Raw genomic sequence first — 288,358 nt, 5'->3', positions numbered from 1 at the left:
ACTCCTGGGAGGTATGACATCATTTTGGCCTAGACCAGAAAACAGGAAGCATCTGAAGAAATGTAAAGACAGAAAAGTTTTACACAAGTAAATTAAATGCTTTGGGCCAGATCCACAAAGATCTGCCTATCTTTAGGCAGGCGTAGCGTATCTAAGATACACTACGCCACCATAACTTAGAGCGTAGTTTCCGTATCCTGAAAGAATTTGCGCCCTAAGTAACGGCGGCGTAGTGTAACTGTGTCGGCGTAAGGGCGCGCTATTCAAATGGATAAGATGTGGGCGTGTTTTATGTTAATTCTACTTGACCCCACGTAAATTAAGTTTTTTTTGAACGGCGCATGCACCGTCCGTGGGGGTATCCCAGTGCGCATGCTCGAAATCACGTCGCAAATAGTCAATGCTTTCGACGTGAATGTAATTTACACAAAGCCGTATTCGCGAACGTTTTACGCAAACGACGTAAACGACGGAAAATTCTACGCTGTCCCAACGTCCATACTTAACATTGCGTACGCCTCATAGACCCAGGGGTAACGTTAAGCCGAAAAAAGCCTTACGTAAACGACGTAAAAAAAAATGCGCCGGGCGGACGTACGTTTGAGGATTGGTGTATCTAGCTAATTTGCATACTCTACGCGGAAATCAACGGAAGCGACACCTAGTGGCCAGCGTAAATATGCACCTTAGATCCGACGGTGTACTAAGACGTACATCAGTCGGATCGAGCCCTCATTCAGTCGTATCTTGTTTTGTGGATACAAAACAAAGATACGACGGGGCATCTTAGAACTTACGCTGCGTATCAATAGATACGCCAGCGTAAGTTCTTTGTGGATCTGGGCCTATATATCTTCCTATCTATTTACTACAGCTAGCAGCAAAAGGATTCAAAATAGTTAATGTTGATTGGGAAAGCTTAGTTACACTTTAAAGGGAGAATATGAAATTCAGGGGATGTATATATTTTTCCCTTACTTATTATAACTGATTACTGGCCGTGAACTGTACTAATATCGTTGTGATGTGAGGGAATGTCCGCTCTGCTTTCAAATACTTAATTACAGATGTTGTGATTGCAGAAGGAGATTTACTAAAACAGTAGTTTCCAGAATCTGGTACAGCTGTGCATGGTAGACAATCAGATTCTAACTTCAGCTTGTTCAATTTAGCTTTGACAATAAAACCTGGAAGCTGATTGGTTTCTATGCAGAGCTGCACCAGATTTTGCACTCTCCAGTTATAGTAAATCTCTCCCAATAAGACAAGTAAAATGTTGAACTAGAGATTATCTGCCTTGTGAAAGCTAATTTCAACAATAAAAAAAGAAGCTATTTGTGAGAAACGATATCTCCATTTTGAGCATATGTAACCAGAGCAATGGCATCGCTAGGGGGGGGCTGCATTGGGGTTACACCCACCAGAGGGGTGACACCTGTGGGAAGCTTTTCTGCTAACACCACACAGTTCACACCCCTACACTAATCTGCCTCTCTCGTATCTCGCTGGCTATATCCCTAACTCGCAGAGTGGACCGAAGCCACCTCCCCTCCTCTCTATTTACATCCACACAAGAGGAGAGAGTCCAAGACATACACGCCGCTGTGTATATTCAGTGGTGTTCTGAGGTCTGTACAGTTTAATGTAGATGGACAGAAGAGGGGGACAGTGACCAAGAAGGGGGGCATGCTAAAAAAAACGATGGAGGAGTGATGGGGGGTTAAGAGGACATGTGCTGGGGGGTGCTATGTGAGGGGAGAACACTAGCACAAGTGAAGAGGGGGGTCTATACTGATGAAGGGGGTCTGCACTGAGGGGAGTCTATACTGATAAAGGGGGGTCTGCACTGACAGGGGGTTAAACTGATGAAGGGGGTCTGCACCAAGGCAGTCTATGCTGATGAAGGGGGGTCTGCACTGAGGGGGCTCTATACTAAGTGGGGGGTCTGTACTGAGGCAGGGGGGTCTGTACTGAGGAAGGTCTATACTGAGGGAGGGGGTGTGTACTGAGGGGAAGGTCTATACTGAGGGAGGGGGGTCTGTACTGAGGGAGGGGGTCTATACTGAGAGGGGATCCATACTTAGTTGGGATGTGTACTGAGGGAGGGGAGTCTGTAATGAGAGGGGAGGTCTATACCGATGGAGGGGGGTCTGTACTGAGGGAGAGGGGTCTATACTGCAGGAGGGGGGTCTTTACTTAGTGGGGGGGTCTAAAGTGAGAAAGGGGGGTCTGCACTTAGTGAGGGGGTCTGCACTGAGGGAGGGGGATCTATACTGTGGGAGGGTGGTCTTTACTTAGTGGGGGTTCTATATTGAGAGAGGCGGGTCTGTACTTAATGGAGTGGCGTCTGTGCTTAGTGGAGGGGTGTCTGTACTTAGTGGAGGGGGGTCTGTACTGAGGGAGGGGGTCCTGTACTGAGGGGGGCCTGTACTAAGGGGGGACTATAGTTGGTGGAGGGGGGGTGACGCCATGTTTTTCCACACTGGGTGACACCAACCCTAGCGATGTCACTGAACCAGAGCCGGATTTCTGCATAACCAACGTAGGCTCTGTCCTAGGTTGTGAGGGCTGTCAGGTGCCTCACACAGCCACCTGTGACGTGTCTTCTTCTATCCCCTCTGAATACCTAATTCACAAGAAGACAAACTGTAGCCAAATTGTTCTGGAAGCAACAGAATCCCGCTTCATCAAGGCTTAAAACAAGTGGCAACAGTGCAAATTGTACTCTATTACGATACTCATAAAAAGGCCAACCTCTGTCAGAAGTAGGAATGAGCCGAACACCTCCGCGTTCAGTTCGCACCAGAACCTTTGAACGGACCGAACGTTCGCGCGAACATTTAGAACCCCATTGACGTCAATAGGACTCGAACGTTCGAATTCAAAAGTGCTCATTTTAAAGCCCCATATGCAAGTTATTGTCGGAAAACGTCTTTGAGAACCCGGGTCTTGCCAAAGCGAACATGTATCAATGGAAAACAGTTTTAAAAACGATTGTTATTTCTGGAGCAGTGATTTTAATGATGCAGCATCATTAAAAACACTGCTCCAGAAAAAACGACCATTTTTAAAAAAAAAATTCCATTGATACATGTTCCCTGGGGCAAGACCCGGGTTCGCAAAGACGTTTTCACAGGCATACTATAGACACCCAGCAGGTACAATATTTAAAGGAATTTTTTTTTTTTTTTAATTTAAGCATCATTAAAATCACTGCTCCTGGAGCAGTGATTTTAATGATGCTTAAATAAAAAAAAAAATGAAAAATTCCTTTACATATTGTACCTGCTGGGTGTCTATAGTATGCCTGTGTAGCTTATGGTGCAAACTGCAGAGGACACAAGCAATACACCACCTGAGAATACTGCAGCTAGCACAATCAACTACCTGCCAGTAAATTAGGAAGAACTGATCAAGCTAAGCTATACACTGTATAAATATATGTACAACACCTGGGATGTATATATATCCTCTATTATTATTATTATTATTATTATTATACAGGATTTATATAGCGCCAACAGTTTGCGCAGCGCTTTACATCAGGGAAGACAGTACAGTCACAATACAATTCAATACAGGAGGGATCAGAGGGCCCTGCTCTACACACTGTACAATTAACTGACTAACCTGCCTGCCTGCCTGCCTGCTCTATCTACCTAGAAAAAATTACACTCTCTCTCTCTCTGACTGATCTATTCTCTAAACAGCGCCGGAACACACTACCCAAGGCCGACCTGCAGGCGGCCTTTTATAGTGCGGGGCGTGTACTAAACCCCCAGAGCCATAATTGGCCAAAGCCACCCTGGCTTTGGCCAATTACGGCTCTCTGTACTGACGGCGCTGTGATTGGCCAAACATGCGGGTCAAAGTGCATGCTTAGCCAATCATCAGCGCGCAATGCCGCAGTGAATTATGGGCCGTGGCGCGTCACTCGAATTTGGCACGATTGACATACGTTCGACTCAAACACGAAGCTCATCCCTAGTCAGAAGTGAAAGTAGAGATTTTTCTTGCAGGAGCTTCATAAATGGAATCCAATTAATACTGCTGCTACTTTTTTTTAGCCCTGATGAAGGGAGCCCCTGAAATGCATTCTTCTTGTGATTTACCTATCATTGACAATAAAAAATGTTTGCCATTCTTTTGTTATGGTTTCACCTGGATGCCACAGCTTAGGTAGCCCCTACCTCTTAGACCCCTCACCTTGTTGTAAAGTTGCCATGGTCATTCTATCGAGTATCACTGCCACATTTTGTTTGACGGGTGAGAGATCGAAGTTCAGCGATTCACATCTACTTTTTCTTGGACTTTGGGTCACACATTGGCATGTTTAAAAAAGATTCTAGATTGTTATTCTGCAAGCTAACAAAATGGATCCTTGCTTTTGTTGTTCCTGACTATACAGTTCATCCACTTCATACAGCTAGAAGGGAATGGCTAGTGGAGAAGTGTGATGGTTATCACTTTAGCACTTCCGCCTATCAGCACTAGAGTTATTGTTTTGAATCCCAATCACAACCAATCACTCACTCTGTTCATTCGTAACTAAAGCATAGTAAACTATGTTTACTATGCTTCAAGTTGTGAATGACTAGGAGCCTCTATACAAAGTGCTTTCTGTTGAGTGCAGCTGAGACTGCAGGGAAAGAGACTAAGGAATGTATGTCCTCGTCGCTTTCTCTGTCTCAAAACGGAGAGATCAGGGGTCTGTTAACCTCCCTGGCGGTATGATTCTGTCTGGAATTACGTACCAAAAGCGGTACAATTATTTTGCAAGGAAATTTGGCGTTTTATACTGTAGGCCTGTAATTTTTAGAAATAACTCACTTAAATCTGACCAAGCAAGAGTCTTGTAGGCATCCCGGGTATGATTTTTTTTTTAAAACAAAATTATAAATTATAATATAATAAATAATTATAAATAATTATAACAAATAATAATATAATTATAATAAAAATTATTAAATAATGTAATCAACTCAAAATCACTGAAATTTGCTCAGTTGCAGAATTGTCGCTGTCATTATTTTTTTTTTTTTTATGACGAATTTCCCCACAAATCTAAAACCATTTTTGACATAAAGGGACACTTTTGGACAATCTACAGTTTTTAGGCAGAAAGAACATTTTTTATTATATAAAAGTACATGCAGGACACTGGGCAGACCACTAGGGACAAGGGGGGTGTGTATTTTTTACATACAGTACTGTAATCTATAAGATTACAGTATACTGTATGTAAAGTGTTTGTTTACTTTTTTGAATTTGGCGCCGTTCTCCGCTCCCGTGCGTCGTAACGGAGATCGGCGGCACACGGGGACACTGTGAATCGAGCGAGGAGGTCCCGCTCGCTCACACAGCGGGGTGGAATCGCTGGATCCAGGGACAAGGTAAGTAACTTGCCTGTGGATCCAGCGAGAAGGTAAGCCGCGCCGCTGCACACTCTGCACGTCCACCCCGAGCGTGACTCGGGGATACCGATCTTAACATGAAAAACCAACCCCGAGTCACGCTCGGGTTTACCGCCAAGGGGGTTAAGACCCCTAATATTTAACCAAAGCCACCCCCAAAAAACAGTGTGAAAAAAAGAATAATGTAAAATTGTTTATAGAAAATTAAGGGCCCATTCACATTGGTTCCCTGGCCCATAGAGTGGGAATGAGCCATTTGTGGGGTTGAAACCATCTGTTCCTATATGATAAACACACACGAGTACTAATTTGACAGGTGTACAAGTGTGGGTGAGTATCTCCAAATGCACACTGTCTTTGTTTGGGGTCGTATACCTGCATCTACACGCCTGTCAAATTAGGACCTTCAGCTGTGTTCATACACCTATTGTGTCCCCATAGCGTAACATTGCCTGCCTACACACAGCTCCAACCACGGCAGTGCGGCAGTGCAGCGGTGAGGGTTTTTAGGCATAAAACAATTAGTGATAAGGAGACATATCTCCTCCCAGCCACCTGTCAGTTTTTTCAAACAGAATAAGGTCTGCATCTGGATTTATAAAGAACCATGAGAGGCTTATCCCCACTATCACAGGGGCATACCTTGTTCTGGATCTTTATGTTCTCTTTAAATGAAAATCTATTTCCATTCACTCTCCCCTAATTTGTTTGCAGCAATAGAAGATTTGCTTAGTGTTTTCGGGTTTTTAAAAGAGGGGTATTACACATTTATAAACGTATATGAAAGTAGATTACAGGGGGACTTAACATCAAAGATTGACAGCAACAATGGCATGCCACGTCGGCACATATAATCAGTAATAAGGGTCCTCTGCAACGGATTATGAACAAAGATAAACGACACACTGTTACAGCTTAGAGAACATAAGTAGATAATATTTATTCCAAAAAAAGAAAATAACAGAAAATTGACATTATTATCTTAAAGCTGAACTGCAGGAAAACAGCTAATACACAAATGAAATACAAATATAGGAATGTTTTTATCTGCTAAAGAATTTGTATTTCTATTCATCCAGTTCTGAGTTATATACAGCTCTGCCACAGAGCACAGCCCTGTTATGCAGGGCAGAAGAGCTGTTTTTTTTTACACTTGTCCCTTTTCCACTCTGTGAGAAAGAAGAAACGGCACACTGGTGAGCTCATCTCTCTGTCACTTTGGGGGTTATCTACTAAAACTGGAGCATGCAATATTTGGTGGAGCTCTGAATAGAAAGCAATCAGCTCCATGTTTTATAGTAAAAGCTTAATTAAACAAGCTAAACTTAAAAACTGATTGGCTACCATGCACAGCTGCACCAGATTCTGAGTGCACCAGTTTTAGTAAATCTACCCATTTGTTCTCTACTTCTATCACTATGCAACTTGTTAGTACATGGGGCGGGCGGCACGCAGCATGTGAGGACTGCAGGCATGAAGCTCCATCTGTAGGTCGTGGATACTGGCTTCATTCTGCAAGCAGAATGCTCAATCATGACCCTTACCTTCTTGGGTATGAGTCTGGGGAAACCACTGGCAGCCCTGAGGATAGTTAAATATGGGCCACCTCTCCCTAAGATGCTGGTACCGTCTGGCCTATTTTGCATGGAAATCCCAAGATGTACCAGTGGCCGCGCGGAGGAGGAGGAATGGCCCCTGCTTGTGAGGAAAGTAGATGCTGCTCTGCCTCCGTCTCCTACGCAGGACCGGGTGAGTCCTAGACCCCAAAGGGCCCGTGAACAACACAGAGTGAGATCCTTGGACAGATGGGATGCCCACACAGTGATAGCAGGTTGGGGGGACAATTAGGAGAAGGAAAAATCTCTTAAACAGATCATGGCAGCCATACAGTCAGACTAAGCTCACTGACCATTTTGAGGAGCTCAAGCTAGAATTTTCTTTCCTGAAGCATGATATGCACAAGGTCAAAGTGAAGGCTAAGGCTGCAAATAAACCCATTGCTTACCTGGAGAATACTGTCAGGCCTATGGACACTGCCGTTCAGGTGGCAAGGAAGACCTTATCTGATCAGACACTATAAATAACTGACATGGAGGACCGCATGCGTCGGAATAACATTCATCTGGTGGGGTTCCCCGATGGAGTTGAGGGTAGACTCCTTGAGGCGTTCCTGGAAGGCTGGTTCAATGAGCACATGGCTCCTGAGACTTTTACTAATATGTTTGCTATTGAATGGGCTCATCGTGTCCTGGATAGGGCCCCACCAATGGAGCGATTCCTCGCCCTATGATAGCAAAGATCTTACATTTCCAGGGCCAGGAATGGTCCGGAGTTGGAGTTTAATGGCTATCAGATCTCAGTTTACCCTGATTTTTTCGGCCACCACTCAGAAACAGAGGGTCAGTTTTCTGTCTCAGAGGTCCATTTCTTCACAACTCCTACTGATGCTTCCAGATGGTTGGATGCCCAGGGTCGCCCTAGGGGTGGATGCTCCCCATGTCCTCCCTCAAAACTATGTCGCTTTGCTGTGTTATTGAAGGGAGTGAGTATGGTTCGGGGGGGCCCTGTTTGGGTGTTTATTCCTTTTTTTGCTCTCCCCTGTTCCGTATTTTTCTCCTCTGGATTACTTACCCAGCTGTCAGGATCACCTGTTCTGTAATCATTTTGCTACTCTATTCTATTCTATCTAGACCTATTTCTAAAAGATAAGGACCTGCAGACTCATGTTATGTATACTGCGTGGACTATGTTTTTTTTTTTCTTTGCTTTTTCTTTGTCTTCATTAAGGACTTGGTTCCTCTCGGATGATGGGACCTGTGAGTCTCTGACTAAGTCTAACATCTTCTTCTCTTTCATAAGTTGACTTTTATGGGATAAAAGCATTTGGCAGGTTTAGGCTAGGTGCAGGGAAGTGGGTAGGTGGGTTTTTTGGGGGTTTTTTGGGCACAATTTTCTACCTGGGCTGGATTTCTTTAGGGACAGTGTGTGTAGGGCAGGGTTTGACAAATTTGCTTGGAATCTAGGAGACAGCTAAAAAAGTTAGGAGCCAGAAAACGCGCCCCATCCCGCCAAGCTCGCGAGCAGAAGCGAACACATACTTGAGTAGCGCCCGCATATGTAAACAGTATTCAAAACACACATGTGAGGTATCGCGATGATTGTTAGAGCGAGCGCAATAATTCTAGACTTAGACCTCCTCTGTAATTCAAAACATGCAACTTGTAGAATTTTTTAAACGTTGCCTATGGAGATTTTAAAGGGTAAAAGTTTGTCGGCATTCCACGAGCGGACGCAATTTTGAAGCGTGACATGTTGGCTATCAACTTACTCGGCGTAACCATATCTTTCACAATATAAAAAAAATTGGGATAACTTTACTGTTGTCTCATTTTTTAATAAAAAAAAGTGTATTTTTCCCCCAAAAAGTGCGCTTGTTAGACCGCTGCGCAAATACGGTGTGACAGAAAGTATTGAAACGATCGCCATTTTATTCTCTAGGGTGTTTAGAATAAATAAATATACATAATGTTTGGGGATTCTAATTAGAGGGAAGAAGATAAAACCTGATGAACCTGAACCCGGCGGACCATGCAGGAGTAAGGACCCAAGACTTCCTGACGGACGAGCCAGCACACGATAAGCCCATTTTACCTTACCTGTTGAAAATGTTTTTAACCATTGTATTAATAAAATCCCCTGTGATACTGCACTTATGTGGCGCTTCCCCCCTTTCTTCTTTCTTGTATCAGAATACAATAGCACAGCGGGAGGGATTTCCCTATCAACACTGAATGTATACATGGGGAAATTGAGTGGATTTCTTTCCTTCAACCTGTAAGCACAGTATCATGTGACAAGATACTGAAGTCCTACACAATTTAAACAAACCCTACTGAATAGACTTTCTGAATAAAAGTCCAACTCCAATATAAAACACACACTTTTTTTTTTTTTTTAAATAAAGTAAAGAAGGGTTGTGCTAACCCTCTCATAGCTTTTTTTCTGTCATTGGTGTCCCAACTTCCTGTACTGGTGACACCCTTCCACCCCCAGCACACAGGATGTCCCCAGGACAGGAGGTGGGGGAAAATCTACAAAATGGAGACTGCTAAACCTGACAAAGTTTCTAATTATTCCCGACTCTACTAAAATAAGTGTTTTTATTGTCTTTGCTGAAGAGCTTTCCAGGCAATTTTCTCCAACAGAAGAGAGATCACAATATTCGTTAAGAGTACATACAGTGGGTACGGAAAGTATGTACATTAGTAAGGAAAAAATGAACTTTAAAGATTTAAGCAAATGGCTGCAATATAACAAAGAGTGAAAAATTCAAGGTAATCTGAATACTTTCCGTACCCACTGTAAATGTTTTTTTTTTTTTTTTTTTCATATAATACAAGCCATTGTGTTTCAGGGGCTTCCAATGTCCCCTTTATCAGGGATTTGGTGATTAACCTGCCTGGCGGTCTTCCCGAGACTGACTCGGGGTTAGATTTTCCTGCTACGATCGGAAACCCCGAGTCAGTCTCGGGCTTGCCTCGCTAGATCCACAGGCACTTTTTACTTACCTTGTCCCTGGATACAGCGATGCCACCGCGCTGTGTGAGCGAGCAGGACCTCGCTCGATTCACATAGTGCCTCCGTGTGACGCCGATCTCCGTTCCCTGCGACGTTACGACGCACGGGGACGGAGAACGGCGCCAAATTCAAAAACGTAAACAAACACCTTACATACAGTATACTGTAATCTTATAGATTACAGTACTGTATGTAAAAAAAACACACCCCCCCTGTCCCTAGTGGTCTGTCCTGTGTCATGCATGTCATTTTATATAATAAAAACGTTTCTTTCTCCCTGCAAACTGTAGATTGTCCATAGCAACCAAAAGTGTCCCTTTATGTCAAAAATAGTTTTAGATCAGCTAAAAAACAGCGATAATAAATTATAATCACTTGCAGAATTGTGCGATAGCGATTTGTGGGGAAATTTGTCATAAAAAAAAAAAAATAATGACAGCAACAATTCTGCAACTGAGCAAATTTCAGTGATTTTAATTTGATTACATTATTGAATAATTTTTATTATAATTATATTATTATTTGTTATAATTATTTATAATTATTTATTATATTATAATTTATAATTTTGTTTTTAAAAAAATGTCATACCCGGGATGCCTATTAGAAGCTTGTTTGGTCAGATTTAAGTGAGTTATTTCTAAAAATTACAGACCTACAATATAAAACGCCAAATTTCCTTGCAAATAATGGTACCGCTTTCAGCATGTTTTTTCGGAAAGAATCATACCGCCAGGGAGGTTAATGAAAGAAACACAGCAAGAGCACTAACGGTTGAAAGCAGCTTTGTAGCCAATGTATTATAGGGTTTGGAAACAGAGGCCCAGATTCTCAAAAGAGATACGACGGCGCATCTCCAGATACGCCGTTGTATCTCTGCCTAGCGCCATCGTATCTATGCGACTGATTCTGAGAATCAGTTACGCATAGATATCCCTTAGATCCGACAGTCAATGTTAGGTATGGCCGTCATTCCCGCGTTGAAAATTTAAAAAGTTATGTCGTTTGCGTAAGTCGTCCGTGAATGGTGCTGGACGCAATTTACGTCCACGTCAAAACCAATGACGTACTTGCGACGTCATTTAGAGCAATGCACACTGGGATTTTTTAGGGACGGCGCATGCGCAGTTCGTTCGGCACGGGGACGCGCTTCATTTAAATGAAAAACTTGCGGCGGCGTAACGTAAATCAGATACGTTACGCCCGCCCAAATTTACGCCCATCTACGACAATCTGGGCCCGATTGTTTACACCGGAATGTAACCATCTCAGGAGCCGGCAAATGTACCTTAATGCCTCATACACACGGCCGGACTTTCCGAGAAAAAAAGTCAGACAGGTTTTTTTTTATCGGAAACTCCGGCTGTGTGTGGCCTCCATCTGACTTTTTTTCTCGGAAGTCCAACGGACCTTAGATTAAGAACCTGTTCTCTTTTTGTCCGTCGGAGAACCTGCTCTAAAGTCCAACCGTGTGTATAAGGCATTACAGTCCTTTTAACAGACCTGCGCCTTTTTTTTTAGCACAATACACCCTTCAGGTGGTTCAAATCTTTGTGTTACGTGTGTTAAAATACAAGTTATTGTGGTGTGTTGGGAAGCCATTTCAATTTAGTGGCACTGCACCATGATCCACCTGTTCCCATGTGTGAAAGCAACACAAAAGACAAAATTTCAAATAGTATAAGCAGGTTGCAATTTTTTTTTGTTGTTGTTGTTGAGTAGTGTTGCTCTGTAATACTTTAGTTAAATGGTCCCGACATCTTTCAGGAACGTAGTCTGGAAAAAGGGGTAAGCTGCGCTGCATGTGAAGTATTATATACAAATATGCATTACCAACCATTCAATGAAGCTAAGGTTAGTCCTTGTAAAGTACCAAAATTGGTGCAATAAACGTGCATAAAAATAGAAAAGAAAGTGCAAAACAAATATATATATAAGTGAATCAATAGTCCATAAGATCATGACATTCACAGCTGAGATTCTTGTAAATATCTCATAGATGTTGCAGGTACACCAATAGAGTGTTGAAAAGCAATCTAGGAAGCAGTGTCAGAAGAAAAGGCACCTCCACCTCTAATAACAAATCTCCTTACCGACTGCCATGGATCTCTATGTTTGAGATCATATGCGCTTGTGGCTCTTAAGCCGAGCCAGGCTGGTTCTCACTGCTCCTCTGTAACCTTTCCTGCCCAAATAATTTCACTTGACTGCAATCTCCAGGTCTCACCACATAGATCGTACCCAGAAGTGAAACAAAATAGCCGACATAGAGCAGTATTGTCGATAAAAGCAGTTTAATAGCATAAAAAAAGTAATGCACTCACATGTCCATTGAAAATAAGTAGCGTTTTTTGTATTGTTAAAGCCGGCCGGCTTAGATAATCCGCCCGTCCTTCCGAATGGTTGTTGGTGAACAGTGGTGACGTCAGCACGCCGTGTGTGGCCTCCATCTGACTTTTTTGTCGGAAGTCCGACGGACTTTAGATCGAGAACCTGTTCTCTTTTTGTCCGTCGGAGAACCTGCTCAAAAGTCCAACCGTGTGTACAAGGCATTACAGTCCTTTTAACAGACCTGCGCCTTTTTTTTAGCACAATACACCCTTCAGGTGGTTCAAATCTTTGTGTTACGTGTGTTAAAATACAAGTTATTGTGGTGTGTTGGGAAGCCATTTCAATTGAGTGGCACTGCACTATGGTCCACCTGTTCCCATGTGTGAAAGCAACACAAAAGACAAAATTTCAAATAGTATAAGCAGGTTGCAGTTTTTTGTTGTTGTTGTTTTTGAGTAGTGTTGCTCTGTAATACTTTAGTTAAATGGTCCCGACATCTTTTAGGAACTTAGTCTGGTCTGCTACATCTGTTCCTTAGCCATTATTGCAGAATATTTGTTTGGCTTGCCTCTACCACCCATCCTGAAATGACCTGGTGAAATATGCTATTGCATACAGTCTTATCACTGTTTAAATACTATATTCCTTTACATTCCTGGAAGTCCAGTAGGGCTTTGTACTGTGGATGGCCTTTGTTTGCTTTGTAGTAAATACAAAATCTCCATGCCAAAGTGTGTACTGGGTGTGCGAGTGTTCCTAGGGTGAGACAGATCATAACCAAATACGAAGGGCCTATAGATTTCTATCTCTACTGCCTAGGTCAAAGGTACCAAACATTTACACTACGTTTCATTCTCAGAAAAGCTCCTTGCGTTCCGTGTTATCACAGGCAAACCTAGTCGGCCAGTAGCAATAATACAAAGTCCTTTGACGGAGTGTTATGTGTCACCAAGACGATTGTGAAATGCAGAAAACCAAACAGATACTTGAGCTATTGCAAACATTATTGATGAATGAAGAAAAAAGAATATAATCACTACGCCATTTAACTGTAAACGCCAAGATGTCTGTGACTCATGCTGTATTTATGTCTGTATGTTTCAAAACCTGCTTCAAAGCAAGTCAGTTAGAGGTGGGAGCGCAGAAATTCGAAACTCTTCCAAAATGTTTGCGAAGTTGAAACACTTATAGGAGAAGTTTGGGGTTTATGAAAAAACAAACACACATACTTACCTCCATGCTGAAGCATCGGTTTGATGTTGCCATTTTTCTCAGCTCTAAGCCTGAGAACTGAGCAATCACATGACCGCTAGTCACTCAGTTCTCAGGTCTGCTCAGAGTGAAGAGCAGTGACCATCAGTCATCACTCTCTGCTTTGCCTCTCCAGTGCTCACTGGAGCACAGGGCTGGGAAGGGGGCAGGCAAAGCTAACTTTTGCTCTCAGCCGTGTGCTAAGAGCTGAAACCAGCTGTCAGTCAGGCAGCTGGGTGAATCCCAACAATGTGGTCGGAATCTGTACAAAGCCTGGAGCGCCTCTGTGATGTCAACTGATAGCGAGCAATAGCAATAGGGTCACAGGAGAGCATAAGTAAATTCACTACAGTGACGCAGAAGAGAAGTATAGCCAAAAAAGCTTTGACCATACGTTTATTTTATTTTTAGCAAGGTTATTTTCCTTTTTTTTTCCCACAGCAGTATTGCAGAGGACATTTATGTCCATCTAAACTTTAGAGTAGAGCTATACCACTGCTTTGGAAAAAAAAAACAATGCGCATTTATAAAGAAAAACAATGGCCCAGATTCACAGCCGAGATACGACAAAGTATCTCAGATACTCCGTCGTATCTCTCAGAGTATCTATGCGACTGATTCATAGAATCAGTTACGCATAGATAGCCCCTAGATCCGACAGGTGTAATTGTTTTACACTGTTAGATCTTAGGATGCAATACCGCGGCCGCCGCTGGGGGGAGTTCGTGTCGTAAACCAGCGTCAGGTATGCAAATTAGTAGTTACGGCGATCCACGACGGTTTTTCGCGTTCGCTACGTCGCTGCTAGTCTAGTTTCCCGTCGCAAATTTAGTCGTCGTTTTTGGTGCCCTAACTTTACACAGCACACGTATGTGCTGTAAAAAGTATGGCCGTCGTTCCCGCGTCGAAATTTGAAAATGTTTCCTTCTTGCGTAAGACGTCCGGGAATACGGAAGTACGCTACGCACGTCGCCGTTGGAAAAAATGACGTCATTTCGCGCAAAGCACGGCGGGAAATTCAAAAGGGAGCATGCGCAGTAGGTCCGGCGCGGGAGTGCGCCTAATTTAAATGGCACACGCCCCTTTGAATTACGCGGGCTTACGCCGGAGGCCGCCGGCGGAAGTTTTCTCGCAAGTGCTTTGTGAATCAGGCACTTGCGATGAAAACTTGCGGCGGTGTAACGTATCTACGATACGCTACGCCGCCGCACTTCTACGTGAATCTGGGCCAATATGCTTTACAAATATGCTTTACAAATATGCACTCCATTGGCTTTAGGGGTCCAAAGCTATCACAACATAATATAAATGAATAGGAAATATGAAAATGAAAGGGGAAAAAAAATAGTTGCATGACCTCCAGTTATGGAGTTTTTACTGCTGATGGAAAACGCAATATTTGACAGGTAAAGCATGCATATGACCTAAATGTGCTTATTATGTTCATGCATATGACCCACTTTCTAGCCAAGGTTTACTGAAACCACAGCATACCATTCAATTGCACCCAAAGTCACGTCCTCAACATTACTTTTGCATTACTTTTGCAGGTCAGGAAAAAAAAGGCCCTTTACTTTCACCAACAGCAAGGCTTAGTTATGGGCATACCTCAATAGGACATGCTGCATACAAAAAAAATGCAGCACAATGCAAAACAGGTCAAACACGGCATCTGAACTGTCGTGTGCATTAATCCATTGAATAAAAAATGAATTTGCTAATTTACATATAACAGTAAAACCTTGATTTAAGAGTAATTTGGTTTGAGAGCGTTTTGCAAGACAAGCAACATTTTTTAAGAAATTTTGACTTGATATACAAGCGAGCGATGTCTTGATATAAGAGTAGCATATCATGTCACAACTGAGTATAAAAGAAAAGAGAGACGCCTCTAAGTGTAGCAATATGGTTACATTTAATTAAGGTACAACATTTAGCAACTCACATGGTTGATGATTAAAACAGGCACTTTTTCATTTTTTTTTAAAAACATGAACTAACCCTTTAGATTGGTATGAATTTTCTCATTTTTTTTACTAAATTATTTTAATTTATACATTTTTATTGTGTACTTCAGCATAGCATAAAACAATATTGTAAAATAAGGCAAGTTTCAAAGCCAGAACGAGTGCAACAGCATGAACAAAAGAGGTAACAGAAACATAAGTAATCTCCCAAACATTAAAATGATTGTAATTTATTTTTTTCTAAATTACAACCAGGTTTATACTTACCATTGAATTAATTCCATTGCACAGAGCTGCCCAAACCTCCTCCTCTCAGTTCCCCCACCGGCGCTTTTGGCCCCTCCTATGGGGGCACTCGTGTAGGCGTGATCTCAAGCCATCTGTTTGCATATATTGACACAGACAGCGGGGCTTGGCCCTGCCTCTGCTCCCTCGCCACTGGCTTTGATTGACAGCAGTGGGAGCCAATGACTCTCGCTGCCTCGCCAAAGCCTGTGTGACCAGGAAGGACGAGGAGAGAAATGCGCAGACATGCAAAGCCCTGGATCGAATGAGGGCAAGGAATGCATTAAGGTAAAACATGTTTAGGCTTTATAACCACTTTAACCTCTATTGAAAAAGCAATCTTAATACATCTAGAAATAACTGAAATGTACTTAGAACGCTCTCAAGTACCTGATGCCTTACTGACGTACATGGATTTCATTTATGTAAAGAAAAACAACAAAAACATTTAGATAGTGTGCTCCAGGGGAAGCAAGAAAACGGATGTAAACTAAATTCCAAGAAAAATAAGAGATTATAGAGAAAAAAAGGGAGGGGTGAGGAGGAAGGGGAGAGTGGAGCTGAGACCTCTGGTTTAAAGAGGAAGTCAACTTCCATGTATTGTTTGTACCTATAGGTAAGACTTATTATAGGCTTACCTATAGGTACAGTAAATATCTCCTAAACATGCGCCGCTTAGGAGATATTTTCTGTATATGCAGCTGATTACATCATCAGTGCATGCGCTCTGAAGGAACGGCCATCCATGCCTTTTTTTCAGAAGTCTGTCCTGTGACCGACACGTCACGTGGCTCCAGCCAGATACACAGCCAGAGTGGAAGAAAGGTGAAGATGGATGCGGCCTCCAGCGGGGACGACAAGGGCTTAATTTGCAGGTAAGTTTAATATAATGTGCTAGTATGTGATTTATACTAGCACATTATGCCTTTACTTTTGCAGGTCAGGAAAAAAAAGGCCCTTTACTTTCTCTTTAAAGCTACTGTAGAATGGCCAAAGTTTCGGTTACCCAATTACTGTTTATGAAGCAGGTACCATTTGAAAAAAATTTGAGGACAACCTTAATGTTTTGTAGTCCTGAGAGTATTGTAAATCTTGCCAATAAAACCATGTTTTGCAGAACCATTCCTCTTCCTGTTTCAAGGCTGCCATTCCCCCTTCCATTTCATTGATCTCATTCAACAGAGCTATCTACTGGCCAACTATCTATCTATATACTTTAACAACATTAGGAAGGTGGATCTGGAGGGATCTCTTGTATCTACTCCTCAAGACTGGAGTTAGATGAAGTAGACACCTCTTTGGCTTGTCCTCTAAGATGACACCAGTTAATTTAAAGATCAGGCTCCAAGAGCATGTTCAAAAAATATGTAACTGGGTGCCATTTTTTTGTTGGCAGTGCCAACACCTGGGAAACCAAGAAGAAAATCTTCTGTAGAAGGAGTGGTACCCTCTACCACATCATCATGACTTTATAGTCCTCTTATTGGAATCTAATTGCGATGGAGGAGTGGTGGGCAAAATAAAAAAACATGGTCTTTCTGTTTACTAGCAAAGGTCTGCTCTAATGCCTCGTACACACGATCAGTTTTTCCTAAAGGAAAACAGCGTTTTTTTCTCAACAGGAAAACGGCTGAAATTTGTCTTGCATACACACGGTCACACTAATCTTGGCTGAAATTCCGAATGTCAAGAACGTGGTGACGTACAACACGTATGACGAGCCGAGATCAATAAAGTTCAATAGGCAGTTTGGCTCTTCTGCTTAATTCTGAGTATGCACGTTTTTTGCGTGTCATAATTGCATTACAGATGACCTTGATTCGTGATAGGATTTTTTCCTGTCTCCTGCTCTCAATCTTTTCTTGGAAGAAAAACTGACAGAAAAAGTGTGATAGAGCACACACAGTCGTTTTTCCTGACATAAACCTCACATCGCACTTTTCCTGTGGGGAAAACTGATTGTGTGTACGAGGCATAAGTCTCGTTCCCACTTCTGTATGAAGGGTGGTACATAGTCCTCTGGTTACTTTAAATAAGTAAAAAAAGAGACAATCACTGTCCAAAGCTTCCTGTCTCGTCCTCCCCAACATCTTTAAAATATGCCCCTTTCTAACCAATGATACCACAAAGCTCCTAATCCACTTCCTTGTTACAGCAACTCACTCTTCATTGGCTCACATTTAAATAGGCAATCTCCAATTCAATCTATCATGAATGCTGCTGCCAGACTCATCCACCTTACAAATCACTCCATGTCTGCTACCCCTCTCTGCCAATTTCTTCATTGGCTGTCACTCACATACAAAATATTAACAATAATTTACCAAGCCATCCACAACTTGCCCCCCAGCTACATCACTAACTAAGTCTCAAAATACCAACCAAATCATTCTCTTCGTTCTTCCCAAGACCTCCGGCTCTCTAGTTCCCTTGTCATCTCCTCCCATGCTCGCATCCAGGACTTCTCCTGAGCCTCTCCCATCCTTGGAAAATCTGTCCCACTATCTCTGACTCTAACCACTTTGATCCCTGAATACTTTTCTCTTCAAGGAAGACTATCCTGCCTCCACCTAACAACTGCACAATTTTTTTTTTCTCCATCATCTCATCCCTCACAGTTATTACCTTTTGTATCACTTGAACCTTCTTTTTTAGATTGTAAGCTCTAACAAGCAGGGCCCTCTGATTCTTTTGATTGAATTGTAACTGTACTGATTGCTCTAACGTTGTAAAGCGCTGCACAAACTGTTGGCGCTATATATAAATCCTGTATAGTAATAATAATTTTTAACCCCTCTTAGTTCAAACTATTAGCTTTGTTGCACTGCGCTACTTATATTCACGTCAAAAGGTCTTTTGCTATACATTATTTAGACCAACGCGATGCAACATTATTCTGTCTGTAATTCATAAAAAAAAAGGTATTTTATATCACTTCAAAGCTGTTTAAAAAGATATATTGCATTTGTGTTTGTTTCATTCAGAGTTATGACAATGAACTATCTGATCATTTGTAGTCCTGCCTTGAATTCAGACGTCTCTATTGCTAATGTATTCTTTACACTTAATTGAAAAAGACAGAACTGTATAATTTCCAAACTTAAATAAAAAGGCAATCAGAAATCAGTTGTAGAAATCCTTGAATGTCTATAGATATAATAAACAAAGAACTTCTGTTGACTGCAGTAAACTATAGAACTTCCTTTACAGTGCACTCTGCTACCATAGACGCTGCACTGAGTGACATGGACTTGATGACATGTACAAACAGGTTCATCAGTCCTCTCTATGTCCCTGTTTCTCTATTACCTCAGTCTCTGCTGATAAACTTTGTTCTGTGATGGTGTCTTTGATTTCTTTCATGCCATCCAGGTCTAGAGACATAAATGCCTAGAGTTAATAGCTCTTCGCAGACAAATGCGTTTACAGGTACCTTTGCCCTGGTGTCATCACATTCCTCATATAGGTAATAGGTTTAAAAAAAATTATATAGCACTTAGTACACAATAAGGGTCATTTCATATCCTACCACCTAGCAATATAAGAATTCCATATAGACATAACAGACAAGGGTGGATAATAAACAAAAGCACAGCTTTTGTTCTCAGAAAATAGGTGCAGAAACTCAACAATGACCCCCTAACCAGTCAAATTTCACCAACAGTGAGAATGTCTTAAAGCAGAGCTCCACCAAAAAGGGGAAGCTACACTTGTTTGCCGCCTCTACTTCTCCGCTGCCACATATGGCACCTTTTGGGGGGGGGGGCATCTGGTTTTGACAGGTACCCACTCCCACTTCCAGCTGATCTTATTGTGGTGAACTCAGCTGGAAGTTCGGCCCCCTTCCTCCTTTCCACGCCGCCGGGCCATTCACAAATCACATGCACAGTAGGGAACCGGCTGTAAAGCCGCAAGGTTGATTTCCCTTAGCCAAGATGGCGACGGCAGCACCCAAGAGTCAATTGAAAAACCGGCTCGGGTGAAGATTCGTGGATAGGTAAGTGTCCTAATATTAAAAGTCAACAACTACAGTATTTGTAGCTGCTGACTTTACATTTTTCTGAAAGAGCCCGAGGCTCCACTTTAAAGGGGCTATATATACAGAGTATGGCATTCAGGAGGGGGGGGGGTGTTACAGTTCCGAGTGCACAGTTCAGCCTTCTTCCACAGCTGATTACCCTGGCATCCCCAATCCATATCTCACTTTCACCCCTCCTCAGCTCTGACCTCTGCATAAAACCCCCCCCCCCTCCACTGACCCCATATTCGCCCATGCCCCCCCCCCTCCTAAAAGCTTCACCATCTTCCACATGTCTTACTTTTGTTGCTGTATTTGGCTAAAGCACCCAGCTGGCTCTATTACCTCGCTGCACACGGTAGATGGCTTTGCCTCTCACACTTGCAGGTAGATCATCACGTGGGGGTGTCGGCATCGCCCTTGTGCACCCTCAGGCACCTCATCTTCATTGGGAGCCATTCAGGAGATCAGATCAGTGGGAGCCAAAGGGAAACAAGCTGTCACTTGTAAACTCTGACTTCTGTGTTTACAAGTTATAGTGATGTGCAGGGAGCAGAGGGCCTGAACCAGAAGTCCAGTTTAAAAAAAGCCCTGAACTAAAGTAATGTTAAAAAGTCACATATTATATAGACGTTTTGAGAGCAGACCTCCCACAAACCTGGGAAATTCAAACTGAGCACATGATGAAGAAATGCACAAGCTGGGGTTACATCCAGTGAAAACAGTAAGCAAATCTGACATTTCTTTCAAATGTGTTTTTCTCTGCCCTGTCCATCTCCTATGTAACTCTATTAGTCAATACAACTTCCAATTAAAGATAAGGTTCAAGTCAAACTTATGAGAAACTGTCACATGACAGCAGGCCGCCTGCCAAATCAGCTGCGGCTATGGAATTCCCTGCCCCGCAGTCACATGTAACAAAGGGGCACGGATGCTGGTGACACGTTTGACTATTATGACCAAATGTCAATATTCGGTCAATGACATTGCTGTGGCCATATAAGGTCAATAGATGTCACCAACAACCCCGCCCCTTTGTTACATGCAGCAGCGGGGCAGCATAATTGCAGTTGACCTTAGCTCATATCTGCTGCCAATCACATTAAATAACTAAGAGGGGGGATAATGAGGATGAAAGGGGTGGAGACACCTTTTAAGTTGTTATTTTCATTTACATGTGTTTTTTACACCTTTTTACCTTTTCTGTTATCCACAATAAACCTATTCATACACCCAGGGAATCCAGGTTTCTGTAGCCATCTGCCACTCTGCTGCTCACCTGGTCCTACACCACCATTTTCTTCTTTGATGGCATTGCCAGTCGGCTGTCCCTTCCAGGTTATTGCAGCTGGACTACTGATAATCCACATGCACCACGATACACAATCAGGGGGTTGGCTGAAAGAGCCAGGGACCAAAATATTATTTCCCTCCTTTCCGGTGAAGCCCTAGCCTGGGCTGCCCCCATGTGGGAGAAGAATAATCCGGTAGTTTCCAGCTTGTCCGACTTCCTGAAGCTCTTCCGTAACATCTTCGAGGAGCCGGCTTGGGCCTCTTCAGTGGCTAGTGCTCTTCTACGTCTCCGCCAAGAATCCCATTCAGTGGGACAATATGCTCTTCAGTTCCGTATTCTCTCAGCTGAATTGAGCTGGAACAATGAGGCCCTGGTCGCTACCTTTTTGCATGGCCTCTCTGACCGAGTGAAGGAACAATTAGCGGGAAAAACCATCTCCGTCAGTCTGGACGATGTCATCTCCCTATCCAACCAGATCGATATTCGTTTTCAGGAGAGGTCCACGCCAACACTCCCTAGGTCTTAGCCAGTCTGAGCTCCCCTCACTTCGTCCCGTGGACCATCCTCTTCCTGCTGAGGAACCTATGCAGCTGAGCCGGACCAGACTAACCCCTGAAGAATGTGCTAGGCACAGAACTCTGGGCTTGTGCCTCTATTGTGGAGGCAAGGGCCACTTTCGTGACTCCTGCTCGCTTCGCCCAGGAAACGCTCGGGTCTAATACATTTAGAAGGTGGAGTATTGGACCCAGATCACCTTCCCGTCTGCTTCTTCCGGTGTCCCTTAATGTAAGCACTTCTCCCCAATCGATCCTTGCATACCTATTAGGATGTCGATAAGGATTCTCCACCAGGAGTGGATATCCTTTCTCATCCTACCCAAAGCCTCTACCCCTATTGTATTGGGCCTTCCTTGGCTACAGCTCCACTCTCCCCATGTGGATTGGGTCTCTGGGCAGATCCTGGCTTGGGGTCCTTCATGTTTCTCGTCATGTCTTTCCAAGGTGACTCCCAAGGAGAGACTTCCGGTTGCTACCACATCGGTATCTTCTGATCTTCCCACTGAATACAGCGATTACCGGGATGTGTTCTGTAAGAAATCGGCTGAGGTGCTTACTCCCCACAGGTCTTTTGACTGTGCCATTGACCTTGTTCCTGGAGAAACTCTGCCCAGGGGTCGTACATACCCTTTGTCCATCCCGGAGACCCAGGCCATGTCAGAGTATGTCGCAGAAAATCTTGAGAGAGGTTTCATCTGGAAATCGTCATCGCCTGCTGGAGCAGGGTTCTTTTTTGTTGCCAAGAAGGATGGTACCTTGAGACCCTGCATTGATTATCGAGGCTTAAACGCTGTTACTATTAAAAATCGTTACCCCTTACCCTTAATATCTGAGTTATTCGATAGGTTGAGGGGTGCCTCCATTTTCACTAAGTTGGATCTCAGAGGGGGGTACAACCTCATTCGAATACGAGAAGGTGATGAATGGAAGACTGCGTTTAACACTTGAGACGGCCATTACAAATACCTGGTCATGCCTTTTGGGTTGTGTAATGCCCCAGCCGTGTTTCAAAACTTTGTCAATGAAATCTTCAGGGACCTGCTGTACCAATTTGTTGTCATCTATTTGGATGACATTCTTATCTTTTCGGAAAATCTGCGTGTCCACAGAAACCATGTCCACATTGTACTCTAGGATGCTTTGTCTCAAGCTTGGGTCTTCGTATGGATCCTGGAAAGGTCTTAGCCATTAGGAACTGGCCTCTTCCTGCTAGCCTCAAGGCCACACAGCGCTTTCTTGGCTTCACAAATTATTATAGGCAGTTCATAAGGAATTACTCTTCCATTGCTGTGCCTATTATCTTCTTGACCAAGAAGGGTGCTAATGCCAAAGACTGGCCCCCCGAAGCTGTCTCTGCGTTTCACGATCTGAAACATGTGTTTGTCTCTGGACCTCTCTTGAGGAGACCAAATCCTGGGGAGGCATTCTTTATTGAAGTGGACGTTTCTTCAGTGGGGGTGGGAGCGGTGCTTCTTCAACTCTTTGAAACGAGATGTCAACCAGGTGCGTTCTTTTCCAAAAAAAAAGGCAGAGAGCAATTATGCCATCGGATGAGGAGCCCACTCTTGAACCTGAACCGATCATTCCAACTTCATGCATTGTTGCCCATTCTACCACCCTGGACTCAAAAATTCCTCCTGGTAAGACCTTTGTCCCCACTGAGCTAAGAGCTAAGATCCTTTGTTGGGGACATGATTCCATGGTGGCGGGCCACGCTGGATTCCTCCGGTCCTTCTTACTCATCAGTCGTCACTATTGGTGGCCTAATCTCTGCTCGGAGGTCAAAGACTATGTCAAGGCTTGTCATGTCTGTGCTCAGTCTAAATCCTCCACACAAGCTCCTGCTGGTATCCTCATGCCCTTGCCCATTCCTAAGGAGCCCTGGGCTCATATTGCCATGAATTTTATCACCGACCTCCCACTGTCTGACGGTAATAAGGTCATATGGGTGGTAGTCGATCAGTTCTCCAAGATGGCTCATTTTGTTCCCCTTCCTGGCCTTCATTCTGATCCTGCATTGGTCCCCATTTTTGTTCGAGAAATTTTCCATCTCCATGGGGTTCCGTCTCATATTGTTTCCGACAGGGGTGTTCAATTTACGTCTCGCTTCTGGAGAGCCTTTTGCAAATCCCTCAATATTGCCTTGGATTTTTCCTCTTCTTACCATCCTCAATCCAATGGGCAGACGGAGAGGGTTAATCAGGAGTTAGAGGTTTTTCTTCGTACCTTAGTCTCCGCTCATCATGACGATTGGTCCTCTCTACTTCCATGGGCAGAATTTTCTCATAACCTGTTCTCTGGATATCCCAGCTTTGGCTTCAGCTCAGGAGTCCTTCAATACCATCTGGAGTGATGTTCATGATTCCCTCCGGGCAGCTGCCGACAAATTCAAAGGCTTTGCTGACCGCCGCAGGCGTAAACCGCCATCTCTTCAGCCAGGGGACAAAGTTTGGCTCTAAACCAGGAACATCAATCTCCGAGTTCCTTCTCTGAAGTTTGCTCCAAGATTCATTGGTCCATACACTATTATGTCTAAACTGAATCCGGTTTGTTTCAAACTTCAGATTCCCAAAAGCCTCAAAATCTCTAACTCCTTCCATGTTTCCCTTCTGAAGCATTTAGTCCTCAATAATTTCTCACGTCCTCTCCCTACCATGGCGCCAGTCTCAGAGGATAATCAGGAATACGAGGTCAGTCAAGTTCTGGATTCCCGACTCTGTAAAGGCGCTCTTCAATACCTTGTTCATTGGAAAGGCTTTGGCCCTGAGGAGAGGTCGTGGGTCCCTGCATCAGAGGTCTTTGCACCTTGTCTGTTGAAGAAGTTTCAACTGAAGTTTCTCTCTAAACCCGGACCCAGGCGGGGAAGGGGGAGGCCTTGTAAGAGGGAGGGTACTGTCATGGACATGCAATAATGTCTGGCAGCTTACCTTCTTCTCATGTCTCCATCAGAGGCCTGACTCTCTTCTGGCTGCCTTTTTATCACCTCTTCTTCCTCTATGGCCCCACCCCAGGCCATCCCAGGAAGTCTATATTAACTGTTGCACTGCAGGTCTGCTTTGCTGTTCAACTGTGTTGTTAGCTTAAGTTCCTGTCTGCAGTGTGCTACGTTTACCTTCCTGTGTACCGTTTTTGGCTCGTCCCTGACTTCTCCTGTTTGCCTGTGACCCTGACCTTTTGCCTGTCCCTTCGGTTACCCTTGTCTGCCTGTTGCCCTGACCTCGGCTTACCCATCACTATCACTTGTCCTGGCTGCTGCTTCCCCTCTCTCCCTGCGGAGCGTGACCTAGGGGTTCCCAGGGGTCGCGACCTGGATCCAGCTGCAGCGAAGGCCATCCTCACCACTAGAGGCTCTGGTGAACACAAAGCTGGGTCTTAGACTCTGCGCCTTGGGGAATCTTGGGTTCACGCTTCCTCTCTGATTGCAGCAGTCGGCTATAGGGTTCACTACCCCGTGGTGCATACCTGATCCCAACGGGGTGCACTTGTCACCTGGCCACAGGTGACCTGACAATAACATTAACTCCCTTGAACAATGTATTTTTTTAGAGGTTTTTTTAATGCTGTTTTTTCCATTCCCCCACCCAAGGGTTGCATCTATTAACTCTCTTTTGATGAATTCTTGGTCCATTCCCCCTATATTGGCGCCTGATCTTTTTAAGTGTGTGGTATACTGCTGATGCGGCAGTTCAATTCAATTTAGTTTGACACTCCTGAACTGCAACAACAATGAAAGCTCAGTATCCTCTGACTTCCAACTTCAAAAAATTTGATAATGGAGCAAATCTAAATCTTAGATAAGTAAACCTGGAAAGTTATATACATTTGAAACTGAATATATGAAATAGCCCAATCATAACCAATTATTTTCACAAATGTTACATAGTATTGCTAAAAAATTAGGAACAGTCCATAAAATTGCTTGTTGATTTTGCCTATAAAGTCTACCAAAATGAAAGGACAGGGCACTAATTGAGTCATTAACCACTTCAATACTGGGCACTTTTAACCCCTTCCTGCCCAGGTAAATTTTTGTGATGTACAAGAGAGATCGCTGCAGATAAACAGGTACAACTTATGTAGCATGGTTGTTGTTCTTTTAATCTCTGTGTATTACCTGAGGCTTTCCGCTTCAGTGGGTATACGTAAGGGGTTAGAACTACTTTAGGAGTTTTTTCCATTGCACAGTGCAGACAGAAGAAAATAGCAGAATGATGAATTGATCCGTGTTATAATTTTCCCTCATTGTCCAGTCGGCAGGTTAGAGGCAGGTGGGTGTCTATGTTGTATTGTTTAAATGCACCGATGAAAAGGGAGGTCACTGAGTAGACTATGCTGCCTCTCAGAAATGCCTGGCTCACAAGCCTGGATAAACAGAATTACAAATTAGTTGGCAAGTAAGACAGTTCACCGACATGTCTTTTACAATGCATAGTCAATGCACAGATGCAGGTTAAAGATTGTCTTTACCACAGAAAATAGGTAAAATCAGAAACTTCAGCAGTAAGATCTCACTCTTATGCCTTGTACACACGACCAGTTTTCACGAGGAGAAAACTGCCATTATTTATATTGGTTGTGAAAACCGGTCTTGTGTATGCTCCCTAGCAGTTTTCTCGACGAAAAAACTGCCCGCAAAAAAATTGAGACCAGCTCTCTTTTTTCTCGTTGTGTTTCCCGTCAGTTTTTTTCTCATCGCGAAAAACGGTCATGTGTACGCTTTTCTGAGGGGAAAAAAAGGGGGCGTGCTCAGAATCAAGTATGCAGCCCAAAATTAGCCCAAAGGGTGGCGCCATTTGAAAGGAACTTCCCTTTTATAGTCCCGTCGCACGTGTTCTACATCACCGCGCTTTGGTCTGACGTTTTTTTGCATGAACGTGTATGTAAGTCAGGCTGGAGAGGAATCACGTCGGGAAAAACAACGTTTTTTTTCCTGCCGGGAAAAATGGTCGTGTGTACGAGGCATTAGAGCCCGAGTGTATATATAAATGCAGTTGGTTATTTTATAATGCTTATTCTTTAAACAGGATAGCAGTGGTAAGTGTATTTTGAGTTACTAATCAAATATATCCCACACATTCTGGAATAAACTTCAATATTAGATGCATAAATTGGCTTTTATGACACGTGGCAAACAACAGCTGCTGTTTTGCTTTTCCAAGTGAAAAAAAAATGGAAGTTTTAGCGCAGTGTGGAAGTTACTTTGAATGCTGATTGGTGCTCAGCAGTAACGATTTGGCTCTTCCCCACTATGGCAGTCTTCCACTGAACAGATTAGAATAGATGCTTTACAGGCTTGCTGAAAATGCCAGAATCATTAAAAGAGAAAACACATAAGTATTTATTTTTACAGAGGGGTATTTTTACAAGAATGCATGTATTAAATTAAAAGACAAAACTGCATGTGTGTGGGTGTGCAAAGAAGCAAGCGATGCTGTAGGTACAACGTACTGTTTTCATTTCTTCAGCTTCTCCATGACCAAGGTTGGCTGTACAGTTGCTTCAAAACACGCTATAGTTTGGATACATGTCTACTAACAACAGTTATGCCGCGTACACACAAGCGGAAATTCCGACAAGCAAAGTCTGATGCAAGCTTTTGGTCTGAAATTCCAACCGTGTGTATGCTCCATCAGAGTTTTGCTGTCGGAATTTCCGCCAACAAAAGATTGAGAGCTGGTTCTCTATTTTTCCGACAGAAAAAGTTCCTATCGGAAAATATGTTCGTCTTTATGCAAATCCGACGTGCAAAATAACACACATGCTCAGAATCAAGCAGAAGAGCCGAACTGCCTATTAAACTTCATTGATCTCGGCTCGTCGTACGTCTTTTACGTCACCGCGTTCTTGACGGTCAAAAATTTCCAACAAGATTTATGTGACGGTGTGTATGCAACACAAGTTGAGCCAACATTCCGTCACAAAAAAATCCACATTTTTTTTGTCGGAATTTCCGATCGTGTGTAGGTGACATTACTCTTTAAAATCAATGTATTTTACTTGCCTGCACTGCCTCCAGTAAATTCAATATTCACTCGCTTACAGAGAAAGAAGCACTGGTAGAATCTTCAGTATCCAACACTTCATGGTGTGTCCGATGCTTGCTTCTTCCCTCTGTCCACTGTGTTACCTTCCTGGATTTAGTGTCTCTTTAAAGGCAAATCCCACCTTTTTATTTATTTTTTATAAATGCACCCTTATTGAAAAAAAAAAACATGTGCCTCTATTATTTTTTTGCATTGGAATCTGCAAAGCTTTGTTGTAGTGATCAATGGATCACAGGTACAATGCACAGGCTCTTGTAGAATATTCCTCCAGCCCCAGGTCTGTACGCAAGTACGGACCTTCAGTTACAGAGCCGGAGGAACAAATCAATGGGCTATGAGTGCTGTGACATTCCCACATTTATGCTCCTTTGAGTGGCAGACAGAGTTTGTAATCTTCTCTTTACAGATCTAGGTGAATGGATCTGTAAATGGATGATGTGGCTGTGTGGGCGGAGCCACACACAGCTGTGCTAAATTAAAATAAAAAATTGAATGCAGGAAAAAGAACTTTGTGATTCAGGCGATTGAGGGGGAGGCAGTTTGAGGGTGGGGAGCTGCAGAATGTGACCATGTTCTATCTTATACTCCATATTCCCATCGCACATGTTCCTGGATAAGCTCTAAAAGATTTGAGTGCTGCAGCAACAACCAGCAAGTCACAATGGAGATATTTGCCAGCACACCATGAATCGACAAGGTAGCATCCAAACGGATTGTATTGCGTGATTACAACATAAAGCACTGCTTTGTGTTGTGATCATGCAATAAAATCGGTTTGGACGCTACCTTGTCGATCCATGGTGTGCTGAAAAAAAAAACCTTTATGTTTCATGTTATACCCTAAATATGGATATAGCATGAAACATGATCAGAAAAGTAGAATTAGCCTTTAAGCCTAAAAGTACATTTTTTATGTGTCCTAGGACCTTCCCTTAAAGCACAACAGAATCATGATAGACCAACCCTATTGGACATCTCATGTGGAAGGTCCACCTGATGGCAGATGAGTTAAACCCCATTAGAAGCTGTAGGAGAATTTGGTCTAATGCCCTGTACACACAATCGGATTTCCCATCAGAATATACTCCGAAGGGTTTTTCAGTCGGAATTCTGCTCAAGCTGTCTTGCATACACACGGACACACCAAATTCCGACCATCAAAAATGCAGTAAAGTACAACACTACGACGAGCCTAGAATAATGAAGTTCAATGCTTCCGAGCATGCGTCAAATTGTTTCCGAGCATGCGTGTTTTTTTTCTCCGTCGGAATTCCATACAGACAAACGGAAATTCCGATAGTTCTCTTTCTAAGTTCGTCGGAATTTCCAACGGAAAAAGTCAGATGGGGCATGCACACGGTCGGAATATCCGGTTAAAAAATTCCATCTGACTTTTTTCCATTGGAAATTCTGACCGTGTGTACGCGGCATTAGAATACTGCTATTATAAATTTCATCAGTTTAACAGGGTTTAACTATGAAAGATATAATAAGGTTTTATGTTGGTCATAAATATGGTTTATGAAAACAAGAAGAAGAACAAAGTAAAGTAAATGAAAAAAAAGTTACACGTCAACATAAACTTAGTAAAGAACTGTTGTTGATGGGCTTTGGGCTGGTGTTGATGCCATCATTTTGAGATGATCATTCAGAATCATTGGCATTTGACTTGCAGTTGACCTTCTAACCCGCTTCTATGCATAGGCTTCTATGGGAATGCAAATCCCGAATGAAGCAAACGACAGCCCATCAACAAAAGCCCTTAAGGAGGTTTAGGGTCTTTTTGAAGGAAGTCCATACTGCAAATATCGAGGCTGCCACTGCTGGTTCCATTCTGAAAATTCAAATTACCTATTTGCCCCTGGCTGCACTCTTTTTTAATTTACTGATCTTGAACAAGCGTGCAAATCAAGAAAATCTGCACAAGGTCAAAACTTTGGTTTGCCTACTTATTATAAATCAGTTCCAAGTATCAAAACCAATGGATCAAAAATTTGCACTCAGATCCACACACCTCTGTGGCCAATATGATAGATTTACCACTCATCTTTTTGGGAATATCATTCATTTTATAAAATGAAGAACAGAACAGGAGGAGAAATATTTGTGTTAGCACTCAAAACTTCTGGGAGCACAGGAAGATTCAGGAACTGTGTCAGGAAGCTGGAAAATTCAAGACACGTACAAAGTCAAGGCCTAATTCAGACCAGCAAGCCCCACCCGTAACTAAAAATCTCCTTTTGAATGAATCGACCCTGCATGGATTTCCTATTTGCGTGAAGGGTAGTAGCTCTGTTTTGGATCCGTTGAGTTTGAGGGAGCTTTCAGTCATCCAATTGTCGATCAGTGTAAGGCACTTTCCTAGTTCATGGAATTGGTCTTGTTTGTTGGTGATTCGAAGGTAAAGCTGCGTGTCGTCCGCATAGGAGTTGTAGCGCAGGTCCTGTTTGCTGATGATTTTGAGGAGCGGGCGGATGTAGATGTTGAAGAGTACAGGTAAGAGGGGTGATCCTTGAGGAACTCCGCATGTGATGGTCCGTGTTTCTGATGTGAAATCTCCAAGTTTCACGGTCTGAGTGCGATTTTCTAGGAAAGATGCGAACCACGGTAGGGCCGCGTCAGAGACTCTGGCTACTTCTTTGAGTCGCGTGAGCAATATGTTGTGGTCTACCGTGTCGAAGGCTGCACTAAGGTCCAGCAGCACTAGGAGACAGGATTCTCCGTCATCTGCTGCTTCGAGAGCGTCGTCCCATATCTTGAGGAGAGCCGTTTCTGTGCCGTGGCCTGGGCGAAAACCTGATTGTAGGGGATCTAGGAGTTTGTGGTCGTCCAGATGGGACTGAAGCTGTTGTACTACTGCTTTCTCCATGATCTTGGAGATGGTGTTCAGGCTTGTTACCGGTCTGCACTGGTTTGGGTCTTTGGGATCGAGGTTGGGTTTCTTTAGGAGGGGTTTTATTATGCCTTGCTTAAGGGTGCTCGGAACATTCCCTTCCCTGAACGATTGGTTTATGATGTGCGTTATGATAGGTGCCAGGATGTCCGTGCATTCTTTCAAGAGTTTTGTAGGGATGATGTCACCATCCTCGGACAAACCATCGCACCAAGCAACAAAGTCAAAAGTCTCGGAGTCATCTTTGACGCAGACATGACGATGGATGCACAAATAGGATCAGTCGTCAGCGGTTCTCATCATCTGCTCCGCATGCTACGTAGACTCCTCCCCTTCATCCCGGAAGAGGACACGGCAGTAGTGGTGGGAACGATCATCAACTCACGACTCGACTACGCAAACTCCCTCTACTTAGGACTACCAAAATACCAGATTTCACGTCTACAGGTCGTCCAGAACACGGCAGCCAGACTGGTAACTGGTAAAAAAGCCGTGGGAACCAATCTTCCCGCCTTGAGGTCCCTCCACTGGCTCCCCATACAGGACCGGGTGACATTCAAGACTCTCTGCCTCACCCACAAATGTATACAGGGTAAAGCTCCTCAATACTTAAGCGAGAAAATAAAACCCTACGTCACCCAGCGCGTGCTCCGATCAACCAACCAAAACCTTCTCCAAATCCCTAAATCCCGATACAAATCGAAGGGAGAACGTAGATTCTCGGTCCAAGGACCACGGCTCTGGAATGCTCTACCCACGACTATCCGCTTCGAAGAAAACCATCGGGTTTTTAGGAAAAAACTGAAGACCCACCTCTTCTGAAAGACCTGTACAACTCTGGATGCCAGCGCCTTGAGGCGATTAAGTTCGCATTTGTTTGCGCTATATAAGTTTCTCACTCACTCACTCACTCATAACTAAAGAGTAAAGACAAAACGTATTTTAGTTTTGGACATGGATTAGACCACCTATTTGTTTTTTGTTTGTTTTTTGTTTTGTTTTTTGCTTTCTGTGTCCCGGTTTACCATAATCATTGAAAATTAAAGTAAGGCCTCGTACACACGGGCAAACATGTCCAATGAAAACGGTCCGCGGACCGTTTTCATCGGACATGTCCGCTGGGATCATTTGGTCTGATGGCTGTACACACCATCAGACCAAATTCTCCGCGGACAGGATACGCGGTGACGTGGTCGCGTCGTGGCCGCGACGATGACGCGGCGACGTGCGCAACCCTGGAAGGTCAATGCTTCCACGCATGCGTCGAATCACTTCGACGCATGTGAGGGCTTTCGGCCGAGCGGACATGTCCGGTGAGTCGTACAGACGACCGAACATGTCCGACGGACAGGCTTCCAGCGGACATGTTTCTTAGCATGCTAAGAAACATTTGTCCGCTGGAAACCTGTCCGCTCGGCCGGGAATCCGGTCCGGTCGGCCTTACAGACGACCGAACATGTCCGCGGAAACTGGTCCACGGACCAGTTTCAGCAAACATGTTCGGTTGTGTGTACAAGGCCTTAAAGAAAATCGTGGGTTGTCCACAGAAAAGTAATAGTGGGGAAATCTTCCATTGGGGAAGTAATAGTGGGTAAATCTTCCATTGGGGAAGTAATAGAGGGGAAATCTTCCAATGGGGAAGTAATAGAGGGGAAATCTTCCAATGGGGAAACAAGGGATTCTTTTATTTTTCAGGGATTTCTTCACTTCCTGTTGAAGGTAAATCTCCCCAATAGGACAAAGATGGCAAATAAAAAAAAAAAAAGATATAAACTACTTTAATCTAATGAAAAATATTAACATTGATAATAATAAAAAAATAATTGTATTAAAAATCTTAGGAGCAGACTTAATTATTGATTGATATTATTAGGAATCAGCCTTTTTCACAACGTAATGCAACTTTTTTTTTTTTTTTCCATGGAGACACCAACAAAGATTTCTTTTGCTCTGCACTGCATGATAGCAAAGGTATTATAATTTGCTTGCCAATAGCTATTGATAGGAACCTGCAATACATTATGTTAAGAGCCTTAGTAAAATGTCACACAGCGGACTGTTGCTTCGTAATGCACTGCAAATAACTGGGATGGATAGAACCTTTCCTGACACACAGTGAATTACCTGGAGCTGCAATAAAAGGCTCCACAGATAGACTGAAAGGGAACAACCTGGATGGTTCTGGGAAAATCTATTGAGTCACAGGGGACAACGTCTTTTAAAGGGATGACAACTGATTAAGGCAAACCAAATCCTTAACCATAAAACCTTTGTGCGCTGACGATCTATGGCTTATGTTTCAAGCAGTGCTAAACCCAATAAAGCTTGAAAACATGTTGAGGCCTAATAAGCCCATAAAGCCAACAAAACATGTACTATGCCAGTCTTATGGTTTGTAGATATCACAATGTTATATTGGAGTCTAATGCAAGATAGACATTATTTTTGTGTACAAGCTTTTTAAGCAGAATTATAGGCCCAGATTCTCAAAGGGCTTACGACGGCGCAATGCCATGTACGCCGTCGTAAGTCCTAATCTGGGCCGTCGTATCTATGCGACTGATTCTTAGAATCAGTTACGCATAGATATCCATTAGATCCGACAGGCGTAAGGCTCTTACGCTGTCGGATCTTAAATGCATTTTTTTTTTTGTCGATAGGTGTCGCCTCCATCGTTTTCCCCGTCGAGTATGCAAATTAGCTAGATACGCGAATTCCTGAACGTATGCGCGGTTGACGCAGTGAAGTTACGACGTTTACGTTAGGTTTGCGCGGCGTAAAGTTGCCCCTGCGTTTTTCGGGTGTGTTCAGGCCTTTGGCGTTTAGTGAGAATACTGTCAGGGTGTCCATGTCCGCGGGCAGGGGAGGGGGGGGGGGGGTGGGTGGGTTGAGTAGTTCGGGTGTAGTGGTTCACCGGGTTGGGTGTGTCCCCAGATGGGGAGCGAGGAAAGAATAGGGGAGAAAATAGAAAAGTGGCCAGCACCAGATGGTGTGGTCTGGGAGAAAACTAATATAGCTTTAAACAGCTAGCACGCTCACCAGTGCTAAACTGGCGTATGAGCGCAGTCCTATGTGGGTCGGTGGATAGACAAAGCCGGTGGCACGAGCTCCCGGCTCCATCCATCCCCCACGGCCTAGTCAATTGTTGGTCTACAGTAACAGTAACAGTAATGCAATCAATGGTAGTACAGTATTGGTTTAGTGAAAATAAGAGGAAAGAAAAAAACGATTCTTTCAGCATAAAGTATGAACAGAAATAATAAGAGCCGTGTAAAACGGAACGTGTTGAGCATTAAATCCCACTTTACCCGCCAGCAATCTCAGAGATGAGCGGGTCCGGGAACAGCCAGTTACCAGACCGCACATCCGGATCACCTCGTGTCCCCTCCTCTCCCTATACCACGTTCTCAAACTGCCAGTATCTCCCTCCACCCCGAGCCATCTATCCAACAGACCGCTCCCTTCCTCCCAACATGTGCGTGGCTCGCAGATCTCATAACGTATTACCCCCCCTCCCAGCTCCGGCCCAAGTCACGAGCCGCCTCAAATCCCCGTCCCTTATACATTCTCTAACATTAGGAACGAATCCTTCTCCCAAGGGTGGGGGATATCCTCGACACTCCCGGGTCAGCATTCCCCCTCTCCCTACTAGTATGGGTAGCTCGGTTGAAATAGTGTGTCCAGGACTGGGTCTATCAAACAGTGTGGACCGGCCTTCAACTGCGCGGTCAGTAGGTGGTGTTGGCAATGATGGGGTGGAGCGTAGTCGGTTTACAGTTCAGGGCGCGCTCTAACAGCGCGGGTGCCCAGTGGGTTGCCAGGTTTTAGCGCCTCTAGTGCCCTTGTAGCGTCTGAGACTCCTCCATCTTGGGAATGGTGGTGTTCTCCCCAAGCTCTAGTGGGCCATCTTCAGTAAGTAAAGAGGGGGGGGGTCTCCACTGTGGGTGGCGGGGAGTGCAACCATTCTGGCAGCCCCAGGGTTCGAGTTCCGTCTGTTCCTGTTCGGGAGACCGGGGGTAAGGGCACGCTCTAACAGCGCGGGAGCCCAGGGGGGGATGCTTGAGGTGGGTGACCAGTTCACTAATCTGCGTCTCAGGGAACATCCCTCCTCCATTCACGTATCGGGTCTCAATGTGTGGGTTTCCCCGGCTACAAACCGTCCACTGGCATCATAAGTCTAATCTCTTGGCAGGGGGGGAGAGAGTGTCTCCGGCATAACGTAGAGGCGTGGGGTACCGGGAGTGGGGTGGTTGTGGCCTACGGCCTACTCACGGTTTGCTTCTCCTGATGGTGCACGTTGCCGTCTCCGACCACGACCTTGCTGGCGGGCACCCCTGCCGGGTCTGTATCTTGAGGGTCCTCCACGTCCCTGGGTCCGCGGTAGAAGTTGGAGCCAATCAGGTACTGGTACCTGGTCTGTACCCAGGTACTCGAAGAGGGCCGGGAGGTCTGCAGGCGTCTGGACGGTGAAGGCCTCTCCATCCTTCCGAAAAGTTACCGCGAGAGGGTAACCCCAGCGGTACGTGTAGCCGCGTTGTTTGGCGATGTCCAACACCGGCTTCAGCATCGCACGGCGGCGCAGGGTTGCTCTCGAGAGGTCCGGCAGGATCTTAATCTCTGCGTCTCCTATGCGGATCTCGCCCCGGTCCCATGCGTTCCTGACGATGCGTTCCTTCTGCGCGAACCGGAGGAGTCTGCACACGACATCTCGGGGCCTGGTTAGATCGTCCGTTCTCGGGCCTAGCGCGCGGTGTGCGCGGTCAATCTCCACCGTCTCCTCTGGGTTCTCCAGCGTGTCTCGGAATATCCGCAGTAGTGTGGCGTCCAGGTCTTCGGCCTCTACCGACTCCGGTATGCCCCTAAGACGTAGGTTGTTGCGGCGGCTCCTATCTTCGGCCTCTTCGAGGTGCAGTTGGAGTGTGATTGCCGCTTCTCTGTGGAGGTCTCTGTCTCGTTCCAGGCCGGATACGCGCTGCTCCAGGGTTGTCAGGGAACCCTCTCCCGCGGATACCCTATCTGTGAGGGTGGACACCTCCGCCCGAACCTCCTGGAAGTCCCGCCGGTGGGCATCCTCTAGCCTGAGCACGAGTGTCTCTATGTCGGAGCGGGTAGGGAGGGCCTGGAGGAGTGCTCGTATCTCCCGCATCTCCCGCTCTGTCGCCGCGCTCCCCGGCTCCGCAGTGGAGGAAGACATAGCCATGTCTCCTCCGGATGTCTCGGGCGTGGTGGGGTCAGCCGGCTGGTCAGCCGGGTGGAAGGTCCAGAGGGCTTGCTCTGAGTCCTCTATCGAGTCGCCATGCGGGGTGCCACGTGGTGCCGCCACTCTTCCTCCCGGTGAATTCGGCGTGTTAGGGTGAAAATAATGATGTAAATCTCCCGTCTTAAGGCTCGAACGGGTCCGCCTGGGTGTGCCTTTGTTTTTTCCTCTTTTGGCAGATTGCATGCCTGTGTTTACGGGTCTGTGGCCGGTATAGAGGAGGACGAGGCCGGGAGCTCCAGAGATGTGCGTCTTCACTCAGCCATGTCCAGGCCACGCCCCGCCACGCACATGAACTTTAATGGCATCCCAGTCTTAGTCCGTAGGGTTCAATATTGAGTTGGCCCACCCTTTGCAATTATAACGGCTTCAACTCTTCTGGGAAGGCTGTCCACAAGGTGTGAGGTTAGGCACTGATGTTGGCCTGGCTCACAGCCTCTGCTCTTATTCATCCCAAAGGTGTACTTTTGGCATGAGGTCAGGACTCTGTGCAGGCCTGTCAAGTTCCTCCATTCCAAACTTGCTCATCCAAGAAAAGTTACAGTGCAGTGGTGCCAGATTTACAGGGTTTAAGCACGGAAAGTTACAGTGCAGAGGTGCCAGCTTTACAGGGTTTAAGCACGGAACGTTACAGTGCAGTGGTGCCAGCTTTACAGGGTTTAAGCACGGAACGTTACAGTGCAGTGGTGCCAGCTTTACAGGGTTTAAGCACGGAATGTTACAGTGCAGTGGTGCCAGCTTTACAGGGTTTAAGCAAGGAACGTTACAGTGCAGAGGTGCCAGATTTACAGGGTTTAAGCACGGAATGTTACAGTCAAGTGGTGCCAGCTTTACAGGGTTTAAGCACGGAAAGTTGCAGTGCAGTGGTGCCAGCTTTACAGGGTTTAAGCACGGAACGTTACAGTGCAGTGGTGCCAGCTTTACAGGGTTTAAGCACGGAACGTTACAGTGCAGTGGTGCCAGCTTTACAGGGTTTAAGCACGGAACGTTACAGTGCAGTGGTGCCAGCTTTACAGGGTTTAAGCATGCAATGAGAAGGTGACAGTTCCCCTTCTAACCACCTATCAAACACCTCCGAAAAGTGATCCATCACAAGCTGCATTTCAGAAGGGCAGCCAGGTCTGCCGCACACTGGGGCGGGAGGTGCGCTGATGGTATAGCGGCACTATTTTTCGGAATCGTCGGAATTGGGGCGGTATTTGGCAGCTAGCAGCATGGTTTTAACTGCTGCTAGTGACCTAAAAAAGGGTTAATAGCGCCGGCAATGCACCTCTGTAGAGGCGCATTGCCGGCAGGATAGCCGCAGTGTCTCATTTTTTTTTAATGGGAAGGAGCGGAGGAGGAGCGGTAAACACACCGCTCCTTCACTGCTCCAAAGATGCGGCTAGCAGGACTTTTGGAGCGCTAAACCACCTGAAAAACTCCTCAGTGTGAAAGGGGCCTAAAGTAGAAAAAGTTTACAAAGTAAAGCGCACAGAACTATACATACCCCATATTAGCGCATGCCCATACTGTGTCTGTTTCAGGGCAATGCCAAAGAGAAGGTTTGCACACCAATGAAAAACAAAGAATCATACCGCTGCTTCCTAATATCAGATCTGAAACCTCCCAGAAGCAGCTACAATCAGAAACATCTCTGCAGAGCTATATAATAACAAAATAAGGATACAAAAACAAACATATTGTATCATAATGTTGTTCGGCCCATACTGCAAACCAGACTTGCAGATGTGAAAGCTGATTCATAAAAAAGTGGGAGACATCCCACTCATAATTAAAACCCAACACTATTCTTGTAATGTAAATAGCCCAAAGAAAAAAAAGGAATAAACTCTTGCATGCACAGCAACAAAAGTGTTATTTTCATAAGATTTATGGTGGACATTCAGATATTTTCTGTTGTGCGGGGAGATATAACACCAAACACATTACACTACTCCATGAACATATAGGCATCTACAGACATATTAGAAGAGGAGTGTTTGCAGGCTGAAAAAAATCGCTAATACATTCAGGAGAGGAGCCTTTCAGCAGAAAGATGCAAAACATGCATAAAAGCTTGATGCATTTAGGTGCACTTGTGTCGTAATGCATTCTAATGGTCACAATACATTAAAGTGATATTAACCACTTGCTTACTGGGCACATAAACCCCCTTCGTGCCCAGACGAAATTTCAGCTTCCGGCACTGCGTCGCTTTAACTGACATTTGCGCGGTCGTGCGACGTGGCTCCCAAACAAAATTGACGTCCTTTTTTCCCCACAAATAGAGCTTTATTTTGGTGGTATTTGATCACCTCTGCTGTTTTTATTTTTTGCGCTATAAACAAAAAAAGAGCGACAATTTAAAAAATATATATATTTTTTTTACTTGTTGCTATAATAAATATTCCATTTTTTTTTTTTTATATATTTTTTCTCAGTTAAGGCCGATACGTATTTTTCTACGTATTTTTGTAAAAAAAAGAAAAAAATCGCAATAATTGACTGGTTTGCGCAAAAATTATAGCGCCTACAAAATAGGGGACAGAATTATGATTTTTTTTTATTAGTAATGGCGGTGATCTTTGATTTTTATTGGAACTGCGATATTGCGGCGGACATATCGGACACTTTTGACACAAATTTGGGACCATTCACATTTATACAGCGATCAGTGCTATAAAAATGCACTAATTACTGTATAAATGTGACTGGCAGGGAAGGGGTTAACACTAGGGGGTGAGGAAGGGGTTAAATGTATGCCCTGGGTGTGTTCTAACTGTGTGGGGGGAGGGGGGTGACTGGGGGAGGTGACCGATGCTGTGTCCCTATGTACAAGGGACACAGATCGGTCTCCTCTGACAGCACATGGAGCTCTTTGTGTAAACCCTGCTGTCACCTGCTGTGTCACCGCCGATCGCGTGTACCCGGGGGACATCGCAGCCGCCAGGTACACGCATCGGCTCTTCAGCGATGCGCCGGGACAGTGTTTACCTGCTGCGCGCCACCCAGTGGCGCGCGCGGGTAATGCTTCTAAAAAGACGTCCAAATACGTCCACTTGGCCCTTGAGAGCCGCGCTGTTGACGTCTTTTGTCAATAGCGCGGGTCTGAAGTGGTTAAAGGAGTTGTAAAGGAAAACATTTTTTTTGCTGAAATGACTGTTTACAGGGTATAGAGACATAGGCCCGGATTCACAAAGCACTTACGCCAACGTATCTCGAGATATGCCGCGTAAGTGTAAATATGCGCCGTCGTATCCATGCGCCGTGCCCACAAACTGAGATACGCCTAAAAATAGGCTTCCTACGACCGACGTAACTTGCCTATGCCGTCGTATCGTGGGCGCATATTTACGCTGTGCGCATTTGCCGCTCCCATTGATTTTCTATGCACATATGCAAATCAGGGAGATACGCCGATTCACAAACGTACTTGCGCCCGGCGCATAATATACATGGTTTGCGTAAGTCGTACGTCCAGCGTAAAGTTATTCCCCATATATGAGGCGCAACCCATGCAAAGGTATGGACCAGGGAACACAGCCGTCGTATTTTATGTCGTTTACGTAGTACGTGAATAGGGCTGGGCGTAGGTTACGTTCACGTCGTAGGCAGTGATCCGTCTTATCTTAGGGAGTAGTTCCGACATGATTCTGAGCATGCGCACTGGGATACGTCCACGGGACGGCGCATGCGCCGTTCGTTTTAAGTACTTGGATGGCACTCGGCCCATCATTTGCATGGAGTCACGCGTCATTAGCATGGCTCACGCCCACTTCCACCTACAACGGCTTACGCCGAGGGAAACCAGCGCAGTTTGGGAGGCAAGTGCTTTGTGAATTCGATGCTTGCCTCTCTGCGCTACATCAGCGTAGCGCATAAATATGCGCCAATGTATGTGAATCCGGGCCATAATAGTTAACTGATTCCTTTTAAAAATGATTAAAAATAGATAAAAATCAATCATATAATGTACCTGCAGTTGCATGTTGTTTCCTGCTTCTGTGATGTACAGAGCCACAGAGCCAATACAGGGCAGTGATGGTTTGGAAAACGAAACTGATTGGTGCTGAGGGGTTTTAGACACACAGTAATCACACCTCCTTTAAGTTAGTGACCACAGAGAGAAAGCTCCCAGTGCTGTGGTTATCAGGAAACAGACAACCAGGAAGTGTGGAGATCAAAGAAGAATTACAGCAACTTGAGAGCAAAAACAAACAATGAAGACATGAAAACAGCACTGCATTAAGGTAAAGGAAGCTATTAAGATAAAGAAAAAATGTCCTTTACAAACCATTTAAGGTCTTGTTTTTTTTGTTATACTTACCTGCCCTGTGTAATGGTGTTGTACAGAACAGCCCAGATCCCCCTCTTCTGGGGTCCCTCACCAGCGCTCCTGGCTCCTCCCACCTGCTGAGTGCCCCCACAGCAAGCAGACAGGCTCAGCCCTGCCCCCTCTATCTCCTCATTGGCTCACTGGATATTATTGACATCAACAGGAGCCAATGGCACCTGCTGCTGTCTCTGCCAATGAGGGAGAGTCCCTGAACAGCCGAGGCATTCCAGTACAACATTCAGATGGGGCGCAGGTAAGTATTAGGGGGTTGAGGGGGGCTGCGGCACACATCAGGTTTTTTATCTCAATACATAGAATGCATTATGTATGATAGAAAAAAAAAACCTTCTGTCTTTAGAACCACTTTAATATTCTGCACAACAGAATGCATTAACCCCCTATAAACACGCATGCAAAATAACTGCTTCAGGTATGTTTTTTTCCTGTCAGGAGTAAAAGGCAGTCAGCGCATAAATTCAAACACTCATGGTGCATGAGCCCTTATAAATATGTTTATTGTTTATGCATACACTATAGCTTCTGCTCCTAATTTAAAAAATAAGGCTTAGGAAATATCTTATTTGTGGTGACAGAAGTCACATGATCTGGGCCGGACTTACCATTGGGTTTGACTGGGCTCAAGCCTATGGGCCCCGCCCCGTTTACGTTTACATTTTTTATGTCAGTCATTTAATTTTTCATTTAAAGTGTGTTGATTTGTCTAGCAAACACTAACAATAACATACAAAGCCATACAAAGCCATTCACAACTCTGCCCCCGAGCTACATCACCAATCTTATCTCTAAATATCACCCAAACCAACCTCTCCGCTCCTCCCAAGACCTTCTGCTCTTTAGCTCTCTTGTCTCCTCCTTCCATGCTCGTCTCCAGGACTTCTCCAGAGCCTCCCCCATCCTCTGGAATGCACTACCTCAATCTGTCCGGGTATCTCCTACTTTGTAAATTTTTGGTGATCCCTGAAAACTCATCTCTTCATGGAGGTCTATCCTGCCTCCAGCTAACAATCAAATCTTCTACTCCCCTCATCAGTTCATCCTTCAGAGTCCCTACCTTTTGTTTCACCAGCCCCTCCCTCTTATAATGTAAGCTTGCAGGAGCAGGGCTCCTCTAACCCTTCTGGTTTTGAATTGTACTATTGGTGTAGTGTCTGCCTACATTATAAATCGCTGTGCAAACTGTTGGCACTATATAAATCCTGTATAATAATAATAACTTTCTGTCTGGTGAAAGACATTCCCTGGACAGCAAGAAAGAGGAAGTTTCTCCAGTGGAGCTCAGACAATAGTAAAACCTGACAGGGGTTCTAAACTCTCCCCACTCCAACTAAACTAAACTAAGCAAAACGTTTTGCCTATATATACTGTTTAATACAGCACCATCAGCCATGAACACCATGTTGCTTCACTCTTGATTATCAGGGATGTTTTTCTTTGTTTAAAAAATCTGCAATAGTTGGAGGATGCAAAATCTCAAGTAACATGATGGGTCATGTGATCACCTGCAGTCTCTTGCAGTTAAATGAAGTCCCATTTTCTTTCTTTCTTTTGTTTTACCTGCAGTTACTGAAATAGTTGATGGGAATTATCACGTCTTATCCATTGTATAGACCAGTAGTTGTCAATTTATGAACTAAAGGGGGCCTCAGCTTCTGAAAACACCAAAGGGCTGAATAGTTGCAATCCTTGAGAGGACTGTCAGAAACTGCAGATTTAATGGTGTAAATAAGGGCATAGCCTCGTACACACGACCGGAAAACCGTTTGTGTGTATGTTTTTTCTTCGAGAAAAGTGCCAGGAATCTCAACGAGAAAAAAAGGAGAACCTGCTCTCTATTTTCTCGTCGGGATTCTCAATTTTCTCATCGGGATTCTCATCGGACTGTTTTCCGACGAGAAAACCGGTCGTGCGTATGCTTTTCTGAGTCTTAAAAAAACGTGCATGCTCAGAATCAAGTATGAGACGGGAGGGATCCTTCTGGTAAAACTAGTGTTCGTAATGGAGATAGCACATTCGTCACGTTGTAATGGACTGAAAAGCACGAATCGTCTCTCACCAAACATTTACTAACACGCAGTAACACGAGATTAGCAAAAGCAGCACAAGGGGTGGCGACATTGGAATTGAACTTCCCCTTTATACTGCCGTCGTACGTGTTGTCTGTCACCGCGCTTTAGACTGACGAGATTTTGACAGTGTGTATGCAAGGAAAGCTAGACAAGAATCCCGTCAAGCTTGACAAGAATCCTGTAGAGAAAACCAATGTTTTTTTTTTCCGACGGGATTCTCGCCCATGTGTACAGGGCTTCAGAGTGTGGATATGCTAGTATTTTGGCTGGCGAGAGTTCCATCCAAAAATGAAACTTGCGCTTTTCGGATTCCCCCACCCTCTCCAATGTCACATTTGCCACCTTTCAGGGGGAGCAGATGCCTGTGTAATCCAGGTACTTGCTCCCACTTCCGGGCAGAGATCACTGCAGTATCCGCGGCGATCTACGCCATGTCTGGCCTCTTTTCTGTCCCCACCGCTGTCTTCTGGGAGACACACAGGTCCCAGAAGATAGCAGGGACCAGTGGGATCACACAGCGCGACTCGCGCCTGCGCAGTAGAGAACCAGGAAGTGAGGCTTTGAGGCTCCACTTCCTGATTCCCTTACCAAAGATGGTGGCGCCTCTATCCGAGAGCCGAGTGACAGAACGGCTTCGGTGGCCGACATCACGGGCGCCCTGGACAGGTAAGTGCCCATATATTAAAAGTCAGCAGTTGCAGTATTTGTAGCTGCTGACTTTTAATTTTTTTTTTTTTCGGTGGAGCTTTTATGTGAAAATGGATGAATCTTGAGTTAAAGCTATGTGAATCTCGGTGAAAACACATATCATGTCTTCTTGACAGATCCCTTGTATCTACACATACTACAGTCCAAGACAAATGTTTTAAGCACAGATGCTTTACCAAAGCTCTCAAACATACTGTAGCTATCTTTACTATAAAATGTTAAATTGTGAAATCATTGTCATTTCACACTTGTTATAGCTGTTTTTCCTTTTCTCGTGGTTTGATGATTATAATTTATAAATATAGGTTGACGTCTGTTACAAAATTCACTGGCTGTGGATTATTTATTGCAAGCTTTCATTAGATAGCCTCCTACCATCTGTGCCATGCACTTACTCAATTCTTCCCTTCTCACAGTATCATCCTTATGTGATATATAATAGCTGAGACAGGTTAGTGCTGGTGTTTGGCAGCATACTGACCTATATTGTGACGTTGTACTTCCTAAAGGGAAAATGTAGTATTTTAGAAGTTGTTGTGTTATGGGTGTGATTATTAGAAAGGGGACCTACAATTACAATGTACAAGGATGCCTGACATTTTAACCTCCCCTTGGTTCTTTCCCGAGTCATATTTGATAGTTGGCTACACACTAGTAGATTTCCAAACAAACAATTTATATGTGTAGCGCCTGGTTACTTTAGGTACCGGTGCTATTTAAATTTAGAGGGAGATCAGAGTGTAGTTAAACTTTGATCCAAATTGTTATGTGCAAAACAGGGTCTCTGTCTCAGCTTGGCTGTGCTGTGGGCTTATTCTGTTGTGCTGGGGTGTTCTTCCCACCCCTGTGCAGTAGGTGGCAGCAGTGGAGTCAAGGTTTGGGTTATTTTCCCCAGCAGCCAATCAGGAGGGTTTGGTATCGCTGTGCATGGGGAGGGTATTTATGGGACAGACGCCATTGACTCTGGGTTCTCCTTCGTCCAGTGTGGCACCCACCTTTAGGGTGGCCACATCACGGCGCCCCGGCCCTATGGCCTACCTGGTTGGGGCGTGCGTGCCACACAGTGTTCCTGGTTCCGGGGCCATGTTGGCCTGGAGCATTTGAGCAGCGACGGGGACCCAGTAAGCGACTGGGTTCCCACCTTTGAGGATCCCAAGCGGTAGTGCTGTTCGGTGGGGAGTCCGTATGAGGAGCGCCATTGAGAGGCTGGCGGTCCAAAAGGGCCTTGACAAACCACCGGGGATCAAGGTAGCCGGACACTGAAGGATTGATCACCTGTCAGTCGGTACCTGAGCGACAAGTTGAAGGAGACCCAGGCGTAATTCACCAAGGAGGATCTCCTCCGTAATTACAATCAGAGAGGGCCTGTGGCAGAGGTGTCTCCCTGACGTTCACCAAGGAGGGTCTGTGGCAGAGATTTTTCCTCAAGTTTACTAAGGAGGGTCTGTGGCAGGGACTTTATCCTACAAATGTTCGAGTGATACTCCGGCTGCCAGATCAGTGAGAGAGGCCTGTCCGGGTACGCTAATCCCACTCTGGCAGATCAGTGAGAGAGGCCTGTCCGGGTACGCTAATCCTCCTCCTCCTCCTCCTCCTCCTCCTTTGCATACTCAATCGGGAAAACGACGGAGGCGATACCTAGCGACGAAAAAACAAATTGCATTTAAGATGCGACAGCGTAAGAGCCTTACGCCTGTCGGATCTAATGGTTATCTATGCGTAACTGATTCTAAAAATCAGTCGCATAGATACGACGGCCCATATTAGGATTTACGATGGCGCACATGGCGTTGCGCCATCGTAAGCCCTTTCAGAATGTGGGCCATTATAGTTAACTGATTCCTTTTAAAAATGATTCGAAATAGATAAAAAAACAATCATATAATGTACCTATAGTTTAGTTTCGTTTTTGCTGTTGTTTCCTGGTTCTCTGATGTACAGAGCCAGAGAGCCAATAGAGGGCAGTGAAGGTTTTGCTAAACTAAACTGGATTGGTGCTGAGGGGTTTTAGACACACCTCCTTGATTAGTCACCACAGTGAGAAATCTCCCAGTACTGTGGTGATCAGGAAACAGACAACCAGGAGGTGGCCACAACAGAACAGATTTACAACATCAAAGCAAAAACGAACAATGAGGACATGAAACCAGGACTGCAGTAAGGTAAAGGAAGCTATTTAGCTAAAAAAAAAAAAAATTCCTTTAGTGACCCTTTAACGACCATGTTACGTATTACACCCATATTTCCAGCAGGGAAAGTGGGAGCCTCGATAATGGGCAAAACAGGGTACAGAAACCTTGCGGATATCTCACCGCTAGAGACCCTGAGAGATATAAGAATCGGTCAGGTGGTTAACTCACCAGCATCTACCAAACACTGAAATATCATTTTTGTAAGAACTTGACCTTTTAAGTGTTTTGTAAATGCTTGCTGGATCTTATGCTCTTATGACAATATACCTGTACATTTCTGTGTCAATATTTTTTTCAACAAGTAAAGGTATGATCAGATTATTGGTTACATATCATGTTTAAAATTTGCTGAAAGGTCAGAATTCCGTCAATGACATTGACCTATTATGGCCATAAACCCATACAAGGTCAATGATGTCAAAAGCTTTCCCAGCCCTTTTTATATACAGCAGTATCTTGGATTGCGAGCATAATCCGTTCCAAAAGCATGTTTGTAATCCATAACAATCGTATATCAAAGCAAATTTCCCCATAGGAATCAATGGAAACTCAGCTAATTTGTTCCAGTGTCACTGCTAGTGTATGCAGTATCGCAGGTGGCCAGAGGTGGGGGGCATTGGAGACACACGGAAACACTCTGAGACCACTCAGAGATGCTCGGAGACAATCGGAGATGCTCAGAGACACTCAGAAACTGAGGGCCAGATTCTCAAAAGAGATACGACGGCGTATCTCCAGATACGCCGTCGTATCTCTGAGTCTGGGCGGTCGTATCTATGCGCCTGATTCTTAGAATCAGTTATGCATAGATTTATATTAGATCGGACCGGCGTAAGTCTGTTACGCCGTCGGATCTTAACTGCATATTTACGCTGGCCGTGAAATATGTAAATCAGCTAGATACGCAAATTCACGAACGTACGCCCGGCCGACGCAGTACAGATACGCCGTTTACGTTAGGCTTTTCCCGGCGTAAAGTTACCCCTGCTATATGGTGGCGCACATGCGGCGTACCAATGTTAAGTATAGACATCGTTCCTGCGTCGAATTTTGAATATTTTACGTTGTTTGCGTAAGTCGTCCGTGAATGGGGCTGGACGTCATTTACGTTCATGTCGAAACCAATACGTCCTTGCGGCGTACTCGGGTCACAAGTTATTTACATAAAACACGCCCCCCCTGTTTCAAATTTGAATTAGGCGGGCTTACGCCGGCCTATTTACGCTACGCCGCCGCAACTTACGGAGCAAGTGCTTTGAGAATACAGCACTTGCCCATATAAGTGTCGGAGGCGTAACGTAAATCGGATACGTTACGCCCGCGCAAAAATACGACGATCTACGAGAATCTGGCCCTGAGTGACCCTGAGCGTCTCCGAGCATCACCTCTGGCCATATATGGTACGGCACTCCCCAGAGGCTTGAATTCTCAGAGGCTTGAATTCTGCTCGTCTTGCGAGACAACGCTCGCAACTAAAATCAGATATATAAAAAAAAGCTTGTATTGCGAAACGCTCATAAACCCGCGTTACTTGCAATTTGAGGTTTTACTGTACAGCAGAAATCTCCCACAGATCATTGACCCAACAATGACAGCATACTTCCAGGTACAAATGAACTTGGGTTCAAACCAAACCTAAGCCCAAAGCCAGGGTGATTGCTATTTAGAAGTTAGCGATCCCATGGAAAATCATTATGCTTACACAGTTTGCAACATGTATGGCTATACACTGCCCATGTGTAGAACTGGCAAGCACATAACTATATGCCATTACTAGTGTTGCATGCCACCCCCTCACTAAAAGCAGCTTGATCAGCACCCTTTTGCACGGCCAGCCTTGCTTGCATAGCTATTTGTATAACGGATGCACATCATTAGAGAGATTTCTGAAAAGGGCAGAACAGATTCGAACGCCCTGCATGTAAGTGAAATCTTTTTGAAGTATGAGAATCTTGGACGATAGGCCTGGCATGCCCAGAAAGTTTTTCATAAAGATTTCTCTGCGTTCAGAGGTAATTAGGTTTCAGCCTCTACTTCCACACTCAGTGGTTTCAGAGCTCACAAATCATCATTACTTCTGACACTCCTGGATTATTACAGTTTGGTACTTCCTGTTATCATCAACCTGTCAAATAATAAGCTTCACCTGCGGAGCATTAACCCGTGCTGTGCTTAAGATTGCAGGAACGCGATGCACTTCAGCATCTTTCTAGGGAGGCTGGAATGAGGCCTCCAAGGAGTTAAGGTAGACCTGCAATATACATCCATTAGAAGAAATGTGCCTCGGTTCGGTTCAATTTGCAATGATTTCAGATCTGACTTCCTCCGGGTGAGATTTCCCAGCTAATGCTGGTTGGCACGTGCTGTAGGCTCTGCATGTGGTGTTTATTTATACACGGGCAGGAGGAAATTTGTGATTGCAGTCAACGGGCAGTGTGAGTCAGAGGCACTGGCATTTCATGTCCACCTGCAGAGAGAAAGCTCTGGGGTACCAATGAGTGGGAGGATTTACCCGAACAAAGCAGGGAAGATCAACCGTCCACAATATGCAAGCCAAGCTTTCTGATGCCCACACTATGGGAAAGCAGAGGGTAAATAATTAAAGCTTACTTAAAAACCTTAGAATAAAATAAATTGACAGCAGACAACTTGTTGGATAATAAAGGCCGCGGATGTTTATTATTGGTTTTAATAATAAATGAATAAATAAATAGATAAATAAATAAATAGCTATAGGGTAAACAATAAATTAAGATATTAAAAGATGTAAGCAAGATGCAAGCCTAGCCACTATGGCTCAAAAATTACCCAACCAGACTTAACAAAGCACTCATCAACAATATAAGCATCATTCCTTTTTTTTTTTAACTTTATTTATAATAAAATATAAACGTATATTGACAGCTAGTCCCCCTTTGCAAGCCGCAAAGGTGACCCAACCACATAACAACATCCGCGACATAATAAAAAAGGGGGGGGGTGGGGGAGAACACCACAGTTCTTCTGTCCTCTGAAGCGACTGAGCTCTTAGTCATGGACCCTGCTTTAAATCTCCCTAACCCCTGCCAGTTTCAGCCAGTTTAAACCTCTTTTGCGCGGTCTTTTTCCAGGGCCAGGGGGATGACCTGCATTTGACCTATAATTTGAGCGGGCTTTCACAGGTCACAGAGGGGTCACTGTACCTTGTTCCCCTCATACCTGTGAGCCGGCCATAAACTTCCCTGCTATAGATAGGCTCCTAAAGAACATTTTAAAACCACTCTCCCGCCACTTTCCCATGAGGAAAGGGGGGGCTAGAGGCTGCCATTCCCCTTTTCCTTTCATTCTGTTTTATTTTTTTTAGCAAAGACCAATAGCAAAACCAAGAGGGGCATCTAGTAACAGAGCCACATTTCTAATGTTGTCAGGGACAGGCCGAGATTTTTAACCTAAGCTTCTGTAAAATTTCTTGCCACTGGAAATATCCTGGTATTTGTTTTAGTTTCTAAAGATAATATACAGTACTGTGCAAAAGTTTTAGGCAGGTGTGAAAAAATGCTCCATATTAGGAATGTGTTAATATTTTATTTTTATTGATGAAAAAAATGGAAAGTAATGGGCCGTACAGACGACCGAACATGTCTGCTGAAACTGGTCCGCGGACCAGTTTCAGCAGACATGTTCGGTCGTGTGTAGGCCCGAGCGTGCAGGATTCCAGCGTACATTTGCCCGCCGGGCCTTTTCCCAGCGGACAAATATTTCCGGACTTGTTTTAAAACAGTCCGCTGGAATCCTGCCCGCTCGGACATGTTCGGTCGTCTGTACAGACCTACCGTACATGTCCGAGCGCCCGCCATCCCTCGCATGTGTCGAATGACTTCGACGCATGCGTGGAAGCATTTAACTGGCAGGCCCGCCCACGTCGCCGCGTCATCGTCGCGGCGACGGCGCGGACACGCCCCGCGTATTGTTTACGCGCGGATTTCTGTGCGGTGGTTAGTACAGCCATCGTACAGAAATCCCCGGGCAGACATGTATGGTGAAAACGGTCCGGCGGACCGGTTTCATCGTACATGTTTGCCCGTGTGTACGCGGCCTTAGTGAACCAAAGAGAAATCCAAATCAAATCAATATTTGGTGTGACCACCCTTTGTCTTCAAAACAGCATCAATCCTTTTAGGTACATTTGCACACAGTTTTTGAAGGAACTCGGCAGGTAGGTTGTTTCAAACATCTTGAAGAACTAACCACAGACCGTCTGTGGATGTAGGCTGCCTCAAATCCTTCTGTCTTTTCATGTAATCTCAGACATACACGATGATGTTGAGATCAGGGCTCTGTTAGGGCCAAGCCATTACTTCCAGGACTCCTTGTTCTTCTTTTTGCTGAGAGTTCTTAATGGCATTGGCTGTATGTTTGGGGGAGGGGTTCTGCTGCAGAATAAATTTGGGGCCAATCACATGCCTCCCTGATGGAATGGAATCAGGGCTCAAGTCCTGCAGGAACGCGTGGGAACGGAGTCCCTGCACTTTTTTTACAGCAGGAACGCAGTTCCCTTTGCAAGACTAGAGCAGCCGAGAGCAGTCGAGCCGCCCGAGCCAATCCTTCACTAAGCGGCGATGCCCAGCTCAAGTCACTGTCAGGGGCAGGCGAACCTTAGTAATCCTTTATGTTACTGGCCGCTTCCTGTATATGGATTCATCGGGTAGTGTGCGGGTATTCCGTCACTTCCTCGATGCCGCAATGTCTCCTGGGAGCTGTTGTCAGTGTTCCCAGGAGACATTGTGGAGGCCTGCCGTGAGTTATCGCGGGATTTAGAAAAAACTTGCTTAAAGTGGATCGAAGAAAAAAAAAACATGCGGTTTAGTAATTATGCATATGAGCGTATCGTTTTTTTTGGTGGGGGAGTGGATCTTGGGTGGGAGTTCCCACACTTCTTTCCCCAGGACTTGACCCCTAAATGGAATGATTCATAAGTATCTGCCTGTATTGCTCCACATTCAGGACATCATTGATCCTGACCAAATCTCCAACTCTATTTGCAGAAATGCAACCCCAAACTTGCAAGGGACCACCACCATGCTTCAGTGTTGCCTGCAAACACTAATTATTGAGATGAAGAAACTGCCTCCTGCTACAGAAAATTATCAAAAATTCTGATTCAGTCCAGAACACCTGCTGCCATTTTTCTGAACCCCAGTTCCTATGTTTTCATGCATAGTTTATCATTTATCGTTTCCATGTCAGAGGTATGGCTTTTTGCTACATTTCTTTCATTAAGATCACTTCTTGCCAGACTTCTCCAGACAGTAGATGGTGTACCTGGGTCCTACTGGTTTCCACCAGTTCTGTTCTGCCAGCTTCCCTCCTCTCCTCTCCCACCATCTTCTGCAAGCACACAGGGGGGGGGGGTGTTTCAGGATGGAGAGTGGGGGAAGGGGCCAGTAAATGTCATATTTACCATCCCCTTCCCGAATGAACACAATGAACGATCGGTACCAATCACTTACTGTGTGCATTCACAACTGAAGCATAGTAAACTGTGTTTACTATGCTTTAGTTTGTGAATGAACAGGAGCTCCTGTACAGAGCACGTTCTGTTCATTCACTTTCCAGTGCACTCGGGGCTGCAGAGAAAGGGACTAAAGAATTGATGTCCTCTGTCCCTTTCTCTGTTTAAAAGTGAGACATCAGGGGCCTGTTTAGTCCCCTTATAGTTCATCAAAGCCCCCTCAACACCAACCCCTCAACACCAACATCATTGTGAAAATAAAGATCTTGGGGATGATTCACATGGGTTCTCTAGCCCATACAGTGTGAATGAGCTGTTTGTATGACTGGAGTCGCCCAATACTCTATGAAGACGCAACGGCTGTATGAACACAGCGGCAGGTCCTAATTTGACAGGTGTGGGTGAGCGGCTCCAAGTGCACACTGTCTGTGTTTAGGGCCATACACTTGCTAGAGATTCATTGATTTCTCTCTAAGTTTGACCTGGTTGCACTTTTCTCTTCTACTGCTCAGTGGCCGGGCACTTGGTGGTACTAGATACGAGAAGAGCAACCCAAGGTCAGGTTATGGGTATATGGGGTGTTTCAGCCAATGGGCAGGGGGTTTCTTGAATCCCTTGGCCTGCTGGGAAAACCTATATATGCAGGTTAGGGTCAGGTGATATATGTTCTGTGCCACCTGGACGGCTGTCATGTGAACGTGTGTCATGTGTCCCGGGCTGATAGCCCAGAGATTGGGGCCTATCCTTGTGGCTTCTGACTTCTGGGCTGTCTGAGGACCTATCCAGAAGCAAGAGAGCAGCGCAGGGTTGGGACTACAGCTAGCAGTCCAACTAGAAGTGACCAACCACCTTATTACCAGGGACCACAGTAAATAACTGAATGAAAAGTACCGGAGCAGTATTCTCACCGAACGGGCAAGGTGGAATATCGGGAAACTTCAGATTGCGATAAAGTCAGGGACCAAGCCAGCGGAGGTGACGTTTGCAGAGCAGCCTTGTGTGTCAAGCCAGGGACCAAGTAGGCCAGTGGGGTAAAGCTTAAGAAGTATCGGGAGTGCCAAGCTAGGGACCAGTGGCGGCCCGTCCATAGGGGCGCCCGGGCGCCGCCCCCCATCCCACAGTCAGTAAAAAAAAAAAAAAAAAAATATTTTTTTTTTAAATCTGTCCCTTTAAGAATTTTTTTTTTCCCAAAAAAGGGCCTTATGGGCTCTATGTCCGCGCGCCGGACGCCGGGAACAGTCCTGTAGGAGTAGCGCCACGTCTGTGCAATCACGGGATTGCAGACGCGGCGCTACATTGGCACAAAAAATATGCCTTTGTGGCGCTCTCCATCGCGCCATTTGCTTCCGACGCGATGGAGTGTATAGTTATGGCCGGGCGGGTGCATACACTGTCTGTGTGCACCCGCCCGTCTCTGTGCTCGTTCCGACGTCACTTGAAAAACAGGAAGTGACGTCGGGGCAGCTCGAGCTCAGTGCGCCCGACCGTGGACGAGGTAAGCTTGCCTGTCTCTACTTCGGCGGCCGCTTCACAGCTGCATCCAACCCCTCCCGCGATTTCCACAAAGTATGTTCGTATTCGGCGGCCGGCCCCCCCCCCCCCCCCCCCCGCTTATTCAAAGGCTTTTTATTGCATTTAATATTCGTCATTTTTTTTATCTAATATTCGGCGGCTGGCATCCACCCTCCACCCCCCCTGCTTAATCCAATTTCTTTTTTATATACAATGCCAGGCAACAACCCCCCCCCCCCCCCAATCAATGTTTTTTTTTATTTAATATTAGTTAAATATATTAAGCTTATTAACAGTTTATTTTTTATATTTGATTCAATTTAGCATTAAGTATAAAAAAAGTTTTTTTTTTAATAACTGGGGGGGAGGGGGGGGTGGTCTGGTGGGGTAGTGTTACCGCCCGCTGTAGTGTTACTTGTGCTGTAATGAATTTTTACATAGAAAATAAATGTTGTTAATAAATGGGTAAATGAATTATAAAAAAAAGATTTTTCCAATAACGGTTATTAAAAAAATCTTTTTTTTATAATTCATTTACCCATTTATTAACAACATTTCTTTTCTATGTAAAAATTCATTACAGCACAAATAGCGGGCGGTAACACTACCCCACCAGACCACCCCACCCCCCTCCCCCCCAGTTATTAAAAAAAAAACTTTTTTTATACTTAATGTGCAGGGAAAATATCGGCCGTCAACACCACCCCACCCCCCGCTTGCAAATTGTCCTGCGACTTGGGACTGGAAAGTTGCAGGATAAGTTGGACCCGATGATTTCCAATGAGAACTGTTCATATCTGTGCAACTTTGAAGTAGTTCCTGCATTACTTTTGTCCCACTTTGATGTGACTTGAGGTCCATAGACCTCCAGAATACATAGGCATTGCTTCAAGTCGCTGCAAAATCGCACCAAAAAATTGTGGCAGAATCTTGCGACTTTCAGGCTAATGCAGTCTGAAAGTTGCACAATTCTACTGCAATTCTGATGTGACTTAAAGCAATGCCTGTGTATTCTGGAGGTCTATGGACCTCAAGTTGCATCAAAGTGGGACCAAAGTAATGCAGGGACTACTTTGAAGTCGCACAGATATGAACGGTTCTCATTGGAAATCATGGGGTACGACTTGTCATGCAACATTTAAGTCCCAAGTCGCAGGACAAGTAATTCCTGCAGTCTCTGGTAATCTTGTGCAGTATGTCCGCAGTCTCTGGTAATCTCCTGCAGTATGTCCGCAGTCTCTGGTAATCTTGTGCAGTATGTCCGCAGTCTCTGGTAATCTTGTGTAGTATGTCCGCAGTCTCTGGTAATCTTGTGTAGTATGTCCGCAGTCTCTGGTAATCTTTTGCAGTATGTTCGCAGTCTCTGGTAATCTCCTGCAGTATGTCCGCAGTCTCTGGTAATCTCCTGCAGTATGTCTGCAGTCTCTGGTAATCTTGTGCAGTATGTCCGCAGTCTCTGGTAATCCTGTGCAGTATGTCCGCAGTCTCTGGTAATCTCCTGCAGTATGTCCGCAGTCTCTGGTAATCTCCTGCAGTATGTCCGCAGTCTCTGGTAATCTCCTGCTGTATGTCCGCAGTCTCTGGTAATCTTTTGCAGTATGTCCGCAGTCTCTGGTAATCTCCTGCAGTATGTCCGCAGTCTCTGGTAATCTCCTGCAGTATGTCCGCAGTATGTCCGCAGTCTCTGGTAATCTTCTGCAGTATGTCCGCAGTCTCTGGTAATCTCCTGCAGTATGTCCGCAGTATGTCCGCAGTCTCTGGTAATCTTCTGCAGTATGTCCGCAGTCTCTGGTACTCTTGTGCAGTATGTCCGCAGTCTCTGGTAATCTTGTGCAGTATGTCCGCAGTCTCTGGTAATCCTGTGCAGTATGTCCGCAGTCTCTGGTAATCCTGTGCAGTATGTCCGCAGTCTCTGGTAATCCTGTGCAGTATGTCCGCAGTCTCTGGTAATCCTGTGCAGTATGTCCGCAGTCTCTGGTAATCCTGTGCAGTATGTCCGCAGTCTCTGGTAATCCTGTGCAGTATGTCCGCAGTCTCTGGTAATCCTGTGCAGTATGTCCGCAGTCTCTGGTAATCTCCTGCCCATTTCGAGTACTTCATTACTAACAGTGTCATATTTTAGTTTGTTTGCACCGATCTGTAAGGCTGCGCTATATACCATGATTTGTGATGCTGGGGCTATATACTCTGTGCTGTGACACTGAGCTGTATACTCCTGACATTGAGTGGAATACAGGGGACGGAGTGGTGGATTCTATAAGGGGTGTGGCTTATGAGAAGTGGGAGGGACCAAATGTGGAAGGGCGGGGTATTGCGCCCCCCCATCATAGCATTAAGTATAAAAAAAGTTTTTTTTTTAATAACTGGGGGGGGGGGGGGGGTGGTCTGGTGGGGTAGTGTTACCGCCCGCTGTAGTGTTACTTGTGCTGTAATGAATTTTTACATAGAAAATAAATGTTGTTAATAAATGGGTAAATGAATTATAAAAAAAAGATTTTTCCAATAACGGTTATTAAAAAAATCTTTTTTTTATAATTCATTTACCCATTTATTAACAACATTTCTTTTCTATGTAAAAATTCATTACAGCACAAATAGCGGGCGGTAACACTACCCCACCAGACCACCCCACCCCCCTCCCCCCCAGTTATTAAAAAAAAAACTTTTTTTATACTTAATGTGCAGGGAAAATATCGGCCGTCAACACCACCCCACCCCCCGCTTGCAAATTGTCCTGCGACTTGGGACTGGAAAGTTGCAGGATAAGTTGGACCCGATGATTTCCAATGAGAACTGTTCATATCTGTGCAACTTTGAAGTAGTTCCTGCATTACTTTTGTCCCACTTTGATGTGACTTGAGGTCCATAGACCTCCAGAATACATAGGCATTGCTTCAAGTCGCTGCAAAATCGCACCAAAAAATTGTGGCAGAATCTTGCGACTTTCAGGCTAATGCAGTCTGAAAGTTGCACAATTCTACTGCAATTCTGATGTGACTTAAAGCAATGCCTGTGTATTCTGGAGGTCTATGGACCTCAAGTTGCATCAAAGTGGGACCAAAGTAATGCAGGGACTACTTTGAAGTCGCACAGATATGAACGGTTCTCATTGGAAATCATGGGGTACGACTTGTCATGCAACATTTAAGTCCCAAGTCGCAGGACAAGTAATTCCTGCAGTCTCTGGTAATCTTGTGCAGTATGTCCGCAGTCTCTGGTAATCTCCTGCAGTATGTCCGCAGTCTCTGGTAATCTTGTGCAGTATGTCCGCAGTCTCTGGTAATCTTGTGTAGTATGTCCGCAGTCTCTGGTAATCTTGTGTAGTATGTCCGCAGTCTCTGGTAATCTTTTGCAGTATGTTCGCAGTCTCTGGTAATCTCCTGCAGTATGTCCGCAGTCTCTGGTAATCTCCTGCAGTATGTCTGCAGTCTCTGGTAATCTTGTGCAGTATGTCCGCAGTCTCTGGTAATCCTGTGCAGTATGTCCGCAGTCTCTGGTAATCTCCTGCAGTATGTCCGCAGTCTCTGGTAATCTCCTGCAGTATGTCCGCAGTCTCTGGTAATCTCCTGCTGTATGTCCGCAGTCTCTGGTAATCTTTTGCAGTATGTCCGCAGTCTCTGGTAATCTCCTGCAGTATGTCCGCAGTCTCTGGTAATCTCCTGCAGTATGTCCGCAGTATGTCCGCAGTCTCTGGTAATCTTCTGCAGTATGTCCGCAGTCTCTGGTAATCTCCTGCAGTATGTCCGCAGTATGTCCGCAGTCTCTGGTAATCTTCTGCAGTATGTCCGCAGTCTCTGGTACTCTTGTGCAGTATGTCCGCAGTCTCTGGTAATCTTGTGCAGTATGTCCGCAGTCTCTGGTAATCCTGTGCAGTATGTCCGCAGTCTCTGGTAATCCTGTGCAGTATGTCCGCAGTCTCTGGTAATCCTGTGCAGTATGTCCGCAGTCTCTGGTAATCCTGTGCAGTATGTCCGCAGTCTCTGGTAATCCTGTGCAGTATGTCCGCAGTCTCTGGTAATCCTGTGCAGTATGTCCGCAGTCTCTGGTAATCCTGTGCAGTATGTCCGCAGTCTCTGGTAATCTCCTGCCCATTTCGAGTACTTCATTACTAACAGTGTCATATTTTAGTTTGTTTGCACCGATCTGTAAGGCTGCGCTATATACCATGATTTGTGATGCTGGGGCTATATACTCTGTGCTGTGACACTGAGCTGTATACTCCTGACATTGAGTGGAATACAGGGGACGGAGTGGTGGATTCTATAAGGGGTGTGGCTTATGAGAAGTGGGAGGGACCAAATGTGGAAGGGCGGGGTATTGCGCCCCCCCATCATAAAACTTCACCAGCCGCCACTGCTAGGGACCCAGTAGAGAGGCAGTGGTGACGCAAGAGGACGATACCACCGTGAAGATTGGAGGAGCTCAAGGGATTCAGTGACAGTGAACCAGAGGGTCTAGTGAGAGACCTGGAGTTCAGTGGGCTGAAGAACTACAAGGAGAAGTTGTAGTGAAAGTGAAAGAACTGTTATGCTTTGTGTTAGGAACTGTTAAAGACTGTTGCCATAGGAGACAGCATTCCTGCATGTGCAGATGTGGCTTCTTGCTGGAGGCGTTTCCCTGCACGGCTGTCCTCCTATTGAAGTTTTGAAGTCTGCTAATTGAACTTGCAACTATTCAAGGGTGTCCTGGCCCTAACCCTCTCTCCCCCCAAAAATGCAAAAAGGACTGTTAACAGAAATAAAACCTCTTTTTCCAAGAAGTGTCTGGCGCCCAATAATTGTATCCACTTTACACCCACTATGCCTCACAACCCACCACATACAGAAGGATGTCAGCTATCTCTGGCTCTGGAGGTTCTCATTAGACCAAAGGAGGCCGGAGACCTTGCTACACGTGTTACATGCATTGCCCAGGGCTTTTTTTATTGGAGGAACTCTGTCTCAGACCCTTGGGGGAGGGGCTGCTCACCACAATCACTTGTAAACACAGAAGTCCGGTTTCTGTGTTAACAAGTGACAGCTCTGTACTCTGTACTGTGTGTAACCCCCCTGAACGCTGCACTCTGTATGTAATGCAATCTTGGCATTTAATGCCCCTTTAAGATCTTCCTACTGTTCGTGAAATTTGACTGACCTCACCCACTATTTGATGTGATTTTGAGGGTGTGTGTGGGTGGAGGGGTTTTGGGGGGTCATGGTTGATTTCCAGCACCTATTGTTTGAGGAAAAAAGCCCTGATGTTGCCTCATAATCAAAGCCATTGGTTCCTGCTTCTGTCAATCAAATCCTGTAAGCAGATGGTGAGGGGGCACACATAGTCTACATGCTCCCTCATAGGAAGCAGCTAAGAGCCAAGAGCACAGAGCAGGTAATTTAGCCTTTAGAATCACTTCAATATTCTGAACTTTAACATACACCACTAACATTTATATATGTTCTGTTGATCTTTTAAAACCTAAGTCTGTTAGTACAAATAATAAAAATATTAATAATATTAAATTATTTAAAGAGTAGATACAGCCTTCTACAACAATTTTTAATAAAAAGGTCCTTAGCGTTGGTAAGCAGCGCTTTAACCACTTATGATATACTTTTACATTTAAATGTATTGGGCCAGATTCACAGACAGCGGCATATGTTTGAGCGGGCGTAGCGCATCTCATATACGCTACGCCGATGTAACATAGAGAGGCAAGACCAGTATTCACAAAGCACTTGCTCCCTAAGTTACGGCGGCGTAGCGTAAATGGGCCGGCGTAAGCCCGCCTAATTCAAAGTAGGCAGGGAGTGGGCGTGTTGTATTAAAATTAGCCGTGACCCCATGTAAATGAATTCCCGAACGAACGGCGCATGCGCGCGCATGCCTTAGAATCACGTTGCATATACTCCCTAAGATACGTCGGCTCAATGCTTTCGACGTGAAAGTAACCTACGCCCAGCCCCATTCACGTACGACTTACGCAAATGACATAAAATCCGACGACTGTTCCGACGTCCATACCCTAATATGACTTACCCCTGCTTTATGAGGGATAACTATACGCCGGACGTACGCCTTATGTAAACAGCGTAGCTTACTGCGACGGGCGCAAGTACGTTCGTGAATCGGCGTATCTAGGTCATTTACATATTCGACGCGTAAATCAATGGAAGCGCCCCTAGCGGCCAGCGTAAATATGCACCCAAGATACGACGGCGTAGGAGACTTACGTCGGTCGGATGGAGCCAGAATTCAGGCGTATCTGGTTTCAAGAATACGGCGCATAGATACGACGGCGCATCCTAGAACTTACGCGGCGTATCAACAGATACGTCGGCGTAAGTTCTCTCTGAATCTGGCCCATTGTTTACTTGCCAAATATTAAGAAATCCTCCTCAGCAAAATAAGGTGGTGGCCATTTCAACTATGGTCACCTGAAGCCACCACCTGTTTCCTTACTGGATTTTGTGTAGCTGGCTACTCAGGAGGCATGTCCAGGTCTTGCATCTACGCAGTAAGCACACTGCACGGCACACACTGTTGTTGACAATAATGGCAAATTTTGTAGACGTTCCTGCCCTGTTGTGGCAATACACAGGACCCTTAGAAAAAAGGGGGAAAAAACACACAGGACCCTTTGTCACCGCTCCGTGCAATTACTTACATGCGGCAGCGATCCTCTCATTCAAAAATGGCTCCTAACTTCTTCTATATTCTTATAATTTACAGCCTGGAAATAACACGATTACACAAGCTGTGGATGCCGGAAGACTCCTGGAATTAAGGACGATATAACAGGACTCTACAGGGCCATGGATGTGGTGTTATTGGCCTTGGCTTTCACAGGCATAAGTGACTCTAAAACGTAAGAAAACAAGGTATTTATAAACTGACACTGGAATTTCCAAATATTAAATAAGGTTGCGTAGGCTTTTTAATATAGCACATGAGACACCCTCTAAATATACCAAAACTTTTTTGCAGAATCGGTTCAATTTACCCAACTAACTAAGTCAAAACCTTGGCCCGACTCTCGACTCCCTTTACTAGAGTTAGACCTACAAGTTTGCAGAACTCGGAGGAGAGGTACCAGGATGAGATTGGTTGCCCAGTCCTATCTACCATCCCCTCATCCTTCCTCCTACCCCCCTCTCCTTTTTTCTCTTTTATCCCCACCCCAACCCCTTTCTCTATCTCTACCCACCCTATCTGATTTTGATATTAAATGACCATACTAATCAATAACTATTGTCAAGACATCTCCGAAAAGACCAGTGAAGATGGTCAATGAACAGTAACTTAGATATATAGCTAGATTCACATAGAGTTAGGTCGGCGTATCAGTAGATACGCCGACCTAACTCGGAATCTACGCCGACCTAAGTTTAATTGTATTCTCAAACAGAGATACACTTAAACCTATCTAAGATACGACGGCTTGCGCCGTCCTATCTTAGGGTGCAATATTTAGGCTGGCCGCTAGGTGGCGCTTCCATTGCGGTCGGCGTAGAATATGTAAATCACTAGATACGCCTATTCACGAACGTACGCCCGGCCGACGCAGTACAGATACACCGTTTCCGTAAGAGATAGGCCGCCTAAAGATAGGCATCCCCCTAGGTGGCGTAGCCAATGTTAAAGTATGGCCGCCGTTCCCGCTTCAAAATTCGAAAATTTTACGTCGTTTGCGTAAGTCGTCCGTGAATTGGGATTTACGTCATTTACGTCCATGTTGAAATCAATAGGACCGTGCGGCGTACTTACCCACAATGCACACTGGGAAATGTAGGCATGCAAACATCAATCACGTCAGGTCAAACGAAATTAGTATAAAACACGCCCCCTCAGCCTATTTTGAATTAGGCGCGTTTGCGCCTGCCGCATTTACGCTACGCCGCCGTAAGTTAGGAGGCAAGTACTTTGAGAATACAGTACTTGCCTCTCTGACTTAAGGCGGCGTAGCGTAAATACGATACGCTATGCCGCCTTAAAGTTGCGCGGGGCTACGTGAATCTAGCTAATATTCTCTGACTTGTGTTTGTCTATATTAACCTCTGTCAGAATATTTGATTGATATCATTATATGTGTGCCCTATCTAAATATAATACTATATTTGATGTAAGACATGTAATGCTTGAACTTCCATGTATACCTGTTTTGTATTGTATAACTTTATAAAACTTTTCAATAAAGTTCTTGGTAAATAAAAAAGGTTGCATGACAATGCCAGTGAGACAATGTGTAAAAAGTGGGTGAAGATCTATTTCAGTTATCAAAAAGTGATTAAGGATCCTGATCCTCTGAAATATAATGTAATATAAACTGCCCTTACCAAGGCAGGCTCCACAGATAAGGACAGAATTTGTACTCTAGGAATAAATATGACCTTAGTTCACCCATCCATGTTATGTTGGACTTTGGTTCATTTTGTCTATTGACTGTACACATGTGTAGGATGATTGCATATTTCTACCTTCAAAGCACTGATAAGCTCAGTCGTTCTGCTATTAGAAAGCTAAAAATCAAAGAACAAGGCTTTGTGATCTTTATGCCCATGAACTTACAAAGCAACCTGTGCTGTCTGATTGCTTACACTGCTTGTGTCTTTATAAGTAAATTGCAGCTATTGTTGAGATATTTACCCAGGTTATAGAGTACCATTAAAGAACAACTGGATCATCAAATAGCAAAACTTCACAGTTTCCTGTATAGAAGTTGTAGTCATGAACCCCATACACACAGGTTAAGCATGTTCAGTTCATGTAAGATGTAAATGCTATAGAAACAGCAATAGCAGAGGTTGGAGCAAGACAATGTTCTCTCCCACAGCCTCTGGAGTGGGTTTTGAAGAGCACCTAGTACAAAAGCTCATATCACTTAAATTTCTTATTTTTTTTTGTAACATTTACTGGTTAAAGCAAAACTTTACTTTACATAACAACTTGATAAAAAATTATTTTCTTTAGCAAGGAACATACATTCCACATTATTAATTATGCTACAAAAAATATGTGTGTGCTGTAAATTGCCTCCAGCATTGCTCCTCTTTCATCTTTTGCTAAAGCCAAAAGCCCCAGCTGTAATTGATAAAGCAGACCTAAACCCACAGTTTCAAAAACCAGTTAAATTCCTGGAATGCCAGGACTGCTAACTGTCACATTTGCTTGTGTCCCCAACCAAACTGTCCCAAACCATCAAATGGTTGGTGTCATAACTGATGTGCATGTGCAGCACCATGGCAGTTGCAGATCAAACAGAAGCACTGGGACTTAAAGAGGAGTTCCACCCAAAAATGGAACTTCCTCTTAACCCACTCCTCTCCCCCTAAGGCCCCGTACACACGACCAAACATGTCTGCTGAAACTGGTCCATGGACCAGTTTCAGCAGACATGTTCGGTCGTGTGTAGGCCCGAGCGTGCAGGATTCCAGCAAACATTTGCCCGCCGGGCCTTTTCCCAGCGGGCAAATATTCCTGGACTTGTTTTAAAACAGTCCGCTGGAATCCTGCCCGCTCGGACATGTTCGGTCGTCTGTACAGACCTACCGTACATGTCCGTGCGCCCGCCATCCCTCGCATGCGTCGAATGACTTCGACGCATGCGTGGAAGCATTTAACTGGCAGGCCCGCCCACGTCGCCGCGTCATCGACGCGGCGACACCGCGGACACGCCCCGCGTATTGTTTACGCGCGGATTTCTGTACGATGGTTAGTACAGCCATCGTACAGAAAGCCCCTGGCAGACATGTACGGTGAAAACGGTCCGGCGGACCGGTTTCATCGTACATGTTTGCCCGTGTGTACACGGCCTTACATGCCACATTTGGCATGTAATTTTTTTGGGGGGGGAGTGGGGGCTTCAGGAGAAGGGGACTTCCTGTCCCACTTCCTCCTTCCGCCGAGGGGCTGCAAAGGCGATACGTCATATCGCCTTTTGGCAGCCCCTCCCTGTAGGCGATCGCCTGGGACACCTGTCCAATCAAACAGCGCCGGGCCGCGAGCGCATGCGCAGTGCCACTCGCGCATGCGCAGTGGGTGCCCGGCCGTGAAGCCGAAAGCTGTCACGGCCGGGTGCCCACAGTGACAATGAAGACGCCGGCCGGGGAGGGGGGGAAAGGAGCGGACCCCCGGCCGGCGCGTCGCTGGAACCCTGGAGCAGGTAAGTGTCAGTTTATTAAAAGCCAGCAGCTACACTTTTTGTAGCTGCTGACTTTTAATAAACTTAAAAAATGGGTGGAAAACCCCTTTAAGTGATATTAGTATATTATTATTATCCAGGATTTATATAGCGCCAACAATTTGCGCAGTGCTTTACAACATAAGGGCAGACGGTACAGTTACAATGCAATTCAATACAGGAGGAATCAGAGGGCCCTGCTTGTTAGAGCTTACAATCTAGGAATTAAAGGCTTAGCAATTGTGTTGAAAAAATAATATGTCATACTTGCCTGCTCTGTGCAGCCGAGCTGCTTGCTCTGGGGGCACCCGAGTAGGCTCGCTCCCAAGCTGCTGATATGTGTGTCCATTTACACACAGAGCTATGGCTCGGCCCCACCCACTCACTCTCCTCGTGAGCTCACTGGCTTTGATTGACAGCAGTGGGAGCCAATTGACGCCCGCTGCTGTCTCAGCCAATGAAGAGTTATGCCCTGTACACACGATTGGTTTGTCTGATGAAAACGAACCGATGGATTTGTTCATCAGATATCTGATGAAGCTGACTTTCATCAGTCTTGCCTACACACCATTGGTTAAAAATCTGATTGTGTCCAACGCTGTGACGTAAAACACAACGACGTGCTGAGAAAAATTAAGTTCAATGCTTCTGGGCATGCGTCGACTTGATTCTGAGCATGCGTGGATTTTTGACCGATGGATTTCCCCACAGACGATCGTGTTTTTCTATCAGTTTTTTAACCATAAGAAAAATTTAAAACAGGTTCTATTTTTTTTCACAGAAAAAAACTGATGGGGCCCACACACAATCGGTTCGTCCGATGAAAAAGGTCCATCGGTCCGTTTTCATCAGACGAACCGATCGTGTGTACAGGGCATAAGAGTCGGGGCTCTTGTGCACATTGCTGGATCGAGATGGGGCTCAGGTAAGTGTTAAGTAAATATAAGGTAAGTATTGGCAGCAGTGGAAAAACTTTAGATTACTAACCTAGTATTGCTGTGTAGTAGGAATCTATGGATCTGGTTGTGCACATTTAGATATACATTGGCAGGTCAGTTTAAAATATATGGGCCAGATTCTTAAAAGGCTTACGACGGCGCAACTCCATTTGCGCCGTCGTAAGTCCTAATCTGGCCCGGCGTATCTATGCGACTGATTCTTAGAATCAGTTACGCATAGATATCCCTTAGATCTGACAGGCGTAAGGCTCTTACGCTGTCAGATCTTAAATGCAATTTTTATTCCCGCCGCTAGGTGTCGCCTCGTCGTTTTCCCCGTCATCTATGCAAATTAACTATTTACGCCGATTCCCGAACGTACGCGCGGACGACGCAGTGAATTTACGACGTTTCCGTAAGAGTAAACTTGCCCCTGCTTTATGAGGGGCAAGTTTACGAAGGTCCGTCGTATGCCATGTTAAGTATGGCGTTGGGTCAGCGTCGGCTTTTTCCATCGTTTACGTTGTTTTCCTAAGTCGTCCGCGAATACGACTTTACGTCAATGACGCTCACGTCGGCGTCATTGACGTTTTCCGTCGTGAGCTGGAGCATGCGCATTGGGCTATTTTTCCGCCCGGGGCATGTGCAGTTCGATCGGCGCGGGGGCGCGCTAAATTTAAATACAAGCCGCCCCCTTTGAATTACGCAGCCTTACGCCGGGCCATTTACACTACGCCACCGCAAATTACGGAGCAAGTGCTTGGAGAATACGGCACTTGCTCCAGTAATTTGCGGCGGCGTAGTGTCAATGGCTTACGCTACGCCGCCGCGGAATCTACAAGAATCTGACCCTATGTATTTAAAAAAATAATTTTTACCTGGACTTTGGATCTAAACAGGGATTAAAAGTTTTTGCTACTACACGCTCTGGCTGCACTTCCTTTGAATTTACAGAGACTGTACCACCCACCGTGAGGAGTAGCCCCACATTATGGAGTGTTAGTATGTTATAAGATTAATAATGGCTGGCAGAGGCAGTTGTGAGGAGGGACAGATGCAGATGTTTACATTTCTTATAGTTGCTCAGTGAACATGTGTCCACTCCAGGTGCATTCAAAGCCATTTCTCCAGAGCACCCAATGGAGATTAAGTGCAGGGAAGGGGCCCTCCAACAATTCACCACTGTAGCTTGGGGCCTTCAAAAGTTTGCCAGTTATAAACAGTCTGCTGTTCTTTACACTTACTTTTGCAAATCACCAGATGCTCACTATTGTCCGGTTCAATTTGCCAAGTGATAAATGAACCCAGAAATTCTGAAAGCAGATTAGCCATCCATCAAAGTGCTTGGGTTATGCTGGGGGCCCTCTCTATTGCACACATTCACACTGTTCCGCTGCCTGGTGACTCCCATTGAAGCCTTACATAACACTGGCGCTGGCATACACCAAAGACTGTACAGTGTCTGCAATACATGAATGGAAGAACTCAGCAGGCTGTCAAATTTATACCCTGGAAGCTCGGAACAATAACATCATTCTAAGCAAACTCTAACAGTAATAGTCTGATATCTACAGAATGGGTCAGTACACAACACAAAATTCACTGTAGATGCCAACAATAAAGATGTAATTGCTTTCTACGCTTTCTAAAGACACAGAGAAAATCTTTTCCTATAGAACGTTTCAAAGGGGAAATTATGACATTTACCTGCAAACCATCGAGTGGCCTTTTTAGTGGCCCTAATTCTGGGTTTTGTATTACTTTAAATAGCTTGTTTTGGGATAACTTGGCCCAAGCAAACTATTTAAAGTAACACAAAATCTAGAGTTAGGCTAGTGTATTTCAACATTTGCAGTCAAATTTGAGAAAACCCCACTGTATGTCTGTTATGGGCTTCCAATCACAAAGCATACTGAAAAATAAAACAAAAATGTACCTTTTACCAAAGCTGAAGAAGAAACCAATGTCTGTGGGCCTCACAGGGCCCCTTCTCAAGACATCTTGAGAAAGGAACCCTGTGAGGTCTCAAAACATCATTTTCTTGTGCATTATGGGATGCTGTAGTAAAAACAAACACATGAAATGCATTTATTTGTAGTATTAGCGATATTGCATCCTTAGTTCCATCCATGGCATTTACTTTTAGCACCTATCATCACAAGGTCTATGACGCTGAGGAGTCCAGCTTCTGTTTTTGGCTTCTTAGGAGAAGGTGCCAAGACAGATTGCAAGCATTTCTGAGTTCAGAGTAAGCCTGTCCCAATAGAAAGGCATTTCCTCTTACTGACATAAAATAAAGAAGCCTAGCCTCTAAATCTTTACTCTTTGTTAGGACAGACCGTGTGCAGCTCTAATTACAACTTATAATAAAGATCTAGCAGCACTGTAAAGACAGGGTTAATTATGGCATTGACTCCCCAGCCACATCATAAACAAAGAGAACTAAGAAGGATTTTTTAGTGCTGGAGTTATCAGAAACTAGCATCTCAAATTGTAAGCATAAATGTTTAAATTTTTTTGCTTTAAAGTATGTAAATGAGAACATGTAACAAATTTGTAGGCAGGTAGTGGTTAACACCAGGCCCAGACTGGCCATAGGGCAAACCGGGCATATGCCCGGTGGGCCGTGGCGGCCCGCCGGCCGGTTGTGGCCCGCGAACGGCCCTCGGCGGGCCGCATGTCACATCTCCCCAGGGGTGTACCAAGGGATTGCAGGCCGAGAGGGGACGTCCAGTTTACCTGATAACAGAGATCCCCCCGCCACCAACACAGCGCCAGATAGAGAGAGATGAGCAGGGCGATTTCTCCCCTCCCCTTGCTGCCCGCAGGACCAGTTAGAGGAGAGGAGCTGCTTCTACTCCTCCCCCTCCTCTTGTCCTCTCCTCATGTGTCTTCCCCGCCCACTCTCCCCGAAAGACACTGTTCTGCTGCCTAAGGGATGTGGGTGTGAATATTCAAGATAAAGCCAAACAGAAAGGAAAGATGGAGTCTGATATCCATCCATCCAGTCAGTCCCTCCTGCCTCTGAGTGAGTACTGTAAACTGATGTAAGGGTGCCCTTCATTCCCTTCTCTCTCTCTCTTCACCTTTCTTTCTCTCTCCCTATTATCTATCTATCTTTATCTATCTACCTTCCTTCCCTTCTTTCTTTCTATCTCTGTCTGTCTGTCTGTCTGTCTATCTATCTATCTATCTATCTATCTATCTATCTATCTATCTATCTATCTATCTTTATCTATCTTTCTTTGTTTCTTTCTCTATCTTCTTTCCTTCCCTTCTTTCTTTCTATATTTTTCTTTCTCTCTCTATCTATCTATCTTCCCTTATTTCTTTCTATCTGTATCTATCTATCTATCTATCTATCTATCTATCTATCTATCTATCTATCTATCTATCTATCTATCTATCTATCTTCCCTTCTTTCTATCTGTATCTATCTATCTTTCTTTATCTATCTTCCTTTCTTTCTATCTATCTATCTATCTATCTATCTATCTATCTATCTACCTTTATCTATCTTCCTTCCTTTCTATCTATATCTATCTATCTATCTATCTATCTATCTATCTATCTATCTATCTTCCTTCCTTGCCTTCTTTCTTTCTTTATCTATCTTCCTTCCTTCCTTCCCTTATTTCTTTCTATCTATCTATCTTTATCTATCTTTCTATCTTCCTTCCTTCCCTTCTTTCTTTCTATCTTTATCTATCTATCTATCTATCTATCTTCCTTCCTTGCCTTCTTTCTTTCTTTATCTATCTTCCTTCCTTCCTTCCCTTATTTCTTTCTATCTATCTATCTTTATCTATCTTTCTATCTTCCTTCCTTCCCTTCTTTCTTTCTATCTTTATCTATCTATCTATCTATCTATCTATCTATCTTTATCTATCTTTCTTTGTTTCTTTCTCTATCTTCTTTCCTTCCCTTCTTTCTTTCTATCTTTTTCTTTCTTTATCTATCTATCTATCTATCTATCTATCTATCTATCTATCTATCTATCTATCTTTGTTTCTTTCTCTATCTTCTTTCCTTCCCTTCTTTCTTTCTATCTTTTTCTCTATCTATCTATCTATCTATCTATCTATCTATCTATCTATCTATCTATCTATCTATCTACCTTCCTTTCTTTCTTTGTATCTATCTATTTTTCTTTCTCTCTCAGTCTGTCTATCTATATTTCTTTATCTCACCCCTCATCCCATCACTAACCCCCGCCACGCCCCCCGACCACCCCTCCTCCCCCCCCCCCCCCGGGCTGCTCAGTCTAAAATGCCCGGGCCTTTTTTTTGTCCCAGTCTGGGTCTGGTTAACACTGCCCTATTTGGGAATGATAGAGCTAATTGTGTTTCCCAGTTCTTTTCTTGGCGGCCTTTCCTGGGTCTGACCCACTGGTCCTATGCATTATAAAAAGGGCAGTGGTCCATTCCTAAGGGGCCTGTGAGCTATTGAAAGTCTAAGGTTGCTGCTGTTACTGTTACCAGGCTCCGTCCTGTTGAAGATGCCAAGTCCGGGATGACTAAAGATGCATGTCTGCACTCAGGGCCCTACTACTGTCTGAAAGAGCCACTTGGACTTGCAGCCTGCCATGAAAATGCCAATCCTGGATACTACCACTATGGCCAAGAATGGGCTTATTTTCTGTGCAGGTATGCTGGGGCAGCCACAAGCCTGAGTTAGGGACTAGGGATGTTGAACTATGGTTTTAACTTATTCCTTAGTAAAGCTTTTGAAACTTTGCCTTTGCCTGGTCTGAAGTTACTAAAGGGGAGTAATGAAAGTAACGGGCACACATAGTTACAGCTCAGGGGGTAGATCCACGTACAACGGCGCATTATTGCACCGGGCGTAGCGTATCTAAGATACACTACGCCGCTGTAACTTACTTTTTTTTGTTTCGAATCCTCAACGAATTCACGCCGTAAGTTACGGCGGCGTAGTGTATCTCTTGCGGCGTAAGGGCGCGGAATTCAAATAGATGTAATGGGGGCGTGTTTTATGTAAATACGTTGTGATCCGGCGTAAACAACATTTTTTTTCAACTGAGCATGCGCCGTCCCTGGGGGTATCCCAGTGCGCATGCTCGAAATTTAACCGGAACAAGCCAATGATTACGACGGTGACGTCATTCTACGCAAATTCCTATTCGCGAACGACTTACACAAACAACGTAAAAAATTCTAAATTGTACGCGGGAACGACGGCCATACTTAACATTGAGTACGCCACCATATAGCACCTTTAACTATACGCCGGAAAAAGCCGAGCGAAAACGATGTAAAAAAATGCGCTGGGCCGACGTACGTTCGTGGATCGTAACTAGCTAATTTGCATACTCAACGTGGATTTCGACGGGAACGCCACCTAGCGGCCGCCGAAAAATTGCAGCTTAGATCCGACGGCGTACTAAGACGTACGCCTGTCGGATCGATCCCAGATGTGGATCCCAGATGTGGATACAAAACAAAGATACGACGTGGGAAATTTAAAATTACGCCGGCGTATCAGAAGATACGCCAGCGTAATCCTTTTTTGGATCTGCCCCCAGGTCACTAAGCACATTGGGGTATGAAGATAATGGTACAAGAGTTCATACAGTGTGAAGTGGTTAACAAGGGTCCCTCTAGCAGCCTGTCATAAGCATTTACATGCAACAGGTGGGTGTCTTCTAGCAGGAGCAGTTGTTGGCACTTCCTCCATGAGCGGGTTCATCTCCCATAGCAACGGGAGCAGATCAGCCCCGCAGAGGTACACAGGTATGGAAGAGGAAGAGTTAAGTGAAGTGCACACATGAAGTTAGTGCTAGTAGCATGGTGGGGTTTCATACCGTTACTGGGAGTGAGGTAGCAGTGATACACTGGACTGGTGGAGAGGGCAAGGGCTCTGCATGCCCCTTCTAATACCACAAGTGACCATGATGATGCACATTAACATCAAGAGAGTTTATTAACCACTTGCCCACTGGGCACTTACCCCCTTCCTAACCAGGCCAATTTTCAGCTTTCAGTGCTCTAATACTTTTAATGACAATTATTCAGTCGTGCAACACTGTACCCATATGACATTTCTGTCCTTTTTTTTCATACAAATAGAGCTTTATTTTGGTGGTATTTGGTGGTATTTTTTTTTTTTTTTTGCGCTATAAATAAAAAAAACTAAAATTGTGTTTAAAAAAATGTTTTCTTTGTTTCTGTTATAGAATGTTGCAAATTAGTAATTTGTCTTCATACATTTTGGACACAAGTTATACTGCTACATTTCTTTGGTAAAACAACCCAAATCTGTGTATATTATTTGGTCTTTGTGAAGGTTATAGAGTCTACAAGCTATGGTGCCAATCATTGAAAATTGATCACACCTGATGTACTGACGGTCTTACTTCTTGAGACGCTAACATGCCAGGACAGTACAAATACCCCCCAAATGACACCTTTTTGGAAAGTAGACAGTACAATGTATTTAGAAAGAGGCATGTTGAGTTTTTTAAGTTGTAATTTTTTCCTACAGTTCTTTGCAAAATTAAGATTTTTTTTTTAGGTGTCTTTCTCTTTGAATATCAGGGGCTCATACAAGTTTTGAACTTTGTTTTGAGCCCCACTTTTTATTGTCCTATTATACTTAGCGGTGTTCTCCTTACACGTAGACACTATTTGTGATGACTGGTTCCTGCTTGTGCACTATATCAGCAAGGTGAAGTGTTTGATTACAGGCTTCCCCTAACTTGAACACATCCAATACTCTAGATGTTTCGATTCAGACATGGATAATGAAGCCCTGAAGAAGAAGACTGTGCTGTGAAACATGTTGGCAGACTCCATGTGACACGTGTGATATCGTGTCTTTAATTTGTTTTCTATGTATACAGAAGGGCCCGGATTCACAAAGTACTTACGCCGACGTAAGTACAAATGTGCGCCGTCGTATCTATGCGCCAACCCACATACTAAGATACGCCTGAAAAAAGGCTTCCTACGACCGACGTAACTTGCCTATGCCGTCGTATCAAGGGCGCATATTTAAGCTGAGCGCATTTGCCGCTCCCATTGATTTTCTATGCACATATGCAAATGAGGGAGATACGCCGATTCACAAAAGTAGTTGCACCCGGCGCATAATATACGCGGTTTGCGTAAGTCGTACATCTGGCGTAAAGTTATTCCCCATATAGGAGGCGCAACTCATGCAAAGGTATGGACCAGGGAACAGAGCCGTCGTATTTTACGTCGTTTACGTAGTACGTGAATATGGCTAGGCGTAGGTTACGTTCACGTCGTAGGCATTGATTCGACGTATCTTCGGCTGATGTTTCGACATGATTCTGAGAATGCGCACTGGGATGCGGCCACGGGATGGCACATGCGCCATTCGTTTTAAGTACTTCTATGGCGCTTGGCCCATCATTTGCATGGGGTCACGCCTCATTAGCATGGCTCACGCCCACTTCCACCTATGCTGGCTTACGCCGAGGAAACCCAGCGTAGATTTGAGAGCGAGTGGGAGCACTGGCTTCCTGAATATGGTGCTTGCCTCTGTGCGCTGCGTCGGCGTAGCGTATATTAGATACGCTACGCCCGCATAAATATGCGCCAATGTATGTGAATCCGGGCCTATGTGTTTTTATATATGTGAGCCTGTAGTTGCCCCTTTTCTACTTTCTTGACATGATATATTGTATGTACAAAATAAAATACCTTTTTATATTTTTTTAAATATTATTGATGCATTTTTGTGAAATTTTTGAATATACCCACGGGAATCACCATTTTTAAAGCCCATTCCTTTTATACATTTTCTTTTATTACTTACTGGGCTGGTGTTCCATATGGCTTGAGTCATTTGGGCTCTTCTTTCTAATGGGCCCTCAATTAATATTTACAAAAAAAAGATCTCTTCAAATTTAAAAGGGACAGTGGTGTGCTTTACAATGTGCACTGTGCTCCATTGGCCTGGGAGTCAAAAGCTAGTATTCCAGCGCAAATAAAATGCACAGGAGTTCTTTCAGCCAGGAAGAGAGCCCAATCACATGACCTGTCACATGGCTGGTTCTCCAATTATGGAATTCTCTCTGCTGTTTTAGGCCCCTTTCATACTGATGGACTGATCAGTTTTTTAAACAGACCCAATCGGACCATCCATTGCTCTCTATGGAGCGACGGATGTCAACGGACATGTGTCTGTTGACACCCATCGACATCCGATCCGATCCTGTCCACTAAGAACAGATGGATGTTCCCCATCCATCTGGCAAATCAGATCAGAGGACAGTGAGATGGAAACGGACAGGCAGTCAGTTTCTTTTTGACAGCCCAAAGAGAACAGTGGGCTATATCCATGACCACTCTGCATCAGCAGGGCAAACATGGAAGTGTCATTCGCCTTCTCAGCAGAGATCAGCAGCGAGATCCCATTCTGAGCAGGTGGATCGGCTGATTGACTACACCAGTGTGAAAGGGGCCTTTAGAAGAGAGAAATCTGTGAAGTACAGCAGGCTCAATACTGCAACCTGCATATTATGAATGGGCTGGAAAATGTAGGCTGCAATATTGGGTCATACTGCAGAGTATAAAAGATATCCATTATAAATCAGCTCCACAGTGTAGACTCCCAATTCTTAACTTCCTTCTATAAATCTATTGTTTTACAGGGAGTAAAGGTCAAATAAGAATATCTAAAAAAAAATAAGCCAAAGAAAAAGTATAATTACACAATGTAAATTTTTTGTATAAACTGTAGAAGAACACTGTACTTTGTCAGTTATACCAAAAGATCATCAGCATCATATCTCAAAGCAGATGAAGTTTATGACTCTGATAAGACCAACGATTCAGTCATCTGACCTTTCTTTAAGGCCAACCATACACTTAGCACTGTTTGGAACACCTTGATCCTCCGACTCCAGATCTCAGTGGTGTAAAACATTTTTGAGGTTCCATTTAAATTTGCTAATCGCAGTAGTTTTAGTGAAAACAAAGCAAAAAATTTACACATTTACCAGCATTCTGCTTGTGCTCCTTATAGTGGGGCTGACGTTTTTTTGTAAATTGATAGAAGGTAGACTTTTATCGTGGTTCTGAATCTTTTTTTTCTGCCTGCCAGCACTTTTATACGGATTGTACAAGGAGATGCAAATGCTCAGTTTAGTGTACAATATTGTCATGCCATGCATTCCAAGACAGAGTAACTTCAATGTGCATGCATCAGAGTTACATCATCCTGGTCTGGCTAATCAAGATGTCTGAAGATGCAGAAGACCCGAAGTAGATGTCATCGGTGGCAATGGACACCATAGTGCTTTGTGAGGAAAGTGTGCCATATTGGGCAAATATGCTGTGCATACCTACAAATTATGTAAAAAAAAAAAGCCATGAGGAACCCTAACATATTCAGTTTTACTCTGAGACCATATTAATGCCTTCCAAATTTAAATTTACTTGGGGGATGGTAGTATGGCTACAATAATGCACAATTAAAGATGCCCGTCCCCATTTCTGACTTGATTTCATGTCCAACTCCAGGCAACTAAAAAAAATTCTAGCATCGGGGCTGTGAAATTTGAATTTAGGGAGTTATCTAATAATAATAATAATAATGATAATAATAATAATAATAATAATAATAATTATAATAATAATAATAATAATAATAAAAAACACACAACAACAATTAAGTACTAAAAAAAAAAAAACTATCTCTAAAATAAAGACAGAATGTTGATAGCACTATTTCAAATGATACATAAAAATCCATGATAACCGCTTGATGTATTGAAAGCCGGTGGACTCTAAGTGAAGTAGGGGAATCAATAATATTATAAGTAAGTCAAATATAAAGAAGCTATAGATAAAAGCCAGCTGGGGCAGCATAGTGGCACAGTGGTTAGCATTGATGGCACTTTGTTGCGCGATCTATGCCTATCTGCAGTCTGTTAGTCTGAGCTAATAACACAGGATAGCTGAGTGCAAAGTTTACATACAATATGCATTCAGGGGCAGGTCAAAGGGGAAGCCCTTGGCAGAAAATACTCCTGCCTACAGCGCAATCTAAATTCAATCTGCATGGATGTAGCAAGTGCTTACTGTGGGGCAGAGGAGTCAAAGGAACAAGGCAACACAACTTTTCCTTTAGAGGGCTTTTATCCCCAACAAGTTGAAGCCAGCAATGTTACAGGAACACTGTATTGTTCCTTAAAGGGTAACTCCACTTTTACAAAAAATACATTTTTTGACGTTTTTTTTTATTTTTGTGTCATAATTATTTGGAAAATAAGAAAAACGAAAAAAATATATATTTTTTTTACATACTGTCACCAATGCAGTACAGTATCATCAAATAGCTGGAGTGGTGGTGACCAGGGACCAGTGACTGGTGGTGACAGTACGATTTTTTTTTTTTAAATTTTAATATATATATTTTTTTTTACAATTTTTTTTTTAGCACACTTTGACCAGAGCAATGTAATGTTACCATAGTAACGTTGTACTACTCTGGGCAAGTAATCAGTATTTTTTTTTTTTACACATTATGTTTGCTTATAACAGTGAATTTCATTGCTGTAAGCAAGCATTTTACTAAATGAAATTGATTAATTCAGTTTGTTTTGTTGTGATTAGCTGTGATTGGCCACAGCTGATCACATTGCACAGATGGGCTGTGATTGGCTTAGACTGTACTATGTGATCACTGTGACCATTCACAGCAAGCAACACAATTGTACACAATGGTACTGGCAGAGGTAAACACAGCCAGTGACAGATCTCACCGCAGCATGGCCCCCGAGGCCACCCTGATCGAGGAAAGTGGTTAATTACTAGGAAACTGGCTTTTCAATTTTCTCATTGGTTAGAATTTTTGGAACCTGCAGCCTAGAGATTTCTTAGAGAACCGGGTGGGCTGAAATCTCCAATCTTGGGTCAAGGTTTTCGGAACCACCAGTAAACTGACCAGGCGGCCAGAGCAGCAAGAAGCTGCTATCTACACTATGTGGACAGTGTTGGCAAAGAAATGGTCTGTAGGAGACAGACAAGAGACTGAAGTGGAAGGCCTAAGCAGCACTACTGTAGCCAGGAGGCTGAATAACTGTTTAGTTGATAATTGATAGTTGATAGTTCATTTTTGTGTTAATGGTTTATGCTTTTTAGAACTTTGTGTGAACTTTCCTTGAAATAAAATTGGGCCAATAAGCCCTTAAATGGAAATATTTGTCATGGACTGTACTCGTGTTAGCGGGCGCTACACTTGAGCTGTACAACCCTAAACTTTAAAACTAATAAAGGTAGTACATTTCTAAAACTGTATATTATAATATACATAATGTATAATGTAATGTACCTAAACTGTACATATATGTATAATGTGATACTGGGGACGTTAACTCATCAGTTTAGAGCTTGTTAGTGAATTCACGCCAACTTAAAAAGGTATTTTCAGAGCTTGATGGCCCACTTAAAAAAAATTCCTTACATCAGGGTTTCCCACGTAGGGGTTTCAGTGTCACACAGCATTTGAAGCAAAAGCAGCCCCCTGGCTATATAGCAGCTCATCTCTGGCTACACAGCTCGCAGCATGGAATGTAGACTCTCAGTCCACAACACAACAGCATTTACATGCTGCTCCTTGCATCCACTGTAACTCTAGTTGTCAGTCTGGTCAGTGGCTGCTGCTCCATGCAGCACTGGTTCACACCCTGGACCCTGGGCAGGAACCTCCTGTCTCCTAGGTGGAGCCCTGATCTATGCCAAGCCTATGATTATAAAGTAGGCAAAAAAAATGGAAAGTGACCTTTTAATACCCTTCCACAACAGAGGTAAGCTTCCATTCCTAGAAATATGCGAAAGCAAGAAAAAAGGAAAAAAAAGAGTATGGGACTTTAATGAATGAATGAAAAACTTATATAGCGCGGCGCATGCGAACTAAATCGCCTCTGGGCGCTAGTTGTTAGACATCAAAAGAGCAGAGTTTTGATCTGTCTTCTGAAGGTTAGGTGGTTTTCGAATGCTGGTTGGTAAAGCATTTCATAGTCTAGGACCTTGTACCGCAAACCTTCTTTCTCCCTATCTGGCACTTTAAATGAAGCCTCTCTGTTTATACAGATAGATATAACTATTTGATTATAACTATGAAGGATTAATTAACCCAAACCCCGGTGGCTAATCCCCATGGCCATAATATAATATAATTTGTTAATTATTTAATACTTAGAAAAAATTTATAAATAAAAATAAAATATAGTGCATCATGTAAAAATACATAATGCACAGGGTTTATAAAGAAAACCATAATTAATGATAACATATAAAATATTTAATCTTGAATAAACATGATTGGTACAAAAGGCAATGATACATATAATACACCAATGGATCAATTGTACATGATTGTTATGAAAAATATACAGGCAATACATAATATAAAGATAAAAATAAAATGCAAATATTAAGAAATTCATGATGGTAAGTAAACAATACATTGGCACCCCTTAAACACCATGAAACGCGTCAAGTCCATACTCAAGCGTGTCAATGTATTGTTTACTTACCATCATGAATTTCCTAATAATTGCATTTTATTTGTATCTGTAATGGAATGGCCCGTGATACCCAGAGACTTTTGAAGGATGCGGGGTACTCCTATGCCAGCTTCACTAATGATTCTTGGGTCTAGGGTCATCCTATGTCCAATAGGGGCATAGGATGACTGAGAAATTATATCCTGAATTACATGAGATGGGACAATAATGATAATTCATGTATTGCAGGATATCTTGAAATATTACAAGTGGTTTATTCTGACCCCGACAGGTCAATAGGACAGTATTCATTCATGTGGGGACACATAGACTGTTGAGGTGCTAAATAAGTCTACCTGGCTGTAATGATAAAAGCTTGCTGTGATTGCATTATATTGTCTATTGTGTCTGCCTCTCAAGAACCTTTCATTGTGTATGCTAATGACACTGTATTGTGTGAAAGTTCTATTGATGATAGATATGTTTTGGCAGTCTGAAAGGTCAGATGTCTGACCTTTCAGGTGTAGTGGATTAGCATGTCAATTATGTTTACTAAAGGAATGTGTTTTATGTAGCAGGTGGGAATAGCTTATCGCTGAGTCAGAACGTCTGTCTAAGATGTGGATTGAGGGGGACTCGTTAGCACCCCTTTGTGTGATGTTGTGGGTGGAGTGAGTCATTGTCCAGATTTGGTTTTTAACTGTATATAACCAGCTGAGTTTACCATTAAAGTGTTCATTCGTTTTGGAACCAGAGACAGAGCGGTGTGTGTCTCGTTTCTGGGGAAAATCCAATGGATCGTGTCTGCTGGATTGTTGGAGTGTCGGATAAGCTGTCGTGGGTTGGTGGAATGGAATGTCGTAAACGGCGTTAACCCCTGACCGTTACAGTATCTTTATATTATGTATTGCCTGTATATTTTTTATAACAATCATGTACAATTAATCCATTGGTGTATTATATCATTGCCTTTTGTACCAATCATGTTTATTAAATATTAAATATTAAATATGTTATTATCGTTAATTATGTTTTTCTTTATACAGTGATGAAAATAAGTATTTGAACACCCTGCTATTTTGCAAGTTCACTTGGAAATCATGGAGGGGTCTGAAATTGTTATCGTAGGTGCATGTCCACTGTGAGAGACATAATCAAAAAAAAAATCCAGAAATCACAATGTATGATTTTTTTAACTATTTATTTGTATGATACAGCTGCAAATAAGTATTTGAACACCTGAGAAAAACAATGTTAATATTTGGTACATTAGCCTTTGTTTGCAATTACAGAGGTCAAACGTTTCTTGTAGTTTTTCACCAGGTTTGCACACACTGGAGGAGGGATTTTGGCCCACTCCTCCACACAGATCTTCTCTAGATCAGTCAGGTTTCTGGGCTGTCACTGAGAAACATGGAGTTTGAGCTCCCTCCAAAGATTCTCTATTGGGTTTAGGTCTGGAGACTGGCTAGGCCACGTCAGAACCTTGATATGCTTCTTACAGAGCCACTCCTTGGTTATCCTGGCTGTGTGCTTCGGGTCATTGTCATGTTGGAAGACCCAGCCTCGACCCATCTTCAAAGCTCTAACTGAGGGAAGGAGGTTGTTGCCCAAAATCTCGCAATACATGGCCCCGGTCATCCTCTCCTTAATACAGTGCAGTCGCCCTGTCCCATGTGCAGAAAAACACCCCCAAAGCATGATGCTACCACCCCCATGCTTCACAGTAGGGATGGTGTTCTTGGGATGGTACTCATCATTCTTCTTCCCCCAAACACGGTTAGTGGAATTATGACCAAAAAGTTCTATTTTGGTCTCATCTGACCACATGACTTTCTCCCATGACTCCTCTGGATCATCCAAATGGTCATTGGCAAACTTAAGACGGGCCTTGACATGTGCTGGTTTAAGCAGGGGAACCTTCCGTGCCATGCATGATTTCAAACCATGACGTCTTAGTGTATTACCAACAGTAACCTTGGAAACGGTGGTCCCAGCTCTTTTCAGGTCATTGACCAGCTCCTCCCTTGTAGTCCTGGGCTGATTTCTCACCTTTCTTAGGATCATTGAGACCCCACGAGGTGAGATTTTGCATGGAGCCCCAGTCCGAGGGAGATTGACAGTCATGTTTAGCTTCTTCCATTTTCTAATGATTGCTCCAACAGTGGACCTTTTTTCACCAAGCTGCTTGGCAATTTCCCCGTAGCCCTTTCCAGCCTTGTGGAGGTGTACAATTTTGTCTCTAGTGTCTTTGGACAGCTCTTTGGTCTTGGCCATGTTAGTAGTTGGATTCTTACAGATTGTATGGGGTGGACAGATGTCTTTATGCAGCTAATGACCTCAAACAGGTGCATCTAATTTAGGATAATAAATGGAGTGGAGGTGGACATTTTAAAGGCAGACTAACAGGTCTTTGAGGGTCAGAATTCTAGCTGATAGACAGGTGTTCAAATACTTATTTGCAGCTGTATCATACAAATAAATAGTTAAAAAATCATAAATTGTGATTTCTGGAATTTTTTTTTGATTATGTCTCTCACAGTGGACATGCACCTACGATGACAATTTCAGACCCCTCCATGATTTCCAAGTGGGAGAACTTGCAAAATAGCAGGGTGTTCAAATACTTATTTTCCTCACTGTAAATGCATTATGTATTTTTACACGATGCACTATATATTTTTCTTATTTATCTAATTTTTCAAAGTATTAAATTATTAATGAATTTCATTATATTATGGCCATGGGGATTATCCACCAGGGTTTAGGTTAATTAATCCTTCATAGTTATCATCAAATAGTTATATCCTTCCGTATCAACAGAGAGGCTTCATTTAAAGTCCCATATTCTTTTTTCCTTTTTTCTTGCTTTCGCTATGATTATAAAGGCTGTGCACACCTGAACACACAGCCTGATGGTCTCCAGTAAGATCTGGGCACTTGGCTGGAGACTACTTTCCTCTGAAAGCTCTTCAGAGTCTCTGAACTAAAAAGCTAAAAAATAACCTTTCTCCACTCAGCACGAACATTCTAGATGCCCTCACTCTGCATTAATGAAAACCCCTTGTGTTGTCTACTTCGATTTACATAGTAGCAGGGCCTAGCACTGTCACAAGTGAGACATTCTGCCTTTATTAGAGCCACTCAGCCACATAATCAGTATCAGTTTTGCAATAAAAAAGCACATTCTGCATCACTTGGTTCAGGAAATGCCAATAATTTGATGTCAAGCTCTGTGAGAACTTTTCCTTGTTGGAAGGACATTTGGATTTCTTCAATAATATTATAATGCAAATAAGTTTGAAAATCAACGATATAGACTACTGTATATGAATTCTTTAGAAAAAGTTTAATTTAAACAGGCTCACAGCTATGCTGAATGCAGATCATTTATAATCATATGTGCTGCCGCATTCTGAAAAGAACCCAGTGAACTCTTCCTGAGCTGTATAGGGGTTGACACTGCCAACAATAATAGCTTGATTTCAACACAGTATTCTTAAGTGTAACTACAGAGCAAATACACAAAAATGACACTTTAAGCACTTAAAATAAACACTTGACCTAATCCTAACACTTAACATTACCCTTCAACCTAACCTTAAAGCTGAACTCCAGCATAAACAAATATTGTCTAAATACAAAAGGCCTATGTATGCTTGAATCTTGGAGCGTTTTGTGAAGTTTTTATAGACCTGTGCAGTAACCCAACGAGGGACATTTTCTTTAGGCAGGAGCTGCTCTCTCTCCTTGTGCAGAGTGACTGGTCTTCTATCCGCCCCTAAATGCAGTTTTCTGCAGGCAGCTTGTAGTGGGTGGTGCCTGCTTGGCCCCTACCACAGCTCTGTTCTCTGCACAGGTTATGTACAGCACAGTGATTATGTCACTGTTACTTTTACAAGGTTATAACTAGGTTTACTAAGGAATTTAGACGCCAATTGTATGACTCTGCCCCGCCCCCCGGTGGCCGCATCATTGGTTTGATTGACAGCAGAGGGAGCCAATGGCTGCGTTGCTATCAATCATCCAATAAAGAGCCAACAAGACCTGGGGGAAAGCAACGCGGGCTCTGGTAAGTAAAACGGGGCCTTGAAGGTTTACACAAAGGTTTTACAACCACTTTAACCATTTCATACCCTATTCAAATACAATTTTTACATACACTTTAAGACCTTTGAAAACTGAAACTGAGGGAGAAGAAATGTTGGAATACTAATCAGTACCAGAGTGGAAAAGTATATTTGCTTTCGAAGAATAAATCATCTTCAATGTTGGCTGTCTTGTGTTTATGGATGTTGCTGTGTTCTGTAAAACTATTAGTTCCGTTTATTACATTTTAGAATGGAATGCCTCAGGGTTTGTGTAGAATTGTAAAGACTGAGAAAACACTGACCTACATGACCCCCCAGGAGGCATGTTATCACATCCACATCATTATGTGAGTGCTGCTTAGTCCTGTAAGAATGCCCGCCCCCTCACTGCCACCGCAAGAAGATGAGTGATGTCACCAGACTAGCCAGGAAGAAGGTATGTTTAGTTTTTTTTTAAATAAAAAATATAGGAAAGGGGCTTTGGGTGGGGTGAAATCCAGACATTCTGCTTTAAATTACAACCTACGTTTGTGACTTGCTACGCTATTGTTAGACTTGCCAGGCTTCACAAGTTTGTTACACAATTGCAGCAAGTCCACATTGCATGACTCCAGAACAATTTTCTTTGCAAAACATTCTGCAAATCTGCTGCAAGTTTTGGTTCAGTTATGTTGCTCAATAGTCATCCCACCACAGGGGTCAATGTGACTGAATTTTCATGCTGTAGACTTGCAAAGCTATTGCTGTAGACTCAACACTTCAACTTTGCTCTTCGGGCCTGTCTGTCATACAGGACTTTCTAAGTGAGAGAACTCAGGATTCATGGTCATTCATAGCACATTTTGACAGGCAATGTCTTTACTTTTAATGATTTTCGCTACCTCCAGGTGCAGGGGGTTGCAATGGGGACTTTGTGTGCCCCATCGTATGCCAACCTATACCTGGGGGGGTGGGAACTTATGCTCTTTTATGACAACAGGTATGCCAAATATTGCGATTCTATCCTAATGTGTGATAGGTATATAGACGATGTTCTGATGCTATGGACTGATTTCACTGCTGATCTGGCTCAATGTATGTATGATTTATATCAGAATGCATTTAATTTAAAATGTACTATGCATCAAAGTAAGAAATCCATCCCCTTCCTGGATATCACAATTATGATTGAAGGTGATGGGAACATCAATAGCACTCTATATCGAAAGGAGACAGCAGGGAACACCCTCTTAGATGCTAGCAGCTTTCATTCGATCCCTCTTATCAACAGTATCCCTTACGGACAATATCTCAGATTGTGCAGAATCTGCTCTAGTGATATTTTATTCAAGCAGGAAGCATACGCATTACGAATGAGATTGTCCGATAGGGGATACACAAAGACACCGCTTAAAAAGGCTTAAAAAAGAGCAAGCATCTAGACAGATCAGACAAGAAGCTCTATGCAAGAGACCCTGACAAAGTGAGGAAGGATGGTTATCTCCTATACCCAAAAGCATATGTATTATTAAAACAATTATCAATAAAACATTAACAGAGCTAAAGCCACTTGAACCGGCTCATGAGTTATAGACTCATAATCTGCAAAATGTAATGAGGAATGAAACCATTGGTGTAAACTAACAATGTAAATCAACCCTATAGGCTATTTCCATCCAATAATTTCAGCCTCTCGGAGTCCTATTCCAAAAGTCAAGTCCAAAATGACTCCTTAAATGATAGTTCACACAATTCTGGTGGAATTCTCAGGGTGCAATCTCTGATCCTGTCAGGAAATACAAATTTCACTCTGTCGTGCTCAGCCTATGGTGTTGTACTCACCAGATTGTAGATATTACCAACATTGTATGAATCCAACCCATACGACCAGTCTCAGCAACTCTCCTCCGGGTGTATGTTGGTGATATTCATTGGGTGTATGCATGCAGCACAGCGGACATGCAGGGAAGCAAAGGAGACTGCATATGGTGTAAAACCCTTTATTAAGAAATACAACCCCTGCTACACACATATGCCTACACAATAAAAAAGAATGAAAGCTTGTCACTTAGGATGCTGCATCTGCTCACTCAGAAATAAGGCTTATATTCACCAAATTGTCTCCTCCATGAGTCCTGGATAGATGCTAGCCTCTGTGCAAGTTTACCGTCGTGTAGCCACGCTCTGACGCGTTTCGTGATTGGCTCACATCTTCAGAGGGTGTCCTCTGAAGACAATCACGAAACGCGTCAGAGCGTGGCTACATGACGTTTTAATATAATAGCTGCTTTTTACTGCTGTTAAATATTCACTAATACACCATTGTGCGCTTGGATCAGAGTAATCCGCCGATCACTTCTGATACTTTTCAATATCTCCTATACCCGCCAACACTTATGTGTACTTGAAACACTGGTATCTCTTCACCAATGATCCCATCCTCTGTAAATACACAGGTCCTAACCCCAATATTACTTACAGGAGGGCAAGATCACTTGGGGACAGATTGACACAAAGCCATTTCTCTGAGATAACTAGGGAGGATACCACCTCGAGAGGAACCTGGCAATGTGGCTCATGCACTTTTTGTCCATGGATATATGAAAACCATGCAATGTATCTGCCAAATGGCAAACTACACTCTATGGTACACCATGTCAACTGCCAGACGGAGGGTGTGGTGTACAATGTGGTAGTTTCTACGTGGGCAAAACTAAACAAGCTTTTTGACGCCGAATCAAGGACCATATATATTATAGTAACAGTAACCAATTGCTGACACCTAGGATGACATGTAAATCCAATGCATGCTGTTGACAGCAGTGTAGTAAAATTTGCAGCATTAGAACACCATTCCAATGAACTCTTGAGGTGGTAATCATGATAAAAAAAATCATACAAAGAGAAATTAGATGGATTATCACTTTGGCTGCTACTACCGTTCCTGGTCTTAATGATGCTATTAGTTATAAACCTTTTCTATAAAAATATTCACTTTTTTCCCTTTGTGGGAAGATATCGGTTCATCTCGCTAGTTGAAACGATATGTCTTTTAAATTGATCTGCTGTAGGGTGTAACAGAATCTTTCTCTGGTCTGGCCATAGTGGTCCTGCTGTGTTTTTTTTCCCCTTCTTATATATGTCCATATTGTTATGAGCTTGCCGTTTACTTGTTGGTGGGAGACTTTTATTTTCCAATTTGTTTTTATGTTAATGTGTTTTTGGTCTGCATCTCTTTGCGAATTGATGATGCACCGCTGTGGGCTGATTGTAAGCACAGTTAGGTAGATTCAGAAAGAGTTAGGCCGGCTTATCAGTAGATAAGCTGACCTAACTCCGAATCTACGCCGCCGTATGTTTAAGCGTATGCTCAAGCAGAGATACACTTAAACATATCTAAGATAGGCCGGCTTGCGCCGTCCTATCTTAGATTGCAGTTTTTCGGATGGCTGCTAGGTGGAGCTTCCATTGCGGCCGGCGTAGATTATGTAAATGAGCTTGTACGCCGATTCACGAACGTACGCCCGGCGGCCGTAGTCGAATTACGTCGTTTCCGTAAGGCCTTAGGCGGCCTAAAGTTATTCCACCTATGAGGTGGAATAACAATGTTAAAGTATGGCCGCCGTTCCCGACGCAAGGTTCAAATTTTTTACGTTGTTTGCGTAAGTCGTCCGCGAATCGGGAGTTACGTCGTTTACGTCCACGTCGAAATCAATAGGCCCGTACGGCGTACTTAGCCTCAATGCGAACTGGAAAATGTAGGCGCCCGGCGCATGCGCAGTAGCATAAAACATCAAAAACATGAGGTCAAGCCTCATTGCCATACAACACGCCCCCCTCCAAGCAATTTTAATTAAGCGCCCTTACGCCCGCCGCTATTACACTACGCCGCCCTAAGTAAGGAGGTAAGTGCTTTGAGAATCATGTACTTGCCTCTCTTACTAAAGGCGGCGTAGTGTAAACACGCTAGGCTACGCCGTCTTAACATTGCACGGCCGTACCTGAATCTACCTAAGTGATGGTGAGATATGTCATTGCATTATTTGTCACATATGACTTATCATGGATGTTTTTTCTGTCAGGCCATTTTTTTGTGGGACGTCTTGATGATGGATGTATTTATGTGGATATGTGCCATTTCACCATTCTGTGCACCACCCCACTTCCTGTAGATATCTAATCATTTGAGAAGTGTTTGTGGTCACATGGCCACGCTCACTTCCTGTTGATATCTGCTCAATCATTTGGAGCTGTTTGTGTTTGTGTGGATGGGTGTCATTGTACCATTCTGTGCACTTCTCTACTTCCTGTTGATATCTACCTAATTATTTGATAAAGGTTTGCGGTCATGTGACTGTGTTTATTTCCTGTTGATATCCGTTCAACAATTTGAGAAGTGTCTTTGCGGTCACGTGACCACGCTCACATGTCCATGACCACACAACGATGTTATACGTCATGTGGCCGGATATATTTTTGGTGCCATTATGCCCCTTTTTGCTCTAGCTATGCCCTATCACAAAAGGGCATGTATATGGTCACATGACTTTGATCATATGACCCACGATTATGTGACGCTGTTATATGTCACGTGACCCGGCTTTTTTGGTGCCATACTTGCGCTGCCACGCCCCCTTCTTTCCTCTCTCTATATATATAAGATGGCATGTACATGGTTTTAGGACACACACAGCGAGGAAAGCCATACACAGGGTTGCAAAACCGAAGGGTAAGCCACATTTTCGTTTAATTACTCTAGTAACCATTATGTGACATCATGTTCGAAAGTGGACATTTATTCCATTTAACTGCTTTTGTTATAGGGGCACATTTTCCCCTGCTTATGCGGTAATACCAACTTGAGCCCTAACAAAAGGTCTCACCCTATGACATAAGCTCAATACATACTCAGGTGGGTCCTCATGCTTTTTTCCTTGTTTTTTTTTGTCTGTTGTGGCTGCATTTAAGCGTTTTTTCATATATGTGCTACATATTTAATGGGTTGCTATGCCCCTTCTCCTAGATATTCCATTGGTCTCTATACTTAAGAGGACTGGATATTTATCCATTTAATCCTTTGGTCTGGTATCCATGAGCCACTTTTTGGTACTTTTGGTAAGTACCATTCATATATATTCCTTGTATATTTTTTCTTGTACTTTTTCTTTAGTATTTATAATATTATATACATATTTGCCAGCCTGAAGCTTCCGTCCAACCACTTTGCATATTATTTTAGCTATACTTTGATTCTGTACGTGCCAAATGTGCTGCAGAAATCTCCCTCCGCTGAGTCTGGCTGCATCCATTTTAACTGTGGGCAGCTGAAGCTGCTGCCTGTTCACTTCCTGGATTTACACAGACACACAGAGGCACACCTCCAGCTCTGCAGCCCTGCAGCTCCCATTGGCCCATTAATGACCCTCCCCCCACCCTTCCTGGCAAACTTTTACAAGAGTCAGAGAGAGAGAGCTGTGCATGATGTCATAAGCCTATGCTTTTTACCAGACAAGAAACAGGAAGTGGGCTGTATAAGGTAAACAATTTTACTATCCAAAGTTAAAACAACAAGAGCAGAAAATTGAATAGATGGAAAGATGAAAAAATTTGTGAAGGTCAGCTTGAACATCACAATATTGTAAGCTCTAACAAGCAGGGCCCTCTGATTCCTACCAAAGTATTAAAGTGCATTGTATTTGTACTGTCTACCCTCAAGTTGTAAAGCACTGCGTAAACCAGAGGTGGGCAAACTACGGCCCGCGGGCCGTATACGGCCCGGCGGACATTTTAATCCGGCCCCCGGGCGGATCGCTAGAAATCTGAATTTGAAGTCTGAATTTGCAGCCGAAAGAATTGCGGGTGTTAGCCGCACCTCTTTCCCGCCCCCCCACTGGTGTAGCGGAAGAAACCCGTGGGTGTTAGCCGCGCCTCCTTTCCCGCCCCCCGCTGATTCAGCCGAAGAAGCCATTGGAGCTGGCCACGCTTCCTTTCCCACCCCCCGCTGACGGCATTCCCAGCCGCCCGTCACCACGTGGAGTGAGTGTCCCCGAATTCAAAAAAGTCCCCCAATTCCCGCCAAGTAATGACCCGGTCCCGACTCCTCACCTCACACTGGTGGCACACTGGCAGCAATTGATGGCACACTGGCAGCAATTGATGGCACACTGGCAGCAATTGATGGCACACTGGTGGCACACTGGCAGCAATTGATGGCACACTGGCAGCAATTGATGGCACAATGGCAGCAATTGATGGCACACTGGCAGCAATTGATGGCACACTGGCAGCAATTGATGGCACACTGGCAGCAATTGATGGCACACTGGTGGCACACTGGCAGCAATTGATGGCACACTGGCAGCAATTGATGGCACACTGGTTTATGTATGTCTTAGTGATTGATTAACATCACAACTTCATTGATTTGAAATTGATACCCTTATTTTTTGTATGATTTTTGCTTTTGCTCATCACTGCCACACACATGCAGCCATGCATTGCACGTGTGTGGCAGTAATGAGCAAAACTAAAAATCATACAAAAAAAAAGCTATCAATGAAGTTGTGATGTGAATCAATCACTAAGACAATAAGACATACATAAACCATAATTTATGACACGGCATACATTGTTGTTTGGCAGGACTTTATGGGGACAATGTCTGCAGTCTCTGATCCTCTCTAGTATCATGTCTGCAGTCTCTGATCCTCTCTGGTATCATGTGCGCAGTCTCTGATCCTCTCTGGTATCATGTCCGCAGTCTCTGATCCTCTCTGGTATCATGTCCGCAGTCTCTGATCCTCTCTGGTATCATGTCCGCAGTCTCTGATTCTCTCTAGTATCATGTCTGCAGTCTCTGATCCTCTCTGGTATCATGTGCGCAGTCTCTGATCGTCTCTGGTATCATGTCCGCAGTCTCTGATCCTCTCTGGAAATTTTCACTAATATGAGTCACAATTAGTGAAAAATGTTCATTGTTTTGGGAAATTTGGTTTAATAAATTAAAAAAATTTTCTTGTAAGGCAACCTCACTTTTTCATTGTTTAACTATAACAAGTACTCGTACCAGTTGTCCAACAATGATATTTACTGCTTTTTATAAAGAAATACAATTGATTTTATGCAGTATTGAGTTTAGCCTTTTGGCCCGGCCCTCCAAAATATTTTTAGTTTCTCATGTGGCCCCATCGAAAAAATAATTGCCCACTCCTGGCGTAAACTGTCAGGACTTTATAAATCCTGTATAATAATAACAATATTACTGAAGATGTTACAGCGGGATATGCCAGTGCACTGTACACAGGGACAGCTGCTTCTAGTCCAACTTAGGAGTGCGCAGGAAAGGGTCACTAAAAACAAAAACATTCAGTAGATGCATCTTACTTGGAAGATTTAATTGAAACTAGTACATATTAACAAAAATTTACTTTTTGACACAGCAAGACCGATTGTTGATGTTCAACAATACATTTGGTTTGAAGTGACCCTGTCTCAAATATGAAATTGCAAAAAACGTGTTACCTGTAAAAGAAGAGAGTAAATACCTTTTCTGCTGCAGCACCACCAAATAGTCACTCTGTTGAAGACTAAGGCCTCCTGAAAAACTGACACTTTTTATGAATATCAAGCTCCTGTGTTCCTTGCTGTGCTTAGTAGTTCCTCCCACTGACGGGACATACATGGGTCCCTATGTGATTACGGGTGTCAGCGGATGAACATCCACTGATACCCGTAATTTGTCCGCCTCCGCAAAGATCCGCATTTGCAGACGAAAGAAATACTATTTTTTTTTCCGTCTGCCGGATCGGATCAGATGAACACGGACATACGGTCCGTGTTTATCCGATCCCCCATAGGGGAGAGCGGAGGAAACACAGGGCGGTCCTTGCACAGTGTGCGGGGACCGCCCTTTCAGCTGCCAGCTCAGCGGGGATTTTACGGAGGATCCCCGCTGAGCTTTGCGGACACACGGAGCGGGTCATTACTGATCCGCTCCGTGTGAAAGGGCCCTAAGGGCCAGATCCACAGATAATTAGATGGGCGCAGCGTATCAGAGATACGCTACGCCGCCGTACCTTGCCTGGCGGATCTTCAAATCCTCAAAGAATTTGCGCCTTAAGTTACGGCGGCGTAGTGTATTTCTGGCGGCGGAATTCAAATCGGTGGGTAGGGGGCGTAATTCATTTAAATTAAGCGCATCCCCGCGCCAAATGAACTGCGCATGCGTCGTTCTGAAATTTCCCGCCGTGCATTGCGCTAAATGACGTCGCTAGGACGCCGACTACAGACGGCGTTAGAAAATGCGACGGCCGCGCGTACGTTCGTGGATTGTCGTAAATCGCTAATTTGCATACCCGACGCAGAAAACGGCGCTGAAGTATTGCATCTAAGATCCGAAGGCATACGAAGCCGTACGCCTGTCGGATCTTACCCAGATGCCGTCATATCTTGGTTTGAGGATTCAAACTAAAGATACGACGCGGGAGATTTGAAAGTACGCCAGCATATCAGTAGATACGCCGGCGTACTTGCTCTGTGGATCTGCCCCTAAGTGTTTGGATTTAGATGTGAGGCAGACGATTTACACCCAAATGATGGAGAGGTTGAAGCTATACAGTAAATTACCAAATGTGGCACTGAGTTACATAGGCACCCCGGTCCTCACAACCAAGGCAGTCCTGATGACCAACAAATGTCACAGAAAGGAATCGAATTATGCAAATACATGAAAACAACAATAAACCGATCCAAATGTATCTGGGTTTTATCTGGCCTCTAACTGCCCCTTTGCTGTCAAATTATTAATCACAATAGGTATAGCCAGTTGCTGCTTGTCAGTTCCGAGTGAACGCTGGGCAGCAGCTGCCTTCCTCTGGCCTGTCAATGCTGATCACTTTGTGGAAATAATACAGACTACGGCTTTGATGCTTGTATCACACTTTTCACTCTGCTCATTGAGGGAGGCAACAGCTTGGTCACCTCCAGACACAGAAATGTTCCCCCTTCTGTAGTTGCGACGTGTGCGGAACTCACAAGTTAGAGGCGCTGGATTTTGTTGAGTTTATGAACTAAATGCACAATGGGGAATTCAGCCACAAAGCTGGGCTTTTCAATCTACGGTTTACCTGCCAGCACTCGCAAAGCATGTGGGACATATAAAGGCCTGTGCTACATGAAATGAATGGAGCCCCAGAGGCCTGTTATCCCTCAATTTTAAAAGAAAGAAAAACAATTTCTTTCTTTGAGGGCTGTTAACAAAAGAAAAATGTCACACTCTGCTAGCCCTTCTGCTCCCCAGAAGCTCAGACAAGTTCAACTCCGACGAGAAAGAAGATGTGGAGTTTCTTAAGTAACAAACAGAAAGGCTTAAGGGAGGAAATACACTTTTCTGCTGTGTCGTGTTAACTATCCATCCATCCATCCATCCATGTGACTATGGGATTAATTTACTAAAGGCAAGAAGCCTGTTCGCTTTGCAAGGGAATTTGCCCAAGAGCTTAGTGAATGAGGTGAAGCTCTGCTGACTTCAATCATGCAATCATGTCCAAACAAAGCTGCTTTTTTTATCCTTGTATGTGATTGGGTATTCTTTGCAAAGTGAAATTTTATCACATTCACAGGGGAAATTTCATATCATGGGATAAATTCTCGTGCAAAGCACAACTTCCCTTGAAAAAGTCTGTTTGCTTTTAGTAAAGCAGCCCCAATGCCCAACATTGGAAGGGAGAAACTGATGACTGCCATAGGCTAAATAAAGGTCTGTAATACAATTCTTCCAATGGACACTTTGATCAAAGAAACCTGTTTGTTTGAACACAGATAAAAACATAGGTATATTACTTATTATTCTTACAATGATTCATAATTAGCAGGATCGGTCTTAGATTGCATGTATGGTTCCTCTGTGTAACCAGTGCCTGGTGTATGTGTGATAGTGCAGGAACGATAGATGCGAAAGTTGGCCCAGATAGATTTACTGTAAAGTGATTTTTCAAAGAGGCAGATCCATGTTTGAAATATAGTATAGGTGAACCCAATACTGGTCCTAGGCTGCTACTTCCTTGATAGTAACAAAGGAAGCGCTTGCCAGGCAGTATATTCTTAGATGTTACTGAGGAGCATCTGGTACAAAAGTTCATGCCAATTGAAGAACCTTTTGGAACATATAATGGTTCAAAGCACCAAATATAGCCAACGTGTCTCGGAGGAAAAGCATCTCCCTTCTTCAGGGCTTGAGCAATCAATGTTAAAGAGGATCTTCAGGCTGTACAAATACTGTAGTTGCTGATTTTTAATAAAAGAATGCTTAACTGTATAAGGCTTCAGCACAGTCTTCTTAGGGGCTGGTTCTTCACTGGTCTTTGGCCTTCCGGTGCTGGCATGTTTACTAAGGGAAGCTAGCTGTGACTCCTTGCCACCTCACAGCAGGCTTCCTCCTGCATATGTGCAAACTGCGCTGTGTTGTGTGATTGTTCTTACAGCCTTCTGGGACCTGTGGTGTGTCACGGAAGGCTGCAGGCAAGGGAGGGATTAACGTCTGTTCGTATTGCCTGGGCGATCCGAGCGGAAGTGGGAGTGGCTACCTGTCAAAATCACCCCACTAAAAGATTTTTAAAGTGATATAGGAGGGGGGAGGAGGCGGAAAAGCAGAACATAAACTTTTGGATGAAGTTGTGCTTTAATAGAATCACAACAAAATGCACTAGGGGACATATGTTAAGACTTGATGAAGACTAGGGTCTTCTATTGGAATTAAGGGCATCTAGCTATGGGTTGGGCTGTAAGCGTGAAAGCAATGCCCTAAAAGAAGAGTTAACCAGGTCAACAGAGCGCTGTATTTCTCTGAGTGTAATAATCATAATGTAAAATTAACAGTTTTACTAGACTGATGTAATGTTCTACAAAACTCACGCAGAAGCCGTTGTATCTTGTTTTGAGGATTCAAAACAACGATACGACGAGGGAAATTTGAAAGTACGCGGCGTATCAGTAGATACGCCGGCGTACTTGCTCTGTGGATCTGCCCCACAATAAGGTTATTTGGAAATTGATGGCAGCAACGCGTCTCTAAAAAGTTGGGACAAATCAACAAAAAGCTGGCAAACTAAGTGGTACTAACAACGAAGAATTAGGTTAATTGGCAACACGTCAGTAACATGATTGGGTATAAAAAGAGCATCTTAGGCCCTTTTCACATATACAGACCGTTCATTTCATCAGTTCAGTCACATTTTTTCGAAAAAATAAAAATTATAAAGTTTAGATCCGTTTTTCATCAGTTTCTCCTTCAGTTTTTTTACATGCAAAAACGGATGTTAAAACATACCGTTTGTCCATGTCCATTTTACATCTGTTTTTCGTCCGTTCCGTTTATTTAATGGAACAAAAATAGGGCTTTGATCTGTTTCAAAAAATAGATGATGACGGATTGGGATGTAAACTGATGTAAATGGATGATCATCTGTTTTTCCATAGAGATGCAGTGACCCGATGGATGAAAAACTGACAAATGGTCCACATGTGTAAAAGGGACCTTAAAAGTCAGAGGGCTAGATTCAGATAGCCCTGCGTAATTTAGTGCGGGCGTAACGTATCTCCGATACGTTACGCCGCCGTAAATTAGGGCGCAAGTTCCGTATTCATAAAGAACTTGCGCCCTAAGTTACGGCGGCGTAACGTATGTGGGCCGGCGTAACCCCGCCTAATTCAAATGGGGATGATGTGGGCGTGTTTTATTTAAATTATTGTTGACCCCGCGTATTTTACGTTTTTTACGCGAAAGAATCCCAGTGCGCATGCTCGAAATTCCGCCGCAAATCGTCATTGCTTTCGACGTGAACGTAAATTACGTCCAGCCCTATTCGCGAACGACTTACGCAAACGACGTAAAAAATTCAAAATTTGACGCGGGAACGACGTCCATACTTAACATTGGTTGCTCCTCATATAGCAGGAGCAACGTTACGCCAGAAAAAGCCTTACGCAAACAACGTAAAAAATTCCGCCGGGCGCACGTACGTTTGTGAATTGGCGTAGGTCATTTGCATATTCTACGCCGAAAACAACGGAAGCGCCACCTAGCGGCCAGCGTAAATATGCACCCTAAGATACGACGGCGTAAGAGACTTACGCCAGTTGGATCTTAGCCTAATTTCGGCGTATCTTGCTTTCTGAATACAGAAAGAAGATACGCCGGCGCAGATTTGAATTTACACGGCGTATCAATAGATACGCCGGCGTAAATTCTCTCTGAATCTAGCCCAGAGTGTCTCAGAGGTAGATGGGCAGAGGTTCACCAATCTGTGAAAAGCTGCGTCTAAAAATTGTCAAACAATTTCAGAATAATTATCCTAATTGTAAAATTGCAGATTTTAAAATATCATCATCTGCAGTACATAATGTCATCAAAAGATTCTGAGAATCTGGAGAAATCTCTGTGCGCAAGGGACAAGTCCGAAACACAATATTAGATGTCTGTGATCTCTGGGCCCACAGATGGCACTACATTAAAAACTGGCATGATTCTGTAATGGACATCACTGCATGGGCTCAGGAATACTTCCAAAAAATCACTGGGGCAGATTCATCAAAGAGATACGACGGCGGATCTCCTGATCCGCCGTCGTACCTCTGAGTCCAGCCGGTCGGATCTATGAGGCTGATTCATAGAATCAGATTCCGCATAGATCTCCCTTAGATCAGACTGGTGTAAGTGATTTACACCAGTCGAATCTTAGACTGCAATCTACCGCCGGCCGCTAGGTGTCGTCGCTTTTTTGTTACGCGTTGGATATGCAAATGAGGAGAACCGCCGATTCAAGTCCGTACGCCCGCCCGTCGCTTTTTTTTTAACGTCGTTTGCGTTCGGCTTTTTCCGGCGGATAGCTACCCCTGCTATATGAGGGGTAGCTAATGTTAAGTATGGCCGTCGTTCCCGCGCCGAGATTCAAATTTTTACGTCGTTTGCGTAAGTCGATCGGGAATACGGAAGGCCGCAATTGACGTAGCTGCCGCAAACAATGATGTCCTAGCGACGTCATTTGGAGCATGCGCACTGGGAAATTTTGCCGGCGGCGCATGCGCAGTTAAATCGTCGCGGGAACGCGCCTGATTTAAATTGTACACTCCCCCTAGCCGCGGAATTTGCATTCCGCCGGGGGAGTTACGATCCGACGGTGCAATTTTCGAGGTAAGTGCTTGATGAATACTGCACTAGCCTCGCTAAATTGCACCGGCGGATCGTAAAACACGTAGATCGAGCGGATCTAAAGATCCGCTGATCTACATGAATCTGGCCCACTGTGTCTGAACATAGTTTGCCATGCCATCCAAAAATGCAAGGTAAAGCTCTATCATGCAAAGAAGAAGACATATCTGAACATGATCCAGAAATAGGGAGCCTAACGCCCCCTCCCCCGGTTCAATTTGCACCAGAACATGTGAAAAGGCAAAAAGTTTGAGCAAATCCTATTAATGTCTATAGGACACAAACATGAACAATTGAAAGTGCTAATTTTAATGGCTTATATGCAAGTTATTGCCATAAAAATTGTATGAGGACCCAGGAGACATGTATCAATGCAAAACATATATATTTAAAAAAATTTTTTTCAGGAGCAGTGATTTTTATAATGCTTAAAGTGAAAAAATAAAAATGAAATATTCCTTTAAATATCGTGCCTGGGTTCCCCCTCAGTCTGCCAGTTCCGCGGCAAAATACAATTTCTAAAGGAAAATTTTTCATTTAAACTCGCGGCTGTTATGTAGTGTCGTCTCCTGGCAATATAGATAAATAATTAAGGAAAAATGTGCCTGGGTTCCCCCCTCCCCCAGTCCATACCAGGCCATTGGCCAAAAAAATAAATATTGGCATGCCTTCCCGCCGAAAATCCATACCAGACCCTTATCCGAGCATGCAGCCTGGAGGACAGGATAGCGAGGGCACCCCTCCTGAACAATACCAGGCCACATGTCCTCAACATGGGGAGGGTGCTTTGGAGTCCCCCCCAAAGCACCTAGTGGCCATGTGACTGTTGTCAGGGTCTGCGGGCGGGGGGCTTATCAGAATCTGGAAGTCCCCTTTAATAAGGGGGCCTCCAGATCCCGCCCGACTATGTGAATGGGTAGGGATACATTGTAACCCTACCCATTCACCAAAAAAAGTGTCAAAGTAAAGTAAGTAAAAACCACAATAGACAGTTTTTGACAATTCCTTTATTAAAATAGAAAAAGTGTCCCACGATGTCCATCCATCTTCAATCACGCTGGCCGATGGACCTGAAAAATAGACAGAAAAAAAAACTCCTCTCGGCGACTGCTGTCTTTGACAGCTTTTATATAGGCAAGGGCGAGGCCGCCCGCTGACGTAACCGGATGACCCCACCCCCCTCTGACATCACATGGTATTACATCATGTCAGAAAGGAGGCGGGGTCACTCGGTTACGTCACCGGGTGGCCCGCCCTTGCCCATATAACAGCTGTCACAGCCAAGAGACAGCAGTCGCTGGGAGGCCTCCCATAGAGACAGAGCTTTTTTTCTATTTTTCTGATCAGGCGGCATGATTGAAGATTGATGGACATTGTGGGACACTTTAAATTTTTTAAGGAATTGTCAAAAAATGTATATTGTAATTTTTACATTTTTACACTTATTTGGGGTAAATAGGTAGGGGTAGGTGTGTACCCCATACCCATTCACATAGGGTGGGGACTGAGATCTGGGGGCTCCCTTGTTAAAGGGGGCTTCCAGATTCCGTTAATCCCCCCATCCGCAGACCCTGACAACAATAACATAGGGACAAGGTGCTTTAGGGAGGACCCCCTCCCCATCTCGAGGAAAATTTTTTTTTACATTTTGGTATGAAGTTCCCCTTAGAATCTATGCCCGACCTAAAAGGCCTGGTATGGGTTTCGGGGGGCCACACTGTTTTATTTTTAGCGTGGAGTTCCCCTTAAAATCTATACCAGACCCAAAGGGCATTGTATGGATATTGGGGGGCCCCTATTTTTTTCTTAATTCTGTCATAGGGTTCCCCTTAACCAATACAGGAAGGAAAAAGGTGTGTGTATATACCCTGATCTGTAATGCTGAGCTATATACTCTGTCCTGTGAGGCTGCGCTATATATTCTGTCCTGTGAGGCTGCGCTATATACTCTGTCCTGTGAGGCTGCGCTATATACTCTTTCCTGTGAGGCTGTGCTATTTATATTCTGTCCTGTGAGTAATAGCTATATACTATGTCCTGTGAGGCATAGCTATATACTCTGTCCTGTGAGGCTGAGCTGTATACTCCTGACACTATGGGTGGAAGCAAGTGGAATACAGGGGACAGAGTGGGTGGATTCTATAAGTGGTGTGGCTTATGAGAAGTGGGGGGGATCAAAAAGGATGGACAGGGTCTGGTGCCCCCCCCATCCTAAAACTTCACCAGCCAGTCCCTGAGCAGGCGACTGACTTAGATAACCCCCTGACAACAGAAGAATTCCTTTCTGTTATTAAGGGGTTGCAATGCGGGAAGTGTCCAGGCCCTGACGGGTTTTCCCCCAGGTTCTTCAAGTTGTTTGCACAAGCTCTGGCCATGCTAATGTCCACGGCATTTAACTCTACCGACGATACTCACCTCCCTTCTAGTAACCTTTTGTCCACTAATATTTCGGTCATACCCAAACCCGGCAAGGACCCCTCTCAATGCGGTAGCTACCGGCCAATTTCGCTTCTTAAAGCGGGAGTTCACCCGAAAAAAATGTTTTAACATTAGATTGAGGCTATTTAAGGGGAGCAAAAACGGGTTTTTTTTTTAAAATCAATGTCGTACTTACCGTTTTCGAGATAGATGTTCTCCCGCCGCTTCCGGGTATGATCTTCGGGACTGGGCGTTCCTATTTGATTGACAGCCTTCCGACGGTCGCATACAGCGCGTCACCAGTTGCCGAAAGAAGCTGAACGTCGGTGCGGCTCTATACGGCGCCTGCGCACCGACGTTCGGCTACTTTCGGAAACTCGTGACGCGCTGTATGCCACCGTCGGAAGGCTGTCAATCAAATAGGAACGCCCAGTCCCGAAGATCATACCCGGAAGCGGCGGGAGAACATCTATCTCGAAAACGGTAAGTACGGCATTGATTTAAAAAAAAAATAATTAAATAGCCTCAATCTAATGTTAAAAATTTATTTTTTGGGTGAACCTCCACTTTAACCTTGATGTCAAACTCTATGCGAAGGTTCTGGCAGGCCGTCTCTCTCCACTATTACCCTTGATTGTTCATAGAGGTCATGTGGGATTTGTCCCTGGTCGGGAGGCCAGGGACAATAAGACCAAAACCATCCATCTTATATCATACATCCAACGTCACAACTTAAAGGCTTATCTCCTGTCGTTTGAGGCCGAGAAGGCCTTTGACCGGGTCAATTGGCAATTTCTGCGCCTCTCCCTGGAACAGGTGGACCTTGGCCCCACCTTTGTTTCCAAGGTTATGGCACTATACTCTCGCCCCTCTGCATCTGTCCTGGTTAACGGCTCCTCCTCCACACCCTTTCAGATCTTTAATGTAACTCGCCAGGGTTGCCCCCTGTCGCCCCTGCTTTTCGTCTTGGTAATTGAACACCTGGCCCAGGCCATTAGACATAATGCATCTATAGTAGGTATTAAGACACCCTCCTCCGATTATAAACTTTCACTTTAGGCGGTCGACCTTATGGTCTATGTTCAACAGCCGCATACATCCCTCCCCTCCCTGATGAATGATTTCCGTAGATTTGGGAACTTTAGTAACTTTAAACTGAATATGTCCAAAACTGAGGCCCTTAACATATCTTTACCGCACGGGACCCTTGCTCAAGTTCAGGCTAATTTCCCCTTCCAATGGAGTTCCAAGGACATCTCATATTTGGGGATAACTATCCCTTCCAATTTATCGGAGCTTTACGCTCTTTATTATCTCCCCTTACTGACCGGACTTCGGAAGGATCTGGATGCCTGGAACTCCTCTCCTATACCCTGGTTTGGGCGTATCAACACGTTAAAAATGGACACCCTCCCTAAACTACTCTATTTGTTTCAAACGGTTCCTATCTCTGTCCCTAAACGTTTCTTCACCTCCCTGAGATCGATGTCCATTCGTTTCATCTGGCATCAAGGTATGTCCCGCATTCGTCATACTCTGCTTACTTATCCCAAATTTCAGGGTGGGGTAGGCCTTCCTGACTTTGAATTGTATCACAGGGCGGCCCTACTTTCTAGGGTTCTGGAATGGTTCTCTCGCCCCTTCCCCAAAGCATCTACTATGGTGGAACAAGACTTGTCTTCCCATGATCTTCGGGCCCTACTCTGGGGTTATGGGTAACACTTACACCTACTCGCCGCCGCTTCCCCGTTGACAATTGCTGCCCTTCATTTATGGTACAAAAAAGGGATGTTCTCATTACTGTCCTCGGACCCCTCGCCCCTCACGTCTTTGTTTGACAACCCCGCTCTACCTCAAGGCATAGGTTCCAATTCAGTGGGCCCCTACTCCCGCCCCGCCTGGCCTGTGGCGGGCTCTTTTGTAGACCCCACTTCAGGCGCTCCTGTAGTGCCAATTTCCCAAGATAATTGGCTCACAGCCCTCCGCATATCTTCCTTTTGTTCTGACCTCTTTTCATCTTCCCACACCATCTTCCCACTCCCACAGGGTACGAACAGCTGTTCGTACCCTGACAGGGTACGAACAGCTGTGCTCTCTCTCGGAAACGCCCAGACATTTACTTTCTACCATATACACGCTACTACACGCATTGATACGTGATCAACCCCCCTCTTACACAAGGAAGTGGTCCTCGGATCTGGAAAAGGAATTCCACTTGGTAGACTGGCAAAGGTCCTACAATTTTACACACAAATCCTCAATCTCCTGTTATTCCCAGGAGAAAAACTTTAAACTTATCTCCCGATGGTACAAGGACCCTCAATCTTTACATAAGATTTTTCCATCCGTGCCTGCCTCGTGCTGGAGGTGCGGTGCGGCAGATGGTAGCTACCTCCACATATGGTGGGATTGTCAGTCCATTCAGCCCCTCTGGTCACAGGTTTTTGCCATATACAGTAGTTTATACGACCGGCCCTTGACGCCTTCCCCAGAGAAAGCTCTATTGTCTATGCTTCCTGGCTCCATAGCCTCCCAGAAATGCACTCTGTTGTGTTTCTTCCTGTCAGCCGCTAGGCAGCTTATCCCTATGTTTTGGAAAACTACCACCCCCCCCCCCCTTGGCCTTGTGGGTCTCCACGGTCAATGATATTATGCGCATGGAAGAGATGATGGCCCTTGATACTGGCACCTTCGACAAATTCAAGACCCTCTGGCTCCTTTGGATTGACTACTCTGCCTCAGACTCTCTAAAAACGTTATTGGCACCTTTGAGTTAATCCAGCTCCTTATCCTGATTCCATCATGTTGGTTTGACATGCCGTGGTCTACTCGGTCCCTCCTTTCTATGTATTCTTTGCCTTCTTTTCTTTCTTCCGCTATCCTCTATTGCTCTCTTTCCCTTTTTTCCCCTTCTTTGCTTTTCTTTCTCTCTGATAAGAATTTCAGGTGAATGAGTCAAGTGTCGTACTATGTAAATTAGCTAAGCCCTCACTGTCCTTTGTATGGAATGGCACTGTACGCTCCCCGTAGGCAATGGAGCCTCTGAGTTTTTGTAGATGTTACATGCTGAGGATAAATGATGGGATTTGTATTGTATTTTCTTGTCTCGCGGACATTTGAACATTGTTGTACTATTGTTTTTCTTTGTCAAACAGAATAAAAAATATATTTGACTCTAAAACTTCACCAGCCGCCACTGCCATAGATAAAGAAGTAAAGGAGGGGATGGAGCAGTCAGATGTGGCGGCAGAATCACCACCAGCTTTTTGGAGGCATGGTGGCGGAACAAGCTCCAACACTGAACCATATCCTGCATGCTTCCCAGCTGCCAGCAGAGTTACCTAGTGTGCCGTGAAGGAAAGGTAACATCCCTGACCATGAGTCGGCAGTAATATGAACCTTTCTGCTGACCGCCCTGTCCAACGAGGCCAAAACATTGCCTTTCACATGACGGTAGAGAGCTGGAATGGCCTTACGTGAAAATAAATGAATTTTTGGAACTTGCCACTGTGGTACAGCACACTCCACAAATTCACAAAAGGGGGCAGAGTCTACCACCTGAAAAGGCAGCAGTTGTAGTGCTAGCAATTTGGCCATGCTAGCATTTAGACGCTGAGCATGTGGATGGCTGGAACAGTATTTTTTTTTTCCTGCTGAAACCAACTGGTGTTGTACTGCTAGCAGATTTGCTGCACATACTTGTGACACCTATTGCTATATATTAATTCTTCTCAGTACAGGTTTTTGAGAGGACTTAAGGTATAGTATAGTAAGGGTTAAGATCCCAGATAAGGAGCGAGGAGAGGTCTGCATTTTTTTATGATGTGGGTATTTCAGGTGCTGTTGCCAACAGACTGCATGGCTGGTTGTCAGATGATTTGTCAAGCATGTGGTGCCCAAGCAGGTACTGTTCTGGCCACGCTTGATCTGCTTCAGACATAGATTGCAAATAGCAACGGTGCAATCTACTGCATGTGTTGAAAAAAGCCCACACCAATGAACTTTTGAAAGTCTGCGGGGAGTCAGCAGTGCCCTGCACCCGTGGAGCTCTGTGGTGTGATGCAATAGTGTGGCTGCCCTTAAGATGGCCCCTGGAGGACATCCTGCCTTGTTGGAGTTGTGTCTCCTCCTCCTTCTCACTTTACTCCTCTCTTCTCTCAGGCACCTAAGTACAGTCAGTGACCTCATCATCCTCTCCCTCCTCATCACTGGAGCAAATTTGGCAGTATGCTGCAGCTGGGGAAACATGACTGCAAGTTTCTTGTCCTTCTGTGACACCCCCTCTCTCTAGGCTCATGGCTACTTTCCTCAACCTTGGAACCAACATCAGAGCCTTCAAATTGCTGCGCATCCTCCAGCAGCATGTAACTGACACTATGGTCAAATAATTCTGGTGACTCCTCCGTGCAAGATGGTGGAGCTACGGCAGGAGTAACTGTAGACAAGGAGCCAGTGAAATAGGCCGCTGTGGTAGCTGCGTTGGAAGGCAAACTAGTATGAGCCTGGGTGACAGAGGATGAGGAGGATGAGGAAGGCTTAGTTATCCACTCCACCAACTCTTCTGCATGTTGTGGCTCAATAACATGTCCAGCAGCATAAAAAAGGACAAGTGTGCCCCGCCTGCAGAGGATGCACCATGTCTGTGACCATCACTTTTCACTGTAGACACAGAGGCTGCTTGCTCTCTTTCAGTGGTCTGAAAGCATCTACCTCTCCTTGGTGGCCTTCCGTACATACTACATTGTATTATATAATGTGTACACCGCCTGCACTGTTTAATATACTGTACACCGCCTGCACTGTATTAGATACTGTACACCAACTGCACTGTATTATATACTGTACACCGCCTGCACTGTATTAGATACTGTACACCGCCTACACTGTATTATATACTGTGTACACCGCATCCACTGTATTAGATTCTGTACACCGACTGCACTGTATTACATACTGTACACTGCCTGAAGTGTATTATATACTGTACACACTGCATTATATACTGTGTACATCGGCTGCACTGTATTAGATACTGTACACCGCCTGAAGTGTATTGTATACTGTACACACTGTATTATATACTGTGTACACCGCTTGCACTGTATTATATACTGTACAACACTGACTGCACTGTATTATATACTGTACACTGCATGCACTTATATACTGTGCACCGACTGCACTGTATTATATACTGTACGCTGACTGCAATGTATTATATACTGTAAACTGCCTGCACTGTATATATATATATATATATATATATATATATATATATATATATATATATATATACACACATACATATATTAGACTTCCTGCACTGTATATATAGTCTACTCTGAATGCACTGTATACTACACTTTACACTGAATGCACTCAGTGTAGACTGTAATTGGTCAAAGCATGCAGGTCAGGTGCATCCTTTGGCCAATCAGCAGCCTTCAATGCACTGCGATCTTGCAGTGCATTATGGGGCGTTCAGCAGCTCTCGAATTTGCCACAAACGTCACATATGTTTGTTTGTTTGGGACCATCCCTATCCAGAAACACCTCAGGCTTCTCTGGGCCAAAGCATATTTAAAATGGTCTGCTGCAAAGTGGAAAACTGTTCTGTGGTCAGATATATCGAAATTTGACATTGTTCTGGGCAACCATGGGTGAAAATGGCCCAGTATTGACTTATTCAGTATTGGCTTAAAATGCAGGCCACCCTTTTCAGATATTTATTTGTAAAAAAAATTGAAAACAATTTATAATTTTTCTTCCACTTCACAATTGTGTGCCACTTTGTGTTGGTCTATCACATAAAATCCCAATATACATTTACGTTTTTTGGTTGTAATGCCGCGTACACACGATCATTTTTCGGGTTGTAAAAAAACTATGTTTTTCAGGCTCTAGAAAAAAACAAAGTTTTTTTCAACTTGATAATTAAAACGGTCTTGCCTACACACGATCGTGAAAAAAAAATGCTCTAGCAAAGCGCGGTGACGTACAACACGTAGGACAGCACTATAAAGGGGAAGTTACATTCGGATGTCGCCACCCTTTGGGCTGCTTTAGCTGAGTGAGTGAGTGAGTGAGTGAGTGAGTGAGTAACTTGTATAGCGCAGCAAATGCAAACTTAATCGCCTCAAGGCGCTTGGAATCCGGCGTCGTAACCGGTCTTTCAGAAGAGGTGGGTCTTTCGTTTTTTCCTAAATGCCCAATGGTTTTCCTCTAAGCGGATGGTGGTGGGTAGAGCATTCCAGAGCCATGGTCCTTGGACCGAAAATCTACGTTCTCCCTTCGATTTGTAGCTGATTTTGTGTTAGTAAAAGACGATTTGCGCTTTTCTGTCTGTTACAGCGTGGTGAATGTGCTTACTCCATTACGAACAGTAGTTTTACCAGAACGAGCTCTCCCATCTCATAACTTGCTTCTGAGCATGCACAAATTTTTCATGTCTTTAAAGCCCACACATGACCATTTTTTACAACCCGAAAAACGACAACGTTAAAAACGTTGTGAAAAAATAGAGCATGTTCGAATTTTTTTTTGCCCGTTTTTCAGAACCTGAAAAATGCTCTGAAGCCCACACACGATCGTTTTTCATGACATTAAAAAAAAACTTAATTTTTTACAACCCGAAAAACGGTCGTGTGTACGCGGCATAAGAAGACAAAATGTGGAAAATGTCAAGGGGTATGAATACTTTTTTAAGGCACTGTATATTGCAGGGGCCAGCTATGGTCCAATGGAATATGGACCAGTTTGGAAAAGAATAGATTGTCTTTAGAAATGTTTTTTTTTATGTACCCTCACTACTGACCTGTGAGACGTATCCCAGCATGCAGAGTGGCATTCTAGTATCTGCTTGCAGGTGATGTCAGCAGGGAAGAACAACAAGTGATGTTATAAGCAGATGTTAGTGAACCAGAATCTCATGACAACATTTAATGCAGGTTATTCATGTGGGAAGAATGAGGTACAGTTTGTAACAGATGTGAAGGCATAAAGTTCTCTGGCTGCTCTTTAGTAAGTTTACTGTACAAGTAAGATGAGGATATTTTTTAAGACAGCGTACCACCTAGATCAGTGGAGTGCTGGTTGCTCTGCTTGCTCATCCACAGCACAGGAGACTTGGCAGCTAACAAGCCTGGATTGCTTGCTATTGTTCCAGCAGTCAGAGGGGATTAACTGCATTTCTGTTGGAGAGAACAGGAGGGAACCGGCTTGACATAGAGCAGTCTTTGGAGAGCTGCCCTGCCATGTGCAAGGCCTCCACGCCTTGACTTGACCGAGTCCCTCCCGTACCTCTCAAGCATTCAGAGCAGGTAGGCTTGCAACAGTTGGCAAGCACTGGCGTTAATCTGACATTGTTTGGACCCCTCCGCAGCTCAGGTGCTGCCGCTCTTAGCCTGAATGTGGGAGGTCATGTGGAGGAGAGTTAGAATGAGACCCCGTAAACCATGCGTGATGGCTCCCTGAAGAGAGCCCGATGCACAGCCATAATACCAAAGAGCCGAAAGAAAAGAGAAGGGAGGATCTATCAATCAAGGCCCATTGAATGGATGGTTAGCAGTGTAACCGGGAGGCCCAAGCTATTGTCCGCCAGTATTAACCACTTCACTGCCTTTATAAAATGTGTGATTTATAAGCCAGGGGGCCCGTTCTGCTGCAGGGGACATAAGTCAATAGAAGTTAGAAAGTTTACTTTCAAATTGCATTAACTCGATGCTAATCAGATCGATCCCGAACAATGACATCTGGAAGGGAGGCAGATGTTGAATAGCGCGCTTCTGGCGGGCACAACATGTTATCTAGGGGGATTACGGGGTATTATTAGTGCCAGTTTGTGTTATAGCTCCATTTGTAAGCATATATTAGTCAATTTACTGGTTCGGACTTTTTAACAGACCTCTAAACTGGAGCTGTACTGAAATCCCTTTGTAACTCTACAAACATCACATCCTATGAGCTTTTTTAACGGCCAGTGCATTCAGCAATGAGCTGACTACTTTTGGCCCCAGAGATAATCAGTGCTATAGAAGGGTCGGGTCAAGAGTTAGGCAAAAGAGGCAGATGCCTATGGCACAGCTGCCTGTGGTGTGCATCACATTCTCTCTTTCTGCCTTTTTTTTACTTTTAAAAGTGCTAGGTCAGAGAACTCCAGAAAGTCTGAACACTAACATCTAATCATTGTATTCTTTGTGGGCCGGATTCACATAGAGATACGACGGTGTATCTCTGACTTAGGCCAGTTGTATCTATGCGCCTGATTCATAGAATCAGTTACGCATAGATATGCCTAAGATCCGACAGGTGTAACTGTGTTACACCGTCGGATCTTAACTGCAATTTAAAAATGGCCGCGGGGGGGCGTTCTTGCTGATTTACACTGAGAAATATGTAAATCAGCGAGATACGCCAATTCACGAACGTATGCGGACCCGACGCAGTGTTGGTATGACGTTTACGTAGCGGTTTTTCCGGCGTATACTTACCCCTGCTTCTATAAGGCGCAGCCAATGTTAAGTATAGCCGTCGTTCCCCCGGGTCGATTTTTTTTTTACGTCGTTTGCGTAAGTCGGTCGCGAATACAGATGGCCGTAACTTACGTTAACGCCGAAAACAATGACGTCCTAGCGACGTCATTTGGAGCATGCGCACTGGGAAATTTCGCCGGCGGCGCATGCGCAGTTAAATTGGCGCGGGGATGCGCCTGATTTAAATTGTACACTCCCCCTAGCCGCGGAATTTGAATTCCGCCGGGGGATTTACGCCGCCGCAAGTTTGGAGGTAAGTGTTTTGTGAATTACCCACTTGCCTCTCAAACTTGCGGCAGCGGATCTTAAATCACATAGATCACGCGGATCTAAAGATCCGCTGATCTATGTGAATCTAGCCCTGAGTCTACACCTAGCAAGGTAAGAGGTCACCATGAGAGATAGTCAACTCATTCTGTCTGCATGGGCGGGGCTGGAGGTTAACGATACAGCCACCTAAGCCACTTTTGCCTTTTTTGTGACTACTAATCTGGATAGTCACCCAATACTTTGTAATAAAAAAGTGCGAACATTTTTGATATATGTTTACAGACCTTTATGGAGATATGCGTTAAGGTAATGAAATGTAAAGCTGGAAAGCTTGGTGACCTTTCCAGAAACATCAGTCAGATTTTTTATTTATTTTTTGTTAGTACTGGAGTGGCTGAGGAGCTAAGAGCAATTAATAAAAATAAGGTATTACGTACATTAATGTGAGTTTATCGGTGCCTACCCAGACATGCGTTATGCAGTTTAGAGTGAAAAAAAAAACATGTTAAAAGCATGTTCATTAACATAGGCACATGAGAAAATACAATAGAATAATGTACGTAAATAGGTGTATGTTACTGTAAGGATTTTATGTACAGTGATTATATTTTTAGATGGATGGACAGCGGATGGATAATTTGCCAGATAGATAGCTATAGAGATGGCTGCATGGAAGGATGGATGAAATTTGCCATAGTATATTTCTGCTTGGATAACTCCCTATGCAACCAGACACAGTGGGGTCTTTGAGATGTGTTGTTCACTATATACCGGATCCCCTATGCTGCTGGGCCCCCTAGCAATCATATGGGCTGCTATAGCTATAGTTACGCCTTTGCATTCCATCACAGCTCTGTGTAATTGAATAGTATGATGGAGTAGTTATTTACCCTTTTAACACAGGAGAGCATGGAGTTGGCAAGTAGTGAATAAATAGTCACCAAATAGGATGAGAAGGGTAGAATGGCACATTTTGAGACCTTGCCGACTAGGCACCCAGGGACGATATTTCTATTGTGTGCCCTCGCATTCCACACTGAGGCTGGACAAAGGAGCCCCTCACCCACATTTTTATAAAGTCTGCTGTGAGCAAAAGCATGCCTGGCATATTTAAATTCAGTGAAAAGTTATTTGTGGTACACTTTCATTCACCAGCTGAACACAATCTGATACAGAAGAGAGTTAAACCAGGGACCAGCATTTCCATCCAGCCTATATTTCACTAGTCTCAAAACTCATGTGTGCAGCCAGCAATATAAGGATTAATGCTTTTTTAATGGCTGGTTTAATACTAATGTAGCACTACCACCGAAGGCGCTGCTGGTTTAGATTTGGGCCTGCCGTTACCTTACTGTTCCTTGCACTCTTCTCAAGGGTTCTCCTTGAAGAGGTGGTTAAAGAAAAAAAAGTCTGCGCCAAACACCCAGTAAAAGCAGGGGTCAGGCAAAGTTAGTGATTTTCCTTGCTTGTCCAGGGTAGTGATAAAATATACATAGTCTTCCTTCCCAGGTCGGCAGATGACTACTTTGTCAGCATAAATGTGTCAACCATAGCTCCAGTGTAGTAGGCATCCTTTAAAACGTTCATCCATAGTGAAGGAATGGCCTATCTTCTGGAATGGTTTAGGTACTTCAAGGTAGTCCCACACAGCTTCCCTGTACCATTCCTCTCTGTTGACCTCAATCTCTTGCATGACTTCCCTAGGAACGTAGGAAAATTCTAATCCATACTCAGTGGCTACCCGTTTGTTTAGCAATCTTTGTGACCGGGCAAGCCTAGGCAAAGATCTGGTACTTCCATATCCGGGTGGTATACAAGAAACTGGGGACTTGTGTACCATAGAATTCACAGACAATTTTCCCGACCCAACTGGTAACTTTGGGCAGGACTTCACTAGTAACAACCGGGGCTTCCACTCTGGGTGTTGTCTCCCCAGAATCCATGGCTGACAATTCCGAAGAACTATGTACTGAGGCAACATCCTCCATGTTGCTCCACAAGCATTCTTGAGACATGGTCTTCAAAATGTCCCCACATACATCTGACAAGGACTTCATCTCCTTTGTCAGCAAACAGTTACGCACAGTCCCAGGTACTTTTTCCCCAGATGTCTTACCGGTTCCTGTTGTGGACTTCCCGGGGATATCACCTTTCTCGGGGTCCGGTTCCGGTGGTCTCTGGGGTAGGCTTCTTCTGCGGCCGCGGGAGGCCTTCACGTATCCCACCTTCTTCTGGACAGGTGCAGCAAAGATAGCTGCAGCGAAGGTGGATACAGTTGAAGTAACAGTAGTAGTGGCATCCGCTGGTGACCCACTCACAGTGGTAACAGTAGCATTCCCTTCAGGATTACCCACAGCAGCAGATGCGGTGGGCATGGGCTGGACAATTCGGTTAAGGGCAGCAGCTTCTTCTGTCATGTTACCCGTGATCCAGTCCACTTTGTAAGCGCAGGGTGGCGTGATGGGTTGCTCCACAGAAAACAGGTACTTCCCGCAGGTAAGGCATCGAACAAAAGGACGGGGATGCATGGCCAGTCCATTGAACCTGTTACACAGCATGCCCAACGCCTCCACATCGTCGATCGTGTAGAGCATGAGCATGCGGCTTCAATCGAATGCCAGTGTCCGTCAGCACGTACCTGGCAGCATGGTGCTTGTAGCGGTACTCACAGGAAACATCCTGGGCCCCAAAGCAGACTGCAACGATAGCACTGAAGACATGGCGGTGCTCTGTTTCTCTGGGTGCTGAACACATGTGGCGTCTCATGCAGCAAACAGGCGGGAACTCCTCCCACTTGCTCTCTTTGGCACGTAGCTTGTGGGCTTTTCTTTTTCCTGACTCCACCCACAACTCACACGGTCAAAAAGTGAAAAGTGATTGCAAAATTCTTCCCCGTTTTAGCACAATCTTTTTCCCTCTGTAGGATAGGTCCCAAATGAACAGTCTGTTTTAGTTGCGAGGGGTAACGGCAAATCTGGTGTGGATTTTAAGGGGAACTCCACCACTATTTTTTTTTTAAATGGCGTGTAGTTCCCCCAAAAATCCACAACCAAGACCCCTTATCCGAGCACGTAACCTGTCCGGCCGCAGAAAAGAGGGGGGGACAGAGTGCGGCCCCCCCTCTCCTGAACCGTACCAGGCCACATGCCCTCAACATGGGGAGGATGTCCCCATGTTGATGGGGACAAGGGCCTCATCCCCACAACCCTGGCCGGTGGTTGTGGGGGTCTGCTTATCAGAATCTGGAAGACCCCTTTAACAAAGGGGACCCCCAGATCCTGGCCCCCCCTATGTGAATTGGTAATGGGGTACATTTTACCCCTACCATTTCACGAAGGAAGTGTAAATAGTTGTAAAAAACACACACACACCGTGGAAAAAAGTCCTTTATTAATAAAAAAAAAATACAGAGGTGGTAATCCACTCCCGGTCCGGCTCCCCGCTCCAACGTTGTCTGTATCCAGCGACGGGTGATCTCCTCTCCGGTCCAGCGATGAGAAGATTGTCCGGGATCCAGAGCGCAGCATCGCCGGCCGCTTCTCTCCACCGGAGATAGCCCGGGGAATGACGCTGCTAAAGCTGTGAAATTTCTTATATTGGTGAGGCGGGGCCACCCGTCACGTGACCCCGCCCCCTCTGACGGAAGGGGGAAGCCTGGGCTTCCCCAGTGACGTAGCAGAGGGTGCATCAGAAGGGGACGGGGTCACATGACAATGTACTCCATTACCAATTCACATAGGGGGGGCAGGATCTGGGGGTCCCCTTTGTTAAAGGGGTCTTCAACATTCTGATAAGCCCCCCGCCCGCAGACCCCCACAACCACCGGCCAGGGTTGTGGGGATGAGGCCCTTGTCCCCATCAACATGGGGACATCCACCCCATGTTGAGTGCATGTGGCCTGGTACGGTTCAGGAGAGGGGGGGGGCCGCCAACTCTGTTCTCCCCTCTTTTCTGGGGCCGTTCAAGTTACGTGCTCGGATAAGGGGTCTGGTGTGGATTTTTGGGGGAACTTCACGCCATTTTTTTTTTAAATTTGTGGTGGAGTTCCCCTTAAAATCCACACCAGGCCTGAAGGGTCTGGAATAGATATTTGGGGGGAACCCCACGTCATTTTTTTTTTAAATTGACGGCGGGGTTTCCCTTAATATCCATACCAGACCTGAAGGGCCTGGTAATTGAATTTGGGGGGACCCCCACGCTTTTGTTTTATTTTTTATGAATGAATTCTCTCTGAATTGCCGGGAGCCAACAATTAATTTTTCGCCCAAGTCAGTTTTAAATGATTTTTTTTCTTTCAGAAATGACACTTTGTGCAGAGACAGTTCTAAGTACGGAAAACATGCGCTATGTCACATGCTAACTTTACACCCCCCTAGGTACGAAATTTAAAGGAATATTTCACTTTTATTGTTTCACTCTAATCATTATTAAATTCACTGCTCCCGAAAAAACCTCAGTTTTTAAAACTTTTTTTGCATTGATACATGTCCCCTGGGGCAGGACCCAGGTCCCCAAACACTTTTTAGGACAATAACTTGCATTTTAGCCTTTAAAATTAGCACTTTAGATTTTAAATGTTCGAGTCCCATAGACTTTAACAGAGTTCTAAAGTTCAAACGAACATTTGGTGTGTTCGCAGGTTCTGGTGCGAACCGAACAGGGGGGTGTTCAGCTCATCCCTACTGGTAAACAGCAAAATAAACTATTTAAAGCGGGGGTTCACCCGAAAAACACATTTTTAACATAAGATTGAGGCTAATTACGGGAAGCACAATCGGGTGTTTTTTTTTAAATCTATGCAGTACTTACCGTTTTAGAGATAGATGTTCTCCGCCGCTTCCGGGTATGGTCTGCGGGACTGGGCGTTCCTATTTGATTGACAGCCTTCCGACCGTCGCATACAGCGCGGCACGAGTTGCCGAAAGTAGCCGAACGTCGGTGCCCAAGCGCCGTATAGAGCCCCACCGACGTTCGGCTTCTTTCGGCAACTCGTGACGCGCTGTATGCGACGGTCGGAAGGCTGTCAATCAAATAGGAACGCCCAGTCCCGAAGACCATACCCGGAAGCAGCAGAGAACATCTATCTCTGAAACGGTAAGTATTGCATTGATTTAAAAAAAAAACACCCGATTGTGCTTCCCGTAATTAGCCTCAATCTAATGTTAAAAAAAAATTTCGGGTGAACCCCCCGCTTTAAACTTTTTTAGCACAGTTTTTGCATACATTGGAAATACTGGTAGATGTGAAGCCACACTGCTTTGTTAAGGCACCACTGCAAGGGTTTTTTTTTTACTCTATAATCCAAATGATATGAGCTCCCCCCACACATGCACATATACAGTATATTGCCAAAAGTATTGGGACACCTGCCTTTACACGCACATGAACTTTAATGGCATCCCAGTCTTAGTCTGTAGGGTTTAATATTGAGTTGTCCCACCCTTTGCAGCTATAACAGCTTCAACTCTTCTCAGAAGGCTGTCCACAAGGTTTAGGAGAGTGGGTCTATGGGAATGTTTGACCATTCTTCTAAAAGCGCATTTGTGATGTGGATGAGAAGGCCTGGCTCACATTCTCCACTCTAATTCATCCCAAAGGTGTTCTATCAAGTTGAGGTCAGGACTGCACGTCAATCAAGTTCCTCCACCCCAAACTCGCTCATCCACACTATATTGCCAAAAGTATTGGACCACTCCTCCAAATCATTTGGTGGAGGGGGGATTATGGTGTGGGGTTGTTTTTCAGGAGTTGGGCTTGGCCCCTTAGTTCCAGTGAAGGGAACTCTTAAGGCGTCAGTATACCAAGAAATTTTGAACAATTTCATGCTCCCAACTTTGTCAGAACAGTTTGGGAATGGTCCCTTCCTGTTCCAACATGACTACGCACCAGTGCACAAAGCAAGGTCCATAAAGACATGGATAACTCACTGTTTGGGGTGGAGGAACATCACTGGCCTTCACAGTGACCTGACCTCAACCCAATGGAAAACTTTTGGAATGAATTAGAATAGAGACTGTGAGACAGGCCTTCTCGTCCAACATCGGTGCCTGACATCACATATGCGCTTCTGGAAGAATTGTCAAACACTCCCATAGACATACTCCTAAACCTTGAGGACAGCCTTCTTAGAAGAGTTGAATCTGTTATAGCTGCAAAGGGTGGGCCAGCTCAATATTGAACCCTACAGACTAAGACTGGGATGCCATTAAAGTGATTGTAAAGGCTTGCTTTTTTTTTAAAAATAACAAACATGTTATACTTACCTCCTCTGTGCAGTTGGTTTTGCACAGAGCAGCCCATATCCTCCTCTTCTCGGGTCCTTCTTTGCTGCTCCTAGTCCCTCCCTCCTTTTAGTGCCCCTCAGCCAACAGCTTGTTACAGGTTGTCACCCAAGCCGAGTCAGAGACCAGACCTGGCGCCGCCCCCTCTCTCCCCTGATTGGCTGTCTGACTTTGATTGATGGGAGCCAATAGCGCCGCTGCTCTGTCTCAGCCAATCAGGAAAAGTGTACTGGATAGCTGAGGGGATCGTGGGCATTGCTGGAGAGAGGAGGTCAGGTAGGTAATTGGGGGGTAGCTATGATTAGGTAGCTATGTTTGGCCAACTGCTTTACATGTATCCCTCCTTAGATTAATCAAATAGAAAGTCTTAAAAAAAAAAAAACATTTTGAAGAAAATTATATCAGATGCCTTGTTATGGCACATTTAGAATAATCTGATTGCCTTCTATAGACCACCAACCCATAAACCTGACCATTCTGTTCATAAGTTTATTTTAGCATTAGTCCTGTTTCTAGGCTAATGTAGTATCTTAGCTTAAAAACAGCTCAGAATACTGAAAACACTGGCACTGTATGCAAGGGCAATTGTCAGATTGTCAGCAAGGTTCAACCAAATCACCACTTACACCACCCCCAACTTATAGATATTATGTGACAGTTGTATAGCTGTACAGAAGTGAAATGCTTTACAGAAATCACAAGCATATGTCACGTACCTTAAAACATGTCAACACTAGTATGGTGCCTGAAAAAATTGGGATTTAAATACAGTTTCACCATATGGTCGTTACGAATAAAGGTCAGCAATGCGAAAATGTAATAATTACATGGGTATTGATTTTAAAAGTACAGTTTTCTGGAGTAAAAATAAAGCTTAATAGAATATGTGAGGTGGTCCATTGCTTAAATCAGAACTCCAGATATAAAGACGAATATTAATACAGCTCTACATCATGAAATACATTTTTAATGCAAGCAATATAAGTGCCTGAGATTTACCTGGTATCGGCCTCTAGTAGTTTGCTGTGCAGCAGAACTCAAACTGGGAGCACATGGAGCCGATCAGGTATGCTGCTGTGCAGGGAGAATGCTGGTAGAAAGAGAGAGTAGAATAATATATAGAGCTCATTAGTGTGCTGCTTCTCTTTTTACTCTCCAGTCAGAGGTTGGGGGCAGTGAGACCTTAAAGTGTTACTAAATTCAAAACAGTAAAATCAGTCTGTGTATGTAGTAAAGAAAGCTTGTTATACTCACTGTGGAACCAAATGGCTTAATACTGCACATTGTGCAAAAAGGGTGAATGAGGTAAATATTAGCAACCATTAAGAGGGCCTCCTTCTTTACCTCTTGAAATAATGCACACAGATGGAGGAAACACTGAATTATCCGAGATTTATTGATAAAAGAAACCAAAAAGATAAATTATTATTCACAAAGGACAAAAGTAACATGCATGACAACAAATCCAACGGTCAACCATGGTGTGGCAACAAATGACCAAACTGTGGTAATGTCAGCAATCTGACATGTTTTAGGGACTCATCCCCTTCCTCAGAGCTCAAGCCAACTGGTATTCAGCTCCTAATAAATGCCAAGACACCCTATAGCAACAACCCCCCCCCCCCCCCAATTAGGCGGGTGTCACAGCATCAGACTGGGTCGAAAGGTCATTGTATTAAAAATAAGGGACTTGTTACAATTTCAAGGCAAAAGAAAGAAAATATAAAAAAATATAAATAAATAAAAAGTCTCTGTATTGTTCACCACAGTGAACTAAAATGTACATTCCTGGGTGGATGCTCGAGTTAGGCCAGCCTATCCTGTATAATATATATATTTTTTTGGATCAAACTGTAGCCCGTATAGCGGCAATGGCCACTGGAGCGCACAGCAGCTGGACGTGCGTTCTGTTTAGCAGGAGTCACTTCACTCCATGTCACTTCCGGTAGTCCTGTTCAATGAAAACGTAATTTGTGTGTTCCTCCAAATGTTTTACATTACATGCTGTTGTTTTTCCAACACCCCTTCTCAACAGCATGAGGTTTGTCAAATTATATTCAGCTTCTTCTGGAAATAAACTATGACGTTCCTTCAACAAAGGCTTGGTAAGTGCATCGACAGTCATCTCCTCTGAGGGGCAGTATTGAATGTCAATAACACCTTGCTCTTGATTGTCCCTCAGTAGGTGATACTTGACATCAGTGGCCCAGATTCAGGTACATTTGCGCTTTATTTGCGGAGGCACAGGGCAACGATTTTGGCGTAAGCGCGCGCAATGTAAATGATCCCGCCGGGGGCGGGAATCATTTAAATTAGGCGCGCCCCCGCGCCGAGCGTAGAGCGCATGCTCCGTCGGGAAACTTTCCCAACGTGCATTGCGGCAAATGACGTCGCAAGGACGTCATTTGCTTCAGAGTGAACGTCCAGCGCCATTCACGAATCACTTACGCAAACAACGTGGATTTTAAATCTCGCGACGCGGGAACGTGGGTATCCTATAGCATTGGCTGCGCCTGCTATTAGGATGTGTAACATTGCACGAAACCCGACGTACGCAAACTACGTAATTTGCGTACGCAGGGCTCGCGCAACGTTGTGAATCGGTGTTAGTATGCAATTTGCATACTATACACAGATCACAATGGGAGCGCCCCCTAGCGGTCATCGCTAGAATGCAGCCTAAAATCTGCGTGGCATAAGAGCCTTATGCCACGCAGATTTTAGGCTGCAGTCGGCGTAGCGATGTTCCTGAATCAGGAGCATTCGCTACGCCGGAGCAAGTAAGCAATTGCGCCGTGTAACCTATGGTTACACAGGCGCAAATGCTTCTTGAATCTGGGCCAGTGTGCTTGGTCCTAGGATTGACCCTTTCTGATTGCATAAGCTTTAGACATCCCTGGTTGTCTTCAAAAATGGGAATTGGTTTTGACATGTCTATCCCAATGTCCACAAAAAGTTGAAGAATCCACATTGCTTATTGAGACGCTTATGCTGCTGCAATGTACTCTGCTTCAGTTGGAGATAGAGTGACAGTTGCTTGCTTTCGACTACCATGGGTGCTCAACCTGTGGCTCTCCAGCTGTTGCAGAACTTCAAGTCCCATCATGCCTCTGCCTTTGGGAGTCATGCTTGTAACAGTCAGTAGCTTGCAATGCCTCATGGGAATTGTAGTTCTGAAACAGCTGGAGAGCCACAGGTTGAGCACCCATGGTAGACCAACATATGGTTCCTTCCCCATACTGGAAGATGAATCCACTTGTGGATTTGTAGTCTGTGCAGCCCCCAGCCCAATCAGTATCCACATATCCGAACAGCTTTAGATTGGATGTTGCTGGTGACCGTAACTTCATCTGAATTGTTCCATTGAGGTACTGTATCATTCTCTTCACTGCGTTCCAGTCACGCTGACAGGTAGGCATGTGCAAAAGGGAAAATTTTGTTTCGTTTCGTTTTAATTCGTTATTTAATTAATTTCGTTAAGTTAGGTTCTTTACATGTGTTAAATTCGTTTTCGGAACTCGTTCGTTTTCGACCGAATTTCGAAAAATCCGGTCGAATTCGAAAATTCTCTCTTCGAATATAATTTCGAAATTCGATCGGAATTCGAAAAAAAAAAATTCAAATTCCAAATCGAAAACCCGAGGACGAAATTTGATCGGAATTCCAAAAAAAAAAAAAAAAAAATTTGTCTTTTTGAATTCCAAATCGAAAACCCGCGGACGAAATTCGATCGGAATTCCAAAAAAAAAAAAAAAAAAAAATTTTTTTTCGAATTCCAAATCGAAAACCCGCGGACGAAATTCGATCGGAATTCCAAAAAAAAAAAAAAAAATTTTTTTTTCGAATTCCAAATCGGAATTCGAAAAAAAAATCGAATTCCGATCGAATTTCGTCCGCGGGTTTTCGATTTGGAATCGAAAACGTTCGTTCGGATTCGGTAAATTCATTAATATTGCAATTCGGGAATTCGTATGCATCCGAATGTCCGAATAATGAAAAATTCGTCCGAATTTCGATTCGGAACGAAACGAAATGCACATGCCTACTGACAGGGAGCTGAGACTTCCCTGCATAGAATGCCCACTGCTGAAGCTATGTCTGGTCTTGTAACAATGGCAACATATAGCAGCTTACTGATTGCTCTGCAATAAGTGTCATTGTTAGGTAGTATTTTTTCTGCCTAATTGCTCTTTCGATAGCCTGGTTCCATAGAAAAAGGTAGAGTGTATTGGGATTATCACGGTGCCACAGAAAGAAACCAGGTTCTTAATAAAATTTTATACAAAAATTTATTTTATTCAATACAAAAATGATTAAAAAGGTCTATTCAATCACATGAACATTATATTGTAAACATGGGAGCAAGGTAGCATGTTGTACAAATGGTCAGGTCCTCCCGACTAGTTTCGCCAAAACCTTGGCTTCATCAGGGGATTATGACGCGACCGGCTCAATGAATAGCTCTAAAGTAGCAAAAACATATGCTATTAGACAGTATTGACATTAGAATAATACATATAATATGGCTAGGATAGGTGGCAAAGCTCATAAGCCAAAGGCTCCAGTGAATCCCAGAAATGTGTACCTCCCAAAGCAATCCCTAGTGATGCATGAATGCCTCACAACCCACATTGAGATCGAATAAACGTCAAATCTACCCAATGCCCACAGAGATCCATCAGGGAAACGTAGACCCCATTGGAAATTAAGTTCGATCCGAACAGCTCAAACGTGGCTGTAATGGGCTGAATAAGGAGGGAAAAAAGAGGAACCAGGTTTAACATATAAATATAAACAGCCTCCAAGGGAAGTAGGGCCCATGGCCTAATTATCAATAATAGCAACATATTTAACAAGAGAAAAAAACCTCAAACATACCTATGGGGCTGGGATAAAAGAAAAAAAGAGAGAGGAGGCGCTATACTGGTCTGGATATATTGTATCTAAAGAAAAAAAGAGGGAGAAAATAACACGCACCAAGAGATTAAATGTTTGAACAAGGGGCAAAAAAGCCCCTATTGCAAAAATCAAAAATGTGTGTTTCAATCATAGATAGTGGATAAGAACTTACAAAATGAATAGCAGTAAAATGTTCAACAAGTTCAAATGTTCTGGTTCCATAGAATTTTTCACTTCCTTTGCATCTTGCATATGGAATTGTTCCAAGATTTTTGAGATTTTATGAGATTGGTTATGAAGATAACTAGGGATGTCCCGATACCGATACTAGTATCGGTATCTGTACCGATACCGAGCATTTCCCTGAGTACTTGTACTCGGGGAAATGCTCCAATGCTTCACCCGATATCTAGGCAGTCAGAGTGATCGATTCGGCAGGGGAGTTACAAGCGCTGATCTTCCCCCTTTTCAGCTGCTTTAGTTAAAGTTATACAGCGGCGATCAGTGCTTGTAACTCCCCCCAAAGCCGCACCGATCACCGATGACTGTCCCTGTATCCTCCTCCACGAACGAGTCACATGACACCGGGGAGGGAAAATAGCTAATTGGGCCCAATTTGGGTGTACTCACGTTTGTTGCCAGCGGTTTAGACATTAATGGCTGTGTGTTGAGATATTTTGAGGGGACAGCAAATTTACACTGTAATACAAGCTGTACACTTACTACTTTACATTGTAGCAAAGTGTAATTTCTTCAGTGTTGCCACATGAAAATATATAATAAAATATTTACAAAAATGTGAGGGGTGTACTCACTTTTGTGAGACACTGTATATAGTTTATAGTCGCATTAGAAAGCTGCTTTACATTAAATGCTGTTGTTTTTCCAACACTTTAATGGCCTACATTGGCAAGGTGATAGGGTCTCTATACCATAAGGGAGATTGTAAAAGGAGGAGTGAACTCTCTTCTTGGCTTTTACGCGCTGCAGCAAGGGTAGGAGTTGCGACTCTTGAAGGAACCTTTTGCAGCTGGTGGTGTCTTCAAGAGATAAAAAGGAGCCAGTTCATGACTTGACCATGTGGTGCCCAGAAAAAAATGTAATATCTATTCTAGTTAGACTTTAAAGGAGAACTCCATTTGATATACAAATTGCTAGTAATTTTAAAACATGCCCCTAAATACCTCATGTTCACTGGCTATGGATTTTACTCCACACATTAACCACTAAAAGAAGTGTTTGGCTAAAAGCCTGTAAACGTGAACACAAGGCTGGCAGGCATTGCTTTATACTGCCAATCCTTCTCCCAGATACAGGTTTTAGAGACAAGTTGATTTTGTAACAAGCTGTGTAATATCTCAGGTATTCGGAACTGACCTCTGGGTGACTTTGCTAAAGATTTGTTGCTGTGGAAATTCGCAGAAACACAGACATGTTTCCAGTGCATGTTCATTGTATGAACCTTGGATCCATCAAGACAGTTGTACAGGCAAACTCAATAACCTGTTATATCTGCTAAGCATATCAATGCTGACATTATAGTTAAGCTGGCCATAGATGATTTGTTTTCTTTCGTTCAGCCAGTGGTCCAAACGAAGAAACAACAGATTCCCCTATCCACAAAAACGGAGTAGATTTTGAATCCCCCCTTAAGGGGCATCAGTTTCTTTTTCTTCTTATAAACGCCCCTGCATGTTAGCCAGGCACACATAGGTGTTTGGAGGCAGAAAAAAAAATCCCACTGCCAGTGCATCCAGGAGAAGCTCGAGTTTGGCAGGAAAAATGCTTTATGTGTGTAGGCGCATTTAAAGTGTTACTAAACCCAGTACCCTGCATTTACTATATCTGTCTCCCACAGTACACATAACATGGAAATGCAAGTATTTTAGTAAATATAAACTGCTAAATGCCTTTTCTGTTTAGCAGTATGCAGCAGTCTTGTGACTTCTATCAGTGTCTGTTAAAGCTTATAGGAAGTTTTCATTCTCCCCTGATTGTCTTATGAGGCTGCAGGACCCCTGACCCTCTGTTTAGTCAGTGTTGATTGGCCCTGTGTTGATTACATTCACTATCTCGGCAAAAAAAAAAAAAACTCTGTAGCCATACACACCAAACTGAAGATGTGCAGGTTGCCCCCATGGCTCTGTTCTATCAGCAGATGGATTGGGGACAGTGGAAGAAGGGGAGGATCATGAAAGACAGGATCAAACAGCCTTTTTACATAATGCAGAGGATTAACCCCTTAGGTTCCACAGTGAGTATAACAAGCATGCTTTAAGTTTACTGCATATACAGACTGATTTTACTGTTGTGGGTTTAGTAACACTTTAACCACTTCCTGCTCGGCCTATAGCAAAATGGTTCAGTTATCCTGACTGGATGTCATATGATGTCCAGCAGGATAACAGCCGCCGCACGCCCACCGACGGAGGCTATTTACTACGTGATCAGCCGTGTCTAATCACGGCTGATCACAGTGTAAACAGGAAGAGCCATTGATCAGCTTTTCCTCACACCCGTCTGACAGACGCGAGTAGAGGAGAGCCGATCAGTGGCTCTCCTGATGGGGGAGTCTGTGCTGATTGTTTATCAGCCCAGCCCCCTTTGGATGTCCACACTGGACTACGAGGGAAGGCGCCAGGACCACCAGGGAAGCATCTAACATGTGGATGGCCAGATAAGTCCCCCATGGCCATCCACATGTGCAAATGTATGCATAACATATGCCAATCAGTGCCCACAAATGGGCACTGACTGGCACCATTATGGCACAAAGAAAATTTGTGATGCCCAGCAATGCCACCCACCAGTGTCATCAGTGCCACCCACCAGTGTCCATCAGTTCCACCTATCAGTGCCCATCTGTGCCCACCTATCAGTGCCCTTCCGTGCCACCTATTAGTGCCACCCCTAAGTACCCATCAGTGCCACACATAAGCACCCATCAGTGCCACCAATGAGTGCTCATCAGTGCCGTCTATGAGTGCCCATCAGTGCCACCTATGAGTGTCCATCAGTGCCGCATACCAGTGCCACCTATCAGCAGTGTTGCTCATCTTACTTTAAAAAAGTAATTAGTTACAGTTACAAATTACTTCTCCGAAAAAGTAATTGTGTTAGTGACTCAGTTACTACATTGAAAAAGTAATTAGTTACTCAGCAAAGTAACTGTGACTTTTTTTTTAAGATTCTACAATGCAATTACGTTCAGTACTACTGAGAGGATCATTTAGGCTCTATGAGATAACAAACGCAGAAAACACAGGTCTAGGTTTTTGCTAGGATCAACATATATTTTTTTCACATTTCAAACGGATATAAAAATGCTTTTAATGGCATAATTATTAGACCAAAAGGTGCAAATAAATGTTAATTCGCACATGTGCAAATCAATGCTGTGCCTTTACCTTAAAGCAGCCTATTTAAATAGACTACCGAAGCGCCACCACAACAAAACTAAAAATGTGATTCCAGCACCGGTTCCCGGACTAGGAGACGCCTGTCGGGCGGAGATTGCTGATCAGTGTGGCCCCCATATGATCAGTACAATACAGGAGCCCCCATATGATCAGTACAGTACAAGGGCCCCCATATGATCAGTACAGTACAGTACAGGGGCCCCCATATGATCAGTATGGCCCCACATATGATCAGTACAAGGGCCCAGCATATGATCAGTGTGGCCCCCATATGATCAGTACAAGGGCCCAGCATATGATCAGTGTGGCCCCCATATGATCAGTACAAGGGACCAGCATATGATCAGTGTGGCCCCCATATGATCAGTGTGGCCCCTGGCCCCTCCCCCCCCCACACACACACACACATGTGACCAGACAATGGTCTCCCCCTCACCCAGCAGAGTCCCGATCCCCCCCTCGTTCCTCCGCTCATAACTGTCCACTATGGAGGCCAGGACCACCGGATGAACCTTCACCACCGGGCTGTTCAGAAGCACCGGAGCCCCGGAACTCATCCCCGGAGCCGCCATCGCTGTGTGCTGAGAGAGGAGAGGAGGGGCGGGGCCGGGACACGTCATACAACACGCCGGAACGGGGATTGGACGGAAGGAGGAGGCTGCGCGCGTCGCTCTGTGTCAGCCCTGAGCTGTGATTGGCTATTCCTCGTGTAATTGCGGTAACGCCGCCCAAGTAATGGGAACGGCGTTACCATGCGGGGAAGAGTAATCAGTTTGATTACTCTTTACCCTCAAAAGTGGCTGCGTTAGGTAACGGCGTTTATTTTAACGATGTTACTTACAACAATGCCTATCAGTGCCCATCAATGCTGCCTATCATTGCCCATCATTAGTGCCCATCAGTGCCACCTCATTGGTGCCACTTCATCTGTGCCCATCAGTGCCGCCTTATCAGTGCCCATCAGTGCAGCCATATCAGTACCCATCATTGAAGAAGAAAAAGTACTTATTTACAAAAAGAAATTACAGAAACAAAGAAAACGTTTTTTTTTTTTTTTCCGTATTTTTTTATTTGTTGCGCAAAAAATAAAAATCACAGAGATGATCAAATACCACCAAAATAAAGCTCAATTTGTGGGAACAAAATGATAAAAAAATTGTTTGGGTACAGTGTAGCATGACCGCGAAATTGTCATTCAGATTGCGACAGTGCTGATAGCGGAAAATTGGCTTGGGCAGGAAGGTGTATAAGTGCCTGGTATTGAAGTGGTTAAACAAGCATTAACGCTTCATTCTGGCTAATGAAATAAATTATTTCACAAGTGCTTGACATGCCTAAGCATGTTACACACAAGCTTCAATCGGTTTTACTGCCAAAACCCTGCTGCCAGGAGGAAAGGTGTCTAGAGCTGGGCAAATGCCCTTTGTGCATGAGAGGCCCTAAAGCTAAAGTTTAATCTGCTTATATTTTGTCTTCCCTGGTTCTTGTTTTTTTAACCTCACCCATGCTAATTAAATGTAATTATTAATACATTTGAAAAAAAACATTTGTGACATCATTACTAGGTCTTTTCTTCACTGTGCAATAGAGTATATGTGGAAGCCGCACTGTCCTGTCAAAGTCCCTCTGTATAGTGCTGTTCTAATTGTAGTCTTTGAGACCGTGCATATTGGAGCATACTGGGCCAGATTCAGGAATAATTACGGCGGCGTAACGTATCCCCTTTAAGTTACGCCGCCGCAAGTTTTTGGCGTAAGTGCCTGATTCACAAAGCACTTGCCTGTAAACTTGCGGCGGCGTAACGTAAATCTGTCCGGCGCAAGCCCACCTAATTCAAATGGGGCGTGTGCCATTTAAATTAGGCGCGCTCCCGCGCCGAACATTCTGCGCATTCTGCGCATGCTCCGTGTGAAAATTTCCCGCCGTGCTTTGCGCGAAATTACGGCGACGTGCGTAACGTACATTCGTATTGCCGGACGTCTTACGCAAAAAAAAAAATTAAAATTCGATGCGGGAACGACGGCCATACTTTAACATGGATGGTGATTTTACACCATCTAAATAGCACTCTTAACTTTACGACGCGAAAAACCGACTAGCGACGACGTAAGAGATTGCTACGAACGCGCGTATCTTTGTGGATCGCCGTAATCAGCTAATTTGCATACCCGACGCTGGAAAACGACGCAAACTCCACCCAGCGGCCGCCGGAAAATTATACCTAAGATCCGAAGGAGTAAGAAGCCGTACGCCTGTCGGATATTAGCCAAAAGCCGTTGTATCTTTGTTTGTGAATGACAAATAAAGATACGACGCAGCAAATTTGAAAGTACGCTGGAGTATCAGCAGATACTCCGGCGTACTTTTTCTGTGAATTTGGCCCACTGTGTATAGTAATGGATACATTTAGGTCAGGTATGCATGGAGACAGCCCATTCTCCCTTAAAGGTGTAGCGCATTACACGTTGGAGCCGCTGGTGAACTGGCATCCCCCACCCTGCACAGGCATGCAGAAGTTTCACAGGCTCCCAAAGTTAGAAAACAGTCCAGTGCTTGTTTGCTTGTTTTTGTATTTTTTTTAAACTTGGATAGGGAATAGGGGTATTAGCTTTAGAGAACTCTTCAGGGACAACTCTTCTATATACAGTCTGTATACACTCAGTACACTTGCTTGCAGAAATCCTAGCTGGTGTACTGATAGTTAATCTGACAAAAAGGCAACAATCAGATTTTGAAACAAAATCCCTTTACAGGCAGGGCCCCTGGGTTGTGTAGCTAAATACAGTATCCAGCTTACATACCTGTGTCTACTGATCCTAGCACCACCTCTTCAGGTACTGCCAGCCCACCTGGCTGCAGCTGCCTGTTTCACTAGCCCACTTTACTACTTCTCCACAGTCCTACCAGACTGCACACTCACCAGCCACCCGGCTGACTACACCTGGAGGTCTCCTAGACGTGCTGTCTCTCTGCTCTCCTCACACCTGCTCCCGTGCATCCAGGACAGGATTACTCTGTGTATTGTTATAGGATACCTCCAGCACCCAAGCCCCAGGCCCAAATTCACCCCCCCCCCCCCAGACTAGTGGGTACACTCAAGGGCCATCGACAACCTCCTCAGCACTTTTTCTCCATCTTCCATCTGACTGCCCCTGCTGGCATGACCCCAGAGTATTTAAGGAGGTACCCACCTCCTGCCAGCCCACTTGCTGAAGATTGACTGGGGCCCTCCTAAATACTCCAAGCAGCTCCTCCTAACCTTTAACCCATTCTTCTGGAAGCTTCGCCAAGGTTCCAGCAAGTAGGGGGAGGTATCAGAGTTGCTGCTTGATGAGTCATCCAGCCTCCCTGAATCACTCAGCCCTGACCTAGATTCAACCCAGCCTGGCTATCAGCCAGGCCAAATTTACCTACACTGCAGCTTACAAAAATGATCTACAACTAGCACACTAAGCTAGAGGGTGCTAGAAAGGCACAGGGACACACCAGAGTCCAGGAAAGCACTATGATAGCTGAAGGATCCAATTTTAGTAAGCTGAAAAAATGACAACCTTTAGTGCAGGATCAGCAGCCTTGCATTGTACAAGGGCCCAACCACAACCCAGGATGCTGGACAGTGCTGAAAAGCACCAACTACCGGGTGATAGAGGGGTAAGGTAAGTATATCACCTAATGCCATCAGCTCCTTGGCTACAGGAGAAATTAACCTTTTCAAGCACAGAGGGATTCGTTGCACAGGTAACATTTGTTTCTTGATAAACAGAAAAGACAACAAACTCCTGCGCATGAGTGGATTGTCCAACAATAAATCAATGTTCCGCATGGAAATTTCCACAAATGTCAAAAATGGTAACAGTGGCCTTGCTGCCCTTCATGGATGGTGAATATCCTAGCAGAGAACAAAAAAGAAGAAAAAGAAAGGCGCACCAGCCTAGTGTGTTACCGTTGACAATTTATTAATTAAAAAAGGTAATAAAAAACTACTCACAAGAGAAATGGTAAAATAGGCTCGTCAACAACGATGTGATGGATACCCCTGAACCACACTCCAGAATAGGGGGATAGAGGTGTGTCACTGCCGGCTGACGCGTTTCGAGGGGACAAGGACCTCTATATCAGAGCCCAGCAGTGCAGACCCTTCCACAGTCACCCCCTATAAATACATGCACATGTGCACACCCACCGCAAGCCACAGGGGACCTCCCAGGGGCCGTCCAGACTCCTCCCAACAGATGATGGGCAGTCCCGGATACTACACACGAATCGAGAAATGAAAATAATAACAGCCAACTGAATGAATGAAAAGAAAAATGGAAAAGAAAAAACTAGGATGATATAAAACCATGATAGGAATACTATATAAAAAGATGCACTGTGGATCCAGTAGTGGGAACAACAGCAATGTCCTCTGTAGTGATCTAGTCTATTTTGCCATTTACACACCTATGTACAAGTTCATATGGAGGAGATCACTACAGGGGACATTGCTGTTGTTCCCACTACTGGATCCACAGTGCATCTTTTTATATAGTATTCCTATCATGGTTTTATATCATCCTAGTTTTTTCTTTTCCATTTTTCTTTTCATTCATTCAGTTGTCTGTTATTATTTTCATTTCTCGATTCGTGTGTAGTATCCGGGACTGCCCATCATCTGTTGGGAGGAGTCTGGACGGCCCCTGGAAGGTCCCCTGTGGCTTGCGGTGGGTGTGGTTTGTGCACATGTGCATGTATTTATAGGGGGTGACTGTGGAAGGGTCTGCACTGCTGGGCTCTGATGAAGAGGTCCTTGTCACCTCGAAACACGTCAGCCGGCAGTGACACACCTCTATCCCCCTATTCTGGAGTGTGGTTCGAGGGGTATCCATCACATCGTTGTTGACAAGCCTATTTTACCATTTCTCTTGTGAGTCGTTTTTTATTTCCTTTTTTAATAATAAATTGTCAACGGTAACACACTAGGCTGGTGCGCCTTTCTTTTTCTTCTTTTTTGTTAACATTTGTTTCTTCCCTGCAGTTCAGCTTTAACTTTGTTCCTAATTCTCTCTGTAAGATGCAAAACACTGTCCCCTGTGCCATAAAAATGAGGAGAGGGGGGGTGTTTTGTATTCCTAACATACTTCGTATTCTTGGTTGACAATGCTGTGTCTCCATTGCTTCTCGGCCTTTTGGCTAAGATCAAGTGTAGTATCTGTTCTTATCAGTTGCCAGAGGAGGCGCTGTAGCTTATTCCAAGTGTGGGGAGGGCGCAGACAAATCCAATGGCGTAATTGCAGCTGGAAGAATGGTCTCGGCAGTGTCAGTGTCTGGACGCCCATAGTCGACGTCAGCGGGCTGAGTCTGAGCCGACCTGAAGGGTGTTCCTGGTGAGGATGGGTGGCTGCACTGGGTCTGGTCTTTTTGCCGAGTCTAATGCCGCGTACACACGATCGGTTAAACCGATGAGAATGGTCTGATTGACCGCTTTCATCGGTCAAAACCGATCGTGTGTGGGCGCCATCGGTTAGTTAACCATCGGTTAAAAAAAAGGCAACTTGTTTTAAAATTAACCGATGGATTCCTAACCGATAGGACAAAACCGATCGTTAGTAGGCACAACCATCGGTTAAAAATCCATGCATGCTCAGAATCAAGTCGACGCATGCTTGGAAGCATTGAACTTCGTTCTTTTCAGCACGTCGTTGTGTTTTACGTCACCGTGTTCTGACACGATCGTTTTTTTAACTGATGGTGTGTAGGGGCGACGGACCATCAGTCAACTTCAGAGGTTAACCGATGAAAACGGTCCATCGGTCCGTTCTCATCAGATGGACTGATCGTGTGTACGCGGCATTAGTCCGGCCTTCTGGCTGGCCGGTGTAAGTGCTGTCCCTGTCAGCGATCTGGTAGGAGGAGCTGGTACTGCCCTGGAAGATGAGACGGGGTAAGACCATGCAAATCCGCCGGGTTGATGGGGGCCTGGAAGGGTTAGTACTGGTGGAGGCTGCTATCTGGAGGGCAGCTCTCCCTACGAAAACCTTGAAGGGCTCTCGATCTGGCAGGGGTGGAGGGCTGCACTGGCCGGTCGGGGGGTTGGATTTGGGACTTTGAAAGCCTATGGTGCATGTGCCCCTGGAGTGGCAGTCCAGGGGTACCGGAATAATCACTGTAAGTGAGGGTCTCTTTGATTTCACGGTACCACAGTCACTGCACCAATACATGCTTTTTTAAGCACCTGCCTCCTGGGCCGGGCTATTTGGCTAGGTCCGGAGGAATTTTTTATTCCTGGCCAGAGGGCCTGGTCATTGAATTGCACAATGGCCACTTCTTCACTCTCCTCTCCACTATCCCTTTCCCCCACTTTATTTAATTTATTGCCTTTGTTTGTCACGTTTTTGTATTTTTATGTTTGGTACACGTTTTTGCACGGTGTGATGAGTAGGGTACTGGTCCCAGGGCCGGTCCTGAAAGTCTTGGGAGGGGGTGGACATTGCCTTCTGGCTTAGTTCGCCCTCTTTCATGGGGTCTCCCTTCGGGGGAGCCTCACCGAGTACTTGGGTGGGTCTGTTTCGGCAGACCCTCCAGAGAAAGGGGTCTGTCTGGCTTTGGCTGAACAGACCATAGTGTAAGTACCTTGTTCCCTGTCAGGAGCCTTACGCCCCGGGGGATTCAGGGCAGGGCCCTCTGATTTTAGAGGGCCAAGTGTACCCGCTGCACGTTTTTATGTTGTGCACATTTTTTAAACACCGGGTGAAGTTTTTTTGAGTGTGTTACACACACCATGGGCTTTCAATAAAAAAAAAAAAAAAATGCTGTGTCTCCATTGATACAGTACAGTAAATAAGCGTTGTAACCCTGTTACAGGACGTGTGTAACTGGCAGGATCACCAGCTGAAAATAAAGGAAAAAAAGACTGGAAAAGAGAAAACTAATACAACCAGCACTTTTAATGACCGGTAAGCTGAATGTTATTAAATTTTTGTTTTTATTTTATGTACACTTTAAGTATAATCAAGAAAATAAAGTATGTACAACTGCACTTTACTGTAGATCGTGAGTAGAGAATTGAAGAAAAGTTTTAATTCGGTACTACTGAGATGTCACTGAAAAAGGGAATGTTCTGCTGCTATAAAAGAAAAGTCTGAGCTTTGATCCAATTCAAACATGAACAAACTTTTCCTATTCATACCCAACTATGAGCTGTCCTCTTTGCACGCTGATTGCAATGCAGAGCAAGGAACCACAGGCAGATGTTCAAACAGCAGTGAGCATTAGCCCCAAACGCGGTAACTTCTGCAGCGCCTCATGTATAAACCAGGCTTATCCTCTCTTTTGTTATATTGTGTGCCTCTGTGAAGAGAACAGACACAGGGGGCACTTTGAATGATGACATGAGCCCCATGGCGATTAACCTCCATCATTTAATAGGTCAAGAATGAATTCACGCGTCCCAGCTGTGTAACTTCGAACAGTACAAGCGATTCCGTAGCCACACTTCTTTATTACCATAAAACCTTGGACTCCGCTGTCCACCCTTCAGCTGTCATTGAACAGCAACTGACGAACAACAACGGGGTGACTAAGCAGAGTGTGGATTAAAGGAGATGTACAACAACATTCAGAACATGGTTTATCAACCTTATTATATTATGGGCTGCTTTATAATGGCCAATGTTTACCAAGTACCACCTGGTGTGTGGCATTTTATTTTGCGTACTCCAGAAGCTGCACACTTAAAGTGAATTTGAACTCAAAAAGTGAATATCTGCTTTGTTATAGTGGGCATATAGAACTTTTATTTGTGCCCAAGGCCCCTTTCACACAGGGCAGTGGAGGTGCGGTGGCGGTATAGTGCCGCTAAAAATAGCGGCTCTATACTGTTGGAATTGCCGCGGGATGCCGCGGTATTAACCCCTGCTAGCAGCCGAAAAGGGTTAATAATGCCCGCAATGCGCCTCTGCAGAGGCGCATTGCGGGCGGTATTACCGCGGTTTCCCATTTTTTTAAATGGAAAGGAGCAGTGATATTTTTAGCGCTATACCGCATCAAAAACTCCTCAGTGTGAAAGGGGCCTAAGCAATACTTTGAAAAATGTAACTGTTTAATTTCTCCTTAAAAAAATAGCATCCGCAGTGTGAGTTTTAAGGCACTCCTGTCTCTGACTGCTAGTATCAGATAATTTAAAGGAGGATATAGCATGTCCCTGCTGGAGGCTCTGACATAAAACACAAAACTCGCCTCCTCCACACAGAGACATGCTTCAGAACAAGGCATGGTAAGTCAGTGTAACCTGGACTGTAGCTGATAACTGCTTTGGAACTTCTTGACCAGTTTCAGCCTGCGCTATAGCAGAAATACAGCTATAGTGGGGGCTTACTTTGCTGGGAGGGCGTACATGGATGTCCTCCTGTGAACGCCCTGCCTGCTCACCCACTGCAGCACACTCTGTGATCACCAATCACAGATTGGGGTAAAGGTCCAATTACAGCGGCCCTTTACCACGTGATCAGCTTTGTCCAATGTCAGCCGATCACAGATGTAAACACAAGCCTGTTACCGCCTTTTCTTTCCTCACAGCCGATAACTGGCTTGTGTTAAAGGGACAACAGCGCTGAAAATCAGGACTCTGATTATCAGTGCAGTCCAACAGTGCCCACCAGTGCTGCCAATAAGTGCTCAACAGTGCTGCCAATCAGTGCTCATCATTTAGTACCGCCTATCAATGCTGCCTATCAGTGCTACCTACCAGTGCCCTTCAGTGCCACCTATCAGAGCCCATCAGTGCAGCCTCATCAGCGCACATCAGTTAAGGACATTATGGTGGACACTTCGGACAATTTTAACACATTTTTGGGGCCATTGTCATTTTCACAGCAAAAAATGCATTAAAAATGCATTGTTTACTGTGAAAATGACAATTGCAGTTTGGGAGTTAACCACAAGGGGGCGCTGAAGGGGTTAAGTGTGACCTCATATGTGTTTCTAACTGTAGGGGGGTGTGGCTGTAGGTTTGACGTCATTGATTGGGTTTCCCTATATCAGGGAACACACGATCAATGACGGCGCCACAGTGAAGAACAGGGAAGCTGTGTTTAAACACGGCTCTCCCCGTTCTTCAACCCCTGGGGACCGATCGCGGGACTCCAGCGGCGATCGGGTCCGATGGTCCTGGAGCTTCAGACCGGGTCGCGTGCATGCACCGGCTGGGCTTAAAGGGCCACGTACAGGTACGTGGATGTGCCCAGCCCTGCCATTCTGCCGACGTATATCGGCATGGAGGGGTCCTTAAGTGGTTAATAATGTTTAAAAGGGGTTGTAAAGGTAAAAAAAATTTGCTTTTAAATGTCCTTATTTCTTCTGAGAAATCCTCACTTCCTGTTCTTCTGCCTGTAACTCCACACAGTAATGCTAGGCTTTCTCCCTGGTGTGGAGTGTCGTGCTCGCCCCCTCCCTTGAGGGGGCGAGCAGGAGAGTCAAGACACTCTCTACGTTTCAGATAGAGAAAGGAGGGGGCGAGCACGACACTCCACACCAGGGAGAAAGCCTTGCATTACTGTGTGGAGTTACAGACAGAAGAACAGGAAGTGAGGTGCCAATCGCGTTGGCTCAACGCGATTGGCACTGCGCTGACAAGCCATTCACCTCTGCAGCTAGGGGTTCGGATCCCGGTCTCAGCTACATGTGAATTGAGTTTGGTGGTCTCAGCCCGGCTCCCGGTGGCTGTGCTATGCGAGGTAAGCCTGCGCTTTGTACGCCCACCCCTCTCCCACAAAAACCACCACACTTACACGCACTCGAAATTGGGTTAACATGCACGCACTTTGACCACGCGGTCTCTAAAAAGAGAGGTGAAGGACTAACGGGGCTGGTTGAGCAGGCTAATCCTCTCACTCCCTTATAGGGAGTCCCTCTGCCCCGTTGGGCTTCAAAGCGGTGCAGAGCAGGAGCAGGTAGGGCGGGCTGTGTGGGAGGACCCCCTCACACACCCACCATTGCCACCCGGGGCATGGAGAAAGGTGGCAGATTGCCTCTGGGGGAGGCCTGCCTACTCCCAACTCCTGCAGTACGGCTCCTCTCTCGAGTACACGCACAAAATACACTTAAAAAAACAAAAACAAAAAAATAATTACTGTGTGTCTAAAACTCCTCAGAACCAATCAGATTCATTTTAAAAACAAAACACTGCCCTGGATTTGTTTGTTTTTGTTCTGTGAGTCTTCCCGACTCACCTCTCACCCGGAACTTCATGTATGTACCTTTAAAACCGAAAGTGAAACTAGAGGCACATTATATGATAGATTCAATTAAATTTGTAATCATTTTTAAAAGGAATCAGTTAACTTTTATGTCTCTATACCCAATAAACAGTAATTTCAGCAAAAAAGTTTTTTTCCTTTAGTGACCCTTTAAGCTCAATTGCTAAATCAGTATTACTCACCTCCAACCATCTTACTTTAGTTTTGTAAGCGAGCAGTACACGAGCCAATAACAGAGATAGGCAGTAACTGTGTTCTTCAATGGACTCCAACAAAAAGATTTTATGGCAAGTACAAAAATGTTATTTTCTTTATTGTCCATTGAGGGACATAGGAATATTCAGACATTCCTAAACAGTTGGCATTTTCAAAAGCAGTCTAACCGAGGAATGGGTAATAGTCAATAGGAGATCTAACTACAAGATGTAGAGATCATACTACAAGAGTATGTGAAGAAATCAACTTCTGAACAAAGGCTACATGAAGAAGGACCAACCAATATGGAAGCCAACCAAGCATCCACATGAATGTGAGAGCCCTCATAGCCTAAATTCAAAATGGAAAGAAGGAAACGGAAACACTTAAGCAAAACAAATTGAGGGGTAGTATCTTGAGAGGGTAAGATAGTCAGCAACATCTATATAAAAGGCTAGGCAGGGATGAGGATAAATCGTAACAAATTTGGTGAAGAAGAACATCAGAACTAGAGTTATGGGTCCTTCCAACTGACGCCCACAAGTCAGTCGAGTAGTGGATCGTGGGTGCAGTGTCAGGCTCCTGCAGACATCTTCCTTGAGCTTTCTGCCTATACCTCCATATGCAGAGGCGTCCCTAGGGGGGGGGGCCAAAGGGGGCCCTGACCCCCCCCCCAACATCATGCTGTGCCCCACCATGTGCCCCCCCAAAAAAAAAAAAAAAATTTTTATTTTTTTTTGCAATTTTTGTATTTTGCTCCCCGAGAGGGAGAGCGTCCCCAGTCAGCTCTGCGGGGGATTCCTCCCCCTCCCTGTGCTTGCCGACACTGCATAATGCGAACGCTCACACAACCAGATATTCTAGCCTGGGCCGTGTTTAAGTGTGTGCACTGCAGACTGCAGTACACTGTAATCACTGAACTATATTATCTCCATCCCTTCTCTCCCCCCCCCATCTGTCTCCCTCCCCCTCTCCTGTTCTTTCAAAACATTCACAATTTACTTTCACTTTCAGTTAGGCAGATAATATATGGTGCAAATTTCTTTCCTGCATCCACAGATTGCAGGAAAGAAACTTGCATGATTCCCCCATCAACACAGACACTGCTGACGGGAATATCCCTCCTGCCCAGCAATTGTATTCTCCCGACAAACAGTGATTATCACTAGTGACTATACAGCAACCACTAGTGATAATTATAAGAGAATATGCTCATTAATGGTTCAAATCTCAGCCAGTTTCTGCTGAACCAGCTGAGATTTAAACTGTCTATGGCTGGTCTTAGCTCTTAGGCAGCCCATACATTGATTAGCACTGTGGAGTGTCGGCTTCCTGGCGTGATCGGGCATGTGGGATTTCAAACACACCCGAGCCCATCTCTATTGGTTGTAGACAGTTGAGCTCCCTGCAGGTTGCTTAGCAGCAGTGGACCCTTCTCTGACATGCTGATCGGGATGCAATCCAGGTGATGCTCTTAGTCAAATCCTAGTCATAAATATCAGAGATTTTATTGATCAAAGCCCACACTTTACAGGCATAGAGCCCACATGGCTGCTGATCATACGGTTGATTATATTTATGTGGTTGTACTCTTGATGCTAATAAATACTGTGTTTATTAGATCTGACTGGGAGCATCACCTGGATCACATGCCGATCAGCATGTCAACAGAGAAGGTTATACAGCATTACTGCTGCTAGGTGACCGACCAGCTGGGGGCTCGGCTCTCTATAACCAATAGTGCCAGCCTTTCCCTGCATGCACCCATAATGTCACCAGCACTAGGTCCTAATAGACTGCCGCCGCTGCCAAGGAGACAGACGCCAGACCAGCGCTGTAAATAGCAGGGACAGGACAGCTGGGGGATCCCCACTGTGGCAGAACACTAGGGCCCGGTGGCAAGACAACCTTTGCAACCCTGATAGTTCTCCCACTGCTTTGGACCCTTATATTTTCTTGGTGTGCTGGTGACATATATCTCTTGTTTTCTGCCACCCTGGGGGGCCCCAGTATAGTAGGAAGGGAGCTCACTGCAGAACATGTGAAAGGGCCCCAGGATATATATATATATATATATATATATATATATATATATATATATATATAATTGCATTTTATAGTTGGTCCCCCTACTTTTGTCCCTGTCCCCCCATGTGCCCCCCCTAAATATGAAAGCTGGAGACGCCACTGTCCATATGGGCTTATAGGTAGAAAGGCTGGAGGAAGTGTTGTAGTCCATTGAGAACAACCAAGGCTACCAGTTTATTATTCCACAGATCCCTGTGAATGAATGGCGTGGCTCTGGAGAGGATACCTGCACAGTTGCACCTATTTTAAATGTGACTGCGGTTTTGGGGAAAAGGAACCCCCACCAGCTCTCACAGGGTGAGGGTTGGGGTGCCTGGAAAAATGTTACACCCAAAATTAAGGTGTATTATGTAACACGTTCCTAAAAGCAAACTTAGCCTTTAAACAGTATAAAAATTTAAACATTAACTATATCAGCAATACTAATAACAAGTAATCTGCCTGGCTTTACTATTAAAACATCAAAACAGAATGACAAAATGTGAGCAAGATTAGGATTATGAAAGACATGGAGGCACCCTGGAACAAAACAGAAAAATAAGATCAGCGTAGTAGTGCACTGCCACAAACAATGGGCATGGCCAGTGGGAGGGTATTGAAGGAGGACTGAGCAGAATCTGTGCCTACTGTATACCGCACACATATACCACAGTCCTTGCACCCACAAAATACTAAGTACAGTGACACAACTGACAGTCTCATAGACACAAATAAACCTCAGGACAAAGGATCATTTTTTTTCTTTTAATAAAACTGCAGCTCCCTGTGTACATTCAAACACAGAGCTTCAGTTTGTCCCCACCCCCTCGCTCTCCCGATTGGCTAACTGACTTTGATTGACAGCAGTGGGTGCCAATGGTGCCGCTGCTGTGTCTCAGCCAATCAAGAGGGAGCATCCCTAATGGCTAAGAAACTTGTGGACTTCGCTGGTTAGAGATAGGCTCAGGTTTTAGAGGGTGCTGGGAGGGGGAGGGCTACTGCACAGAGAAGGCTTATTATCTATCATGGGTGCTCAACCTGTGGCTCTCCAGCTGTTGCAGAACTACAATTCCCATGAGGCATTGGAAGCCGCTGACAGTTACAAGCATGACTCTCGAAGGCAGAGGCATGATGGGACTTGTAGTTCCGCAACAGCTGGAGAGCCACAGGTTGAGCACCCATGTCTTAATGCATAGAATGCAATAAGATTTAAAAAAAAAAAACTTCTGCCTTTACAGCCCCTTTAAATGAAAGCCCCCCGCATTCCTCCATCGGATTGCATAGTCCCCCCTTACAATCATGTCCACAGAGTGCCACCTTACATCATAGCCCTGCAGTTGGGAGCTGGAGACAAGTGGATTTTTTACGTGCAAGAAGAAAAAAGATTTTTTTTTTTTTTTTTTCCTTTTTACAAACTCTTCTCTATTTTACGAATGGTTGGCAAAACTGCCCAGGACTTTCCCTATTCCACTTAGGGAAAACTGTAGCAGGTTAACATTATATCCTACTTGCCAACCCTCCACAAATGGGTAAAGGACCTTCAATGCATAACTCTCACTGTACAGAGGGACCACCAGGGCCGCCATCAGGGGGGTACAGGCAGTACACCTGTAAGGGGTCCGGAGGTTCCCAGGGGCCCGGAGGCCCACAGGGCCCCAGATGGCAACCCCCCTTTTTTTTTTTTTTATATATATATATATATATATATATATAATTATTATTATTAAAGGGCCCAGAGGTCCCCAGGGCCCCGGATGGCAACCCCCCCCCCTTTTTTTTCTAAACATTTTTTATTTTTTATATATATATATATTTTTTTTTATTAAAGGGCTCAGAGGTCCCCAGGGCCCCATGTGGCAAACCCCCCTTTTTTAAAGGGCCCAGAGGTCCCCAGGGCCCTGGATGGCAACCCCCTTTTTTTTTTTTTTTATAAATGTTTTTTTTTTTTTTTATATATATATATATATATATATATATATATATATATATATATATATTTTTTATTAAAGGGCCCAGAGGTTTCTTATTTTTATTTTTTTATTAAAGGGCGCAGAGATCCTGGATGGCAACCCCCCTTTTTTTGTAATTTCTTTTTATAAAAAAAAAAAAATAATTTGTGTATATATATATATTTTTTTTTTATTAAAGGGCCCAGAGGTCCCCAGGGCCCCAGATGGCAACCCCCCTTTTAAAAAAAAATATATATTTTATTTATTTTTTCTTTTTATTAAAGGGCCCAGAGGTCCCCAGGGCCCCGGATGGCTACCCCCCTTGTATTATATATATTTTTCTTTATTTTTTTTGTAAAGGGCCCGCCCGCTTCTCAATTTCAGGCGGCAGCACCCCCCCCCCCCCCGGTTCTCAGCTCCAGGAGGGCCCATGCCTGAAGCTGTGTAAGGGGCCCCATAATTCCTGATGGCGGCCCTGGGGACCACTAAAAGACATAGTGCACAGGAATGGGAGAGCATGCAAAAAGGAAATCCCCTGAAAAAGTGGTGTTGTGTCTAGACAGGGCTCCCAGAAAGGGCACACAGATAGGACTCAGTTTGCAAATCTAGGAAACTGACTTTCTTTAGGAAAGGCCTTCTGAATGTTTCACAATAGGGATGCCAGCAAAATGCTCAAGGGTGGACATTGCTGTGAGCAGCAATTAGTACTGCTGGTAGACATGGAAAAGTCAGGTCCTTATCATAGAAGGGAGAAGTATTGATCCTTGTAGGTCCTTTAGGAGCGGGGCAGGGCCAAGGAGAATCAAGCATAGCAAGGGGTGCAATCATCTATGATGCAAAAGGACTACTTTATAGAGAGTAAATTTAAGTGGGATACTATTTCCAAAGATGGGCTTCTACCAAAAGAGATATCAGATCCTACAGCGTAAGAAAACCAAATCTGTGAAAAAGCAAAGGGTGAGGAAGGGCAGCTTAAAGGGGTTGTAAAGACAAAAATATTTTCCTCTTAAATTAAAGTGTGACAGTAGCTGATAAAGTAAAAAGTAATGTTTTGCATTATAACTAGTTTGATACCTGTTGAAATCGAGCTGTTTTATTCACCTCCAGCACTCCTGAATCGTTATTCTCACTGACTTCCTGGTTTGCGGTGCGCATTCATTCTTGCTACATCACGGTCTAATCGGAACTACAGTTCCCATTAGGCTTAGCCTCCATGCCTGTCAGGGATAAGAGCATCTTCACGCAGGTCTGTAGTCATAGGGAGGGGGTGAGCACATTCTGCTTTCCACCATGCAAAACAGCTAAGATGCTGGTGGAAAGCAAGAAAAGGAGAGACAGGAAATGGCATTTTCACACCTGGATTACTGTATTTTGGAGGTCAAAAGGAAAAAGAGGTAAGTGATATTTAAATGCTCTAGCTTACAGCAATCAATTGATCGAATACAAAACAAACCTTTAGTGTTCCTTTAAGGAAGTGACCGATTTAACCTCACTGGGGGTATGATTATGTCAGATTTTAGAATTTCTATAGCGGTACATTGTTTTGCATAAAAATTTGGCGTTTTACATTGTAGACCTATAATTCTTAGTAGGGATGAGCCGAACACCCCCCAGTTCGGTTGGCGGCAGAATATGCGGACGGACCAAAAGTTTGCGCAAACTTTCGAACACCGTTAAAGTCTATGGGACTCGAATGTCAAAAATCAAAAGTGCCAATTTTAAAGGCCAATATGCAAGTTCTAAAAAGTGTCTGGGGGCCCGGGTCCTGCCCCAGTGGACATGTATCAATGCAAATAAAAGTATTAAAAACTGAATTTTTTCGGGAGCAGTGATTTTAATAATGCTTAAAGTGAAAAAATAAAAGTGAAATATTCCTTTAAATATCGTACCTGGGGGTGTCTATAGTATGCCTGTAAAGTGGTGCGTTTTTCCCATGTTTAGAACAGTCCCTACACAAAATGACATTTCTAAAGGAATAAAAGTCACTTAAAACTGCTGGCGACTGTAATGCAATGTTGGGTCCCGGCAATATGAATAAAAATTATTGAGAAAAACGGCATAGGTACCCTCCCCCCTTCAGCCCATTACCAGGCCCTTTGGGTGTTGTATGGATATTAAGGGGAACCCTGAACCCAAATTAAAAAAAGCAAACGCTGTGGGCTCCCCAGGCCCTATATACTCTGTACAGCAGTATACAGGCGGTCCAAACAAGACAGGGACTGTAGGTTTGTTCTTAAGTTGAATCTGTTTGTAATATGGAACAGGTAAATTTTTTTAAGTGTAGGTCCAGCCCAAAAAAATCAATTTTTAAGCTTTTTGGATAGCATAGGGAAAGGTAATCACCCCGGTAACATTTGTTTTGCTGTCTGTGCCCCTGTTCAGAAGATTTTACCTCACTTTCTGTCCCAATGACAATTGGATTTTGAAAATATGGAGTTATTAGGGAAACAAGGATTGGTGATAAAGCATCAGTGGACACACCTTTTTCCCATATTAACTCTTACAGAAGAGAATTTCCCTTCCTAGGGGTAGATTTCCTCTCACTTCCTGTTGTCTCCCTCTGTTTGTAATTCGGAGTCATTTGTAAGTTGGATGTTTGAAAGTAGGGGACCGCTTGTATATACTATACGGCCTGCCCTATATACTCTGCAGAAAATTGGGCCTTAGGTGTTGGTGGTACCAGAACACTGTAAGCCCTCACAGTTACTCTTGATGGGCGCAGGAACAGGCCCTGCTGAGAACTATTAGATCAAAAATTGTAATTACATGCCCCTGTTAGGGGCAGAAAAATTGGGCCTTAGGTGGTGGTGGTGGCACAACACTGTAAAGCCTCACAAATACTTTTGTTGAACACAGGAACACAGGAACGGGCCCTGCTGAGAAATATTAGATCAAAAATTGTAATTACGCGCCCCTATTAAACAGGGGCAGAAAAATTGGGCCTTAGCCACTGGTGGTGGTGCCCAGAAACAAAAATAAATATGTGCAATATATCAAAATTGAAAGTAAAAAGCGATAATCGCAATTGCATGGTGAGTGAATTATCAACTCTGCAATATCAAAAAAAAGTGCATAAGACAACTTGTGCGATCATTTAAACAACTTGTGCAATCATTTTAAAAGTCCATTCTGGCAGGTAAACAGATCCTGGATTTATTCACAAGTGCTGGGTGATTAAGTGCGTGCTTGGTGCCCAGTGAAAGTAACTCTTTTCTTTCAGTAAATGGTCACGGCAATCCGTGCCCCTGCACTCACCAGATTTTTCACCCCCTCTTGGGGTATGAAACCTTCACAGTGTATCCCACTGTGTAGCACTCTGGTGCTCAAAATGTCCCCTTTCACTGCTGGTATTGTTCCAATATGGCCCATGTACAGGAGAAAAAAAGCCCCAGATTGTGTTTTTTTGTTTAAAACTGAGAAATGGGTACTCACATTTAGGCAAAATTAGTAAGGCATATAATGCTGACAATTATCAACTATGGAAGTGATGTGGCGTTCTGCTACCTCAGCTCTGTTGACGTCATCTGGAGCGTGCAGTACGCCACTTACACTTCCTATTTCTAGCAAAACGTGACATGCTTTCCTTACGACGGCCATGTTGGGTGGGTTTTTGAAGACCGATACCCATAGAGCCCGCAGACTATTAGAAAAATACACGCCGGCCATTTTGGGTAGGGTTTTGAGGACCGAAGCCCATGAGGTCCGCATAGATTGAAATAAACACATCGGCCATTTTTGGTGGGATATTGCAGACCGAAGTCTTTACATATGCCGCCGCCATGTTTGGTTAGATTTTTAAAGGCCGTAGCCTCAAATCGATTGCTCTGTCTGCTACGAATGCAACAACATTTCCCTAGATAAGTAATACACACGCTAGTTGGTAAACAAAGGACATTTCTGCAAGGCCTCCCGAAGGCGTTTAATACTCCCTATGCAAAGGCTGGATAAGTTCTGCAACCTAACTTTTGTAACGTGGATGAAGAAGGGTAGCCAGCCAGGAGTGATCCCTCTCCTTGATACCATGAATCTGAGGGTCCTTTTGCAGGCTTTGCAAGATCAGGCAGGCCATGCAGCGTAGGTTTGCTGAGGCATTCGATCCGGAGTCCTCTGGGTCACTAAGGATGACATGATCCACAGCCACCACCTCCTAGCAATGTACAAGTCCATGGGTTTCTGGGGACTGAAAACAATCCCTTGAAGACTGCCGCTGATGCCGAGTGCTAGGCTCCACCTCCATGCTGACACAATCCTCATCCTTCTCCGTGAGCAGCGGGCCCGCAGGAATACTGTCTGGATAAAGGGGGCCTTGAGAGGTAAGGAAGTCCTCCTCTTCCTCAATTGCCCAGTCCATTATTCCACACAGCGTAGCGAAAAAAAGCCAAGCTAACCTGGCCCTGTCCTGGTGCCATACTCGCACAGGTACTCATTGATGGCCCTCTGCGGTGTGTGCAGCTGCTGCAGCATTGCCAACGTTGAGTTCCACCTGGTGGGCATGTCACAGATGAGGCAGTTCTTGGGCAGGCTGCATTCTTTATAGCCGAGCACTGGCATTATATGACCAGCAAAAATGCCCTACAGACTTTCCTGGCCTGCCTCAGGCGATCCTGTAAGCCTGAGTACCTGCACAAGAAACGCTGCACCACCAAATTAAGGACGTGCATCAAACAGAGAACACGGGTCAAGTGTCTGTCGGAGGGCGGACAGGATGTTGATGCCATTGTCGCAAACCACCATTCCTGGCTGCAGGTGGCGTGCAGGTCTCTGAGAGGACTGAAGGTATAGTGGGGTTGGATATCCTGAGGAGCAAGGAGAGGTCCGCCTTGTCCTTTGGTGTGGGTCTTTTAAGTACTGTTGCCAACGGACTGCATGGCAGGTCGACATATGTCTGGTCAAGCGGCTGGTGTTTTGGCCACGCTTGATACGCTTCAGACATATGTTGCAAACAGCAATGGTGCGATCTGTTGCACAGGTCTCAAAAAAGGCCCACACCAAAGAACTTAAAAAAAACAAAAAAAAACGCGTTGAGTCAGCAGCGCCCTGCACATGCGGAGCTCTGCGGTGTGATGCAGTTGGTTGTCTGCCCTTAAGCTGGCCCCTGGAGGGCATACTGCCTCATTGGAGATGTGCCTCCTCCTCTCTTCTATCAGGCACCCACATAGAGTCAGTGACATCATCCCCTCCCTCCTCGCCACTGGAGCAAACCTGGCAGTATGTTGCAGCTAGGGGAACATGACTGCCAAATTCTTGTCCTTCTTGGGCACCCCCTCTCTGGCTCATGTTACTGCCTTCATCCTCAACCTGGGTACCATCATCGTAGCCTTCAAAATGCTACACATCCTCCTGCAGCATGCACTCAACACTGTGGTCGAACAGTTCGGAAGACTCCTCAGGGCATGATGGTGGGGCTAGGGAAGGAGTGACTGATGACATTGAGCCGATGGAAGAGGCCGCTTTGGCAGCTGCATTGGCAGAAAAAGTACTCTGAGCCTGGGTGAGAGGATGAGGACGGCTTGGTCATCCACTTTACCAACTCTTCTGCATGTTGTGGCTCAACACGGCCAGCTGATGAAAAAAAGTACAAGCGTGCCCCACGGCCATATGCTGCGGATTAGGCCCTTAGGCCTAAAAAAACTCAAGATGATCCTCTGCATACCTAGTTACTGCATTAATCAAGTTACAAACTCCTAGTAAATCTCAGTCATATAAAATGTGCTCACAGACTCTCTAGTAGGAGACTGAGGACTCCGAATCAGGGATGGTAATAGGGGCTTCATGAACACTTTCAGATAGTGGCCCATTAGGGTCAGAATTAAGACTCAGTAGTTGATGGTGGTGGCACTCTTAGAGCCTCAGCGAGTATATTGCAACAGTAATTATGCAAACCGAGTGGAAATAAGGAGCCTTGTGGGACATATGGGGGTTCTCAGTCCCCACCCATTGGAGCTATAGAAAACTCAGATTAGGACATCTCTATATTAGGGGTCCTGGGATTTAAGTCTAGTTATCGGTAGCTTCTTAGGATAGTGTGGAAAGTGGTCCAAGGGACCAGAGGCGGTCAAATGCTGGGTCAACTCCATATTAATGATCATGGTTTTGTGATGCCCAATAAGCTCATACAGGTATGATGGTCAAGTCTCTGCAAATGTTTGACCTTACAGCTTGGCCTAAAATCTAATGTACATGACGTCAGCCTTATTACTTATTTTAAGGTTGATTAAAAAAATGGCCATCTGCAGTAAATTGATAGCCAGAGACCACATAATCTTGGTTACTGCTGACTTGTCAAGTATATTTTTTACCAATATGATCATTTTAAATCAAAGACAAAAGGGGCAAATCTGTTTCTGGACAAACATTTTATTTTAGGTAATGCATCTATACACTGTACATTCAGTCACTGTGGTATATAAGCATAGCTATTTTCATACATAATCTCATAAAGTCCTTTATTTTACAATATTAACTGTGTGAGGGCAAAGGGTCTGGAAAAATGTGAAAAAAAAAATACAAATGAATAAAGAGACTGACAGTACACAGCGAAATAGATAAATATGCTAAGCTTTTTTTCTTGCTTTTTTTTTAAATCAGGCATTCATAAACAATAAAGCATACATTTATTACATAAAAATAGTTCTAGAATAGTTGAGTAAGTTTTTTTTTAATATTGTCATTAGCAGCAGCATAGGATGATTATAAAAATAATAAAATAAAAATAAAAAAACTGTATTGAAATGATATTGGCTATAACAATGCGGGTGTGTTTTCCATAACTGGAAAAAGAAAAAAATGTAATTCTTATGAATTTTATTTTGAATAAAAAAAAAAAAAATTCTAAAATGTGAGAAATGATGAAAAAAACATGATAAAAACACTTTAAAATGAAAATATGGACAAATGTTATGGTTTAAAAAGTAAGACTACATTTATAAACTGTAAAAGGTCTCTTTTTTCTAACAGAGTCTTTGTAGTTAAAAAACACAATTAAATCAGACAATAACCAAGTAATAAAGAGCTTTTCAGAGGAAAAAACAAACAAAAAAACAACACCATATACATTTATAATACAACAGTGTAAAATGAAAATAAAAAAAAATCTATATACAAAAATTGAGTTTCTTTGTACAATTGGCTAGTTTGACTTTTAAAAGTAGATTATGATTACGAATATCTGCTGAATAGATATGAATGTTATTGCTGTTGGTTTGCTTCCCTTTCATTTTTTTTTTAATTCCTCATGATAGAAATGTGTTATTAAACTGAATGTACATTTAAAGTAATGCTTTCTTTTGTAGGAGAGTCAAGTCTGCATGAATGGGCAAAGCAGTCATACATTTGTGTGTATATGTATATATATATATAAAAAAAAAAAAAAATCTATATATTAACTGTGGTGAAGAATATACTATATATATAGGAATTACACACCAATTCCCCCCACCCCATGTTGATTATTCAACACCCTTCAAAACCTTCATTTCCACATAAACGATAGCATGCTGAGGTGTTGTATCAGATCTTAGACTTGAGCCAGTTCTAGAATGCAGAAAGTTTGGGAGGTTGCAAGCAAGTGTAACATAGTCAAGACCAAAGGCCTATGCAAGTAAATACCTGTAAGAAATGCTGATGTGCTGCCCAGAGCAACAGACCAAAACTGTCTCTACTTATGACACTTGAAAATGGATTGGTTGCTTTAAGCTACACCTTCACAAAAAAGTCCTCAGGGTTTTTTTTTTTTTTATCATTTTAAAAAACACACAAGGCTTTTTTTTTTTTTTTTTTAAAGGATGAATTTGACTGGATTAGAGGACCAACAAAATGGGTAGCAGTAAAAACTGCAAGTAATTGAGTATTTCAGTAAAAAAAAAAAGATTGCTCAGTGAAATTGCTTTATTTATTATATGTAGATCAGATACCGAGTAAGATCTAAAAAACCCATAACTTGTCGCCATTGGCCAAATTTTCGTTCAAGAATGTTACAGAAAATAAAAATTTTGGAAATTAAAAAAGTAGGCCTTTAATTATGCAAAAGCAATTGGCAGTAACCAAAAACAACCACAAGTAATTCCTCATTGGTATCTTGGACAGCAAACTGTTGGCATCAGATTGCTGTGGGCTAGTGCACAGCACTGCATTAATATAATTATAAAAAGGCCAGAAAACACTGACGTATGAAACTATATTGCAGAACATTACACTAAAATAGCATAAAGATTACAACACTGGTAAGCAAAAAAAACAAAAAACCTAGCATTCCAAATGCACACCAACTATACGCTAGTCTGCCTGCTGGCTCAGATGCCATAGTTCTATGAAGATAATGGTGAGTGAATGCACCTGGAATAAATCCCAATGTACATTTTGCAGTAATTCAAGCGTCAGCATGCTGCCAAAGATGCAGCACAATTATGGCTTTCATATTCTTAGAGCGTGGCCCCCCCCCTTCCCACAGGTACATATATATAAAAAAAAAATCTGACAATATTACAGCCCTGTAGTGAGAAAGCTTTCAATGCGAGAACCATCTCGATGTCATAAACAGAATGGTTATTTTTCAAACCTCTATAGTTGAGATAAAGGGCCCCAACACCAAAGGGGATCTTACTTCTGAGAACCGATGCTATAGACTGATTTCAAGGCACAAACATCCAACAAGGAAGAAAGGCACGGCTAAGAGCGATCTGTGTATGCAAGTGAATCTTGTGTCAAAATGAAAAAAGTGGCTTTATTGAAGATCACAGGAGAGGAACGGTCTACTTTAACAAACAAAAGATTTACAAAAACAAAAAATATTTAGATCTATTGTTCCTAATGCAGAGAAATGCTAGCACATGCACACTTTTTCTTGTAAACTGGTCTGTTATTTTTGGACCAAGAAGCATGGGGCCTCCCTTTTGTGTAATTTCTATAGGCATTTTTAAAAACTGACTGGGGATGTATAAGCACATATGTTCTGTTTGTGCTTAGCTTCACTTGCTGCCATTGAACACCACTGAGTTTAATGAACCCTTGGAAAAAAAAACAGCAACAGTGGAGGCTAGTGTGCAGAACCAACAATGGACATTTGCATGTTTCTTGGGCAATTCAACATATCCTACATATGGCAAAGTAAACTTCCATGAAATACAGTATCCTCCCTAAAATGGCAATTACCTGCCTGGCAATGCTGACATCCGGACTTCAGTACCAAGTCACTGCCTCAGAAGAACCGATCTAGGTTTGGAAAGTCAAAGGAGTCGCAATTCCTTAACTGCACACTTGCTTCAGTTTAGTGGCTTGAAGCATTGAGGCCAGAGGGCCAGCAGGACAACCAGGCAACTAGCAGTTTTAGACGTAGGCAATGTTGCAGAAACAAAACAATGAAACCCTAATGTTCTGGAGGCACCCTAAAGCCCTGTACACACTGGCCCAATGTCGGGAGACATCAGCAGGTAAACAAACAAAAAACAAACCCTGACCGACATTCGGCCCTTGTGTATGCCATCCTGTCTGATCAATGCTCAATCCAATTGCGGAAAGCATCGATAGGAGTGTTCTGACAGGTTGGCCCTGTCAGAACACTACAGCTCAGCAGGGGAGATCGCTATACTAAGTTTGCATAGTTAGTACAGCGGCTCTGACCGGAGGTGACAGTTATGTTCTACCAGGATTAAAATTGAGAGCGGATCTTCCAAAAAAAAAATGGCTGTCTATATGCAAAACAACTCCCCTCTGGAAACTGAAATCAGTGCAGCATTAGTACAACTGAAGGACCAGAAATGTGGATGTGCAATGAGATGGAAAGAAAAAAAACAAAACTAAACAAATTAATGCCCATTCTATAGGTGTGGCAGAAATTCTCATTTCATGCATCAAGTATAAAAAGAAAACTGCAAGCCAAAAAAAAAAAAAAAAAAAGTAATATATATATATATATATATATATATATATATATATATATATATATATATATATATATATATATATATAAAAAAACATACATACACACATACATATTTTCTGCATTGCACTTTATAAAGGACTTAATACATGCAAATGAGATGCAGGGGTCTCCAGTAACAGCGGCAATCGGAAAGCTGCAGATGACTATACAAAAAACAAAACAAGAACAATAAACCTTGTAAGGACATTATTCACTGGGGAAACGTGACCTGTAGCGCAGTCTTTACGTAAAATACATTCTATATGTAAAAGAGACCCACTAGCAGCAAAAGGGTAGGTCCCAAAAAGACAATGAAAACATACTAGGGTATAATTAAAGGGGAAAAAAAAAAACTAGAGTCATTGCATTGTGTGTGCGGTTATACATCTCCAACCCAAGATTATTAAGCAGATATTTTAAAGGTGCAGTGACATGGGAGGTATGTACTAAAGCCATGTTACTGTACTCTACAAGAGTGTAAAATAACCATGTAGCGTTATATTTGTATACCTCCATAGAGTTTGTGAACACTGAGCATCAAGAAAGAGTGGCATCAGCAAGGAAGGCAAAAGGGAAGCCCATCTTGGTGCCATGTGGGCAAATACTTTAGAACGGCTGACTTGTAAAAACACAGTTTGTTGATCCCTCTTCGAAGATATTTCCTAAGTGCAAAGGATACCAATTTTGGGGATAACTTAAGTAGATTCTCAATGCCCCCTTGTGCAAGATTGTAAGACATCAATACTATCTGGTAGACACAAGACAAAATTGAGGGTTTAGAGAAGGAGGTACTCACATCTCAGTGGCACTGCACCTTTTAAACGAAACCTAAAAAAGTGTCACTTGTCTACCTACAAGGAGCAGACACTTTTAAAATGTTATTTACAAAAAAAAAAACGGGTCAACCATGCAAGACAGACAAAATGTTTTTGGTGAAAATTAAGACCAGACCTTTGCAGTCCCACCAGCAATGCATCATTACCAGCAATTCCTTTCAGTATTTTTTCTAAATATTTTTTTCTGACTTTTCTATATATATAATAGTTTTCATTTTTTAAAAGAACAGTTAGTAAACTTTACAATAGAATATAAATATTTCCTGTACATACTCAGCAGAAAGCCTATTCGAAAAGGTATTTTAGGCCCAACTGTAAAAATCAAGCCTGAGGATTCCTTGGACACATGAATGAATGAACGTGAAAATAGAAAACCAGAGTAGCACACAGAAGAAACGTATCAGCATTGGGATACTGGATCATCGTTTTTCTTACCACAAGGGCAAAGGAGCTGAAGTTGAGGACTTATGGCTTACCAGACTTTGTAAAACAAACTCCCAGCAGCTAGAAAGCCAGAGGCTGTCTATGGAGTTGCGTTATGTGTGTTAGCCTCCAGCAACTGAGGGAATACAAGCCAAGGGCTTGCTAACTCGCCACTGAGGAGCACCAAGTAGCCTTTACTTGACCGTAAAGATCGCCAAGCTGCCAGTTGTATTACGACTCTGAATGAAGATGTAGCTAGGATCTATTATGAATTATGGCCAACCTCTGGATCATCACTTTCTTGCATGGACGACATCTGGAAAAAAGGTTTACCCCCTTCAAAAAGCACAAAGGACACAAATGTCCTTTAATAATAAAAATCACTTGCCAATCAATCCTTTAGACCAATTTTTACACAAGAATGGACACCCTTTTATAACACACGTTAAAAACACCACATTAATGTAAAACAGCTAGCATTTGTTAGCCCAGTCAGTACCTAAACTCTTCAACTGACTTAAACTGCAGGACAACTCTTCAAACACCATAGCTGTAACGAGGATATAAAAACTTTATGCTCCAAGGTGATAAATGCCATAATACAAGATAACAAGTAACAGATGTCTGTATGGGGGGACCATTTGGTGTCCAAGCTATTGTCTATGAAATACCATTCGATGCAAGGGTATCAATATCCCTATTACTGATGCTTTCAGGATACACGCATGCCTATTTTGTGTTTTCCTGAGTAGAGCTGCATCTTTCATTTTCCTTGAAAAGTTACAGGAGAGAAAAAAATCACATCTCAAATATCAAATTCGTTTTTTGGTCTCGGTTTGCCCTATTCATAAAGGGTTCTTCCCATGTTGGATTTTATTTCGTTTCCAATACAGGAAAAGGAAGTCCCCTATAGCAGATGTAACAGACACACCAAGCCGAGATATCTGACCAATGAAGTCTTCAAGTGTGGAAAGTGGAAACCAGTAGAGAACCAGCTGCTACTACAAGTTATGAAAGAACTTCCCTAAACACAAGACTCTACATCTCAGCTAATGGATAAGAACCTTAAAGTGGTTGCAAACCCTCTCATATACCCAGTGAAGTGACTGGCCTCAGGTGGTAAACCGAGATGAAACAAATCCTCCTACATAAGTTTTACCTGATGTCTTCTCTTCCCTACACCCCTCCAAAAGGGCAGACTTGTGTTAAAATCCTTCTCCATCTGTTAGTATCAAAGAGGGGGCTGCAGTCACACTGTGGGTGAGCCATTTGGAGGAAAGGCCCACACACCCCCTCCACACAGCAAAGAGGAGCATAGGAAGGATGCAGAGCTGTGCTTTGAGAAGACAAGCTGCGTGTTGAGCTCCCTCCGCGTCACAAATTTATTGCATGCGTCGGCAAAATATCTCATTAGCGATTCATGCCAATAACAGAACAAAGCACCAGAGAGGAATGACACTTAGAGCTTCGGGGAAAAGGGAGTAGCCGCCCCAGATGAATATCCTCCGTTGCAGACAACTCAGGTGCAGGCAATGCACTTAGCAAAACAGGAACAAAGATGGTCTCTGGACAGCCGCACCATGAACACATTTTAGCCTTTTAAAAGGACAGCACTACAAGTCACAGCAAAATATAATAAAACCTGACTGCTGACGCGTTTCGCACTGAAACTAGTGCTGTCCTTTTAATAAAAGACTACAATTTGTTCAGAGTGCGGCTGTCCAGAGACCATCTTCCTTCCTGTAGAGCTTCGGGGAGAGATAAAAGAACACAGATATATGCGATTTGTTTAGATTTCATGACTGGGGTTTACAACCACTTTAAGGCAGTCATAGATACTAGGTAGTCAAACATGCAGGTATGATCAGACTATCCTCTGGCATTTGGGCTGCCTGCTGAGCTTCTATAGAATTTCCACTTTGGTTTTTGGCGTGTACTGTCTGCAGTGAAACATCAGGGGCAGAAGTCTGCAGACACCTTCTGCACTGCCTTATTATGGTGCTAAAATTGTTTGACCCCCAAAAGAATCCTAAATTGGTCAGTTCATTTACCCAAGACATCAAATGATCACCCAATCCAACGGAAAACAGACATCTACGGTCTATAGACCCCTTGAGCACACAATTGCCAGTTATTAATAGTTATCTGTTGTATAATATTTTTTAGTTAAAAGACTCACAAAATGCTATCCTGAAATTATAGCTATAGATGTAGGCTGTATATCGTGTTTCAGCAGCAAAACTGAATTATAGTATTTGGCATTGTACTTTTAGCGTACACCAATGCATACGCAGGACTGGACATTCAACACTGAGTCACACAAAATAAAAGATCACAAAATTATTTTGTTTAAAACCCTGAAATACCAAACAAGCGATTATACAGACTTTCAAATACAAGCTGTTCTTTCCACAAACATTTAACCTTCTATGTTCTCTATTCTTTGTTCCAATTTGTTCTCTTCCCTACGTGGTGAGCACCTTTAGGCACAATCTATACATATACACCCAAACATCTCAATCCAATGATGTGATTCAAGAGCACTGGTCAGTACAGCTATACATTTTTTTTTCCTTTTATTCGTTTTGATTTGTCTGTCTTATAACCTCTCCTACATGCGTACAGATAAAACTCTCTGAAATTATATATATATATATATATATATATATATATATATATATATATATATATATATATATATATATATATATATATATATATATATATATATATATATATATATATATATATATATATATATATATATAATGTGTGTTAAAACGAAATAAAAACTAAAAAAAAAAAACACCAAGATGGAGTACACCAAATATTTCCAGATGAGATCTGAAGGAAAAGCCACTTGATGCAGTAGAGTCTGTATTTCAATATTAATGGCTTGCTACCAATACATTGCACAGTCGATGTGAATGGTGCCGAGACTAGGGAAGGGTGGGTTTAAGAGTAGGAACACAGGGCCGTTTTTTTCTTTTTTCATTTTTTTAATAAACCCCAAAAAGCCTGTAACGTCAGTTAAAATTGTGCATCAAAGTTTCAGTTTTGTTATACAAAAATCTGTTTTCCCCCCTCCCCATTTTCAACAGTCTATATATTGTCCTTGTCATTTAATATATCTTTATATTAAATAGCTTATAAAGAAAATGTAAATCTCAAAGTGTTCCAGGCAAGCTTAAGAACAATTTTAAAGAACTGATAATGCTTGCTTTTTTTTCATCTTGACTTTGTCGAATGCTGCTGTTCTCTTGTATTTGACATGTACAAAACAAAACAAAAAAAAAAAAGTTCTCACTTGAGAGCCGAAGTGACTCCATTTTATAAACACTCTCTCTGAGGCACAGTAAGATGTTGTGCTGTGTAGGTTCTAAAGAGGCGAAAGTTCAGTGCTTCTGTTGTACAGGGTAACATTTTTCCTCGCTCTCGGACTCTATAAAGTTTGTAATAAGTTGTGTGAGCTCAGGGCACACACTCCATACACTCACACATGCACCTATTCATGCATACATTGGGGAAACGTCCTCCTCTTCCTGTGCATATACGTAGAATTCTGTATATGAATAGATAGGTTTTTTGCTTCATATAGAATTTTTTTTGTATTGTTTGTTTTAGTTCTCAATGTCTTTTCGTGTGTGTTCACTGCTGGAAAGGCAACCGGGCTTTGCCCAGCGTTGTTCCTGTAGATCTTTAACAACATTTTCCAAGTGTTCTCTGGCTTCTCGCTCATGTGCAAGATCTGTCCGTAGCTTCTCTCTGTCGCTGTCTGCTTGCTGGAGTTTTGCTTGTAATTCTTCTATCTGAAATGGGCAAGACGCAAGAGTTAACATAAAGGGAGCATGATACATTGGCAAATAGGTTCTAGCTCAAAGAACAGCCTCATTCTTTCTGTTAAATGGTGTGGGAGGAGAAATGAGAGGGGTTTTTGCCACGGTCACAGGATTATTTCCATACTGGGGTCAATATACATTTGTACACGTGTATGGTAAAAACACAGCTTGTTAAACCTTTTCTACGTCACTTGATTCTGCAGAATATTACAGTAAAAAAAATCTAGGAGTAGAATTTAGATAAGATTCACAATAATGGCACTTTTGTGATGCTTTACAAGGGGATAAAATGTGATATATTTCTTGCTACAGCTTAAAAAAAAAAAAAAGAAGGTTACATTTAATACACAAGGGTAACCTTTGATACAAAGGAAGCCCACTCAAGGACATGATGTGGTAAATAGAGCTAGCTTATCTTTGTCCTCTTTCTATATCTGCTAGAGAAGGATGCTGGTTAAGTGACCCTACCCTGACCTTGACAGAGGATGTCGCCTGCCCCTGACTGATAGGTGCAAAATAACATGTGGATAATCATTTCACAAATCAGTACAACAGAATACCATTTACGTTGGTTCTGTTGTCCCGTCCCTTATTTTGAAATTCTGTTAAATGTGGCTGGATGCGATTTTAAAGCACACTCCAGCTAAGCTCCAAGCACCATGCAAATGCTCTCACTGAGGTTTCCCTGTAGCCATCTCCAATCAGGTCAACGGTTTTGAATTTGTGTGTGCAAGAAGGAAAGCGGCTTGCAGTTCTCACCGAACCCCCATAACCAATAGGGCTTTAGGTTTGGAACAGATCTTAGACTCTGGTTGTTACAATAGACACTTTATACTTGTCTAGTTTCTGACAGCTTTAGTAGTTTCCTGCACTGGAAATATACTCAGCAACAGATGACAGCTAGTAAAGAGTGCAGGGAGAGAGCGTTCCCCTTAGGCAGTGTCACCAGGGAGACCGCAAAGGACTTTATTCCCCAAGGTGACTGCGAGCTGGAAAACACACCGACAAGCCATGTTTTCTAAGCACCCAGCTGCAATTTTGTGTTCAACTCTCAGTGGAAGAGAGTTGCAGGTAACACCCACTGCACAGTTTTCACTCTGGTAATGTTTAGTCTGGAGGCATCTTATCAGCTTGACGCTTGGGAGGAAATCCACATCATTTCCTGGTTTGGCCTGTCTCACATCAGTATAATCAGTCTACTCCCCTTCCCACAATTGACAGAGTATTTAAAAAAAAAAAACTGAAACTGCATTTTTTTCTTACTCAATGTGCTGCACTCAGGCCTATTTCCATAGCTGGAGAATTAGTTAGCAATATGCCATCAGTAGCAATAATTTCACAACAATTATGGCAATATGGTTTAAGGCTTAACGATCAGATTTTCTGTAAGGTGTTTTGGTAAACTAGATGTGGACTGTCAACCTGGATTCCTCAAAAACTAAAGAGGCATGTAAAGTGCAGGGATCTTAGGGTGGCAGTTACAACTGTGCCTGGTTGACATCCTTGGTTCGGTTCATTTGGGTAGTCTGAGTGCACCAAACCATACCAGAAACAGTTAAATGTACTGCGTTTGGGAGAATTTGGAAGAGGTGGTTCCTAGCATGGTTTACTTGTGGTCTGGTAGGATTTGCTTCAGTGTGAGCGCAAATCGTGCATGAGCACAGAACTCTGCACAGAAGCAGGTATCCCTGTGGTCTGGTTGGCACTGGTGATGTTATAAGTGTGCCCAGGAACATTTCAAGGCTGGTGCTATGGAAGTCTGCTAAAACAGTTTTATTTATTGCAGGTGAACAACAGTCAAAAAAGCCAACGTGTTTCGGCCATCAGGCTTTAACCATGGCTCACGATAGCCGGACCGCATTCGATTTTTTGACTGTTGTTCACCTGCAATATTAAAACAATGTTTTAGCCGACTTCCATAGCACTAGCCTTTCTCCCTTTTTTGCATGAATTACACATGGAGGTTTGCAGAGACTTCCCAGGCTGAATGTTGTGTAATGCCTGGTAAGTCTCAAGAACACAGGAGGTAGTAGCTCAGACACACCTTTTCCAACAATTGCTTATAGGTCATTGTGAGAGCAGATCAGTGGGGGACATTTGAACTCTAGCATGGTTCAGTTTAACCATGCCCAGTGTGAGTGCACCCTTAAAGCACACATTTAGACTCTGGTACTGATTTATAGAATTTAAGGTGCGTTACTGAAGGCATGTTAATACAGGTAGGAACAGATAAAAGACCACTTTGGTACACTCCAAGTGCCATCTAGCAAACCTTGAGCTGTATTGCAACTTAGTCATTGTCAATATGCTTCACTGGCCTGGCTTTACGCAAGAAACTTAGTTGCAAAGGTATTTGACACTTTTGCACACTTAGATTGCTTTAATAAAAAAGGTGTCCATATGTACCTGGGCAGAATATTTTACACGAATCCGACCAGCCTCGCAGCCCTTGTCGCACACTCTTATTTGCCTGGCTTGCTCCAACTCTCTCTTCAGACGTAACCGTGACTCATTTGCCTCTTTCATCTTCTTTTCATTTTCCGCCCTGAGCCGTTCAATTTCTTTCCTCAGGTTGCGTTTTGCCTCTGTTGCTTCTCTCAACTTTTCTTTCTTGGCGACACGGAGGAACTCCAGCTCCTAAATGACAAGAGATGTCAAGGAAGAGGGTCAGTTCCTATTCTGGCACAAGAGCACCGTCTACAAGCAAACAACTGTTACCTACAGCACTGTGTCAACAGTAAAAACACAGGCAAGAATGCTGAGTAAAATGGGCAAAGATTTTTTTTTTTTACCAAAACCATTCTAACCAGTGCCATTTGCCCAAAAAAGACACAAGCTTCAGATTATGCTGGACTTTTAGTTCTTGAGAAGCTGGTGGGTGGGTCTGCCAAAGCATCCACTGGCCAATTATAAACTCTCGCTGCTTGCATCTTTTTAAGAAACTACTAAGCCAGCTCACATACTGGGACTTTTAAAAAGTTCCTTTACACCACATTTAAAATTATATGTATCCAAAGCACAGCCTAATAGTCTAAAGGTATGGAACATACAATCCATTTGGCTTGATCCACAAAAGGTCAGTATGTCTTGTATTGGCCGTCAAGGCTTGCTGGGTCTTGTAATTACAGAAGAATCCCATTGCGGTCTTAAAATCCAACTGTCACTTACACTCAAAAGAGGCAGTCATTGTGCACATTCAATGAACTCATAACAAAACTGGGCATGCGGCAAAAGGCATTGTTTCGATTCCTGCATACCTATGCATGTGTGACACTTAACCTACATCTACTGAGCAGAATTTGTCTAGGTAACCAGAGCAGCAGCTTTTAGTTTAGGTTTCCGGTACAGCTAGAAGAGGGCAGGTAAGTCACTAGACGTTTCCTGATAGATCATCAGACTGTGAAAGGATTCACAGGATAAAACATGGAAGAGGAAAAAAAAAAAAAAAAAGAAGACCAGAAGTGAGACTTCCTCTGGCTCTCCGATAGCAGCATGCACAACAACATGTTTCTGTTAAGTAACACCCTGCAGCTAGGTCATGGGAAATCCTTTTCCCTTTACAATAATGTGACATCCCAGCCAAGCCATTGTTAACAACAGTGAACTTCTGACTTTCTCTCCACCAGAATTGGTAACTTGGAAAAAAAGAGGAAGCTGCTGCGATTCACCTTGGAGACAAGCAATGACTTAAGCTGGTCTCAAAAATGATCTCACAGGTAGACAATAAAAGGGCAAAAAAAATAAAATAAAGCTGCAGATTAAATTTGGTACAACTTTAATTTCTGCAGACTGTCTTAAATCACCAGCCCTGGCCTGACAACTGTCTCTATGGTGCTTTCCTTTCTTAATACACTAAAACTGTCTGTCCTTGGAGAGTTCTGCTGACAACACCACCATGGAAATGATCACCAGGGATGGTAGAGCAAGTAATCAACACAGGATAAACCAATTAAAAGGTTGGTGGACCAAATGTTTCTAATAATCTTAAGTTCTCATGAAATGTTAAGTCACTTTTATTGGGACCCCCCCCCTGAAAAGACTAGAGTTCACAATTATGATCTTGGACTTGATAAAAAGGCATTTGGTCAAGTGGTTATTTACATATGGCACTAAACACAAGGATGAAACTGTAAGCAGGTATCTGAAGGTATCCGTTGGCCTGTGTCTAAATACAGTCCGTTATCTCTGGCCCCCGGCCACTTTATGTATCCTAAACCCACACTTCACTACTTCAGACTCCAAGACCAGAGAGGCCAACAGTTGGTTGTGGGGAGATCACAAAAAGCTGGGACTGTCTGGAAGCATCTGTATTGCAAATTATAATCCCCACGATTAATAAGCATGCTTATTTAGAGTCAATCATTCTCCCTTTAGCTTCAGCTCAAAGTTGACCACATTGGTATCTAACTAATACACAGCATTAAAACACTGAACATAGATCTCAATGAAGCTACTCTACCTGCTGAAGGCTCCGTTTGGCCTGCAATGCAGCGTTCAGCTTCTCTTCCTGTTTTACTCTCATCTTAACTACTTCGTGAAGGAATTTTTCTTTGGCTTCCTTGGAGTCCAGACCGCTGTCCAGGGCTTGCCGAAGGTGCTCCAGCTCTGCCTCTAGTCCACTGCTAAGCGAGTCTCCGTGAGGCGCCACTTCAAAGGAATGGTTAACCGCAGCTGGGGCTAGCATGCCTGGGGAACTCAACTCTTTGGCAGAGCTGGAGGATGTGAAGGAAGGAGATGAGAGCGAAGAAAGCGAGGAAGTAACTGCAAGACAGGAGGAAAAAAAAGATGATCTGGTTATGTTCTGATCAGGTGGTAACATGTTAGGTAAAACTGCTGAAGAAAACTCAAATTATACATGGCATGGACAGTATGATCCCTAAAACAAATACAAGCATCAATGAAAAAAATATATATTTTTTTAAAATGCACCCTTTCGACAGTCCCGGTTCATGACCGCCCCATAGTAGATTTATTGCTACACAGAGTGCCCACTCTGGGCAGAATCACAAATATAAACGCGACTCTGCACTTCCAGGTTTTGGACGCGAGTGCGTGCTGCCAACGGCTCACTCCCGCTGTCATTTTACACAGTGGAACCCGCAGACCCAATGTCTGCCAGGACCCGGCAAACATTCGTTACTCTGACAGAATGTCATTTCGGGAGTACAGAAGACATGGATCCTATGTTTCTGTGAAGCACAAAACACTGATCCATGTCTTCTAGTAGTAAAAGCACTCCCTAGGCACACATTTAACCCTTTGATCACCCCTCATAACGCCTTCCCTGCTAGTGTCATTGCATTTTTTTTTAGCACCGATTACTGTATTGGGGTCACTGGTTCTCATAAAATGGCAGTTAGGTGTCCTATTTGTCCGCCGCAATATGGCAGTCCCGCTATAAGTCACAGATATTACTAGAAAAAAAAAACACAAGTAGCATAATACCCATTGGCCTAAATTGATGAAGAAATTTGAATGTTTTTAAATGTTATTGTTTTAGAGCAGAAAAGTAAAATATATATACATACACACACACACACTTATTTATTTAGTCAGTTTTTAGTTTCGAGCACAAATTTTTTTTTTTTTTTTTTAAAAACGCAGTGATGAAATACCACCAAAAGAAAGCTCCATTTGTAGGGGAGAAGAAAAGTACATACCATTTTATTTGGGTACAGTGTTGCATGACCGCACAATTGTCAGTTAAAGCAAGGCAATGCCATATCGCAAAACAAATGGCCTGGTCGGGAAGGGGGTAAATCTTCCAGAGGTCAAGTCGGGTAACTGCAATGGCCTCATAACAGATGTATGGAAACACCATAATGTATAGTATCAGCATGGTGCATCTTAACATTCCACAGCTCCTCTCTCAAGATCACTTAACATCTGAGTTTATTTTGAGGTGTGTGAAAATGTGTTACATGAAATCCTATATAATGTATGAAACCGCTCTTTAAAATATGGGCAATAAAAATGCCTAGGCACTTTTTCCTGTATAATACAGCCGCGTATCATAGGACACTCAAGACACAAACAAGAGTGTGACCTGTGTGTGACCCTTATGATTCATCCACCAGTCAAACGATACCCAGCTTCAGAAGAACAGTGTAGAATTAAGCACTGGAACTTGACTCGTAAACATAATCCGTTCAATCTTTGATCTACAATTTCTGTTTCAACACCCCACCTTCTGAGTTGTGTAAATATTAATTTACAAGCTATGCTGTTTTTTTTTATGATGGTCCCCTATGAAAATGCCCACACAGCAAGGACCCAAGTGTCATTTCAGGTAAATGAGCAACCAGAGCCACCCAAGTAGTAGTAGCACCGAGTGCTATGGCCATGAGGACACTTACTGTTTGGGGTGTTCCTTTTATCGCCACTGAAATCCCAAGCGGTGTCAGTTTCCCTGTCTGGATTCATCTCTGCTTGACTACAGAACTCTGCCTACTCTCCATGTGATGAATATTTTGGGGTACATTTGGGCTTGGCTATACAAATGCTATAAAATCAAACAACTTATTTGACATACAGTACGTTGGAAAAGGAATGTAAAATTCAACTCACACTTACATTCTTCTCTACTTTCCACCTCAATCTCCGTTTCAGACTCCTTCTCCTCTTCCCGAGTTGTAACCGACGGAGTGGGGGCTTCAGGTGCTGGGGGCAATTCTGCTGTGGGCCTTCGCTTTCGAGAATGGGCAGGGCTACCCGATGTTTGATTACTTCTTGGTACCACAGGTGCACAAAGAGGGCTTGTGATGACCTTCTGTGGGGTTGGAGGTGCCAGGGCAACATTGGGGGCAACGAGGTTCTCAAAACTTTTGCAATTATAAAAACTAAAGAAGAAATGAAGAAAAAAAAAAAAATTGAACCAACCACAACAATGAAAGTTCTAAAATGTGATTTGCATCATTAGATTATTTTTTTTTTTACCTATCTCGAATCAGGGTGGGTAGATGAGTTGGAATCTCCTTTTCGTTTGCTGAAATGGCAGGGGACCAGGGCCGGAAAGCAGATAGGCGCTGCCGAGGATGGACATATCCTGTGTTCTGTAAAAATTAAGAAAAAAATTTGAAGAAAAATACAACACGGCACAAGTATGTTCATGGTCATTAACCATAGTCATATAAATTAAGTGTTAAAGGTAGACGGGAGATCCACAGCAACGGAACACCGGTGCGTCTTTTAAGGGTAATGGTAGAACTCACTTTTAAAACACAACTAGCAAATCCTACTCGTCGAGCAACTAATGAGCTGCAAAAATGCAATTACCTATTGCACTTCTGTCCTTAGCAGCTCCTTCATGGCCTCTTGAAAAGCCATGTTTTTACTGATCTCATCATAAATGCATTGTTGTCTATGGAATAATGCATGCAGATGTGTAAATATCAGTAAAACAGCAATGAATACAGAGCCATTATACTAAAATGTAACATTTGAGCGTAGTCATTTTACGCACATAAGCCTGTCTATACGCAGGTTTCCGGGTGTATATTACAACACTGTCAATTAAGAATTTTAGACGCGTATAAATAAACTACTTGATACAAGGTCTTTACAGGAAATTTTACACAGGATCTGTCTGTTGACAAGATACAGAGTTTAAACATCAGTAAATTACGTCCATGTGCAAATGACCTTCGCTATACACCTATACGGTTAAAAGTGGATGGGGACGTAACTGTACAGCAAAGTGACAAAGCAACCCTCGAGCATGACCCTGTTCTGTGTAAACGCCTCTTGTGATCCTGTTCTATTCATAAGCTTAGTGGCTTCAGTTTACAAACAGAATGCAGAGGCGATACTCTTGCAAGCTGTATGTATGATTTGTGTGTGTCGTGTCACAGGCGGCTGGGACACTTGGCTGTGCCGTGGCTGCAACTTGGCAGTCTGGCTCTTTCACCTGTGCTTCACACCTGGTCAGACATATTTAACACAGCCTGTGGTTTTTGGCTAGGGCCTGCGCTCTCATTTTTCATAAGCAGCCACTGCTGTACATTCCTTGCTCCCTCCTTAGGTTGCCATGTTGGCCCTAATTGCTTAGCAACTTCCACTGGAAAGGATGAGCCAGATTACATTTAAGACCCTGAGCAGTTGTTGCCTGCCAATAAATATGAAGCTTGAATAAGATCCTGCTGGGGGTTTGGGGCGAGGAGGGACTGTGGAAGCTCTTGAGTCTGAGGCATCGGAAAGCCACTTACCTCATCTTCCAACATGTGCCAAAAACCTAGCTTTTGGAAAAAAATAAAATGTAGGCCCAAGTCTACTTTCTCACATTAAGGCTGCATTCACGCTACAGCGTTTTAAATCGTGGGAAGATTTGCCATGGATCTGCCCGAGATTTAACAGTGCCGAGGTGTGAATGACAAAAACGAGGAACTCGCATTCAAAATGCCATTAATTTGAATTGCACCTCAAATCGCGGAGCGGGTCTGATGCCATTGTCGCATGATAAATCGTGCTGCAATTGCGGGGCGCGCGTCACCCAAAAGTAGCTCCTGAACGATTTTTTGTCTGGAACTTGCAGCACGATCGCACAGCAGACCCGCATCGCGATTTGAGGCTTCGTTCAAATGAATGCCATCTCGAATGCGAGTCCAGGGCTGTCATTCACACCTTGGTTCTGTCAAATTGCAGGTAGATCCGCAGCAAATCTGTCCGCAATTCAAAACGCTGTAGTGTGAATGCAGCCTTAGGGTTATATTCAGTTAGCTGCATGACCTTTATCAGAGTTTATTTTTTACCTTATCCAAAAACACATCTTGCATACCAAAAACCTGCATGATGAGGTTTTTTTTCTTTTCTTTAATCAATAAACGCTCTCTTCTCAAATGGTATCTAACCCCATTTCTTAAGCAATTTTGTTGCAAAGTTTTTTAGGTTAAAATGAAAGACTGATGTCAAAGTTCAGCTTCTCACAAAAGTAATCAGTTTTGGCAACAGATTATGGCAAAACCATTCAAAACAGTCAAATCATTAAGCATATTGGATGCAGCATTTTCACTGCTCATTTGGTAATTTACTGTCCTTTTACAATCATAATCCGAGTTTTACATCCACTTAAAGAGTTCATTGCAGAGATCAGCTGAACTTTCCAAACAGTTGTTCAACTATTAATATAGGATGATAGATTTTGTATTTAAAAACTCCTTTTAATCAAAACTTTAAAACTTATTGACATTACCCTCACTGCCTATAAAATTTCTTTGGACTAGTGCAGGCATCCTCAAACTATGGCCCTCCAGCTGTTGCGGAACTACACATCCCATTAGGCATTGTAAAACTCTGACATTCACAGACATGACTAGGCATGATGGGAATTGTAGTTCCTGAAAAACTGGAGGGCCGTAGTTTGAAGACCCATGGACTAGTGGGTCCACACAAAAAAATGCAACCTACCACTGTGGGTGAGTGATCGGTACTCTTAATACAAGGGTGAAGTATATAGATAAACATATGTAGAGAAGTAAACCTACTTTGCTAGAGTTTGATAAATTCCGTAACCAACTTGAGGACTTGTCCTTCTCATTCGAGCTAGGGGAGTGGATGATGGCATCGTCTAATTTTGACTTTTTACTTGGGGGTTCTGAAGAAATCTGTAAGAGAGAAGACAGACATTTGAGATTACAGAAAGTCACTTAACACATCTCTACCTTTCCTTTCTATTGTGGAAAATTAATGCAGTTCAGCTGTTAACGGTTCTTAAAAGAGGAGAATTTACATACCGCTTTCATTACATACTCATATCATGGCGGTAATGAAATATGTAATTAAATTCAGCTTTAAAGTAATAGTCATTGGTCTACATCATTAAACTGTATGATTGAGTAATATTTTGTGGATGACATTTGTCTGTATGTTTTCAGATACACATATGCACTAATGCAGCAGAAGGGCTTGCTGGCAAACATTTAAATCAATTTTTTGGTTTATAATAGAGCTGTAAAATAGAGCTGTTAAGGTATGTTAGAGACCCCTTTCATGGTATCAAACTTGATGGTGCCCTCTAGTGGCAAGCTTGAAAAAAATAAAATGCTGATGATTGCCAATACAAGTTGCCATTAAATACTCCCACCACCGAACAAAAAAAAATGGAATATTCCCTTTAAAAGTGTGAAAATTTGTAGTCCCAATAATACCCTAAAAAGAAATCCTCTTGGCAGTTCCCAACGATGGGACAGGCTAAATGTGACTTCAGTGTGCTACTGGTTTTAGCAACGACTGAAATGGAACTGGTCCCTTTGAGTACCCCCTCAGAACCCTCCCTAAATGACAAACGTCTGCCTTTGCCTGCACATAGAAGGAATATTTGATGTAGCGTGCATCAGAACAGCGCAGTCTATGTTTGTTTGTGATGGTTGTTAAGCGGATGACTTCACTCTGCCACAGCTGCACTGGATTCTGGGTAAAATGCCAACTCCTGCTTTAAACTTTTCCACAAGTGGTTTGAATCTTGGACTGTAAATCACCCTAAAGCATAGAAAAGACCTCTTGGCAGGAACATCATTCCCTTCAACACACACGTAAAAAGGACAGGGCGTCTCATGAGCAGGTGCGGCAAATTCTACTTTTAAGACTTATGCTGCTAAGGCCCTACAAGAATTCCACATCGAATGTATCACAATTTTGGAAAAAAGACAAGGAATTGATCTACATAAGCAAGAAATTAAGTTTGTAAAAAAATATGAAATTCTTCAGGCAGGCACAGTAACAAAAGGGTAGCTTTTTTTCGTTTACAATGGAGGTGTTGCTATAATAGAACAACCAATACTAGGCTGGACTGTACAACTATAGTGTTGTCTGAAGTGTCTCATCACAGAAGTAAAATGTTTCCAGAATGAAACCTTTGAACAGTATTACTGATCGCTTATACAGTGATCATCAATGCAATATGCAGACTGTAAAAAAAAAAAAAAAAAAGGTGCAGTTTTACTATGGGGACATTATACCACTGCGGCAGTGATCATGTACAATGGCTGGTTGCTCCGAAATCACTGCATGTCAGTGCTGCCAGCCATCATCTCTCATCACCGCCACAGCAATACCGTGTCACGAGACCAGCCAGTCAGTATACCTATTCACCACTGCACCAGTCATATTGTCCCTGATCATCAACCCCCCACACCAGTCATAGTCCCTGATCACCGCCACACCAATGTTGCCTCTGCTTGCACTAACCCTGGCCTGTTTGACCAGAATACTTCCTGCGGCCCAGACCAATCATTTGCCTGTTTGCTGACCATGTCTCATGTAATTTATGTCCTTTGAATGCCTGTAGGTGCTTCCTTGGACTTTGTGCCCAAGTCTATTTGACTAGCTGTGAAAAGGTCTCGCACGTGATATCGCCATACTCAGGAGTTGTAGACGTATGTGCTTTGAGGTGCAATTCTAAGTATGCATATGATGTATGGTAGAACGGATTTAGTAAAAACTGTGTTATGCCAATGGTAGTCAGGAAACTAAACGCGTAATTTATGCTCCTTGAATGCCCAAAGGTGCACCTGGGATTTTGGGCTTTTTTTTTTTTTTTAAAAAGCATAGAAGAGGAAGCCTAATGTGGTGCAAAGACCAAAAAGACAGCTTCCTGGAAAAAACTGTACCATGGAAATAGTGAACAAGCTAAGGCAAACAGATTTTAGGAAACAAGTTGAAACACGCATTTTACCCTCCTTTCAGGAAAAAAAAAAAAAAAAAAAAACACAGACAAGGAATGGTTTGGTTCAAATAGGTTTACATGCTTTGGTCTCTGGCATGCCTGCCCAAAAGCGCCAAGTATAATTACATCTCGCTGTAGATAATAGCAAGTCAGACACCAGTGAGCAAAACCAGATTTGAACCAATGACCTCAAAGGTGGAAATCTCTATAGTCACACTGGCAGAGGCCCATTTTCCAGGGAGACCTGTTATTAAAGTTCAACGACTTGAAACTTGGTTTAGGAAAAGGGGAAAGAAAACATTATTACATCAGCAGAAACAAACAGTTTCCATAAAATAAACCGTGAAGACCTTGTCATGTGGGTGCTGAGCAATGCAATAACAGCAGCCGAGGAGACGGCTTGCAAAGAGTCTGCCAGTTACCGTTTGTGGATTCTGCATTGGATCAAGAAAACATTCACATTGCTACGTGAAACATTTTTTAAACCCAGCTGGCCTTGTGAGCACAGATTTCAAAGATGGTACCCCTCAAACAAAAAGCAGAAACCACAAATTTAAAATCTAGATGACTTGAAAGCTACAGATGCCAACAATGGTATAGCTGGAACCAATCAGCATGGCATTCCCTGTTACATTTGACAATGGACTTGAGGTAGAAAGGGGTTCCTCTCACCCACAACTCTGAAACAATACAATAGCTATGCACTCACAAAGTACCAAGAAATTCTCATGCCACATTTTGATGAAATCCAAAGAGTCAAGTACAAGCTCCGCAGCTGCATGAGTGGTCAGGACTATCCCGACCCCAACTTAAAGCGGGGGTTCTGCGGCCAAGCAATTTTTTTTTAAGCATTCCTTGTGGTATAACAATATTAATGTACACTCGCTTGTTTGGTAGCTGTATATAAAAGCTGTCAGTTTTATCGCCAAAGAAGGATTTCTAAAATCCGTGTGCGGGTGTTTCCATTTTGCTTGTGGGCATTGTGAAGTCCACAAGCAATCACTTCCCGGAAACGGTGAATGCTGATCTCCCAGCACTCACCGCGGATCATCCGTAAATCCCCACTGAGCTGTCGGCGGACAGGGCGGTCCCCGCACACTGTGCAGAGACCGCCCCGTCTTTCCTCCGCTCTCCCCTATGGGGAAATCGGATGAATACGGACCGTGTGTCCGTATTCATCCGATGCATCATCCGCTAACGTCTGCAATCCCATAGGGATACATTACAAGTTCGTAAACGGACTTGAAAAAACGGACCGTTTGTCCGTACGTGTGAAAGGGCTTTAAGAGCTTGTAAACGAGGCAACTCACGTTTAGCCTTGTTTCGTTTACAGGCGTTTTTAATGGAAATACATTTTTGATCACTCCTAAAATGCAAACGTGGCAAAACAGATATTTTACATGTTTACTGTCAAGTTATATCGTTCAGGGGAGGTTTTAAAATGTCCAGTGTACATGAAGCCTAAGGACAGAGAGAAGTTTAATGGGCTAACCTAGCAACAAATCTTGGTTCCTAAAGCTCACACTGGAACGACACTTTGCTGCTGCACCATTACATTTGATAAAAGCAATGGAGTTGGGTAATTTTCCGATTAGTTTTAGGGTGAGGTCTTTCCTGTTTCGCTACCATCTCATTTACACTGCGAGAAAACAAACTAGTTCCTACCAACAGCAAAAACCACAACAAGGCGCCTGTCTGAGACTTTTTACTTATTTGTTTAAGGCAAACCTCAAAGTTGTAGCATTTCATCGTGTTAAAGTGCTAGACAGAAAGTCACAGTGGGTAGATCAGTATTTTACAGTTATCCTACAGCAACAGAGACGGTGCAAAAATTGCTCATATGTACTGATGTTTTTGCCTGTGGCCACTGATCCTGCAATCCCCACTTTGTTGAAATAAAAGGAAAAATACCCCTCAAAATTACCCATCAAATTTGTATCCCATTAGGTTAAAGCATTCCTGACAAAAATGGCCAAGTGCAGCTCTTGTGGTATTAAAACTGTCAGTAGCAAGGCGAGTGGCTACAAGCTCCAAGAAAATGTACATCTGAATTTTGGAAGAACTACGACATCCATCAGGAAAAAAGAGAAAATCCAAGAGTCTGCCTGTTAGCGGAAAGCACAACATAGCATGGAGCGGATTCCAGGCAAGCAGTGTCTGGATACCATTGTACAAGACAAAACAGACTTCAACACTAAACTTTGAGAGGCAGAATGTGTAATCAGAGACACTCTGTGTCTGAAGTGAGGATGAGACTGAAAACAATTGCCTTCTTTAATTCTCTTTCCTTGTCCGAAGCCACGCCTTTCCTTGGTGCTAGAAACAGAGTCTTGTTACCAGTCCATTGATAAATGGCAACACAGCACACAATGCATGCAATTATGATAGGGGAAAAAAGAAGACTAAGAGTTAATCCTTCCACTTCCTCATTTGAATCAGATTATCTTCCAAATTCTGCTACATTACCAGAGCAGCACCGTCTCTGCCCCCCAAGAGCCATCTACCTGCTGCGGACAATGATGTCAATGCCTGGTATTTATATTACGGAGACTAAAGCCTAGTACACATGGGTGTGCTGGGTGACATCAGCTGGTTTTCAATAGAAACCGCCTGACATTCGGCCCGTGTGTACGGTCGCTGGTCCGACAGAAGCCGGGCGTGGAGCATGACAGAAAAAGGTCTGCAGATTGGCTGAGAGCACTGGCCAGAGCATTCTGACAGAGGGGGGCAGTGCCTGTGTCACAACACAATAACATGGCAGCGGGAATCGCTGTACTAACATTGGATTGTTTGTAAAGCAGGTCTGATCTAAGCTGTTTTTTGTTCAGCCCGTTGGGCTGATCGAAAAAATAAATAAAATATTAGTGTGTACTAGGCTTATGGCAGGTTATACATCATGCAATCTTCAAATTGCTAGATTCCATCAACAGTTCGTGTTGATGGTGGAATCCCCCTCCTGAAGCGCTATTGTGTTCTGTCTGCGGGGAGCGTTCCCCACTTGCAGAATACAATGATCACTGCTGGTGGCTATAGTTACGGGCAGTGATCAGGTGAAAGTAACCCAACAGGCTGGTTGTATTGAAATCGCCTGATGGATGGGCCCAGTTCCCGTTGAATCAGACACATTTCTGTCTGTCTATGGCAGGCTTAAATCCTTAAGATCGAGATTGCCCCTGCTGCAAAAGCATGATGAGTAGTGGGACTGAGATAGAACAGGCAGCACAAATACAAATGTAGGCTTGACTATACAAATAGGGGCATACACTAGAGAACCCTTTTAACTCAGAACATGTCTTAACTAAACAAGCACCTCAAAAGAGTTTGAAGGACAGCAATGGTTTATGAACCAAGTGTCAGAATACAACACCTTCCAAAGATGGTTCCTCTGAATTACTACAGATAAGTCTGACAAGGGGTTTCCATTTTTATTCATTTTGAAAATCCACTTTAATTTCCAGCAATAAAAAAAAGAAAAAACGCAAAAAATAAAAGTATTGCACAAGTCATGAATGCTGATATGAACACTGGAATTGTTTACGCCTTCTAGGAATTTGCCAGGCTGGGAAAGCTTGCAAAAGGCCACATTTGTATTTGCTCATTTGCAAATAGGTTTTTACTAGGGCAGAGGTAAGGACAGAGGCGCTTCAAATTTCTAGACATGTCTATGGTTATAAGCAAACACTGAGAGAAATTGGGCTCTGTTCCCACAACTGCGAGCATCTGCTGTTCCGAAGTAAAAAATATAACCTTATATTAATGCTAAAAGGACGTAGTGCAAAGTGCACATCAACTTCTGCAAATAGTCAATGAGGCTTGGTGTGAAGCGGACCTCCTTTGGTCCCGACAACAAATAATGAAGAAAATGGTTTCATCTTGCAATCCCCTATACAATCAGTCCTATCTGGAGAAGGGGGGGGGGGGTACTAGGTTACAATCAGGGGTGCTACATGCAAATATGTTGACAAGGAAATGCTGACAGGAGGAAAGAGCAGAGTGAGCACAGGGAAGACCTCATCACCCTGCTGCAACTCTTAATTGTAAGTGGTGCCATCTGCTTGGCCGTCTTGAGTGATCAATCTAAACCTCAGGAATAGATCGATAGAAATACCAATCTTATGGCAAGCCAAACAGATCTCATAGCTATTTTAATCTCAAACTGCAGATTTGCATGAAATTAAGCAATTTTTCACAATTCAAAATGACTTGCCACACCTGAGAGTGTATTAATTGCCAAGAATCTGACAGCACTAAGACACAAAGTTAGGGACCTCTTTACTAAAAATTTAAGTGAAACTTATTCCTGTAATTTTCACTTTAGCCAGAATATTTATGGGATTTTTCATCATTTCCACAACCTATGAACCTTGCATAAAAATAAGGAACCAAAAAAAATAAAGAAAAAAATAAAATAATTTAAAATGGTTTACACTGTCTTGTGTTTCTATTACAATACCACAGTTGACATTTGTATAGTCTAATCAAAAAGCCTGTGACCAGTTATGTTTACATACAATGGCCACATAAAAACTAAGCTATGAGTGGGTATGTCTGCATGCTATATGCTAGGCTACTCTTGGCTGTATTCTGTACCGAGACTCCCCCCGCCCCGGCTCCACACTGTGTGCATTCCTCTCTACAATAGATTTTTTTTTTCTGTAAAAGGAAGGAAATAACAGTCTGAGTAAGCTGGGGAAAATGTACAATCTGTTTAAGCTGAATCACCCCTGCTAAATCATAGCTCCGTCAGCGCGACCACCAACACATCTTTAGCTGGCATCCACCAGTTGGGTTTAGTGGTACCCACCCACATAGTGAGTCTGCTGCTGTGGAATCTTTCACAGGTATAGTCATCAACCTATGCAGAGGCTTATTTTATGCCTTGAACTGACCTTAGATTGTGTATATACAGACATGTGCACACATGTAAATGCCAATGTACGGGCATTCACACATTAATACATGGAGTTGGCAGTTACATTTCAGGGTACTGAAGAAAGGTATGCAAATCGGTTAGTGCCCTCATGATCAAAAAAGACTGACGCTCAAAGAGTCAATGACTAATGTCCTCCTGAAATCAAATTATACAAATAACCACCACCATTTAAAAAATAAATAAATAGAAACCTGCGCTAGGATATATGAGGTTGTAGGCTGCTGCCTTCCTAAAAAACTGTCCCCTAAGGGGCAGAAAATGAATATATATATGTAAGTAGGATAGGTGGCGCTGCCTAAGTGTACACCTGATGTGTTAAACCCCGGAGGTGTGATACCTAGCCAGGAATAGGTGTCATAAATGGCCCCAAGAAAGGGGTAACTGGATCTCCAATAGGCCAGCAGACCTAAGGAATAAGATCCAATGTCCTGCACGGACCAATGAGTCTAGGCACAGAGTGGCCGACAGCTACACTTAAGTGCTCTAATGGTAAAACATGAAGTCTGAACCTGGAGAAAGTGTGCTGCTAGACAGTGGTAAGGAAGTGTCAGTATATCCCTATAAATCAGGAGGGATCTCTCTCTAACATGAAATGTTACTATGACACAAAAAATACCAATAAAAAATTAAAAAATTGATTAGTTGAAATAAAAATAAAAATATCCAAGATCATTAACAGATGTTAGGGAAATCTGCGTCTGTACCGCAACTATATCTAGCCACATAGAAAATAGATAAAAAATAGTCCGTGATGCTATGATATCACAAAAATTAGATATAGAAAATCCTGGAAATGGTAACAACTAGAGTCCATCCATATCCACTAGTCCTTAGGCATAGGGGAATACATCTAAATAAGATATGGAGGAAACTTGATGCAGCAGAATGTGGCAGGTGAGGTGCTCCTACAACAGAATTCGGCGTGATCCCGGTGCTCCCCTCAAGGTTCCCCACTCACCAGAACGAAGCCCCCTCTTGGGGTAGCGTGCATAACTCGGGGGATCCTGTGGCTGCTGGTCCAGTCCGCTGCTTCCTCTCCTTCTCAGGTGGGTATATGGATTATAGCCGTTTCCCAGTATGCTGTTGTATTAGTTCCTCGAAAAGAAAAATCAAGGGCTCCAATAGTGTGATATAGTCTGAGGCTGAAGTGGCTTTAGATAAATCTGTATTTATTAAAATAATGTCATACAGTAACCTGCTAAAGAGCAGGCTAATGTGAATGGTACAGACAGTAACAATGTCCCCAGGTTCACTCCTAGCAAGAAGTGCGCAACTGTGGCATAATAAAACTGTATAAAAAATGGAAAGACAGAAGCAAAAAAATATATATAAGGGCCGTAGTCTACTGAGAGCCGTGCTCGTGTAAATAACGCTGCTTGGCTAGACTCAGAGACTGGCGTGTGCTAGCTAGATGGTGGCGTGCGTTCCAGCCGAACCATCTGGCGTGTACCCGGAAGTGACGTAGCACGTGACGTAGCCTGACGTACGTTTCGAAAATGTTGATCGTCTTCTGAGGCGTGTCAGTGTTGCGTCTGCAGGTGTAATTTATGGGAATCGCCAGGCCGCATCAGACCACCCACCCAGGGCTACATCCAATAGGTATCCCTCATACGGAACCTCCGTTTCTGATAGCGAGGGCTAGATCAGTGTATGTGTTAACCCTTGGAGTAAAATATACGCGGCACGGCGTAGCCCATAGATATACCCTTAGTACCACAAACTAAAAATAAAAACGGCTGTGAATTGACTAGATAGGTAACGGGATGCTGCATGATGACCTATACGTATATAGGGATATATATGGGGGGATGGAAGATCTCAACATCCCACTTAGGATACGAGCATTTACATACAGTGAAGTACATAGATGTTTAGTTAGCATAGGAACCAGGGTGACAATTAGCGTATACTAGAAAATCAGCGCGGGGGTATCCTTGCATAGAGCATACAGTATAATTAGATGTTGAAATATAATAATAATTCTAAAGTGTCTGCACTCTATTAGGGCATAGACAAATCGTGAGCATATTGCTATAAATACACTCAGGGACACAGGAACCCTGAGCATACAGAGGAGGCCATTATTAATATAGATGATACATACCTCTGTATAGAGTACTAGAGTATAAGTGATACGATAACATTGTGGAAAATCCCACTGGGATAGTAATAAAGTATACAGCATAACGCTATATATTAATGTGCATGAATACATAAGGTGAAAATAAAATTAAAATAAAAAGAGTAATCAATGTAATATCCCTGCTTCACCCGCATAGGTGAGTGTGCAATATACATGAGGGCTGATATACCCTATACTGCATAAATATGTGCATAGTGACATATACAATATTAAATGTGAAAACCAAATGTTGAACATTCCTATTGAGGATAATTTAGTAAGAGAAAAAGTGTATATATATATATGTAAAGTAAATAAAATGGGGCCTGGTAGGCGTGAGTCCGGGTGCCATACTCCATGTAGGGCCACGCTCGGTAAGTGTAAGATAGAGGACACTAAGGAAAATGGGGGATGTCTTAAAGGTAAGGATAGCTTTGAGTTACACACACCTATGTCACTAGGGATTAGCCAGGAAACAGTTAAGATCTATGTCCACATTAAGGCCATGTGGCACCAGTGTCCCCAACCGGTAAATCCAGCTCGTTTCATTTTGTGACACTGCTGTTTCTTTGTTACCTCCCCTCCAGTTATCTTTGATGCTATCTATGCCATAGAATATGAGACATGAGGGGTCTTTCTGATGGAATTGCTCAAAATGACGGTAGAGGTGATGTTTAGAGGACCCTTTCTTAATGAGGTTTATGTGTTCTCTAATCCTGACACGCAGTTCTCTAGTGGTTCTGCCTATGTACTGCATATGACAGGGGCATTCAATGGCATACGTGACATGGGTGGTGTTACATGTGATAAGGTTTCTGATCTTATACACCTTGTGGTCATGTCTAGATTTGAACTCAGTTTTTCTACGGGGTTGGGCTTTGGTTTCTCTACACCCTATGCACCTTTGGCATTTGTAAAACCCCTTTAGATCTGGGCAAATTTCAACCTGTTTCGGGGGGTTGATGATGTTGTGTACCAGATATTGTCTAAGGGTGGGAGCCTTCCTGTAGATAAATGAGGGTTTATTAGGGAGAACTTTTGATAAGATACAATCCTCTTTCAGAATAGGCCAATATTTCTTGAGGATACTCTCAAATTCCTTGTACTGGGAGTTGAAGCCAGTAATAAAGGAGCAGTGATTCTGGCTCTGGGTTGTGGCGGTCTTATGCTTTAGTAGATCTTGTCTATCCCTCTGTGAGATATCATTTTGCAATTTTTCCAGAGTTGCAGATGTATACCCCTTTTCCTTGAATCTGCCCACAATGGTTTCGGCTTGCCTTCCATAGTCTTCATCTGAGTCACAGTTCCTTCTGAGCCTAAGGAGTTGCCCTTTAGGGATATTGGCCTTCCACTTCGGATGGTGGCAGCTGTTGATAGGGATGTATCCATTCCTATCGCTCTCTTTAAAGAATGTCCTGGTGTGTAATGATGTACCACTCTTGTAAATTTCTAGATCCAGGTACTCAATATTATTGGCACTAAACTTCCCAGTGAATTTGAGATTGAACCTATTGTTGTCTAGGTTATCTAGAAATTTCTGCAGATGTTCTACTGTTCCATCCCAAAGAATGAGGAGGTCGTCAATATATCGACGGTACATCTTAATCTGCGGGTGTCTTCCATTGTAGATGTACTCATCCTCCCATATATTCATCATGAGATTGGCGACACTGGGGGCATACCGTGCCCCCATTGCGACCCCCTTTGTTTGAACATAATACTCATTGGCATACCAAAAATGGTTACACTGCATCGCCAGTTTCAATCCTTCCAGTATGTACTGTATTTGTTCTTGTCTGTATGTGGTTTTATTATACAGGGCTGTTGCCACCCCCATGATCCCATCCTCCTGCTCAATGCTTGTATATAGAGAACTGACATCTATGGTGACTAGCATGAGATTTTCTGCTCTCTCAACCCCTCTCAGTTCCTGTATCAGTTGGAGGCTATCTCTTAGATACGATCTTCCCTGTTTGACCAGGGGTTGGAGGAAGGTGTCCAAATATTCTCCAAGTCGTGAGAAAATGGAGTTGATGCCACTAATAATTGGCCTTCCAGGGGGCTTGGTCATATTTTTGTGGACCTTTGGGGTATAGTACATCACTGGTGTTTTTGTAGAATTAGAAATGAGATATTCTGCCTCCTTTCCATTGAGTATTCCTATATCGTTCCCCTTTTTAACATAATTTTCAAGCTTCTTTTGGTACTTATATTTAGGGTTGCCATTCAGTTTCAGATACGTGTTAGGTACTGAGAGGAGATTCTTCATTTCCTCCTCATAGTCACTCCGGCTAAGGATGACTAGGCTGCCCCCCTTATCCGCTGGGCGGATGACCACTTCGTGTTTGTTCCCAATTTCTTTAATGGTTCTCCATGTGCTTTTACTCTTCTTGTCAATCTTTCTTTCTAGTTTTCTAAGGTCATTTTCCACCATTTTCTTAAACGCGATCACACATTGGTTCCCTGGGTTGGTGGGATTGAATGTGGAATTATTTTTCAGTCCTGTTTGTGTGTATCGAGAGTCGTTAGTGACGTTTTCCTCTGTGTTATTGGCAAAATATTTCTTTAAATTAATTTTCCTTAGAAATTTCTGGAAGTCAATATACACTTCAAATTGGTCCAGGGGCTTATCGGGGGCATATTTGAGACCAAGGTCCAAGATTTTTATTTCCTCTGGTGTGAACGTAACCCCACTGAGGTTAAAGATACCCCTACCTAATGGTGTCTTGGCCTTTTGTTTCTTCCCTCCCCTACATCCTCTGGGCCGCTTTCTCTTAATGCGTGCCTCTGTGGTAGTATTCCTGATTGTCCCACGCTCCTGTTGTCCCATGTAGGATCTCTTTGCTCCATTCGTGGTTGTGTTGTCCGTGGTTCTCGATGATCTTCCTCTCTTCGGGTATTTCCACGGGTAGCCCCTCGGTTGCCATTCCCCCTCCAGCCTGGGTTGTTGTTTCCTGGTCTTGTTTGCCACCGACCCGGGGGTCTGTTTCGGGGTCCTCCCCTGTGAAAATCCCGACTGTTATTTCCTCTCATATGGGAAGAGGATCTCCTAGATCTCTGATGTTGCCCATTATGGTGGTTCCCTGGTTGGGGATATCGTGGTACAGCATCATAGTCATCAGAATATTCGTCAGACGCTGACGAATATCTGTTGTGAGTACTTGGTGTCCTTCTTCTATTACGAGGGCTCCTGTTATCCTGGTATCTGACTTTTTTACTCCGCGATCTTTGTTGATGCCAACCCTGTGTTGTCACCACCTGGTTCCTATTACCCGGTGTGTTCATCTGTGGTACAGGACTAACACCAGGGGTAGGAGAATTCTCCAGATTAGGGAATATAGAGTCTATTCCACTGGCTTCCATCAGGGTTTCATCTAGATCTTCATTAGGGTCTTCCATATATAACTGCCATTTGTATACTCTGAGTTCTTTGTAGTCAATTACATCCCTTTTAAATTTCTTCTGTTTCTTTGCCTGTATGTCAGCATCATATTTCTTAATGATGTCTTGGAGTTCTAGCGTTTTGTCTTTGTAGTCTTGTTGTGTTGCAAAAGGTGTCAGTGATCCCTTAATATCTGCAATGCTAGACTCAATCATTTTAAGTTTAAAACGTCTTCTGCTAATGATCTTATGTAGTAACTCATTCTCACATTTATTGAAGAACGAGTACCATTCATCCATCAGGGCTGCATCTTCAATGTTATCATTTGGGTGTATATCCCACCTTAATCTTCTGGGGGTGATTTTTTCTTTAATATACATCTCCAATGAGGCAATGTCCCACCACACCCGGAGTTGTTTTTCCATAGTGTGCCTGAGGGATTTCATCAGCCCCTGCATATCTTGTCTGTTGGTGATGTCTTCCTGGCTAAAAATTCCCCCTACATCAATCTGTCTATTGCTCATGTAACCAAAGATATCCATAGCTGCACGGAAGAGATCTCACCCTAAGGTAAGTAGAACTGAAAAAATAAATAGAAACCTGCGCTAGGATATATGAGGTTGTAGGCTGCTGCCTTCCTAAAAAACTGTCCCCTAAGGGGCAGAAAATGAATATATATATGTAAGTAGGATAGGTGGCGCTGCCTAAGTGTACACCTGATGTGTTAAACCCCGGAGGTGTGATACCTAGCCAGGAATAGGTGTCATAAATGGCCCCAAGAAAGGGGTAACTGGATCTCCAATAGGCCAGCAGACCTAAGGAATAAGATCCAATGTCCTGCACGGACCAATGAGTCTAGGCACAGAGTGGCCGACAGCTACACTTAAGTGCTCTAATGGTAAAACATGAAGTCTGAACCTAGAGAAAGTGTGCTGCTAGACAGTGGTAAGGAAGTGTCAGTATATCCCTATAAATCAGGAGGGATCTCTCTCTAACATAAAATGTTACTATGACACAAAAAATACCAATAAAAAATTAAAAAATTGATTAGTTGAAATAAAAATAAAAATATCAAAGATCATTAACAGATGTTTCGGAAATCTGCGTCTGTACCGCAACTATATCTAGCCACATAGAAAATAGATAAAAAATAGTCCGTGATGCTATGATATCACAAAAATTAGATATAGAAAATCCTGGAAATGGTAACAACTAGAGTCCATCCATATCCACTAGTCCTTAGGCATAGGGGAATACATCTAAATAAGATATGGAGGAAACTTGATGCAGCAGAATGTGGCAGGTGAGGTGCTCCTACAACAGAATTCGGCGTGATCCCGGTGCTCCCCTCAAGGTTCCCCACTCACCAGAACGAAGCCCCCTCTTGGGGTAGCGTGCATAACTCGGGGGATCCTGTGGCTGCTGGTCCAGTCCGCTGCTTCCTCTCCTTCTCAGGTGGGTATATGGATTATAGCCGTTTCCCAGTATGCTGTTGTATTAGTTCCTCGAAAAGAAAAATCAAGGGCTCCAATAGTGTGATATAGTCTGAGGCTGAAGTGGCTTTAGATAAATCTGTATTTATTAAAATAATGTCATACAGTAACCTGCTAAAGAGCAGGCTAATGTGAATGGTACAGACAGTAACAATGTCCCCAGGTTCACTCCTAGCAAGAAGTGCGCAACTGTGGCATAATAAAACTGTATAAAAATGAAAAGACAGAAGCAAAAAAATATATATAAGGGCCGTGGTCTACTGAGAGCCGTGCTCGTGTAAATAACGCTGTTTGGCTAGACTCAGAGACTGGCGTGTGCTAGCTAGATGGTGGCGTGCGTTCCAGCCGAACCATCTGGCGTGTACCCGGAAGTGACGTAGCACGTGACGTAGCCTGACGTACGTTTCGAAAATGTTGATCGTCTTCTGAGGCGTGTCAGTGTTGCGTCTGCAGGTGTAATTTATGGGAATCGCCAGGCCGCATCAGACCACCCACCCAGGGCTACATCCAATAGGTATCCCTCATACGGAACCTCCGTTTCTGATAGCGAGGGCTAGATCAGTGTATGTGTTAACCCTTGGAGTAAAATATACGCGGCACGGCGTAGCCCATAGATATACCCTTAGTACCACAAACTAAAACTAAAAACGGCTGTGAATTGACTAGATAGGTAACAGGATGCTGCATGATGACCTATACGTATATAGGGATATATATGGGGGGATGGAAGATCTCAACATCCCACTTAGGATACGAGCATTTACATACAGTGAAGTACATAGATGTTTAGTTAGCATAGGAACCAGGGTGACAATTAGCGTATACTAGAAAATCAGCGCGGGGGTATCCTTGCATAGAGCATACAGTATAATTAGATGTTGAAATATAATAATAATTCTAAAGTGTCTACGCTATATTAGGGCATAGACAAATCGTGAGCATATTGCTATAAATACACTCAGGGACACAGGAACCCTGAGCATACAGAGGAGGCCATTATTAATATAGGTGATACATACCTCTGTATAGAGTACTAGAGTATAAGTGATACGATAACATTGTGGAAAATCCCACTGGGATAGTAATAAAGTATACAGCATAACGCTATATATTAATGTGCATGAATACATAAGGTGAAAATAAAATTAAAATAAAAAGAGTAATCAATGTAATATCCCTGCTTCACCCGCATAGGTGAGTGTGCAATATACATGAGGGCTGATATACCCTATACTGCATAAATATGTGCATAGTGACATATACAATATTAAATGTGAAAACCAAATGTTGAACATTCCTATTAAGGATAATTTAGTAAGAGAAAAAGTGTATATATATATATGTAAAGTAAATAAAATGGGGCCTGGTAGGCGTAAGTACGGGTGCCATACTCCATGTAGGGCCACGCCCGGTAAGTGTAAGATAGAGGACACTAAGGAAAATGGGGGATGTCTTAAAGGTAAGGATAGCTTTGAGTTACACACACCTATGTCACTAGGGATTAGCCAGGAAACAGTTAAGATCTATGTCCACATTAAGGCCATGTGGCACCAGTGTCCCCAACCGGTAAATCCAGCTCGTTTCATTTTGTGACACTGCTGTTTCTTTGTTACCTCCCCTCCAGTTATCTTTGATGCTATCTATGCCATAGAATATGAGACATGAGGGGTCTTTCTGATGGAATTGCTCAAAATGACGGTAGAGGTGATGTTTAGAGGACCCTTTCTTAATGAGGTTTATGTGTTCTCTAATCCTGACACGCAGTTCTCTAGTGGTTCTGCCTATGTACTGCATATGACAGGGGCATTCAATGGCATACGTGACATGGGTGGTGTTACATGTGATAAGGTTTCTGATCTTATACACCTTGTGGTCATGTCTAGATTTGAACTCAGTTTTTCTACGGGGTTGGGCTTTGGTTTCTCTACACCCTATGCACCTTTGGCATTTGTAAAACCCCTTTAGATCTGGGCAAATTTCAACCTGTTTCGGGGGGTTGATGATGTTGTGTACCAGATATTGTCTAAGGGTGGGAGCCTTCCTGTAGATAAATGAGGGTTTATTAGGGAGAACTTTTGATAAGATACAATCCTCTTTCAGAATAGGCCAATATTTCTTGAGGATACTCTCAAATTCCTTGTACTGGGAGTTGAAGCCAGTAATAAAGGAGCAGTGATTCTGGCTCTGGGTTGTGGCGGTCTTATGCTTTAGTAGATCTTGTCTATCCCTCTGTGAGATATCATTTTGCAATTTTTCCAGAGTTGCAGATGTATACCCCTTTTCCTTGAATCTGCCCACAATGGTTTCGGCTTGCCTTCCATAGTCTTCATCTGAGTCACAGTTCCTTCTGAGCCTAAGGAGTTGCCCTTTAGGGATATTGGCCTTCCACTTCGGATGGTGGCAGCTGTTGATAGGGATGTATCCATTCCTATCGCTCTCTTTAAAGAATGTCCTGGTGTGTAATGATGTACCACTCTTGTAAATTTCTAGATCCAGGTACTCAATATTATTGGCACTAAACTTCCCAGTGAATTTGAGATTGAACCTATTGTTGTCTAGGTTATCTAGAAATTTCTGCAGATGTTCTACTGTTCCATCCCAAAGAATGAGGAGGTCGTCAATATATCGACGGTACATCTTAATCTGCGGGTGTCTTCCATTGTAGATGTACTCATCCTCCCATATATTCATCATGAGATTGGCGACACTGGGGGCATACCGTGCCCCCATTGCGACCCCCTTTGTTTGAACATAATACTCATTGGCATACCAAAAATGGTTACACTGCATCGCCAGTTTCAATCCTTCCAGTATGTACTGTATTTGTTCTTGTCTGTATGTGGTTTTATTATACAGGGCTGTTGCCACCCCCATGATCCCATCCTCCTGCTCAATGCTTGTATATAGAGAACTGACATCTATGGTGACTAGCATGAGATTTTCTGCTCTCTCAACCCCTCTCAGTTCCTGTATCAGTTGGAGGCTATCTCTTAGATACGATCTTCCCTGTTTGACCAGGGGTTGGAGGAAGGTGTCCAAATATTCTCCAAGTCGTGAGAAAATGGAGTTGATGCCACTAATAATTGGCCTTCCAGGGGGCTTGGTCATATTTTTGTGGACCTTTGGGGTATAGTACATCACTGGTGTTTTTGTAGAATTAGAAATGAGATATTCTGCCTCCTTTCCATTGAGTATTCCTATATCGTTCCCCTTTTTAACATAATTTTCAAGCTTCTTTTGGTACTTATATTTAGGGTTGCCATTCAGTTTCAGATACGTGTTAGGTACTGAGAGGAGATTCTTCATTTCCTCCTCATAGTCACTCCGGCTAAGGATGACTAGGCTGCCCCCCTTATCCGCTGGGCGGATGACCACTTCGTGTTTGTTCCCAATTTCTTTAATGGTTCTCCATGTGCTTTTACTCTTCTTGTCAATCTTTCTTTCTAGTTTTCTAAGGTCATTTTCCACCATTTTCTTAAACGCGATCACACATTGGTTCCCTGGGTTGGTGGGATTGAATGTGGAATTATTTTTCAGTCCTGTTTGTGTGTATCGAGAGTCGTTAGTGACGTTTTCCTCTGTGTTATTGGCAAAATATTTCTTTAAATTAATTTTCCTTAGAAATTTCTGGAAGTCAATATACACTTCAAATTGGTCCAGGGGCTTATCGGGGGCATATTTGAGACCAAGGTCCAAGATTTTTATTTCCTCTGGTGTGAACGTAACCCCACTGAGGTTAAAGATACCCCTACCTAATGGTGTCTTGGCCTTTTGTTTCTTCCCTCCCCTACATCCTCTGGGCCGCTTTCTCTTAATGCGTGCCTCTGTGGTAGTATTCCTGATTGTCCCACGCTCCTGTTGTCCCATGTAGGATCTCTTTGCTCCATTCGTGGTTGTGTTGTCCGTGGTTCTCGATGATCTTCCTCTCTTCGGGTATTTCCACGGGTAGCCCCTCGGTTGCCATTCCCCCTCCAGCCTGGGTTGTTGTTTCCTGGTCTTGTTTGCCACCGACCCGGGGGAAGGCAAGCCGAAACCATTGTGGGCAGATTCAAGGAAAAGGGGTATACATCTGCAACTCTGGAAAAATTGCAAAATGATATCTCACAGAGGGATAGACAAGATCTACTAAAACATAAGACCGCCACAACCCAGAGCCAGAATCACTGCTCCTTTATTACTGGCTTCAACTCCCAGTACAAGGAATTTGAGAGTATCCTCAAGAAATATTGGCCTATTCTGAAAGAGGATTGTATCTTATCAAAAGTTCTCCCTAATAAACCCTCATTTATCTACAGGAAGGCTCCCACCCTTAGACAATATCTGGTACACAACATCATCAACCCCCCGAAACAGGTTGAAATTTGCCCAGATCTAAAGGGGTTTTACAAATGCCAAAGGTGCATAGGGTGTAGAGAAACCAAAGCCCAACCCCGTAGAAAAACTGAGTTCAAATCTAGACATGACCACAAGGTGTATAAGATCAGAAACCTTATCACATGTAACACCACCCATGTCACGTATGCCATTGAATGCCCCTGTCATATGCAGTACATAGGCAGAACCACTAGAGAACTGCGTGTCAGGATTAGAGAACACATAAACCTCATTAAGAAAGGGTCCTCTAAACATCACCTCTACCGTCATTTTGAGCAATTCCATCAGAAAGACCCCTCATGTCTCATATTCTATGGCATAGATAGCATCAAAGATAACTGGAGGGGAGGTAACAAAGAAACAGCAGTGTCACAAAATGAAACGAGCTGGATTTACCGGTTGGGGACACTGGTGCCACATGGCCTTAATGTGGACATAGATCTTAACTGTTTCCTGGCTAATCCCTAGTGACATAGGTGTGTGTAACTCTAAGCTATCCTTACCTTTAAGACATCCCCCATTTTCCTTAGTGTCCTCTATCTTACACTTACCGGGCGTGGCCCTACATGGAGTATGGCACCCGGACTCACGCCTACCAGGCCCCATTTTATTTACTTTACATATATATATATACACTTTTTCTCTTACTAAATTATCCTCAATAGGAATGTTCAACATTTGGTTTTCACATTTAATATTGTATATGTCACTATGCACATATTTATGCAGTATAGGGTATATCAGCCCTCATGTATATTGCACACTCACCTATGCGGGTGAAGCAGGGATATTACATTGATTACTCTTTTTATTTTAATTTTATTTTCACCTTATGTATTCATGCACATTAATATATAGCGTTAGGCTGTATACTTTATTACTATCCCAGAGGGATTTTCCACAATGTTATCGTATCACTTATACTCTAGTACTCTATACAGAGGTATGTATCATCTATATTAATAATGGCCTCCTCTGTATGCTCAGGGTTCCTGTGTCCCTGAGTGTATTTATAGCAATATGCTCACGATTTGTCTATGCCCTAATAGAGTGCAGACACTTTAGAATTATTATTATATTTCAACATCTAATTATACTGTATGCTCTATGCAAGGATACCCCCGCGCTGATTTTCTAGTATACGCTAATTGTCACCCTGGTTCCTATGCTAACTAAACATCTATGTACTTCACTGTATGTAAATGCTCGTATCCTAAGTGGGATGTTGAGATCTTCCATCCCCCCATATATATCCCTATATACGTATAGGTCATCATGCAGCATCCCGTTACCTATCTAGTCAATTCACAGCCGTTTTTATTTTTAGTTTGTGGTACTAAGGGTATATCTATGGGCTACGCCGTGCCGCGTATATTTTACTCCAAGGGTTAACACATACATTGATCTAGCCCTCGCTATCAGAAACGGAGGTTCCGTATGAGGGATACCTATTGGATGTAGCCCTGGGTGGGTGGTCTGATGCGGCCTGGCGATTCCCATAAATTACACCTGCAGACGCAACACTGACACGCCTCAGAAGACGATCAACATTTTCGAAACGTACGTCAGGCTACGTCACGTGCTACGTCACTTCCGGGTACACGCCAGATGGTTCGGCTGGAACGCACGCCACCATCTAGCTAGCACACGCCAGTCTCTGAGTTTAGCCAAGCAGCGTTATTTACACGAGCACGGCTCTCAGTAGACTACGGCCCTTATATATATTTTTTTGCTTCTGTCTTTCCATTTTTTATACAGTTTTATTATGCCACAGTTGCGCACTTCTTGCTAGGAGTGAACCTGGGGACATTGTTACTGTCTGTACCATTCACATTAGCCTGCTCTTTAGCAGGTTACTGTATGACATTATTTTAATAAATACAGATTTATCTAAAGCCACTTCAGCCTCAGACTATATCACACTATTGGAGCCCTTGATTTTTCTTTTCGAGGAACTAATACAACAGCATACTGGGAAACGGCTATAATCCATATACCCACCTGAGAAGGAGAGGAAGCAGCGGACTGGACCAGCAGCCACAGGATCCCCCGAGTTATGCACGCTACCCCAAGAGGGGGCTTCGTTCTGGTGAGTGGGGAACCTTGAGGGGAGCACCGGGATCACGCCGAATTCTGTTGTAGGAGCACCTCACCTGCCACATTCTGCTGCATCAAGTTTCCTCCATATCTTATTTAGATGTATTCCCCTATGCCTAAGGACTAGTGGATATGGATGGACTCTAGTTGTTACCATTTCCAGGATTTTCTATATCTAATTTTTGTGATATCATAGCATCACGGACTATTTTTTTTATCTATTTTCTATGTGGCTAGATATAGTTGCGGTACAGACGCAGATTTCCGTAACATCTGTTAATGATCTTTGATATTTTTATTTTTATTTCAACTAATCAATTTTTTAATTTTTTATTGGTATTTTTTGTGTCATAGTAACATTTTATGTTAGAGAGAGATCCCTCCTGATTTATAGGGATATACTGACACTTCCTTACCACTGTCTAGCAGCACACTTTCTCCAGGTTCAGACTTCATGTTTTACCATTAGAGCACTTAAGTGTAGCTGTCGGCCACTCTGTGCCTAGACTCATTGGTCCGTGCAGGACATTGGATCTTATTCCTTAGGTCTGCTGGCCTATTGGAGATCCAGTTACCCCTTTCTTGGGGCCATTTATGACACCTATTCCTGGCTAGGTATCACACCTCCGGGGTTTAACACATCAGGTGTACACTTAGGCAGCGCCACCTATCCTACTTACATATATATATTCATTTTCTGCCCCTTAGGGGACAGTTTTTTAGGAAGGCAGCAGCCTACAACCTCATATATCCTAGCGCAGGTTTCTATTTATTTTTTCAGTTCTACTTACCTTAGGGTGAGATCTCTTCCGTGCAGCTATGGATATCTTTGGTTACATGAGCAATAGACAGATTGATGTAGGGGGAATTTTTAGCCAGGAAGACATCACCAACAGACAAGATATGCAGGGGCTGATGAAATCCCTCAGGCACACTATGGAAAAACAACTCCGGGTGTGGTGGGACATTGCCTCATTGGAGATGTATATTAAAGAAAAAATCACCCCCAGAAGATTAAGGTGGGATATACACCCAAATGATAACATTGAAGATGCAGCCCTGATGGATGAATGGTACTCGTTCTTCAATAAATGTGAGAATGAGTTACTACATAAGATCATTAGCAGAAGACGTTTTAAACTTAAAATGATTGAGTCTAGCATTGCAGATATTAAGGGATCACTGACACCTTTTGCAACACAACAAGACTACAAAGACAAAACGCTAGAACTCCAAGACATCATTAAGAAATATGATGCTGACATACAGGCAAAGAAACAGAAGAAATTTAAAAGGGATGTAATTGACTACAAAGAACTCAGAGTATACAAATGGCAGTTATATATGGAAGACCCTAATGAAGATCTAGATGAAACCCTGATGGAAGCCAGTGGAATAGACTCTATATTCCCTAATCTGGAGAATCCTCCTACCCCTGGTGTTAGTCCTGTACCACAGATGAACACACCGGGTAATAGGAACCAGGTGGTGACAACACAGGGTTGGCATCAACAAAGATCGCGGAGTAAAAAAGTCAGATACCAGGATAACAGGAGCCCTCGTAATAGAAGAAGGACACCAAGTACTCACAACAGATATTCGTCAGCGTCTGACGAATATTCTGATGACTATGATGCTGTACCACGATATCCCCAACCAGGGAACCACCATAATGGGCAACATCAGAGATCTAGGAGATCCTCTTCCCATATGAGAGGAAATAACAGTCGGGATTTTCACAGGGGAGGACCCCGAAACAGACCCCCGGGTCGGTGGCAAACAAGACCAGGAAACAACAACCCAGGCTGGAGGGGGAATGGCAACCGAGGGGCTACCCGTGGAAATACCCGAAGAGAGGAAGATCATCGAGAACCACGGACAACACAACCACGAATGGAGCAAAGAGATCCTACATGGGACAACAGGAGCGTGGGACAATCAGGAATACTACCACAGAGGCACGCATTAAGAGAAAGCGGCCCAGAGGATGTAGGGGAGGGAAGAAACAAAAGGCCAAGACACCACTAGGTAGGGGTATCTTTAACCTCAGTGGGGTTACGTTCACACCAGAGGAAATAAAAATCTTGGACCTTGGTCTCAAATATGCCCCCGATAAGCCCCTGGACCAATTTGAAGTGTATATTGACTTCCAGAAATTTCTAAGGAAAATTAATTTAAAGAAATATTTTGCCAATAACACAGAGGAAAACGTCACTAACGACTCTCGATACACACAAACAGGACTGAAAAATAATTCCACATTCAATCCCACCAACCCAGGGAACCAATGTGTGATCGCGTTTAAGAAAATGGTGGAAAATGACCTTAGAAAACTAGAAAGAAAGATTGACAAGAAGAGTAAAAGCACATGGAGAACCATTAAAGAAATTGGGAACAAACACGAAGTGGTCATCCGCCCAGCGGATAAGGGGGGCAGCCTAGTCATCCTTAGCCGGAGTGACTATGAGGAGGAAATGAAGAATCTCCTCTCAGTACCTAACACGTATCTGAAACTGAATGGCAACCCTAAATATAAGTACCAAAAGAAGCTTGAAAATTATGTTAAAAAGGGGAACGATATAGGAATACTCAATGGAAAGGAGGCAGAATATCTCATTTCTAATTCTACAAAAACACCAGTGATGTACTATACCCCAAAGGTCCACAAAAATATGACCAAGCCCCCTGGAAGGCCAATTATTAGTGGCATCAACTCCATTTTCTCACGACTTGGAGAATATTTGGACACCTTCCTCCAACCCCTGGTCAAACAGGGAAGATCGTATCTAAGAGATAGCCTCCAACTGATACAGGAACTGAGAGGGGTTGAGAGAGCAGAAAATCTCATGCTAGTCACCATAGATGTCAGTTCTCTATATACAAGCATTGAGCAGGAGGATGGGATCATGGGGGTGGCAACAGCCCTGTATAATAAAACCACATACAGACAAGAACAAATACAGTACATACTGGAAGGATTGAAACTGGCGATGCAGTGTAACCATTTTTGGTATGCCAATGAGTATTATGTTCAAACAAAGGGGGTCGCAATGGGGGCACGGTATGCCCCCAGTGTCGCCAATCTCATGATGAATATATGGGAGGATGAGTACATCTACAATGGAAGACACCCGCAGATTAAGATGTACCGTCGATATATTGACGACCTCCTCATTCTTTGGGATGGAACAGTAGAACATCTGCAGAAATTTCTAGATAACCTAGACAACAATAGGTTCAATCTCAAATTCACTGGGAAGTTTAGTGCCAATAATATTGAGTACCTGGATCTAGAAATTTACAAGAGTGGTACATCATTACACACCAGGACATTCTTTAAAGAGAGCGATAGGAATGGATACATCCCTATCAACAGCTGCCACCATCCGAAGTGGAAGGCCAATATCCCTAAAGGGCAACTCCTTAGGCTCAGAAGGAACTGTGACTCAGATGAAGACTATGGAAGGCAAGCCGAAACCATTGTGGGCAGATTCAAGGAAAAGGGGTATACATCTGCAACTCTGGAAAAATTGCAAAATGATATCTCACAGAGGGATAGACAAGATCTACTAAAACATAAGACCGCCACAACCCAGAGCCAGAATCACTGCTCCTTTATTACTGGCTTCAACTCCCAGTACAAGGAATTTGAGAGTATCCTCAAGAAATATTGGCCTATTCTGAAAGAGGATTGTATCTTATCAAAAGTTCTCCCTAATAAACCCTCATTTATCTACAGGAAGGCTCCCACCCTTAGACAATATCTGGTACACAACATCATCAACCCCCCGAAACAGGTTGAAATTTGCCCAGATCTAAAGAGGTTTTACAAATGCCAAAGGTGCATAGGGTGTAGAGAAACCAAAGCCCAACCCCGTAGAAAAACTGAGTTCAAATCTAGACATGACCACAAGGTGTATAAGATCAGAAACCTTATCACATGTAACACCACCCATGTCACGTATGCCATTGAATGCCCCTGTCATATGCAGTACATAGGCAGAACCACTAGAGAACTGCGTGTCAGGATTAGAGAACACATAAACCTCATTAAGAAAGGGTCCTCTAAACATCACCTCTACCGTCATTTTGAGCAATTCCATCAGAAAGACCCCTCATGTCTCATATTCTATGGCATAGATAGCATCAAAGATAACTGGAGGGGAGGTAACAAAGAAACAGCAGTGTCACAAAATGAAACGAGCTGGATTTACCGGTTGGGGACACTGGTGCCACATGGCCTTAATGTGGACATAGATCTTAACTGTTTCCTGGCTAATCCCTAGTGACATAGGTGTGTGTAACTCTAAGCTATCCTTACCTTTAAGACATCCCCCATTTTCCTTAGTGTCCTCTATCTTACACTTACCGGGCGTGGCCCTACATGGAGTATGGCACCCGGACTCACGCCTACCAGGCCCCATTTTATTTACTTTACATATATATATATACACTTTTTCTCTTACTAAATTATCCTCAATAGGAATGTTCAACATTTGGTTTTCACATTTAATATTGTATATGTCACTATGCACATATTTATGCAGTATAGGGTATATCAGCCCTCATGTATATTGCACACTCACCTATGCGGGTGAAGCAGGGATATTACATTGATTACTCTTTTTATTTTAATTTTATTTTCACCTTATGTATTCATGCACATTAATATATAGCGTTATGCTGTATACTTTATTACTATCCCAGTGGGATTTTCCACAATGTTATCGTATCACTTATACTCTAGTACTCTATACAGAGGTATGTATCACCTATATTAATAATGGCCTCCTCTGTATGCTCAGGGTTCCTGTGTCCCTGAGTGTATTTATAGCAATATGCTCACGATTTGTCTATGCCCTAATATAGCGCAGACACTTTAGAATTATTATTATATTTCAACATCTAATTATACTGTATGCTCTATGCAAGGATACCCCCGCGCTGATTTTCTAGTATACGCTAATTGTCACCCTGGTTCCTATGCTAACTAAACATCTATGTACTTCACTGTATGTAAATGCTCGTATCCTAAGTGGGATGTTGAGATCTTCCATCCCCCCATATATATCCCTATATACGTATAGGTCATCATGCAGCATCCCGTTACCTATCTAGTCAATTCACAGCCGTTTTTATTTTTAGTTTGTGGTACTAAGGGTATATCTATGGGCTACGCCGTGCCGCGTATATTTTACTCCAAGGGTTAACACATACATTGATCTAGCCCTCGCTATCAGAAACGGAGGTTCCGTATGAGGGATACCTATTGGATGTAGCCCTGGGTGGGTGGTCTGATGCGGCCTGGCGATTCCCATAAATTACACCTGCAGACGCAACACTGACACGCCTCAGAAGACGATCAACATTTTCGAAACGTACGTCAGGCTACGTCACGTGCTACGTCACTTCCGGGTACACGCCAGATGGTTCGGCTGGAACGCACGCCACCATCTAGCTAGCACACGCCAGTCTCTGAGTTTAGCCAAGCAGCGTTATTTACACGAGCACGGCTCTCAGTAGACTACGGCCCTTATATATATTTTTTTGCTTCTGTCTTTCCATTTTTTATACAGTTTTATTATGCCACAGTTGCGCACTTCTTGCTAGGAGTGAACCTGGGGACATTGTTACTGTCTGTACCATTCACATTAGCCTGCTCTTTAGCAGGTTACTGTATGACATTATTTTAATAAATACAGATTTATCTAAAGCCACTTCAGCCTCAGACTATATCACACTATTGGAGCCCTTGATTTTTCTTTTCGAGGAACTAATACAACAGCATACTGGGAAACGGCTATAATCCATATACCCACCTGAGAAGGAGAGGAAGCAGCGGACTGGACCAGCAGCCACAGGATCCCCCGAGTTATGCACGCTACCCCAAGAGGGGGCTTCGTTCTGGTGAGTGGGGAACCTTGAGGGGAGCACCGGGATCACGCCGAATTCTGTTGTAGGAGCACCTCACCTGCCACATTCTGCTGCATCAAGTTTCCTCCATATCTTATTTAGATGTATTCCCCTATGCCTAAGGACTAGTGGATATGGATGGACTCTAGTTGTTACCATTTCCAGGATTTTCTATATCTAATTTTTGTGATATCATAGCATCACGGACTATTTTTTTATCTATTTTCTATGTGGCTAGATATAGTTGCGGTACAGACGCAGATTTCCGTAACATCTGTTAATGATCTTTGATATTTTTATTTTTATTTCAACTAATCAATTTTTTAATTTTTTATTGGTATTTTTTGTGTCATAGTAACATTTTATGTTAGAGAGAGATCCCTCCTGATTTATAGGGATATACTGACACTTCCTTACCACTGTCTAGCAGCACACTTTCTCCAGGTTCAGACTTCATGTTTTACCATTAGAGCACTTAAGTGTAGCTGTCGGCCACTCTGTGCCTAGACTCATTGGTCCGTGCAGGACATTGGATCTTATTCCTTAGGTCTGCTGGCCTATTGGAGATCCAGTTACCCCTTTCTTGGGGCCATTTATGACACCTATTCCTGGCTAGGTATCACACCTCCGGGGTTTAACACATCAGGTGTACACTTAGGCAGCGCCACCTATCCTACTTACATATATATATTTAAAAAATAAAGCCACGGCATAAAAAAAAGTAGGAGGCAAATCCTACATCCTTTCGGATAAAAGAAAAACCGTTTGTTGTTTGTAAGAAATGAAAAAGCAACATTATATATAGTTGGTCATGTATAGACCCAGGTTCACACTGAGCTGTCGGAATGAAGCCATGGGAGTTCAGCTGAACTCGCACGATGCAAGTCCTGCATTTGCCGGCCCCGTTTTTGGATGCGATTTCAGAGACATCGCAAAAAGTAGTACAGAAGCCAATTTTTTTAATCTGTGCAGTGCCGCATATGTGGTGTCACACCAATTAGGACGGTGCAATTGTCACCGATTTGAAATGTAAAATCGCATGTCAAAATGCTCCAGTGTGAACCAGGGCTTAAAGTGATTGTAAAGTGTTTCCCCCCCCCCCCTCTTAAAAACAAAGATGTTATATACTTAGCTGCTCTATGTAGAGCAGTGGTCATCAACCCTGCCCTACAGGGCCCACTAACAGGCCAAGTTTGCAAGATAACTGAAATACATCACAGGTGATATAATTTGCTGCTCATTGATTGCAGTATTCTAGACTGCATCTCCCCATGGTAATACATAAAACCTGGCCTGTTAGTGGGCCCTGTAGGGCAGGGTTGATGACCACTGATGTAGAGAATATGCACAGAATAGCCTCTTCGGCTCTCCTGGTCCCTTCTTCCTGGCAAGTGCCCTCAAAGAAAGCAGCTTGCAATGGGGCACCTGAACCGAGCTGCAGCTCCGTGTGTCCATTCAGACATGGGAGCTCTGGCTAGGCCTCACTGACTGATTGACAGCAGTGGGAGCCAATGGCGCTCCACTGCTGTCTTCACCAATGAGGAGGGTACAGGGCAGGCAGTTGAGTCTTCCGCAAAATTAGATGGATAGAGAGGGGCTCAGCTAAGTATTAGGGTGGCTGCTGCACACAGAAGGCGTTTTATCTTAAAGGGATTGTAAAAAAAACACCTAAATAGCTTCCTTTACCTTAGTGCAGTCCTCATTCACTTACCTCATCCTTCAATTTGGCTTTTAAATGTCCTTATTTCTTCTGAGAAATCCTCACTTCCTGTTCTTCTGTCTGTAACTACACACAGTAATGCAAGGCTTTCTCCCTGGTGTGGAGAAAGCCTCTTGAGGGGGGAGGGGGCGAGCAGGCAAGTCAGGACGCTCTCTCCTTTGCAGATAGAGAAGGAGCTGTGTGTTAGTGGGCGTCCTGACACTCCTGTTCGCCCCCTCAAGAGGCTTTCTCCACACCAGGGAGAAAGCCTTGCATTACTGTGTGGAGTTACAGACAGAAGAACAGGAAGTGAGGATTTCTTAGAAGAAATAAGGACATTTAAAAGCAAAATTGAAGGATGAGGTAAGTGAAGGAGGACTGCACTAAGGTAAAGGAAGCTATTCAGGGAATTTTTTTTTACCTTTACAACCCCTTTAATGCATTCAAATAAAATATATTCTGCCTTTACAATCACTAATATTTTTCAGGAGAAAATGGAACTAGTTCCAAAATGACTGCATACATGTGAAAAACATTTTTTATTTGCCACCCTACTTTCTTAATATCAGATCAGTTATTTGGGAAAGTTGCCTACACATATATACTGTATGAACCTCCTGAAAGGGCTTCATGTGTGGGTAACCTGGCTATTTCACAAGAGTAGTGAAGATCTTGTATACAAAGTGCTGGCTACGAGGGAAACTGGATGTCCAAAAATAAACTCTATACTACTGCCAGCATCTGGCGCCCCTGTTCACGGCCATCAAATACTATTCAAGAGGAGACTTAGAACTGTCATCTTTAGGGAGATTACATTTAAAAAAATATATACACAATTGTTCCATTCTGCGATGGGAACAAACACCTATCTCCCCCAACATGCAGTGCTGAGAAGCGCTTTCTAGATTTTTTTTTTTTACCTGAATGCACGGCTAATGGACATTAAAATGTATTGATTTGGGATCAACAGAAGCCAGTTCAACCTGCATTACAACCCTGTGCTTTCCCGAAAGCATTAACAAATTACACAGTAAACGACACTCTTCATACATTAACTCTTTCAGGTTTATTCCAATATGCTATACAAAGCACGACCCTGATGTGCAACAAATACAGTATCTAAAAGCAACCAAATTTTATTTTGCTGCAGTTTGTGGTCTACTGGTGGCTGTGGGTCACTTCAGTTTGTCTGCTTACAAAATAAGATGATCTGTGCACTTTGCTACCAGGTTTTCCCTGACAGTTCCACTGAGCATACAAACATAATAAATGTGTACACAGAAACTTAATGGTTTATTACATTGACCAAAATCATAAAATATTCCATACACCGTCCTAATGTTCCCTGCCAGCTCCTATGCATTGTAAGTCATGTTTGCTTGAGCTGGCATTGCATTTTGTGTTCAGGATGTGTGCCAAAGAACATTTGTGCAGTGACTGAAGAAGCTTATTATCTAGCCAGGTTGACCTCTAAAGCTTTAGAACAGTCTATGGACTGCTGATTCCACAGTTCTATAAAGTGTACCTGTCGCACAGACTAGTAAGGAGGCCACTGTATTAGCTGCACTGAAGTAGACACTCCATTCAATAGGCCCAACATAGCTCACCACATTACTCTATATGCGCCAGGTATCATCCCAAACTTTACCCAATATTTCCAAACTGTGTCCAATGTACAACCAACATATACAGGCCAATGGGGTGCTGTAAGAATCAAAATCTGAAAAACTTAAAAAAAAAAAAAAAAAAAAAAAAACGTACACAGAACCGACACAAATTTCTGATTGGTGTCTACACGGTACCGAAATAGTCCGATTGTGTTTGATGGAACTGATCCAGAGCATGACTTAAGCCAAAATCGGTTGATTATAGATTTTTCCTGATCCGCTTTATTCTCCACCACGGCGTATTGGAAAGCCTGCAATGTGCGTCGTACATCCAGTAATATAAAGGTGACCCAGCAATCACTGCAATCTGGACTCAGCTTGGAGTCACTGTCAAGACCTGTGAATCTTATGACTGGCTGCCATAGCCTTCTAAATTTCTTTACGTTAACGCTTCGTATATCTGTACCTTTCAAAGAACACAAAATTCTACAAGATAATCAAATGGGGGTCTGTGTCAAAAAACAAAACAAAAAAAAGATTTCATATCTACTGTAAAGTTTCTGCTATAGTTAATGCAGGGGGACTAGACAACAGATGCGTTAATAGGGCTAAGATGTAAAACTGGAGGAAAATCTCAGAGTTTAATTACTTAAGTAACTGTCGTGACTTTGGAAACCTCCACACGGCTCGGCTCGGAGGACAAAGCTAGTCAACCAATTACTGTCTTAGACTTGCAAAGCTTCTTTGGCTGCCTTTAAGATTGTCACGTGTTTGGCGTACAAGATGCTGCGCCCAGAGGGAGGCAGAAGAAAAAGCATACCTGCCACTCTCCGTGCAATTATCCTGTGCAGCATGGATTTAATTCTACTTGGTGCTTAGACGGATGGAACTTGTCTTAACAGGGTTGAAGGGAAAAGCATTTAGGTGCTCGCTGCATGTGCTCAGACACACTGTACAGCTTCTTAAAAACATACAGCATGCCGAGGCTCGTGGGAGATTTAAATGGCAGTCTTGCAGGCGCCTGGAAAAACGAAGGACTTAACTAGTCTATTTCAGAGGGGGCCATTTAACCAAGCGAGTGCTGACAAGGGCTCTTGATGGTACTTTCAGTTTGACATCAGTCTGTTAAAGGAATAAAAAACTGCAAATCCCTGTATGGCTAGTAGTGCATGCTGGGACTTGATGTACCCCAAAAAGCATGATAACTATGTATCAGAGCCCTGCACACTAGCACTTAATGGTAGTACAAGCTGAAGCCAGTCGTTTATAAGACGGCAAGAAACATGGGGGTTGCATTTATTTTGGAATTCAGGAAACCCTTATTGGATCTTGTAGTTTTGACAATTTTATTTTCATCTGAATTTCTATGTCTGCCATTACAAAGCTAAATTGCATTATCTCCCTTCCCTGATGGGCTCTTCTAAATGCAAGATAAGCCGTAAAAATGGAATCAACCTTGAGCTCCATACAACACCTTTTGTGTTGACTGGGACAGAGATACAAACTACTATTAGGAAAAATATAGCTCTGGTGGACTCCAGCATAAGCAGCCAGAGGGTAGTTCCTTAAATTGGTGAAATATGTTTAGGTGGGGCTGGCCTTAGTATGGAAGTCAACAACTCTTGGTTGATCCTGCTAAATATATTTATTGGTTTTTACACTGAAAAAGCAAGTAACAATTTGTTATGCTGGATAAAAAGAGCCTCTGTATTACAGCATTTTAGCCACCTGTGCCACTTTTTGCTTGACTATATTCAGAATTTGACTGCAGTTATTAATGCTAAGGAATGTCATTCGCAGGTTCAAGGGGAGACAACTAAGGAGATTTGCTTCTGCCATGTAAGGATTTGCCTAGGTCAATGCTGTTATCAAATCCCAGACAGAGCTTCCAGTCCTTGCTGGGCAGCTTGCTGTATTAAGCCTTCCTTTTCAAGACCAATTACTTTTAAAGTCTGCTACCAGGGCCAAAAGACCAGGAAGCCGATAATACTAAGCAGCCCCTCCCTTTGTTCCTCGTAGTAGACATATGCTGGCAGAAGGATGATCCATGAAATGCTCAGACATTTATGACATCCGAATTGTTCCTGGCATCGCAGCATAAAGACACTGGTACAGCCATAGGAACCATAGTGAATACGGCCCCTGGTACAAAGACTTTGCCAAGACAAATAATGTAATGTTCCCGTTACTGCAGACTTGATTAGAGTTGAGGCACAAATGCAATTCTAACTCCAAATTGAAAATGGCAAAAAAAAGTCAAAGGTTTCTGGAAATTTCGGGATAGCGGGTAAAAACCTGCATTAAACATTTCTATCTAAAATGGCCATGCAACTATAAAAAAATGTTTTTGCTACCTTTGGGTCTTTTAAATATACCACCAAGATCCCATTCACACAGGGGCGGCACGACTTTGGGGGCGACTCGGCAAGGCGACCTGAAGACTTCAGAGGCGACTTGCAAAATGACTTCTGCATAGAAGTCAATGCAAGTCGCCCCCAAAGTCGTACAAGAACCTTTTTCGAAGTTGGAGCGACTTGCGTCGCTCATATTAGAATATTTCTATTGAACAGTGCAGGACGCGACTTGTCAGGTGGCTGTCGCCCTTGAGTGAATGGGCTCTAAGGGGTTTGTTATGTTTGTTCCATAACTAAAAACAATTCTGACTTTTGCAAGCAAATAATGTCCTCTGCACTTTGTGCTGCTCTTATCAGTTTCATTGTTCCCAGTTATCCGACTACAGAACAAATTCCCCCTATGGTATAGAGAGAAAGGTGACGTTTTGTAGTCCTGTACTAGGGCACCATTGCTCCTCCTTTGTAGATACAATGAGCAAGTGTCATCACACAGGGACAGGAAAAGTGTTTCTGGAAGGATCAAGAAAAAAAAAAAAAAAACGCGAATGAAAATTAATGCAGCCACCACAGCTAAAAAAAATAGTAAGCTGCAATTTTTTTTTGTTCTTGATGTTTAGATGCACGCCAAGACTGACTCAATAAACCAAACTAATCTCCAATGATCTATGTGGTGCTTACCCTGCTATGAATAAGTTTTACTGTCAATCGGCATGATGTAGACAATGGAGTCAGTACATAGCTTGCAAGGGTATAGGGTACTTCAGCTGATCAACTGCACGTGAAATGTACAGGCTGCATATGACAATTTATGCAGCTTTGCTTATTGAACTATATCCGGATTTGTAATTGCAAAAGAGTTTTGGAATTAAATTGCTGCAATAAATAGTGACAACCTACACTAGAGCTGCAACAAAAACAGACAGAAAAAGGTACTGATCAATATTATACAATTGGAAGGCAGTCAAGAAGGAATACTTGTAATACTAATGCATATGTGGGCTCAGCCCAGGCCGTGGTTCATAGCAGAACAGCTAAATGTTTCAGAGTGCAAACTGCAAGCAGAAACAAAAATGCACTGCATATTTATTAGCACTCTGAACTGGGAATTGAACTGCGCAATAGAATTAGGTTAGCCATAGACAATTTTTTTTTTTTTTTTCAACCAGTGGGTTGAACAAAAAGCACTTACCCAATTCCCCCAGCCACACATTTGAGGTGCATGGGGAAACATGGACTGCTGCGTCATTGTATTGTGATAGCAGGGAGACTCCACTGCCATCAGAATTTATTGATCAGCTCTGCAGTCTATAGCATGCAGTGCTGATCAAATACCTGCCCCCCCCCCCCCCCCCCGGCCAACAGGGTGTGTCAACAGAAGCTGCAGGGTAGATTGACTTCTGTTCAACCACAGTGGCTATGTACGGATCAAAATCAGTCGGGTTCCTCCTGCTAAACCAGCCACATTTTGATCCTGGATGGCAAGCTATTGTCTACTAAACATCAGACAGGAGCTTACCAGACACTGATAAACCTCACATTTCCTCAATAAGAAAAAATGTGATGGTGAAAAAAAAAAAAAAAAAAAATCTTATTTGATTTCTGGCTGTATGTAGAAGGTAAATTTATTTAGGTTTAAATGTGCAAATGATGGTAAACCTTCCTACAAATTATACACCCAATTACTGTCAAAGGTTAAATGTTAGTAGATAGATTCTTTACCACACCAGAAAAAAAAAAATAAAAATCACGTCAAAAACAGAAGGATCATGAATTTGTTTTTCCAGTTTTTAAAACATGTCATTGTAACCTGGAAGAGTTTATTTCCCTTCTATCCGACTTGAGCTTAGCGGTAACCAGTTGCAATTATCAGCAGCTTGTCAATAGTACCAACAAAAATAAGATGGAAGAATGACTATGGGTTTTAGCATACTACCTATAAAAGACCTACACGTTCTGCTGAACATGCAGATAATTCTTTTATTCACCCTTTTATAGCACTGAAATGCCACATGCAAAAACAATCCTTGCTCTTTAAAACCCTAAACCCGTACAAACGTGACCTTCTATGGCAAGTACAGCCTCAGATTGATCAAAGGGGGGGGGGTATGGAAAAAAATAATAAAGCCAGCCGAGTCTGGAGAGCTTGCAGCAGACAGCTATGTGTCTGCAGGGTTTGAGAACCGCTCGACGTCAGAAAGCCTAGTGGTTTATTTGTACAGCGCGGTTAATAAGGGCTGATTGTAATCGACCGGCATTAAAACATGTTGCCCAACGTGTGATCTCTACAAAATCAGTTCTCATCGGTTAACGGGGGGACTTTTTCTCCATAAACCCACAGTGTTTCCTAGACTACAGAGTCACTATTCATCCCCATATTATTGGAGGTTCCTCTGACCCCCTTATTGGTGAGGTCTCTATAAATGCACTTCCTGAGGAGAAAATCTGGCAGCCATAAATTCTCTCACATCAATTCCTGCTCAGCTAATGCAGTGCTGAGACTGTAGCTTTTTCCCTGTCCTCTCTTTCCACTTTGCCTTATGTCAAATCAAATTACGTGAACAATCAATTTTTCTGTCTAGCCATATTTTTTTTCGTACGCTCGCGCCTCATGGGGGGGGATGTGAGGGGAGGGAAGGAGCAGGGTGCTTGGCTTCTTGCCAGAGATTCATCAATAGGCCGTCTCCACGTGTGGTGGAACTGCATGGCGACAATCTGTCCCTTTGCCTCTACTTACTCCCTGGCTGTCGGCCAGGCCTCACACCTGCTTGCTAACAGTGAAACCCACTCAGATTTTAAGGTACAAAATGAAAAATGGGAAAAAAAAAAAAAAAAAACATTATATAGGTTGAGGTAGAGTAAGTGGAAGACTTTTGGCGGTCAGGGGCAACATTTAAGTCGCAGCATCCTTCGCAAACATCAAAGACTCCTGTGTTTCAATTAAGCCATGGGGAACTTGCAATCTGGAAAATCTATAATTATGTGGGCGTTTTCCAGGCAGGCCGACAACAACGGAGCAGAAAAGCAAAACCGAGTCGAAAGTTTAAGAGGAGGAAAAAATAAAGATGAAAAATGTTCAGCCAAACGGTTTCAAATGTTTAAAGTAGAATTTGGGTCTAAAATACCAAAATACCCATAAAAATTGTGTGTTTTTTTTAAACTGCCAAACTTACCTTTAAAGTATACCTAAAAGGCAACACTTTTTGGGGATTTGGAGAAGGTGATTGGAGGGCTTGAATGTCGGTCAGGTGATCTTTTTCTATGTTAGGGAGAATCAATGTCACTGGGAATGCAAGTTAGATTAAAACCAAAATTGCCACCTGAAACAGAATAGTGGGTAAATGTCCAGTGTGGGTGCTTATTCCCATAACAAGTTTCAGATGTACAAGAAAGGGTTGGTATTTGATAGAAAGTTACTCAACGAAGAATACTACAGTTCAAAACAGCCTAAAGTAAGGTTATATAATTTTTGTTTTGAAAAGGCGAATTAAAACAGAATAGGGAGAGGTAATACTGTATATATAAAATAGATGTCACGTTTCATAGGTGGTTGCTTAATGCATATATATGTGAATGTACAGCAAGCCTAAAAACAGAACAGGATTAAGGAGAAGAAAAAAAAAAAAAAAAAAAAAAAAAAAAAAAAAACGCATGTCCCTAGGGAGACGGCCTACATAAAGAAAATCCATGGCCAAGAAAGAAAAAGAAAGCACCATGGAGACAGAAAGGGGTGAGAAGAGGTCAGTGCCTTTCAGGAGAGCTCTAGTGGGTGTGCAAGGGTCTATGGAGTAACGTTCAAGCCCATTGGGGTCAACACAGCCCTGTTTTCTGGGCTGGAGTTCAACCTGAGGTAAATGGCTAGACAAGGGCCAATAAAAACAGCAGCTCTTTCACTGGAGGACGACACTGATTCTTAACTCTTTGTTCAAGTTGATGACCAGACATAATAAAAGCTTGGTGAGGAAATCATTCCTCACAAAAGGCATAGGGCCGGATTAGCTGTCGATTGCTCATTCAGCAGGCAAGTCCAAAAAAGTAGTCATTTTTTTTATCCAAGGATCTAGAGCTGACCAGGATCCCAAAATACATTTTCAAAGAGCTTCCTCACAATACGGCTTTGCAGAACTAAGACTTTGATCTAAAGATCTTCCGTTATCCTAAAGCAGGGATCCTCAAACTACGGCCCTTCAGCTGTTGTAGAACTACACATCCCATGAGGCATTGTAACACTGATATTCACAGACATGACGGGAATTGTAGTTCCTGAACACCTGGAGGGCCGTAGTTTGAAGACCCATGTCCTAAAGTGTACCTGTCTCACACCTACGATGGAATAAAAAATAAGTAAAAATTGCGCTCTAAATAATCAGCTCGCAGATGAAAAATGAAAGACGAAAATACCCATCACTAGGTCACAGTGTACCTTGAGAAAGGGACCATTTCCTGGTAGGTGGATAATCCTCCTTCAATATGGGCTCAGACATATTTTACAAACCTTTATTGCTCTTAACCGTCCAAAGGCCTTATTGCTACGGAGTCCACCAGCTCAGCGGGAGATCCCTCCGTTGATCTCCGCTGAGCTGGCGGATGACAAGTCCCTCTCTGCTTACTGAGCGGGGAGGGGCTTGTCGAGAGCCGCTGTCTCCTAAGGAGAGATCGGACGAAAACGGACAGCATGTCCGTTTTCATCAGATCTCACACAAACCGATATGGACGGATGGTGACGTATCACCATACGTCTGACTTTAGCGGATCATAGCGGGTCAGATGTTAACGGATATGTCACATCCAACGCTCCATAGGCTTGCATGGAGTGCCTGTTAAGGTCCGCTGAAAAAAACGACCTTTTGAAAGGGGCCTAATACAGTAAGTCCCCAGAAAACCTTAAAATAACAGGACTTTTCCTTTGAACGGATTTATAAAATACACATACTCCCGCTACAGCCAGACTGCAAAAAAAAGGTACTTCTTTCAAGCCCAAGATAGTGGCTAAATTTTAGTGGCACTGCAGATGTAAATAAGATGTCAGCCATCCTTTCACAGCAAAGCACAGCAGTGCCCTTATACACTTAAGGATTACTTGCCCTTTAAGCCACAACAAAATGGAATCCTTTATTTCTCAGCAATCCCAGTGGAGCCCATGGCTGTTCTTTCAAAGCTTCTGAGGCTGTTTCACATCAGACATTCCAGTGACATGACTTGCCAAAGTTGTGGGGTGTACAAGTTAATGGAGTTCTGGCACTCTGCCCTTCCTCACAAAAGATCAATATGCAACAAGCAAACTTTTCCATTCAGAATTAAAGGAAATGTTGCCCAAGATGAGAAAGGCAGAATGAAATACAGGATGTTGTGGTCACAGCACTTGGAAGGTTTATACACTAGGAATCCAAGCTAATTAAACGAGAATGTTTTAATATGAACATCAAGGAAGAGCCACTTTTGTTTATGACTCTGCTGCCTAAAATATACATTCTCAGACATAGAACCAAAACTGTAGGTTTTACTTAAAGCGGGGGTTCACCCTATCGACGGGAAAATTTTTTTTTTTTTTTTTTTATTTTACCTTAAAATCAGGCATTGTAGCGCGAGCTACAGTATGCCTGTCCCGAATTTTTTACCGCCGTACTCACCTTGTAGTCGTCCATCGAAGATTCCGGGGAATGGGCGTGCCTATGGAGACGGAGGATGATTGACGGCCGGCTCTGGCGCGTCACGCTTCTCCGGAAAAAGCCAAAATAGGCTTGGTCTTCACGACGCGTGCGCATAGCCTGTGCGCAGGCGCCGTGAAGAGCCGAGACCTACTTCGGCTGTCTTCGGGGAGAGTGACGTGCCAGGGCCGGCCGTCAATCATCCTCCCTCTCCATAGGCACGCCCATTCCCCGCGGGAGCCGGAATCTACGATGGACGACTACAAGGTGAGTACGGGGTTAAAAAAATCGGGACAGGCATACTGTAGCTCGCGCTACAATGCCTGTCTCGATGGTAAAATGTGTCGGGGGGGGGGGTGAACTACCGCTTTAACATACTAAAAGTGGTGAATATTGTATCCAATCAGTTTTTAGCAACTCTGTCTTTCGACCAAAAACCCCTGAATGCATGCTTTTAAATTAAAATCCGACAGCTGCTTTAAAGCCTCCAGTGCAAGATCGACGGAACACACAATACATTGGCAACGCCATAACTCTGCTGAAACAGGCTTTTGGTACGGTTTGCTAGCAAGGCATTGCACGTCAGCGCAGAGCCTTCCATTGGTGGGCACAATGCAGGCAGCTACATTTTGTATATGCTGATGTGTAGGCTTAAGTCAACAAAGTCCACCTGCTGCACAGGAACCTCCTTTTTAATGGTGATGACGACAGCAAGTCACCAACCGCCCAGTGTGAAGGTCAGTGATTCGTTGTGGGATCTTGCTGGTTGAGCGGGCAAATCCTCTCAATCCCTTATAGGGAGTCCCTCTGCCCCGTTGGGCTTCAAAGCGGAGCAGGTAGGGCGGGCTGTGTGGGAGGACCCCCTCACACACCCGCCATTGCCCCCCGGGGCATGGAGAAAGGTGGCAGATTGCCTCTGGGGGAGGCCTGCCAACTACTGCAGTCCGGCTCCTCTCTCGAGTACACGTACAACATACACTTTTAGAAAAAAAAAAAAAAGTTGTGGGATCTTCTTAAATGCCATAAACATGCGAAAAAGCTCTAAAAGGACACTTGCACCAGATTCATACGGCAAAGGAGATTTTTGGCAATCTATCATGCTTTTTTTTTTATATCTGACCACTCAATGGTCCCCCCAGAGAACTGCAGACTGGTAGCATCGGTCTAGCTCACAGACACGGTCATGAGATCTAGCACAAGAGACTGTTTGGGAAACAATCATGTTTATGTGGCTAGTTAATTCCTTGGGATTTAGGATACTTCTGAAATTCACAGAAAAAAAAAAACACTTACAAAATGCAAGAACACACCTGTTCTTCATAATTCTCTATCACATTTTATCTGCAGTCATGACATTTTCCTCTTGCTGCTGTAGGTTTTCCGAACATATGGACAGAGCCGACATCATTAACATTCTTGACCCAGTTTAAACCGTTTTACTCAGACTTGGGTCTCAGGAGTCATTTCTTTGTCTTTTTAGAGCAAAATAGGGTTACATTTTTTATTATGGCCGGTGTGTCTTGAGGCGTAAGGTATGCACACTCAGGTGTGTGGTGTATATACCCACATGTAAAACCTTTACACACCCCCTCACAAAAATGCCAGGTGCCTGAAGGGCCTTATCCCGTGTAGACAAAACACACAGCTGTGTGCTAGACAGCGGCAGTACTACCATTTCAGCAAGACAAAAATATTACCACATACTTCATGTGGGAGCAGAAAACAGTAAATTCTTATCGAGGGGGGGGGGGGGACCCAACACGGCACCGCTCAGACATGAAATATGTTACGGACGACAAAATAAACCAGACAAGTCCGCTGAAACTGTCATCTACAAATTTACATACCAAACAGATTTATCACTTGGCACAGAAAGTGCTTTTCAATTTCCTAATCTGATACCGTTTTTTTAACAGCAAAAATTCCTTCAGCAGATGTTCCCCCCCCCCCCCCCCCCAACGTGAAAGAAAAATGATACATGCTTTGTGGAATGGGAAGGGCAGTAAAATTATTTCCTCCTTTTTGCTGCAAAGGAATTTAACAATATCTGATGAATCTGCATTTTGCTTTGCTGAAGACAATTTTTTTACAAAAGTCAAAACCGACCAAAAAAGCAGATCTAGTATGTAAAAGGTGCGATCACGGTAATCAGAGTTCAATCCCTAGTTACTTGTCGCAACCAACTGACAGTTTAGGCCTTCTTTCACACTGATGTGGTACGGTTTGACAGCACTGCCGATGCAGTGCCATGTATCTACAAGTTTGGTGCTGGTGAGCTGCGATTTACCATTGACTTCCATTATCCCCCGCAGTTTTGGTGTGCTTTCTGAAGACACACCAAAAGTCCTGCATGCAGATTGATTAGCAAGGGTCTCTGTTCTATGGCAAAAAAAAAAAAGTAATGTGCAGATTGAAGGATATAAAAAATAAAATAAAAATCAGAATGCAGAATGACTTGCATGCGTGCGACAAATAAAAAATATAAAAATATATTAAATCGGAATCTCAGCAGTTTAACCTATTTTTCAAGCTATTTTCCAAGTTTTCTGCACAAAAAAAAAAAAAGAAAACCTTTGCGCAAGAAGAGTTGTGGTTCAGCAAGGATTGATGAATTATACATCACCAGTCAATTATACAGCAATAAAAAGGAAAAGAAGAAATTAAAAGAGGGGATAAAATTGACCAAAACATCACTGTATGGTTTAAAATGGATAAACAAAAAATAAAAAATAAAGAAGGAAAGGACTATATTTAATTCACAGGTAAAAAGCCTCAAACAGAAGAAGCCCCGTGAAAAATTGACCTCTCTCAATACTGATCACAAGACAGGCTGGTTATACACTTTTATTGTGTTTAGCCAGCAGGACACGCTATTATCAGAATACACTGGCCAGTGGCTGCAGCTGTCGTTAGGGACATGCTGGAAACATTTTCCCTTCGACAGAAGTCGATCAAAATGATTGACTTCTGTTGAGCAGGGATGGCTGCTCAAAGAAACTTGGATGAATCTGAGCCGGACGAATTTCAATTAGTGTATGGCCAGCTTACGTCCTCCCTTCATGCCACTGTGCTAAACTGAACAAGTAATAAGTTGCTATAAGCAACAGTCTTCCTTGCACCTTCCGACAAAGGAGTGTTATAGTACAAGTGACCGCTATTTAATTTGTAATGAGTTTAGAAGGGAAGCTGGATGGGAATGTAAACAACGAAGGAAACATTTGCTTAGTAGAGATTGCAGCTTGTTTTTATTCATGAAAATAGATTAGATTACCATTTTAAAATATCTAAATTAGGTGGGAGTTCGGTCATTAATCTATGCAAATTACGGTTTTACAACGCACACAAAAGCAAGGCACACATTTAGCTACTCTGTACAAATAAGAAATTTGCATGAGTAGCCACTACAAGTTACAAAAGGGTAGAAAAAAAATACATTTGGTATAGGCTACAAAAGGTTGAAGTGATGAGAGGATCCCTTAATTTATTGGTCAAATTACCGTATAAACAATATTCCATAAAGATAACAAATATTACTGTATTCTCAACAGAAGTGAATGTACAGCTTCATCGGAACCCTTGCTGCCCTAATTACATTATTCTTCCAGGACCCCCAAATGATGTCAGACAATAGAAGATTAGCAATTGAGAAGCCCAAGTCTAAAGTGCCAAGTTGGAATGGCTATATGAAGAAATTATGATTTCCTCCATAGTGCTGGATTTTAAATGCCTGCTCTCTAAACCTTTATAAAAAAGGCACCACATTTTCAATGGGGTCCTCCAAAGAAACCATTTTCAATGGGGTCCACCAAAGAAACCATTTTCAATGGGGTCCACCAAAGAAACCATTTTCAATGGGGTCCACCAAAGAAACCATTTTCAATGGGGTCCACCAAAGAAACCATTTTCAATGGGGTCCACCAAAGAAACCATTTTCAATGGGGTCCACCAAAGAAAACATTTTCAATGGGGTCCACCAAAGAAAACATTTTCAATGGATTGAGGCCCCTTCCACATAAAAGGCGTTTGTAAGTAACTTTGCCAAGACATGTACAAGTACTGGATACATTACATTTCATGCATCTCTGATTCAAATTAATATGTTCTGGTGCCAGAGCAAAACTCACCTTCATTTAACATAAATAACTGCAGATGATCTTAAAAGAAATGGAAAAAAAATAATAGCTCTGTGACCGACTAGTGGAGAACCTTTTCACTTCATTAAGTCCCATAATGGAGGGCCTACAAGGAAATGAAACGTTCACAATCAGGTTTGTCACAAGGTGGTCAGCGTGGACTCGGCTTTCATGTGACACGTCCTTAATGGGCACTCAAGAAAAACTCAGCTGTCTTCCCTGAGCAGCTTTTACACTTCGATAGACTGTCTGCTCTATATCAATGTCCATCCCCCACTACATTCTCATCAGCAATTCTTTATGTGAACTTTAACTACAAAGAACAAGGTGGAGGAAGCACCCAATAGGACTGCTATAAAAATCAAAATGATTCTAGATATTTGCCCATCAAGAAAATATGACTGTGCAGCAGGAAGCGAATCAGAGCACGCCGCAGAGGCAGCCATATTGTTATGAACCAATTCAGCCTTGCACCTTAGGTTCCTACACACCGGTTCCTGACACAAAGTAACATACCTGAAGACAAGCACTGGCCAGTAGTTTCCTGCTCATTTTCAATAGCAGTATATTTACTTACTGGTTGAACCTTTTGGCATCCATTACCTCAGGGCTCGACAAATCCCGGGCGCCAGGTCGCCATGGCGACTAGAAATAGGGTCCTGGCGACTTGGCGACCCAAACATTATATATATTCTTTAACACCCTAGAGAATAAAATGGCGATCGTTGCAATAATTTGTCACGCCATTTTTGCGCAGCGGTCTAACAAGCGCACTTTTTTTTGGGAAAAAATTACACTTTTTAAAAAAAATAAGACAACAGTAAAGTTAACCCCATTTTTTTTAATATTATGAAAGATATTACGCCGAGTAAATTCATACCCAACATGTCACGCTTCAAAATTGCGTCCGCTCGTGGAGTGCCGACAAACTTACCCTTTAAAATCTTCATAGGCGACGTTTTAAAAAGTCTACAGGTTGCATGTTTTGAGAGCTACAGAGGAGGTCTAGAGCTAGAATTATTGCTCTCGCTCTACCTATCGCGGCGATACCCCACATGTGTGGTTTGAACACCGTTTACATATGCGGGCGCTGCTCACGAATGTGTTCGCTTCTGCGCGCAAGCTCGTCGGGACGGGGGTGAGTTTTCTGGCTCCTAACTTTTTTAGCTGGCTCCTAGATTCCAAGCAAATTTGTCAAACCCTGTTTTAGCCAATAGTTGAACAGGAAAAGTATGAAGGTTTATAACCAATCCCATCCCAACCCTTGGAGGAGACGCAAGAAAACGAGTATAGCAGCTTTACTTGTGGGAAAACTGACATGTGGGACAATTTGTAAAATGTTCCCTATATTAGGTTGTATATCAGTTTAAAAAAAAAAAAAAAAAAGCGCCAATGGTTCTGCAAGGAAAAAAAAAACCCCACACACACGGCATGAATCAGCTGTCCTCAAATAGTAGAAATTCATCAAGAGCGCCATTTTCCTCTGGCTGGTGACACATTGTAGTCCTCCTTGACTTTGAAATGGGCAATGAACAAAGATAAAAAGCGGGTGTTTTGAATCAATGGTTCCTATTTAATAAAGATTCCTGTAAGATATTCCAAGTGGCCACACAATACAAAGTAGAGGCCTTCTTTGGCTTGAATTTTTTGAATAAAATGGGAATGAAAAGAACAAATGAAGAGTTGTTCAACTTGTCTGTCTGATTTTACGCTTCGTGTTAAGGCTGCTAAAAAGAGGAGCTAGTCAGCTTTGCCTGGGGAGTGCAGGAGAAAAGAGAAGGCAAAGGTGAAGAAACAGTGGGATTAAAAAAAAATAAAGTATAAAAGACTTGGAAGTAAAAAAAAGTGTATTTTATGAAAGAAAGAGAAAAAAAAAGAAAAAAAAGGGTAGAAAACCTATAAATCAATCTGAATTTTCAGTTCTCCATAATCCGTTCTCTCTCATCTCACACCACCCCTGTTCCCTTTCGTCTCGGCCTCCACCGCAACAAAATGCTGATCTGTGCGCCTTTTGAAACATTAACATTTAACAGAGATTTTGTGTCTGCTGAATTCCAAGAAATCAAAATAAACTGCAGTCTCGTACAGCCTGCCAGGCAGAGGCCTCTGTTTGCTGAGGGGGATATTTGCTCGCACTTTAGCGACTGCCTACTTCTGGACCCAATGTATAACTTGGTACATGACGCAGTCGCCTCACATCACAAAATCTTACACCTTCTCAGAGCACGGGAGTAGAGAGTTGTGCAGTTCCAGTGAAGTCAGGCCAAGCTTCAGAAGAGTGAGGGGGAAAAGTGTTCTTGTTTAGAGCATATAGTATGGAGAGAATAGGGCAAATGGGGGAAAACACATCCATTCCAATGATAAATACTGTCCCATACAACTTTCATAATTCCGATGGCAGAACAAGAGAACCTCAAAAAAAGTACATTGGTACCACCCATTAATGCCTTTTTATGTAAAACAGAGGAAGACTGCAAGTTGACCTGACCGCAAACTGATCAATAGCATCGGGGGTGATTGTGCCCACTCCCACAACCTGATAATCCTTCCATTCAAATCATTTCAACAACCAGCCAAGTGCCCTATATGCATGTACATTAATTCTGCCAAGGTTTCCAGTAGCCCATAAGTTGGAGTCAAAATTGTTGTTCATTGGAAATAGGAAAAAAAAGTAATTAAAAAATTAGAAATCTGAAAGGTATTTTTTTTTTACATATATCTGCACATACTATTATATTAATGGTCACTCATTTAAAAAGCTTGGGATTTACAGGAGGTTTTAACAAATATATTATATACAGCAAAACAAAAACAAAACATTTTCAAAAACCCAGTGGTACCCCAAAAATGTACTTAAACAAAAAAGTGGGGGGCCAGACACAGAAATTCTTAACCACTTGCAGACCAGCCGCCGACTGCGCGAGAGCACTCCCCATTTCCCCTAGTGAGGCCACCCCCCCCCCCTACAGTTAGAACACACCCAGGGAACATACTTAATCCCTTCCCCGCCCCTAGTGTTAACCCCTTCACTGCCAGTGGCACTTTTATAGTAATCCAATGCATTTTTATAGCACTGATCGCTATAAAAATGCCAATGGTCCCAAAAATGTGTCAAAAGTGTCCGCCATGTCGCAGTATCGAAAAAAAAAAAAAAAAAACGCTGATCGCCACCATTACTAGTAAAAAACAAAAAAAATGCCATAAAAATACCCCCTATTTTGTAAACGCTATAACTTTTGCGCAAACCAATCAATAAACGCTTATTGCTTTTTTTTTTCACAAAATATATGTAGAAAAATACGCATCGGCCTAAACCGGAGGAAAAAAACGTTTTTTTTTATATATTTTTGGGGGATATTTATTAAAGCAAAAAATATTTTTTTTTAAAAAATTGTTGCTCTATTTTTGTTTATAGCGCAAAAACTAAAAACCGCAGAGGTGATCAAATACCACCAAAAGAAAGCTCTATTTGTAGGGAAAAGGAGAACGCCAATTTGTTTGGGAACCACGTCGCACGACCACGCAATTGTCAGTTAAAGTGACGCAGTGCCGAATCGCAAAAAGTGCTCTGGTCTTTGACCAGCAATATGGTCCGGGGGTTAAGTGGTTAACCACTTAAAGACCACAGGTGTTTTTCAGATTTGGTGTTTGCAAGACTAAAACATTTTTTTCTGCTAGAAAATTACTTAAAACCCCCAAACATTATATATTTTTTTTTTTCTAACACCCTAGAGAATAAAATGGCGGTCATTGCAATACTTTTTGTCACACCGTATTTGCGCAGCAGTCTTACAAGCGCACTTTTTTTGGAAAAAATTCACTTTTTTGAATTAAAAAATAAGACAACAATAAATTTGGCCCAATTTTTTTATATATTGTGAAAGATAATGTTACGCCGAGTAAAATGATACCCAACATGTCACGCTTTAAAATTGCGCCCGCTCGTGGCATGGCGTCAAACTTTTACCCTTAAAAATCTAGATAGGCGACGTTTAAAAAATTCTATAAGTTGCATTTTTTGAGCTACAGAGTAGCTCTAGGGCTATAATTATTGCTCTCGCTCTAACGATCGCGGCGATACCTCACTTGTATGATTTGAACACCGTTTTCATATGCGGGCGCTACTTGCGTATGCGTTCGCTTCTGCGCGCGAGCTCGTCAGGACGGGGCGCTTTAAAAAAATTTTTTTTTTGTTTTCTCATTTAATTTTATTGATTTTATTATTTTTTACACTAAAATATAAAAAAAAAAAAAAATGATCACTTTTATTCCTATTACAAGGAATGTAAACATCCCTTGTAATAGAAAAAAGCATGACAGGTCCTCTTAAATATGAGATCTGGGGTCAAAAAGACCTCAGATCTCATATTTAGGCTTAAATGCAAAAAAAAAAAAAAAAAAGGAAAATTTGTCATTTAAAAAAATGACAGAAAAAAAATTGTCTCTTTAAGAGGCTGGGCGGGACTGACGTTTTGACGTCACTTCCGCCCAGCAGAGCTATGAGGACGGGTGGGGGCCATCTTGCCCTCACTCAAGTCCTCACACACAAGGCGGCAGCATCGGATCTCCTCCGCCGCTACCGACGGCTCCGGTAAGCGGCGGAGGGCGCGGAAAAGCGGCGGGAGGGGGGGGGGCCCCTCTCCCGCCACCGATAACGGCGATCTCGCGGCGAATCCGCCGCGGAGACCGCCGTTATCGTTTACCGGACTGCCCACTGAAAACATGGATATCTCAGTTGTGGCAGCAGCTGCTGCCGTTACTGAGATATCCATGTTTAAAAAGAGGACGTATATATACAGTGGGTGGTCCTTAAGTGGTTAAAGAAAAAAAAAAGTCAAAATTAGTCAAAAATTTGAAATCTGAAAGGTTGTTGTATAGGCGGTCAGAAATCAAGAGAAAACTTTATTCTCAGCAGTAGTTGGGCAAGCTAGCAAACTGAGCAGAGAGGAAGGGGGGCCTGCTCAAAGTGTTCTGGGTAGTAACAATTCTGTACAAGGTCTGCAGGAGCATCTGGCTCTAAGACCAGAAGGGAATATTGAACCCTACAAGTTTTCTGCTAATCCATCACCTTTTTATGGCCAAAATAAATCTCATCTCCCAGAAATGTTCCTACACACACACGGAAATGTTCTACAAAAGGAAAGTTCATTTTATAGAAAGCAATTCAACAAGCCTTGGATTTTTTTTTCGAGAAATGCATGGGTAGAAAATGACAATATGTTGATTTTGGATATTGGTCTAGTTAAAAAGGACCCTCCACCGGTTTGTAATGTCTGAAAATAAAAAGGATAAACACATATCAAGCTTAGCTGCATTATTACAGGTTGCTGGGAAGACTAGCACAGCAGCATGGTGGGGAAGGTAAACATAAAAACAAGCAGATGGATATCTTTAAAACTGAACACAAGACACAAAAACTGTACCGTCTTGTAAAAGAAAAAACATGGAGTAAAAATGATTCCATTCGAGAATAAATTTGAACTTGTCAAGTTCCATGGGGGTGAATCCGAAACGATCAATCCCAAGTTTTCATGAAGGGAGGAAGAGTATAAATCACCTTGAACAAATCCTAGATACACATACTTTGGCCGAATATGTACCATAAGTCAAAAAGCATAAGGGACATTGGCTCTTTCATTCAGCTTACCATTGTAATGGTGCAACCAGCAGTGGTGTGCAGTTATGCCTCGTTGGAAAAACTGCGATGAGAGCTTTTGGCCAGGAATTCCGACTGTGTGTATGCTCCATCGCAGTTTTTCCGATGGGAAATTTGCTGAAAAAAAAAAAAAAAGAAGAAGAGCAGGCTCTTTTTTCCAGCGTCAAGAAAAAAAATCAGATTGGAAAAACCATTCGTCTGTATGCTTTTCCGATGGGGGGAAAAAAAATGTGCATGCTTGGAAGCATAGAACTTAATTTTGTCGGCTCATTGTAGTCTTACGTCACCACGTTCTTGCCAGTCAAAAGTTCACTGGACTTGTGTGACCGTGTGTATGCAAGGCAGGTTTGAGAGGAATTTCGTCAGGAAAACCATAATCCCCCCCCCCCCCCCCCGACAGGAAAACCGCTCGCGTGTACGAGGCATAGCTCACCGCAACCAGGCATATAAAAGCTTTCATGAATATCCCCAAAATGATAGGATAGTTAACCAACTTTCACTACCTAGTCAAGCCAAATATCTGGAAATTCACTGGCTGCATGCTCACACCAGATCGATGAGCTCAATGACAGCCTTATAACATGTTCTTCAGTGGTAGCTTTCATATTTTATCCCTAACAGGCTTTTTAAAAATCAAATGTTTTTTATATTGTTGAAGTGCACCCAAGAAGCTTCAGTACAAGTCTTGTCTAGCTGACCAAGTACTCCAATTCCTCTCAAACTATTAGCACCACCACCATGGAAGGAGGCCGTTCATGCTTTATGTCACAGTGATATCAATGGTTACAAGTGAACTGTTGGTTTACTTCAGTAGCTCTAGTAATCTGTTAGACTTTACACTTCAGCCCGATTCACAAAAAAAAGAAAAAGAAAAAGTAGAATGCTTTATCTCAGCATACTCTGTATAGCTTTATTGACATGGCCAAGAACACAAGGCGTTTCATTGCAGGGGAAAAAAAAGTGCCTCCTACATCCTGATGTTTTCTGCAATATGATGCAAGGTAAACTTGTGCAAACTCTGCAAAGCAGAAATAAAAAAGGCATGTCAGGTTGAAGTCCCCAAGCAAGGTATAGTGCCACTGCAAAGCTTTTCACCTCCACCCTTACCCAAATCGCATTACTCTTTTCTGTTTCAGGTTTTTCCCTTCAATCCTCCAAAGTCTGGCAGGCGCGGTGTTTTTTTCTCTCTCCATAGAAACAGACATAACAGGGAGCTTGGACAACTTCATCTCAAGGAGAGGAAGAAAAAAAAAAAAAAGCTTTGGCCCAGCAAAACCGCCCAGGATCAAGTCTGCTTGCCAACGCACGTGAGTCAGAGGTGCTCTCCAATTGTTTCTTTTCATTTTTTCCATGAAAGTAACATTCTGTACCCAAGCCTTTATCCCATTTCATTATAGCCTCTTGTGCTTAGAAAAAGAATCAAGCTGAAAAAAAATGGGACTGTACTGCAGACAGAACGTCTGCATATAAGAATCAGGCTGCTGCCACCATTTTGTATTCCGGTGAAGAAAGGTAACCTGACCCAGACAAGTGTCTGAACTTGTGGTCACTGATCTGATTAATAAATCGGATTATGGTCAACTTAAAGGCAGCTCGTAAGCCATTTGTCAACCTTTTTTTTTTTTTTAAGCCATGCGGAACTTACTTTTAAAACACAAACAATAATTAAGACTAGCACAGATAACTATAGCAACGCTCGATTGATATCACCTCCCAAAGTTGTGGATAATTATGAACTGCAGGTGTTAACAGCTCGGTGAAACACTGACTGCATTAAAAATATCAGTCTAGAATTCCAATGGGAAGAAAAACAAGAACCAAAAGCAGTTAGAAGCAAAAGTGTTAGGAAACATCTAAAGCAGAGATCTAGCTTTTGAACTGTCCATAAATATTTTGCCGAGTAGTGGTGGGGACTGAATTCTACTTGTGAGCGTATTAATTTGACCGCCAATTTAGACAAAAGAGCAAATGAGCATGCTTACTTTCCTGTGTGTCATCACATCCGGCTTGTGCTCTACGCTGGTCCAAGAAGACGCTGGGCGGCCATATTGCCGCCCCTTGGATCTCGATTGCTGCTGGAAGACTAAGGGTTGGGGACCCTCTGCTGAGGACACACACCGATGAGCATTTCCTTACATCACTTTTGTGAGTGCTTTTAATCTCGTTACGTTAATAAACCCCTTGCTCCTTTTCTTTTTTGTCATTTTTGTAGCAGGCTGATGCCAAAACAAAATGTTTCCACCAACCAGGGATGTTGATTTTCATTGCAGTGTTGCAACCATATTGGTACAATTAGCCAATATATAACACTACACTGTAGTATATTGGGGGGAAAAAACACACACACACACACACACACACCACATTTTTGTGTATGGCCACACTTTGAGATCTCCAACATTGTTCCATTGCAGAAGAGAAAAAGCATATAGACCCCATTGGTCTAAAAAATGTCCTCTGGGCTCAGGGAACGTAGAACGTACACCATTAGCCAATTATTCCCCCTCATACATGAGAACACCTTCAAATCATACCACAAAGAGGTTACTGTTACATAAGAACACCTTAAATTAGCAGCTCACAAGGGTCAACTGGCTCAGATGTTAATTCATTCCAATTGACCCAAGGGAGGATTAGACGCTTGAACAGTTCAACGCTGAAAGAGTTAAATGTATGCTTCCTTCTAGCACGCCTCCAGCAGAAAGGTAGCGAATTGCTTCATAAAAGCCTCCTCTGGGAAGATCTATGGGGTATAGGGCACATTCTGACATTCCCCCTAATAATCATATAGTCGTAGCATTATACACCTCGATTCAAACTGCTTTGCAACAGCATAGCTTCAAGCCTCGTACACACGACCGGTTTTCCCGGCAGGAAAACTGCCAGGAGAGCATTTGGCCAGGAATCCCAGCCGTGTGTATGCTTCCTAGCAGTTTTCCCGTCACGATTCACGGCAGAGTGTTTCCTGCTGAGAAAATCGTCTGTATGCTTATCTGTCCCAGGTAAACCCGCGCATGCTCGATAAGAGTTCGGCACATGCGAGGTAGCATACAAGTTTAGTGTTGGGCGTAGCAAGATGGCGGCGACGGCATTGAATGTGAAGAGCGCCGGCTCGTCGTAGTCGATGACATCACCACGTTCTTGCCATTCAAAAGAACGGCAGTTCTTTTGAATGGCCATCTGTATGCATGGCTTTGCAAGACAAGCTTGCCAGGAATCCCGTCAGGAAAACCAACGTTTTTTTCCTGACGGGATTCCCGGCCGTGTGTACATGGCCTCAGTATTTTAGCATGAGTATCCTTAGGCTAGGGTTACATTGACAATTTTAATTTCTTGATATTAAAAGGGGTTGTAAACCCTCATGGTTTTTATCCTTAATGCATTCTATGCATTAAAAGGTGAAAAACCTTCTATGGTGCTGCAGCTCAACCCCCCCCAAGCCTGATCTTCCTCCGGCCAGGAACGAGCACACCAGCACTAGCTGGCTTTTCGTGTCCTGATTGGATAGCAGCGCAGCCATCATCTCCCGCTGCTGTCACTCAAATCCAATGACGCAGGGGCGGGGCAGAGTTAGAGTACTGCATTCTGTGTGACTGGACACAGATGCAAGACTCGGGAGCGTGCCCGCATGGGTGTCCATCAAGGAGAGCACTTCTACTTGGACACTTGATGCGGGGAGGAACGAACTGCACAGTGGAGGCAAGTAGGACAGGTTTGTTTTTTTTTAAAGGGTTTACAACCCCCTTTAGGGGTCAACAAACCAGCAAGCATTTTCAGAAGATCGTGCGCAACTGCAACAGCAAACCACCCCCCCCCCCTCCCCCCTTCATCAGGGCTTGGGGATTTGACTGTTTAGACTCAGGTAAGCAGATACCAAATAGACCTGCTCTGTGATTTACTGCTTGGAACAGTTTCAAGAAGGCAGGTTAGGCCAGTGCTTATGAATGCAGCAATGCCTTGACAAGTCTACTTTTAGGCGACCTAGAAAAAACAGGTGCTGGACAAAGCCAATGTTAAAACTCCCACCAGCAGCTTTTAGAATAAAAGAATGCTGGAAACGTTGCAGGTAAACAAGCTGTAGGTTACGGATAAGCTAAAACCGTGCTAAAATTTTCTACTGAAGGACAGTTTAAAACATTTGTCAAGGCAAACACAGCTCTACATTGCTGAGCATATGGTGTCAGCCCTACCTACCCATTTTCTGATGGATTATGCAGGACATCTCATCTCCTACCCCCTCATGAACCCCTCCCTATACACAGGAGTTAAAGGCCAATTAAACTACTGGAACATGTTACAGCCTTTGTCACATTTAAAATCTGATTGGCTCCACCTGCACAGCGACCCAATTCATTGACGGAGATCCGTGAATGAATAAAATACAAGTCCCATCTCCACTGCAGCAGACTTGTAGTTCAACGGATTATAGGTTTTCTGATCATTAATCTTCCTCGAGCTGAAAGTCTGTACAGAGGCACCGACCATGCTGGAGAGACCTCATGCAGGAGCCTGACATTGCAAGCTTGATCCACTGATTGCAGGTGCAATGCTTTGCAGGCGCCTTTTGAAAAATAAATGCAAATTTTTTCTAAAGGCAAGTCTGTTCGGCTTCTTTCACATGAGGCGGACTCTGTCGCTACAGAGTCCGCCAGCTCCCGCCGACTCAGCAGTAGATCTCTCTGCTGAGCCGGTGGATGACAAATCCCTCTCTGCTCACTGAGCAGGGAGGGGCTTGTGCAGCGCCGCTGTCTTCAATGGATAGATCTGATAAAAACAGACAGTATATCAGTTTTCATCAGATCTCACCCGAGCCGCCATGGACGGATTGGGGACGTATCGCCATACGTCCGATTTTGGCGGATCTGATGTTCGGACATGTCTCCGCTGACATCCGACGCTCCATAGGATTGCATTGAGCGGCCATTCAGGTCCGCCAACAAAACTGACAGGCGGACCTGAACAATCCAACCGTGTGAAAGGGGCCAAGTTACAAGATTACCAGCAGAAATCAACAGCTTGTCAACACGTCGAGATAACAAAAAACTCTTCCACTGGTATATTTAGCAGCAGTAGCGAATAGGTTCACTGTTAGGGCTTACATACACCAAGTTTATGTCACTGTATTTCAGACTTTACAAGATGCGTCCTGTATATGTTCTGGCTTGCCTTTCCGTCTGCCACAGAGATAATGACGAGCATAAAAGCCAAGCGCTTATGGACACAGAAGCTCGTAAAACGATCCCGGACATTTGATATTTTATTAGGAGAGGCGCCTGCTTGTATGAATTTGTGGCCTGACTAGTATGAAAGAGTGTGATTGCAGAGTTTGGGGGATTAAACATGGCTACTTTCAGGCTCGTTAATGTGGCATGTAAGGAAAATGTGTTATTTCCTTTTCTGAAAGGCTTTGATGATCCAGGACACAAGAATTTACTCAACTCTTGACAGTAGAACAATTCAAGAACGCTGCACCACATACAAAGCTCACAGTACAGAAAGAAAGAGCATTTTGTTTGTATGACTAAAAACTATGCTGCATTCTACAGAATGATGGATCACATGCAAATGCTGCTTATTTAATGTCACGTAATGCAGCAGGCTTCTGATGGAAAATAAACCAAACTACAGTGAACGTTTAGGGAAGATGCACATGCACCAGGATACTTGTTCAAATCTGGGTGTTTCTCCAGAGAACTGTAAGGTTGCCATCATAAGCAAAATATCATGGCTAAATTCAGCTGAAAACAGCCACTTTGGGTAAAGGACTTTTTTTCTATATGAACTGTATTGCTACTCGGGACTTTCAATTATTTTCTTACAGCTTGCCACTGAATATGCCAAGTAATGAATGACTTGCGTCTCAGGATACTTACCACATGCTACAATTTTGTTATTTTATGAAGCATTTCATACTCGGAATGTAAAAGGGGCTGTAAAGGGGTAAAATACACACACACACAAAAAAAAAGGGAGCCAAGCTCCTCTCATTGCATAGAAGTTAAGCAGAAACCCATTGATTTTGTGCTGCACTTTTGATTTACACTGTATTAAGCAACTTGAACATATATTTTTAAAATTGTAGAAGAGCCGTGGGACGGAAAAACAGAAAAACAACCACCAATGTCATCTTTGTCTTGACCAGAACAGTTAATATTGGCCAAATACACACAAAAAAGGCTCTACTGTCTCCAGACCTTGGCTGGACCAGTTTGAATTGGCAGCCAGGCAAAATTTCCACTGAATGTAGCTCCTCCCACACAAGTTCTCCCATACTCCGTGCGGCTGGGGATGTCATTAGAGAAAAAGAAGAGGCATTTCCTGCAATTTTTTTCCTTTTACTTTATTTTCCCACATTCTTGGCAAACAGCAAAGGGGGCAGAGAGAGAGAGGGGAGAGAGATAAAGGAGGAAGTCTGGCTCAGAACCAAATACACTGTAAGGGGCCTCAAACTTTTGTAGAGAGACAAGTCAGAAGACAGCATGTACGACTACGCAGATGAATCCTATTAGCCCCATTGCATAACCAATGGATTATTGGCTATTTTTACAACAGTATGTTTAAATAGTCACCATTAGCCTATCGACACACAGTTGTTCACGGGCAAGTCTTTTTTAAATGTTTTGTTCAGATTTAAACTCCTACAGAGAAAATTAAGTACTGTACTGTTTATTTGCACTAACATACACATTTTCAGGACAAGCTTTCGGTGTATGTCCTACAGCAAAGTGGAGAGCTCAATTAAACAATTAATACAAGGTTTTAGATAAAGTCTTCCAATAGCCTTCCCAAGAAGGGCACTTAGCCTACAGTGACTGAATATGAAATGGGCAAGGACGACCGTTAAAGTGGACAAAGAATGCCCCTTCGTCAAAGTTTCCAGAGGACATCTCAATAAGGGGCAGGAACAAGACCAGTTGGCGACAGACTCGACTGCAGTGCTGGATCACGAGTCTCCAATGGCAGAGGCGTCAGCCAAGGAAACGTGATGGCAGATTCAGATAAGTGGAGAGGATTGGGGAAAAGAGATGTGAGAATTTTTTTGCGTGGAGATGGGCTTTAAAATCTGATGAATTTCATAAGTCGAGTGTTACATAGTAAATGGAGTGGGAACAAAACATAAAACTGGAGGGGAGGGGGGATATGGGTCAGGAACGCTTTGATCAGGTAGTTTTTACGTTCCAATTTCCAAAACTGCTTCCTAGTTTAAAACAACTCTTTGTTGGCAAATCTTCTGTAAAATGAAGGAAGAAGAGCAGAGCACTCTGGGAAGATATATAATCTAACATTCTCAATGACACTGGAGACTAAACAAATTCCTGCGGTAAAGAGGCTTTCTCACTCACCAACAACATTCCTCCTTCCCTTCTAGACACTATTTATATTACTGCCTTTTCCCCTCTCTCTTTAAATCTCATTGAACATGTGGAGAGAGATAGGGCCCTCTTTCTAACATCTTGTCTTAATACTTCTACTCTAAACAGTTGGCGCAATGTACGCTTAAAGTGGATGTAAACCTTCTGATAGTTTTAAGCCTCTCTATAAGATAAAGATGGATAAGACTCCTAATGAAATATATATGACAAGTTTAGGTGGACAAGTCAGTGATTTTTTTTTTTCTCAGGGGAGAATTTTTTTTTTTTTTTAAATAAATCACACACACACACACACACGCACACGCACACACACGACAACTGTATAATGAAGGCAACAGCAAAAATTGCAGTAGCTGAACACATTGTAAAAGGTTTGGGTGGTGCAGCAAAGCATATTAGTAAAACCAACGAGGGAAGGTCTCCTTGATTGCCAAGGGCATCCGGTCCACTTTTCATAAGGGCAAGAAGGCTGATAAGGATTCCAATTAAATCCAAAAGATCAAAGTGTAGTTATTAAGCACCTGAAAATAAGGAGTTCATCAGTATGACATGAAGTAGCTGGAAACGTTATGTGGTTGTCTACTATAAATACTTTTATACCAGGATGTTAGGTCCAAGCTTCAAAAAACAATGTAAAATGCTTCTACGCTGCCAAAGAGGAAGGTAGTGCCCCTCTGAGGTCATTGTTTCAAGGAAATACAGTTTATACTGAAAAAAAAAAACGCACATTTGAATGTTTTCAAGTGGGCTGATCACAAGCCCAAAGCTTCCTAGCCCAACAGAAATACAAACAGTCTGGGACATGGGGGTGTGCAAAATTTTACTCTAAAAAACACGCTATAAAAAGGACCATGCTATTAGCGTATTTCTGCACGAGACTGAACACAAGGCCGTGCTGTCACAGAGGTCTAGCACATGCAATTATTCAGCAAGCCACTGGGGAGTCTGAGCTCACTTCAGCAGTGAAGATGACATTGTATAGACCGGCAGAGAATGCATGGCCACAATTTAAGGAAGTCTACATTTACATAGAAATACGCAGGACAGCCAGACTTCATATATATTCTGTTTGTTAGGTGAATTGCCAATGACATACCCCTCAGAAAAAAAACAATTGATCCTTAGCTTTAAATGGTGTGTTCTCGAAAAACTACACTAATGTGCCTTTGGCAGAAAGGGCATGGCATAATGCAGTTCCGCTTTAGAGAAAATCTGATGGATACACTAGAGTGCCTGCTTTCTTGAGGCCTGGCACGGTTACCCACAAGAATTAATCTTTCAATTCACAGAACTTATACAAGTACTGAGATCTCACTGGATACTCATGGCCCGTACACACGATCCGAATATCGGACGAAAACAATCGTCCGATGAAGAATCGTACGATTTTCGGATCGTGTGTACACTACTTTCGAGAGCCGATCACGACCGTTCATCCGATATTTTTCGATCGGACATGCGCGAAAATTTTCCTCGTACGATGTAAGATCGTACGATTTTCGTTTAGTCAGTACAGTTGTCGTCCGACAATACAATAAATACATTACAACACATGACATCACTTCCGATTATTTTTTTCGGTCGTACGAGAATTTGTGACTTTAATAACCTATTTCACTTTACTTGCGACTATTAAGCGAAAAAAGTCGTACGATCCGTCGTACGATATTCGGATCGTGTGTACGGGCCATAAGGGTAAGCTCAGAAATACCTAGCCAGTTAACCTTCACAAATTAAATTATTTCATTTGTCTTTGTTAAGGAATTCTTCTCTTGCACGTGCCCTGCCAGGGAAGCAAAGGAATAAGCCAATTTTAGTGTCAGCGCAGGTGGCAGTCAGGTGGAACTGGAAGAAATACATCAACGACTTCCTCCTCTGCCTGTCTCGAGCCACTAATGCACTGCGTCCAAGCTGCGCTTTCAAAACAGGTGCTGGGTTACCATATGCTGTAGGACAAGGAACATGGTTCCAATAGGCCTTTTTGCAGAAGCGACAAAAGCCTTAGAGGAAGCTTAACACTATACCTGAAAAACTACCTAAATGAGCATGTCATTGATATTAAAAGCACAACTCCACTCAAAATACAAAAAATAAACTGCACCAGTTGGCGCAGTTTATTTTTTGTATTATGTTGTCTGTGTTTATCGCATTTAATTGCTGCCTTTGATCTTTACTGATGTTTTATTGGTTAGCGCAGTTTTCTCCTATATACAACTCCACTCAAATCAGAATTTACTTTTTTTTTAATCCTTATGCTGCTAGCATTAGCAAATTGATAGGAAATATTACATAATTACTTGATCTAAATTTTTATTTTTAGAGGTATTTTCTGATGTCCAGGCCTAGGTAAATGATGTCATACATCCCAAAAGTCTTCGGGAGGAGAACAGGAGGGGTTTTCTGGGCTAATCGCCCCCCTCCCCCCGAGAGGCAGGGTCAGGCGCAAGCTCACAGGTAGTAAAGCCACTTCCTATGGAGCGCCACCAGGGAATCCAAAAAAAGGTGATTCAGGTCCGATCTTTGCAAAATCATTGCGAATAGCAGGCAAGTATGAAATATTATGTATTTATGTATGTAGGGCAATTTTAATTTTCTCTCTGCAAATAAGATTTGCTTTTTAGAAGAGTGCCTTGATCTACGACGGTTAAGAAACAAATGGCCCATTCTTAGAAATAGCTGGTATTGGCTGTCTTGTCGACACGCTCTCCATAACAACTCTGATTTTCACCACGCCTGCCTAGTGCATACCATTTACCTTATGTGCTGACACGCAAGATCTACTGCTACACAAAATACCTCCTTTAGTATAGAAGAGTCCATTTTCACACCCCAGCAAGGAGACTAGAAATTCAAATTCTCAAAAAGATGGGAAGAAGAAAAAAAATAAACCCACACTAACTCTTAAGGTCTACTTTTGCTAGTATAGAAATCTCAAGTATATGTACATTGCTAGTGTGGCCCTGCAACAACATACCGCATTCCTGGCGGGCACAAAAAGAGTCAGGTAAAGCATAAAGAGGAAAACAACAACATTTAGTACACATTTTATACAGCTTCCAGTTCAGGCTGTGAGTATGAAAACTACGAAGACTGTTTGGAAAAATATAATATATATTTTTTTAAAGTAGAACTGACAGAGGTTGCAATGCAAGGTCAGTACAAACGTCAATGAACTCGTTACCAATTTTGGATCCTCCATTGCAGGATTATAAAACAGAGGTTCGGCTGAACAGGGTTTACGTTCTTTATTTTCCTCCCCCACCCCCCTCCACTGTTTTATGCTAAAGAAATAAAAAAAAACAGGTATATCCTCTCCCGTCATTCATGCCATCTCCTGAAACAGTTTTTTTTTTTTTTTTCTCTTTCACCCAAGTGCATAGTGACTGTAAAAATTCCTGCGCCTGCTATTTGCAGGCAAGGTCACTGTGAAAGGGCATGGCTGGGAGCCAGAGTGTTTTTCAGCTGAGCTGCAGGGAGGGGAGGAACAGCTCAGGAACTCAATTATAAGTTTCTGCAGTCTAGCCAGGAGGCTGGGAGCCCAGACTGTGGCTGTTCTGTCCTCTGCGCCACCTCCTTCCTTTTCCTCCTCCCCACCACTTCTACACGCCTCCTCCCTGTCCTCTCTCTCTCTCTTTCTACAGTCTGCCAGAGTTGTCTGCCGCCTGAAGCTGACGTAGGCTGCAGGGATACTTAAAGCGGCAGTACGGCTAGCTCTGCCCGAGTAAGGCATCGAATGGCATTTTCAAAAATGCTTAAGGTGTTGGGCTAGGGAGCTCTAATCCCTCTAAAAAAGTAATAACATTTTGATTTTTAGAGACAAGCTTTGACAAAATTTTAAACGTTCTGCATAACCTAGTTTTAGAAGCGAATACCCTTAAAAGCTTTCTTTCCGAAATTATGGGCGAGAGACTGATACACGGCAAAAAAAAAATTGATAGATCCATCTAAACACACACACACACACACACACACACACACACACACACACACACACACACACACAGAGCTTCCCAGATGTGTCCTGCAAAACACAACTGGCTGCAACCTAGACGTTTCTGCAGCTGGAACCACAAATCCCAGCATACCCTGCAGCTTTCCAACAGCATTGGCCATGCTCTGTATATTGCTAGAACTGACATTTCAGCATCAGAATGTTCTGGCAGGAAGCCCTTGAGATTACACTGTGAAAGACCAAACGATGGAAAGGATTTCTGGGTCAGCCCGACGTCCTGTTATTGTGAAAGACTGCGGTTCACTGTAAGCACCCAAGGGTGTTGTGAGGTCAGGTACAGAATGTATTCAGTTAGGTAAAGACTGACAGCACACAAGCAGGGCGCCACTCTTAAACACACAGCAATTGTTCTTGCTGAGCCTTTTAAATCCTCTGGTTGCGTAAGGTGCGGGCTACTTTTAGAATTCAAAAGAGACGACAGTACCGGGGCTGGCCGACGTTCGGCAGGAAGCATAAATAATACTGCAGGGAAATCTGGCTTCGATAGAGAGGCGTGTTGTCCTGTTTTGAGCGCAAACCTCAGGACTACAGCAGCTGTGTCTTGGAACCGCACAATTCCCTCAGTAACATTTCCAAGACAGCCAGATCTTCTGGGAACAAAGAGGCCACTGAAGAAGAGGCAGTGAAAAAAAATATGTACCTTAGCGGCAAGGCTGATCACACGCGAGGAGAAGAATGCAAGACTTGGAAAGAGCAATACCAGATATAAAACACTGGACCCAATGCAAATGGTATTGAAAGAGCATGTGCAATCTAGATCACAACATCATTTATACTAGTAATCCGTAGTGTGCCCTGCATGAACGAGGGCAAGGTGCGAGGACCTTCGGGTTACGCAAACTAGCTCAAAATGGCTTAATTTTACAGCAACCCCCCAGCCCCCCAAAGGAAAGAAAAAACCCTGATCTTTTTAGCTGAGCATTTAGCATCCAAAAAAAGCAGAACTGTTCTGCTAAATGTTATATAATTGACAAAGCCAGGTGACCAGATGGCCGAGGATTACAAATAATATTTCCAGCCGGCCCTGGCTTGCAGCTTCATCAGCTACCTACTACAGCTGCACACAAACACAAGGATACCAAGCAAAAAAAAAAAAGCAGCCCTTCAAACCCATTTCTGTCAGGGATGTTATCAATAATTTATTTTATACACGCACGCACACGGTTTATGGCTTTTATGGAGCAAATAAGCAAATACTCGCTCAGATATGTGTGTGTGTGTGTGTGTGTGTGTGTGTGTGTGTGTGTGCTGCTGTTTTTCCAGCGGGCTGGAAGATCTCTGCAACTCAGAACCGTCATCACTAAATTCTGGTTAAAACAAACAATTCTCATACATGCATTAATCTACTGTTTATTAATCAGGTTTTATACTTAACTAGTCACTTGCTAGGGAGAGAACATGGGGAATCCCCTCCCCGAAAATATAATACTGCATCCATGGGAGGAGTGCACCCACTTAGTACATGCTAGGCATCGCAAGGAAGGCGTTTACCTTCTAGATCAGTGAAATTTACCTCTGCGTTATCAAAAAATTGCATGCATTGGTGAAAAAAATCAAAATCCAACGGTTGCAAGAGCATGTTATTGCTTTGGAGTTAACCTTTGCACAACTGTATTATTTAAAATCAGCAAAAGTTGTCCTCATCACAGCACAAAAAACACACACACACACACACACACACACACACACAAGATTCAATTGCACAAACACCTCCCACTACAGATAACTACATAGTGGAGACCTTGTTAACAGCACTGCAGGGAAGTGGGGGATGGAAGCATGCCTGGTGTTCTCTACCTTTGAGTAAAAACCTGCAGTGTGCCCAGCAATTGCACTTTCAGTCTCTCACATAAGTACTTGCTTTTTTTCCTCCCTCCACCCCCCCTCTTTTCCCCTCTCGACTGACACCAACCATTACGGGACGTGGTTAGGGCATGAACTCTGAACATGAACGCAAAGCAACACAGGAAGCCCTTTTTTTTCCCTTATGGGTGGCAATGAGCTTATGAGTGTGTGGGTGGACAGCAGCGCTGCTCTGGCTGAGCCAACTTCTGCTTTTCATTCAGAGAGGGGATTCTATGGGCTAGATTGGCACTGCCCAATTTGCATGTAAGCAAGTGGTTCTCACAGAAGCCACACTTCAGTGATCATCTGCTGCCAACAGCGGCACTTTTGTTTTTGTCGAGGTTAAAATGTACGCTGCTCTGCGCAGTAATTCACAGCAACCTGGAAACTCCTCTTCAACCCTCCAGGAATCTACTAGCTTCCACTAGTTGTTATAGTAGAATGACCACCACTGCTCCTTCGTACAGATGTCTACCCATGACCATTTTAAGAAAACATCTTTACATCTGAATGTTAAAAGTTTCAGGCCAGCCGTAGATTTTTTTTTTCCCCCCCTTCTTCAATTAGCCAGAAGGCTGATAAAAAGAAAAAAAACACAAAGAATGGATTCCCCCATCCACACAAGCAAGCTGGTTTCCTCCTAGTTGTGCAATTGTATTTCCGACAGTGTGGACTCCTGCGTTGTCAGCACACACTGATCAGTAGGCGACTGGCTGAAGTCAGCTGCTCAAGAAACATTTCTTTAACACTGCCGTTCAACAAAAGTCAATTATTAGATCCACAGATGAATCAAAAATCCGCCGGTCCCTGCTGAACAAGCCAAAATTTTAATGCATCTTTTGCCAGCTTTTGTCTCAATTTCCATATTTTTTTCACCATGATCTGCATGTCCTCCACAAAAAAAAAAAAAAAAAAAAAACACCATAAAGGCATTTAGGATTCTGTCTCACAACATCTGACTATCCAGTGCATAAAAATACAGAGATCAAAAGAATCGCCACTCCAGATATGGAAAATGCAGAATAGGGAAGCTGCAGGTCCATCAGCTTTAGAGATGGTGGTTAAGGTTCAGAGACGCAATATAACTGGATCATGTTATAGCTAAGGCCACACACAAACCTTTAGCTCTGAAAGTTAAAACTGGGTGTACAGTTCATAAAATTGAATTTTCACAAACATGCCAAGTGTAAGTTTCCAGGTTCGGTTTGCAAACCAATTTTCCTTAAAATTGACCATAGTATCCAAAATAGGTCTTCTATACCATATAAAAACCACCATGTCGCTTCCCCATTTCACTTTCCAACCAGTACCGCAAAAATGGGAACCAAAATAACACTGGTTCTTACATGCAAAACGACCAAATCAAATTTCAGACACTTTTGAGGTAGACAGCATTGTGGGATCTGCAAGACTGAAGCCACCATTATGACTCAAGACAGAAGTAAAAGCAGTTTGTAAGTGCATTATGCAAGGATTTATAATAAAAACAAACATAAATGTATTTAAAATAGGCAAAGGCAGCCATTTTTGTCACCTTTATGAGCCAGCTGTCTTCATGCCGTAAAAACACACTGAGATAGCTATCTGTGGTTGGCCTGTCTGACAAGCTTCTGGACAACCACAGCTGAGCTGACCTCTGCCCTTTGCCCTCTGGATGCTCTTTGACTAGTTCACTGTCCAGGCACCCTGGGACATTAGTTTTATAGCCATAATTAAGGCTTTTACTGATAAATCAAAGAGTTGAAAAGTACAAGCATGGCTGGGATGACTTCATTGCGAAAGAAAAAGGCTGAGAATCCAGGTCATGTCAAGGGGGAAGGAACAGAATGGATGGCAAAACATCAGAATAAGTCACCATGTTCTCTGGTATATACAAAGACAATCCGATATGAAGATTTGTTTACATGGTCCATCTTTGTTTGTAATAGGGATATTGTGCAGATATGCCATCACCAGTTTACTGTTGTGACCCATTAACAATCACAACTCAACTTTGTACAAAAAAAAAAGTACATTTTTTTTTTTTTTAGCAAGGATTTAAAAAAAAAAAAAAAATGTAAACAGTTTGCAACATACCTGGCACCGTATGGCCTTCTTTCACACTGTACTGATGTAGGAGCATCAGACACACAAGGATGGGATGTACTTTACTTGTGCGTATGCACACACAAGCATAAAAATTATTCTAGCTTTAGTTTAATGGAGAGTGTAGAATATGCGTATATCTAGCCATAGTTGCACGTACACATGTAAAAATACTGACCAGCAATGCAGATTTTTATTTTTAACTGGTCTACATGCAGTGCATGTGTATGCACCGGTGTGTATAGGCACATTGTAAATAATGGTCTGCATGAACCTCCGTTTAAAAAATAAAAAAATAGAGCCTACATGCCTAAAAGAGTTTCCCTTAAAACTACTCTTTGCCAGCTTGCCTCCAGCTACATCAATAAGTCCTAATAAGTTCCTAAACGGAGCACTGCTTTAACACCTAAAGTGTCTCCTCTGTTGCATTAGTCTTATGGGTACACGTGGCAAGCCCAGGACAACAAGTAGAGACGTACTGCATTTACATGACTGCATATGCTTTTTCAAGGACTGCCCTAACAAGCCTACCATACCAGAAAAGCAGTTTTGCAGACTGCATCTAAGGCATGTCTAAAATGATTACCCCAGTCAACATCTACCAGATGTTCCAAGAGATAAAATTCTTAACATGAAAAGACAACCAAGTCGATGATGCAAGCTACTATTCCTTCATTACAAAAATTGCAGTTCACGTGAAATGGCCCTGCATGATTGGACAGAACAACCCGTCTTGCCTCTAGCAGGATATATAAAATGGTTTCATATGTGAGCTAGTTTCTGGCGTTCCATTGCCATTGTGTCATTTTGGAACCATCTGGTTGAAAAATGTCTTGTTGTCATGACAGCCAGGAGGTTATCCAATGTGTCTCCCACATTTCACAACCTAAAAGGTTTTTTTTTTTTTTTCACATTTGAATCACTCGATGAATGAGTGTTTGAGAGCAGAGAAGGGTGGGGACCGGCACAGAAGTAGGAAGTATCAGCAGAACAGCAAAGCAACAAAGGAAATAGTCGCAACCCAAAGAAAAAAAAAAAAAAGCAGACAGGACACAGCTCTGTGCAATGTACGTCAGTCATGACTCCAGGAATCATTTTGCAGCTAAAGGAGGACTTGAACTTGGCCAAAAGACAGATGGAGCACACCAGCACTCATGAGCAAAATCCTTTACATTAATAACCAACACATCTAAAGCGACTGCCCAGGACATAGAGGCCTCTAATAAAGTGTTTGATGACAGGTCTACTATTCTTACATGTTTTTCATATATCAGAAACAAATCAGCTGTTCCTAATGCAGGTAAAAACAAGCCTTTTCTTTGTGCCAAGTTTTTTAATGCAACTTTTAGTATTTTTAGTCATGGTAAAAGTCTAAAGCATATTGTCAACAGCTGCATAAGAACCTGCATTGGAAAAGCTGAGTGAGAGAAAAAAAAGACAAAAAAGTTCTGCAAACTGTAAACTAACCAGAGGGTAAAGTATTGGTACACAAGGCAGCCCTAATATGCACTGCCAGAAGTCCATAGTATCTGGATACAGACTTAGGAGAGGGCAGAACCTAACTAGGGATGAACTCAGACATGTTCCAATACTAGTCCAAACCCACCTGAGCTATCCTGCCAGGCACTGCCAACCAAAAACGGCAGAGGCCTTCTCTGCAAGCAGCTTCAAGACAGAGAATGCTTTTGCCACTTACTGTATATACTCGAGTATAAGCCGAGATTTTCAGCCCTTTTTTAGGGCTGAAAATGCCCCCCTCGGTTTATACCTCGAGTCAGTGTACCTGTCAGGTTGCGGGCGTCCATAGTTCAATAGTCGCTGCCTATCACGGAGGTCCTCTCATCCTCAGACTTTCCCAGCAGGCACTGTTCAGTGTTCCACCTATCATGGACATCCTCTTGTCCGAGGATGAAAGAAGGTCTGTGATTGGCGGAACACTGAACACAGTGTCTGCTGGGAAACTGAGTCCGAGGACGAGAGGACCTCCGTGATAGGCTGTAGCCGAACACAGTGTCAAACGCCTATCACGGACCAGGAGGAAGCCGCGACTTTTGAAAAATGGATGCCCGCGACCCGACAGGTATCACGGAACGAATGGGACCAGGAGGAAGCCGCGACTTTTGAAAAATGGATGCCCGCAGCCTGTCAAGAATACAGGAACACTGAGGCTAAAATAGGCACAGTGAGAATAGGCACAGTAAGACTACAACGAGCACAGTGAGAATGGGCATTGTTGACCCTCTTTTCCGTTTACAGTAGCTGCTGCATTCTCACCCTAGGCTTATTCGCGAGTCAATATGTTTTCCCATTTTTTTGTGGTAAAATTAGGGCCTCGGCTTATACTCGAGTATATACGGTAATTGGCAGCCCACAGTGACAACTTACTGCTGGGATAGTTTGGGCAGTTTCAGACTAGTAACCAAACATGCCTGAGCTCATCCCCAGGCATAATCAAGAAAAGAGCATTGCAGAACATGATGTGTTAAGCACCAGTCGGATTCAAACTCGCCTAGGAAGCTCTTCCAACACCCTTGCCGAAATGGAAGGTTCAATGACTAGCAACAATCTTATTATAGGAGATACGTTTCGGTGAAAAAGTTGGAGGAGCAGACCTTGAAGGAACGTCTGCATTTTCTCTTCTACTCTACAAATGAAACTATGTCCTTAACTTTCCCAAGGCAGGCATTTTGTATATGCATTTACCAAAACCATTGTCCTCCAGCATTGAGGCAGATGTTATAATTACTTAATGCATTTTATTCTAGGTTAATATTTTACACAGCATGTCTTCAAGGTGTTCCTTGAAATCCATCAAGAAAGCAGCTCTGAAGAAGGCATCTATTGTAACGGTTATACAAAAGAGACCTCATTCTTGAACACATTTCTGTTTAAAAGAACTTGTTGGCTGATAACAGAGAAGTCCTGCCTACAAGTGTAGGAATGGAAAGGAAAAAACACATTAGTTTAAGGACCAAAAAGACTTCAGAAATGCACATTTGCAAAAAAATAACGGTTCATTCATTTGGAAGGGAAGACCAACTACGGGAAAATGTAAGCTACAAAAATTACTTGAAAAGCTGTGGAAAGAGCCCTCTCTAAACTGCACCTGATGAACATGGGAGTCCGTTAAGCAAGCTGGGAAGTTTCTGCAGAGGTTTGCACCCCAATGCCTTGTACACACGATGCGAATATATGAAGAATGATTGTACTGGTTTTTTTTATTCCACAAGCTAGTCTCATATCGAAAACGAATCGGTTACTACCGCATTGATGCAATGTATTGCAATATATTCTTTAGGGTCTGAGAAAGTGGGGTCTTGTTCACTCAATTTTACAGATGAATACTGTACTGATTAAATTAAAATTATTTGTTCTGTTATTGAAGAAAAATGTTCACGTTTGTCCCTTTCGATAATTTGCATGAACTCGTGATCGGCTCCAAAAACGCAATATACCAACGATTAGATTATTGTATGATCGCTCCGAAAGCTGTATTTTTCATCCGATTCTCTGTGTATTCGGCATAAGATCTGCCTAGATGACAATTTCACACAACGGTTCAAAAGAAAGATGCCACACTCATGTTATATATTTGCTATGTTGGAGAACAGATTTTTTTCAAGAAAAAGGGTCTGTCATGAACAAGAAACTCACTTAAAATAGAAAACACTCAGTATCTGTGCAACACATGAACATGTTTTTCTCGCGTATAAATACAGAAAAATACCGGTGACTCTGCCAAAAATCAAGTGATCCAACTCCTTGTGGTAAGCCAACAACTCTGCTTCTGCCGAACTGAAATCCCAAACCAGGTCATCAGCCCCTCCTGACTTCCCCCTGTTAGAATACCTACCACCCCATCTGCTCATCTTCATAAGTGGGGGTCCTGTCTTTCAGACTACAACAGCTCAGTGGAGGAGGTACACTACATCCACGTCGCTTGAGTGGATGTAGAGATGTTAGGTTTTTGTTTGTTCAACCTGCTGGTCCTAACTTAACTCCGGTTTCCTGGATTCTATAAAATCTCAAGACCATCTCGAGCAATAAATGAATGTTGGAAGAGGGAGGGGGGGGGAACACACACACGATGACCCCTAAAAGGCCCGATTACTAGATTTGATGCTCAAGTGACTGTTTTGCGCAATCTTTCCACACCAGACCTAAAAGTTATGTAAAAAGTTTAGTTCAATATTTGGTCAGCTCTGCACTTTCAACATTCCGGTAACTTGCATACTCGCTAGACTTTCACAGAGAAAAAAACAAGGGCATGTTGAGATTGTTGACATACTGTGATTATTCATAAACGATCACACATCTCCATGCTCCGATTATAATCACACTAATGGTATCTTCCAAAAAATTCAGACGGACATACATCACACTGTCAGGCATTTGAGGGGTCTGGTGTGCAGAGCAAAGAAGAAAAAAATGCCGACACCTTTTCTAGGTTCGTAGGGAGCATTGGCTACTGGATTCTAGGAATGTGTACTGCAAGGCAGATATGCTCATGACCTAGATTTTATTTTTAGAGCCTTAAGGGTCTGCATAGTGCCTAAAAGCTAAACATACAATCCGCAAAATGACTTTAGACATATGCACAGCAGCTTGGAAATAAGGCTAGAGGATTTGGCCATAATGTGGGATATAGGTAATGGTTTATATGGATGGAATTGGGACATGTGGCATTGAGCAGATTGAAAAAAAAAAAAAAAAAATTGACCCTTTTCCTAGCAATTTTTGTCCACCACACAAAGAAATCAGTCAATTTACAGAACACAGGGGGAAAAAAAAAATTGACAAAAAGTGTCTTATAGCAGCATCAGCTAAACTAATAAAGCCCCATTAAATTCCTTCAAAATAAAGCCCCTTTCCCCCACTTTGTTGGTTTCCAGGTGACCACTCAAAAGATTCTCTAAAAAGTACCAATTCCAATTTGCACAATACATATGAAAGCTCTATGTTGGGAATGCAGGAGAGTTCTAATAAATTCCAAATCTAACAAATCCCCCTAAGAGGATCAGGCGACGAGCATCTTTTTTGGTTACTTGCCCCCCCCCCCCCATGACAGGACTACACAGCCCACGTCAGCTCCTAGAAGGGGTGGGCACCATCAAGGACAGGTAGAATTGCTCGAATACATTCTCAGCGGTCTTGGGGAGAAATGCCACATAACCTGGTCCTAAGCACATTCTTGTAAGAATAGATCATTTCCAATTTCTGGGGAGGCCAGAAGCAGAATTCTGACATATGGGAGGGGTTAACATAGGGTGTGTGCAGGTGTAGGATTGTGTGCGACAGACATGAATCAAGTCTTACCTGTTTGCCCGAATGCAGCGCAGGACACAAAAAGGAACATGAAAGAGAAGAGAGAAGAAAGCTTTGTTAGAACTTGTAATGACACCAAAAATGTATGCATAAAAAGAATATCAATACAATATGCTGGAAATCAGTAGTAAGCTTTGCATAAAAGTTAGGGACGTAAAAACCTCACAATGCAATACAGAGATGACAAACCAAAATATTTCAACAGCAAGCAGCCCTTTCCTACAATAAAAGGACATCAGAAAGAGGAAATCACCCCAAAGGGATAGAAATTGTTGCTAACATTTTTCACTGCAATGGGTGCCCTGTTGAGAAGGCATAAGATAAAAAAAAAAACAGCCATCTTTGGGTTTTCAGGGATCTACTTAAAAGTGCCTCATTCAAAGTCCCAAATATTTTCCTACCCTATTTTTTCCACTACTTAAAAGTGGATAGAGTAGGAGATAGTCTGACAGATTGGGGTAGGGAGATCCAGAGGATGGGAGAGGATCAAGAGAAGTCCTAAGGTTCGAGCAAGAGGTCATGGGAGCAACAAAGAGAGCAACTTGGTTGGTATTCCAAGACTAGGGTAGTGATGTAGCCGAGGGCAGAGTTGTAGATGGTTTAGTATCTGGAATTTGATTCACTGGGTGAGTGGAAGCCAATAGAGGGATTGGCAGACACTGAGCGGTAGATAAATTGGGTGAGCCTGGCAGCATTATGATGAGAGCCTACCTGGAAAAGAGATGCTCAGATGAGGCAGAGAGGGGAAGTGCCCACTTAAAAGCGAAGAAACCCACATTATTGAAAGTAATATATTTCTATCTTGGTGACAACTTAACATTTTGGGGTTTTCCCCACATTGGCTACACCCAAGTTTGAATCTCACTAGCATCGACAAAAACTGAAATAAAAATCTGACAGATTCTAAACTCTCACCACTGGCCCAAAACCAACAGAAATGTAAAAATATGAAAAAATATCAGCAACTAGATTCCAATTACTTTCCCTGTGTTAAACAAAATAAGAATTGAGTAGCAAGGGTAACCGGATCATTCACATGTCAGCTCTGTGACTCCGTCTCCCACCACTCGTTATGAATGCATCGTTTCATCGGAAGTGCGGCCTTGGCTTTCATATCTGGATTTACCCTGGCTACAAATGGGGCCGCTTCACCACCCCATGCTAGCGGCAGTGCTTGATCCCTGTCATCTGTAGGTTGAACACAGTGTCAAACCCTAAAAATGGCCTCCACATTGTATGGGTAGCTTTATACATGGCAGTACTGTGGAGCCTGGGAAGCAAAGATACGCAGACAGCAGTGATTTATGCTCAGCCCTGTCCTCTTTTGTAGCCTTGTCTGTCGTATTTGTGGATTGGGGGAAAAGTATTTTATGGGCTTCTTGAAAGGATAGGTAGTAAAAAAATAAAGACTTCCATGGCTGTCCTTTGGACAGACCGCTGTTGTAAAACAGATAACACCGCTGACCTGTCTGATGCCCTTAGGTCAGGTCACCTCAAGAACACAAATGGAGATAATAAAAACAAAAACACAACAGGAAAAAAAGACTGTGAACTTTTCAACTTTATCCTTTAGAAGGATTCTACAGGAAGGCGATGGAGAATCCACATCACCTACACTACCAATCAGTGTTGGGCACAAAGCATAGTGAACGATTTGTAATTGAATGTACCAACTGATTTGTTTATTAGTCGTTCATTTATCAAATGATCAACACATTTAAGAAGATCGGAAAAGAAATGCAAATTCTATTCATGTCAGGACAGGAAAGGATCTAATCGGCTGTGATCTAAGAATTTCAGTCCAATTAAAAGAAATTACAGTGAGAATATATAGGCCACCAATAAAAACACACACACACACACACACACACACACACACCCCTTTAAAGTCATTCACCAAGAACAAGTACGGTATGTAGAATAAGGATGAACCTCATTTGCTGCATACTGGTTCAGCATCAATGACTCAAAATGTACTGGAGATTAGTAGGCTGAAAACACTAGCTACCTGGCTTTAGTTCGAGTCAAGCTACAGAATCAATATGAATTCTGAGAAGTGATCCTCAATGGCAGCCACCTGACTCATGACGGGGTTTTTTTTTGTTTTTTTTTTTTAAAAGCCAGACTACCAATGGGTCAGTTCAGAAGGGACCAGCTAAGATCTGAACCATGTTTTGGCAGGCTGTTGGATTCTTCATGTGATCATTCTCAGTTTCTATAGTAATAAAATCATTACCAGGGTGGCTCCCTCCCCCAGAAGAACACAATGGCTCCATGGGAGGGATTCCTCCATCAACACCGACTGTTGATGGAGGAATCAAGCGATACTTTCCTGCAACCCATCGATTATGTGCTACAAAAGTCACAAAATGACAGCTTATAAGCCCACCTCTCCACCAAGAGAACAACCTAAACCAGTGATGGCGAACTTTGCCACCCCAGATGTTTTTGAACATTTCCCATGATGCTCAGCTATGCTGCAGAGTGCATGAGCATCATGGGAAATGTAGTTCCAAAACATCTGGGGTGCCAAGGTTCGCCATCACTGACCTAAACCCTCGAAAAACCTAAGGTATTTCCCCATCTCTTGCATTACACCATGCGGACAGTGAAGCTCAAACACATTGGGACAAGAACTGCCCCTACTGCATCATAAGAGAAGAGCCTTTTCCTGGACCTCCTTATATAGGGTGCATTAAGGTTGAGTTATGTGAAAGTGTCAGATATAAAATCGTGATTCTGGTAGTTTAAATCCCAAAACCAAATTGTACAAAAAACGCAGACATCTTGTGCAAGCCACCCTTTTCCTAAGAATTGTAACAGTACATAAATGTAGGTTTTCTCATCATCATGTGACACAGACAGGAAGCAGAAGAGACATTCTGTCACCACCGCCTGTCAAGTGAACATAAAAAAAAAAAACTGAAGGTACAGCCAAACATAATCATCAGTAACCACAAGTGCACCGAGTCTGGCACAGTCACTGATCTTTCCTTCAGAAGCCTAGAGGTGAAACTTTTAAATCAAACATGATCTGCAGCCCTGCGTTCTGTATGGTGTGCACACCCAGGAAATGACTAGACAACCGAGTGTCCTAGATCACGGAACTTCCCCAATGTGTAGTTTCCTCACACTCTTGATTTCCAGACGTCATCCCCACCGAGAACTGCGGGCTTTCAGGGTGAAGAGTGAAACGTACCGACTGCGCCAGTTTTCCCTTTTTCCACCGAAGTGGAACTACGTATGCAAAGCTGTGAACTACAGCACACACCCGTACAGAATAAATGATATATGTATACATTATGAACATCCACGAATGCACATTAAAGTCACATACACTACACAGGCAATACAAAGAGGCTGTTGAACATGGACTCCTAAAAGGAAAAAAAAAAGGAGCAGCACAACTTTCTCCACGAGACTGACTGGCCAGAGTGTGATGGAATACCATAAAATAGTGATAAAACTCTGGATCAAAAGCATCCATGATGTGAATTTGCAGCAGATATCTTATGTCTATGGGCAACTTTTGGAACCTGTTTACACTGTTTTTTTCCCCCCCTTTTCTTTTTAAAGGGGCACTTTACGATCAGGATGAAGGTTGCACTTGCTCTAAACCGCACCAAAAAAATAGCAAGATCTTTTTTTAAATGGAGTATTACTAGGCAATACGGTTTTACAATAGCCTATTTTTGCTGGTCTTGGCCTGGGTGGCGACCACTGTACTGTGCACAGTACACTCGTTTACTATGCATCAATGACAAGCAAATGTACAGCACATAAAAACAAAAGGGTGGTGAACAAACACTTTCAAAAGTTTGCATTTTAAACGTTTGAATTATACCTATGGAACTAGCCACCACCCAGCAGGAATTTAAGCTTTCCCCTTAAAAAGGTAAAAACAACTCTGCAACCTTGTGTAGTCATGAAGTGTTAATTTACTCATAAAGAAGAGGTGACACCCAACTCCTGCTGGGGGGGAGGGGGGGCACGAGTGTGCCAACTGGTCCACAGTTGACAACCGCCCCCAACACTGTACAGTATAATAACAATTCTAGAGGTTAAGCTAAACCCAATTGGTTGCTACTAGGCAGCAATGACACCTCACCAGCAATCTTTTGTATACAAAGTTTTTTTTTTTTTTTTTTACAGACATGTCACAATACACCATTCCGCTTGCTTCTTTTACGTCATGTGATTGATTTGAGACTTTTACTGAGAACTCGCATAATACACCATACAGCTTTTTTTCCCCATAAGTATTTGCCCTGAGAGCAGACTGTAAAAAGTATGACAGCTCTACTGAAATTCAGACCAAAACACCTTACAGCGTTTCTACAAACATGACATTGTTACACAATAGTTGAAGAGTTGTGAACTTTTGAAGGCTTACTGAAGAACTAAAGAAAAGGGTCATCCAGGCAGTAGGGTAGAGGCACTCCAGAAAAATGTAATATCAAGTGAGACAAGACTACACAAGGAAGGGATGGAAAGCTGGAGCGCACTGCTGACCAGAAGGCATCACGCGCGGTACGAAATGATTGTTGCGTGACAAATATCACTTATCCTAGAGCAGAGGAAGAATTGGACTACCCGTTTAGCTTCCACCAAGCAGATTACAGAATCAAAGATCAAACCTGACTGCAAACTGCTTCAGTGTTTATACATTAGCCCCAATGTGAGAAAGAAGCCGGGCCTGAGCATCAGATAGCACAAATTCAATTTACAAGGTTAGCAAAAAGGAGAAGTGGTTGGGGCGTGCCCTTTTACTCTTAAATGTTACAAAGTTTTGCAATGCGCAGCAAAAAAAAAATAAAAAATTGCCAAGACCTAAAACAGAAGAGTTGTGCCTTTTACAGTCTGGTTAGTCCACATATATTGTTTTAGTGTGGAGAAGATACTGGTGAACTCTTCTTTTCAGGGGCCCCAATTGGCAAGATATTAAAGCAGAGTTGCACCCAAAAATGGAACTTACGCTTTAGTGAAGGTGACCCCCTGACATGTCACATTTGGCATGCAATTTTTTTGGGTGGGAAGGAGAGCAGATACTTTTTTTTGGAGGCATCCAGCTCCCACTTCCTCCCATGGCTCCGCGGCACCGGAAAGGAAGTTCACCTCTGCCCCCCTCCCTCACTATTCCCAGACCAATTACAGCGCGTGCAGCTTACGCATGCGAAGTGTGTGCCCGGCTGTGGTACCGGAGCCGTGCAACCAGTCAAAATACCAGCAGAGAGGAGCGGGCTTTGTTCACCCGTATCGCTGGACCATGGGACAAGTGCGTGTCCGATTTTTAAAAGTCAGCAGCTACACTTTTTGTAGCTGCTGACTCTTATATGGGTGGAACTCCGCTTTAAATTCAATGGGAAAAATGGCATTAAAAAAGCACATGACCCTTTTTTCAAATTGTGCTGCACCAAAAACACATGGTACTGCATTTTAGCACACTATTAGGATTAAAGTGGTTGTAAACCCTCAATGTTTTTCACCTCGATGTATTCTATGCATTAAGAGCATTATGCATTAAACTATGCATTAAAAACCATTTGTGGTGCAGTTCTTCCCCAGACCCCCTTTTTGTGCCCGATCCAGCGATGTACACAAGCGCAGCAGCTCCAGCCGCTGCCACTCTCCTCATTGGACAGATTGATAGCAAAAGGAGCCATGACTACCACTGCTGTCAACCAAACCCAGAAACAGGACAGGGCTGACTGGGAGCATGCCCACACAGGTGCCCCAGGAAAAGCGGCTTTCTGTGGGGCACCCAATGAAGAGGAAGGGCCTGGAGTGCTGGCAGAGCACCCCAGAAACAGAGGATCGGGGCTGCTCTGAAAACTGTTGCACAAAGCAGGCAAGTATAAGCATGTTTGTAAACGAGGGTTTACAACCCCTTTAGTGGCATACCTGTGTGCCTGCAAAAAGGAATGCATGTTTTTGTGCATCGGACTGAACACACAAATGTGAACCTAAAGTACATTTAAAGGGGTGGTTCCCCCTAAAACAAATTTCTAACAATACATTCGTAAGACCCGTTACACTGCGGGTAGGCTGGCTTTTGTTTTGTTTTTTTAGTACATACCTCGATATCGGCATTTCGTCCCTTGGCGGTGGGCGTTCCTAGTTGATTGACGTTCCTCCGACGGGCACATACGTGACGTCACGACTTTCCGAAAGAAGCCGAACGTCGCTGCGCAGGCGCCGTATAGAGCCGACTCTATACGGCGCCTGCGCAATGACGTTCGGCTTCTGTCGGAAAGTCGCGACGCGCAGTATGCGCCCGTCGGAGGAACGTCAATCAACTAGGAAGGCCCACCGCCAAAGGAACGAAACGCCGATATCGAGGTATGTACTAAAAAAAACAAAACAAAAGCCAGCCTACTCGCAGTGTAACGGGTCTTACGAATGTATTGTTAGAAATTTGTTTTAGGGGGAACCACCCCTTTAAGCCCAAACAAAAATCCTAAAGTGTATACAACAATGCTCAGTTGTCATCTCCCAATTGTGCTCCTATGTATCCTGTCACAGGTCTTCCGATGGAGACTAAAATCATCCTCTTTAAAAAACACATTACACGTGCATGGTCAGCGGCCATTGAGAAACCCACCCTCAGAAGTGACGCAACGCCATCGCAGCAACATCTACTTGTAGAAAGGGAGTGGCTGCAAAAGATCGACAGCACTGAAATGTGCACAGAGGATGGAAAAAGGGTGAAGTATATAAAAAAAATTCTCTCTTTTAGGTTTTTATAAAACCAAGATTTTATTCAGTTTACACAAAATAAGAGAAAATAAATAATTAAACTGTCCACCCCAATTACACCAACCTTGCATTACCTGGCTACTCCCTTCAGTGGGAATATACGAGCTTAAAAGCGTAAAAATGCAACTTGACAACTGTTGGAAGCGCTGAAGGAAACACACTGACCGTTTACAATTTCACAAAGGAAGGAACATCTTTGGAATTTATTTCCTGTGTGACAGCTGAAATCAGCAGGGTATTAGGAGACAGATCAACTGTGCAAAAGCTTGCAGGATCACATTCTATACCAGCATATGTAATTCACAATGGATAGAAGGGCTTATGTAACAACATGAATAATATGGCACACAAATGTGCTTCACCCCGAAGCAAACAAATAAGAAACTAGCTTTTTACAATCCAGTTTGCTATAGGCCATTTAGAGTTCATGGATGATTGTTTGTGGATTAAGGTACATCACGGCTATTTGCCCAACACTGTTGGACTGCGTTAAAGTACAAAATAAAAAAAAATTCAGAGCTGTCAACCCACACTACCAAAAGTGCATCATGAACAGTGGTTTCATGAAAAGCAAACAGTTCTACATGGCAAAAAACAGAACAGAGGGATATTGGCAGGAGTTTGGGTTGCACAATAATACTGAACAGATGTAGTGTTTGCATTCCAAAAATTCTGCTCATTTGGAGATTTTGCAATCAGAATGCACAAAAAAGAAAAATACAAGCCTTGATATTTAATACAGACAATCCATGTAATAGCATGGATGACCGACATACTCTGCAGATGTTTTAAATCCACTAAATATGCAGGAAAAACGTGACAATGCAGCCAAAGTGGAGGCGTCGTCTGCAGCAACTGATCAAGCTTCATCGTTTCTGGGACAATAGGTCTGGTTGTGTGAAGACAACAGCTGCACCCCTCCACAGGTTTTCAAAAATCAACTCGACTGAGACATCATCCATTTTGTCAGCCAATGCCCCCCTCCATACCTGTCCGATGCATTACTGCACACACATTAACCCGTGTTATCTTCCGTGGCAACTGTGCAGCATTAAAATTACACTATAGGTTCGTTTTTATTTATTTTTTAAATAACAAACCTGTCATACTTGCCTCCACTGTGTAGCTTGTTTTGCACAGTGTGGCCCTGAATGCCGTTTTCTGGGGTCCCTGGTGGCTCTCTTGGCTCCTCCCCGCATCAGATAACCCCCTCTTGGAAGCTCTCCCAAGTCCTGCATTCTGCGTTCATAGCTGCTGAATGCAGGACTCGGGCCCCGCCCCCTGCGTCATGGAGACAATGGCTGCGCTGCCATCAACCTTTCCAATGAAGAGCTGAGAACCCCAGGCAAAGATCCAGCGCGTTCGATGCAGGATTTTCCAGGGCGCAGGTAAGTAACGGACGGGGGGGGGGGGACGGAAATAGATGTTTTTCACCTTACTACAGTGGTTCTCAACCTTGCTAAAAAAAAATTGTGGGGACCCCTAACAGTAAAATTTTCGTAGCGCGAGTTGTCAGGCAAGACAAGTAATTTGCGCCCCTAACCCACAGACATTTAACGCTCCCCGAGTACCTTCCACTCGCACAGTATTAAAACCACTTATAGTACATTTTAGGATGTACCACTCTTTCTTTGTTCTCCTTTCTTTCCCTTTTACCTCTCTCTATCGGCTGCAAAAAGGTTGGGAAAGCGGTGCAGTCTTCAGGAACAGCCCAGGATTCGGTGACCCCTGGCAAATTGTTTTTCGACCCCCAGGTTGAGAACCACTGCCTTAATACATAGGAGGCATCAAGGTGAAAAAACAGGAGGGTTTATAATCCCTTTAAGGAGTGAATGCAAAATGGGACAGGGAACTTCTTTAATACAGTGCACACGCTGTACCCATCAGGGCATTTTGGTGCTCTTGGACGCACAGGTTACAGCAACACATAGGTGTAAAATCTGTCCGAAGCCTAAATATTTTTAGCACAGATTAGAAACCAGTTGCAATGGACAAAACAGATATGTATTTGCAAGCATAGGATAGAAGATACATAAATGATCATGAAGGCTTCAGCCAACCATACATGGATCAAAGATTTTGTCAGTTAAGCCAAATTCGATCCATGTATTGGCACCCTGGTTGTACAAAAGTCAATAGAACAACTTGTGCACAGCCAGCCGGTTGGGTTTTCACTGAATAATCAATGGCACTGGCCATAGCCAGCAACGCTCATCTTTGTATTGCATCGTCCAAATACAGTAGCACAGTGGGAAGGATTCATTTCTCTTTCAACCCTCTGGTTGACCAAAAATTACTATTAATGTATGGGCCTTCCTCGAAGATTGGTACTGTGCAATCTGTTCATTGTACTCAAATGTCCACAAAGCTGGGCCTGTGTCTAGCATGTCTGCTATTCAGATGATGGCCAATCTCCACCCCAGACAGTCATAGCTAGTCTGGGTGAAGGAAAGAAAAAGGGTGGGAGGACAACCAGTCATTTGCAGTCTTTGAATTCCAGACCCCCCCTCCCCTCCCCACTTGGCCTTCTATCTCAAGAGGGCAGGGGAATGGACAGTCTGAACTTTTGACCCACACCATGCAGCACTCAGGAGTTAAATAAGGTCTATAAAATAGTGTCTGCTAGTAACAGTCAGCTGTAAGAATCAATTCCTCCCTTGCCCTGTTAACAAAAAAAACAAAAAAGTTTAAATATAATTATATATATATATATATATATATATATATATATATATATATATATATATATATATATATATATATATATATATATATATATATATTTTTTTTATATTTGTTTTGTGTATTGCCCTGTTTTATGGCTGCCAGATGGCAGACCTCAATCACCTAGTGACTGTCTGACCTCACATAAAACTGGAATCCACACCCGTGGACCATACCTATAGAAGAAAACCCTCCAACACGTACGTGCAGGTTAAAAATGAATGGCAAAAATAAGTATACACCGATTTTTTTTACTAAAACTGGAATGTGCAAAATCTGGTGCAGCTCTGCATTTAAACCAATCTACTGCTAGGTTGTTTTTTGTCAAAGCTTTATTGAACAAGCTGAAGTTAGAAGCCAATTGGCTACCATGCAAAGCTGCACCAGATTTTGCACTTTCCAGAGGTTTAGGTAAATCAAACCGACTGGCCAATACGAAACGCTCACAGCTCGGGTGTTCTGTAACACTGGAGCCATTAAAGAATCCTTTAGAAACTTCAATGACAATGTACGCCGCATCCCACCTATTGAGCAGATGCGACAAAGTAAGGTCACTAGAAAGCAATGGCCATGTTGTATACAATTTATTATGCCATCACATTCTCCTTGTGATAATAGAAATGAGGAATAAATTCAATCTGAGGGTCCATCTAGAAGCCAATGGTTCATTATTAATCAGGCTGTCATAGCTGGCCACTCGGGAAGTGGGGCTATCTATTGTGTTCCTGTCTTGACAGTGTTAAATTGTCCAGCCAACACATACTTGCACAGCAGAGAGAGAGCTTTTTGGCGCCGAGCTTTAAGGGTACCTTCCATAGTATCCCCACATATAAAAAAAAAGTGGGGATGGCTGTTCTGTGAGAAGAGTCATCCCAACATCCCACAATGTAAAAATCACCATGTCAGTGGAATTCAGCAGATAAAAATAAATAAAAAAAAGCCCACTGTGAAATGAAGGCATTACCCACGACAATACAATTTGCACTACTGATTAGTCCCAATAATCCTACTTGACACCTTTTATCAAAACCTTACCAAATTAAAATATATTCAAGGGGCAAAACCCTTAGGCTTGCCATACATTATACTAGTTTCTTGTTCAATTTCCATTAGATTTACCTTTAACTATAACTATATAGTACAAGGGCTTAGCCGATTACATGCATTTTGAAAGTGTTTAGGTTTGACTTCATATTATATGCTTTTGGGAAATCAAATGAAAAAATAATACAATGTACTGTCAGCCTGCTGTCTAACCACAAGGGGTGCTGTCCTATGACTAGTCAAGGAAACTACATCAGAAGGCAAAAAATGTTACCCCACATTATAGAACATAAGAAAACTGCAGTTTTGAATTATTAATGCCACTAGGTTTTATCATGAAGTTCCACAAACATATCAAGTGGTAGGTCAAGTACATTTATCCAGGTCACTGAAGTCGTGAAAAATAAAAAGGCTGGAAGCATTCTCATCAGAAAAAGGGACCGTCAGATATACAATTAAGCCCACCTCGGAAAATGCCCAACGACCTTTAAAAGATCATAGGTACGTTAAAAAAAAAGGGGAAAAAAAAGTGGCTTACATTTTTACTGATGGTGAAATAAAATAAAAATAAGATCCTATTAATGTATTGTATGCATGTATGTTTTCTCAACTCCCAACTTCATAATTAGTGGCGCTTAGTTCTGCAACTACAGTTAAATATCATTTTAGGACTGATTTATATAGTCTACCGATCAGCTTTTGTACACCCCCCCCCCCCGTCAAACTTTCTCCCGATGATCAGCACTGCTGGCTATAGCTGGCAGCACTGATCAGTGTATTCTGACAGCAGGAAAGTCTCCCCATTGTCAGGAAATATAGTAGTTCAGCGGGAGAGGATCCGCCCTCACCCACACCAAATATGTGGATGGGGGGAAGGCAAGTCTTTTTCTCCACTGAAACAACTCAAAAAAAATAAAAACAAAAAATAAAAAACATAAAAGACTCATCTATGAGCTGCCTTAATAATCTTAATAAACTGAATGTTGCAGGATATTTTCTTTGCCCAGAACTTAAGCAATGACAATCATATTCTCTTACTCTATGAAGAAGCATTAGATTAGATTGTTACGTGAATGGCCACTGGCTGTAGCTAGGAGCAGCGATCATTGTATTCTGGTGTTGATGGCAGAAAACAAATGATTTTTCTTTCCCTTAAACCGTGGTTGAAGGAAAGAAAATTGTATAATGTATGGCCAGCCTTAGAGTGCCCTCTGAAAATGTTTTCCACTTTCTGAAGCTCAGTTGTTTTTCTTCAAGAGTACTGCAGAACAAGACCCAAGGGCGGTATGCAACACCCAAGCAGACGCCTAGTCCCTTTCATGGGCCCCGCACCTTCCTAATCTTGCACGCTGCTGTGCCTTCCCTATCTAGTTCTGTGTGAGGCCCCACCTTGGGAGAGAGGCCAGGGAAGTTTGCACCTGTTACACAAGCTGGCTTTGCAGGCTGTGTCCATAATACAAGTAACTGTTTAAAAGGTCACGCTTTTCAGGTTACAGTCGGTTCGGGTGAAGGAGTAAAAGAAACCATCAACTAGATCGGCAATTCTTTCTCAACTAAAATCAAAAGCATAAAGAAAAAGTAGCAGATATGAATTGTACAAAGATTTCCATATTTCAACTACTGACTTTTCAAAATAAACCGATAATGATCAACAGATTTTCTATAGAGATCAGCCGTCAAAACACTGCGGCTGGCTGAGGATTTGACAGCTAGCCAATGTCGCTCAATCATGTTCCGGCATTCAGAGCATGCAAATCCTTACATTCCTTATGAAGATAAAGCCTTTGTTAGCAGCCACACTAGAGGCTTTAATTGGACTTTAAAGCAAACCTTCAGCCATCCTCATCTACTTTCCATAATTTTATTCCTTCAATTTCACATAATCAAACCATTTTAAAAGGATAAGTGCACCCCAACATTGAAATCAATACATCTATAAAAACAGTCATGATCCATCAACTGACCTTTCCAAGAAAAAAAATAAAAAAATCAGTATACATATTTTTTGGTGCCGATCCGACCCCACGCTGAACTGTCAGTTGCGGCTTCTCTGTGTAGGTGTGTGCAGAGGACACAGCCAACAAGGAAAGCCCCGTGGTAACTCTGGGCGGCGTCACTCCCCATTTATTTCACAGCCGTTGTGGGCTGTGTCCTCTGCAGAGCTTCCACCACTGGAGACGGGCCCGGCTTCAAAAAAAGTTATGCACATGGATTTCTTCTTTATAGGGCTAGATAGCTTAGGCTTATATTGTGAATGTCTGTAGATGTAGCAAATTTAGTGCTGGGATGGACTTATCCTTTAAATACTTTTTTGGTAACCCCCACACACCTCCAGTATTCTCACCTAGGCAAAAAGAACGTCCCCAGGTACCCACAGCCTCCCGGGATATTAACACATATGCCAGAAGGCCTTGAGATATTTGACATCGCATGCACAGTGTCATCGGGGTGGCCGGATGCCTCTTCCTGGTTCTTGCAACTGGCCCTCTGATCACTCGCTTTGGAACATGCAGGGCATCAGATGGCTGAAAGAAGCTAGTAAGGGTATGCCAGCTCACAGAGAACATAAGATGGTGGAGCAAGACCTGTTAAGCAGCACCAACAAAAAAAACGGGGGTGCTGCAGATCAATGCTGGATTCACTGGGGGTACAAGCATGTTTATAAAGGTCAACAGCAAAAAAGTAGGGGTTTATAAAAAATAGAAACGGGGGATGAAGTTCCTCTTTAAACAGCCATGTCAGAAATACTGGTTTGGAAATAGACCACCATTATGGTTGCTGTATCTAAATGCAATTGAGAAAAATGTATCTACAAAAAGCCGCCTGTGGCTTAGGGCCACAGATGACCAAAAAAATAAAAAAGTCTAACAACGTCAAGTTGGCCTCCTAACACTTTTAATAATCCTTAGCATGTTTTGATAATTCGGTTCACCCTTGCCCTCACTCTGCTGGAGCCGGCAAGGTGGGGGCGTCAGCATTTCCTGAGTAAATAACTGAGAAATCATATGTTTCCAAGTGTTTCTGGTACTTTTACCCCCTCTACAGGTCTGGGCCCTGTCATTATAATGAACGCCTCTTTCCCTCTACTAAAAATTTGCTCCAGGCATTGCAGTAAATCCTCTACACAAATGGTCCTTTCCCCCCCTCCCTTTGCATATTTGCCCCCCTTGTCTGCCTCGATCCCTCCAACATCTGGCCAGCAGAAGGGATGGTATATCCGCTTATATATTACACTGATGTAATTTACATCCTAATACTAAACAAAAACCATATGAATGAACCGACTGGAGCCATCGCGCCTGCAGGTTTAACCTCTTCACTCACGCTGAGGGAAACTTCCATTCAGAGGTTCCATTGGTTAAGCCCGCCCTATGACTAAAATGGGTAGTAAACATGTACTTTAGACTTGCTTTCATAGCAAATAAATAACCTGGGCTTTGGAAAATATAGTGAGCATAAAACAGAAGTCCCTCGTTATAGGAAATGGTGCCTGGATGGCAGTTATTGCACACATTGCCTGTTGGGGGAAGGGGGTTCTCGAAATAATAAAAAAAAAAAAAAAAAAAAATGGAGTAACAGAAGGAAAGCCAGCATATACAACCTGTTTGAAGCAAAAATCGAGCTGTTTTCAAACCTATAAAAAAATCTTTATGTGAAAGCACCGCTGGGCTTTTTGTTACAATTAAGGGCAGACATTCAGAAGTTTAAGCCCTATAAAAGAAAACAGCCATTCCTGCAAAAAAAAAAAAAAAAAGGCAAGTCCCCTGCGCGTTTAATAAGCAAAAACACATGGCCTTTGTATAGGAGAGAGTGTGTGTTGGTGAGGCATTTCCCCAGTTTCAGCCAGGTCTCATTCTACAATATTTAAAAGTAAGCCTGTCCCCTGCTCAATGGAGGCAATTTTTGTCCTTATTAGCAAGATTTGTGACAATTTATGTACTTTTGTCATTGCATCTATGCTGGCTAAATGAATGCTACGAGCAGAGAACAAAACAAGTTGCCATGGTTGATTACTAACTATGATAAATTACTTTTTTTTATATAGAATTATAATAATAATAATAATAATAATAATAATAATAATAATAATAATGTAGCCGATTCTGAAGATTCAGAATACCTGAAGGCAAAATGGGAGCATGAAATGAAGATTCATCTTGAATTGATGGACCAACAATTACCGCAACCAGCAAAATGGCTTCCTTCCACGGACAAGCAGCAACTTCTACACTTTAATGCACAGAAACCCTGTTGATATGGAACACATACACAAAAAAAAAATCCAAGATTCCAAAGTTTGCAAATCAAACAGGGCTGATAGACACTTTACAAAGTAAATTTTGCTACCAGGCTGTCAAAGCAGCAGCCCATTCCACTCTCCACCATAATCATAGGTTGCAATTCCTGAAGGGCTGACAATGTTCTCAGCACAGCAACAAAGAAATTAGATCAAAAAGGCATAGTTCCCTGAGGGCTAGACATCTATTACTCAATTTAGCTGAGAAAAAGTTATCTTTATTTTCCCTTCTCGGAGTGGGGTCTTGAAACTTTGACACAGAAAGATCACTGGCCTTCCCTTTCACGTCTAGCGTTGAACTTCCACTTTTTGGAATTCTCCCCCTCCAGTGTCACATTTGATTCCCTTACTGATGGCGGCGCGTGCAGCCGAGCGTCAGATCGGCTTCAGACGCCGACATCACGGGCACCCTGAACAGGTCCTAATATTAAAAGTCAGCAGCTGAAGTATTTGTAGCTGTGGCTTTAAAAAAACATTTTTTTACTTAGGCGGACCTCTGCTTTAATGCATGCTATGCATTAAGATTAAAAAATAAAAAAATATGTAGCAGCCTCCCCAGCACCCCAATACTTAACTGGGGCCCATCTCTGTTAAGTGCCTTAGCCATTGGGGACTCTCTTCCTGATTGGCTGAGACACAGCAGAGGAGCCAATGGCTCCCATGGCTGTCAGTCATTTAGCCAATCAGAAAAGGGGGGGGGGGCTGAGCACAGCTCCATGTCTGAATGGACATGCGGAGCTGCAGCTCAGCTGCCCCCACAGCATGCCGCTTGCTGTGGGGGTACTCAACAGGAGGGAGGGGCCAGGATCAGCGAAAGAGGAACATCCAGGCTGCCCTGTGCAAATTCCCTGCACAGAGGAGGCAAGTATATATTTTTTTTTTTTTTAACATGAGACTTTACTATCACTTTAACCAAAGAACCGACTATTCTCTGAGCAACAGGTCATTCAGATGTCATAGGATGCACACTCCCTGGCCCTTGGCAAGCCCAGAACCAGCACTTTCATGAATACCTGAGAAGCAAAGCCCCCCCAAAAGGCAGGACCACAAACTAAAAATGTAGGTTCTCTACCGAAAATTTTAAGAATTGCTGGTGAACGGGAAATATTGGCAAATGGAGATATGAATCCCTGGTGTCTGTTGATGCAAGAAGTATCCAAACACTAGTGCAATACACACCGTTCTCCTTACTGGAGAGGAATCTGTACCTGAGGAGCCACAGTGAAAGCACCTCATGCTTCTTTCCTTTTGTGTATCTGTGCTTCCATCACCTCTTTGGCTGCTAATTATTCTCTAATCATCGGATAACCAGCCATTGGTGGGGCCCCTTTAAGAATATTAAGCAAAGCTCTGTCTCTGCCAAGATGGCTACCTCCATACAGACAATGCACAGAACAAGGCAAGGCAAGTCAGTATTTGGGTAAAGATCAGCTGCAGGGAGCATACAGACAAAACTAGGGTGTGGGACCAATACTTTGGGCAAAACTTCCACAGTCCAGGTCCTCTTAATAGGCAGAAGTGCTGTGCATGTCAAGCTATGAAAATCACAGTACGAGACAGTTTATCTGTACATATACTGGAAGATATTTTGGAAAACAGAACCGGCAGACCTCAGAAGGAGAGAAAGGAAAGCAGGCGAAAAAAAAAAAAAAAAAAAGGCCTGCAATGCAGAGTGTTCCAAGCTTGCTATTGAAATGGGAATGTCTTGCAGCAAGCCAAGGCCGAGAGGAAAAAAAAAAGAAATGAAACAAACTTTTGTTTCAACTCTAATCCTCATAACTGCCTCAATGTGCCCCTTGAAAAAGAAAGGGAACAAATCCTCCCAGACAGCCTCCGAGAGGAGATGAGAAAGCTGCCAGATCAAGACAGCTGCCTCAAATGACCCCTTCCTGCTCAAAAGACAGTTGCATAAGCTGGTGCGGTGAACTTACAAAACTGCTGGGCGTTGAGGAAAAAAACGAGAGAGCAGCCACAGCTTCTCTGCTGGGGATAGGTCATGATATATGGCAACAAGCATAATACATTGTACATCGGATAAAAAGGTAGTGCACATGAAGGTAGGTTTCACTCAAAAAAAAAAAAAAAAAAAATTATAAAAATGGAAGCAGGGACAATGCAGCGTGCCGACAACCTGACCTGGTCCTACTAGTACAAGCCAGCATAATTGACAGCCACAAGTAGTAGTGGGGTTTATTTTACATTCAGCACCTTTGCCATCACCTTTCACTGCAGTGGTTGATAAGGTAGTAATACGCCATTACACCATCTCTACATGAGCTCCTAAACTGCTGGCTGAAATGAACACGTGGATGCAATTTGTGCAGGAAGTGACCAATTTTAGCATCAAGAATACAATATGGTGGCAACCAGTTAGGTAGATGAAAACATGTAGGCTGCCGATCTCACTTTACAGCAAAGGCTTGTCATTAGTTTGCATTTTTCTTATTTAAAGTTTGTAGAAACATAAAGTGGTTGTTATAACCCACTCATTTAACTTTTACAGAATCCTGCGTGCTCCTGTCTCTCTTTACCCCGCATTTCAGAGGGCAGTTCAGCGCTCACATGACCGGCCGGCTCTCTCTCCGTCTGACAGCTGCAGCAGGGGGAGAGAGATCCCCCCGCTGACAGTATAACATGCTTTAAGGGAACGGGATCTTTTTAAAAAGGTGAACATCTCACAGCTGGTTTAGGGAATCTGTGTGTACACACATTTTTTATAAACATATTTATATTACACACACCCCAAGTGAAGCAGCAACCCAGTCCATGTTATTTTCCTAATTTTATAAAAAGGGAAAATATAAATGTAATACTTGCTTAAACACAAAAACACACCTTAAATGCCGATTCTACTACTGGGAAAAGTAAAAAAACTGCACAGATAGAATTTACAAAAGTTTGGGGTTAAAGTTAAGCCATTAGCTAAAGCAGATCCTGCCATTGAAGAATATCACCCCCAGATGCTAGTCTGCTGACAGAACAACTCAATACTCTTCCCTGGGCCTTGAGCAATGTACTGTTGGTAATTTAATTAACAGATCACCATCTGACACACGGCTGTTCATAGGGAAGGAAAGCGAAAACTTCCATGCTTTAGAAGACTTAGAGTCCCCAAGGAAAAGAAAGGGAAAAAAAATATCCAGGGATCAAATTGCCTGTGCCAGCCCAGATCCACCTCTGTTTGGGTAAAGCAATCTATACTTTAATCATAAGGGCGATCTTTAAACTGTTGCTGCCATTAATCACTCTGCTTACCACAAACACACATGTGCTGTCTGGGCTCTGACCGGAAATCTCCATTTGCTCAGCATGAAGACAAAATATTTACATTTTCCTTTTTTTCTTTCCCGCTAGCACCCTCACAGCAATGGCAAAGCCAATGAAGCGTCAAGCTGAAGGGATTGCAGGGATATAAACATGGACTTCCTTTAGTAGCTTACACAATTTGCAGTTTCTTCAAACAAAAAGTATACATCAAGCACATATAAATAGGTGGACTGCCATACCAAGAGTAAAGAGCAATGTTAGTTAGCATTGCCGACAGACAGTCCAACGCATGGCTTGTTTTGCTTTAATGGGAAGGATTTAAATTTTCCTCAACCTCTTTTCCATCTTGCCGACACCGAGTTACTATTAAAACCTCCTCCAGCTGGAACCTTGAACATTGTCTTGCACAATTTGTTCCAGGAGAAGCAAAATCTGTGAGAGGCCAAGCTAGGAGTACGAGCCATTTCCAGGCAGATAGGATGTTGCATTCACCAAGCTGAGGCCATCATTTGGACTGGGGAGGGGGTACAAACCAAGCCATTGTGTTTAGAAAGGGTTTGCAATAAAAAACACACACATACTCGTACAATGCAAAGGCAGCCATATTTGTAGGCCAAAACAAAAAGCCAGAGTAAATCCATTACCCAGCTAGGAGTCAAAGAATGCCTACAAAAATGGCAGCCACTTCAATCTGGGAGTAAAAAACGAGGAAGCACAAAAGCATTTTGGCAGCTGTGGATTTTTTTTTTTTAACATTATAAAACATTAAAATAAACCCAGCTAGATATAGAAAAGGTCAGCCGGTACTTTAATAACAAGGATAGAATGTGAAAAAAGATGACTGGATGTCGGGAGTAACAAGATTTTATTCCAAAAAAACGTAACGCTTGACAATCAAAAGCTAAAAATACAAAAAAAACAAAAATGTTCTAATCCACTGGCTGTACAGAATGTATCAACCAAGTGAAGCTCAAGAATCAGAAACATGAAACAAAACTACTATTGAACAGATATCTTTTCCGATTCTTCTAAACTGGGTGAGGGGAACGGAATTGCAAAGTGGGTTGCATTTGTAATCCGTGTAATAAATAGCAAGCCTATATTGTGTTTTGAAACACCGGCTTCGCCATTTCATAGACAAGGATGTGTTTTATGACACCTTTAAAAAACCACATATAAACATGCCAGGATTAGATCAGAGACGGCGAGACATTCAGGAAGGAGAGCCTGTGTGGCAATGACATGTCTCAGACAGAAGTTACAATGTCAAAGACAAAAAGAAAAAAAAAAAGGTTGCATTTAAGCTATGCAAGAGAAAAAGCGGTGAAAAGCTGCTTTACACAAAACTAGTAAACAAGCCTTTTAAACTGCAAACGTTCTAAAGAGTGACACACCCTTACTCAGATTTTCATTGAGCGCCTGTCCTAAAAGAGCAACATGGACCTTGTCACTTTGACCTGCCCAGTCTTGGCAAGTGGAACCACGAGGATCATGTGATGTCCTGTCAGATCTTCAACTGAACACAGAAGGCTCAACAAACAATAGTTCCCTCTGAACTCTGTCAGCCACAACAGCCGTAACCTGGCCTGATCGTGGTCTGAGCTCTTCCTTTTGTGTGCAAAACAGTGACCACTTCACAGTCAGCCGACCCCCCACCCCCCAGCCTGAAAAAAACACTAAATGGCCAGAACCCTCCCCCAGCACTAGGACACAATAGTAGTAATCCAAGCCTGTGCATAGATGTGCTTTGGAAGAGTCTAGACTACTGCCACAACACCCTGCCTAGGCACATGGAGGCCTCCCATGCGTCACACCTATTAACCCAAATTAAGCAGATTAAGTGATGCAGTCTTCCAAGAACTGCTGTACTTTAGAAGAAAGTTAGTATAGATGGGATGACTCAAAGCAAGGTCAAAGAGGATGTCCCTGCATAACAAAGTTACAAGTACCCTAGGCGTGTTGCAACAAATTTTTATGAGCATTGAACCTAGGATCTTAAGATGTGAGGTATGTCACTATCTGAAGACAAGGCAGCATTGACTAGGCCTACAAAACAGGTTCCTTGATTTCAAGTGTGCTATGACTAAACTAATAATAAAACATACCATTTCTATTTAGGCGTCATGCACACCTGAGCGATCTGAAGCTTCACTAGAAGGGTTTCAATTATTACATTTTATTATTAGAAGTGCTTGATTATTTGATCACCTGGTTCTACATGAGATTAAGGATTTATATTTTGTTGATCACTAGAGCCACATTTTTTATTTTTGCACTTAACTGAAGTGTTTCAATGCGCGATAGTAGGAATTCCAGCATATACTTGTTCACACCCAGCAGTGTCACTTGAAAAGCAATGAGCTTCCTTTGGGGCTTTTGGCCCCAATAGATTTAAAGTGGTTGTAAACCTGACATGAAATATGAGAAAAGCACATCCTCTATAGTGTGTACTAAACTCTACCCTGAGCACAAAGTATCATTTCCTACTGCCGCTTTGTTCCTCTATCGGAAATAGTCCTTTCTGACAAGTTTTCCCAACACCAAGAAAAATGGTGATGGGGAGGAACCTCCTCCAGCAGATTGACAGCCTCGGCTCTGGTTCCTGTGTGAAGGGGGTGTTTTTTTCCTCCAATCAGCTCTCGGAGCTCTCCTGACTGAGCTCTGCAGAGTAACTCCAGCTCTCCACTCCCTTTTTCTTAACGGCTTTAAAAATTCAGTACTTTAAGTGGACATAAAGAGAAGGCTGCAGAAAACTTATGTAGGAGGATTTGTTTCATCTCTGTTTTACCTGAGGCTAGTCACTTCACTGGGTATATATTTAAGGGTTTACAACCCCTTTAAATGGGAGCGCATGAAAAAATGAATTTTTGCAGGTTTTCTTGCTTAGAAACTAGCTTTCTGGTGGCCAAACTCAACATGCAAGATGACCACTTTTAAACCTCGAGTCTATCCAAACCCTGTCTCCTTTTGATCAGGCAAGAAAGAGTGAGTAAAAAAGGTCAGAATGCCTGTCGGGTTTTGAATGCCATCCGAGACCCACTGGGCGACTTCTTAACTAGAGGAGGGAAAGGGTCTTCGCCACTATAAATAAAATCAACTTATTACAATTTGTTATCATTCTGGAGATTCTCATTCTTAGACACCCGACATAATGGTAACCAAAAGAAATCTCCCAAATAGGGAAAAAAAAAAAAATCTGTCTGGTGTCAAGTTTTAAAACGAACCACCCTGGAATGAAGAGCTGTATCCCTAGCTAAGGGACACATTGAGAAGCAACATTTTCAGAGATTTTGTAAAAAAATAAAAAATAAAATATATATATATATATATATATATATATATATATATATACATACATACACACACACACACACACACACACACACACACACACACACACACACGTAAGTGTTGCCATTGCTGAAATATTGCTGCACTGTGGCAAGCAAATAAAAGAAATAAATTCTACTGTCATAAACATAGCAGCCAGGGCTAAAGATCCATTGAGGTCACAGATAAGAGTGGGTGTAGTTAAAGTTTAATCTGTGCACTCAGCAGTAGGAGGAGAGTAGTAGTAAGCTTGCAAAATGTACAGAACGTCCAATGTCGCTTTACAACACAACAATATTTTCTTGATAGGACTAGGTTAAGTGAAAAAGAAACACAACAGATGGATCTAAAAATAGCACAACGTAACTTGATTCATTTCAATTTCAAGGGAAGCAAAAGGCAGAAGCTTTGGTGAGTCAAGAACCTGAAAGGATGAACACAAAAGCACTGCACCATTCGTCCCCTCTCAGCGAGAATTTCTCCTATTACATTTATATATAACAAGAACATCCAAAGTATAAAACACACGTGCATTTTTAAAATGACCAGTTTTCATACAGATTGTGATTAATAACCCAATAGGTTGTACACCAACCAAGAAATCTAAATAATGAAACAAGAACATTAAGTTCGCCTTCCATTTTTAGTATTGGACAGAGTTTAGAGATGTTCGCACACCACTTTGAGATTTTATTCATGATCCGCGTCCTTGCTGGGGAGATTTCCCAAATTTCCTGCCTCAAGATCACAACAGCCGGTGTGAAAAGAAATCTGTACTCCAGAGTCATCTCACTTCCTGCCCTGGTGGGGATAACAAAGTGGCGGAAGTCTCCCCAAAGGGGACACAAAAAGACCAGAGTTTCTAACAACCTCCCATTCTATCCAAAACCAATATATTTAATGGAATCAACATATAGGTCTCCTGCACACAGGGTATTTTGCCCAGCTCCTCTAAATGCCTTTACTCCTAACAGTTTAAAATGGTGAATAAAACGCATTTAGTATCGATACATCACGTATTTGAGTTTCATTACGTCCTTTTTGTTGGTCAGAAGCTAAATGCCTCTAGTTTTTAAATGCATTTTCAGGCATTTAGGCGCATCGTGTCCCCCCCCCCCCCCCCCCCCCCCCCCAACTCAAAAGTTCAACATACAGTACAAGTGTTTTTTTGTTCACCCTGTAAACGCCTATGTGGATGTTTAGAGGATGAGGTTCACCATATTTTTCATTTTGAAAGCAGTAATTTTTTCCTGACAGGTACCCACTTCTACGTTTGTATAACTCTCCTAGGTGAAAATAACATCAGCTTGGTCTGTCCCACAACTAGACACCTCACAAGAGGTTACAGGACCAAGACGGTGGTGCCAGGGATCCAGAGAAAATCAGCTTTGGTGAAGACAGCGCTGGATTCCTGGGCTGCCAAAGTACCCGCTTGCCAAGAGCCGGTTCACACTGGGGCAGCACGACTTGCCGAGCGACTCGGCAAGGCGATCTGCACACGACTTCAGAGGTGACTTGCAAAATGACTTCTGTATTGAAGTCAATGCAAGTCGCCCTGAAGTCGTCCCAAAGTCGTACAGGAACCTTTTTCCAAGTCGGAGCGACTTGAGTCGCTCCTATTAGAACGGTTCCATAGTACAGAACGGAGCGCGACTTTTCAGGCGCCTGACAAGTCGCCCCTATGTGAACCAACACTATAAGTCAGAAGCTAAAGTATATTTTTAAAACATGACTAAAGTTTACAACCTGTTCTGACTGCGCTTCTTGGTGGGACTGCAGCCTGTAGCTGAGAGTTACTGAGGATGGTGGCTAGAACTTGTCAACACTTTGCCTACAATTTCTCAGGGTCTGAATAAAGATCAGACACTCAAAAGATAGCTATAAAGACCTCGAGAGGCGGGCTAACCCTTGACTTTTTTGGGAGTAGTCAAGGATTTACATATTAGAATGCAACCAATGTAGGAGTGTAACTGCACTCAGGTTATACATATTAGACAAAGTCAGTTATCACACGTTGTAATACATCCATAGCAAAGCCCTCATACATTGCTGGTGACCATATTAAGAGCTCCAATAATTCCTCAGCTCTCCCTATCCCAGTCTATGGGGGGGGGGGGGGGGAACACACACATACATTCGAATCATATGTTATGGTTAAAGTTTTGCAAGTCTGCAAAAAAATAAAATGCTCCCATTTTAAAAATTTACCAACTATGCGTCAAAGTAATTCTTGTATCTTTGTTTAACAAAAAAAATAAAAAAATTACAACAAATACTTTGAGGTCTGAGAATCAAAAGATCTATTTATGAAAGTGTTTTTCTTGTACACGCTTTATTTACAATAAACTGATTCTACCAAAAACTACCGTCGCGTCTACATAGCTGAAACCAGCAGTATTTAGTAAAAATAGGAAGTTGAAGTAGACACTGTGGGGAGACAGAAAAGCTGCCCGTCTTTATCAGAGAACATTCATCACGTGTGAAAAACAGATCTGGCTGGCAGAACACATAATAGTGTATATATATATATATATATATATATTTATATATTACACACACACACACACACACACACACACACACAGTAGAATCTACTTTCAATCATCAGCAAAACAAAAATTCCCAAAAGGTCTCATCTTTTACTATTAAACAAAAAAAAAAAGTCATCATGAAAGCTCCAGCCCAGGTACCTTGCATAGACAGTGATGTCATCAGTCTGCTGCGAGTAGGAGAAAGAATTTCCTCAGTCTGCTCTCCACCAGTGATCAAACTGCAACAATGCAACTTTGTAGCAAATCACAAAGCAAGAGACTAGCAGCAGCACAACACAGCAAAGAACTGAACAAGCACTAGAATTGGCATGGTTGTATCAACTCTGAGCCTACAATTAAGTTCAGGAAGTAGATTCTTATCATGGATAATTCCTAAAAACAAGACAATCAGATAATCCCTAGGGAGAAAAGCAACTGACAGCAGTGTGTGTACAAAAAGCTGGCAAATACATGCACCCCCCATACCATCAGAGATGCAGGCTTTTGAAATGATAACAAGACAGAAGGTCCCTCTCCTCTGGAGTCCGGAGGAGGCGGCGCCATGGTTGCCAAACAAGAATGTCAAAATGTTGATTCTTCTGACAACAGAACAGATTTCCACTTTGCAACAGACCATTTTAAATGAGCTTTGGCCCAGATAAAACAGCAGAATTTCTGTATCATGATCACATATAGCGGCTACTTCTTTGCCTGATAGCGCTTTACCTTGCATGTCGTCGGCTCAAAGATCAAGGGTGTCTAATATTGCATTTCTGCCTTGTGTACAGAGATTCCTCCAGAGTCTCAGAATCGTTTGCCATTATGTACTGTATTTACAGCATATATTAAGTCTTTGCAATTTTACATTGAACAATTGTAATTCTAATTGTTCTACTACTTCTTTTGGACACAGCTTTTCAGATTGGTGAACATCTGCCCATCTTCACTTCTGAGACACTGACTCTCTAAGATGCTCACTCAATCTTGTTACTGACTTAATTTCCAATAAACCTAATTTGTTGCAAAATTTTCTATTCAATTTCAGAATTCCCTCTTTTTTTCAAGTGTGAATAAAATGTGGGGGTTTGAGATTTGCAAATCATTGCATTCTGTTTTATGTAGATCTTACAGTGTCCCAACTTTTTTGGAATTGGGGTTATAGACGACTAGTACAGGCAATAGAAAACTGTATCAAAATAAAAAGGCAGAGACCCGTCAGTAGCAAAGTAACTTTTAGCCCTGGTTCACACTGGTGCGTTTTGACATGTGATCTCACAAGTCAAACCGCATGTCAAATCGGCAGCATTTGCACCGTCCTAATCGGTGTGATGCAGCATCTGCGGTGCTACACAGATTTCAAAAGATCATTTCTGTACTACTTTTTGCGATTTCAGCCCGCGATTTACATTGACATCTGTGCAGAAACCTGCACAGATGTCTCTGTAATCGCGGCCAAAATGCGGCAGTGAAATTGTGCGAATTCAGCTGAACTCACACGGCTTCATTCCTGCAGCCCAGCCTGGGCTAATAGTAAATTTTTACGCTCTTCCTGAAAGCTGGTCATACACCATGCACACTGATGGTGGTCTAACTTTCAATTGTGTTTTTTGGTTAAAAAAAAAATAAAAAAAATAAAAAATCACCAAGCAGATGGGACGGAAGTTGCCCCAGACCTAATATCAGTGAACCAGTGTAATGAAAACTAAGCTGTAAAAAGTAGGATAGACATTTGGCTTGCCAATATGAACACCTACACATTAACCACAGGACATGCAATTTCCCATTCTCTCTTCTCTTCAGGGGGAAGGAGAACCCCAAGTGACTGGAGGAGCAAAGATCCAATGCAAGAATCAATCAAGCAAAAGATCCTCATCATGATTCTTGACAAACAAGGGCTGCCTAGATCACTGTACTGTGGCGGAGGGGAGGAGGAACGGATTACCAAGGGAGCAGTTAAGTTTTGTTTACCATTCTCACGTTATTTCCAGATACTTGGGTTACATCCTGTAGGAGGAATGAAGGATGCAGAATGGTTATAGAAGATTGAGGTTTTGTCTGTCTGCACTCTTCCAAGGTTATGGAAATTACCCTTCAGATTCCGATGGTTGGAATTGGTATTGGTTGATTTAACCCCCAACACAATAGCAATGGGGTAAAAATTAACTGCTTATAGGAAAGATTTGCTAAGAACAACCACATCAGATCTAGCTATATGACAGACGCCTGGTGCAATTGATCGGAGGGGGGGGGTTGTTCTTAAAAAAGGGTCAGACCACCAACCAGTGATGCCGTTTCATTGGTCAAGTTAATTACTTTTTTTACATCCACAGGGACTTATCAAAATATCTGCAAGCTCTGTTGCGGCACACTTTGGAGGTGCTTACTTCTAAATGACATTTCCATTAGTCCTGTTGAATATAAAACAAAAGACATTATAAGAAAAGAATAAACGCAACGTTAATTGTCACTTGACTTTTGCTTGCACCATTTAACTGGCTGGTGTCATTTCTCTCCCAACTCCTGTGCAAGTAGCAAAGCCCCTAGAAGGATTTGCAAAGCATAAGTGGGCAGTAGTGGGAGGGAAAAGGGAGAACTTCCTTAACAAAAGAACACTGGCCTCTATTCATATATATCATGCATCGCTCCTTCCCTGATAAAGCTTATTCGGAAGCTTTACAAGATAAAAAGCCAGCTACCAGGGAGGGGGGACGGGCCAGGCACATAAGAAATAAACCAGTTTAAACACAAAAATACATGCCGACCATTGTACTCTCACCTTTTAAAAATATATATTTTCCAGGTAAATTGAGCAGATGCATTGACACTGCAATGTAATATATATTATTTAAATGCCAAATCAAATTGTCTAAACTGTGCTGCCATCGCTGCGGGTTGCACAATTTAATTCAAGTTCAAGAAAGTTTTCAGACTTTGGCATCAGTTTTTTTTTTAGATCAGCTGCCCAAGTCATCACATGTATAAAGAGAATGAAATCCGACAACCACGTACATTTGTATCAATGCCAATATTTGCGAAACAAAAAAGGGAATAGAAGGGGGGAAAAGTTGCCCCTTCACCTTTTTAAGCACTACTGACTTGTAACCAGACCTTGCACCCCATTTTCATTAATATTCAACAGAGTAAAACAAAAGCAGACAATAGGGATGGTCACCCCTGCACCCAGGGGAATTCATTAATCTATTCAATTTTTCAATTCACCAGGCTCTCGGATTCAATCGCGTGAAGCTGGAAAGAAAGGCAGTGACCAGTGTTTGGCACTGCTCCGGGTCATGAAAGGGTAGCGAAAATCCCACCATAAATTCAGCTTGCAGTGACAACCCGGGTCCCCCGATACCTGGGGGACACAGCGAGGCCAGCAGGGATGTGGGCCTCCCTTCAGGCAGCCGCAATGAGATAAACTGACCAGAATGTCACCCTTGCTCCTACTTCCTCTACAATAACAAAGCAATACATTCTGAATTTCACAACTTTTTCCGTTGTCTAGAATCTTCTCACATTATGTCCTCATACATACTTGAAATATATTAGCAATATTCAAATGATTTACAAATGTTAAACATTCCAAGCCTCTTCCATTTAAATAAAAGGGGCAATGAATCCAAAATGTAAAAATGTTGCTAGGATGTGGATCTCAAAAAGGCACATATTGGCCAAGCAAGGCAGAACTCAAGACAGAGAGATGCCAACATTGCTTGGGATTTTACCGCAGCAGAGGCAATGCCGCCAGCCCACTACATCAAAATGTAATCACATTTTTCAGTGCATTTATGTAGTTGCATTTTTGATGTGTTGATACGACTGCAGTTTTGTGGTAGGGGAAAGACTGGATGTTGATTGGCAAGGAGCCCTAACCTGCACGTAGCAAAAAATGCATGTACTGTGCGTTCTTGGTGCATTTCGCTTGAAGTCTATGGGGCTAAAATTGCACCAAAGTAGCCAATCACAGCCAGTGACCCAATGAGAAGGACCCTTTTTCCCAAGAAACAACCATGCTGTGCTGCAATAACGCGTGTGGGTACCATAGAGCATAATGCGATTCCCGTTGCCATGCGATTCTGTGCAACTCACTATTGTGAATCAGGACTTTATAAAGAGTTAGCATATTCTGCAAATGGTTTGACTTCCCAACAGCTCCCTAAAATTTTAAATAGCAGGTTTGGGTGGACAGACCCTTTAAAACGCATAACCACCACATACAAAAAAAAAAAAAAAACACAAACGCAGGCGTTTTGTGCATTGGTGCAATTTTTTTTTTTTTTTTTTTTTAAACGACACCCAAATAAACCTTACTGCTGCAACAGTGTGAACCTAGCTTAACGAGGAAAAAGTATATGGGGGGGGGGGGGGCATCAAGCACAAACAAGTGGCTTAATACATAGTAGCAATCACCTGCACTCATCTGAAGAAAGTAATCTCAAAATATTTGCTGGTCCTTTAAATCTACAATGCACAAGTTGCCAAATATGACATACTATGCTTTAATACACACATTAAAATAAAATAAAAAAAACACATACAAGTAATTAAAATAAAGAACTTGCTTTAAGATACCCAATTTGATTTGTATTTGTGTGCACCAGGCAGAAGCCAATGCAGGTTTAATGCAGATTTTCAGGAGTGTGTTACATTCATTTAACACTCCCCCACACCCCCCCAAAGACTTCCAAATAGACAGCCTAATTTGACCATTTAAAGAAAAAGTCAGGCGAGAAAGAAAGGAACTGGAAAAGGGAGATGGACAGACAGTGAGGATTTAAATTAGGCATAAGAAAAGAGACAATGTGGTCACTTCTATCTCCTGCTGTTATTTACCATCTGGGATGTTAAAGAAAAGGGCCGATGGTTGTATGCGTCTGACAAGTTTGAAACAGGGCGAGTATGTTTGGGATCTATTTATTCCTGCGAGCGGGGCCATGTGTCACTGGCCTCTTAGCACATTCAAACACAGGCAGCAAAAGGGATCCTGCGCCGGGTAGCCATAGAGCCAGGCCTGGCTGTAAGACACGCTGCCCCGCAGGACAATAGCCTTGTGTTTCTCTGCTCCCGCTGCAGAGCTGAATTGTGCAGTAAGTGAATTATTCCGAAGCGCAGTAAAATCAAGCTTCATCTGAAGCAAAACACTTTAATGAATGCCACAATGAATGAGTCAATCATGGTGCATTCACTCAAATTCTATAGCGATTTGGATGGCCCCAATAGCCATCCAGCTGTTGGGGCACCAAGAGACCAAGCATGGCAGGACAGAGTTTACAGGCCAAGCTCCTCAACAGCTGCTGAACCATTTGTAAGCTGATGCATTGCCTGTTGGTGGGGGACATCAGGGTAAAAAAAAAAAGGGGGGGTCTGCAGTACTGAAGAAAGGTCCACTTGTCTGAATGACATCTGTAGGTACCTTTACTCAACCATGCATAGACCAGGATCTTCATAATTAGGTACTGGGATTTTGGCTAAACATTTCCAGCCTGACCCACCGCTTTGCACCAGTTATATCGGAGCTCAACCCAAAAGGGAAAGCTCTGCTAGTCCCCCCCCCCCCCACTCCCCTGTAGCCCATTCACAGAGCACAGCTCCATGCTTTGTAGGAAACCAGCAATGAAGCTGCAAGGCATAACTGCTGGTTTCCCTTAGCCAAGATGGTGGTGCCAGCACCCGAGAGCCGATTTAAGAATCGGCTCAGGTGAGGACATCACTGGATGCCTGGACAGGCAAGTGCCCCAATATTTAAATTGAGCAGCTACAGTATTTGTAGCTGCCGAGTTACCTTTTGGAGGAGAGTCGGAACTCCTCCTTTAGCTAGATGTAGTCTCAGGGCCATTTCACACCACAGAAATGCAGTCCGGATGAGTTTCTGCATTCATGTTTTAATGTGTTCCGATGTGCTGTCCCACCCCCCCCCCCCCCATCCATCTTAAATGGTGCCTACTAATGTGTTTATAATATATTTTGTCGCGTTCCAGTACAGTTCTGTACAAAAACAAATGCTGCATATGTTATGGTGTAAGCTATGCCATTGGAGCCCATTAACTATATATTCCATGCGATTTCGATGCAGAAAAGAGACGCATTGGTCTGCATCTGGTGTAAATCGTCCCTTAAAGCATATCTAAAACCAAAACGAAAAAATATATATATTGAAACTGATCAGGTTTTTATCTGTAGTAGCTGCATTTTTATTTTTCAGTGGAAGTTGTACATTTTCTGTAGGAAAAAAGATGTGCACTCCAGTTGTTGCTCTCTAAAAAAATTAAAAAAAATGTTGATTGCCTGCAGTCAAGACAAATAATGGGTGGAGCCTATGATCTTTATAGCTACTATGTCAAAGTTTTTTGTCCAAAGTGACAACTCCGCTGCTCCATGGATACAATGCTGTAAAATAAGCGTTGTTACCCTTGGACAAGAAACATGGGTCACCAAGTGAATATCAAAGCCTTTTTTACATGTCTGTACTTAGTCACAACTCCATGTAAAGAGCCATGTTTGCCCACACCGATTATCTGTGCACAGGCAGTCCCTTTCACGCCTATTTGGATGCAACAGCTAAAACGAATAAAGCCACTAGTCCCAATCTGACAGCCTCAAAAAAAAATGTAAAATAAAAAAAGTGCATGTCGCTGAACGTAGAATGGAAAAAACCTGTATAAAAAAACTGAACGGATCCCACATCCAGGGGCTGGTAAGCTACAATACATTACATAATGGTTTCTAAAGTTTTAGACACACCAAGCACTCCTCAGGTATTTCAACATAAGGCAGGTATAAATAGGCAGGCAAAATCTCATGTCTATGGGTACCTGAGTGCCCAAACCTGCCAGACAGCATAAGTAAATATTACTCACTGCATGTCAGGAATACTATCAGGACATTCTGAGACTTGCAGTTTCAAAAGAGGCCCCCCTCTGATCTACAGAAAGCAGCTCAACGCTTCAAATTACTAAAATAGGCCGACCGTCCGCAAGAACAAAAAATCCATTCAAATCCACCCCATTCAGCAAATGCCTGCCCTGCAATGGTTAACCAAGATGATAGAATATTGACTTTAAGAGTGTCCTCACTGCCTGCCCAGACTAGCTGTCTGCTGACTAGAGAATTTCTGACAATGTGGCTTCTGTAGACAACCCTGCCTGCACTTGTTAAATTATTCACAAACCTCGTCCTATGAGAGGCTAAGACGTGAGAAGACCTCAGAATATGCAGAAAACTCACGTTTATTAACCCCCTCCAGCAAGGACAAGCCTGTTAGCATGCTAACCCAGTTATTGTGGAGAATGATCTACTACCAACCCTGGCTGAGGTTCTCAAAGACGACGGCCACAAAAATCTTTATTAAAAAAAATAAAAAAACACACATGTGTGCGGTGTAATTTGATGTTTGTCCAAACCAGCTTTGCCAGACAGAGCTATGGAGACAGATCCAGTGTCTGGGGTAAACGTCCTTGTCTGCTGAATGAACTGAGCTGCAGAACAGAATTTCCACAAAATATACTGAGGGGGGGGGGGGGTGTCTTTAAAAAGATATACATAAAGGGCAGTGCCTGTGCGTCAAGCTCTGCCTAGTTCCTCCAGCAATACAACTTTTGGTGGATTTCTACAATTCGGTTGACGTTTGAGTCGTCCTGCCAACAAACTTCCACCAAGAAATCGAAGAAGCCGGGCAAAACAAAAACCACTCCCCCCCTGAAAATGCTAGGTGCTTGGCCGTCACACTGACCCCCCCATTTTAATGCTTGTGAATGAGCCCTAAAACTAAACTGACTGGTCGCTGCAACAGCCCATTCTTGTTCTTTGCACAATGTTATTAAACAAAAGGCCTATGTTTGGATGGTAGGATGGCAACCCTGAACTTGCTTCACAATGACAAGAGGCCTCTTTAACCTATTCCCTCCCAGAGAGGTCAGCCACAAGCTGTAGACCACACTCAGCTAAGCTTTTTACGGGATCCACTCCGAAGGTCCAATACAGCATTCCAGAAAAGAGGCCCAAGCCCCCTTTTGTTGCCCGGATTTTGCACTCCATGACTGCACAAAGAATACTTGAACTTCAAAACACTCTGAACACCAGGCTATTGCCGAGGCTCTTAATAGCTGCCTGCTTAGGCTACAGATACTAGTCTCATTCATTTCAATGGAGCTAATCCAGACAGGCAAACCGCTTCACAGCATATGATGTAAGAGCTTAAGAGCCATGTTAGGGGGGAGAAAAAAGCTTCTTTTTTTTTTATCATAAAAACATACTTCAATGCAAGTTAAGATCTGGGATTTCATTTGAAATCTAATCGCACAGGGAGAATAAAATAAAAATCTAATTGTTGAAAACAGACTCCAAAATGTTTCCTGCCTTGGTTCAGAAAACTGGGGCAGATTTTTCTAATTTTTTTTTAATCATTCGTTGTTCATCAAAAATTTGCAAGTTCAAACAGAATTTTTTCCAAACTGAAAAAGTTTGTGTAGCCTCTCTAAACAGATAACTGCTTGCGTGTTCTAACCGTCCGCTACTAGAAAAAGGGGACAACTGTATTTCGATTGGCTGGTAATTGGCTTAGTAATGCAAATTCCATGAAGAATTTAAAGCCAGCCATGGTGAATCTAAAATTTCCTTTCATCTCACTATATGTAAATGTTATGCATCCATTGTCAAAAGCCAAGACGTACTACTTAGGCTGTTACACTTACACATGGTAGGCATGGCATACCTACTAAGTTGTGGGAGGAAAAAAATAAAAATTTACACACAAAAAAGGAAATTCGCAGCTTTACTATCGAAAACTTCTCAAATTAACAACAAAACTGTGAAAAGTGATTAAGTTGAGGCACTTCACACATGAACTTACAACTGCTAATTAAAAACCTCCCACTTAATTGCCTATATTTGCATACCACTCAGCCTAAACGGATAATTAAGATTGAGCAGACAGTCCTCATACCCAAGGTGGGAACGAAAGTGAGGAAGAAAAAAAAAAATATATATTTTTTTTCTTCCATAACTAATAAATGTGATGTTCTCCCAATTCTGTTCTGGAACGGGTTATTAACTCACAAAGCTGTTTGAAAGCTTGCGCTTATTGCGTTACACATAAATTGTAACACCAAATATGCAAAAAGCAAGTCCATCTCTCAGCTTAGAAACTTCAAAGTTTGAGGCTAAATGCATGTCCCATGCAGACCAGAGAATTGTAGGAGACAGAGGCCTAGAAAAAACACATAAAATAAAAGGACATTTAATAGAAACACATTTCCAAATGTTTTCAGAAACCTTTTGAAAAAAGGAGGCCTGTGTTTTATAGCGGCCTCTTTTCATGCAGTGATCCTGAAGACACTTTTAACTCCTGGCTTCTTTAAAAAGGACCCCTGTAGATTCACTATCAATGCCAGCAAACCTGGAGTGTATCCTATTAAATGGAAAGTTAAATACCCCTTTTGGGTGAAATTCACTCCTTGTTAATGGGATGCATCACTAAGCAAGGCTCGAACAAACCCCATACAATAACACCAGCCTTCAGCTGCTCTGACACCTTCACATTGTACGGGGAGATCCTCTTCTCTAAACCTATTTTATTTTTTTTGAAAATGCTTTGCTTTGCATATAAAACAGGACATCCCCCACTGCTGCTATCCTACAGGGAGCTTACTTCCTCCCCCTTAGACAAGCAGCCCATTCAGCAGAAATGGAAATCCCACGATGCACTGCAGCAAAACAGCACGGGAAGATAACAAAAGTTACAGGACTGCAGTGAGGCTGGAATGTCTTTTAGGGGGGGGGGGGGGGGGGTTCCCCTACAATAGTGCAAACGATTATAAAGCTGAACATTTTTAGTCTTTCAGCATTTCCCATGTTACAATGACACCATGAGCTTACTTAAAATTCTGTCCCCTACTTTGTAAGATATATTAAAAACTCATCCCCTTCACAAGAAAACTGTTTATGTCACTGAACTTAAGGATGGGTCTCATTCACTATTAAGGCTGAAACCACACATGCCGATGTTCTGCAATGAGCTAGAACACCTAAATGCATGTTAAAAGTGGTTCTAAAGGCTCAAGCCTGTGCAACAGCACTCCCCCCAATACTTACTTGAGCCCCATCGGGATCCAGCAATGTGCACAAGAGCCTCAGCTCTCCAGGGACTCCCCCTCCGCATTGACTCCCACTGCTGTCAATCACAGCCAGTGAGCCAAATGATGGGAGAACAGGGCAGGGCAGGGCCGGGCCGCGGCTGGGTGTAGAAACGGACACACAAGGCAGAGGCTCAAGAGCGAGCCTGTAGTTCAGCAGGGAACCCAAGAGGCTGGGCTGCTCTATGCATAAACCACTGCACAGGGCAGGCAAGTGTAACAGGTTTATTATAATAAAAAATTGCATTTAATAATCACTTTAATGAATGTTTTGCATTAAGGAAAAATAAAAAAATAAAATAAAAAGTCAAACCCTTTCAATAGCAACTCCCCAAGCAACCCCCCTCTAAAAAACACACTTACTCCACCCAGCACTGTCCCATCTGCAGCAGCTCTTCCCACCTTCTGGTCTTAGAATTAGCTGATGGCCATTGGCTTCTGCCAAATACTGTGATAGAGTGGTGGGTGGGGCCGAACTGGTGCTGGGGACCCCAGAAGAGGAGATTCAGGGGCCGCTGTGCACAAAACCACTGCACAGAGCTGGCAACTATAACGTTTCCATATATATATATATATATATATATATATATATATATATATATATATATATATATATATATATAAAAAAAATTGGTTTAGAAACGCTTTAAACATATTATGCAAATATGCAGCAAAGTACTTTGTGCACGTTAAAATGCGCAGCAAAGCACAAATTGCAGCTTGATGAATCTTCTACTGAAAATTAAACTATTAGGGTTCCAGCATAAAGGAAACCCGCACCACTCCCTTCTGAAAATAAATAAATCAAGTCAATGTTCTGGAATAAGAATGCAAATCAGGGAGTTCTTACTTTCCCAATCGGCATGCTTGGTTTGGGTCAGAAAGTACTAAAGCCATTCCTAAGCAGCATGCGTGTTCCAGGTCAAAAAGTATTGAAGCCATTGAAAACAGCATGACGGCCAACAAGTCTTTTTTTTTTTTTTTTGAAGGCCACAAATGGCAGACCCTCATTTCTCAGTAAAGATTTACTATTACACAATAGGATGTCCTAGAGAAAAAAAAAAAAAAAAATACTTCTACCATTTCCTACAGGAACCAAGATTGTTGCCAATCCACTAACTTGCATCAGAACATGGCAGTCTGGATAGCACTTCTTCCCATGGGCAAGGTACTTTTACCAAATCCACCCCCAGGCCAAGATGAGCATTGGCCCAGAAATCAACAATCTGCTCCCTTAACTTCTGTAGGAAGACTACATCTGCATGCAACAGGATTGGTTACAGTTTGCAACTTCCATTGTCCTTTTATTCAAAACCAATCAAGGAGCAAAATGATCTGTCCCCAACTTAGAACTCCAATTTAATCATATATAAAAACACTTCATTTGGTTTAGGGCTTGTTTACTCTGTTAACCACTTGTGAACAGACAGCAAACTTATCCTCTTTCACCATCCTGCTAAATATGTCACGGTTGGGCGAGATCTGTACCCAGGCTTCCACAACAGCCATGAGGTTTAATTGACACCTGAAGTGTTACAAATGGCCAAGACTGGGCTAAAGCACTCTGGCCTTTATGTAGCATTCAACTTTGCCCTCCTGACAAGAGCAAATGGTCGTTTTCAGGAAGCCAAGGACACAGAAATGACCAGATTTTAAGTTCACAGCCATAGCAAGCCCCAGCCTTACCGTCTCCCCTCCTGGACTGAAAGCCCCTTTGGCAGCAGTAAGTTTTGGGTTAATTTGGCAGAATTGTTTAGCCTGGCAAGCTGGCCATAACCAGACTCTGAACAGTACACCTGTGTAATATTAAATCTCAGTCTTTGGCCTAGGCCTGAAATTCAAGTTTCTTCAGTCACCTTCCAGGTCTTTTGTTTGGGTGTTGGATAACAAAAAGAAAGACTGGGAGTGATGCAAACCGCCTGGAGCAGAGATATGAAAAGGATGAATGGCTTAGAGGACAGGGGAGTGGCCACAAGAAAATGGGTGCAGGAGGCCAAAGGCTTGGCACTTATATTTACCAAATCTTTCTTAAACTTTCACGGGGATTTTGAATTTAGTCTTAAACCCTGTGATTAGCTAGAAATAATACACCTTGTCCACATGTAATGAAGTGAATGGCAGACCAGCTAGGTTGGCAGTATTGTTTTTTTGGCATTTCTTTAGCGGCGCGAGTCAAACTGAAAATAAACTAAACTATTGCGTGCGCTTTTTTTTTTTAACCCTTCTGCACAACTGAAATCATGGTATATCAGCAAACTCTTTATTATCTTTTAAAATGCACATGAATATGATGCACCTGAAAATGTGACTTGGGAGTTGTAAGCACTAAATGCAGGACACTGACAAGACATCATCAGAAAGGCTGCTGTCACACTGGGGAGTCGGCGGTAAAGTGCCGCCATTTTTACCGTAGTTTTTGCAGAGGTTTTTAGCCACTGCCGAAAAAGGGCTACAATTGCCCGCAAAGCACCGGCACTGCCCATTAATTTCAATGGGCAGGAGTGGTGGAGGAGCAGTGTATACACCGCTCCTTCACTGCTCCAAAGATGCTGCTTGCAGAAGTTTATTTTTTTTTTTTTTTTAACGTCCGGCCAGCGCATCGCCTCAGTGTGAAAGCACTTTACAGGTGCCATTTTTATCCCAAAAGCGCCTGAAAAACGCCCCAGTGTGAAAGGGGCCAAAGAAGTAAATGACCAAAGGATCATTTTAAGTAGCCAGCGCAATTGCTCGTTTGGTATATAATTTTGATATAGCCCACAATTAAAATGGTCAGCAAGCTGGAAATTTTTTAATTTGCCTTAAACAAGGTAGGATTGTTTAATTTCTGAACAACGCACTTGAGAGGGTGACCTGCATATGCACTATATTTGCTAAGGAAGTCAACCCTATAGCTTGCAATATCTGACTGAGGCTGGCCATGGACGGAGCAATATTGGTTTCCTGCAACCGTCCCCGCCAGGAGACACGGTTCATGCAACCTGCCCATACATTGTTAGAAACTCGGCCAGTTCCTGTTGAACTGGCTGAGATTCAAACAAACAGTCTATGGCCAGCTTAAGATTCCTTGGGCCAACAAAAGGAGTCCATCACAGGCAACAAAAAACTGCCTCAGAGTGAACTACTAGTTATCACTGCGAGAAAGGTTCCCAGTTCATTTGCATTTCCAATGGACACTTGCACAGTAAAAGGATTGTTACTTCATCACAGAAAATTGAACAATGGGTCACAACAAAGTCTTTCAACTGGCCCTATGCTTGACAGTTATTTGACATTCCCCAAAGCTTTCATTAATTACATTGCACAGTATGGCCATCCCTTGGTACCAGATAACCCAGAAGTACAGATAAAGGGGGAAAAAAAAAAAAGTGACAGCATCAGGACATTGTATACAACAAAGCATGAATGGGAAGATAAGAGCATAACAGGAATATGATTCAAGGTATAGTCCATCCCAAAGATAAATAATTAAACATGCATACAGACACAGACATTAGTCCAGAAAGCAGCAATTTCCACACGGACGTTGCGTCACGCATACTGGGAAAGACCAGCCCAGCAATAGCACTTAGCCATCCGTCCCCCATTGCAAAACGGAGATGCATATAAATCTGTGCATATGTAATCAACAAATAGCCCACACCACGCTTTTGAAAGAGCATTTCCTCCGTACATTTGCCTGTCACATTAAGAGTAATTGGTGGTTTCAGCCGGCTGGTAAAATTATCCCCACTGTCATAATCAGCGCAATTTCAATTTAACTGATATTTTATTTAATATTCAGCTCCGTATAATTAGCAATGAATGAAAAATGGCACTTCCGATCACTTTTTTTTGTGCTATGCCATGTTAAAAGCTCAGAGCTCTGCATGCCTGCGAAACCCCAATAGTTAAAACCAAAATTTACCAAAGACAACTTCTTAATCTATAGGGCTCCATTTTCACAATACTCCTCCATAAAAGATGGAATCTATTTGGGGATTCAGTCTTCCACTAAAGAACGCATACACCATATTTTACATTGTGCGCTCATAAATTTGGTATTTTACCAACTGTAAAAAAAATCGGAAAGAATAAAAAAAAAATAAAAAAAAGAAAGTCAGGAAAGGTTAAAGGCTTTTTTTTTTTTTTATGCACCGTTTTAGAGAACCTTCTTTTTTTCTGGTTCTGGTCAGCATTTTGGATAATACCTTATTTTCAGTCCTGGTGATAATGGTTACTGGGATAAATAGAGCAAGTTAACCTCTTCAACCATGACAGACTGTAATAAAATACCTGATGTGAGTTCTACCCCTTCCTAACTTAATCCAAAACCAAAAGGTTTTGGCCAGGTATACAAATGTGGTGGTCCCAAGGACATCAAGGTGCGTTCCAAGTATACAGCTACCCATTTTGGCCCTCAGGCAAAAACAGCCTATATAGAAGGCATAGCAAACTACAGTAGGCCTTATGCAACAGCATAGGCCATGGTCTGTCTATGTATCCCCCCCCCCCCCCCCAACCATTGGTCAAAGCTTAGCATTTTACCTTCCAGGTACAGAGAATCAGATGGTCTCAGTCTACAAAGATACATTGGGGACTGGACATGCATATGCACAAACCCTAGACAGAAAGTTTCCACTACTCAGGGTATTGACCTTTAAACTCAGTTATGCCGTTAGTCTACAGAGAGACTTCACAGGCTGCCAATACATGGATGAAATAGATTTCTGTCGAGTCTTTCACAACACAGCCCATTTCCAAACAACGCGGAAGCCTGAGGAACTAGATGTCTAGCCTTGTGCAACGACGAGACAGACTATTCTTGAGTAAAACCGATACGTGACCAATAGCCAGACGCTCCATCACAATGCTTTTAGAGAACTTTAAAGAAAAAATCATTTGAACACGCCTATTACTGTAAGCTTTTTCCATTATGCACAGAACTGGACGTTATTGGGTGCTTATCAGAAAAACAGAGTCAGAAAAAGGCAACTTAACATATCTCTGCCATACAGAGCCTTGCAGAATTTGCTTCGGGTTCACTTGCACTTCATACATCAGAAAACAATTCAGTCTTACTGCCCAGAAGTCTTTGCTGATGACCATTTAACTGCCCGCAGGGCAAATTATAGGCACTAGAACTACAGATTAAAAAATGGCTTGTTCAAACTTTCAAGTAACTTCAATTTTTCAATTGCTCAACTATTAATACACAATATTCCATAATTACCAAGACAATTTCCATATTCTCAAAACACATACAATAACGTTAATAAATGTCAAGGTAACTTGATCAATTTTTACGAGAGTAAATTTGACGGGGGGGAAAAAAAAAAACTTGATCAACGTAGCACCCATAATGACAATCTGGTAGATTTATTTTATTTTTTATAATTTTATAATTTTTCTGAGGTAAAGTAAATATGTTGTCTTGGGTCTTAAGTGTGTTAACCCCAAGCCACTCAGTGTGCCCATGGTCAAAGTCTGATTAGTTGGTCTTCACTTTTTGAAGTGACCAACATCCATAATAGACAGAAAAAGAAAAAAAAAAAGAAGGACTACTTGTCTGCTGCCTAGCTCAGTGTCTATGTCCCATTTACCCCAGACTCCTAACACTTGATATCCTGTCTGCCATATCGAGCTTCTTACTCAACGCTTTAGCAGACACACAAAAGAAGGCTGCAATGCTTCAAACCCAGGAGAGCACTCTAGAGAGGACCCATTTTATGACGACAGGGAACTTTTATTATTATTATTATTAGCTCACTGAGTCACTGAAGGAAGTCTATACAGACCAGAAGACAACACAGAACAGTAAATGTAGGACTTGTTATTTACTTTTTATTTACAAACACAGAGAGTTGAATCATACCAACTACATAGAAACCTTGACAAAAAAAAAAAAAAATAAAGAATAACTACCACAAGAAAAAAAAAAAAAAAAAGAAAAAAAGAAGATCAATTCAACTACTGTATACTCTTACAATGAAGAAGAAAAACACGAAAAACAACAACACACCACAGAACTTGAAATTTAATGCATTGCCATTTTGTGGGCTAGACCAAGATTTGATATACTACTCCACTAGGAGCTAGCGATGACACTTTGTTGTATGAAACATGACGCGCTCAAACACTGTCTGGCTGCTACTGTTCAGCGGAAAAAAATTAAAATATTTGAGACAGGTACACCTCAAAACATTAGCATAAGAATCACAATCCTATTTGACTGCCTGTGGATAAATAAATGTGTATTCATGACTATTAACACCCCACAAAGCTTTTTACTCAGCAACATTGCTTAATCAATTTGTCTTGCTTCCGATATTAGTATTTTAGAGTCATTCAACAAGCTGTGCTAGTAGCTGGGAAGACATTGGCTGGGCAAATTCTTCCATCTTATTCAATCTCAAGAATGTCTTCCTAAGTGCAACCAGTGCCATTTAGAGTCCATGCAGCACGAGTCTTTCCATAGAGAAGTGAGAGAAAGGGGATAATAGGGAGGGAGGGCGGGGAGGGGGAGGGATGCCCTCAGGGAATACAGCCAAATGAGATTTAGATCTATTGAGATAAATAGTTAAAAAAAAAAAAAAAAAGACACCCTGTAGCCAAATAAGAGATAGGTCAGTAGAAAGAAGTAAGAACAGATGAGATCTAACTGTAGAGATAATACATTTCCTATTAGAACACCAAAGTAATCCTCTACCCTTTCAGGATAACATCTCATGGACTCACCTGCTGGTCAGAAAACTGTCCGCTATAATTTCCACCCACATATCTACAGGACACATGGATACCGTTTGGTAAAAACTTTCCAACAACCTTGAGCACCAGTTCCTTAGTACAACCCTATTCCTGAAAAAGCTCCAATCCAATGGTTAAAAAATGATCAACCATACACCTAGGGACTTCTATCAACTACATTTGGGTAGATCTGCCTGTCGAGAGGTAGAAGAGCATTATTCAGTATAAACTTCCCCACAACCTCGAGAACCACTTCCTTTGCACAACACCTTCCAAAAAAATAAAAATTAAAAGATATGATCAACAATGTTGTCACACCTTGAGACGACTTCCACCAACTCTACACCTCTGCAACAATTTCAGTAGATCTGCCCATCAAGAGGAGGAAGAACCTAGACACATACTTATCATACAGAAAAACACTTGCTGACCTATTGCGGCAGAGGAGCCTGCATTCATAAGATAGCCCACACAAATGTGCCGTCAAAGCAGCTTCCGAAGACACGCAATACGCATTACAATTCAGTCCATTCACAAGGTCACAAGTTAGGGGATGCGAGTCTTGTCAGGTTATCACAAAACATCAGCCTGTTGGCCTTGAGCTACAAAGACGACTAGGAAACGGCAATAAAATGTAAATGATGTAGATTTATATACATATATTAAAAAATGTAATTGTATATGTATATACACATACACACACACACACACACAAACAGACTTTTATTAAAGGTAACAAAACCAACAGCGGTAGACTAATATAACGTCTGGCGAGAAACGGGTTAAACAATGTAGTCCCGAGCTACTCACAAATGGGTCCATTCTTGCCAGACAGTGCTATTCAAAGCCTCCACCTCAATCCTTGATTAGCCGGGGATAGACAAGCCATTAAAAACGCATCCACCTCCAACTATCACAGATAATGTGCCTCATTAATGCGCCACAATAGCTCTGACACACAGTTGTAAGAAACTCCTGGGGAAATTGGGAAGGAGTCTATTCACTGATAATACTGAGGGGAAAAAAAAGGTTTAAAGCAATAATGCGATTTAATTGGCCTCCCAAGTAGAGATCTGTAAATGCAACTTTATTATGCACCAAGAAGAATCACAGGAGATTGTCATGTATTTTATGCAGAAACGCCAATGAATAGCTATATGGAATCGGGAACTGAAATTGTACAGTTGCTCGGTGGCACAAAAGCTGAGGTCCCCCCTTTGCTTTAGAAAACTGGTCATTTCATCCTCAACCAGTAAATGAAGGACCCGCGTAGATTACAGCGTCAAAGGAAACCTAATACTTTTTGTCTGGGAACTAGTCTAGCTTCTCAAAACATCAAGAATTTGAGATCATAAAAAGGAAATAAAAATCCCAGGGAAAGTGTTTTGACAAAGAGAAAAGCGGTTTATCAACAACACAATGCGGCTGATGATAGGCAGGTCTGAAATTTGAAAAGTTTATTGATTTAACAATCGCAGGAAGGAAAAAAAAACAAGGATTGAAGACTCTAAGAGGGTCATGGAAAAAGTTTGTCATCTGCATGGTCCTTAAGTGCTGCCCACATAGTCGGATCCATGCCAGCTACCGACTCTGCCTTATGCACACTGGCATCCACATATGGTCGAGCCCAGACGCCTAAAATAAACCACTAGCGTCTGGACAGCCAGTCTGGGTGGCATGTCTTCCTTCGGCTGCCCCAGTTATGTATACACCACCTACACACAATGCAGAATACCGCCACCACTCCAGTGCCAGGTGCCTAGCTCACTGGACGGCAAGAAATAAAAGACAACGTCATTCCTAGAAAGAATTGATGATCTTCATTATGGGAGAATACCCAGGGCATTCTTTAAATAGGGGATCCTGCTGTACTATGTGCTACCCAGGAGATGTATAGGTGGAGATGGCCATCTATACATTTTCTTCTATATTGGGGGGGGTTAGGGACGCTGGTCTGGTCTGCACCTGTTCTGTACGCCTACATATAAATGATGAACAGAAACGCACGTCCTGGATGTCAAAACGCTACTGTTATCAATATCTACAACCGAAGAGGGTGCTCAGCAATTATTTTTATCATCGAATGACATCAACACACAAACCAGCACAGGTTGCCATCAGGTCACATTAAATGCCACCGGGGGACAACGCACTTTGTTGCCTCTATGAGTTCCCTGCAGAGGGACACACTGGCTCTCTGGAGTTGTCACACTCTGCTGCCTCCTCCAATGGCAGTCTAGGGATGTCTGTGGACAAATTACACCTTTATGACCAGTAATAACTTCTGCCCAAATGCCCCCAAACAAACTTGAACTGCAATTAACCCAAAGCCTCCTCCGCAGCAACAAACAAAAACCAGCAACATGCCTTCCGATATCACCCCATATTATTACATTATACCCACAAATCACAGCCCTTTAACCCCTTGTGTGCCAGGGCAAACCCTTTACACCCCTTCATGACAAAATCCACACAACTCATTCTAAAAACAAAGAAGTCACTAAACCGCACAAAATACTCAACGTTACTGCTAAAACAAAGAAAATAGAATTATCAAAAATATTTAGGAGATCGATAAACTTAACGCCATCAGAATGCGAATTGCAAAGTTATTATTTCACCCCTCAAATTCCAGCAGAATAAACCCAAAATAAAAAATAAACCCCACACTCTCCACTGTCAAAAATCAATACAATTTAACATCTTAACTGCCACAATCTCTAATAGTCAATACCAGCAAAAACACACTTAGAAGTTAACCCCTTAACTGGCCAATATTAAACTGAAGATGAATTCCTTAGAATGTGCATTAGTATATAATATTAATAAAAAAAAAATCATACAATTAACCCTTTAGCTACAAAACTCACAAGACTACACAAACAACAACAAAAAGTGGAGTTCAGTCAACCTTCACCCTTCGCTGACCAAACAACAAACCACAGACTTGGCAATTTAACCCTGTAGCTGCCAAAAAAATAGAAAAACCTTGATGGTCAACTCCTATAGCCTGCAAAAAAAAAAAAAAAAACCCACTGAAACCAAGCTACTTTGCTGCCTAAAACCTAGAGGCGCTTAACCCCTGAGCTGCCAATAACTAGAGCGGAGTAACCCCTGAGCTGCCAGAGTAACCCCTGAGCTGCCAATAACTAGAGCGGATTAACCCTCGAGCTGCCAATAACTAGAGCCGAGTAACCCCCGAGCTGCCAATAACTAGAGCAGAGTAACCCCTGAGCTGCCAATAACTATAGCAGAGTAACCCCTGAGCTGCCAATAACTAGAGCGGAGTAACCCCCGAGCTGCCAATAACTAGAGCGGAGTAACCCCTGAGCTGCCAATAACTAGAGCCGAGTAACCCCTGAGCTGCCAATAACTAGAGCCGAGTAACCCCCGAGCTGCCAATAACTAGAGCGGAGTAACCCCCGAGCTGCCAATAACTAGAGCAGAGTAACCCCTGAGCTGCCAATAACTAGAGCAGAGCCCTGAGCTGCCAACTTAAGATGGCAAACTCTTTAGCTGCCAAAAAAAAAACAATCAAGCGGATTAACCCCCCGAGGTGTCAAAAACATCTTGAGCCGATTAACCTCTAAAATGCCAAAAAAGAGGGAACAGCCACCCGTTTACTGCCAAAAATAACCCCCTTAGCTGCCAATAACTGGAGCTGACTGATGCCGCCAGCTTGAAACACTCAGGGCCCCCAGCTGTCAAAAAAACACTGTTAACCCCTTAGCTGCCCTAAACAAAAACCTTAAAGCAATGGCCCCCCAAGCACCACAGCCGAATAACCCCTTAGCTGCCAAGAAGCGATGACCCCCTCGGGGGAGCCCATTAACCCCTCCTCACCCGTGAAGTTTTCCTCTTGTACTTGTTGCTGTAGTCGAACTTGTCCTTCATCTCGTCCAGCAGCCTGCCCAGCCGGCTCTGCTCGTCTTCCCCGCTATAATCCGGGGCCAGGAGGATGTAGGCCCTCCAGTTGGCCGAGTCGAAGCCCCAGTGGCACGTCCGGTTCTCCAGCGCCTTGTGCGAGTGCACGACGAACTTGTGCGGGGGGTAGAGCAGGCGGCAGTCCAGGCACTGGATACAGGGGGCGCTGGGGTTGGCGTACAGCTCCGGGATGAAGAGGCCTTTACACTTGCCGAAGCACTCATGGTACACACGGAAGCTCCTCTCGGTGACCTCGAGCTCCAGGCCGGCCGAGCCCGGTGGGAAGTCCTTCTTGCAGCGCGGAGGGTAGCTTCCCCCGTACAGAAGGGCGTTGCAGAGTCTCTCGGCGTCGGTCTTGGTGATGAGGCCGCACGAAGGAGCGGAGAACGGAAGGATCCCCATGACTTTCAGGATCTCCAGCTGGTCGGCCGTACACCGGGAGCAGTAGACGTGCAGCTCGTCGCACACCGAGTTGATCTGCTGCAGGCTGAAGTCCCGGAGCACCGAGTTGAGGATCTGCGGGAGGCACAGGCGCTTCTCCCCGCCGACCACGAAGCACGAGATGGTCTCCCCCTCCAGGATGGTCTCGCAGCGCTCCGTCGAGCGGTCGGACGGCATGAAGAGCGGCCCCCCGGGGATGACCGGAGGCGGCTGGACCGAAGGGAGGTGGAGGATGGGCTCGGGCGGCTCCTTACCGCTCTCCTTCTTATACATGTCCTGAGCCCAGCGGGCGGAGAAGGCGGCCGGGCCGCCCAGGGAGCTCATAGAGCTCAGGTGGAACTGCTCCAGGGTCTTCTGCAGACCGGGATGGGGCTGGAAGCTCCGGCTCACAGCCTCCATCATCGAAGGGGGGAAGGGAGGAATAGATGAGGGAGGGAAAGAAGAAGGAAGGGAGGCAGACAGGCGCGGGACACCAACTCTAGTCACAAGCCGGGGCCAATGACGACAACTTCACAGGCGCTCCATGGCCGGACAGTCCCCGCGGCACGTGCCCCGCCGCGACCCTCTGCCCATAGGAGGGGGGGAGGAGGAGGTTCCTCCGCTCTCTATGGTATGTGTCCACACACACGGGGCAAGTCCTCCACACGCTCTACCACCGATACAATAAAGTTCCTCCGACACAGCCGGGGAAGTTCCTCCGCGCTCTCCCTCTCTCTGATAGGATAGGACGGGAAGTCCTCGCGCCGCTCTAGGATGGATACAATAAAGTTCCTCCGCTCTGCGATAGGACGGAATGGGAAGTCCTCGCGCCGCTCTAGGATACAGTGGGAGGAAGTCGCTCCGCTCTGTGATAGGATAAGAATAGGAAGTCCTCGGATAGATACAAAATAAAGTTCCTCGTGTGATAGGACAGTCACTAGTGTTCCTCTCAGGAGTGTCTCGTCGTCCTGTCACAGCGGCTCCCCCCAATGTGCACACAGCCTGGCTCTCCAATTCAGAGTGCTTAGCTAATACTCTGTGTGTGCCTGAGCGCTCCAGCCTCCTCCTCCCTTCTCCACCCCCTTTTCTCTCTCTCTCTCTCTTCTGTTTGTTGGTGTCTGCCTCAGTCATTGAATCCCAGCCAAGAATGTGACCAACTCCCCAGGCTGGCTCTTCCAGGAACAGCCGCCCCTCCCCGCCGGCTTCTTCTTTCTTTTTTTTTTTTTCCTGCTGCAAAGCGGAAAAAAACTTGTCTGTAGAAACCCGAGTGAAAAAGATGATGGTTAGTGCGCCGGTGGGGGAGGGAGACAGGCGCGGGCGGGCAAGTTTACAGGGAGGAGGAGGAGGGGGCAGGTAATGGTTGTCAGCTGTGACTTTCTGACCCCTCTGGAGGACTCTTGTTGTGGCAGAGGGATTATTAGTCGCCTTTGTCACAGAGAAGGACGGGGAGGAAGGAGATAAGGACACTGACAGGGAAATACTGAGTGCCTGGCTACTCCTGGCCTGTACTAAGGTGACACCAATCACAGCACCCCTCCAATCAGATTCTTCACCAATCACACGATCTTCTGCCAATCACATGACCCCTCCACCAATCAGACGACCGTTCACCAATCACAGAACTCCCCCACCAATCACACATCCACCAATCACACGACCCCCCACCAATCACATGACCCCTCCACCAATCACACGACCCCCCACCAATCACATGACCCCTCCACCAATCACACATCCACCAATCACACATCCAACAATCACATGACCCCTCCACCAATCAGACGACCGTTCACCAATCGCCTGTTCACCGTTCGCCTGTACTAAGGTGACACCAATCACAGGACCCCTCCAATCACACGACCCCACACCAATCACATGACCCCTCCACCAATCACACAACTGTTCACCAATCACAGGACTCCCCCACCAATCACACATCCACCAATCACACGACCCCCCACCAATCACATGACCCCTCCACCAATCACACGACTGTTCACCAATCACAGAACTCCCCCACCACATCTCCCAGAATCACAGAACTCCCAGAACACATCCACCAATCACACGACCCCCCACCAATCACATGACCCCTCCACCAATCACACAACTGTTCACCAATCACAGAACTCCCCCACCAATCACACGACCCCCCACCAATCACATGACCCCTCCACCAATCACACGACTGTTCACCAATCACAGAACTCCCCCACCAATCACACATCCACCAATCACACGACCCCACACCAATCACATGACCCCTCCACCAATCACACAACTGTTCACCAATCACAGAACTCCCCCACCAATCACACATCCACCAATCACACGACCCCCCACCAATCACACGACCCCCAACCCCCAGGCTTATTCTGACACCTCTCCTACCTGTAGCAATCTGTATTTATTTTTTCCTAGAAAATTACTCAGAACCCCCAAATATTATATATATTTTTAAAGAAGAACTCCAGGTTCACACAGGCATTAAAAACGCCCCTCTACCTCTTATTATAGGTAGGTATATATCTGCAGAGGAAGTTTACTTCCTCTTTACGGAGCGAGTCAGGAAGCCAGGGCCGCTTGTCCCTCCCAAAATCCATACCAGACCCTTAACCGAGCAGGTCAAGAAAGGGCAAACAAGCAACCCCATCCTGAACCATACCAGGCCACATGCCCTCAACATGGGATGTGAGGGGGTGCTTTGGGGCAGAAGGTGCCATATTGATTTAGACAAGGGCCTCTTCCCCACAACTCTGGGCAGTGGTTGTGGGGGTCTGGGCACAGAGGGCTTATCGGAATCTGGAAGCCCTCTTTAACAAGGGGACCCCCAGATCCCTCGCCCCCCCCCCCATTCGCTCAAAAAAGTGTCAAAAATAAACAAACAGTTTTTGACAATGCCTATATTAAAAATAGTAAAAAAAAATGTCCACCTGTGTAGATCCATCATCAAACATGATGCCCGCCGCACTGCCAACCTGAAAAAAAAAAACAATTTCCGCTTATTCCGAATGCTCCCACTCAGATACTTGCTCTGTCGCCTGACATTTCTTAAATAGCTAAGGGCCAGGGCCACCAGACGACCTCACCTGGTGGCACCGCCCCCTTGTGACATCATCAACCAGTGCATACAGGCTAATGATGTCACACCTTTGTATTCATTGATAGAATGCATCATCCCCACTGAACGCTGCTGCTGTAGACTCTTCTGTGTTCTGGGTATAAGAAAGGAAGTTTCGGCTCGCCCCCGGCACACAGTGCGGTATGTAGCTGCAGCTGCATACAATTTATACTGAACATCCAGCGGCCTCACAGGTAAGAAAGGCACATAGGGGGTTATTTACTAAAACTGGAGAGTGCAAACTTTGGTGCAACTCTGCATAGAATCCAATTAGCTTCCAGGTTTTATTGTCAAAGCTTAACTGAACAAGCTGAAGTTAGAAGCTGATTGGCTGCTACCATGCACAGTGCAACATTTTTAGTGAATCTACCCCAATGTAAATTGTGTGAAAAACTGGAGTTCTTCTTTAAAGCGGGGGTTCACCCTAAAAAAAATGTTTTCTTTATCTACCATCCCATCCAGCATACTAGCGTCAGCTACAGTATGCCTTTTTTTATTTTTTTTGCGCTGTACTTACCGTTTAATCGTCCAGTTTCGTTTCAGACTCCGGCAGGGGGAATAGACGTTCCTATGAAGAGGGGAACATGATTGACGTCCGGCTATGGCGCTTCACGCATTCCGAAAATAGCCAAAATAGGACTCAGATATATACGGCGCCTGCGCAGTCAGCTCCTAGTCTGTGCGCAGGCGCCGTATAGCGCCGTGAAGAGCCGAGTCCTACTCCGGCTATTTTCGGAACGCGTGACGCACCATAGCCGGACGTCAATCATGTTCCCCTCTTCATAGGAATGCCTACTCCCCGCGGGAGTCTGAAAAGAAACCGAAGGATTAAACTGTAAGTACAGCGCAAAAAAGAGGCATACTGTAGCTGACACTAGTATGCTGGATGGGATGGTACATAGTTGTTTTTTTGGGTGAACCTCCGCTTTAAGCAGAGACCCCTAAAGAATAAAATGGTGGGTGTTGCAATTTTTTATGTCACAGTATTTGCATAGCAGTTTTTGCTAATGCAATTCTGTTTGGAAAAAATACACTTTAACACCTTACCGCCTGCACTATAGCTGAAAGATGGCTACAGCGCAGCTCTTCGGTTCTAGGAGGACTTCCTTCAAGAACTGCGCCTCCTGTGCACCCTGTGACCACTGTGTCCTTTGGACACAGCTTATCACAGATCGCGGTAAAGAGCCAATCACAGCTGGTCGCATGTAAACATACTTGCCGGTTATTGTAAAATGTAGAAAGGGAGACATTTGACACTTGTCATGTGTTATGTTGCTGTCTATCTTTCCTCTCTATGGAGTCGGTTCACATGTCTCTGGCGCGGCTGCGGAACGCACTGCACAGAAACGCTGTGCGTATTTGCCTCAGTTTCAGGGCCGAATTCAGACAAACCCTGCCATCACATATTTTTTGTCGGAAAATTCGATTGTGTGTATGAAGCTTAACACACACCCACATTAGTAATACAAAAATATGCATTTATTACATTCTTGTTTTAACCACTTAAGGACCGGAAGGATTTGCCCCCTTAATGACCAGGCCATTTTTTGCGATACGACACTGCGCCGCTTTAACTGACAATTGCACTGTAATGCAACGTTGTTCCCAAACAAAATGTATGTCCTTTTTTCCCACAAATAGAGCTTTCTTTTGGTGGTATTTGATCACCTATGCGTTTTTTTTTTTTTGTGCTATAAACAAAAAAAGAGTGACAATTTTGAAAAAAACATTTTGGGCCAGATCCACAATAAGAGTACGCCGGCGTATCTACTGATACACCGGCGTACTTTCAAATTTGCCGCGTCGTATCTTTAGTTTGAATCCTCAAACCAAGATACGACGGCTTCTGGCTTCGATCCGACAGGCGTACGGCTTCGTACGCCTTCAGATCGTAGGTGCAATACTTCGGCGTCCGCTGGGTGGAGTTCGCGTCATTTTCCGCGTCGGGTATGCTAATTAGCTTTTTCCGGCGATCCACGAAGGTGCGCACGGCCGTCGCATTCTCTTACGTCGTCGTTAGTCGGCTTTTCCCGACGTATAGTTAAAGCTGCTATTTCGTGGCGTATAGATAGACCTGCCATGTTAAAGTATGGCCGTCGTTCCCGCATCGAATTTTGAATTTTTTTTTTTTTGCGTAAGTCGTCCGTGAATAGAAAAGGACGTAACTCACGTCTACGTTCAAAAAATGACGTTGGTGCGACGTCATTTCGCGCAAAGCACGGCGGGAAATTTCAAAGCGGAGCATGCGCATTTCAATCGGCGCGGGAACGCGCTTCATTAAATGAATCACGCTCCCTACCCGCCCAAGTTGAAATACGCGCTGAGAAATACACTACACCGCCTTAACTTATGGCGCAAAATCTTCCTGGATTCGAAATTCCGCCAGGTAAGATACGGCGGCGTAGCGTATCTCTGATACGCTGCGCCAGGGTAAATGACTGTCAATCTGGCCCCTAGACACTTTTTTTGGACCAGTGACATTTATACAGCGATCAGAGCTAATAATAGTCACTGTTTACTGTATAAATGACACTGGCAGAGAAGGGGTTATCACTAGGGGACGATCAAGGGGTTAAGTGTTCCCCAGGGAGGTGTTTCTAACTGTGGGGGCAGTGTAGTGACTGGAGGAGGAGAGAGATCGCTGTTCCTGATCACTAGGAACAGCAGATCTCTCTCTCTACTCCCCTGTCAGAACGTGGATCTGTTTTGTTTACATACACAGATCCCCATTCTGGCTCTTTGTGAAAAGACCGCGGGTGGTCGGCGGACATCGCGGCCGTTGGTCACGCGTATCGGCTCCGGCGTCGTTACACCTACAACGGTTCGCGCAGCCGTGCCAACCTGCCGCGCTATAATGACAGCGGCTGGTCAGAATGCAGTTAAAGCCTGCAGAGCATTGCAATCGTGATCAGTGCGTCATGGGTGCGGAATGAAGGACATCTAATGCCCTGTACACACAATCGAAATTTCCGATGGGATAAAATCCGATGGAATTTTTCGTCGGAATTCCATTCAAGCTGTCTTGCATACACATTGTCAAGCAAAATTCCAACCGTCCAAAACGCGGTGACATAAAACACAATGACGAGACGAGAAAAATGAAGTTCAATGCTTCCGAGCATGCGTCGATTCTGAGCATGCGTGTTTTTTTCTCCGTCGGAGTTCCACACATGTTCTACTTCTAAACCCCGACAGAAAAAAGTCAGAATATCCGATGAAAAAATTCCGTCTGACTTTTTTCATCGGAAATTCCGATCGTGTGTACGTGGCATTACAGGTAAATTCCTCCATCTACAGAAGCAGAATGGATGGATAATTCCCCTTACCGGGCTACTGTATTCTAACAGCTACTCGCGCCGACTGTCAGTGAACAATGCCTGCAGTGGATTGGCTGTAGGTACTGTTCTGCCATAAATTCTTAGCCCGGTGCATTGCCATGAAATGAGATTTGCCATGGAATGAGATGGTCCGCCTCCATCTCATCCTATTGGCTCACTCATGTCACGTGACAAAACATCAGTCACAGCTAGGCTATCATAGGGAGAGGATCTCCTCTCCCTGTGATATCCCGATAGCACTGTCAGCAGCGTGCCTCCCGCCAGCGCTAAGTACACCCCGCGCCCGCAGCTGTACTTCCGATTAAGTACACCCAGCGCCCGCAGCTCTACTCCCCGTCCCCCGCACCCCGCGCCCGCAGCTCTACTCCCCGATTAAGTACACCCCGCGCCCGCAGCTCTACTCCCCGTCCCCCGCACCCCGCGCCCGCAGCTCTACTCCCCGATTAAGTACACCCTGCGCCCGCAGCTCTACTCCCCCGTTTAAGTACACCCCGCACCCGCAGCTCTACTCCCCGATTAAGTACACCCCGCGCCAGCAGCTCTACTCCCCGTCCCCCGCACCCCGCGCCCGCAGCTCTACTCCCCGGTTAAGTACACCCTGCGCCCGCAGCTCTACTCCCCCGTTTAAGTACACCCCGCACCCGCAGCTCTACTCCCCGATTAAGTACACCCCGCGCCCGCAGCTCTACTCCCCGTCCCCCGTTAAGGCTCAGGGAACGGGGCGAGTCTACGCTATTAGCCATGAAATGAGATTTGCCATGGAATGAGATGGTCCGCCTCCATCTCATCCTATTGGCTCACTCATGTCACGTGAACTAACGTAGCCAACGCTAGGTCTACGCTAATAGCGTAGACTCGCCCCGTTCCCTGAGCCTTAACGGGGGACGGGGAGTAGAGCTGCGGGCGCGGGGTGTACTTAGCGCTGGCGGGAGGCACGCTGCTGACAGTGCTATCGGGCTATCACAGGGAGAGGAGATCCTCTCCCTATGATAGCCTAGCTGTGACTGATGTTTTGTCACGTGACATGAGTGAGCCAATAGGATGAGATGGAGGCGGACCATCTCATTACATGGCAAATCTCATTTCATGGCAATGCACCGGCTTCTTTACCAAAGGTCAACTTGGTAACCAAATTATGTTGAACTGGAAAGGCCACCGGCTGCTAGAATTTTAGCCGATTCCTCTGAAAAGGCCAAAATGCCAGCAGTGTATGTCCAGCTCCAACTTTCTGTTCACTCTACTTTTGTAGAAGGAGCTGGGTGGGAAATAGTTGGCTGAACCGTGATGCATTCAAAAAGATGGAGGCAATGTTGGGCTCTTCAGAAAGCTGTGGGTACAGGCTGTTAGAATACAATAGCCATCCCAGTATTTAGTATAGATGGCTATTTTAATAACCTCCAAAATTCAACAAAAGGCAAGGTCAGGCCTCATATAGAGAAACTAAAATGGCTTCTTCCTAAAAAACGAATCTTGTGATAAAGTAACCCTTTCTTACTGTAGTGACGCAGACATTGTTGGGAGGAACCATTGGCACTGCAGGGGGCACATGAGATCGACATTCCCAGATGTGTTGTTTCAGAAAAGATTTGGTGAACGATTCCTTAGTAACAGATTAGCGTTTGATGGCGCTGCAGCAGTAGTCGTAAGTATTTATATTCTTCTTTTCAAGTAACGACTGTATATAGAATAGTATTTTGGTGACAGGGTCACTTGAAGCTCCCAGACCTCATCTGTAATGCCACGTACACACGACCGTTTTTCATGTCCTATAAAAAAACGAAGGGCCAGATTCTCAGAGACTTACGTCGGCGTATCAGTAGATACGCTGTCGTAAGTCCGAATCTGCGCCGTTGTATATTTAAGCGTATTCTGGAAACCAGATACGCTTAAATTTGGCTAAGATACGATCGGCGTAAGTCTCCTACGCCGTCGTATCTTAGGGTGCATATTTACGCTGGCCGCTAGGTGGCGCTTCCGTTGTTTTCCGCGTCGAATATGCAAATGAGCAAGATACGCCGATTCACGAACGTACGTACGCCCGTCGCAATTAGTTATGCCGTTTACGTAAGACATACGCTGGCGTAAAGATAAAGCAGGTCTCTAGGTGGCGTAGCCCATGCAAAGGACGTCGGAACAAGCGTATCTTTTTACGTTGTTTGCGTAAGTCGTACGCGAATAGGGCTGTGCGCAAGTTACGTTCACGTCCTAGGCAGTGTTCGACGTATCTTAGGCATTCTATCCAACGCATGCGCACTGGGATACATCCACGGACGGCGCATGCGCCGTACGTTCAAAATGTCATTTACGTGGGGTCATGCTTTATTTGCATAAAACACGCCCACCTCTTCCCTATTTGAATTAGACGCGCTTACGCCGACACATTTACGCTACGCCGCCGTAACTTAGGACGCAAGTGCTTTGTGAATACAGCACTTGCCTCTCTAAGTTGTGGCGGCGTAGCGTAAATACGATACGCTACGCCCGCCCACACTTACGCCGGGGTACGTGAATCTAGGCCTAAGTTTTTCTTTACGTGATTCCTGTCAAGCCTGTCTTGCATACACACGATTGTAAAAAAAAAATGCTGGAGCAAAGCGCGGTGACGTACAACACGTACGACGGCACTATAAAGAGGAAGTTCCATTCAGACGGCGCCACCCTTTGGGCTGCTTTTGCTGATTTTGTGTTAGTAAAAGTTTGGTGAGAGACGATTTGCGCTTTTCAGTCTTCGTGCTTTTCAGTCTGTTACAGCGTGACAAATGTGCTATCTCCATTACAAACGCTAGTTTTACCAGAACGAATGCTCCCGTCTCATACCTTGCTTCTGAGCATGCGTATTCTTTTCCCCGTCGTTAAAGCCTACACAAGATCATTTTTCACCACGTGAAAAGCGACAACGTGAAAAACGACGCGAAAATTTAGAGCATGTTCTAAATTTTTAATGGACATTTTTCACGTTGAGAAAAATGCTCTGGAGCCCACACATGATTGTTTTTAATGACATTTAAAAAAAATGGCATTGTTCACGTCATGAAAAACGGTCGTGTGTATGCGGCATTCGTTTTTTAGAAAGTCAAATGGGGTAGGAGCAGTCAAGAGTTAAAGGGGTTGTAAAGGTAATTTTTTTTCCCCTAAATAGCTTCCTTTACCTTAGTGCAGTCCTCCTTCACTTACCTCATCCTTCCATTTTGCTTTTAAATGTCCTTATTTCTTCTGAGAATTCCTCACTTCCTGTTCTTCTGTCTGTAACTCCACACAGTAAGGCAAGGCTTTCTCCCTGGTGGAGTGTCGTGCTTGCCCCCTCCCTTGGACTACAGGAGAGTCAGGACACTCTCTTTGTGGCAGAAAAGAAAGGAGCTGTGTGTTAGTGGGCATCCTGACTCTCCTGTAGTCCAAGGGAGGGGGCGAGCACGACACTCCACACCAGGGAGAAAGTCTTGCATTACTGTGTGGAGTTACAGACAGAAGAACAGGAAGTGAGGATTTCTCAGAAGAAATAAGGACATTTAAAAGCAAAATGGAAGGATGAGGTAAGTGAAGGAGGACTGCACTAAGGTAAAGGAAGCTATTTAGGATTTTTTTTTTACCTTTACAACCCCTTTAATGCACATGATACTCCACAAAAATTGATGCAAGTACTTTTCTTCTTTTTTTTACTTTTCCATGTTTTTATTTGTATTTTGCTTTTTCTTTGCATATGTTTTTATTTGCATAGTTCTGCTTTTACTATGTATAGCATTGGTGACGTCCTTGTCATGCTTTATAGAAGGGAACTCACAGCGAGGTTCCTCCCATTGATATTTTTATCCCAGGGACAGCTTCATGAAGTGTATACTGCATTGTTTTGGGGTATAATAAATGATGCTGTTCCGAATTTGTTCAGGATGTGTTCCGCAGGAAGGCTCTAGTACATACCACTACACAAAATAAACATTGTGTGGCCCATGGCCTGGAGGTCAGCAGAATTCCTGACTTCTCTGTATACAGCAGAGAGACGTAGCAGAGACACGGAAGTCATAGTAGCCTTAGTATCCAATGTAGACAATAAATGGGTTGTTTCTTTTGGGTGATCACGTGAAAATTTGCCAATCTGTTATAAGCAATCAAAATGTCTGTTTGTGAAACACAGAAATCCATTCTGCAAAATACAATTTGCAGCCAAGTAGACCTTGAAGAGGGGGACACACCCCGAAAGCTCGTCCATGAAAAATGACATGTTAGTGCAAATAAAAAAACTATCACGGACAGTACTCAATTTTCTAAGCCAAGTAGAAAAAGCTAAAATATGGTCAGCTAAGGCCCTGCAAAATTATTGATCGGTATAGTCTTTTTGGGTCAGATTCTCGTAGATTGGAGTAAAACTGTGCGGGCTATGCGGCCACAAGTTTTACGGGCAAGTGCTTGATTCACAAAGCACTTGCCTGTAAAGTTGCGGCGGCGTAGCGTAAATTCTCCGGCGCAAGCCCGCCTAATTCAAATGATCCAGGTAGGGGGCATGGATCATTTAAATTTAGGCGCGTTCCCGCGCCGATCGTACTGCGCATGCGCCGTCCCTAAAATTTCCCAACGTGCATTGCGCTAAATGACGTCACAAGGACGTCATTGGTTTCGACGTTAACGTAAATGGCGTCCAGCGCCATTCGCGGACGACTTACGCAAACAACGTATTTTTTTGAATTTCGACGCGGGAACGACGGCCGTACTTAACATTGGTTGCCCCTCATATAGCAGGGGCAACGTTACGCGTCGCAAATGCTACAGAAACGTCGTAAATTCACTGCGTCGACCGCGCGTACGTTCGGGAATCTCGCGTAAATAGCTAATTTGCATAGACGACGGTGAAAACTACGTCGGCGACACCTAGCGGCGGGAAAAAAAAATTACATCTAAGATCTGACAGCGTAAGAGCCTTACGCCTGTCAGATCTAATGGATATCTATGCGTAACTGATTCTAAGAATCAGTCGCATAGATACGCCGGGCCAGATTAGGACTTACGACAACGCAAATGGCGTTGCGCCGTCGTAAGACTTTTGAGAATCTGGTAACGGCGGCAATCAACGTTTTTTTTTTAGCTGGATTGCGGCAGACAAACATGACACTAAGGCCCCGTACACACGAGAGGATCGATCCGCTGAAATTGATCCGCGGATCGGTTTCAGCGGATAGATCCGCTGGTGTGTACGATCCAGCGGATATTTATCTGCGGATATATTTCGGGCCGACCGATTTCCAGCGGATAAAAATTTCTTAGCATGCTAAGAAATGTATCCGCTGGAATCGGCTCCAGCGGATCGATCCGGTGGTCTGTACAGACTCATCGGATCGATCCGTCCGAACCCATCCCTCGCATGCGTCGTAATGATTCTACGCATGCGTGGATATCCTTATATGACAGTGTCGCGCACGTCGCCGCGTCATCATCGCGGCGACGGCGCGACACGTCACCGCGGTGTGAATTCGGCGCGGATTTCGATCCGATGGTGAGTACACTCCAGCGGATCGAAATCCTCAGAGGATTTATCCGCGGAAACGGTCCGGAGGACCGTATCCGCGGATAAATCCTCTCGTGTGTACCCGGCATAAGTGACACTTTCTGGGGACCTGTGACACCAATACAGTGATCAGTGCTAAAAAAATGCACTATCAGTGTATAAATAACACTGGCAAGGAATGGGTTAACATCAGGGGCGATCAAAGGGCTAAGTGTGCTCCTAGGGAATGCTTGCTAAGACCCCTTTCACACTGGGGAGCTTTGCAGGCACTATAACGCTAAAAATAGCGCCTGCAATATGCCCTGAAACAGCCGCTGCTGTCACTGGAGCGGTGCGCTAGCAGGAGGGTAAAAAAGTCCTATTAGCATCTTTGGAGCTGTGAAGGAGCGGTGTGTATACTGCTCCTCCACCGCTCCTGCCCATTGAAATAAATGGGCACCGCGGCTATACCGCCGGCAAAGCGCTGCTGCAGTTTTAACCCTTTTTTGGCCGTTGGCAGGGGTTAAAAGCGCCCCGCTAGTGGCCGAATAAAAACAGCGGCACTTTACCGCAGACGTCCCAGTGTGAGGGGGGCCTAACTGTGTGGGGGATGCTGACACTGGAGGAAAACTGAGATCCGTATTTCTGCTTGGCAGAAACACAAGATCTCCATTTTCCTCTTTGGCAGAACAACGGCCTGCCTTGTTTACATGGGCAGACCGCTGTTCTGCCTCTCCTTTGAATGATTGGCGGGTCCTGGCGACCATCACCCCAGAGCAGGAAGAAACAATGACATACAGGTACATAGATTTGCGCTAAAGGGCGACCCTGCCGCTGTACATGTACAAGGGGCAGTCCTTAAGTGGTAAAGGAGAAGTAATCAAAAGAACAAACACACATACTCACCTCCATTCTGCAGCATTGGTGTGATGCTGCAGCTTTCCCCCCAGCGGCTCTAAACCCAGTAACTAAGCGATCACGACTGGTGAATGCTCAGTTCTTGGTGGGCTCTTAAGGGGAGCGGTGACTGTCAGTCATCAGTCTCTAATCTGCTCCCCCAGTGCTTACTGGAGAGGATGTGGGGGTGGCTGGCTCAGACTCTCAGGCCTTGTATACCTGGTCAGTCAAAAATTTATGAAAACGGACGGAAGGTCAGTTTCATCGGTCCAAACCGATCGTGTATGGGCGCCATCGGTCAGTTATCCTTTGGTCAAAAAAAAGAGAACTTGCTTTAAAATTGAACCGATAGGTCAAAACTGACGGTTAGTGTGCGAAAGCATCGGTTAAAAACCCGCGCATGTTCAGAATCAAGTCGACGCATGCTTAGAAGCATTGAACTTCATTTTTCTCAACACGTCGTTGTGTTTTACGTCACCGCATTGGACTCGATCTTTTTTTTAACTGATGGTGTGTAGGCACATCAGACCATCAGTCCGCTTCATCGGTTAACCAATGAGAACCGTCCTTCGGACCGTTCTCATCGGATGGACCGACCGTGTGTACGCGGCCTAAGTGGTATGCTGAGGGGCTGAGCTAGCTGCCAATTAGACATCGGGGTGGATCCTGACATTATTGTCGGGATCCTTATAGAGGTTGGAGAGGCTTTGTGATGGGAGCGAACAGTGAGCTTTAGTCCACAATAACAATCTGTCGGGGGGTTCTAACCCCTCACCACTCTATTTAAAACCTAAGTTAAAGGTCCGCTTTAAATTTAATTGATCACATATCTCTCTGATGGGATGCAGATTGTTTAATAATTGAGTAGATTGGCATAATCAGATAATTTAGGTGTAATGAAGCATTTATATGATTTTTGACACATCACTTACATTTCCCAGCATTCTGTAAATGTTCTTTTAATCCTAGAATGATGCTATTTACCATAAAGCAGTCGGATAAAAAAAAATTAATATGATATTTTTTACATAGTTACATTGGTCCAGCTTTTACCAATGTAATTATGTATATACCATACTTGGCCAATGGCCCCTGGAAGCAGGAAATCACTGTTGTAGACACCACAACTCCAGTGATCTCAACTTGCATCTGGCTGCCCTGCTGCATTATGAACTGGTCAGCCCAGGCACCGTTCAAAGAATGCTTTGCATTCTTGAAATGAATGCAAAGCATTCTCTTATTGGATGAGGTGGAGAGTGTTGCATCACTGCCTTGCCTCTCCACCTCATCAGATTTCAGAATGCTTTGCATTTATTCAATATACGGAAAGCATTATCTGAATGGCGCAGCTGTTCAGCATGCGACCCGTAAAAAGGTGGAGATCACTGGAACAGTGACATTGGCCAGGTATGGTATATATATGTATGTATATATATATATATATATATATATATATATATATATATATTTATTCCTGGAATGTGTAACTTTTTAAGACCGAGTACAAGTACCGATACTTTTTTTCAAGTACTCGCCGATACCGAATACCAATACTTTTTTTTAATTTCATGTGACAGCGGCACATGTGTCAGTAGTTTTTTTTTTATCTTTAACAATTTGTTTTAAATGTTTTTTTTTTTGCTTTTTTTTTTGCTTTTTTTTTATTTATAATGCTTTCTTTTTTTTAATGGGGGGGGGGGGGTGGACCGTGTCAGTGTGTTTTTTCTTTTTTTTTTATTATTATTTTCTACAATAATTTTTTTATTCTTTTTTTTTTTTTTTTTTTTTTTAGCCCTGTTGGGGGGCTTTGGTGAGATATCAGGGGTCTTACCATACCTCTGACATCTCCCCTTTGAGACAGAGAAAGGGATTAGGGACACATGTTCCCCAGTCCCTTTCTCAGCAGCTGAAAATGAATGGAGTGAAGACAGCCGCTTCTCTTCATTCATAAACTGAAACATTGTAATCACAGTTTACAATGTTTCAGTTATGTGAATAGACACTGACTCTGTCCATTCAGAGCAGTAAGGAGCCGGATTTACCGGCTCCTACCCCGCTCTCCATCCTGACAGTTCCAGGGGGTGGAGGAGGAGCACGGAGGGAGAGAGAAACAAGGGGGGGACACGGAGGGAGAGAGAAACACGGCGGGGGACACAGTGGGATACACGGAGGGATACACGGAGGGAGAGAGAAACACAGCGAAGGACACGGAGGGATACACGGAGGGAGAGAGAAACACGGCGGGGGACACGGAGGGATACACGGACGGAGGGAGAAACATGGCGAGGGACACGGAGGGAGAGAGAAACACGGGGGGACATGGAGGGAGAGAGAAACACGGCAGGGGACATGGAGGGAGAGAGAAACATGGCGGGGGACATGGAGAGAGGGAGACTGCAGCAAAACGGAGGGGGGCTGGAGGAGGACACAGGACAGTCAGCGGTGATCGTGTGTGGGGGAGTTGCAAGCACCGATCACCGCTGATTTTAAAGCAGCTGAAAGCTGGGGGGGGGGGGGAGAGAGAGATGCGGAGAAATTACTTTTAAATCTATACAGCGGCACTTGTAACTTCCCCATGCACTGATCACCGCTGACAGTACAAGTATCGGGCAAATGCTTGGTATCGGTCCCGATACAGATACTAGTATGGGTATCGGGACAACCCTAATATTTATTAATGTTTCCACTCTATAATTATACAACTTTCACCTAATATCACCCCAAGACTCTGTTATGAATCTGGGGTGAAAACATTGATCAATAGACCTAAGGCCTCATACACACTGGACGTTAAAATTACGTTATAAAAACACCAGTAGCTTTGCAGTGAGTTTTTCAACTTTTTTCAAAGTTTTTGCAATAGCGTTTATTAGCGTTTTTTAGGCCTCATGCACACTGGTCGTTTTTTGACGTTTTTACAGCAGCTGTTTTTAGCTGTAGAATTTTTTTTCTGCAGTCAGCATGTTATCCTATGTGGCCATGCACATAGGCTGTTATCAACAGTTTTGGGCAGTGGTGTTTTTGAGCAGTAAAAAACAAAAAAACAAACTAGTGGGTTCTGAGAGACGCTTTTTCAGCTGTAAAAATGCTCTAACGCTGATAAACGTCGCTAAACGCTCAAAAACTTCACTCACCAGCGTGTTTTGTAAAGTTTTTGATCCAATAAAAATATATAGATATATATATATATAAAAAAAAAAAAAAAAAAAAGAATGCTAAAAAACGCTAAGGCGGAAAAGCGCTAAAAAACACTATTGTAAAAACGTTGAAAAAAGTTGAAAAATTCTCTCTATCAGTAGACAATAGCTATTGGGTTTCACAATGTGTATAAATGTACACATGTGGTGTGGAAATTAGATGGTAAGCTTGTGCACAAGGACTGATGTTAATGAATAAACACTTGTTGATTGCACAGTGAAGTTTAGCAAACAGAGGATGATATTGTGTAAAGAACTGACCTTGTTTCCCAGGCCTTGTATTGTCTTCTGTCAGAAAACAAATGCATTAGACCACTTTCACATTGCCAGCGGGCCGCTTTACAGTCGTTTTACCGGCGCTTTTTGGGTGCTAGCGAGATGCTTTTAACCCCCACCAGCGGCCGAAAAAAGGGTTAAATGCGCCCAAAAAGCACTGCCCATTCATTTCAATGGGCAGGGGCGGTGGAGGAGCGGTGTATACACCGCTCCTAAATCGCTCCAAAGATGCTGCTTGTAGGTCTTTTTCTAATGTCCTGCAAGCGCACGTCTACAGTGTGAAAGGGGTCTTTGTGCTGTTAACCACTTAACCCCCGGACCATATTGCTGCCCAAAGACCAGAGCACTTTTTGCGATTCGGGACTGCGTCGCTTTAACTGACAATTGCGCGGTTGTGTGACGTGGCTCCCAAACAAAATTGGTGTCCTTTTTTCCCCACAAATAGAGCTTTCTTTTGGTGGTATTTGATCACCTCTGCGGTTTTTATTTTTTGCGCTATAAACAAAAATAGAGCGACAATTTTGAAAAAAATGAATATTTTTTACTTTTTGCTATGATAAATATCCCCCAAAAATATATAAAAAAAACATTTTTTTCCTCAGTTTAGGACGATACGTATTCTTCTACATATTTTTCGTAAAAAAAAATCGCAATAAGCGTTTATTGATTGGTTTGCGCAAAAGTTATAGCGTTTACAAAATAGGGGGTATTTTTATGGCATTTTTATTAATATATTTTTTTTACTAGTAATGCCGGCGATCAGCGATTTTTTTTTCGGTACTGCGACATTATGGCGGACACTTCGGACACTTTTGACACATTTTTGGGACCATTAGCATTTTTATAGCGATC

The 288,358-nt window shown here is 43.3% G+C and overlaps 1 protein-coding gene and 1 pseudogene across 2 annotated transcripts; one reads left to right on the top strand and one right to left on the bottom strand.

Moving 5' to 3' along the window:
* The first annotated feature begins 124,040 nt into the window (after positions 1–124,040).
* On the top strand, positions 124,041–124,151 carry LOC120916704 (annotated as a pseudogene).
* A 23,225-nt stretch (positions 124,152–147,376) lies between these two features.
* On the bottom strand, positions 147,377–272,557 carry SKI (SKI proto-oncogene). 2 transcript variants are annotated; one of them, XM_040325900.1, is made up of 7 exons: positions 270,704–272,557; positions 157,831–157,950; positions 155,288–155,403; positions 154,919–155,190; positions 152,811–153,112; positions 150,758–150,988; positions 147,377–148,321 (listed from the first exon to the last, which is right to left on the bottom strand). In XM_040325900.1, exons 1-7 carry the CDS (start codon positions 271,625–271,627, stop codon positions 148,133–148,135), a joined length of 2,154 nt encoding a protein of 717 aa, XP_040181834.1. In that variant the 5' UTR covers positions 271,628–272,557; the 3' UTR covers positions 147,377–148,132. The 2 variants fall into 2 exon arrangements, with proteins under 2 accessions (XP_040181834.1, XP_040181835.1); XM_040325901.1 differs by having other exon boundaries at positions 154,925–155,190; positions 270,704–272,554.
* Between the last annotated feature and the right edge of the window lie 15,801 nt (positions 272,558–288,358).

The sequence above is a fragment of the Rana temporaria genome, chromosome 10 (genome assembly GCF_905171775.1).
Source record: "Rana temporaria chromosome 10, aRanTem1.1, whole genome shotgun sequence".
Classification (NCBI taxonomy): Eukaryota; Metazoa; Chordata; class Amphibia; order Anura; family Ranidae; genus Rana; species Rana temporaria.
The sequence above is the reverse complement of the archived record's forward strand: the minus strand, read 5'-3'. Positions and strand labels throughout refer to the sequence as shown.

What these genes read in the sequence shown, in the direction of transcription:
- SKI (XM_040325900.1), bottom strand. Translation starts at nt 271,627, where the DNA reads ATGATGGAGGCTGTGAGCCGGAGCTTCCAGCCCCATCCCGGTCTGCAG. An exon ending in ACAAGAGGAAAACTTCACGG is followed by an intron (nt 157,951 to 270,703) that starts GTGAGGAGGGGT and finishes TCTCTCTTACAG; the next exon opens with ATTTCTTCAGAACCCCCAAG. An exon ending in GTGTAAAATATTCTGCCCAG is followed by an intron (nt 148,322 to 150,757) that starts GTACATATGGAC and finishes TGCCCATTTCAG; the next exon opens with ATAGAAGAATTACAAGCAAA.